We start from the raw sequence: 288,358 nt of genomic DNA, 5'->3' as shown, positions 1-288,358 counted from the left end.
TGTAAGAACTTGTAGCATAAAACGAAAAATTTCTAAAAAGAGAATGTAGACACAAATTTACTACAAAGAAATCCACAGAAAGCTTAAGGAAATAAACGTAAAAATTACGTTAACCCCCCAAGCGCAGCATTTAATTAAATCCCATCCCAGCGGCCGGATGAGATTTCTCCATTTTGGCATGCTATCATTCAATAGTTTATAAATTTCATGACATATGATCAGTATCATTGAAAATTATTGCAAGCATGCGTAATATAATGCGCTACTCTATGATAATTTTTCAAGCAATTTTAATAAATATATATTGTTTCATGTATCTTATTCTCTAAACTAATGAACAAATTTTCAAAGATTTAAATTTATATTAGATTTAGCTGCGAGATCTCTAACATTTCATACATTTTTTATAATTATTTGGTGTATTACAGTGATTTGGGGTTGAAAATTCATAACCAATTGGATATTTTATTGGTAAATGCGTGGCTTCAAAGTATATTTCCATCCATTTAATTTCATATTATTTACATGAAAAATCATTATCTCGTCTCACTATTGCTTGATGCTTGGCTTGCTTTGATGAACAATATACGTATTTGTTACACATTTAAGCGAAAAACTTAACACGACAGTCTTTCACAAATTTATGCAATGAAAAGTCTCGCAATACATTTAAGGGTTCTAATAATGTTTCAATTATGATTTCATGTTTAACAATTAATTTTTAATATTACATTAACTCCCTCAATTATCTACCCGTTTTATGGCGAAACAATTGAATATGTACGATAAAAATGGTATAATATTAAGGTAGAAATAGTTTTAGCAAAAACATGATTCTTATATACTATCCAGGTTAGTTGGGAGAAAGAAGGAAGGTGGAAGGGGGTGGACATAAGGATCATATTTTTGTTTCTACTATATGTACCTGAAGAATACGCCGCTGCGTCAAAACAAGTTGTTCCTGAAAATAAATTGGTGGAACATAACACATTTTTTCTTCTCATTTCCGATAGAACGAACTTCCACAAGGTTCAGCCTGAGACGGCAGAGATAAAAGAGACCCATATTTTTCCCTATTTCTATCCGACGCGTCACCACCTTCTTATCGACCTATTCGAGAAGACAAATCGACGGCCTTAACCCTATCGCGGATACGTCGACATCACGAACTCCCTTCGAGCAGGTCACTGCTTCCCCCTTGCTCCTGGGTCCGTGCATCGGCCTCGCGTGGCTCGTAGTATTTCACAAACTTCAGAGCTTCTCCTTTCTTAAAGGAGCCGTCCTCCCACAAGCAGCCAACGAACCCGAACGCCAATGACGCCACCAACTCATGTAAAGTGGGCGCTAACTTCCACTTTTTTTTCTTTTCGTAGTAATTAGATAGTGACTGAATGAGAGGCACATTTTTTCATCGCCCCGTATCTTTTCTTCACATCTTCTGAAATTTTTAAACAAATTGCAAATTTTGGTATGAAGCTACGACCTCATTATTATATATCATCGAACTAACACTGCTTCAGAGTCTTGAAGAATATTTAGTCGCAAAATTTAATGCACTATTTACGTAACACAGGCATACATTTGTGAAAAAAAAACCTTTTGAATCGAAAACGGAATTCCAAGTTATACAATCAATTTATTTAAAATACTATTTAATTGAATTAATGGGCAATATCAGCAAAATAATTTTGTGGAGGACAGTTATAAGTATCTTCGTGGTCTAAAAGGGTCCTTAAAAGAGCTTGGTAATGATGTATTTAGCCTATTGATTGCTAGTAATCGATAAATAAGACCTGCTAAGTTAAGCAATTTCAGCCATCGATCATCAATGGGGGAAATCGCCTTTCGAACTTACGTGGAACAAGGAGTACTGGTAAATGCCGATGAGACACTATAGTGCTATAATCAGGGGCGGATAAATGTCTTTATTCGTGGGGGGGCATTAAGGATGTGGAATACAATAACTCTTATGTTAGCGAAAATGCGTCTATGGTCTGATTGGCGTAGCAATTCTCAACCCATGGCTGGCAACTCTATTTTTGCACAGATCCTGGCCTATTGTTAATTAATCAGCTGGAGACGAAAAAGCAAGCGACTTTTAGATATTTATAAATTATTATAAAACCCTGATTAAATTGGCTGGTAAAATAAAAATTTTACATTTTAGAGCTACGTTTTAGATTACAATCCTTGCAATTTTTCAAGAAATTACTGGTTGGTGGCAGCCCCCTCCGTCACCCTTCATTGCTGCCACTCTCTTGAAATACTGAATCATCTAGACCGTAAACCGATATGTGTCTCATTTCTTAAACGCCACGGTCATTGGAGTCCATCTTTTTGTCTCGCAATTGAGGTCGTAGAGCTCACGTTCAAACTATACTACTATGCAGTGCCCACTCCATACAGTCAAGTAGACGAAGAGAGTTGGAGGCGTGGGACAGGGGTAAAATATAGAGAGGAAGTGTGATAGGGGATAGGTGGTGGGGAACAGGCAGTGACTCGACGAAAGGAGAACTAGAGGTGGTGTCCAAGGGATGCGGAAGAGTGACAGTTCGTTAGGAGATTGATTGATTGCGTTCCATCTCCCCGTCACTATTTCAGCCGTTCACGAAGCATGTATCTACGTGGCATTTAATTGAACCACTTCATGGCGACTAAGGAAATGTTTTCACATAGATCCTTGCAATTATCAATATTGATACGTAACAAAAAATACAATGAACGTAATAACATACTGTAAATACCTTGAATTATAAGCATGGAAAATATGAGCAGTGAACGTATACCCTAATCACGAAGCAAATTCAATTGAATTCAAAAAGAATACATATGAATAATTTGAGATAGCCCGGCACTTATGCACGAATAGTATTAGGAATTTAGAGTGCATTAAAGATAGACAAAACCGATATTAGGGAGGATAAGATGCGATTATTATTCTTCAGCATCTAAGAGGGAAATTAGGGATAAGAAAAAGGCACTTACGTTTCAGAATATAATCGACCGCAAAGGGTTCTTTTCCTCAAGAAAACATATGGTTACCGCAGAAGGGTAAAAAACTAAAAATATCAGATGGTGAAGGTATTCCTTTTAGGAAGTAATCTTGTTCCATACAACAGTCAAGCTCTATTGCAAGCTATCGGCTGCTTATTGTGCGTCCATGACGGAGCCGATTAGGAACAGCAAAATTTTACCGATTAACAGCACCTCACAAAATGGACAAGATGAGAAAAGGAAACTTAAAGGCGAGTCGTCGAAACACAAAATTTAAAAGGAGATAAATATGTTTCCCTCGAATGTATTCGTCTATTGCTCTCTATACTTGAACTTATTTATCCAAAATACCCCTTAGCTGCAGCCAATGATAGTTTCATAGTCAGTGGCGCCGACTCCATGGGGCCTGAGGGGGCCCGAGCCCCCCCAAAAATTCGTTACAGATGTGAGGAAAAAATGTGTAAGGCTTGTCAATTTTCCCCGAAGTGTCCAGATATCGAGATTCGAGTTATCAGGGTCCTGCTGTTGATCATATGGCTCTTATAAAATGCTTAAAAACTTAAAATTCTCTACTTGTAAAATTTACCGGGGCAAGGTCCCCGGTTTGGGCCCCCCCAATATTTTTTGTAAGTCGGCACCCCTGTTGATAGTCAACGGACACTAAATACTATGCCTTAGTCGCAGCCTAAATATGAAAAAATAATTCAGATCCGGAGTCGTATTTCAGCCTATGATAGGAAAGTATGGAGGAAAGATAAGTTATGTTACGTTGGAAACTAAGAATAAATTCAATAGCAGCATAAAAAACTATTACAGCATAAAGACAATTGAACGCAGTGCCCTTGTGATACCGGTAAAAGAAACCCAAGGATCCAAATTGTTCCTTATATAGGAAGAAGTAATTTCCATTTTGCCAGCTAAAGTTTACGGATACTATCTAGCGGTGCTGGAAAACGAGCATGGGTGCTCCTCATGGAAAGCCAGTACGAAGCCTCCACGTATGTGAATTTGCAGGCGTTATTATCTAGACACTGACACCACAGATGAGGTGGGGGGAAGAGGCAATGGTGCCAACCCAGTGGCACAGATTCACCGCGATTGCTAAGCACTTTCCTCCTAACACAATGTCAAGGCCTCAAGTCTATCGAAAGCCCATTCTAAGCGAGTGAACTTCCGATATCTTTTTGTTTTGCTGACACAATAAAGCGTCGGCCCAAATTTATCGCCACAAAAAACGCGTCAACTCATCGCCCTCTCCGGCTCATTCGTTTCCGAGGACAACGCGTCGTGACTCTCAGCAACAGTCGGCGGAGAAATCTTTCGATACACCTCTTGACAGGTGCTCAGAATTTTCGCCATCATTTAAGAGGACGCTTCACCCTTTCTCCAGCGGTCTTTTTTTGCTTACGTATTCCTAATTTAAAACTTAAGCAATCGTGTTAAAATTTTTAGGACACAAAGTTAGACCCGTGCCTAAATTGTACCTCATTAACTATGTTGTATTTTACAAATAACACGACTTTAGCTTTCACTCAGTAGGTTTTTGCAGGTTTCTCACGCCCCCCTTCTTGTGTGGTCGTTTTCCTGCAGTGGGTTTTTTCGCTGAAGGAGACTACACCCTCATCCTCATGTTTTTTACCACAATCAGAAATCTTTTTTACACAAAATTTTCACGTATAGTTGTTTATATATTTGAAATTTCACAAATAGTGTATATTGCATATCCTTTGTATTGTAAACGCTTGTCTACCATTTTTTTATGTGTTTGCATTGACGCTATCTAGGGGTTAGGTGAAAGAGGGGAATTCTTAGTCTCAACCTCGCCCGAATAAAGGCATTTTATTATTATTATTATTAAATTCGGTCATATCTCAAATTTGAAAATTCTAAACAATATTTTTAAGGCCTCGCTAGGTGAAATAGATTTATCTTACTTTAAAAAATTGCAAATTTCAGATTTATGCATCTACCTACATGTCACAAAGATGAAAAATTCACCAGGTTTTTTTATTTAAAATTGAATCTTTTACTATCAATATTTTATCATATATTGTTGTTTTTATGTGAAACACAAAATGTTGGACAAGTTTTTCTGCTTATAATATAAACATTTCAAGGAAACAACATGATTTTAAAGGAGCAATACGTCACCATAAATGTAAAGTAATATCGGTGGTAAGGGAGTTATATGTCCTCTTGATTTCTATACCTTTCGTGTCATTAATTGCTAGGTATTGTCATGATTTGTTGCTTCAATAGCTAAAGGCATTTGATAAAGCTAGCTACAGCTTCACTCTGGATATGCAAATGTGTAGCAGACGAGAAAAATAGGGCCAGTGTTTAAAATAAAGCCCTGTGTTATTTTAAATCTTAGATGCGGTATGACGTCACGTAGTCAACATTATCGCGGTTGGTCTCTTCGTGTAAAACCTATTTTTGATTTAGATGCGTCTAGGCTTACAGTGGTCAACCTTTTCCGAGTATAATATAAAAATGTTAAGGAAGCAACATAATGCTTAAACCAGCAATACATCACTATAAAGGCAATTTGCGACCGATGTTAAGGTAGTGATATGTGATTAAAAATGGATTTATATTTTATTATACACTATTTTATTATTATTAGCAGACTGAGAGGAATATTTCGCTATTTCAAACCAATATGCGTGGAAATGCCATAAGAATTTTAAAATATGGTGTTGTACATCGCGCACTAAATTCATCAGAAGTACTTACAGATCTATCCTACATGCGTTACACGTCGGTGCCTGAATAACTACAGAAGTAAAGCATAAATTTGCTTTCAACTCCCTCACACGCAGTCCCATTTTCAGAACCAGTCAGCGAATATTTATATTTATCGGATAATATCATCGTCATATTCAGTGAGATATTTTCATCGGAGACGATGTTTTTTTTTTACTACCAGGCAAAATGCAAAATTTTTAATCGGAAAACCATTCCGATCAATGATCATTATTCAAAACAAGATTCCATTTATAATTAAATATAGAGATTATTTCCGATATTTCAGCCATCTGAGTAAGACATAAGAGTAGTGTGAGAAAAGAGAAACTTCCAAAAACCATAATGAGAAGTTGGAACAACTTAGCTGGTCACACGATAGGGCCTTATGAAAACAATCGTTGGACAGGTGGAAGGCAAGAAGGGAAAAGACCGACCCCGAATGAGTAATATAGGGCAGGTCATCAAGGATGGAAAAGAGAGGAAATGCGTGGCTATGAAAAGGCTAGCGGAAGGGAAAACAGCGTCAAATCAACCTTAGCATTGTTGACTTGTGATGACGATGATAAATTATTTCTTCTCGAAAAAGAATTAATAATTAGGTGTGAAGAGATTATGTGATAGGACAATTGAGTGGCCAGCTGCATCAAACGTAAGATTGCTGACCAGTGGTGATGATAATTTCGGTATTCCGCCCCAGCCAAGGTATGAATTCTGAATATCACGGTCAAGTATGGAGAATACAAACTGGTCTTCTCGAAAAATTTCCTCCGAATGTTGCACTCGGGCATGGCGCTCTCAAAACTCGGAATAACTTTCTATAGCACATCCCTTTTGGACCTCACTTCCCTCTATCATTCCGTGTACGTGACCAAAGCAGCGAAGTTCGCACTTCGTATGCTTATTCATTACCGGAAAATTCGATCCCAATTCCTCCTTGACCTACTCTAAGGAATTCTCTTATTTTTCAGATAGTTCCTCCCAGGTTTCTCGCGGCCAAAGCTAATCCAGAAACATCAAAAAATGTTCCTCATTAAATACCTCGAGGAAATCGCACCAAACCCTATAAAATTCCGTGAAGAACTCACAGGTACTGCAATTCGGGCATCTTTGAGCATAAACTCATTATTCGATATGCTCCAAATACTACCTAAGAGCTTTCACCATCGTTCGCGAGGCTACATATTTATATGTTTATCCTGTGATCTTCCTCGATGCTCACTCCAAGAAAACTAAACGTTATGAACAATAGTTTTCACTTCATGACTTTATTATGCACCTGTACCCTCAATTGAACCCAATGCTAATGCACTTACCACCACGAATAAAAACTTAACTGCCCTAAAAACCTTCAATCGTTATGCTAAAAACCACAACAGGGAATGACAAAATCTATTTCAAGCTTGACCGCTAGTTTTAACTAGACTAGCCCAGTGAAAATATTTTTCACTAATCAAGAATACACACATGCACAGTTTTCCCAGTTAATTAGTGGTAAAACTTTTATGAATTAACCAATAATTAATACCCCAAGCGGAATGAGTTTCAGACATCGGGAATAATTACGGCATGACATCCATTACGATATACAACTCTCTACCATGTTCACAAAAGCTACGTAATAGAGCAGAACAAAAAAAGATATTTTAAGATGCGTTACTAGCCTTAAATTAAACATTGACGATGATTAAAAAGTCATTTCCGTACTGCTACCACAGCGAAAAGGTGGTCGCTTTTTCTCTAACGAAATGGCATGGAACCTTTACATTAGAGGTTTACAAGAATCACAAAAAATGATTGGTAGCTTGAAAATTGCAGCTGATTGCGGGGAGACGCAATTATTTAAAACTGTCAATGACAGCTGGGAGTTCAAAATTGATTGCTTCTGTACTTCACACTTTCGCAAACAGATGGTAAATGTTATTCATTGTTGAGAAATTATGGAAAACGTGGGCACTCTAATGGGAGTCATAAAGGAAAATTAGACAAATATTGCCATGGAGCCAACCGGGTGTCCTTCCCCTTCATTGAAGTCGATAAAAAAAAGTCTGTAAGAAGCTACTGAGCGAACGACGCGTGAGAAAAACACTTTCATGACAACTCAGATTTTAAAATTCGTGAGAAAAAAATAGTATCTGCGCGCGAAAAACTTTTTTATCTTCCTCCGTATCGTCATGATTATGGTTTTAATGACTCCCTCACTTTCAGAGCGTGAAAATGCCACGACGGAACACATGAGCCTCTCGCAGTACGCTTCCGCGATTCCACCGCTCACCAATTCGAAAGACTACATGCAATGATCAAATCCATAGCAAACGAACAGGGGTTTCAAACCCCCCGGTTATTGTTACGAAGATAAGATCTTAAGCGTACCCCCTTCAATAGAATCCCCGAAATATACCCCTCTTCAAATGAACCCGAAGTATTTTTTCCCGTTAAGGTCCTGTAACTATTACCTGACCCCCCATCTACTTCAGCACGTTCTACTCTTGGACGCATAAAATATTCAAGCATAAAATAAATGAAGTTGAGATCCCGAAACGGAATAATGTCATTATTTTGAAAATTTCAAAATACGCCCCTCCAACTGCAATCGACTGCATTATATTATTACTGGAAATCGCGCTTGAAACATCAAATATTTCTGCAGGACGAGATCACGATGCTGGCATTGCGAATTAAATAGATAAATTGTAACTAAAAAAGAATGTATAATGGTATCATGAAATTATAAACCCGTTGAGGCATTGTTAAACAGCCAAAAAAGGGTCAAAAACGTAAGAAATCACGATAATATTTTCGGAGTTATTCGCATTTTAATGCTCTACTTCAGTCAAAATAACTTACTAAAAGTAAAAAACGATGCATATGACATGAACCGATATATAAAGAATTGGAAAAGGCATATGTGGATTAATAGGCATTGCAAAATTGCCTATTTTATCTTATGTCTAAGAATGAGGTGATATTACCGTTTTTAAAAGGAATCTTTAGGAAAAATAAGAACATATTTGATTGTAGTCATGCTTTCGTGCCGCATACTCCGTAATTCACAACCATTTCTCCAACTGATAAGTCATCCGTTGAGCCTAACACTAATTTTTCGACCGATGAAATCCGTACCAAGTCGATATTGGTGTGAAATTTCAACTCGGGGGTAAGTTCATGAAATAATATACATCAAATTTCCAGTATTTTAAGGCATTCCATGCATTCTACCGCACCGCGTTTAATTTATCAGTAGAAAGATTTTCACTGATTACTAGAATTTTAATTTTCCTATCATTCTTTAAATTCGAGGTTTTTTATTTCTCAAAAGTTTTTAAGCATTTATCTCCAGAAATATGTTGGAAAGAAAACTCTTTTTGTGGTCTTGAATTAATTTGTCGCGGCTAATTCCACCGCCTCAGACTCATGTCTGCTGTTTGCAACGCAAACCACAAGACAGATAATCACGATTTTCGAACTTCAGACAACATTGTGTCAATGTTCATATTGTAGCCTAGAGCAACTATGATAACTTATGGTACGTCTCAGTTTTAGATGTCTTATATACACCAAGAATGAAGTAGGTACCCCCTGAAAAAATATTTAGTTTAGCCTGGATTCGAACCCGGATATCCCTGTACTGCGACGCGATTTCCCGTTACTGCGTACAAAGTCACTTTTTTCGCTTTGATCAGACGCATTGACTGAACTACACTCATGGGTATACCTAGAACCAATTTGGCTCGTAAAACACGCTAGTTCAAGTGATATGGTGGCGGCGGGGTAAAGTCCTCGCCTGCCAAACCGAATGTCGCGGGTTCGAGTCCCGCCTGGGTAAGTTACCCTTATCCAGAGCATGGATGTTTGTGATTGTTAAATGTTATCAACCCCGATGTAAAGGCCGTACAGTGCTGTTTTCGGTGGTGTGTGAAATAAATAAATAAATAAATAAATTACTTCATTTCTAAAGCTTCATTAGTCCAACAAGAGGAGCTTTTGAAAAGAATAGGGGAAATCCTATAATATATGCTTGTCAACATCCACGTAAATTTGGAATGGCCCCGCTAGCATCCGCATGAACCAACCAAGTACATAAATATAAGAAGAGAAATTTAATTGTGAAAGTCATACAGATACTCCTTCGAGTGGGACAAATTTTTTTGCAATCATCAGTCAATGTAGGAGAAAGAAATGAGTTTATATGTATTTTTAAAGACTTTCACTCATATCTACGGGTGAAGTTCATTCATCAGGTGAAGTTTCCATTGAGTCAAGAAAAAAGGTGCGGTGAGAAAAACAGTAATGCATAGCCAGTCTTTTAAGCTTAGCAAAGCAAAACCTAACTGAGGAGTTAACGAAGCAGGTTATGAAAGCAAAACAAACTTACTGCAAGATTTAATCTAAAGAAACTTTCTGTGAATTTTATCAAGGAATCAGAACAGCTAACTTATTTGAGAAGCAGAGAGAGTGAGAAGGAAAATTAATTAAGAATTCAAAAACGGAGCCATCTCAGATCCAAATTCGTGCAGCTCTTTCATCTCAAAACCTCTTTCACTGAACCTATTACGCCAGAATTTTGCCAAAATTATGCTGGTAACTTTTAATTGTATGATTGAAACATGTCAACTGAACAACTAATCTATTAATAAATGCTCACAAAAAAGATTCCTTTAATAAACATTATGATTTAAGGAATTAAGAAGATAGCAAATGAAGGAGAGACAAAATAAAAGGAGAAACGTGATAGGAATTATTGAGACGTGGACTTGACGATGCTGAGCGGCAAAAAGAGGATAGGAACACACCCAGGAACCAACGTTTTTGTGCTTTTGAAGCACGAATTGAACTTCAAAGGTTTTCAAATTTATTTATAGCAATGAAGAGACTTTGTGACTTCCACAGTTTATTTAACACAGCTTAACCTTTTGCAGCTGTCAAGCCATCTTCAGGTACATCGGAAAAAGATTAGTCTCATCCAATTCATAAAATAATATTATGTTTATTTCTGTACTAGCGGATGGATTGACTGTCGAAAGAGGTCATTTTCTTTTAAATATACTGTGGAAGTCACAGTCTCTTAATTTCTATTACGGAGCCCTTCCACCATGTCATAGCTTCCAATTTTGATTTAATTTCTAACATACCTAGAGGAAAAAACTCTTATGTTCTGTATCTTAAGAGAGTAAACAATAATCCAATTAAGACATTTAGTTTTAAGGTATTCATCAAGGTATGCTTAACAAAAAAGAAGCGACGCTTCTATCATTAATGCCCGAGGGATTCAACCAGGGCTCATATGCATAAGAAAAACTTAGCTGTGACATAGCATGCCTACTTCACATACTATACAAAAATTTACAAGCTCGTTGACGCTATTAGTGGCATTTAATTTCTAAAATCGTAAAAGTATACATGGATCACTTGCGCTTTCCGTCCAGGTCACGGCCAATTTTTACCCTCGTTAATCCCATCCTCACTGGCTTTCTTGTGACAAGTGATCACCTTTTTTTATACCCCTGCTCTTCTTCACTGATGAGTACCCGTTCAATCTCTTTTTGGAAGATAAAGCAACCCAAAATTAGAGTATACATCTCATCCGCAAACCTTAATAGTGGAGAGTATCAGTAATTGTTCCTCCATCTTATTTTCAACCTCGTATTTCGCGATTTTATGAGCAAATTATTTCTCGTTACAATTATAACTATTGCAAAAAACGAATTGCTTCTTACTAGTACTTCTTGCATCTTCCTCAGCCTTCCTCGCATTATCAATCGATCTCCATTCTTCACCGAATCCTAGAGTCATACCGAAGCATGGTTACTGACGGTCATTCCTTTTCTCAGGACCACATCTTGCGCACTCCTATGCTTTCTTTTCCTCTAAAGTCGACGATTTTTCGTTCCCATTGAATTTTCCAGCTTATATTTCATTCGCTTCTTTAACGCCATCCTACTTTACTCTCTCACACGAGAAGATGGCAGAACTATTGTCTTTTATCGACATTGCCAAGCGATGCCTCTCTCTTGCAATTCGCCTCAATAATCAATGTATTCCGCGTCCATTTACACTAGTCTAGATTTTTTTGACTTCGGGGTGAAATATCTTACATAAATAAAAAAAACTTTTTCTCAAAATGTAACGCAACCAATTTTGGCCACTGTAGGTCATTTTTCTGAGAGTGAATACAAACATTATTTATATTTAACTTCGAGTAGGACTACATTTACTCTCTTAGATGAATTTTGCCCACAAAAAAGTTTACTCCCCAGCCTTAGAATATACGAGTCACTTCAAACCCAGTCCACTTATCATTTTCACAGTTCGGCTCAGAAATACAATTATTTTTTCTCGAACAGAAACGATAACGTCACTTACACCATATGATGCATCCTTAAGTCCCGCGAAATTTGACAACAGAAGAGCAAAACCGAAGACGCGATAAACATGTGATGACTTTTGGTGCAAATTAGTCCGATAAGAGGACAAATAAAATCCATTAGCATACATACAGTAATTATAGCTTAAAATACGGAAGTAATGTCGCTTTTCCAGTCATCGTTGAAAGTTGTATTTACTGTCTGCCTCAAAAACTAACACCAGTTAGGCAAGGGAATGACGATTTGGGTAATATTATAGTGTAACTATAGCAATGCTATTCCATTCGTTTCATGCCATTTAATGCTGATAATATAATTAGCTAGACAAAACTAGGTAGATAATTACTTAGCATTGCAAGAAAATGTCATAAAAGCCGGTTCCAAGAAACACGGACTCCATCAAAACCAATAAGAACATGAATAAAAACAACTGCCATGACAGAAACGGTAGCATTTTCGAAAAAATGCTATGTAAATGATCCAAATTAAATTAAATTTTAACCCACTTTACGGTCTCTCACACTCAAAGTAGGTATTTGGCCTAGAAAGCTGATGCGTAAAGTAAGGCAAAATGAGGAGAATCAAGAGCATCCAATTCCGTGGAGTGAAGGGTCCCTCACTTACTTGATGCCTTCAAGGTATACGAGGAACTATGCCAAGGAGGCTATGGCCAAATGCGACAATCAATTCAAAAGGGAAACTAGCTCTACGCTATGAATTGAAAACCGTGTAGCGCGAAAAAAAAAGTCAACAGAAAACAAGCAACAAAATACGTTTTTCGAGCCTGCAAAGAAAATATATTAGCAAATAATATGCCAGTGAACTGACAAAGAGTTTCAAGCATGATTTAAGAAAACAAAAAAATGATGCTAATATGCCACAGAAAAATCCAAAGACCAACCTTAAAATCGAATCGGCTCCTTGAACATAAACTTTCGGCTGATGATTAATGAGTTTACACTATTTTTGGAACGGCTTCGACAAAATAGGTACTCTAATTTCCAACACTAACATATATACCTACCGACAGAATTACAGGAATATTATTTCGGAGATATACAGTCTTTCGAGCAGTAGGTCAATCAAGCCCTACCGCTGCCGAGGAAATCCTTATGTCACACTCTGATGATAAATTATCTACTGAAATTTACCCTAAAATCGACCGGCTACTATTTCCCCCTTCAGTTTTTTCCCTATCCCAAGTTTCTTAAACGTTTTAATTGCTTATCTACATACGTCATTTAGCACATGCGGCCGTAGAGCCTATGGAAATTTTCAATGCTGAGAATGACAGGTAACCGTTCGTCGTTCCAGATGGCAGCTTGCGTTCGAGAATGAGCAAATAAGCCTAAAAATATCCATGAATCCTCTAAAGGCAAAAGTAGCGTATATAAGGACTTTCTCAAGAAGCAAGGAGACCTATTCCCTCGATAGGCCTATTAGGATAGACTTGCGGGGAAAGTAAAGATTAATATAGCTGATTTTTTAACCTGTATATCTTCCATACCGCAACTTGATTGATAATAATTTGATGTCACATGCACTTCCGCAAGAGTGAAGCCTTTGCAGTTTTCTAATTTCCGCTAATAAGCCATTGTGCTCCCCCCGAGAAAACATTTTGTACACAACGCGTCTTGCTCATGGCATCCTTCGTCCCATCATTGGTCTTCTCTTCATATCCTATCAGGATAATGTGGATTAAGATTGAATATGGAAAAGTTGGGACAAAAAATAGAAGCGTGAAACCCAAAATGATGTACAAACACAGAGCCCAAACACTCTTACGAGGGAACCCCATTGGGAATGAAAATGGTTGTAAGCATCAGCAAAGACAATCAGCTTTAGAGTCAATAGGCGAATAAAATAGCACCTTTATGCGATACATAAACATATTGGGTAAGAGAAGAAAGTTCAAAGCTTTTAAATCATCGTACGCTCACATATTGGCCGCTAAAAACGAAAACAACCCACTCCCTTGTATTTCATAACTATGATCCAACCATTATAATAAAATCAGGCAAAGAAGGCGACTCTAAATTAATACTTATGATCACTTAAATCATTAATTTTCCTTAAGTTGTCAGAGGCTATTGCGCACATAAAAATTACCACAATTACATGATCATATACTGAATTTTTTAAAGATAAAACTTCAAAATAAGATGAAAACAGCTTAGTTGTTATAGTGACCACATAAGTGTTACACCACTTTTAATCACCTAGATATGCATGTTTATTCCTGGCTTGAGCATAAAAAGGGCGACTCTCGGTGCCTGAAATGAGCTATCACATCAGAGCTTCTTAAAATAACTTACCCTTATCAAATTAGGGTTGCTCAGTTTTTGAACTGTCAATAAAAAGCAGTCACGGTTATCTTACCGTGAACGAAAAATTTCTCTCGAATGTACCAATAACCCTTCGGTAGGTAATCAATCACCTTCATATTCATTGAGCGGCGAAAAATAGTTTCCTGAAAAACTTCTGACTGCGTATCACTCGAGTTCCAAAGAATGCTCGTCGTTTTCTCCTCCCTGAGTCTTGGGCATCACTCAGAGCAAATCTTCTCCCTTAAGACCTCCTCACAGGGAAAAATACACACGCATCTCAGTTGCCACGCTTAATCACCGTGCAGAGAATGCTCTCGTGTCATTTGATGGCTGCGTTAGCCTGCGCCGCGCCGTGAAAATGGAGACGAACAAAGCGATGCCGTCCGCGAGATGAGGCATTGGAGGTTTCCATGCCATGAGGCAGCGGGGAACAAAGGCGAGGCGAGGCAAACACAGCCATAGAAACAGCCTATCCGTGGACTTCTTTCTCGGCATTTCGTGCGAAGATTTAGCCACGAGGTTAGATCCAGGCGCATACGCGTTTCTTCTGTTCGTCTCGCGCCAAAGTCAAGGGCGGAGGGTTACACGGGGAGGGGAGGATGCTTGTGCATAGGCCGCTTTCACTGCACTCATCCCCTTCTCGTGTATCCATGTGTACACTAACGGTTTTGGATCATTGAAGAGCGAAGAAAAGTGGGGTTGAAGCACTGAAGATGGAAAAATGCAAATCTCAGCATGAGACGCAAGATATCCATAAGTATCCCAAGTGAGAAATCGTTCGTTTAAATGTATTGGAATCCAGGATTAAGACTAGGCAAAAACAAATAACGCACAATAAACGATTATGGACCAACTTGTTGGGAATGTATATCTATGTACGCACTGAATACGAAGAACCTTGTAATGCTCTGCATATTTTTAATTCTACACTAAAAATTATACTTTCAGCAAGAAAGTGCACTTATCGCGAAGGAATCCTCAATTTCATCAACCATCCGGTTTTATTGCTCTTTGCTCTCATCGTCACCCGAATCGGAAAGATAAAATTCTCGTCTGAGATCGTTTTGCAAAAACGATGATACTTGAAAAATGGCATTTCCTCCGCAATTATGGAGAAGGTGACATGGACGGAGTGGAAAAGGAACGACGAAGTGCTGGATATGGTTGGCGAGGAGAGGCAGCTTTTAGATGATGTACGGAGGAGACAGAATGTATGGATGGAGCGAATACTTAGCGGGGAGGGGATGTCGAAAATGGTGTTAGAGGGGAGAATGTTAGGGAAACGAGGGAGGGGAAGGAAAAGAATAGGATTTTTAGATAGATTGAAAGGGTGTAGGCCTTACAGTGAATTGAAGAAGGTAGCGCTGGAAGGAAAGGGAGGCTCCCAGATTACTTCTTTAGTACTCCATGGAAACCTACCTTAATCGGTAGAATTCTGTAATAGTAATACCCCGTATAACTTCTTAGTTATAACAATTCCCGCCAATTTAATTTTCAGTATTTCACGGTCTCAGAAGCTTCCATTGTCGTTTGACCAGTTTTCCCTTTGGTTCACTGTTTCTATTCCGCAAAATTCCAAAATCCGCATTTTTTCATGCATCCACGCTTCCCTCATCTCCAGTCATAAGTCGAAGTAAGTATTTACAACGAATGTCTTAGCTCTGGCTATTCGACCCTATTTTACCGGGTTTCTAAAACTCACTTTCTAGTATGTTTGTTTATTTTTTGGTCCATCGGGGTCCATCTTGCAAGTCAAATATAACCCCATCCTGATTGCCAATCGACTTACATTTTTCAATCAAGAGCAGAACCAGACGGCAACGCATTCCCACGCTGTTTATAGTTCCTCAGAAGCAGTATGAGCCGCTATTTTCGACGATTAACATTTATATTAACCACTCAGCATAAATGTTAACAATTAAATTCTTCACAACTAAATTAGAAGACCCGATTTTTAAAAAATCAAAAAAACATGTTTTCATTAGAACTAAAAAGAAGAATATATTTTTAAATAAATGTAAATTCATTTTTTTAAACCCACGATTTCATTCGTATCAAATAGACCACCATAACTTATCCCAAGGTCTCACATTTAAATTTTATAGATGAAGGACTACATTTTCACAACCAAAAACGAGGTACGTGTCAAATTAAACATTTCAAATCAAGTTGTATCTCTGTTAATATTAATTACAATACTTCAACTATTGTCTGAATCATATGATGAATTTATATCACTTAATAAAGCGTTTACGAAGCACTTTCTTGTTAAAGAGCTTTTAGTCTTTAAACTGTAAAATTTAAACGTGCTACCTAGGTGCTAGGCAGCGTGGTTTATTTTATACTCTTCAGTTAAAATAAAAACGTAGATTTTCAAATTAAATTTTCAATTTCAATTTTCTGTCATTTTTTCCCAAACTATAATGATACCAGTGTAGGGGTATGATTACACTTTAACCTATATTTTTCGTCTACGTAACACTAGCAGATTATTATTTTAAATAATTAAAAAGATATGGCCCTTTTTCACACAATTTATTAAAGACGACCGGTTTCTTCGCAGAGGCGACATCATCAGGTACAGAAATCGTTAGTTTTGTTATTTTTTATTGTTTTTTTTAAATGACAACAAAAACAACGATTTCTGTTCCTGAAGATGTCGCCTCTGCGACGAAAACAGTATTCTTAAATAAATTATGGGAAAAAGTACCACACCTTGTTGTTTACAATGGATTTTCACAAAGTTAAGCCTGAAACTATCGAGATTATTATTTTGACTTCTATTACCACTTTAAAGGAAAACATCTACCGACACTGGAATGAAAATAGTAGTCCACACGCTGAATTACTGCCACGAGGTGTTACGCCTACTACTAGGTGCTTAAAAGAGTTTTGCAGTATTTTTTGATGAAAAACAATTAGCCTTCAACTACGATTAAACACTATGCAGTCGGAGGAGGTGACACACATATTATATCCTAAAAACAAAAATGGATCCTATTGACTTTCCTTACCACTTTCCATTGATTTCCCTTTCAAGGCATTTCAGAGACAAGTGAGAATTGTTTTCCATCAAAATTAATGCAAAAAATAAAGGGAAAAAGCATTACTAAACTTCGAAAGTTTGGAAAAGCATTTCATACCGCTACAGGAGAGGGGCTTATTTCTAGTTATCCTACAGGTGAGTTCAGCTGTGTATTTTCCATATAGGAAATTTAATCAAAACCATAGGTACTAAAAAAAAGTTAAGACTACAATGAATGCGTAGCCCCCTACAGCTCATATATGGATGAATGAGGTTGTCACTCTAACCAAATACAGTCGGAGCAAACTACGGATGGACAAAGACGTATCAGTCGAATTCCTTATTATACCCAATTTATTACCAATCCCCTATGCATTAATGTAGGTACTCATCACAGGCGACAACTTGAAGATTTTGGCCGCCGTATCACCTTTCATGTGTACTCGACATAAAAGTTTGGAGGAGCGAGTACAGCGTTGTCAGTGTATACCGGTTCGGGCCGGTAAAACGTTCCAAAGAGGTTGAGATTGTTATAACCGGTACGGGCACAACTTGAAACTGTACCGATTTTCTCTCGCAAAGGTGGTTCGGTTCGTGCATAACTCCTCTCCTGCCAACAAATAGGGTGCGGTTACAAGGATCCGCACCGCTTCACAGGTTTGGTCGCATTTCATATCCCGGGCGACAAGACTCCAGGCGAATGGTCTCCAGAAAGCGACTTTAACATCGAGCCGCGTTATTGGGTAAGTTTGTACGCTAAAATTATTGCATGCAAGTCTAACTTTTCGCACACCAAAATTAATTAACTGCAGGCGCCACTGTGCCGCTGGATATCATCTATGAAAGCGGTCTTTTACAAAATATATGAAAATAATTTTTTTTGAGTGGCTAATGCACGGCAGAACTTCTTTAAGGAAAGCGATCATTGGCTAAATTAGAGAAAAATTAATACTATCATTAGAGCAAAATTAATACTATGAAATGAAATGATATTCCGATGAACTAGGCCAGGGGTCTCCAATTTACTAGGCCACGAGGGCCACATTCCAAGTTCCGAATCGCCCCGCGGGCCGGATAGCAAATTTGCCGATGACTGAAGTATTCGATATCAACGTCTACTGAAGAATCCGGTGGTGCATTTCTTATATACGAAAAGTTGAAGGCGACTTTGCCGTGCAGTTCAGCGCTGCAATGCTCCTAACGGCGTCTCACAGAGTTAAACGAGCGAGAATCACGCGCTACTTGAAACGAGTGCGCGGGCCGGATGAAAGCCTTCCGCGGGCCGTATTTTGGAGACCCCTGAACTAGGCTGATCTGATGGACCTTTGGGAAGGAATGGCATAAGAATTTCGGTGTAATTGCACCGATTTTTCCGCATGAGTTTTAAAGCCTGTCGTATGAAAGCTCTCCATTGAAATGAAACTAATAAATGTGCGAAAGAAAAACACCACTGTTCACGCACCAGGACGCACCGTGGATTCGCGAGATCCGGCACAGATAGATTTATTCCGCGCACGGGGAAAAATGCAAAGGGAATGAGCCCGATTCGTCAAAAACTACGACGAGCGAACAGTGAGGGAATGAGGCTGGTGAACACGAATGAGGCCGGCAACGCTAGAGACTCGGAGGCCACGTGTCACCTTAAGATTCCTTAAGCAATTCATAATTAATATTTTTCAAAGCGACAAACAAAATGGTTTTAGTAACAACTAGGTTGAACTGTGACAAAGAGAATGAGGGTTCAAGGGGAGCCCTTCAGGGATACAAGGCATCGGGGCCGGGAACCAAGTCAGGGACTTATACGCCCGATCGCCCGAGGAGGGGCTGAAGATTAAGGGAAAAGGAAAGAGGCGCCGTCGGGATAGGAGCCCGTCGACGCCTCAGGGGTAGGGTAGGTTCGGAAGGGATGGGACGGGGAAAAACACTTTAACACTATAGAAGCGAAGAGGGCCCAACTAAATAGCGAAACCAGGCAAAGCCATTACTATTCTAGCGATTTTGGAGGATTATCCTATGAGGAAGAATAATCTAACGATTAAATCGCTAGATGTTGAACTGTGACAGTAAAACTCTCACAAAGCGCAACAATATATTTCCAGATCCGACGGAAACGGCATAATAAGAGAAGAATTTTTCCTAACGGATAGGCAAAGGAACTCTTTCCCCGAGAGAAAGCGATAATAGTAACTGCTAGGCTGAATTCTGACAATAAAACTGTCACAAAGCGCAACGACATTTTGTTGTCCCTACTCAAGTTAACGGCTGGCATCCTAAAATCTCCCGCCAGACACCTACCGAGGAATCTAGCGGGGTAGTGTGCAGATGTTTCGTAGCTTCGCCTCACTATGCAGGAACATAAGCTATACAATTAGTCTTACTATCCCCAGCGTACAATTAAGCGGTAAGTAAAAAATATTCAGATGCATCACATGCTAGATTATTTGAGATGCAACTCCATCGGTAAGTTTTCTTTATTACTTTGAATAGTAACAAATGTAAATACTTATATGTAATCTTTACTTGGAGTTTTGTACCAAACTGTTTTACTGAACTTTACTTATGAAACTATTTTACTTACCGTATTCTTAACTTTAATATTTACCTCTATAATACAAGTTCTTTACAGCTATTGCATTCTCATGCTATTTTATCGGAATTAGATATGTATGATTTCTCATTAAATAGATCGTGGGATATGCTCGTATTTCCAGAGCCGTTTAATTTTCATTCCTATGCTCGAAGCAGGGGAGCGTGGTAGCATATTGGGTTGGGCAGCTGGCTGTTGACCGAGGGGTCCCGGGTTCAAATCCCAGGTCAATTCTTCGGGCACAAACAAATTCCTTTTTGTGGGAGTTGGCTCAGGGAAATGAACTGGATCTTCTACCCTGTATGTGTGAAATTCACACGTCTATTGTATAGTTCGGGGTTAGCTCTAACCACACCTATCCAAACCAATCTTCGGGTTGAAGCACAGAGTGAGTGAGTGACGGTCTAAACAAGGACACAGAGAAGGAAAAGCGATGGTAAAATAAATATTTACTCGTATCTTTAGAGGCAATAATCCTAAGGCGTTTGAGTGGTCCGGCATGCAATTTTTCCCAACGAGTTCACCGAAAAATTAATTTAAATCAGGCTTTATGCCGATCGTAATCAAAAGACAATATCCAGGAATATAACAAAATAATACCCTCAAGTCGGCACTGCCACTCGCCGCGCATTTAAATGACTTTTACAGAAAGGAGTCACTTGCGTCGCTGATGCGCAAAACGATCCGAATTTCACGAAAAAATAACCCATAACAGGGAATTTTACCAAAATTTATATCCCTGATGATGCAATTTATCAAATTCATAACTTTCAATGATATTCCTCGTAACCGCAAATACTATACTGAGAAATGTTGGGAAAAAAGTGGGTCCCACTGTTTCGTCGCTGTTCTGCGAATATTTTTGAAAGACAGAAACCACATACAACAATTTATCCTCAAACGAGCAAAAATAAAAATACATTTGCCTCAATTCTATGTGCAACTTAAATCACTACAAAATGCACCGAAGCAAAAATTACTCCAAGAAAAATATTGAGGACATACAGAAACGAACGAGAGGAAAAGAAAAATCAGAAAAAACTTCAGGCAACTCATCATAAAAAAACATTATTTAGTGACGTCATTTCTCTTGAAGCTAATATGTAATTAAAATGCTTTTCTTTGAAAATGGAGAGAGAAGAGGAATATTTTATACGGGACGGCAGGGATTCCCATAGAACACCACTAGGTATGAGAAAAGTGTTTGTCCGAGGTATAGTACGAAGGAGGTGGGAGGGATCAGTTCATGTGGTTCTAGAATCGGAGGCTTATTTTTATTTAAGCCTTTAAAAAATATATGCTGGGTATTCAGTCTTAAAGAGAGTGCAAATAAATGATCAAGTAAATATGAATATAAATTTTAAAAATAAGTAAATTTAAAAATAAGTAAATATAAATATAATAAGAGAAGAAGTTCTAAGCCTTCTGATTGCCAATGGATGGCACTTTTGACCGCAACGATGAGGAGAGCCATAATTCTTTTGTTTGCATAAAATCTAAAAACAGTCCAGAAGACCTTTAACATTGGAATTTCATGAAAAAATTGTTAAATAATAAAGTGCGAGAGGATATAATAACAACAACAAATAACACGCATCAAATACACTCAAATATTTATATTATCGCTTCATTCCCTTTGTTTGTAATTTAGGGAGGGGGAGAAAAGGAAGAAGAAGTTTTCTGATGGCGGCCGTAAATGATGAAAATGTTGACGTTATGTCAGCAGAAGGAACCAAGGGGACCGCATGCAGGAGGCGCATTTCCATTCCATTGACGGCTGATTTCTGTTGCCACTTCGGTCGCATTTTAATCGACTTTCAAAAATGTCCGCGACCCCGCGATGAGCGCAATGCGATCCAGTTTTCCCGGTGTTTCTCCTTTTGAATGTTTATTTTCCGGTATGGTGTTCGCAAATGCTAGGAATAGCAAAGAAAAGTAATGAATTCGATAGATAACGTCAAAATGAGTATAACTTTCTGTAAATGCCACCACCAATTACACCTTATTTTCCCGTGAAACTCGGATCAATTTGTCCGTCAGTGCCGCGAGTGGCAACTTCTGTAATCACATTTAAATGCATTGTGGTTGACTCAGTTAGAGGGCGACTATAGGAAATTTGATGGAATAGGGTGGTTTCCTATTATTTTTTTATTGCCTGAATCGAAAGATTATTACTCCTGGAGTACGCATTTCACGCTTTAAGATTTTTAAATGACGAAAAATGAACATTTTCAAGCGCGCGAAAACGCGACGGCTAAGTATTAATACTGAGGAAAGCCCATGTGACATCATTCTAGGTCCCGGCTTCGCCGTATGAGGTGACCTTAGGGCGAGGATATGTGCGCCGCTGCGATGCTGGCTGCTGGGAGGTAGCAGAGTACCCTGCTAGCAGGTAGTGCTTGGCTTAAATAAGGATTATTAATACCCTATCAAACGAAGGAAACTTTCCGACCTTAGGCAGTTTTATTAGGTGATTATTAATAGATATTTCCCTGAGCTCTGTGCCTCATGCATGCATTGGTAATCTCAGACGATGTAAAACTCCTATCTACTCGTATAGAAACTAGGTCCCTATGACGTCACGTGGAGTGGCATCGCGTGGGCGCCAATCTGACCTTTTTTAAATGAGGATAAAATTTGAACATTGCCATTCGTCTAAACTGGGATTTCTAAAACCAGATAATTTGTATATTATGAATGCACTAATGGTGGTTGCGAATCGCAATCAATGCCTTTCGTTTTCTTTGATGAAGGAAACTACCCTATCATCCGCGCGAAGAGAGGTTAGTCGAGGCATTTTCATTTATTAAGGTCGGATGGGTGTAGAAGGGTGTGGACGGAAGAGGGTCAGTGTTGAGGTGCGGGGCCGTGGACAACGGCGCGTCGGGAGATGGCTGACGGATTGATTTCCGCGGCGCTGGGAATAGGATGGCATGGGCCTCGGGGCGCTTCTTTTTGTCCCATCACTTCTATTTCATTGTCTTCCCGGCGTTCCCCGCTGCGTGCCACGGTCTATATACAAGGCCGCCCTGACCTTGATGGCCATTCTCTCAGCCAACGACCCCATTTTTCCCCACCCGGGATTCCACGCCGTTTTCGCCCACAATCGAAGCATCGGAGCGTCGCGTCGCCGCAACGCACTCCCCGTGATCACCGCCACGCCGAGTCGCTCCCTCAATGGAAACTCAAGGGGTGATATTAGTGCTCGCACCACGAGGACCGCAATGTGCGAGACAATGAAGTCACGGATAGGCATTTTGTAACTTCGAAACCGTTAGCCTAGAGGTGTGGGGGGGGGGGTGGGGGTTATAAGACAACAGGGCTGCCCATAAGAGGAATGTGAGAATGTAAGGGGAAAATTGGAGGATTTAAAAGTTTTGGGGTGTCGAAAATTTGGGGAAAATACATTCAGAAATAATGATAAAAATCTAAACTATTTCAAGCGCTAACAAATTAATAAGCATCAACCGAGCAAGTAATGAGGAGGCTCTAAGAAGAGTAGAAGAGAAGAGAAGCCTCATGAAACCCTAAATAAAGAGACGGAAGATCCTTATAGGACACATCTTGCGACATGATGACTGTATATAACTGTGACTGGAACTGATGACTGGATATAACTGTGGAAGAAAAAGTAAATGGCAAGAACGGAAAAGGAAGAAAAAGAAGGATGTGAAAGAGAAGAAATATTTTGATGTGAAAAGATTAGGTGATAGGAGAATCGAGGGGAGAGCTGCGTCAAATCAATCTTAGGATTGTTGACCAGCGATGATGATGGATAAATACCTAATAATACTTATAAATTACACATCTCTAGTACTTGAACAAAAATTACTATGAAAGCATATCCAATAACGTAAACATTCTATGTAGAACTAAAAATTTCAATCACGGATATCACCGCCACTCAGATTCAAAAAAATCTCATCCGCTAAGACCTCAACAAATAAATACATCAAACAATCCAAAATAAAATTCTCTTAATGACATGTCAAATTGACAAAAATATCCTATAAAACGGAAATTGATTAAATGCGATTGTTTTCCCATCAACGCTTAGATTTACCAGAATCTTTCAATTCGGCAAGATGATAATAAATTAGCAACTGTAATAAGGATTACAGTGCGTGGTATAAGTGCCGGAAGGATCTAAGTGGTTCTAGTCATAAATTGATGCCGTGCAGTGTTGTAAAAAAAGGCCCCCGGTAGCATATGATATCAAATTATAGCCCGGAGTGATAGTGGATAGGGAAAGAAGGGTTGGTGTGAGGGTAACTTATTGTCTTTGGGAAGAATACGACGTCATTATTGGGAACAAATCCACGATACTTCTATGAGCCTGAATCATACGATATAAAATTTAATTCAAGCCCAATAATTATAGCTTGTCCATACAAAATCAGGAGGGTATGAGCGACATAAGCAGTGGTCATGATAGTAACAATCTTTGTAGCAAAAAGTAAAATATGAAGTATTTAGACTAGGATGCCATCTTATGAACCCAGACGGTAACTATCCTCTGACTTGTATTATTTCAAATATCGTAAAATACGAGGAATTCATTGAATAAGAACAATTTTTGCGTCTTTACCTATATGTAGCCTGATATATTAGCATTGGAATTAACTTTTGGAGAAGGCTTCCATGGAGGTTCAAAGTTAAGTAAGAAAACATATCCTTGAGATCTCGCAGGCGACTGCGAAGCATGAATGAAGGGGTTTATTTGAAAGGCATCGGCCATGCCCACTCGGAAAGAAAATGTCATTATTTCTATTCCCTGCCATCTCCCATTGTCCACTGTCCACTTCGTTCGACTTCTTCATGGTGAACAAGTTAGCGGAAGCTTAAAAAAGAACAAGAAATGCGGTGGCTCCAAATTAACTTTGAAACCACCACGGAGGCGAACCACGACTAAAGACATTTGCGCCATGAGGTACGGGTCGGAAAGATGGTTGAAAAATTCGATATCTCAGCAACGGTGTATCTAGGATAGGGGGAGGGGGCTACTTGGAGGTCCTGTGGGCTAACCTTCCAGCAGTGGATAGGAAATCCTAGGTCGGGCTCGCCGGTTACACTCCTGGGCCGAGGTCTGGAAGCGTTAGCTTATCACCTCTGCACCGCAGAAGGGGGAGGACTGGAAGGAAAAAGGAAGGAGGCGCCGCCGCGATGGGAGCCCGACGACGCCTCTTGGGACGGGATAGGGAAGGAAGGGATGGGACGAGGAATCCCGCACCGTCACAAAGGCGGGCGGGTCCTACCATCAGCGAAACCAGGCAATAGCCATTGCTATTCTAACGATTTTAGAGGATTATTCTATGAGGGAGAATAATCCAACGATCAAATCGCTAGATCTAAACTTCCAGCAGTAGTGTTGGTCCGAAAAAAATTACCATTTTATCTAGTGCACATTGGAAAGCCCTCTCTGGGTGCGCCACTGGGTGTCAGTGACGGCCCCCCCCAACTCTTTATGGAAAAAACGAAAAATCTTTATGTTGTCTCTCAAATAAAAGATTATATTTCAGCAGCTTAAAAAATAATGCATGGATATCTAAAATCCACTTGTCCACACATATTAGATCGTAGACGCATTATTGCTGAGCGGTATTGCGTACTACCAAGGCGCCGCGCCGCGGAAAGTGATGAACCACCCCGGAAACAATGGCCTTAATCCGCCCCGGGCCAGCATCGAAGTTAGCCCTCTCTTAAAGTTGCGTTTGCGTCGAAGCTGAGTTCTATGACTGATCTGATACTGATCAGTAACAGTAAACAACTGTAACGCTTGACTCGTAAGTGTGGAAAAAAAGAGGTATTTTTGTCGGAAAAAAGATGACGACGGATTTTTAAGAGGCGTACACACCACGAACACGTGAGGAACTGAGAGTAATAATACTGGGCTGGTAAATATCGCACTTCACTTTTAACGCCAGAGTGACTCATGTTTCGTTGATTGCACAGAATGTACTTGGTCACCAGGGATTTCGTATTTGTGAATAGAGACTTTTGAAATTGATGCAATTAAAACACTGTATTGGGTGTGATTTTCGGCACGCAAGGATCCTCAGTTTTAATCCCTATGAAGCGTCTCAACTACTCGGTTGTTTTAAGTAGGTACTCACATGTGAAATTTAGTGCATTACACAACAGTCAACAAATAATAATTCAATGTACTTTTCGTGAAAAAATAAGGAAATTCCCATCACATGAGTTGTTTCAAGAAATCGGTTTGGAGGCAATTTCAATGCGAGGTGAGAGACTTGTTAATGGATACGTGAATGTAATTATCTTTGGATGTTGATGTTACTGTAAAAACCGTTAAGGATGCGAAAAATATCTATCTATCAGGATTAAATTGGTGCATAATCTTTATGTTTATCGGTATTAACGATCGGATATTTGCTTTAAAAATGCAAAAATAGAAATAACACAATATTTATATGCATTTATAGTGACAAGGAAATAGTGCACCGAAAAAAAGGTTGCAAAGAGTTGGAAAGTTGTAAACGTTAATGAGAAATTTTAAAGTGGTGACTGAGAAAGACCATGCAATAACAACCATGCTAGATACAGGAGAAGATAAATAAAATAGCGGAACATACCATATTTTCTGATTCCATACATCAGCTCTCTGGAATGAAAAATATATTGCATTAGTTTCGCCAATTTCACTCAAGCTGCTCGCAGAAATAAAGGAAAGGAGAAATTTATTCAAGTTTGCCTTGAAAGGCCTCATTATAGTGACATCATGACAGCAAAGGAATTATAAATTGGGCACTGGGAAAAATAGCTTTTGACAACGGAGCATATGTTTTCCGCATGAACTGAAAAGGGTTCGATAGCTATAGTTAAAAAATAATGAATACAGGAAAGACAAAATACACTCTCTACGTTTAATAACCTAAATTAACTGGTATTGTGCTCAGAATAAATACAAAAAGAGTCCTCTAGATGACTGCGCTATAAACAAAATCTGGGGACAACAGGGAAACCTCCAACTTAGTATTATTCTCGGAATTGGATATAATCTTCAAATAAAATACTTACCATTATGTTCTACTTAAATAAAACTGAAGTCTTTCACAAATTATGAGCGCTTACGTTTTTCGAGAAAGTACAGGATGAAATAAAACGAAAAAACCTGTTAGTGGTGAGTATAAAATCATCAATGCTAACGCACTCATCGAAGGATGAAAAAAATGTGTAAAAAGTTCTAAATTCATGTGAACTAAATACCGAATCACAATATTCGTCAATCTTTTCCATACTGCCCGCAACATCAATTATCTAGTCCACGGCGTCTATTACCCATTTGCGAAGAAAGAAAGCCTTCAAGAGGAATATAAATGGGAGTGAGAGCCGTTGCGGGACAGAGAACCCGAGAGATAGAACTCCAATCGGTGCGAGCATGGACACGAGGTTCCTCAGCTTAACATCCTTCTGTTGCTTCACTTACATTCAAATTACGCAAGGATTCATAAGGTTTCATGGTATTAACAGTTACCAAAAACAAAATATCTCCACTGATGTAAGGCATTGGTTGGAGGAGATGAATAATCAGTCAGGTTACTTCAACCAAAGGTTCTAACCAGCCACAAGGAGGACTCGAGTCATAAAGCAGGGACTAAGTATTGAGCATTTAAAATTAACCTAATTTCAATTTCCCGCAAAAGCTCAAAAGAATAAATTTCTATTGATCAACTCCAGGTATTCTAGCGCAGCCTTCCTCATCGGCAATACACGCCTCATCCAGCATGTGGCAACCCAGTACATTTTTCGAAAACAACAAATTCGTCCGGTTCCTTTAAACCAGTGAGTGGAGCAAAGGCGTGCACGAACTTTTGGAAACGGTAGATAATTAGTTTAAAACATGAAATAATGAGTGCATTAGCCGCCCCTCCTTTTCAAAAACACTTGCCTTCTCTTATATTGAATTCAGACAACAAAACCAAAGATATATGGAAAATAATTAACGAATCAAAACGCTCCAACAATCATCAATCAGATTTCAATCTGACTGATGCAACTGGTAACAACATTACAGATGGTTTACACATGAATTCTGTTCTGAATGATTTCTATCTTTCCCAACCAGCATCTGGCAATCTTTGTACTAAAACTAATCCCCAAACTTCTCAAGTAAGGAACTCTATTTCTGTATTCATGCACTGATCGAGAATTACATCACATCATCCAAAAGCTAGGAAACAAATTCACATCAGGGCTGGATGGTATTCCATCTTTTGTAATCAAAATATCTTGCAATGCAATACAGTTTCCATTACTTCACTTGATTAACAAGTCTCTCAGGCTTGGTAAGTACCCTCTCCATTCGAAATAGCTTAAGTCTTACCTCTATATAAGGGCAAAGGCGACATTCATCAAATGAGTTCTTACCGCCCTATCTCTCTTCTAAATCAATTTAGCAAAATTTTTGAAATTGTTTTCTATAATCGCCCTGTATAATACTTGGAGCAATATAATCTGTTATCAACTTCACAGTATGACTTTAGGAAGTCCAGTTCTACCTCCACTGCCACTTACCATGAAATAAATAAAATATTGTTTGATCTAGGCAACAGATTAAAATGCCTGGCTTTATTCTTTGACTTTTCCAAAACTTTTGACTTAGTAAACCATCAAATCCTCCTGTCAAAACTCGCAAGCTTTGGTATAAAAGGTACGCCTTTTGAGTGGATTAAATCGTTCTTAAGAGGTAGGAAACAATGTGTCTCCCTTTATCATGATGGGATTAGATTTGTCTCACCCACAAAAGATGCTAAGGCTGGTGTCCCCCAGGGCTCAGTCTTGGGTCCAGTTCTCTGTATTCTTTTTGTACATTAACGATCTTTCGTATGCTTTCAACTCTGTATCTAACACTCTTCCAGTGCTATACGCTGGTGATACTAATGTTTTGGTGTCTGCCGATTCCATTGAGAACTTGATTTCTAAATCGACTAATGTTGCTACTCTTCTTCATGAATGCTGCAACGGCAATTCCCTTAGTTTAAACATGAATAAATCCAATTTAATTTATTTTACCAACAAAAATAAGCCTCAAGCAAATATCGTCATTAACATTGATGGTAAAACCATACGCAGAATACCATTTCTCGATTCCTAGGAATCGACATTGACAGTAGACTATCTTGGGAGAGTCATATTCACAATCTAGAGAATAAACTAAGTTCTTTGTGTTATCTAATCAGATCTATTCGGCACTCGGTTACTGTAGATGTGTTGTTAGCTGTCTATGTCGGGGAATTTTACTCCCATGTAATTTACAGAGCTCTTTTTTGGACTTCCTCTCCAAAGGCCAGCGTCATATTTAAGATACAGAAAGGAGTAGTTCGACTTATGTGCAAGAAACCTTTCAATGTGCCCTGTCAGCCTCTTTTCAATTATATGCTTATCCTCACAATTCCGTGTGTTTATATATTATTAACAATAATATATGTTAAAAACAACCTAAAAAATTATACTTTGAATAATAATGTACATGGTCATTATACTAAAATCTCACAGTGATATGCATCATAATTTTGTACGAACAGATGTATTTAAAAGGGGGGGCCAGAGAAATGGGCATAAAACTTTTTAATAATTTGCCTGCTGATATTAAAAATGTAAATGATACTATCTTGTTTAAAACTAGGTTGAAAAAACTTTTACTGAATAAAATGTACTATTCAGTTGATGAATATCTAGAGGATGCTATTTAACACTTAATTGTAAATATGTGTACGGGGAAATATGCCGTTTTTTATGTTTATATATATATATATGTATATATTGTATGATTTTACGTGCCTTATATCTGGGCCATTATTTAATGTACTAGATCTCTGGGCAAATAAAATAATAATAATAATGACAATACGCGTTTCTACTAAAGGTATTAAAAAACATCTCGCAGAAAAGTTCTTTTTTTTAATACTTCTGCAAAATCTCACTTTAGTCTACTAAAAAGAAGGGTAAATCGGGGAGAGACGCCGCATGCGGGATAGACTGCGCACATAGACTGATAGTTTCGGCGTTCCCAAACAGGTTGCGGGAAAATGCCCAATGCAGAGACGGAGTAGATGCCAGGGAATAAGTGAGGTGTCCCGTTTGTTTTTCATTGGTTTTACAGATTTAAAAGCGCAAATACTGAGATAGATCTGGTATTTTACATTCAAAGTTTTCCTCACCTTGCACTACATTCGTATTGGACGTTGAAATGCGGCTATATTACGACTGTGTGAGGTTAACACCAACATAAAGTTCTGCTCGTAGAGAAAGCAAGAGACGCCGCCCTGAACTTCGGTACACATGACGCATTTCTCTCGTGCGGGATACACGCTGATCCGAATAATAAATGTTTTCCAATGAATTATAAAAATTTTTAGCAGCGTTATGACTGTTTTAGAGTGTATACTAAAACTTAATTTTTTGTGTCGTGCAGTATTTAATTATCTGTACGCATGTTTTGAACATTACCATGCTAAGTTTGTAGCCAACAGCAAGTTATAACTTTAGCGAGGTATAACCTTTATTAATTGGCTTAATTTATTATTCAACTTGTAATTTGGAATAAAAAACTCTTAAATTAAGTTTCTTAGAACTGAATTTCGGTTCAACTTGTATTTTTCACAAAATATCGAATAAATATAGCCTATATTAGCTAAATTTCTTGGTTTTACATGTGCACGTTTATAAGATAATGAAAAACACATAGCTCTAGTTTTACAACCTGCATTTCAGCTGCATTAAAATCGAAGACGTACTATTAATTAGAAAAATAATAAAAAGTTATCAAAAGTATTTGAATATTTTATTTTCCTCATAACTTCAATAATGCGACATTTTTTTCTTTGCCGATGGATCTGCAGAATACAGAAATCAGTTTTGGTCGGTTTGAACAGCATGCGGCGTATCACCCTTAGAGGTGCGGCGTGTCACCCGCAGCATAAGGGAAAGACGCCGAGAGGTAATGTTTTACAAAAATAATTGTTACAACTAAGAGAAGAATCATATAATTTTACGTTTCTGTATGTACATCAGAAATAAGACTAGCCACCATATTTAATACTTAGTTTAATCGAAAAAGCAAAAGTTAAATAAAATATAGTTATGTTATAAAATGTGTGGCATCTCTCCCTAATTTACACTACAACTAATAAGCTGAGATTTTGAACTACGATTCGCAGATCACACAAAGACTATTTGGCAAACAAATTGCTCTCATTTCAACAGATTAGGGCAAAAGTCACAAGATGTATTGCCTACATAAACTATGGACAGCATATTAGCAGGTTGTCACATGATACGCAGAAGAAAGGCAACATACTACGCAAATTCTTGGAGGAAAAAGAAGAAGGCCTTGGTGATACATTCAATTCAATTCAAACCCCTCGGATACTATGTTACGGATTGCAATACGATAAATTAGTAAGCGTTGATAGTATGCGTTATTTATATGAGCCAATTACGATAAATATCTGTGCGCGAAGCAATAAGAGGAGGTATTGAGCCCAGAGGGAGAAAATCTTCCCATTAATAGTACGTAACTTATGACATTAAGGTTAACTTTACACTCTCAAAACAGCTATAAGAATATTGAGTTTTGTTTTATTCTTCCGTAAGGCTGAATGAAGGGGAGCTATAGTGAGCCCTCACAAGCCTAGTAGAAGCATTTAAAGAAATCTTAAGTCGGGTAGAGGAGAAGGAACTGTGGTCCATGCAAACTAAAACGTTTATTTAAAGATTCCGCCAGAGAATTAGAAAACAGAAAATTGTCGGATGAGGATTACGATCGAGACCTCAAGAGCCATGCAGACCAGATGAACCATGCATTCCGATGCATCATGTCTCTGTCATACACTGAGGGATATTAAGATATCACTCCACTCGATCCATCAACAGGATTTTATCTCTCTCTGCAGCTGCATGTACTGAGATATCGAATAATTTCGTTGCTTTCGTTCTAAAATGACAACGAAAGCCGAATTCATAAGTATCGCATGTATACCGTAAATTGGGGTAAAGTGGACCACTCAAACAGTTCCATCCTTATCCTCTCCGGATTAGCTAGCGGATTACTCTGGAATTATTTTAAGAAGTCTTTGAGCAGGTACTGGATTGTGATGTGTGCACCATCAAGCGTGGTATACACCATCAAGCGAGGTATCGTGACCCATGTTAATATGAAACACTGTATTTCACCTAATTGAAGAATACGTAAAAGAAACTTATGTTTTATCTCACTATCTGAGAGATTTCTTCACCTGTCAATTGCATGAATCGAATTAATTAGGGATGGTCGGATCGGATACCTCGGATCCAAATGTCCGCGAATATTGCCCTTCATCGGATACATCGGATCTGGATCCGAAATTTTAAATAATAGCTTCGGTGAATGCAACTCCCCATAAGGGTGGAAAGAGTTCCAATTTTCTCTTCCAATGCGCCGTCGCATGCGATTCTTGTCCCACTCATGAACCGTTTTTTGTAAAGCTCTCGCAGAGGTTACGTAGGAGAATTTCAGCCGTGGAAAATGTAACAGGCAAAATACGACTGGCACATAGTGTGACTCTTCCCAAGAGATTTAACAATCATTGGGGGAATCTCAGCGTCGGGAATTTGAAAATGCATTTGGATCCGAAAATATCCGATCCGAAAGATCCGGCTCCGAAAATCAAGGATCCGACCCGAATCCGGATCCGAAAAAAAATCCTGGATCCGTCCATCCCTAGAATTAATACTCTTTTAAGGCTATGTCGGCTCCTTACCCATGCTGTATGAAATTTAGTAGCTTTAAAAGTCACCTGAGAATAGAAATATTTGTTTTTTTATGGTAAATTGGACAATCATAGCACGTACCGATGTGAAGAAGACCGGACTATCGGTGCGTCACAAGTAGGCTGAGTAAGATTTGAACTGTGCATTACAACAAGTCAAAAGTGGCAGAATTTCAATAAGGAAAGCTACAGAGATGTTTGGTGTTCTTCGAACAACAATTCGTCGCAGTGTGAAAATTTTAAATCCTCCGAAATATGGCAAACAAACCGCCCGCACAGCAAGAGAAGAGAGGTGGTTGAGTGGTGATTCTCCACATAAAATCCAATCTCATGCTCTAATACAGCAAGTGATGTTGATGATTGTGTCCATACAAGCAATGGCGTAGCCAGGAATTTTGTTCTGGGGGGGTTCAAAACCAGGGGGGAAATTTTTGAAAAGTAGGGTACTAAGTTATGGGTTTTAAACTAATTTTAACACTTTTCACAATCGAAAAAACTTCATTTGTTAAAAAAATACTTTGTAAATTCATGATTTTTCATTTCAAGGAAAATAATTGTGCTTTTATATTTCGGGGGGAGTCCGAACCCCCCGGACCACCCCCCAGGCTACGCCACTGCATACAAGCATGCTTAGAAAAAGAAGTTATGAAAGAAAAACGATTTAAAAATGATTGGCCGGGTCGAGAACGGATACGAGGCTTCCTCTCTCTTCACTCAAAAATCATTGCGAGATTCCGTGAAAAAGTAAAGGGCAGAGCACCAGTTGATGATGATACCGAATACAAAAAAATCTCGAAGTATCCCTCACAGATGTTCCGCCTCGAAATTTTGTAAATTATGACTAGGAAAACCTTATTTTTTGTGTCACATGCATAAAAACTTTTAAAAAGCAAACTTTGGTGGTTCACATTACCTTATTACCATTAGAAACAGACACTACTAATAGAATAGCGGTCCACTTTACCCCAACTTGTGGGGCAAAGTGGATCACTTTTTTCAATTTAAATGAAATAATAAAAATTGTTGAATAGTGGGAACACTCTCATGCACATTGCACATCGGGAAGATCTCAAAGGTATTAAGTCTGTAATACGAAAGGGTACTTGAATATTAAGTGGTACCTTTATTTAAAAATTAATAAAACTGGTTCACTTTACCCCACTCTACGGTACGTGGTCAGAAAATGAAGGGAAATGAGTTTTTTTTATTATATTTATTCGCCTATATTAATGCTGTAGCCTTCAGAGTCGTCCCAGAAAATACGCATTAGATTATATGTTCATGATTCCATCACTTTTCATCGGTCGCAATGATTCTTTTTGCGACGAATTTCTCATTCAAAAACTTAGGTTATTAAATTCAAATTGTTATAGTACAAACAGCAGGTTTTTTATATGCTATACCTAAAATGAAAAACTTTTCATTGAATAAAATACTGTGGTGAAAAGTATTAACCTTGAAACCCATTTCCGCCCACCGAAACCAAATGGCTTCGTCCTACCATTCTGAGCAAAGCTATTGGAGATAACTCGCACTCTTTTTTGTTGCTGAATTGCCAAAAATATTTTATTGAATCTTACAATAACTTAATCCATTTATAAGTACACTTTTGAAGCCGGTCGAAATAAGCCCACGGACGGAAAGAGACGGGTGCAAAACGGTTATTCAATATGGACGACTACTGTCCGTAAATTGCATGCAACTATCATAGAATTAAACAGGAAATGGCATAGTATGTATTATTTTAACTTTCATTCGTCCAAAAATATGCTTGCTCTTACTACTCATCCTTTCTATCAAGGTCACTCTTAGATATAGAACAACATTACATTCTGACCTCGTCACCACCCTCTTTAGCTAATGGTCCTGCTGAGGAAAAAAGTTGATGTATCACTAGAATATTTCACTGGATTACTAAAGACGACCATAGGAGCATCGAACCCACCGTACCAACAATCACAAGGACAAAGTTTACTGGGTGGAAATTCATTTAGCTGGTAACTTTTAACCAAGTAATTCGTTGCAAAATAATGCCGGTGCGGCCGGAATGACACGTCGTCTTGGCAGAATGATGAGTGAATGACAAATTGAGGGCGGAAGCGATCGGGAAAATTTGAAACTTTGTAGCCTGTGCAGCATTTGCGCAGTTGTTAAAAACAACCCCACGCTGAGTGATTTAATTCAGAAAAGGAGGTAGCGTACGGTCACGCATTTTGAAAAAAGTATTTCAGAGCTGTCTACCAATTACAACAGTTCAGAAGCTGAATGTGTTTGGAAAGATGTAAATAATAAGTTCTACACTGAAAACTAATAATGCATTCATCCTCGACCAGAATAGTTGCATTTACAATATTAATCGTAACACTATGCTTAAATATTATCTTCTGTACCGTATTCCTAAAAGCACATGGTCGTTGTTATTGTTCTCATTGCAATTTTAGAAAATTCTTAATGAGAGGGTAGCATGAGCTTTTTAGCATTAAATGAGAGAATTCCCGATGGCAGTAATTAGTGAAATGAACAAAAACAAATATCTTTCTTTCAGTAAAAGGAAAAATACAAAAAAAACTGTTAAGGTTTGGGCAAAATTGGGCTACGGTGATATATGGCTAACGCCAACATCGATTAATCCATTCATGTCCATCCGGTTACTGATGTCACCATAAATCTATTCAGATAATAGAGGAGAACAATTGTTGATAACATCAACAATATTTACATGCTTGAGAAATAAAATAAAATTTTTTTCTCCTTCCCCACTTATATCATTTGCCCCACATGCTTCTGCAACAATGTTTAATAGGCAGTCGGCGTCGCTGGACCAGATCATTTCCGTGTTTCCCAAAACTCATGCTTCCAAGAACTCCCACTTTTTATGCACTTTTTCCAGTCCTTCCGTGGTCATGTGAGAGCGATAGTAAAAGTTGTAAGTCCACTCAACCCTTCTCAACTTACACCTGTTTTCACATGAGCGGCTGGATATGCGGAGTGGCTTTAATGCTGGTGATGAATTCCGCCAATGCCTTTCTCATTCATGAACGGAGATCTAACATATCAGAAAGGTTTTCCAATCTCAAAACATGATCCCATATAGCACAGTCCCAGCAGGGGTGTGTTTAGATGAACGTAAAACGAAGCAACTTAAGAAAGCATATTAATCAATCTCAAGTTCTTTAATGGACCATGCGCGAGGGTATGACCGCTCTCTGCAGTGATAATCCGGCATATATATCATTAGTCGTAAATAATTGAGTACAAAAATATTACATTATATTCGTGCGAAGGTTTCCGCTGCGATGTTCATGGCGAGGCAGTTTTCCGGGTCCTCTAATGCCTCGTTCAGATTACGATTGTTCCAGCAATTATCGGAACAATCGTGCATTCACACGACGATGGTTAAAACCTGTGCTGCCCTCTAGTGCTGACATCTAAAGTGAACGATAAATTCACGGTTAGCAAAGCTGTTGACGTATGCCGGGTCAAAATATTACTGTGTTCAACGTGTATTTACCGAATGATTTTTCTTCCGCCCATATTCTTCCTTCCTAGGACAAATCCATGAAATAAAAATAGAGCGAAGAGAGCTACACGAACTTTTCGTCTTTCTCTTGTCGCCTCCTTTTCCGGTCTCTCAGCGCCTAACCATCGTAAAGTGGCAACGTTCGGTACCACAGTAACTATTGTCAGGACATGCATTCACACGGCTAGTTCGGCCAATTATCGTGAGGACGATCGCTCGGACAATGGTAATGTGAACGGGGCATAACCGTGTTCGTCTGTTGCGAGTGAAGAAAGTTTCGAAAGCCGTGCTATCGACTTCAGGTCGAAGTTCCACTCGGCTGGAGTAGCCGGAAAACTGCACTCATCATCACAATATATCCTTACTAAAACTTAGCTATCCTATCTTTGAATTGATATAAGCGATTATCAATACATCGCACAGAGGGCTGGAATCGAAAAAAGCTGGCCAAAAACTCAAAAACGATATTTTTGAGCTAGGAAGTTCAAACTTCGCGTACACATTCTCAAATAATTTGTGCATAACTTGTCAGATTATTTCTTTCCTATGCTTTCACGTTAACAATATATTTGAGGTCAAAGTTTTACGAAGTATTTTTCACCATCTTTTCCATTTTACTTCCTGTATATTTTTCTCTTAAATTTCATCTAGTTTTAGGCTCTGTTTTAAGTTAAGTGAAAATCTTAGGTGTGTATCTCCCTATGAAATTTCACGTTCGCAGCTGCATTATATTCCAATAAAATATAGGAAGCAAACATCTAGTGCTAATCCGAAAATGAATTTGCGTATAGAAATCATAAGACGGCAGCGTCGAATATTTAACACAATAAATTAACCAGATAACCTTAGGGACGTCGACCTGATCTTATTTCATTCGCGAAAAGATAGTCGGCGAACAGGTCTCAGCCCATTACGTCCATCCACCTCGATTGCCCCAAGGGATCAAGGCCTGATACACGAGGTCTTCTCTCCCCCTCCCCATTCAAACGCGTCACGTTACGTAATCCACCTCGCTGCATTCCCTCGCGTCCACTTTCACTTTGGGGCGACGTCACGCCGCGCGCGTCATCTGGCGGCGGAGCAGGGAGTGCCAACAAAAGAGGGGCGATTGAGCGCACGGCGGCCGCCACGCGACGTTGCGAGTGGACTCGCGTCTCCAATCAATTGATACGCAGCCCATGTCCGCTTGCTATGACACGCGTCGTCCCAAGAGCACTCTTACGAGACGCGGGTCATGCCGAATTCCATTGCGCGCTCGTAGGGAGTATTTCGTAACACCCGTCAAAGAGTACATGTAAACAAGAGCAAATTTCGGCTGATGCGAATGCGTCCAGGATTAAAATGGGAAAATCCGAGATCACGTGATAGTTCTGAAACGTTCACTACGACGATAGCGTTTGTTTACATGTTGCTTACCGCGGTTAGTGCTTACTGAGGATAATACTCACGAAGGGAAGAGGTATCCGGATTTTAGTAAAATATATTAATAAGTATTCCATTTAATAACTTTTACGCATCCAATGATTATAATGAAAGTAGGGATTCAACTTTAGCATCAGCTATTGGTTACTGCGAAGCCAACTTGAGCGCTCTTGTCCTCAACATCCTTAACCCTCTGGCCGCCTGGCGTCTACTACACGCCAAACCATTTTCTTTTCTTTGTCCACATCGTATTGTCATAGTTAGGAAACTCGTTTTCCTTGTATCTCATTATTTTATGATTATGAAATATTCATCAATATGATTATATGTTTTGTCACATTTATGGAATAAATTTTGATGTTTTGCTGTTTTTAGAGTCTGGTAGACACCACGCGACTTCAGTTACAACACGTTACATGGTAATAGCTACCTGATATTCATCGCAAAGTTTTAAACGCGTTTATAATTTAAACTAACAACTATTTAAACCATTAAATTTTGGATATGCGAATTTTTCATTGTCATTAATTTGATATAATTTCGATGAAAGAAAAACTGTAAAAAAAAGGTCCAAATAATTAGTTTTCAGTCTTTGGTTGGGGGGGGGGATGAGGAGGATATGTCCCCCCGAAATCCTCAGAGAAACGAAAAAACATTTAAAGATATTGCCAAGTTTTGACTTATAATAACTGCATAGGCTTTAAGTTAAATTTTAAGTGAAAAAAAATGATGCTAAATGTATTTCGAGGCATGTCATTTTTCAAAAATTTTCCCAGTTGCTGGGGGGGGGGCTCGCCACCTCAGGCCATCCCATCCCACCAAAGCATATTCCTAGTTATGCCACTGCTTTGATTAATACAAACATCTCCATCATTATTACGCATAAATTTGCTGTCCATTCATGAAATTGAGTATTCAATGAATGATTAATTGTAGTTAAAAGGTTATTTCTATTTTAATGCACTTATTAATGCATTTCGTTTAATAATTCCAAAATGGTGTCTGTGAGACGCCACGCGGAAAATGGCGTTCCAAAATGTGACGCGAGGGACGGAAGATTAAGATGCACACACGAGTGACGATCTATCATGAGTAACTGTATGCCATAGTGGCCCAACCAGGATAAGAGCGCTCGCAACTGGCATTATGAATGGAATTACGCGTTTAAGTTAGCCGATTTCCGAGATTTCACATCTACAGAATAGCCTGTGGGCCACTTGAAGGGCCGAGGGTGAGCTTTCACAAAAACACAGCAAGCAATACGCTACGTGTGTGCTTCATGGCTGTCAAAAAAGGTGATCATAGCCACAGTAAAAAAATCACTTTTACCGGAATAGAAACCACGGAATTCACTCACGAAATCCTTATATGCGAAGACACGAAATCCCTTCATTACTCTTGCAGCAAAAAAAAGTATGGACCATGTTTTCCTGGCAAGGCCTGATATGCTCCCAAATACTGGATGCGGAAGTCAAATCCTGCATGATAGATGTTATCTTTGAAGATTTCACAAGGTTATGGAACTTTTTGCGAAGATTCGACGTTGATATCGGTATCTTATTTATTAGTCGCCTTCGGACTAATGTTATCAGATTTCCATTGAATTTACATAAATATATCCAATGAGTAAAATAAAATGGCATCAAATGAATTTGGAAATACGTAACGTGGAATTAAATAAGTCTCGTGCATTCAACCATGACCCTCATCCTGAGGTGGTCTGGCGGAAAGTGGGCTGGTCGCCGAGGGCCCCGAGCTTAGGGGGCCCCCTCAACGCTCGCGTGTATCGTGAAGCATATATGAAAGGCGTAATAAAAAAAGACAAACATTACTTGAATCGAAGTTCTACTGCAATTATAAAATTCTGAGTTTTAATTACATCTACATCTACATAATACCCTGCGAGCCACCTCTAGGGTGTTTGGCAGGGGGTGACAAGTCACCAACATGCAGCATGCTAGTGGACCGCCACATGCACACCGCACGGCCATTGAAATATTACGCACACTATAAAAATATACATACTTATTCATAAACAAATTGCTAATGTTTATTAATTCCTAGAGCAAATACATGCAAGGTTAGAACTATGAAAAAACATGCAATGAGTGATCCTAGCGAGCGACGCCATTAATCCTATCAATTGAGACAACTTTGCTATCCTTAATAGTACGATGGAAGAATGACAATCATTTTGACTTTAGTCACATAAATGATTCAATCAATCATTATGATCGAAGAGACACAAATGAATCAAGATCGAAAAGACTCAAAGGAATCAAGATTGAAAGACTCAATCAATGGATGTAAAAGATCACTTTGAATAATCGAATAAATACTGCCGCATCTGCGAAGAGCATTGGTAACGCTGATTGCTATCCATATCATCATTTCATATACTATTTTGATTGTGATTTCCAAATAACAGATAGTCAGCATACTCTGATATATATAATTTTACACAAGGAAAATAATGCAGAGGTAAATATATAAAATATAGTCAGCGCATGTTGACGTTATTATGTCAGTCTTTAATGCTTCATTGCTTCTCCGGAGAAATTGTGGCAGAAAGTTAATGATGAATCACAGTCGATTTTTTGAGGATTTCTGACAGGCATTCATGTATAGTAATCAAAAGAACCTAGTATTCTCAATATTTTCCTTTTATGAGTAGTGGTGTTCATAATACTAAAAGCTGCTGGAAAACATATAAGCAAAAGATTACACAAGTATTCAGTTCTTTATAACATAGTATTTATTTTTATCACAACTATTTCTACCCCGACGAAAAGAGATCAAGAATCGATCGTTCCAAATTTTGAAATAAAACGGAAACCGGGATGATTGATATGAAACCGGAAGTCGGAATGATTGATGATTGACTTGTCTGCCGAAATGAATCATGAGTCATTTGATTCACCAAGTGATTCAATCTTTTTGATCGAATCGTTCATGATCGACCCATCGCTACAGGCCAGGCTTCCGCCGAAAAAATGTTGGTTAGTTTAGTTGCTTCATTTGCAACATATTCAGTGTAAAGGTATTGTATGAAAAAATGAATAAAATAAAGGTGTCAGAAGATAAAAGAGAACCTGATGTTTTTTTGAAAGTTTTATTCGAAAAGGTTATTTTGAGGTTTCAGTTGCATGGAAAAAATTCCCTAAACAGATAATAGAACCATAATTCATTATGATATTTTATGAGCAATTAAATTTTTACTTTTAACTGTATTTTTATCTTTCGAAATTGATATTTTTATTAACTTCGATGTAGTTTTTAAGAGCCAGAATATTGTCAAAATCTATTTCTGGGCATGCAATTTCCTAAAACTTTCCGAGGAGGACCCATCACCCCATACCGCCCCTCCCCTCATCCAACAAATAATCTTTCATTGGCTACTCATAAGCCGCATATTAGCGAAAGAGGCGCTCAACTAACTATGACGATTATTAATTTAAGTGGACACGCAGGTTAAACAGCACAACGGGCTTATCAACATCGCACCGAATCGGAGGATAGAAATACGCTTGGCCATGCTCGCGAGTGAGATATAGTTGATGTGGGCGAACGTTTTCGTAATTCGACAGAGGGACGTAGACGTAACCCATTACGCAAATTCATTTTTAAGGTCGATTGAGAAATAAATTCGACAGCTATCTGCAGTGGCCGTCTAGCATGAGGGATATTCATGGCTTTCAAAGATATTACTCAAACTTGTAGACCGTGATAAGCTAGAGGGTAGAGCGAATGATCAAATTTTTCATGTCCAAGGTAAGGCTGCCGTTCAAAATATACATTAATACGTAATTCTCCTAAAGATCCTAAACCTATCGTCATGCATTACCTCCTTCGTGCTCGCCTAGGTTAGATAAATTGTCTAATTCATAGGATTGAAGTCTAAAAAGTGATAATTTTTAGTGCGGCATTAGTCACTTCAACCCACCCATAAACCTTGTTCTCCCTCGTTCTTCTACTCCTAATGACCACCATTTTTGACCCACCATCTTCCCACCAGTAAGCAGTCCATCTACACTTCATGCTTAAAAATTTCTACACCCTAAATGTTTCATTTTTGTAATCATTCGACTGATTTATTGAATTGGTACTACTAAGCGTAAGTTTTTTTTTTCGAGAAATACATTTATTTAATATTGCGTCATCTGAGAACTCAGTGCGTTGGATGTAAGTATTCCTGAGGAACACATTTGCTCAGGGAAAATTAATGTCATACATATTTATTCGTATCAAATGATTCATCCGAGGTCTACCTTTTCATCTCAATTTCCATTAGGAGTTCTAGGAGTTATGCGGAAGAAGAGTTACGATATAATTTAGTCCTCCGGCTTTTTATGCCTAGCTTCATTGTAATGCTCACTATGCATATTGTCATACTTCCCATGTAGTCCCATAGCCCCCTTTTCCATGGCTCTTTCGTGCAATACGTTCCTCGCTGATATTTCCTCATGTCCCCCGGCCTTATCTTCACAACTTAATAGCTTCCCACTCCCATCTATTTTCCTAACCAGTTCGGTGATGGTTTGCGGTTCCTTTTGCGCAATTTTCGGTGATATTGTTTCATTCGGCACCTTTGCTTCTCGATATTACTCTCTGATATTCTTCACATGATTCCTAAAATCATTCCAATGTTTCCATTCAGACCTTCTAAAATATACCACAAATTTTTGGGCACTTCAAACTCGAAGATAGTCGATAACACGCTCATGCTGGTATTAAACTCATTACAATTCTTGCACAAATTTTAATAAATTTCTTAAGTGAATTTTCGCATTTTATTTCAAACGCCAGGGAGTTTTTTAATCAAAATCATAAAAAATATTTTGAAATCATTAATTTTAGTGAAAAACTAAAACTTTCTTTTTTCGCTTTTGAAACGTTCAACTGAAGAAGAGGACACCCAATTCCATTACAAAATGAGTACTTTCCACGCTACGAATCTGCCACAACTCTCCCCTGCGCATAATAACATTTCCTCGCAAAATAATGATAACAAAACACAATATCTAGAGTTTCATTTCATTAAGGACAACAATTGAAAATTTGCATGTATTAAAGATTTTCGAACAAAATAAACATAAGTAAATTAAAAATAATGAATAATCCAAACAAACTTCTGTGCTTCTTCAACATCAGCATGGGGTATTTTCTCAAAAACAAAATGAGCGGTAACCAAGAAAATCACTTGGCGAAGATACTATATCAGTGACTCAAAACTAAAATGATCCGAAGGTGGTGCTGGAGACGAGGAAGATTTCATTTCAAAATGCAATACTCTATGATTTCCATGCTTAACTCGCATTAAAAAAGCGTAACGGTTTTCCGCTTAGCTTTGTAGTTGAGCTTTAATGCTATACCTGTGACTAGACTAGAATTATAATGGTTAAGGTAAAACCATAAAAGGTAAAATAACATGAATGCCCCCAATGAAGTTCTAGAGCTAAATAACGAGTAGAAAGGAGATGAAAAACAATCATGAAGGCATGTTCTCCGGGTGTTGAAAGGGAAAACCGTCCCTAAATACTTTACCTGCCATATTTTAGCACTTTATTAGCTGGTTTTGACCAATGACCTAATTCCAAACCGCATTTCATTTTTTCCAGGTGTCCCAGGCAAGGCGGGGATAGCGACACACCCAACCCATTGGTGAATTACTGAACCTCTATTACAAATGGTAGAAAACTTAACAAGCACAAAAGACTGCTGGAATATTCAAATTCATAATCTAAATCGATAACCTGAAATTTAATAATAGAACAAAGACATTTTCGTACAAAAATCAGCTGATCATCCTTAGCGAACGAAGGAGTGAGCGTTAATTTACTTAAGACGAAGGTTAGCCAATGACGTTATGTTGTTTGCTCATCACTGTCTTACAATTTTAGCACAATACAGTTGTAGGCTATATTCCCTAAATACCTATTCCCAAACCTACAGTAGCAAATAGTACTAAATGCTCCATTAATTATGACTTTTACTGTGCTATCTGCGGGATGGCTAACGGCGGGATGCATACTTCAGGTGATGGCCGGGTTTGTGAATACTTAATGTATTATTTTATTCGAATTTTCAATAAGTTTTTTAATATCTCAACTTAAATTAATAATTCCATTTGCAATCTCTATTTCGTCATGCAGAAACGAAACGGCGCCCATTAGGGCCAAACTTTCTTACCCTCTCAGGAAGAGGCATCTCTAATTACCCATTTATCTATTAAAATTGTAAAAATCAATCTAACTAATGCCTATTTTCTCATAAAATGTATAAATCGGGCACTTATTCAGCAAAACACGATTTGACTCGGGTTTCAAAAGAGCCTAAGAGATAATGTTTTGTATCAGAGACGTTATAATTGATATCTGTTGGTTTCAGAGCTCTTGGCTGTAATTCTGCTTCATGGTAACGCTTCGCGGTAGTAAAGATGAGTTACTGTGGAGGAGTGGATATAAATTAGCGAAATTTCTCAAAAATCAATTCATACAACTGAGAGGGCAAATAGAACAATAACGGTAGACGTTTAGAGGGTAGATGTCACGTTCATATAAGCACATTCCCAGACCTATTCTTCCCAGCAAAAACTTGGTCCATTATTTATTTTTATTCAGCACGAGGTTAGACTAATCACCTACTAAAATTTCATACAATTCTGAAGACAAACACTGTGATGAACTTTTTCCAAGGTTTTCCTGTCCACACACGTATAATAAGATAAGACTCGTCTATTTAAGTTTCAAAATCAAGGACCTCCTCTTTTCACAATACGGGAGACTAAACACCGTGGAAAATGAGCGAGGAGAAATCGACCTTTTGAAAGAGGGTTCAATTTAGACCCCCCATCACTGCGAAGAACGTCTGTCATTTCCTACATTACACTACCCGTGGAGTATACAATTAAAATCTGCACCTATATTTTTTATTCCCACTAATAGATGCACGAAATGAATTTAAGCGATTCCACCCGGAAATAGCGCAGATTTATACGACGACGATTATCAGTAGGTCAGACGATAACCTGATTCTTTTAACCTGGCATGAGGCGTAAACAGCGATATTTTTTTTCAGTTTCGACGCGAGACGTACTTTCTCAATGTGACGTCGGAGGTTAAGCGCGCCAGATTTGCCCGAGTGATGTCTCGGTGACGTCACACCAAGGTTGCATACACACTCGGGCGTCCAATGACCGAGCTGGCTGGCGGGAGGTATATTAGCGGAGGGGAACGTCCGCGAGGCGCAGCGCTACGCCATGACCTTCCGTGTCCACGCATAGACTTCGGCGAGCGTGTTTGGCCCTCAAGAATAAAAAAGAAGCATGTTCCCTACGAATAAAAAGAGAAGGTTCAACGTAGCTCAGCAATAACCAAAAGTTGAGGACAGCATCAACACATCCAAACCTGGTGTCTTGAATTCATGGCAACATCTGCAAATATTTCTTGGCCTACAAACTCCCTCGGTATTCGCTGCAAGATCTAGTGATTTATTACATGGAGTTCGACAAAATAATTATAGACGCAGGCCATGATTTCCTTTATATTTTGAGCCCTTCTTAGCCATATGTTGCTCAATAGAAGGTTCTTTGCTATCTACATATGTCTTTACTGTCTACATGTCTTCAGCCGGAGGAGTGAAAAGTTGTAATTTCCATGTGGAGATTTTTTACTGAACTCACCAATTTCCTTTTTTACGAGTTTCTACTGATCTCATTTATTTTACCCTCCTATCATCACAAAAATGTTGCCTTGTCTGGCAGATTGGTTCCATACACATTTTCAGCATTGAGTATGTTAAAACCGCCAACTCCAATATCATTAAGGGAAATGGACCTAGTCAGAAAATCAAATACTGAAAAATATTGAGTCGAATTCCGATTCAATTTGGGATATAATAGGCGTACTAAATTTCCCCGCAGCGAGCGAGGGGCGATCTGTAGCAATCGGTCAAATAAATTACATGTCGGCCGACATGCTGTATTTATTTATTAATATGGAACGATTTTCTCGATAGTTGAAGCCTTTCTGCTTGCAAAATATGTTGATATTGGACAAAGGCCTCAGACTGAAGGCATTAAATCGTTAAATTCCCATAGTTTAGTTAATGTAAAGTTAATAATTCTGGATACTTGTCTGAGGCAACGCGAAAAATCGTAATATCTGGGAACGAGCCTAAAAAATAAACTCATTATAATTCACCAAATCAAAACAATCATTGAAATCTTTATACAAGGATACAATGACACGGTGACTTTCAATGTGATAGTTGCTTTCTGATGATAAGTACCGGCATTAACCTTTTCTTTCAGTTGGCATCAATGGTTCATATTCTTTGATGATGGGACGGAATTCACGGTCGGGATCCAAAACGTTCGTCCGTCAATGTCAGCAACCTATCAGGTTATCTCTCAGGCTTTTGTTGACGTAAATGTTGATTAAAAATTATTTAATTCAGCAAGATCAACGATCTCCGACAGATGTTGAAGAAAATCAATAATAGAAGGTCATTGATAATCGAAGGCAATCAATTATGAGCGAAAAAATTCCAAAATCATTGAAAACTATAGATTCAGAGTTTCACATTACCATAGAAGAAGCTAAAGTCAATTGTTATCATTTAGAAATTGAGAAAGGAAAATGACATTAACCATACAAATTTTCTAACAAAAATCGAAAATCTATTCGTTGGGTAACTATGCCGAAGATTTTCCCTTCTTTTCATGCATCGAGAATTCCATCCGATCCAGTATGCGCTGTTCAACTGGAAATGCCTGCCAGAAATTTTTTTCTAGACAAAAAGAAAACTTAGGTATTTATTTCATTGCCAACTTGATTTGGTGGAAGTACAAATAAATTCAGTGATCTTCAGCCATAAAGAAACGAGAAATACAATTCATGGATGCGAAGTATATTTGCGAGTAAAATACACGGCCGATGAAACCACAAAATAATGGAAACAATAAAAAAGTCAACTTACAAAAAATACACTCAAAATTAAAAACAGAGATACAAATATATTGAATCACTAATTTTTTAAATAGAAAATACCTGTCTCTGTGAAAATTTCTTTAAAAATAGGCTAATATCTTAAACTTATGATTCCCGATACATTTGGTCGAAAACATGTTTTCAAAAATGACATTCAAAATTAATCATTAGATTTGAGCTTCCAATCATTCTAATAAATAGCGATGACATATTATGGACATGAATAATGATTCGCGATGAAAATTTCTTTATGTGACACCAAAATACTCCAACGTTTCTTGAGCGATGCATTTTCACATGGGAGAAATCTTATCCCTTGAAAAGCCGCCACCTTCAGCTGCAAAACGTTGAAGCGTTATTCATCACTGATAGCGAAAAATAATTTCTTCCGATTCACACGGAATCTTTAACAAATGAATGCAATTAAATTTTCTAAATACTAAAAGCTAAGAGCTGTTAAAATATTAAAAGTCATCCGAAGGGGGCATGCCATTAAATGGGACATGAAGACTGAAATCTTCCAATTTAGGTCATTGCTAAGTAACAATAATTCACCAAGCTTTTACCTCACGTGCATCAAAATTAACATAGCTTAACCAAGAACTAATAACATCAGAAATCCATATTTGGCGATTAATGATGAGGTGAGGAAATCGGTTTCACAAGAGCAATATTTTAACGAAATAGTGAGATTACATGCAAGCATACATCTGCATGTTAGTTTGGATGGAAAGGGGTAAACCTCACTCGGGAGAACTGAGTCTTGGCGTATGTAATGGGTCCACACACCTTAGCAATCTTCGATCTACCACAGAGTTCTCGCAAGCGGATTAGCATCTCTAGGTCTAAAAGGTGGTGTCAAAAGCCTTCACCTAGCTTCATTAGTAATTTTCATATCTATTTCCCAAATATTGACTTACTTAGTCATCATACACCCAACTCTTTTACCAAGGCGACTAAATTTTCCATTGATATTTCAATTGATTAAACTCGAGTAGCAGTTCTTCCAGAATTATTTTGTGATGTAATTTGCGAATCGAACAGGGGCTTCATCAAAGCTCACCATCAAGCTGGCTATCAATGGCGTTACATAAGTCGAATTTCTATATGAATCAGATAACTGACCATTTGATATTCTGCCGAGGGATAAATAAATTTTAACAATCGGGAAATATTTCATGAAAAGAAACTTCTCGCATCAAACCCGTTATTCAACCTGTTGCCTCTACGACCACACACCCGTCTTTCGTGCGAGCCGTCAAGCAAGATTTGGAGAGACTATTGAGTAACTAACACGAGAGCAAATGAAAGGACCGTGCATTCTGATTTCTAAGGGTGGGGAAGTCAATTCTCAAAAGCTGAATGCCAAGATCTACCTGTCTGGGACGCGGGAATTTAGGGCCATCAACCTTATCGATCACGAATGAACAATGTGACGTTACTGACAACACACATTATGTATCTGATATGGATATGAATGACATAGCAGATAATTTCTAATTAAAATTTTAGATTTTACACGGATTAGGCTGGGATCCACAAGAGTCTCGGAAGCTGGGCTGAGATTGCAAGAGCAATTATGAACATATGCATTTCAGAGTGACATGGAGAACGTCACCTCGAAAACCGCAATATAATTTCAGGCCTGACAGAAACGAGGATAAAAAGAAGCTGTGGGGCACAGTGACGTACCTCGATGCACTTTCTCTGAAAATGGCTCAACATTTACCCAAGGACAAATTCCGCATGGCTTTTAAACATTATACCACTCTAAGGAGACTGATCATTAAACGTAAGGATCAGATAGACCAATTGGATAGATGTGGAGTATATTCATTGAAATGCAACGATTGCAATGGTGTATACGTGGGACAGACAGAAAGAAGTTTTGAAATCAGGAAGAAAGAACATTTAAGTGCTTACAAGCAAAACAAAAAAGAAAAAAGTAATTTTGCTTAACACTCAATATGCAACTGCCATAGGAGCGATTTTTAAATTTTGCAATCACCGCCGTGAACTGAACTCTAGGGAGCAGTTAGAATTTTTTAAATTATTGAAAGTCAGGATAGTACTCTTATAAATGAATATCTCTACCCACCTTTTTCTCTTGTTCTGGCGTCCGTTTTAAAATTCATCAAGTAACTAGGTAACAATAATGAGGTAAACAAATCATAATTTGCGCCTGAAGATGATGATAATTCATTGAAACTCGGGTCGCGCTCTGATAAAAAATAAGTGGTATAAGTAATTGCCTGATATCCAGGAAACTTATTATGGAATACCACAAAGTAAAACAAGAGTTAGTGAATTCTGACAGAAACGACCAAATAAGAGGGATATTTTACCGAAAGAATAGGTTAAAACATTACATTTCTACTGAACAATAAGGGACTTAATTGATGCATCATAACGTTTGATTGGGTAAAGTTATATTCAAAACATTAGCTTTTTAGCCATGTTTAAACCATAGGCAATACGCCCTAATAGGCACATATTTCCAATCTCAACACCTCCACCCAGAATCGGCGTTCCTAGGAATTTAAATACCCCGGTACGCAACGTGTTAAGAAATGGTAGGACTAACTCAGGCATTGAAATCTCCCGCAGAGAGCGTGAGAGATTTCAATGCCTGAGTTATTGTATTTTGTATGAATGAATATAGAATGTATTTTATTTCGGCAATTTCGCACAAGCTAACGGCTGGTATCAAAAGACCTCCCGGTACACGCGTATACACCCCATCCATTTTACCCTGTGTTCTCTTAGAGGAATGGTGATTAACACAGAACGTTGGAAGGGATAGGTGAGGCTGGAGGTCACGCCGAACTACACCCAGATATACTCATTCTAGTTCCTAGCCCGTCCACTTCACTTCGAGGTCAGTGCTTTCGTCGCGCTCCGACTTTTTTTAGGTTTCCGATGTCTTTACCCGGGGTTCGAACCTGAAACCTTTAGATGAGCAGTCAATCACACCACCCACAAGATAACCACGCTCCCTTCATCTTATTTGGCAACGTTTTTGGTAAATTTCAATGTGGGATCCCCGAGGTTTCCTCAGACTCCAAACAGCTATTCCGAAGGCGACTCTAAAGGCCGTTTTACACGGGGCACGGAATTTTGCAGGTTAGAGCTGCGTTAATTTCTAAAATGGCGTGGAATTGCGCGAATGCATGAACGAAATTAGAACAGGGGCTATTTTGCCCTCTCACCGTCCACGCATTCTCGCATATGTTCTAGAAATTCACCGCTTTACACGACGCAATTTTGACTGCGTCTTCGTACACACGTCAGATTGTGGAAGTACAATGTAAAACGGCCTTAAAAGCAAGAGCTGTGCACAGTGCAAGGAAAGGAGGACAGAAGAGCGGTTTTTATTCCTCTTTTTTTTAATATACCGTCAAGTGATTTGATGCATTTAATTTTAGCGCGACTGCATCTCCATACAACATTGTCAATAATTATAATCACACCCTTGAGGTTGGGAAGAAAATGAATGGCTCCACCTCAGCTTCACTTTAAGAGAAGGTTGCCTAAATCGCACCAGCTATGGAAAGAAACGACTTCACTGATGAATAAGTGACGCAATATAAGTTTTTAATTCTGTTTTATACAGAGAGGAATATTTAGTTCTCACACAATTTTTGGGGACAATAAATTCCAATTTGAACACATGTATAATAACATAATAACACATGTATAAATTAAATTTTTAACCTTTGCAAACGGTGAGATTTAGGCAACAGGGTTCCCAAATCGTGCTACTGGATCATAAGAGGCAGAAATTCAAGTTTATAACATAATTTTTAGATCCTTAAACGGAGAAAACATTTTAATTAAACACTTGGAAAATGAGGAATGAAAAAAGTAAAAAGAAGGCATTTTTTGGACATTATTAATAGGTGTAGTTTTTACTAGATAAAAAACTGTAATAATTTTTAAAAAATTACAATTTTCGAAGGTGTGTTTATGCTTTGGAATAGTCTTTTCACCGTAGCTTTTTTAAGAGTTCTTACATAAAATTGGCGTTCGTGCGGCGTACAACACTGGTGTTGACATCTCTGTCTACGCTGGTAATCGCCCCAACCTGTCGTTTTCCCTTTTCTGCTAAAACTTTTGGTGTATCTTTAGGCTAATTTGAAAGCTTGTTTCATTCATATTAAATGCGAAAACCCATTAGCTTATTTTCATTAACAATCGTTTCGAGGGCGTCAAAAAGATGGTAGACACTCTCTTTGCTAAGTCCTTCGACTCTATTATATTCTCGGGCTGCCCAAGACGCAGTTTTGGGTTGCGTGTAAGAAATCCATTATACCACTTTTTAAAGGCCTTTTTCTATTCTCTTTGTTGAAAGAGTTGGTTAAATGAGTGCTGGCTTCAAGAATTTAAAAGGCTCGGTTCCCAACATATATTGGCGTTTGCCCAAACAATGAAGCTTCACGGGTTGCTAGAGTGTTGGCTTCCCACTCGGTGGGCTCGGGTTCAAATCCCGGCAGTGGCAGAGAATTTTTCAGATACTGCCCGATCCCTGCTTGAATGTTGTGTGGAGGACATTTCAAGCGCAACACTCCGTCCATCGGATGGGACGTTGAGCCGTGGTCCCCTTGGCGCCTTTCGTTAAGAGCAGGCTAATACCGACGCCAGGTTTCTCTACACCCTTCCTTACCTACCCCTTCCCTCATGGCGCAAATGACCTCAGATGTCGGTCGCCTCCTCCAAATACCATACCATACCATAAAGCTTCACATTGCAAAATAACGGGAACAAATTCGTGCTCTACTTGTAAAATTTAAATGTCTCTCTTCCGTTAGCTGCAATATTAACTCCACGAACGAAACTGCCACTAACTTCTCCTTGGCACTGCCGTAGAAATATCTTTTTTTGAAATTTTGATTTTCCTACAACATTCATTTAATATAATTTTTCCTTCCCTGTATTTATTCAAGGCAGATTTCAGATGTCCTCAAGGGGTCTATATGCCATGCATCCTTTTCACCTATTCTCCTAACTTCCCTTTCTCCATTTCTCTTGACTCTTGATAAAAGAATGAAAAGACAAAGCACACAGAGAGATGTGGTGCGATTTGGGAGCGACCGCCATTTAATATGAAATCATTTCCACAGCCTTAACACGTGATTATACCACGCTATTAGTGGCGCTAAATAAAATACAGTAGACTTCAGAAATATGATGTCCAGCTAAATTTATGAAAATACAACGTATCAGTCTTCAATATTCTAGTGAAAAGACGAAAAAAATAGCAGAAGATGCACATCTTTCCTTAATATCCTCACCCCAGATTTTTCACTGCACCGGTGGCATTGAATTGTTGTGCGCTTAGGGATGAAGGCAGTTCCAAATCCAGGCATTAGATTGCAAATATACTTAATACATTAGTTTCTAGGATGGTTGTGCGATTTAGGCAACTCTTCCCTATATTAAATACTTTTACGCTATACTTTTATCTAACAAATAAAATCGTATACTCCCTCTTCCTCAAAGACTTATGACATTAAAAACCCAAAGACCATTTGTCAACATGGAATTTTCGTTGAGTTCATTTCAATGACTATTTAAATCTACTTACATATTGACCTTTCTTTCAAATAAACGCCACCCTAAAGGGTACTTAACGAGTGAGTATTTTCCTCCAACAGACGAAAAATAGCGCAGAAAATTTGGAGTAAAATAAGCTGGAGAGATAAATATTTGTATTGCAATACAGTGAAATTTAATCATTTTATTCTTAAGTACCTCATCCAGTCCGTCATTTCATGATTTAACCTTATTTTTAAGTATGGTGCATAATACATGTAGACTATCATATGGTAGCGAGCAGCAGAGTCCTAAAACCTGGATATTGTGAGCGTGATGATCTACATCATCAATTACATCATCAAATTTGAGTTTTGTAACGCCACAATACCGGATTCCAACTAACACTCAGTTAAGTGCAGGGCGAATAATCTATTATCAGCTTTTGACTTTTGCAAGGTCTATAAAATATCAAACAGGTTTTTCGAGAAAAAAAAGAGATGCTTTTCCAAAAAGATCCAATGAAGTTGAACCGACGAGCATGCAAAGCGATTGCTCAAGTTTGCTCTTTTGGGAAAAGCCGAGAACCGGCGGTTGCTTCCGTATGGAATGATGAAAAACTATACACGAACAAAAAAGAAAATCGGCCATTTTTCGAGCGACCAACAAATGGCATCGGGCTGCAGGATGAGGCGCTCCCCTCACACCTAACCAGAACCTCAACCTTAGCCACTCCTGAAAACAGATGAGACACGAACGAGGCGCGACGCGTCAGCGAACAGCCGGCGGTCGCGGCAGTTGCGTCACCGATTCCATCCACCGAGGATTCATTTCATTGCCTCGGGCGGATACGCAACCATTTGACGCCGCTGCCCGCCAGACGACGGGCGCTTTCAAGGGTGATATAAAGAGGCCCCAGTCCGCACCGAAGAAGCTGCTGCTCCTTCACTACTTTCAATATTTACTTTGCTGACCTTAGTAGATAAGATCTGTGCCTCAGAGCTGGCCATTTTCGATACTTTTGTGTGATTTCTTATCAACCAGCCTTCGATGCGAGGAAAAGGCGTTTGGGATCATTTCAAAGGATGAATTTTGCCATTGTTTTTTTTTTTATTTGTTAATTTGTAGGTAAGATTTAGAGGTTTACCATTTCGTTAAAAAAATGTCAAATTACAATTTTTTTCAAAAGCCCGTATCAAAGATCGAATATAAATTATAGATGATATAGTAAATAATAGATTAATATAAATTTTGGTAAATAGCTCTAACTATTGGTTATTTCGCCTTGAAATTCGGATCTCTCTGACATCAGCGTCACGACCGCCTGTTGTAAACCCATTCAAATGTGCGGTGAGAGACTGTACTTTGTGGCCGACTAGAACATCCCCTAGTGTTCGTGAGTAGTACCTATTGCTGATATAGGTCGGCGTCATTGAAATGGGAATCACTGCCTGAGTGGAAAGTATGAAGCTTCATAAGTAAAATTTTGATTGAGAGGACGCTCGTTCACTTACGAGAAAGTTACGCCAGCTTGAACACGCATATTTTGTATTTTTCTTGACGAATCCTATGCTTGAACCAGAAGCTGTCGCCTTGAAATTTTCAGTATGCACAGAATAGATGATACACAGCATTATCCTGTATCTATCAGATAGAAACTTCACATCTGAGAAAATAACATGGTAAAATTTTAAAACTTGAGATACAGGGTAATGCTGACAAAAGCTAACTGCTAACTTAACATGCCCTGAAAATTTCTGGGAGAAATAGTTTTGAGCAAATTTTAAGACACGGAAAAAGACCAGTCGAGAGGTAGTAATGATAAATTTCAAGCAAGTCGAAATTTTTAAGTCATGCTCTGATAAACGAATGAAATTATGGTGAAATGTTCATACCAATCCACGAATCAAAACGAAACTAATGCCAAAACCGGTACCGCGGAGAATCCATAAATCCATTAAGGATATCTCCCAGCCAGACATCAACTCTGCCAACCACAATCATCACATTGACGTAAACTGTTTAAAGGCTGATTCGACACTTAGGGAAGATGTTTACATCAGGTCAACAAAATCAGAGCCAGCTTCCAAGTAACTCAGCAGAATGACCGCAAAATACATCCATACCCAACGCAAGTGTTACGGAAAATTTCAAGAAATATTCAAAATGAAAATTTAATGAACTGACTGTGGAATAAGTTTGCGTTAAGTCACGGATTGAAGATTTTTCTGTAAAATTTGATCTTACTGCCTACAGCCTATACCACTCGGGACAAGGAAATAAGATTAGGATAGATGAGATCTGGCGGAGGGAAAAAGTACACCACATAATATGATAGGGTCAATAAATAGAACCTCACCTCCTCAGTAGAGCCCCCAAGAAATATTTATTTCATTTACCCGCGAGGATGGATCCATCACGCAAAAGGCTATACATGAAAAGTGCTCAACATGTTTGTACATAATCTTAGGCTAAATAGATAAAACATTCAAAGTTTTATTCGAGCGATGCGTATATCATGGATGAATCAGGAGATACAGGATGGATGAATCAGGATTTTCTTAATATATTTTTGAACCGCGGGGGACATTGTCAAAATCTATACAACTCTAAATAACATTCAAATAAATCCATAGGAAAAATACCAGGCATATTTGATTCTCGTATTAGGAAATAATAATGCGGCAACAGACTTATTTCTGATCTCGAATCTCGAAACCAAACCCTCGTCACTATAGTCATGAGAAATCACCAATTCTAGCTCTCGACGTCAAATTGCCGATTTCTTTCTTATTTTCGAACTCAGGGCAAAAGGTCCGCAGACTAACCTTTCGCACTCATGCAGCAAAATATGAAGAGGCGTCCATTAAAATACAGGTTACGATGTAAGGATAGTGTTGTTTTTAAGCAATATTCGTCAGCAGAAAAAAATCAAAGTGGATCAAAAATCAAGTTTTTCCTTCAGCAAAAAATTCTAAGGTGAAGTCCAAATTCACCCTAAAAATTTCCTTTTCCATCTTTGACATAAAAGGAGTGCAATAGAACTGGTTTCTAGACTCCCGCTCTCGTCATTCAGAACAGATGCTGATCGAAGCGGTTCATCCTGGTTCGAGATACACTCGTGACAAGAAGGCCAAGTCAACTAATAATCATATAAACGTACTAATAATTTTGTATCGCATGGAATTTGTCTCGCATATTAGTACATGCCTTTGCAAACTCTGATCCGTCAGTGAAGAGTTTCAATCATTTTTATAAAATATTTGGCACCTTTCAAGACTATGAGTAAGGCCTTCAATCTTACGGAATATAAAAAACTAATCTGAAAAATAGACACCGTGATAAACAAGTTTGCTGTAATTTAAAAATGCTCCATATTAAATTTTATTATTTAAGAGATCAAATTCTGTATTGCAATCACTGTTCCGATAAGATTCTTGATGTTTCAGCACTCGTAACCCGTTCTAATTATTTTTTAATGCAAAAATAATTGAAATCCAAACCAACCTACGTGTTGAATCAATACGTGAGAGATAGACAGATGTATTCCATGCATTAGAAATATGGTAGCATTTACTTAACTATTTACTTCGCCAACTTAGTGATTTTAACATTAGAAATCATAATCCTTTGGCCGATCATTGATTAATGCTTTGAGATTTTCTGGGGATATCTAAATTGTAAACAATGATATGGAGGGGCAAATTTCACCAACACCTCAAGCCTATGCCGTAATAACTAATTTCCAAGATGTCTCAACGCGTGTTCAGTTTCATAATTCAGTTTCTTCCAATGGATTCGAAGAAGAAAAATTCTTATCTTCGGCTTAAGAAACACTTCTTTCCGGTTTTAGATAAAGGAGATTTGGAGTCTCAAGTGCTTTTAAACCACTCGATTCACATGTAGCTACCGCTTAGCACGGGGAACATTTTCTTCTGCCTTCTGGACCGCCACAACCAAGGGGATGCCTTTACGCGGAATAAATTAAATAATGGCAACATGATGTACCGTACCTAAAACAACTGATACGTACCAAATGAGCTGGTACTGAATCTATCCAGAAGTATTTCTTTACTCCCTTTATCTTTGAGAGGAAAAACTTAAAAGATGACATCGCTTCCAAAAGGCACCTTATTTTGCAATGTAAAAAAAGATGTGAATGAGATTGCTGGGACACGGGATTGTATGTTAAAAGATAATAACTCAAGCCCGATGTAAGAATATATATCGGGTAATCATGGATGCAGATTGACACTTCAACTGCGGGGTATGCTGGCCACCGGATGAGTGAATGGCACGTATCCCAGGAAAAATACAGCTGTGCACTCCAACGCCACCAAGTGACGGACCGATCAACTAGCGGCCCGCCAAGGCGCCCATTATGAACCTAACAAAGATAAAAAATAAATGCATTTTCCTAAATGAAATTTCGTTCAACAGTTTCTAATGGACAGAATTTGAACTAAAAAATTGGAAAACCACTCGACTAGTAAATTATAATGTAGAGCATGACACTTTCTCATTAAAGGTTTCGTTAACGATCAAACTGTTTTCAGTAAGAATTCTTACTCTCGCGTGATTCGCTTCGCAATTTCTAGTAGGTAGTTTCCAGGTAAGTAACACGGACACCCCTCCGATCCTTAGAATATCACGCTCTATAAATACAGCAAGATATAACGGCTCCACCACAATCAGATCTAATATCCTTGAGTGAGATATATCGTTAAAAATGTCGACACATTTGGTGACGTAAGACTGATCACTACAAAAGACAGTTCTCTCGCAATCGTTAATGCACGAACAATGTGAATATACTTTTTAGTAAATTAAATAATTGCTAACATATTAATTGTCTCTCCGTCAACCAATATATTTCCAACAAAAGGTTACTGTCGTGAGCACTGGTTTCCACGATACCTAAGTATCAGAACTTTCTACTTTAATTAATCGAGAGAATTATAATATTTTCAATATAACATCATTAAAATAAAAGCAACGGCCTACTCAGTCCATTAAGATAATCCAATCCATTCACTAACTGTAAGACAATTCCGTAGATGAATGGGAAAGATAAGTTATAACGAAAAAATTCTTTCGCATTATGCCCTCATTTTCAGTCCACTTTTCATAAGTCAGTGACGTAATTAAAGTTCTGGTTCATTACGTCGTTCAGAGAGACCAAATCTTTGACGACAAGAATCGCTCATTAGAGTGTTTATGACCACGAACCTCGGGAGGCGGACGCCGAGAAGTAGCGGAGAAGCGGTTATCCGCTCGGCAAGGGTGAGTGACATCATGAACTTTACAGCGAAAGGGGTAAGCCCGTCGATATTTCGCTGCTAATAGCTCGAGAGGTAGGCGTCGGATCGAAAAACCGAAAAATAACGGTCCATTTATTTTTCACCAATAAAAAGATGGCGCACGAGCCCATTGCCTCTGACCGCCTTTGCATACTTATCTTTTCGCAGAAAAAACGTAAACATATTAACAAAGGAAATATCCGTTAAGACGGATAAACTGGGTTACTATATGATCTTTGTAACGAAGAAAAAAATTATACGGTAGTATAGGGAATATAGGAGCAAAAAATCGGAGTAGCAAAATGGACAATATCAAAGTCACGGAAGTGAAATAATTCTGTGCGATGTTATTAAGAATTGATTTTTATTCCCCCATTACTTTGTACAATATAATAAGTAAGACAATTCATGAATCGCTAATGCGCCAGGAATCATTCAAGAAAAAATCGAACTCATTATCAGTAACTATCTCAGCACCCCATGTTTTCTCAGCATTTCTTTTGACGTTCATCCTGTCGTTTAAATAGGGAAAACCATTTCAAGATTAAATATTGCGAGCGGTAGAGAGTGCCTACTAAATACTTTGCCGATAAAATTGATTCCCGCTAAAATATTTACCCGAAAAATGTAGAAGGGTTTGCATACTTACATATTTTGTGAATTATTTCCACTGATTCTATTCTCCTTGCTGATCCAAGTAATTGAAGAATCCCGGACACAATGGAAATTTAGTCCACCTTCCGAAAGGGTTCTCAAGGCACATAAAGGTCAAGCACCTTGAAATCCCTTTTTTGTCTACATTGCCATAACAAAAATGTCTTAACACATTCATCCATAATAATACTATGCAGAAACACTATTATAATTCATTTTCGGGTGTACGTCTGCGTGCTTAATATTTAACTCAACGTTTCGTTCCACTTACTGGTTCCACTTACTGGTTCCCAGTAAGTGGAACGAAACGTTGAGTTAAATATTAAGCACGCAGACGTACACCCGAAAATGAATTATAATAGTGCATCTAATCGCTGCGAAAACCTTAAAACTAAAACTATGCAGAAACGTTGAAATTATTCACGTTTGTTTCAAAATCTGCTTTAATGCAAACCTGTCACAACAGGCTTCATTCATTCTGGCAGTTTCCCTGGTGTAGTCTTACATCGCCATCGTAGCAATCAATAACCTGTTTATGACCCTGTATTCAATTAAAACCTTTCAAAGCTATTCAACCTGTCATGTGACAGCCATAAATCCAAAATTCATGATAAACTTCATTTCGTACTACTAATCACGTATTCAGAACATGAGCTGGAGGAGTTTCTGTCCTCTGGTATTTTGTCAGGTATCGAAAAATGGCGGGCACAATTAAACTTTTCTCTGCGTAGAAATAACGTTAATTATTACAAAATCAATTGAAACATTACTCGTTTTATTTACATGACACAATTTTTCGATTATTTCCCATTTTAACGTGATGCACACTATTACTTGCAACGAACGCAGCGGCCGCGAATGAGGTTCATGAATACCTCCCAGCTTACAGCCACGCATTTTTTAAGAACTAGCTTCAGTGGAAATTCTAATTCAGACTTCCTACCTCCTCTATGCATGGACAAAGGAACTAGATCCTATTTATTGCTATTACCGCCCTCAACTTTTCAGTTGACGATGTACCAAATATTTCTTTCCAGACAACCCACAAACTCAAACCGTAATGAGATAAATAATCGTACTCGCTACAATTACTTATCTTCCTTCAAAGATACAATATGGAAAGTTATACAGACACTCATGACGCGCCATTAGAATAAAAAAATAAAATATACGATGAAGAAGTTAGATTGAAATTCACATTTTCACCCTAAATCCCATTTTGCCAGCAGGTTCATTACATTTCAATTATCTCACAGACACAAACAATTGGTATTTCAAGAACTTAGCAGGTAAGATTTAACGGCCATTAGGGGATTTTTTTCTATAAAATCTTAAAGAATTACTCCCTTTAGTAAACCGTGGGTATTATAACTATGTAGGCTCAGTCACCACGGGCCCCTATTATCTCGCTCATGTCCTCTTATAAGCCTCCATCTTTGGCTACATCGTAGAATTCTAAATACAGATTATCACGTATATTCCTGTATTACCACCGTGGAGGACAGATACTTACTACTGAAATCTAACTATAGCCAGAGGAGTTATAGTTAGATGCTCAATGGATGCAGCAATAAAATCAACAAGGATTTTTAAAAAGGAAAATGTAACAGAGGAATGCAATACAAGCTAGAGAGAGACAACCTAATATAAGGATCGTGATAGCAAAGCTAATCAGTCAGCGATGCTATGGATATAGTAATTTGGAAGAAGTTCACCGTCGCAGCTGTATAACAGCACATGCACCGCTGTGACGTAATAATCGCCTATCTTGGGAATCAGACAATAGATATGCGGGTCTAGGGTAAAATTTGTCACCGCTAACGAACTCATGATTTTAATTCCTTGAAGTTTTTTAACGGTGGAAAATTTTGCTGGATGCTGAGGCCCTTTGGACCCATCCAGAATGGCGCCTCATGAGAATTATCATCTAGTCAAGAAAGTCACAACCAGCCACAAATCCCAGAGAAGTGGCAACGCCGCGATTGTCTGGACATGCTATAATTTCAATAGAATCGCTTAAGACACACCTCCCCGGGTCGTATCTTCTATCGTTTCGAGACATTTAGTAGTTAAAAAAATAGTACGCTGGCATCTAGAAATTTCAAGGGTATGTCGAACCTGAAACTTTCATCTCAAAGAAATACTGGGATAAAATTTACATTGATAAACAGTTAAATTTTGACGAGGGTCCACCCAATCTAACCTGGAAATTTCAATTCGAAAGCGTACATTCAAAACAAGAAGTACGTTGGGAAACCAGGCTGGTCGAGCCCAAGGCTGCATCATTAATCCTCATTAACCAGAAGGCATCATTATTAACGCCGAATGATGCATTTCCTTGATAAAAAGAGCACCTGTAACGGTAAAGAATCCACAAGACCAATGTGCACACTGCCAAGTTTGCCACCACGATGACAGAAGGTTATGGCTCTGGATGCCATACATAATTCTCGGTTAATGGCAAGAACGAGTTTCTTGATGTCTCAGATTTAAATGCCCACCACATACTACGAAGATGAATTCTTGAAAGAAGTCAACAACGTTATCACGGAAATACTCATAAAGATAATAGATGAAGAAACCTTAATTAATTGAGATGGCTGGAGCACTGTTGTCGGCGAAGGTCAAGATGGAAGGATAAGCGGTAAATATGAATAGGTAACCAAAATGATATAGGAGAAAGGCTACTGAAATCCTGCATACTGCGCGATATATAGATTGATACCCAATAGTTTAAACATCAATAACAGAGATGATAAATATGTTAAACATCGTAAGCATGAAAATATTTCAAACTGATAACATTTTAGCGAAGCAGAGATTGAGGCACCAGGTGAAGATAGAGAAAAATTACCTGGGCCAGACATCGGCAGTGACCGTATTTAGAGTTCATGGAATGAAATTTAAAATACATAACTTGAGAAATCAATGAAAAAAGCATCGCAAGTAGTGAAATTGAATTGAAAAATAGCTGTAAAAGAATTGGCATCGGACTACTGAAAGGCTGGAAGGAGAAAAGTTGCCAAAAAAAGCTGTACATAAAGGAAGAAGTTAATCAATTTACCTATACATCGTCCATGAGAAAGAAAATAGGAGATTTTGAATCAATGAAGCTGATTCAAAGCACGTAAGCACACTGATCACATTTATTCACTTGAGATAGCATTGTTTCTTATAATTCACTACATGCCGCAGTTCATTCTCTGGTATCTATTGCGGAGGATCTAATGAATGACAATTACGTTAAACGTAATTTTCAAAGACAACTACAAGGGTAATTTCGATCAATTAATCTGAAACTATCCATTAAAGGAAGCTTACTTGACGGTATCGGACTAAACTACAAGGAAATTATACAGAATGAAAATATAATGTAACAGAAGAATGGAACACAATTATCAGTTATAGTTTTCGAGACTTCGCATCCGTGTTTCTAATTGGTGATATCAATAGCATGTAGTGTATCAACTGTAATACAACATATTTTCCCAATTATATCCTTAATATCTTTTCATAATTTTTCCAAGATATCCAGCATCTCAAAATTTGAGCCTATTTCTCTTAAGATCATCAAAATGTTGATAGCTCCATCCTAAGTCTCCTGCGGATTAAATGTTATATACTTGAAATATAATGATTTTGGTAATTTAGTATTTAAAGGAACAATAAATAACGTTGCGTAAGTTATTAAGGGTAACAAATACCATAATAAGGTGGTTTCACACCAAAAACCCGAGAGGGAACAATTTTCGTGGTGTTCTGCAATGATTCCAAATATAAACCCTACCTTAACCTTGATTAGATCAAATTGGTATTAGTCTTTTTTACTCAGACCCCACCAATTGACGGAGTAATTGAATTTCTGAGAAAAAATTTCCTTCATTGCCCAATAACCCGCTGAGAGATATCATCTCCAAGGGTAATTAAATCAGGCGAGGTAAATACCAACTCCCCTCCCCCAAGTTATATCACACTTTCGCCGGTAGTTTTTGCCGCTCGATTGAGTAAAGTTTACTTTCGCTCATGATAGGTCACAGGGAATAGGTTTCAGGGCACTGTGACGCGTTTCGACCGCCGCCGGCCAATCACACGCCACTGCCTTCGGGTTCGCTTCCACAGCGGCTGAGATTTGGGTCGCCGCGTCGGACTGAACGCGTCATAAACCCACATTAGTGCGTACGAGACCCAAGAAAATGGTGACCTGAATCAAGAAATGACGTTGGTACGAGAGTTGCTGGCTGGGACTCGTTTGGTCGAACAGCTCGTAGAAGACAGGCGTACCAATCCACCGAAATCAAATGGATGCAAATCAATTCACACAGCTCGAGGGAGAGGCAAGAGTTTCCTTGAGAAGCAATTGAGATTGAGGTTTCACGCACTGGGAGATGCAACAGCCTATATTTTTTTGGTAGCAAGAATGTGAGAAGAGGGAATACAGTATACAGGTTTGTTTGGAGGAAAAGATATTTACATATATGTATATATATGAAATGCTACCTGACTGGGACTCGAACCCCGATCCTCCCGGTTGCCGGCCGGGTGCTCTAACCAGTAGCGCTACCAGGGAGCTTAGATTAACCCATGGTACTACTAAAATTTTTAGTAGTACCATGGATTAACCATGATTTCGGCGGGAGTTTATGCAAAGAAAACTCCCTTTGCTTTGGCCCACAAGAGTAACCAATAGATGGCACTGGGGCAGCTCACCACTCACCAGCAGAAGAAATGGACGAGGACACAAGGATGAAATGAAAGATGCACTCTCACACGATAGCAGGAAAGAGACAGGAACATGCGTTTCAGGGCACGCAGAGCCCAAGTGAAATAAGCTAATATGGCTGATACACTACTTCATTCATTCACACGACGCCTTAAGCGTAAACATTCAAATAAATTCAGAGGTTAGGAAAGAAAGGGATTGGAACATATAATAGAAAAAGGACCAGGACAACGGTGCTGTGGCAGATGGAAAAAGCCAGAAATCAGAGGGATGCTACCTGACTGGGACTCGAACCCAGAACCTCCCGGTTGCCGGCCGGGTGCTCTAACCAGTTGCGCTACCAGGGAGCTTAGATTTACCATTATTTTGTAAATAATATATAATATTATAATATATTATACTAATATATAATATTTCGTAATATATATATAGGAACAATCATAATAAAAGATAGATATTGAAATAAAGAGACCGAAACATAAATACAGGACGATGACAGCGTGACGAGGAGATGGATTGAAGGCCGAAAACACATGGAAATTTTTCACCTGAACCGGGAATCGAATCACAAGCCTTGTGCTCTCCGGGAAGATGCTCAGACCACCAAGCTATCCAGGCTAATCTTGTCATCAGAGTTTTCGGCGGGGGTTTATGCAACCAATTCCCCCAAGATGTAGCCCAAAGATTCGGCCAAGAGATGGCTCTGGGCGTAGGTCCCGCCACGAAGGAAGAATTCAACGCGTACAGAAGAAGAAATGGAATTAAAGATGGTCACAACCACACAAACAGTACGATAAAGATAGCACATGCGTTTCGGGGAACGCTGATTCCATCAAGAAGAAACTAACCATAGAGGTTACAAACTTTTCAAATTCACATTCACACGAGTCGCCACAGGCGAATATACAATCATAGTAACAGGTAGAAATTGAAACAAAGATACAGAAATATTAATACAGGACGATTACAGTGTGGCGTGGAGATGGAATGAAAGCCGAAAAGGTACAATAAAAGGTAAAATAATACTAAAATTACTTTCAGTATTTCGTTCCGGCATCAAGCTTATTTTTTTCAAACTTGGGATTCCCTCAAGACAACTCACTCCTAGTACCTTTGTACCAGGGGCTCTGGGTGTAAACATTAAACGTTAAACCTGAGAATCAGCAAGTAGACAGTTTACATTTTCTATCCATAGCTTCCACCCTTCATAGATGTATTAGCCTAAGGTTGTCACTTCTAAGATATATTAGTCGGTTTTTCTTACAATTAGAGCTAATAATTTCAAGTGACGGAAAAATTTCGAAAACCTCTTGCAGAGCGAAATGATGTCAGACACGCAGAAGCAAATAATTTTCTATTCCTAATATCTCTTCATCTGTTGGAGTGTATTAGTTAACACTTTCAATGCTGACCATGTAAAACTCAAAATCGACCCCCGGTGCGGCTGTCGTTTTTTAACGCAAAACGCATGCATTGGTGCCAAAAGAGCTGGGAAAAATAATTAAAAAATTTTCTTGGCCCTAATTTGTTAGCTATGAATTTTTTTATTTATGACGTGATATCACGTCACCCGCACAGCGGGATATTAACGTAATGCGGGTTGCATACTGTCAGCTTTTTCCCCGCGCCACCGTTTTCTTCTAAATTTTTTTCTGCGCTATGTATCCAAAAAAATACGAGGAAAATGAATTTGTAATGTTCTACTGGTATCGCCATTGGTATTTTGCCACTGTCATAGGGAAATTTTTGGCTTAGATGGATGTAATGCAAGTTATAAGTACAAGGAGTCGCCGTGAACAGCTGTTTGATTGTGATGGTAATTCTGCGCAAGATATTTCGGCGTATTCCTTGTACTAGTAATCGTAAGTATCGGGGTAGGGTTCTATAATATTGAATAATTTCTACATATTCTTCTGAAGTCACTATTCTCGTCACAAATACCTTTACTCGTATCATGTTTTCAGCTCCAATTCATTTGTTCCCATACTACCAACATCAGCTCAGCAAGCAAGTAAGCATCAGATATTTAACAAAAATGGTTTTCACATACCATTATGTATTCCCTTCACTGCATGTGCTTGAGATGGGTGGCACTCAGCTTACGAGATTATTTTCCGACGGTGTATTAGGGTGTCTCTTGTCGTGCACCACTCCTGCCAGCTGTTCTAATGTTGGAGGGGGTACGGAGATGAAGCGAGGGGTGATAGTAAGATTTATTTGGTCCACTTGTAAGAACTAGGAATAACTTTTTTGGAAGTGCCATCGGCACATCAAAAAGATGGGGAAGGTATGGGGAAAGATTTTGCTGGTACGTGTCCTTTTTGGGTCATTGGGTTATAGACTCCGTTGCCGAAATAAAAATGGATGTGGAAACAGACATAATCAACCCATAACTTCCTCATTACTCTCTTATGAACTCAAGTCAATAACATATTTTTGCAATATGATGTTACCGAGTTAGAAATTAATCCATAAAAACTGGAACTATTGGCATTTGCTAGCAAACATCTTACAAGTAATCTTCATTTAGGCCACGTATCGCGGTTCTTACTACGAATACTCTGCGAAAATCTGAAAATGATGTAAATTTTTACCGCAATAATATTTTTTCATTTGGTGCATAATAATATCCAATCGAGTAAACCATTCAATAATACGTATTCCTAGGAATAGATTTGCAGCATCTATGCCCATTATTACTTACCCGATTACCGAAAGCAACGATGGCGTTTTCTTTCTAATTACACGAGGGAAAGACTAATTCCATCGTGCTTGGAAATCTCTAGTTACTTCTTATTTATGTAAGAGCCCTAGTCTATTGAAAAAAGGAATCACATGATATGAACAAAATATTGTATTTACCCAAAACAAATTCAATACAATCGAAAAGATGAGCATTTTCAAATTATATATATCATACACAACTACGTACAGTCAAGTATGTTTTACCAATGTAGGATATACCTCTCTCACAAATTTTATAACAATGTATTTAACCTATAATACTATTGCAATATATGATACAAAAATATATAATACTATTTATGCCTTCTTATGAAAGAAAGAAAAAAGCTCGGGACAGAGTAGAGGAGACCTAGCAGCCAATGTAGATATCTGCGGTCTCTTTCCTACGCCCAAGAGTGCTTGCACCGCAATAGTGCAATACTTGCACCATCGATTCTTCTTTTTGCCACCTTCCTCTTGGATGGGTTCAGGGAAGTGAGATTGAGATATTGATGGTAAAATTGGCTTGGGATAAGGAATGTAGGATGGCAGAATAAAGGATCTAATGACAGAAAGACGGAATTTATAAAGGGAAATCTTTCCAGCGGGTTCACGATAAATGAAAAAGCGTGCATAGCTTTCGGTAAGGAATTATTAGGGAATCAATGGAGGAGTGAAATTAATCTAAAAGGGACGGATTTTTTTAGAGGAAATACTCAGGCTCTGAATCGTTTGGGCCGGTGTTCGGTGAAAAATGAAGGGCTTGAAGAATGCTAAAGAATCAATCAAGACTCATGTATTTCCGAAAGCAAAGCAGGTCAAACAAGATAGCAATGATCCATTAGTCGGATATATTGGTTATAGGAATACCTACCTTGTGAAATATTAGGCCTATGAAGGTAAAACTCTTCATAGGTCAATTGTTTCCAATTCCTAACCTATTCTTTCGGAGATTATAAGAAAGTATGTCTGAATACGAAAGAGGGTGTCTGGGAAAAGGAGACGCAAAAAACACTTGGATCGTTGGAAGGGTGTGAAGTGGTGAGAGCTGGGTTTTCTATGAAAGTGATATTTTGAGGGGTCACTGAACTACGGGTCCACCGCAAAGGACGTTCGGATGGAGAAGGACTGACGGTATTGTTAGAGGGTTCAGGGAAAGAATAGGACAAAGGGGATGGGCCAGTGATTGACATAAAGTGATCTGGCGTAGAAGGAGGCAACGGAGTACCTGACTGTGAGGGTTCAACCTCCTCCCCACCCTCCTCCTCCCTAATTTCTAGCTCGGAGTCTTCAGAGAATGCCTGATCCCGCTCTCTTCCAGGAGCTCCCGCTATTCCTTCTTCTTGTACATTCGTCTAGAGAAGGCAGAGAGCTAAGAAGGAAATGTTTGTGTCCTTGCGGAGGTTTCCTCCCTCGACGTCGATGGCTGCAAGTCCTGAAGGAAGGTCGAAGACTGCTGATCATCGGCAAAAGCTGATAAATAGAGAATTTCACCTCTTTCAAGCAGCATCGACTACCGGCCAGCATGAAAAATTTTCCGTTTTACTCCTCGCTTCCGTACCATCTGCAATAAATACATTGCATTTTTTTTTTGTAAAAATTCCGATAAATAACAAGATCAAAATAAACACACTCGGTGTAATAGGCCAAAGCTGAAATGCTACAAACAGCTTTACTAATGTAAAACTATGTTTAGGAACTAAATATTCACAATGGCGAGACAAAGAATTGAGAGCACCCATAAGCCATTGATTTCACAGTTATCGAGAAAATAAAAGCATTTTTACAAAGCAACTCCTTAGCACTTCTTCGCCAATCCATGTGATAATGTGAAAACAGTTATTTGCAATTATAATAAGAATGTTTATAGGTGCATAATATGCATATATCAACAATAAATATTTAAAATAGCTTAAACCTTTTCCGTAAATAACTTCCTTCACTCTCGTAAGATTGCCGCTTGTCGATCCCTTCCCTGCTTAGGAGTTCCACTGACAAACAAAGGAAGGGTGCAAAAGTTAGAGATATGTTACGTTGCATAAATAAAATGTAATGGCATTTTTAAATTTACATTAAAGTTTAACTAATCACAGTACTTCATGTATTAATTGAATAAAACTTATTAACATCGGACAATAAAGGTTCGAAAAATACTAGGCTCGCAAGAAGAAAAAAAGGAAGGATGGAAAAAATATCTATATTCTCGCTAAACATTATTAAAACAGAATAAAAATTATTAAACACACATAATTAAGTTCCAGATAGTAAATACTTATGATTTTAAAAATAAAACTCAAATAAAATTTGTCATTCTCACGCATTAATAGAAAGAAATAAAAATAATAGCATAAAATACAGGGGGGAAAATGAATGGAAATTGGCTTACCTTAAGATAAAAGAAAAAATTTCTCCCGATCCTCCCAGGAAAGGTTGCTTGAAACGGCGTTCACAAATGCGCTGCTAGATCCCTGCTGAGCAACTTAGGGGGGCAAAATGTCATAATAGCACTGAACCGAGCTCTTACGGAGGGCCGGAACCCTCGGGGTACGCATGACGTGATATCACGTCATCAGCACCAGGGGATAGCGCACCATGACGTGATATCACGTCATGCCGCACTCAAGGTGTTAATAGGAACAAAGTTTATTTTATTAATTACCGTTTACAAGTACGGAGGAGAAGATTAAATGCAGTTGTGAAAACATATGGCCTGGATTAGAATAGCATCATGACATACATCATGACTTTTATTCATGATTTTACATAGTTTAAGTGTAAAATAATTTATTGTATTTCATTTTGAATAATAAAAGTGGCAAATGCTTTTATATTTCCTGTATGAACCAATTTCGGTTGGAATATTCTTTTCATCACAATATTTTTCGGAAGTAAAAATGCTCATCACATTTTGATTGATATGAACTCACACACTTATTCGAGGGTTTTGCATACACCATTCATAATTTCTACACTACTTCTAAGAACAAAAGCTACCTTATGCTCCATCGGGTACATGAGACATTTTACCATATTTCCCTAAAAAAAATCATCCGTGTCATCGAGATTCCAGATTAAATGCAAGTATTCTTTTTTGGAACAAAAAACTTCAGTCACACCGACAAAATATGCCTCCTTTCGAATTATGAAGACCGACATGTATTGAAAATGTTCTTGTGCAGCAAGATCGGTGACTATACACCACTTCTACTCCTTAGAATTCAAATATTTACAGCAAAAATACATTACACATACATTCTCACATTAACAATTGCGCATGCAATACTATAGGTACGCAGCACTCATAATAAATTTGAGCACAAAGCTTCAACAGCTCCTGGCTAACTTCAGCAAAATAGGGAGCCTCGTACACATTTAATTCCTATTCTAACAATTTTATACAGTGAATGATGGTCATTCTAATGTATTAATCAATAAAAATTTCAATTTTACATTAAATTGTCCATTTATTCTCACATCTCTGAACACTGCGAACTGAGTGGCATCCATGATCCTCAACGGAGTCCAACTACTACGGCAGAGAACGCTTAAACCATCAGGCGCTCACAACTGAAATTAAAACATCTTCATCCGAATGCGGCCCGTAGCACGTGCTATCGTTTTCAATAACATACAGACACCCACGTGTCCCGTTAAACCGATGGGGCCGGGTCGATGTTGCCACCGAAGGCACAGTTCAATACGTCCTCATCACGGCGATGAACGCACAGACATCTACTCATTCCCAATATAGTCTTTGGACTCGCAAGAAATAACTTTGAAAAGTCATGAATTTGGTCCTGGACATCATCACGAGTACAAATGTCGGTCTATAGCCCTATTAAATTATGCCTATATTTCTTCAAGAAATTCGGAGCGCTCTGCCACCAAGCGACATGGGTGGCAAATTCTGTAAACCCATTATAAAGCGCGTTGGGTGGAAACATATTTGATAGCTAACTGAAGAATCCCTTATTGTCGCATTCGTAGCTTCACGTCCAAATATAAACATTTGAAGCCATATATTCCGGAATTTGTATTTGAAGATGCGCCTTTTTATGCTGATTTTCATGGCGATACCTGTCAAAGCATGCGAAAAGTGTTGATTACTATAAAGATATGAGCATTGCTCGAACGAATAACTGATATGAAGGGCGCTTTAGACTCGTCAGCCAACTACAATTCAAACCATTATAAAATTAACTATGTATTTTGCGTCAAATCACGTAAGTTACATTGAAACGCCACCGCGGTCGTCTCAAAGAGCTGTATTAATCTGAATGTGATGGTATAGTATTGACGATTGACAGCTGAAGCCATTTGCGATATGAGGGAAGGATAAGGAAGGAAAGCTAAAGTAAATCCAGGGCACCACCTTAAGCCTACGAAAGGCGGCAAGGGGAACACGGCAACTTAGGAACAGGATAATGCTGCCCGCAGTGGCCTAACTAGGAATGTGCTTTGGGGGGATGGAGGGGTCTGGCAACGGGGGTTTCGGGAAATTGTTTGAAAAATGGCATGCCTGGAAATACATTTTACATCATTTTGGAACTTAGTGTTTCACTTTAAGCAGATGCAGTTATAATATGTCAAAACTAGACAAGAGTTTTTAATATATATTTTATTTCTCTGAGGTTCTGGGGAATGAATAAAAGTTAGAATAGCTTCAATATTTTTATGTACAGCCCAATGGTACAAGTATCATAAACCATAGAAGAACACTCGGGCATCTAATAATCTGTTCAGTTTTATAATCAGGAACAAGCGAGAATTACTGAAATAGATGAAGCCATACTAAATTAAAATAGCAGTGTAGAAAATATTAAGGGTTGACCGTAGATCACTAAAAATATGAGTTATTATAACAGAAAATTTAGGCAAGAAATAAATTTAAATTACCTTTCTTTGACACACATGGTAGGTCAAAAAGAATCCCCCTGCAGGTAATTTAAGATAACTAAACATACAGATATTGCTATCTCTATGGTGAAAGGTTAATAAAACTTTATGTACCACGAATGCTAAACTGTATGCCTAAAAACCTTGTTGATGTTACAGGGATGTCAGAAATAAGGAGAGGCATATGGATCGTTACTATAGAGTACAAAAAATTATCTTACTTCGTAATGTCCAATGAATTTTATTATGGTTATGACATATTATTGATGTTCAGTGCGGACTATAAATTCTCGTAAATTCTTTTTTTGCTTGCTGTATTCCGCCATGGATTTAATTAATGTGAAACCTTTTCCTGAGACCCTCAACGACTCCTGCTTGCCAAATGACAACCGATAGTGATCTATTGACGATCTTCTGTGAATTTTTCATTCTTCCAAAACTGGGATGTGACACCCCGGCTGTTGGGACACACCACTTGAGGAACCTAGCTGTTGCAGGTAGCTGGGTGACAAGAGGGGGGCCTAGACCATGATAATTTTAGCGACCTAAAACCCTATAGTTAGCCATGTTGGCTTAATTTCGTTAATTTGTGTCTGAGAGAAAATTTAAGTAAATAGAAATATCTCATCGAACGGCCAGGTATGGGAATTCGTTTTTCGCCCAGAAATAAAGGACTTTACATGTAATAACTATGGTGTTCTAACCCACCACCCCCGCCACACGCCAATAAAGACGGCTGGCGGGGTAGTATGTAGATTTTGGTTGTCCAGATAGTGTGGAAAAAACCAAGAAAACTTCGCTCGACACCTTGGTAGCAAAGCTTCTTTTCTCACAACCCTTTAACGTCAGTTGTGACATCCTCTGTGACCTCATTATGGTAAAAATTGGTTTATTGCGAATACAGCTATATCTTTTATTTTCCAAAGACTATGAACATAGAATTCACCGAAATATTCGGATAATTTTTTACACGGAAACCACATAAGGCTTAATAAAATTCTACGCTGGGAGTAAAGCTATTATTAGCATTATGAGCATCATGAGGTCAAAATTATTCTCCCTTCTACTGTGTATTTGTGTGACTTCAATGAAAATAGCAGTAAAATGTAATTATGTATATCTCACCAGTAAAAACGAGTCAAATAACCATACATTGTTGATATTTGCCGCCGATGCCATCAACATAAATGCATAAAAAATAGATACAGCCATTACATTCATCGAAAACCAATTGCTCTACCATCCAAGTAACCATTCCCTAGTTTTTCGAGAGACGCTCAGACTTTTTAAACAACAAAAAAATACAATAAATATAAATATAAAACAAATAACAATAGATGTTTCAGAAAAGGCATAAAGAAAAATGAAATTGAAAAATCGCAGTACTTCACACCGTTAATGATAAAAGACAATTCTGCATGTGTTAACCAAAAATAGGATATAAATAGGTATTCAAATCATTTTTACAATAATATAGCAAACAACGACAAGAAAAGTAATTAAAATAATTCACAATCAAAAAAAACAAGAAGTATAAGACCGTATGTAAAAATAAAATAAATATAGGCATAACTGGAAATATCACTTTATTTTAAGATTAATATCACCTATCATTATCAATGCACATCTTGGAAAAACGTTTTTTGGAGCAACGAAAATAATTATATCACTGAAACCTCCATTGCAATAAGATTCCATTAATAGGGAAACATAATTATAAAGGATACATTTCAAATTAGCATAATTCTTCAAAAAAGGTAGTAACACACATTAACCTGATGACAGTATAATGAGAAAATATTCGAAAAAAAAATTAATGCTAAAAATTGGTAAATAATTAGAAACTGCAAAAGCTAATTAAAGAAAGTAATTTATGATTAAATCAGCAATATTATCAAAGAACAAAAATAATACAAAAGTACAAAATACCACATATTACTTTTGTCGTAAAACATATTTCAAGCAAATAACTACTATGGTAAATGAAGAGCAAACTTAGTGCATGTCCACAGTAATTTTATTTGGTACGACGCGTTTCAGCGACCTTACTTCGCTATCATCAGGTACAAAATGCCATATTTTCGTCAAGAAGTCATATATATATACAATCATGCAAATGGGAGGGGTATATTTATGAGTCGGCGGAAGTGGGAGAGGGTTTGGGGGGGGGTAAAGGATGGGGGAAGGGGGTGGGGAGGTGGTTGGGATACGTAAGGATTTGGGGTTCGGTTGAAGGTTTTGAGAGGGGGGAGGGCTAACAACGGGGAATGACTCAGGAACTCAATGTCATTCAAAAGATTTTCCTTGCGTTTTCTCCTCCTGGTAATTTCCCATTGCTCGAGTGCGTCGAGCCGACGTCCTTTTCCTTCGAAGGCCAGTATTTTAGGTTGGAAACTGCATGAATGGTCCTCGTTGATAAGGTGAGTGGCTAGCTGGGATTTGGTGTCTTTCTTATCAAAACATCTTTTGTGCTCTGCTGTCCTTACTTTGAAATTCCGACCAGTTTGTCCTACATATGTTGAATCACATGAGTCGCAGCTGATTGCATAAATCCCGGATCTTAAAAGAGGGTCCAATTTATCTAATGATTTGTCAAATAATTTTTTAAGCGTCACTAGGGAATAAAAACAGAATTTAAAACGGTCTCTCGGACTCGTCTCTTCTTCGCAGTGACCCCACCAAAGTGCTACAAAAGGAAGTGAAAGAAGCAATCAACGCGTGCCCTGGTGTACTCACACAGTGTTACAAACATCACTTATTACAAATGAATGCCCTTCCTCCTAGGTTATATGGACTCCCAAAAATCCATAAATCAAATATTCCCATACGACCAGTGGTTTCCGGTGTTGGATCTCCAACACATAAACTTTCGCATAGAATTAATCACCTATTCCGTCAGCTCACTAAGTTTACCCCTAAATTCAGTATAAAAACTCTACAGTACTTGCCGAAAAACTTAAACCCATCAAGTTATCCCGGAACGCCAAACTAATTTCCTTTGACGTTAAGAACCTTTTCACTTCCATACCCGTGAAAGAAGCCTTAGAAATGGCCAAAAATATCCTCAACAATTCACAAGCAAACCCAGTTGCCATACAAGAATTGACCATTCTTTTGGAGGTATGTGTTAAACAAAATTACTTTCTTTTTAATAGTATATTTTATCAACAAGACGAAGGCTTATCAATGGGGTCCCCCCTTTCCCCATTGCTAGCCGAAATTTTTATGGACAATTTTGAAAGAAAGATTTTTAACTCTAATGACTCACTTGTAAAGAACGTATTTTATTGGTTTCGATATGTCGACGATATTTTATGTTGTTGGACCGGAAGCTTACGGCAAGCCAATAATTTTTTAAACCTTTTAAACTCATGCCATAAAAACATTAATTTCACGATGGAGAAAGATACAGATGGAAGTTTAAGTTTTTTAGATTTGCATTTGCAGACTATATTCGGGGATAAACATATATTTGACATCTTTAGAAAGCCGACATCTACAGATATGGTCATTCCATCTGATTCGTGCCATGCCCTCAGTCACAAAATGGCAGCATTCCACTCTATGATTAACAGACTCATGAATATTCCACTTTCACGGGAGTCCTTTGCCAAAGAACTAAACCACATTCATCACATTGCTTCTGTTAACGGCTACGATGGGTATCTAATTGAAAGGATATTGCAGAATTCACGAAGGAAAAAAGCCATTAAAGAAATCACAGACCTTAAGCAGACCTCAAACACAAAGAAGTGGGTGAAGCTACCATACGTAGGTAAAGAGTTATACAAAGTCTCCAAGTGCTTCCCGAGAGACCGTTTTAAATTCTGTTTTTATTCCCTAGTGACGCTTAAAAAATTATTTGACAAATCATTAGATAAATTGGACCCTCTTTTATCCGGGATTTATGCAATCAGCTGCGACTCATGTGATTCAACATATGTAGGACAAACTGGTCGGAATTTCAAAGTAAGGACAGCAGAGCACAAAAGATGTTTTGATAAGAAAGACACCAAATCCCAGCTAGCCACTCACCTTATCAACGAGGACCATTCATGCAGTTTCCAACCTAAAATACTGGCCTTCGAAGGAAAAGGACGTCGGCTCGACGCACTCGAGCAATGGGAAATTACCAGGAGGAGAAAACGCAAGGAAAATCTTTTGAATGACATTGAGTTCATGAGTCATTCCCCGTTGTTAGCCCTCCCCCCTCTCAAAACCTTCAACCGAACCCCAAATCCTTACGTATCCCAACCACCTCCCCACCCCCTTCCCCCATCCTTTACCCCCCCCAAACCCTCTCCCACTTCCGCCGACTCATAAATATACCCCTCCCATTTGCATGATTGTATATATATATGACTTCTTGACGAAAATATGGCATTTTGTACCTGATGATAGCGAAGTAAGGTCGCTGAAACGCGTCGTACCAAATAAAATTACTGTGGACATGCACTAAGTTTGCTCTTCATTTACCATTGTATCATTATGTTCCACAACATCTCGCCGAACACCGTTGAATACAAATAACTACTAGTGACTACGAGGCAGTATCAACAAATCCTCAACTATTTAATCAAGATGAACTAAGCGACCTTGTTAGAGCATTGAACTTACCGAAGGAAGAATCTGAACTACTAGCTTAAAGGATGAATGAAAAGAATTTACTGGAACAAGGTAAAAAAATCACTTTTTATCGCATAAGGGAAAAGGATCTGCTACCCTCCTTTATTCAGGAAGACAATCTTACATTTTGCTTAGACGTTAGAGGCCTTCTGGAAGGAATAGAACTACCGCAATATGAAGCTAGTGATTGGCGTTTGTTCATTGATATGTAACATTATCGACGATCCAGAGGACTCTGGGGGCCCCCTGCGCTCGGGGCCCTCGGCGATCGCCGACCAGCCGACCTGTCCAGACCGCCCCTGGGAAATTATCGTATATCAAGCTTAAGTAGCTGACCCTTCTTGATGTCTCACAAGCAGTATTAGCTGCAGTTTTCAAGTTAGTACAGTTGAAGAAAGAAGTTGATTTTTAAGACCAAATTCGTCACCTCACTGGTTTAAAACGGAATATCATCGAAGCATTAAAAAGAACCTGAAGGCATAAAAACGCTATTATTATTTTATTGGAAAGAAAGAAAATTTCTTCAAAAAGCAGAGTAAAGATTTATTTAAAATACAATATCTGCCGGAGAAAAAATATTAGATACAGAAGTTCAGGAAGCGTACTGGGTACGCATGACGGCGTTGAGAAGTTAAAGAACTAGGCCATAAATCGAGGGATCTGGGTTCAAATCCCGGTAAGGGCGAATGATTTTTCCCCTCAGAAATTTCGCACAAATTTGAAAATGGATTTTTGAAGTGAAAACTTCTTTAGCGGCGTTGGGCACTTTTGTGGGATGGGGAAAAAGCATAGAATTCGCGTGAGCGTCACCGACCCGACACCGCGATCGCCACAGCGAGATATGGATTTCCGTCTTAAAATTCATGTCTTAGTATCACATCCTCGGTAGTATAGTGGTCAGTAGTACCTGTCACGCGGGAGACCGGAGTTCGATTCCCCGCCGGGGAGGATTTTTTTCTCAATCTCATACAATTTAAAAAATTTTACAATGGATATTTCAACTACGCAGGCTGACAAGGTATGGTAAATAAACTTTGTTAATATATAGACTGTTAAAGTCTTTTTGTTTTAAAAATATTAAAATTGAAAATAAAAATCTATAGTGTATATTGTATGAGTTCATTAAATATAAAGAGCCCGTGCATGAACGTGCAGAAGAGTGTACACGCTATAAAAATACAGGTCAGCACAATTTAAGGCAGTTTCTTTTATGTGCATAGTGAACAATTATAGGTTTAAAGCATATTAAATAAAAGAAATAAAAGCATATTATATTTTAATACATAAATGATGTTAATTTCTATTCATACACATCGTATTTTAATATGTATTTAATAATAAACAGTTTGCTGAAAAAAATAATTTCAATTTTTGTTGAAAAATGAGTATTACTGGAAAAATTAGTTCTTTAATAACATTAAATCTATATTAAAATAAATAGATAATAATTATTTCAGTTTTCACTTCAGTCGGCCAGTCTCACGACTGCCCCGTTTTTATTCTATAGGATTTTGTCCCCTTTTAGAATAGACTGGATGCTGCTGAAAAAAGATTTCCCCCCCCTAACTACTGTTTATGGAGAAAATATGATGAATGGAGTTAGAAGGAGCGGTCGATGAATAAATGCCGATCAATGGATCCAGTAAGGACCTTTGATTAAATGACCCTTTGGCTAGCAAAATAAGTCAAAGGAAAGTCAATTGTAGCTATCCTATTTAATTCAACATCCTCAACACAATTTAGCCACATTATGCTACATATCCTCACTAACCTCGGATGATATATCAGGCAGGAAGAGGTACATAGTTATTTCAGCTATCATCCGTCTTTCTGCCGCGGTAATGTGCTCTGCGCAATTGAAATGGGCCATCAATTTCTCCAAGCAAGCAAACTATAAGAAGGATTGCTATTGCAGCTGAGCGATACTTTACACGTATTCAAGTATTATCCAAGATGTTTTTGTCGAAGGAGTAGGCACTGAAAATTTATACTTTGGAAATAGTTTTTCCGGATGAATTTTCCAATGTTATTATCGCAAGAAACAAGGAAATGTAGTCAGCCATTAACACTCCCTAACATGGCTCCGGAAATCATGCTTATGTATTCAGAAATTGATCCTTCGGCAAAAATTCCTTTTTATAGTTAGATAATTTATCGAAATTTTAATATTGAATTATATTTCAAATTTAATACTTAATAATAACTTGAAAGTTACTTCTCTTAACAGAGGGTCATAATTTTAGGGATAAAGCTATACCAAATACCAATTAAGGACATAAATCTGAATTTCGAGACCTTCAAGAGTCTCGTGGAAGTGGTGTCGTCTCGTCTCGTCCAAAAGTGGTCTCGTCTCAAGTCTTGTCTCGCATTCTACCCAACGGTCTCGTCTCGAAAACGAGACGAGACAAGAAAGTCTCGAGTCTCGCGGCAACACTAATCATTTGAATTAATGAGCTTATCACGATTAAAGTAAATATCGTTTATTTAGCTGACTTTATTATTCATTAATAACATGAAACCGGCCCTTAGAGTGGGGTCAAACATGTGCTAAATAATAACAAGTTTTTGTTAAATTCTCCCTGAAATATGACCATTGTCAGCTACAAATAGTTGCGTGCTTTAGGTGCCACTAAGAGGTATGCCTACGAGAGGTTCTATGATTATAGCAGTTAAGTGTAGGTAAGTCTTTCAGCGATCAACGAAGCATCATTTTCGACATTAATATGCTAGCATACCATAATAAAAAGCAGTTTGGAAATAACTCAACAAATTTCACCTTCACCAATCGCCAAGTTCATACCTTATTAACCCCAATGCAGGGATTTTCAACTGCTAACTACTAACTTCATTTGGATTTAAATCCATGCGTTTTGGCATGAAAATATTTATGAATGAATGTTATTCAGTCTGAGTCTGCGAAGTTTGCTCATAAGTATTGTATAATTCAATAATGTTGGTCGTAATCATCTGAACTTAAAGAGAGAGAGCCTTCGTCCGCCTCCAAGCCGTTGACCATAAGTGAAGCTGACAAAATATTCACCGAATACTTGAATATTCTTACGAAGATTGCGATGAGTTTTAGAAATAGGGCTGGAAAGTTTTCTCGGATTTTACTTCAGCTCTCAAATGTTTTCAGCTTCCCCGTGGATGTAACGAAGCAAAAAAAATGAGGAGGGTTTTATCTGTGATAAACACATGAAAGAGGTAAATAGGGCAAAAATCTTGAGTTAGCTTGTGTTGCGTCAGAGATTAAGACGGAATGCAAAGGATCAATTGAAGGTAAATACCATGAAAAATTCAGCATAATAGCTGTAGATTTTAGCAATTAATATTTAAAGAAAGAGGAAACCACGAATATAACCATAATTTAGAAGATGTATTCGGTAGAGCGGTAGTGGTAAGTCATGCCATTCAGGAGAGAGAAAAACAATCTAAGACTGACAAGGGGAGACCAGGTACCTTGCTCCGCCTTTTTCAATGCCGTATTTTTTATAGCCTTCGGGATGGTGAACACATCTCTGAACTTGCAGTGGGTCCGTTGAACGGGCCTTGGTTTGGCTGTAATTATTTAATTTTCATGCGGTACTTTTCACAAGCCGTTTATAGTTCCAAAATATCGCAACTCACAGCAGACGGTTCGGGTGGGTTAATGGTAGCCTATCTGACTCCCAACCAGGGAACCATGGCTCGGTTCTTCGTCTTCTCACTTCCACGCTCACGTTATGCCGTGGGAGTGTTCTCTTTCGGTCTCCATGGCGAGGTTTTTCCCATCTTTAGATATTTGGACTCACCGTTTACCTCTCACCAATACATGCTTCCGTGGCCGAGTAGGTCTATACTGTGCGCATCAGTTACGGTAAAGTTCAGGGAGGGTTCGAATCCGGATTTATTATACTTTTTCACTTTTTAAAGAGGCATCCTGAACATCAACATAATCTATGCAGATGACTCAAGAAAAAGGTAGCAATGAATGTTTTTGTAAACGACTGAATTTATGCAATTAAAAGTAGCCTCCGATGCAATGCGCTTTACGAAACTTTTAACGTCAAATTAACTACTGGCGGTTATGCCGAAAAAAAAACAAAAATTCCGAAACGCGTACTCCAGGGAATAAATAAAACCAATGCAATAAGCATTTCCAGCGTAATTCGCCTCCCTAGACTACAAGCGTGGAAACGAATGTACCGAAAATCAATCAACAAAATATGACATCAAGTTTGCCGTAGTTAATTGTCGTAGCATTAAAAACAAGAGCGCAAAAATCAAACATATAGCATATTACATATTAGCTCTTTTTATAGACCTCCAAACTCCGAAATTGATATTATTTACCAATTAGATTATCAAATATCTGCATTTATTTTGGGAGGCAGCTAAGGTGTAATATAATTATTAGGGGAAATTTTAATCTCCCATCTGTAAATTGGGATTCTTAGCATGCAAATCGAATTCAAAGAATAGGGAAATAAATTAACATGATCTTACAACGCACAAGCAATTCACTCACACTAATACTTGACAAGTCTATGAGAGGAAATAAAATATTAGTCTTTTAAGGATTTAGCCACCACAAGTTGATAAAATAAATCAATGTTATTGACGGTTTAAGTGATCACAAATTATTTTTGTAACCTTAAAAATCGGAGTAGACTAATTTTTAAAACCAAAACGGAATATTTATTTGATATATGCAACTTCATTCAATTTGGCAAGAAGTTTGATAAATCGTACACGGACTTCGTAGCTAAAGCAGATAATAAAATGCTTCTTACAAATGCTACCTCAACTAATATAATCCGTAAAAACTGAAATTGATAGCAAAATACCTCGGTGGTACAACAACGATGTTAGGAGGGTCCCTAAGAAACAGAGAAAATTGTAAAACGTACTCAAAAGGTCAGTTATATTCATTATTACCGGACTAGACATGATTCGTTCATTATATGCATAAATACCCATGGCGCTACATTTCTTGCGAAGGTCGTATAACTATCCCCATACATGTGCTTTGGATAGTTTCAACATAAAAGCGACAGATTAAGTAAAGATAAGTTTCTGAAGAAGTTAGAATTAGTCAAGCGCTATGTGAGAATACTGTCGGACGAGAAAGTAAAAGATATGTGTTATTTCGCACTCAAATACTGCTACGGGCGTATAGAAAGCGTTACACAGATGTTAAACAAATTTGGTTGGGAGCCACAAGAGACTCGGAGGCTGCGCGCAAGGCTTACTTAGTTTGCTTGAGCAATGGAGAATGGATATCTTTATGAGCGACGCGGAGAACATCATATTAGGGCCTCACTACGTTTCCAGGTGCGACACGATAAATGAGAGAGATATCTTGCCGAACCAATAGGTATGGGAATTCTTTTTCCACTCACACCGTAAAGAACCTTAATAAATGCTAGGCGTAATTTCGTAAGAGCATTTCTTTTTCTGTGTAAACGGCAGGTGTCCTAACACCCCCTCCAAACACCTATTGAGGCGGCTTGCATTGGCGTAGTATGTAGATGTTGATGTATTAAAATGATGATGAAATATTATTAATAATTTTACACTTATGAACGCAAGTGACATCACCTACATCTTCAATCTTATTAATCGCGCTCACCCCAGAGTTTGCAGTGATATATTTAGGTGGGGTGAATGAGCCGACTTTGGTGTTTTTCTCAAGTTGCCAAGGATAAAATGAAATAAACCAATTTTTTTCCACCTGGTCCTTACACTAATTGTGGTTCGCTCACCCACTGAAAGGAAAGTGTTGGCGCTTTTAAGTACGTTATTTCCCACATGTTTTGTGACCAAGAACAAGAAATTTTAAAAAATATGACTCGATCAAATTACAATTATTTTTTTAAATCTAGGGTCATCAAATTGATTTTAAATACGAGTGCATCTTATAATTTTGTGAGAATTTAAATTGCTATGGAATGAGGAATTACACTCAACGTATATTTGACAGTAATTAGCCGAAAAGACTCGAAGATACAACTATTCTCACCCCCTCCCCGATTATTTCTTCTCCGTGAATGAATTGGTCTAGATATGTGTTAAAGTAGATAAAGTCATCATTTTAATAACTTGAGCCGTTAAAAAAATTCAGTACGAAATTTTTTGAGTCATCTGCATAGCTTATGTTGATTTTCAGGATGTCTCTTTTGAAGAGTAAAAAAAAGTTTGACTGCGGATTGGAACCCTCCCAGAACTTAACCGAAATAACCGCGCATACCTACTCGGCCACGGATCGACGTATTAGAAAGAGATAAACGGTGAGTCTAAATATGAATCTAAATATAGGAAAAACCTCGCCACAGATCCCGAAAGAAAACTCTCCCACGGCATAACTTGAGCGTGGACGTGAGTAACCTCAGTTCATTCCATCCGATAATCTTATTTCCAATTGGGCTTATGCTCCTGGAGTTTGACTCCACCTTCGGTAGCTACACCACGTCCGCCTCCGTCCTCGTCGGCTCTTAGTGGCATACGAGGGATGCAAGTCGCTTTATGTGCCAACTGTCCAAGTTTTCACCGACCCGGCCCCATCAGTTAAGTAGGACTACTGGGTGTCTACATACTTTTGAAAACGATAGTACGTGGTCTCCCCTTGTGAGAGATGTATCCAGCCATCGCCATTGTGGGTGACGTCGGAGAATGACGCGGTCAAATAGGGTCCTGCCCGCCGCGATCATTGCTGCACTTGGGTTTGCACGTACACGTGTCAAAAACAGCGCGGGGGGAGGGGGAAAGAAGCTTATCTACTTCCCCCAACCAAATACGTTTCTCACTCTTAACAACTTTTTCCATGTGATGATTCAGTTCTTTTCTATCTCACCCTATTTCACTCAATACATACTTCCTTGAGAATTTGGTCAGCATGTAACTTGCAGTTTCAAACACTTTAATGAGTTTAAAATGTTAGGATTGGAGTGCTGAACCTTATATGGTGTGAAATCAAAGTATTAGACATGGCGAAGTTTCTTTTTCATCACATGGCATCGTAATTCAATTACTGCGAGCCTATGAAAATCGGTGATCGTGTCACACAATAGTAAAGTGCAATGATTGCATTTTATGCCTATTAAACTTATTTGAAAATCTTTTCTAAGCTACCCCGCTATAACATAAAAACACTAGAACCAGCAGTAAAAAAATGGAACATTTTCAAAGGAAGCCACGGATAGTGTCAAAGAATTTTACTTCCCATTAGAAAAAGTGGGTGTAAAAACTAGTTTGTTTTAAATAATTTGTCCAAAAAATGTTAAAACTTCATATAGAATTAAACTGCAAGAGGAGAAGACTCCTTACCTTTTATTTGCTGCCAGGTGCATCGGCGGCAGAGCTCAGCTTTGTTACAGCGACTATCCAAAATACTTATATTCACCAACACTTCACATTGAACACAACTGACAATAAATTTTATGACGAACCCTTGAAACTTTTACTTCACTCTACTTATGGATGAACTCTCGCTCCTGCCGCTGAGTAACAAAGCACGTAAATTCACATTATTTTCATGAGACATGCATACTGCTAACAGTAAACCGATGATACGATACTCGTAATACTCCAAGGAACACCCTCAATAATTCATTGCACCTATACTCCAAGGTTTGAGCCAAAGGCTTGAAAGGGATCGCTGAGAGCTTGATTTTAGACTTTCATTTGATGGTTTAATTTCATTATTCACTCCACCTTTCGTAAACTGTAAAAAAAAACAGAAATAGCTATTAAGCCATAGTAAAAAATTGCATTGATGACCCTATACGTCTATTCATATGGCAAGAAGGAATTGTGAGAGCGGAAATGCATGTAATGCATACCAATTGAAGACAATCTTAAAGGCCTGGTTTCATGATACCGTAAATAGTACAAGTTTACGTGAATTTCTGGAAATTTTGTAATCGAACGAAACACACGTGACTAAGTGAACCAAATTCATGCATTCATATAATAAATTTTACGTGGTAATAAATCGCGTGACTTGTCCTAACAACTGGAGCCAGTTTTTTCTAAAAGTTACAAAACAAGAACAGTCTAGACCAATAATGTGAGCATAAAACTCCATTAATTTTGACCGAATACTACTGCCACATATCGTTGCCTTCTTGCACAAAAATTACGATTTAACATGTAGAAATAGAATGGAATAATAGTTTACTTACGAGCTTGGACTTAACAGTTATCTTCAGTGACAGATCATCCACGTATCAATACTAACCGAAATACTGTGAGACTCAAACTTCACTGGGACGAAATGAGGACTGCGGATAAAAACCTAAAGTGACGAACTGCTTCTTACTTAAGGCCTTGAGAGGTGATGGAGGGAGGGGAGTTACTAAGGATACCAGGGGAGGTTGCCTAGCACAAATAGCCGAAAGCAGAGTCAAAATTGTTGGCCTGATTTTGCGTCCGAGTGCATGATGAAGGCGGTCGTGGTTAGGGGGAGGTATTGAAGGAGCACCTCCGAAGGTCAAGGGAGGGGGAAGGGACGCAGGGCGCCACCCTCAATACAAAAAGGCCCCGCATTCCTCTCGTGACGTCGCATGCCTACGTATTTTACGAATAAATTTGCATTACGGCAAACAGTTGCAGAGCGAGCTGCTATGTTGAATTTACTACATTAAGGCACTGCATTTATTGTACGAGTTAATAATTGAACTAAGGACCCAAATTAGAACATGTCCTATTTTCTGTTCATTCACCGGCACAACACATTCTTAAGTTCATGCATTCATTACACATTTTTTCACGTGTTTATTGGGGATGTGCGAGTAGCACTTTTTGATCTCGAGTCGAGTTGAAAATTACTCGCGAGTCGAGTATGATAATTTCTGTACCAGGCAATACAGCAATGCACACTACAATATATTCTACTCGTAATTTCTATGATGAATGTCTAGCCTAATGTAAGAGGTAAAATATAATGAGGATCGTTGATGGTTAATGTCAGATGAAGGAGATGAATGAAAATTAATGTCTCCAATAGTTCCATAGGCACACTTGAAATTAATTAACCCCAAGTAATGTGTCGACCATTTACGTCTCAAGTGTATCCAAACTACAAGGGAGAGCCCTGAGTATAGTCATTTTCACAGCTATAATAAAGATGAAATACTACGCATATGAATCAGGTAATATTTGGCCATTTCAAATTCTCAAGCAGAAAAACCAATTATTCTACATGCTCAGCCAGCAGGTTTTAACAGTTTTGACAGACAGTTCCCATGTTACAGTATTACTGCCTGCAGAAAATTGCCTTTTGCTATACACTTGTGTGACTCGGCAAGTACTTTCCCACCAAAATTGCAAGATTTCGGAAACTTTGGAATTTTTATTTAAAATTATATCAACGATTTTATGTATCTTGAATCTTCATGGCATTCAAGTGAACGAAGCGAACGAACTATAGAACTTAGCTTTAGTTTTGAAGAGCCAAAAAAAATCTATGCTTCTCACGTCGTTTAATCAACCTTAAAAACTCTTGTTTTTTTAAGTTCAAGAAAGAAACTAAACGCAACAAATGAATGTCACATCGGACGGACGCAGTAATAACAAAGGGCTAAAAGATGCCTTGTGATGTGTAAACTCCCCTTTCCGTGCGATTCACCTCGGTAAAGGTGGAAAGGGAAAAAGGGTATCGGTTGTTGCCTTTCACGGAAACAGTTCATTTTTCTCTCTCTTAAGCATGCCGACTTAATCTCTTCACTCTACTTCAATAACCGAGCCATATTTCTTATGCGTGGAATGGTTCCGAAAAATATCCAATCCTCAGTATTTTCACTTGAATAATGCGTTAAATGGTCAATTCGATCTATACATTATCCTTTTTACCATCCTCAGTTTAGTGTTTTAGGTCAATGAAGACGATATTTCGTGCTTTAAATGACGATTTTCAAGAATAAAGTTTTTAAAAACTTGAAAAATCGGCCTCAGTTACCGAGCCTCCCGCGGCGTGTAGCTCAGCCTTGACGCGCGATTGAAAAATCGCTCTCATTTCCATCGTCGCGAACGTTTTTTTTTCCAAACTTTCTACTTAGTACTCCTTAGAAATCTCTATTTTATATTGTGGTTCAAATTTTCCGAGTTATAGTTTTCGTAAACGAAAGATAATGTCTGCTTTGTGTCAAATTTCACGTGAAAAACGGGTCGGCCATTTTGCGTTGTAAAACGAGACAGATGCTAGCCAAAATCTTCAAAAGTCATTGAAAGCATACGCAAAGCACCAGGTCAAAAAGATATTGCGTGTTTTATTCCATAAAAATGATACCAACGCTCCACCGGCTGGATAAATTCAAAGATTTTCGAGGAAAAACGAGATCGCGCGTGGTTTTGAAAAGTTGAGTCTCATATTTGGGCCACTAAAGGATCATATTTATGTAAAATGGCATATAAATCTATATCTGGTAATAATTTATAAGTATTTACGCTAAGTTTCAAGTCTCTTTCCCTATTAAGGTCATTTTGGACTTTATTCCAGCTTTTTCCTATTTCAGACGATTGTGCGCCGGGTCGGAAGACGATCGGCCGCCGCGGCTGACGTAAAGGTATTCGGCGCCTACGTCGACAACTATGTATAGTGTTTACAGCAAGCTGAAACTACCAGGCCAAGGTATTAGAATGACTTATCGGCTTAAAAAAGTGTATTATTTCATGAATTTCATGATAGCGCTTTCAGTCGGCAGATTGCTGGACCTACTAGCCTCGAAAGCCCTGTAACCGTAACTACTCGACTCGACATTTGTAATGCTACTCGCAACGCTCGAGTCAGGTACCAACCACTCAACTCGACTCGAATTTTCGAGTACTCGCACATCCCTAGTGTTTATGTATCCTGTTGCCAATCATAAACACCAAGGGTTAGTTTTTAATCACCATACACGAAAGGAATGTTTTAGGTAGGTGAACGTCATGGTGATAAATGGTTTAGGTGATAAATGCTTTAGGTTGGTGAACGTTATGTAGGTAGGTGACGAGGTTTGTAGTATTCTGATCCTCCGACTGACCAGCCACCTCAGGTGTAGGTAATTCACAATAAATTAACACTGGATAATATTTTATGCCTGAAAATTTTCCATTTTTATTCAGTATTTTGTATTTTCTTTTTAATTGTATTTTCGTGCTTGGTGTAAAAATTCTGTACCTGAATAGTTTTAATATGAATAAATTTTTTGTATGCTCTTTTTCATTTACGACGGCTGGTTTTTTTTAACCTCCGATAATTCATGAATATAAGATAAAGTTATTGATTAAAAATAATTCCATTGAGTTCAACCGCTTCAGGCGTGACATAGTGGCAGTTCGACGTAATTCAATGTAAGGTAGTTGCACTTTTCAACAACAATATTGCTATATTACTACATAGTAATATAAAAAAATTATTGTGGAAGTACTACATGGTAATATACAACAATATTATTTCAGAACAGCGCAACTTCCTTAAATTTCGATATAATTTCAATGCTAAATATTAAGTACACTTACGGTTACTTTTCGGCATGATTGCCCGGGCCATTATGGCATAGTTCGTGTATCTGGACATGCTTTGCAATTCCTTCTCCATGCAACGTAACTGAAAATGCCTTTCAATGAATTTGATCGCTCTCCTGTATCTCATCGTCCCTACACTTCCCTACTAGCCATATTCCCACTCCAGCGAAAAGAGCCAGTTCACGGTTGCTCGGAGGGTGATTGAAAGTGTCCCATTGAAATTGTTCCAGGAGCAGTTGGGCGTTGTCATAGATCAGAACGCTTCCAGAAGTCAGCATGTCTCCTGTTTTATTTTCAAAAGTAAATGTAAATTCATGAATATATGAAGTGTGTTAGCAAAAAATCCGAGTTACAGTCCCTACATCTGATATGTAATTACAACTAGCATCGTCAATAATGAATACGTGAAGGCTTGGTTGATACATGTTGTGAGTAAACTTTTAAAAATCATGAAATAAAAAAACCAAATTTCTCACTCTGTTTACATGCCATAAATATTGTTTGTTGCTTGTATATTTGAGCCGCTTTTGGCAAAATTTTCATTTTTCTTTTTCCAACTTTTCAATTTGAAGTATTAAAATTTTCCTTTTTCATGCTCTAAAATCATTTTTAATGAAAAATAGCTTCCAAATTGAAGGTTAAAAATACATTGCCATAAAAATGCGACGTCATCAACAGTTATCAATCCTAAGATTGGCTGGACGCACCTCTCAAATCTCCCACCGGTTAATCTTCTAGCACTTACATAATAGGGTAGTTTCCTTTATCAAAGAAAACAAAAGGCATTGATTGCGATTCGCTACCCACCATTAGTGTATTCATAATATACCAATTATTTGGTTTTACAAATCCCAGTTTTGACGAATGGCAATGGCCAATTTTAACCGCATTTGAAAAAGGCCAGATTTGCACCCATGCGATGGCACTCCACGTGACGTCACAGGGACGTAGTTTCTATGCGAGATTTCAGACGATTATCAATGCATGCTTGAGAAACAGAGCTGAGGGAAATATCTCTTAATGATCACCTATTAAAATTACATAAGTTCGGAAAGTTTCCTTCGTTTGATAGGGTAATAATAATCCTTATTTTAGCCAAGCGCTACCTGCTAGCAGGGTACTCTGCTACCTGCTAGCAGCCGGCATCGTATCAGCGCTCTAAGCCTCGCCCCAAGGTCACCTCATACAGCGACAGCGGGAACCATAATGACGTCACACGGGGTTTACCCAGCATTCATACTTAGCCGTCGCGTTTTCGCGCGCTTGAAAATGTTCACTTTTCATTTAATCGTGAAAAAAGATATCGTCATTCAAAAATCTAAAAGCGTGAAATGCGTACTCCAGGAGTAATAATCTTTCGCTTTAGGTAATAAAAAAATAAAAGGAAGCCACCCTATTCTTAGCCGTAAAATCCTCCATCACGAGTATTTGATCCGTGGCCTACCTCTGCCGTTCTTCCTCCCCACCCGTCCTTCAACCATATGGTTCATCGCGACGCACGATGTGGCCAATTAAATAAATAGCCTTAGATCTTTTACTCACTGTTTTCAAAAGACCTCTCCCACTCCTCTTAGAACTTCTGGAGTACTCACACGATCTATGTACTAACTGCGGCGGAGGGCACCACGCCGGCGATTGGATTTGCCCTCAGCGTCCGAAAGGACCGGAAGGGCTGGTAGATGCCACTCATCGCTCGTTCTGTTCTGCCTTCCCCAGATGCTGCATCCGAGTCAGGGGACCTGCAGCGAATTCCGAGTCTTCCGATGTCCAAAGTCTTCGACAGCACGGCTCGCGACGGTCTGGGGGGACAACGTTAAGTCGGGGTCCTCCTCGAATCAGCAGGTGACAGCCATTGAGGCCTTTTCCTTTCCTCAACTTTCTATCCACTTAAACGAACTTTTACAGTGAAATCTCGCACTGCCTATCCACATGTGTGCATTAACATATTCATGGAATTTTTTCCACTCAATGGCGCTTGAGAGTAAAATCCCCCAGAGATCCATGTGCAATTGCAATTCCGGGAAATCACTATCCTAGGCAGAAACCGCCGGACCCATGAATTACTCTTGGGTTTTATGCCCCGCTAATCCTTCCTTTCTCCTCCTGCACCTACTGCACCCCTCTGCTCATCCATCAAAAGAGAGAAATCGATCCTCGCCAACACCACTCCTTCCCCCTCTATCCCTCAACTTCCAACTCACCCCGCTCTTTCCCGACAAATGTCCTTAATGTCATACCGGACTTGATATTTAAGAAGATGAATGCGTGATGGAGGCACCCACAGTGGAGGCACTGGTCGGGCGAACTATTGACAGCGTGCGACACCAGGACTTGGCGAGTGTGCACCTGAACTAACGCTATGGTTTCGTAAGATGGTTTTGATTAATAAAAGTTATTTCGTTAAAAATCATTTTAAACTTGTACAATGTCACTCAGTTGGTATCTTTAATAATAAATAGGAAATATGAAGTATGTGTGCTTCCTCTGACTCACCCATTGACCAATCATGGATTTTTGCAATCGGCCAATGAAATTTCGTCTCCTCATTTCGAAAGTTTTGATCGTTATGAAAACTTCTACTAACAGTGGACTGGTTGCATCTAGTGCTCTCGCGATGTGCGTTTTTAGGCGTTGCTTGTACATAGTTGTTTACTCTATTTTAGTTTAATAATCTCTACATCAAGTTTTTAGGCCTGCGTGTGGTGTTTTAAGTGGTTGACGACGTTATATTTTCGAAAAAGTGATCATCTAAAGTAGTCACGTATATTCAGCTCATTAATGCTTGTATGGTGATCTTGATTTTGCTTACGAATTTGTGTGTTTCAACAATCAATAATCTCATATTCAGTGCAGTGAAGTGGCCACTGGTAAAAGAATTTTCGTTGTGGTGTTCCTATCCCGTAATTTGTGATGACACTGAGGAATTTTAGTTCGCTGTGTGTGTGGGCGCGAGGACATAGCGTGCACAAGTGAGGCATGGAGAGATGCTAGCCAGGCTTTCGCCATCCTGTATTTAGTGTTTATTTATTTACTAATTATAATCATTGTACTTGGCAGCTGAGTGACTTTTTATGTCAATTTTTATAAAATAAATTGGCATTTGCTTTTCACATTTTGTGATTTTATTTCAATGATATCCCGCATAGTATCCCTACAGCATGCAACACGCAAAGCAAGAATAAATGTGGAATGGGGCTGAGGGGAGGGGAAGCGGTATGGGAGGGGAAACGGTAGGGGTGGGTGCTAGTTTACGGCAAACTTCCGCCGAATGCGCTGCAGTCGCATTAGCTGCGTCGTCAGCTACGCTATCTACACTTTTTAACATTGAATGTCATATCTATGGAGGCACCTGAAGATGTAACCATGCTCACAAAACCCGGGTCGTACTTTTTAAATATATAAATAACAAAGTTTATTCTGCCATTTTCCAAAAAAAATTTTCATTTTGTAAAAGCTGCATTCTTAACATTAACACTACCGATGCAGTAGACTCAAGGAAAAGTTAATAATGATTTTTTTGCGGCTAAATTTATAAAAATGATGAATTGATCTGCGTTAACACATTACCTCTAAGCAGTTTCTATCACTGACAATGAGAGGAAATCAGCAAGGGAAGTGGCTGTGCTTGTGTCTTTGTGCTCTTGCGGCAAATTCCTGTTATATCTCCGGGTAAAATTACCTTCCATAGTTCGACACTTCTCAGTAAGAATGACCTCATTTCTCAGAAGGTATGATTAAATTCGGTCATATGACACGCATGACCGAATGGATAAGTATCATCCAAGTCTTCAAATAGGGTGGTTTCCTATTATTTTTTTATTGGCTTTGAGCGCTGATACGATGCAGGCTGCTAGCAGGAAGCAGAGTACCCTGCTAGCAGGTAGCGCTTGGCTTAAATAAAGATTATTATTACCCTATCAAGCGAAGGAAACTTTCCGAACTTAGGTAATTTTAATAGGTGATCATTAAGAGATATTTCCCTCAGCTCTATGCCTCATGCATGCATTGATAATCTCAGAAAATGTAAAACTCCTATCTACCCGTATAGCATCTAGGTCCCTGTGACGTCACGTGGAGTGGAATCGCATGGGCGCCAATCTGGCCTTTTTCAAAAGCGGTTAAAATTGACCATTGCCATTCGTCAAAACTGGGATTTGTAAAACCAAATTATTTGTATATTATGAATACACTGATGGTGGGTAGCGAATCACAATCAATGCCTTTCGTTTTCTTTGATGAAGGAAACTACCCTATAGTTAGTATTTTTTAGTAATGATACCGAAATAATTCTTTCGGAAGTATTGTTGCCTCGCCTGATTTCACCGCTAAAACGTAAGAAGAACACCATGGCCGACTCACTGACCCGACCTATACCCTATAGAGAACTTTTGGGGAATAATAACAAAGGAACGTCAACCGAGGGGCGCTGCAAACTGTGGAGGCGCTATAGACGCATGTCCGCGATTGAGGAATTCATTTCGATGATTGCCTCATAGATGTAGAAATTAATTGCACCAATGCCTTAACGTCTGCAGAAAGTTATAAGGACAGTGAGTGACACTAATGGATATTAAATAACTGGAAAATTGTGCAGTTTTATTTATTAAGCCCCAATCCTAACGCGGAAAAATACATAACAGCAAAATCACGCGTGAACCTGATTTAGAGGTTTAAAATCATGGGTGACACACATTCCAGTCACTAGTTTAAAATTATATATTGGTGTCGGATTATTTAGGTTTTCATAAACCCATTTATTTCCACCTTGTTCTTAAGGACGTTTTACACGGGGCACGGGTTTGCGCAGGCTGCATTAATTTCTTAAATGGCGTGGAATTTCGCGAATGCATGAACGAAATTAGAACAGGGGCTACTTTGACATCTGACGTCCACCCATTCTCGCATGTGTTCTAGCAATTCACCGCTTTACACGACGCAATTTTGACTGCGCCTTCGTACACAGGTCAGATTGTGCAAGTACGTGCCCCGTGTAAAGCGGCCTTTAGAGCTAACTGTGGTTCGCACCCCGACAGGAGGGAAGGCTCTGCAGCTTATTATCATTTAATTTCAAACATTTTTTGTGACCAAGTGCTAGAAGTTTGAGTAACATGATTATCGCTAGAATTACATCATTTCCCATGCTCAAGGGTAATCAAAATGATTCCAACTACGAGCGTATCCGGTTATTTATTGAAAGTATTATATAACATGGGTTGCAATTTTACTCACCGGAAATTTGACAGTAATTATCCGCAACGACACAAAGATACAACTACTGCTACTTCCCTAGTTTATTTCCCAATGATTGCTTTCGTGAACGTGAGTTTCCTCGACGTATTCTTTTTTTTGCTACGTCTTTTGCCCCTGGATTTTGCCTCCAATTTCGCTATCCCGGTTGAATCCCCTCGTACCCTTTTCCACTCTCGGGGGCGTAAAATCAAATAATGCAGCTTGCCTCATGTGCAAACGCTCCTAGTTTTTACCATCCAGCCAAATCAGTAAAATGAGACTCGTGGGAGTCTATTATATGTAATAACTGTGTGTTATTCCGTTTATCATTAATGTCAACGGGTAATGACGGAAGACCAACTCTATGCAATTGTAAAAAAACTTGCTGTATTTTGTGTATTATTTTTGTAGTGTGCATGACGATATTTTCAATGTGCATGGTATATTTGTGTGCCAAGGTGCGAGACGATCTTTCGAGCGCTTTTCTGTCGTCTCGTCACCATATTCGTAGAAGCCAAGGGTTCCCGCCCATAAGCTCGGGTCACTTATGGTCAGCGTCTCCCCGACCAATCGGAAACGTCTACATTTTCTGGATAGATGGTCATTGTCTCGCTGACGGAGATAAGTTTCTCACCTCCTAAGATTGAGTCGAGTCAAGCCACCCCTCCCTTGGTCTTGGAGGTGTTGATATGTGCCCTGACGACACGAGCGCGGGAATTTGGGACAGCCTGTGGGTAGACACGAGAGCGACGGGGTGTGCCTGCCCGTCACAGTTACATTTGTAAAATCATCACCAACCTCAGTCAATTAAACTTCTCTGAGATCTGATTCGCGTGGATTTCAATTCCCTAAACCCGATTCCGGGAGACGCAGCCACTCGAGTCTCCCTCCTTGATCGTGTCGATCACGACATATATATACTATTGATTACGGGCGCAGCTAGGAATTAAGGCTTGGGGGGTTTTAGGCGCAATACACTGGATATCTGAGGGTGTGGAATACCCGCTAGGGTAAGCGGGAGGTGCGGGCCCCCCCCTAGAAAATTTTCATATAAATAATTCAAAATGGTGAGTTTTGCGGCCTTCAGAGGGGTATTTTATTAATATTTACACTATTTTATTAGTAATATTAATCCAATTAAGTGAAATAGATTTCACTTAAAAATTTATCTGAGCTCTGGGGGGGGGGTTTCATCCCCCAAAATCCCCCCTTCGCTGAGCCACTGCTATTAATAATAATATATAAATAAATTCAGAGGTAAGGAAAGAAAGGGATATGAAGATATAATGGAAAAAGGACGAGGACAACGGTGCTGTGAATAGCATGTTTTATAAGTAGAACATCAAAAGAGTGATTTCAATTATCTGTTATACGCAGAAAAATCTATGTTAGGTGCGCTTTCACGAAACAGCCATCACCGGCAATAGAAGAGGGCAAAATGCCATTGTAAAATATTGGCTTATTCGCTAACAATAAACGCAAGAAGGTTGAAGAAATCAAATCCTGGATATGTACTATGTAGTGCATCAAGAAAAAATACAGCATTATGGAAATAATTTTTTACCTAAATAATTTCTACTTGTGAGAAGGCACGACAAACCGGGAAGCTGAGATAGAAATTTTTCCTATCATTAGTGTAAGTGAAGAAATTTCTAAACTTAAGCATCTTTTTTATTTACTCCTTCCTCATATATAAATTCATTTCCCAATCATTGTGTGGCTTACTGCGTGAAATTCTAAAATGCCATTGACCTAATCGAAATATTAATGTTAAGTAACCTAGTCCTTTGGCCTCCTTACCGAGAGATTCGGGGGTCCTACGCCGAAAATTTTTAGGAAATTGCTTGCCCATAAATGGACGTTTACGCCATGTGGCTCCTTAAAACAAGATAAAATTTAATGCAAAAATAGCAATTCCATTAGAATAATGCTATGAAAAGTGAAATTTCACAGCTTATAAGGTATAATGTAGGTATTATCGTTCTATTATTTATTCAGTGAGTTTGTTCCCAGACGCTGCACTGAAAATTTAAAAAACTCTATAATTACCTTTTCAAATAACCCTTTCAAAAAACATCAGGTTCTCTTATCTTTATTTAATTATTTACATATTATCTTTTTATACTTACAATTAGTACGTTGTAAACAAAGCAACCAATGAAAACGTGTTATTTTCTAATTCCAAAAAAGACATTGGTTCAGTAACACGAGTCTTTCTTTATTAGACCTTTCATGTAAGCTTTACGACAGACGCGAGCGTTGTAGGGGGTCTCCTAAGCTCAGGTCACTCGGCTATCGCCAACCTGCCGCCATACTGTCCCTGCTGTTAAAGTACTTAGTTAGGCAAGGGGAAACTCGGAGGAGGGGACCGACAGCGATCCATTTGCTCTATGGGGAAGGGTCGGGAAACGAGGGTGGAGAGATACTTGGCGAGCCGTCAGCAATAGCCTGCTATTAAAAAAGAGCGTAAAGGGAACCACACCTTAATGTCCCATCCGGCAGACGATGTGCCCATCAAGTGCCCTTCAAGTGCCCATCCATTCCACGACACAGAAAACCAGCACACGAGCCACCACAACAATCCTATCTCAAAATACTTCACGAGTTATTAGAAAATAAATATGGCAAATGCGTTTTCTGAACAAAAATGACACAAAAGAAAACTAAAACCCAGATGTGAAAGCATTATTTCTCAAAGCAATGTTTATGACATTTTGGCAATGAGTACAGTTTTAAATCGCACATTCAGAACGGAGCCTCATTATACCAACATTTGGGACGTAACATTGACAAGATCGTAGAGGCCTGGCTACACGATACGTTAACACATCCGAGTCAACTTTTAAATGCATGAACGCCAAAATGGACCGCGTAACCTACCATCCAACTTGTACGAATTTATGAAAAGAAAATAAAACCTCTTCAAATTTGGTCCATATTCGTGCATATTCCGTTCTGATCCATCAAAATTGACCATCTATTTAGGCATTAACTCGTACGGGCTAATTTAGCTCGTAAACATGCTTTACAAGCAGGTAAGATGAAACAAACTCCCTTACTCAGATAAGGGAGGAGAAAAGTCGGACCGTCGAGGTAAACGATGATGGTGAAAAGTCGAAGAGAACGCAATGATCTAAGAAACCCTAGACATTTTTCTGAGCGAATAGCCAGTGCAATTACATATGCTCAACTAATTTTTGTATGTACCAATTCTTTTTTAAATGCCGTAAATGCCCGCTTTGGTTATCCAAATCATTTTAGGCGAACAAAATATTTTTGGCAAACTATTTTGTCCATTCTGGTAAAATTAATTAAAATTCAATAAAAGTCATGGGAAGCAGAACGAACCAACCACACTTTTCGTGTTAATCGTTATATCGACTGTTATTAAGTTTTAAGTGCCCATTTTTGAATCGAATTTATCACTGTGCTTGAAAAAAATATCACTTGCATAGAAATAGACGAGAGAGAAGTTTCAACCAAGTAGTCTCGTACTCAATCATGTATAAACTCTATGCTTGATAACTTGATCGTGAAGTGCCATATTTACGGTGAATCACGGAGGTGAACACGCCACGGACAATTTTTACATTGCTGTCAGACAGTTATCGATAGCGTAATAGCACTATACAATTCAATCACGATGGAACACTGATAATTGCAACTCTTGGCCATATTTTTCAACCCTGTCATTGTGCATTACAACCACTGGCACTGAGATTATCAGCAGTAGATTAACGGGATTAATCATGTTGAAAATAACAATATTTTTGCACATAAGACGTGAGTAGAAATCACCAAGCAGCAAGTAAATTTTTTTTTCACCGGCATTCACCATATAATACAAACACAGGCAGTCCTGAACGACGAATTTTCCAGTACCTACGAATAAATGGATGCATTTATTGTATATAAAAGCATAGTGGACATTAAAAAACATCAAAATTGTTCTAATTACATAAATGAATGAGGTGCCGTCGAAAAAATCAACTTACAATTAACGTATCCACCTCCAACGGTCGTGCCTTCAGACTGCTGTAACGATATTACTAAGGTATTATTAAATTTTTGATGATGATAGTGAAAATTTATGGTAATAATAATGAATGCTCTTAAATTGGCAATTAAATGATGAGTATGAACGGTATTAACCACCAGAAATTTGGCAACAGGCGAAACAAACAGAAGCATAGGCGGTATGGACAACCACGAAGGAGTGAGACTAGTGATGGGTTGTTCGTGATTGATTCGTTCAAAATGATTGAATCACCCAGTGATTCCAATGACTCATGATTCATTGCGCAAAATAAAGTCGATCATCAATAATCAATCAGCCCGACTACCGGTTCCATGGTCGATCATCAATCAGCCCGACTTCCGGTTTGTTCAATGATTGATTCCAAGTTCTTACTTTTGGTGCAAAAATGTCTGGCGTTGTGCTTTCGTGAATCCAATTGATGTTTTCATCCATATACTTCCAGATAATCGCTTTTTTCACCCACTTTGCAATGTATTTTTAATCTCTGTGCTGTATTAGCAGCGAATTTCATGGATATCAATTGACATACGATAGATATTTTATACACGATATTAACCCGTAATTCCCCTCACTATACGTCGGGCTTTTAACTTCGTTTTTTCGTAGTTTCCGGATTATTTTTATCTACTTATGATGAATTTTCGAAATAAATTGTTATATTCATCGCTTAATATGATTTACATAATGTTAACATACTGCGTTTCCGAAACACTGAGAAAAACCTGGTAACTAAAAGAACAACTTTTCAAAACTTTGGTTGCATCTTTTATTTTTCATCGTCACTTCTGATGAAATATGTGAAAAACATTCTGCTTGACATTAGACATTGCTTTTGGCACATCTATGATTTGCACACACGACATTTTTAGTACAGCAATGAGTATTGGTTTGTGGTGATTCAAGAGCAAAATTAGAAATTGATGAGAAAAGATCAATTGGATTTAGCATGCTTAATCCAAAATCGGATTTCTTTTTATTCAGACATGCTTTTACAAATGCGTGCATGAATGTTTTCATGAAACATCTTTCCCTCAAAATTCGTAAATCTCTCCAAAAATTTATCAAAGCAAAAATATTTCTCCGTATCTTCAACATACCAAATCGGTATTAGCACTTTAATACAGGAGATGATTTATTTAAAATCAGCAGTTGACTATAGTTTCCATTAGAGGTGGGTTAAAATGTTCATTTTGACGAACCGTTCACTTTGAACCTGTGCAGTAAAAAGAACATTTCAAAATATATGTTCGTGGCGAACAGTCTGGGTCATTCAGGTAGAAAATTCTTACAATCTTACAATTCTTACTATCATTGACCTTCTCATTCAATTTTTAGAAAATTTAAAAAATTTGGGACATGTAGCCCTTGGACATAAAAGGGTTAAAGTAACGCATGGTAAAATATAGATTAACCCAGTTAAAAGTTAATTCCATTATAAATAATTCAATAGCAAAATATGTAGTGGGTATAACATAGTTAAACAATTTAAGCGTTCTTTCCCATATTATTTTTCCTCGGGATTTTCCCTGCTGACACAAAATTATGGACGTGGATGCCATTCCTATAATGTACAAAGAGCCCGGTAAATTAAGCAGCCACTTCGGCCACTTCATTTCTCTGCTTTCCGTGCAGGCAGTTCGCAAGTCCGGTTCCTATCGTCCTTGCGCAATTCATTTCTATTGCTGTGACATATTTCGTTTTTTTTACTCTCTACCAAAAGTACTGATTTGACAATGAAAATGATTATTTTTCAACTTCTTACACGTGCTGTTGTCGCCTGTTAATCGCATCGTTAGAGTGGATAGATATCATTAGCATTACTATAGATCTCTTTTAAGGTCTGCTTTAAATACTTCCATAAAATAGAATCGCCTCTATTAACGCCAAATTCGATCATTATCTAATTGCAACATTTACTTTCATCTTCATTTTAAACTACAAGTAAAAAGTAAAATTCCTCTCAAATTTACGTTAGTTATGTAAACGTCCTGCTATGAATTAAATATTATTTTTTCCTGTTCCGCTTGCTATTTAATTTTATACAAACACATTAAAGATATTTCCTCGATCAAAATGTGAATCCGCATAAGCTGTAACATACGTAAGAATTAAACATGGAAAGCAAAGGAAGACTTAACGATTAGAGGTGTATTGATGTGCAGTTAAGCTAAGAGGTACCAACATAACACATAAAATGTCGCAACGTGAAAAATCTAGAGTCATCGAATAAAATCGCTATAGATAACATATTTTTTTCCTTCCTTCGAAAATGATGGATATATGCCTCCGTGGACTTTCTCCGGAAAAGTTCGAGGTCCTTCCCATTCGATGTCTAATTACACTGCAAACAAATAATTTGAGGAAAGTTGGAGCTAAATTCGTTTCACCCAATATCATCAGTTCACATCTCTTAAAGCAACAGAGTAAAATATAGATTAACCTGGGTTAAAAGTTAATGTCATCACGAATAACTAATAACAAAATAAATAGTGGATATAGCATAATTTAACCATTTCTGTTTAAGTTTTCCGTTTGCTGAAACAGTTTTTTTTTTGCTCTATTATAATTTGTTTTGTTTACAAAGTTTACATTAACTTTGAACCAGTAGCTTCTCAGAAGTATCTCAGTATCCAAATTAAAGTCGGACGCCGGCCTGGGTTAAGGTTTTTCATCTGGGCTAGCGAGCGTTTCCACAATCCTCCAACGCCAAACACCAATTAAATACGCTGTGTCTCAACATTTGATCACAACCGTTTAGGGCTTGTTCACATTTGAACAAAGCTATCAAGTTCTCTTTAATAGATTTTAAAGCACGATCTATTATCAAGGTTGCCGTTGAGCTTCGAGTCTTTAGGTCATGTAAAAAAAATAACTTTCAAATTGAACTTTGAATTTTTCTCCACGTCCACTGTTAACATATAATAATAAATAACATATAATGATTAGATGATGATGATTTGCGAGGCGTTATTACACACTTTTGTATCAAATTCACTGTTTCAAATAGCATCCGCACCTAACATGCGAGAAAGTATTCTTGATTTATCAGCGACAAATATACCTCATCAGGTAATAAACGTGAGCACCGTCGAAGGAATAAGTGAGCATAGGGTAGTAACTGCAAAGTTTTCTCTAAATACCGCTGAAAGTTTAAAAATAATAACGTAAAGTTTTTATTTTTAAAAGGGCTGATTTTGATGGGTTTAAGAGTCATCTGAAAAATGCTTTCCCCGCGTTTTAAGAATCAATAATACAGTTAAATATAGAGGGTAGTTGGAAAACTTTTCTTTCGCTCGTAACTTCTAAAATATTTAGTTACCTTATTCCATGTCCATTTTTATTCATAAATACTTCCTGAAATAAGTGGGGAGTATTTCACATGAAAATTATGCGTCAAATTCGTTGAAATTTTGAACCAACCTTTTTTTCGATTTTTTATCATTTGGTTCATTTTATGCAATCGAAAACATTCCAGTCAATATTTTGCGGAGATAAGACCTAAAACGATATCACGAATCATTTGTTATTTACTACGATTTGCCATAATGTAAATACCGGCGCGAGCATAGTTTCATTCTTTATATGTTATAATTACAAACCCAAGATTAAAGCGCAATAAGGCTCGTCCCCAGCGGGAAGATTCGGGAGGATTGTAAAAACAGCGACTCAATCTTGTAAGGGCACACTGAACACGTTCACGAGATTTTGGTAGGCTATACTAATGTAAAATGCAAATGGGACATGCAAATTATATTGATAGTTCTTAGAAGTAAGTTACAAAGACGTTGGATCTTTCAGGAAGAATGGAGGAACTTTATTCATCTGCAAAACAACAGTTTATATTTCAGCTATTTACCTTTATAGGTAAACTACTGGAAGAGCTAAGTCATATGAAACAGTTGATGCAGTATGATAATATTAAGTTATGCAGAGTCAATGCCATGTTTTGTTATTTCTCTGATGCACATGTGACAGCTTTATCTACATAGCCGTACATATAATATTTAAGCCATAAATAATATACGAACCGTATCTCAATCCATAAACAGTACCAAATCTGAGATTTCTCCAATAGGGAAATTGCATACTTTTTATATACAGTATGCTGATGTACTACAGTGAATACTTATTACCCTAATATACTTTTTCCGCTTAAAATTCAGTTTATACACTATAAAATGACTCCCAAAAGTCTCCCGAGATTCCTGGGCTAAAAAATACCGCCCCCTCCCCAACCCTTATGCCGTGACGTCAAAATTCAGTAGGAGTCGTAGATCCAAGCCCAGTAACGTCGTAGCTGCAGGTTTGGAGGAGCCGCGTTGCTTTCAAAGGGGAACATGGCTGAAAAAGGAAAAACTACAAGTGGTGCATTGTTCCTCTGTGCAATAACACCCCAGAAAATATTTTCTTCCGCGCTCCACAGGAGGAAATTAGAAGAAAAGCCTCGATGCATGCCGTCCGTCGGGATGAGCGTTACAGAAAAATAAGAGTATAGAAATAGAATGATAAATCCATGTGCTATGTGTGCAAAGATAACTTTTGTATAAATAATATTTCATCGACTGAATAACTTGAACCTGAGATTTTTCGATAATTCGGCCGCCGTATGGAATAAAAACTTCGAGGCATTTGTTTCTCGATGGTTACGATGGACTCGAATTATTTATGCTACTTGTTCACTTTCAGTTGCGGAAGGACATGGAAAAGTCCATGATGTTTAAAATCAAGGAAGAAATATGAAAATAAAGAGCAACGTTGTTCCCCATACATTCGACTGCCAGCCAAGAAGACCAGCGCTTTCTCCTACTGTAGGCGTCAAAATGATGTGCCGCTGTAATTCGCAAATTTACATCTGAGCCTCAGGGCATGCTATAATAATGAATTATTAGTAATTTTAAATACAATTTTATTGTAAATTCTTATTTATTTTTTGCTCTACGAAAAATTGAAAAATGTAGACACGCCAGGGCAATAAATGACTTCGCGCATTGTAAAATTAGCCATTTTGTCAACTTCATGAAATTTGTAACTCAACCTAGGAAAAACTACAAGGTCTACAGCATTTATCTTCCACAATAAGTTGCAAACATCAATGTAGATTAATAAACGGCTTTTGCGTATTTTTAGAGCGCATATTTTGTTGTTTATTAACGAATATGTTTAAACATTATCTTGTCCTACATTTTACCCCGGAAGAAAAAATAAAACTGATAGAAACACTTTTTAATTTCTTTGTCATTTTTCTATGATCCATAATATATGTAAAGATATTGATATTTGTGAATGTTAATCAATTCTATTAATGCCATGTTGCCAAACGGGGACGCGGCGGGTGAACCTAGGGAAGCTGCAGTGAGAATGGATCGTAGACGCATTATGAAGGCAGTTGTAGATGAAAAAAGAATGGAATCCAGAGGTGGTAACAAAAATGAATCATATAGCATTCTTTGATTTTATTCTACGTAGTTGCTTGCTTTTCAGAAAAAGTTGAATCACAAGAAGAATGTTCCCTTGATTTAGAAACTTTGGAGGAAGAAGCAAAAGACATGCGTGGATCAGCAAGTTCCATTTAGTTGGCTGTCAGGATAAAACAAGGATCCATTTAAAGGTTGTCAGGCCATCGTATAGAGTAGGACTGAAGTGAAGACTTGATGGAAAGTCATACCCAAAGTTGCCCAATGAATGTGCAGTTCTCTCATATTTCCCCATTTAGACTACAGAGAAATTGGTTTTGGATGGCATTTTCACCCCGGAATCCAGTGAGGGGTGTTGGTTATCACTCTAGGATTTCCGATACGGAATTTTTAAGTGACAACGATCGCAATGACGATAAGCTCGTCTTGAGAGTAGGTACCAGATATATCATGAGAAAAGCTTCCAAAATGTATTAAGGACACTGTCCGGAGAATATTCATATTTTAATGTTACTTTAGGAAGGCCTTAATTAAAAAGGTAACTTATTGACACCTGAAAGCGTTGTGTCTATTATATTCATCGAAGTGCGATTGACGGATTCTTTCTGCAGAATAGGAAGTGACTTCGGGGTTTTTGAGTCACAAGCTGGCAGATTGTTTTGGAAATTCGTGCATACTATCGCTACTAAAGTGTAAAAATTAATAGTCTGGCTTCCTCAGATTCCAGGCTTACTGATTCCATCATGATACCAAGGTATTTTAGTGAAACTGAAGATTTAGTCGGCGCCGAAAGTCGATGCCGAAAAATGAAAGGTAGCTGATGTGCATCTGAAATGTTTTATAGTTCATAACAAAGTGAGATTATCTAATATGTTTATCTAATGGATTTGTGGATTGATTTTCACCTGCAGACTTATAAGAAAATATGTGCTCCCTGAATCTCACATCCCTACTTATGATTATCTTTCGTTTTTCCATCTTCAGTTGTTTCAGTGGTCTGTCTGCGATTGCTCTTCCTTCAGGCGTTTATTCAAAACAGCCACCTATTCCATTAATTTGAGCTTTTTAGCCTCAGCAGCCTGCATCATGGCTCTTAAAGCATACTCCGAGGACTTGAAATTTCCGGATCTCATTGCAGCAATTACCAGTGAGTTATAATTTGAGCCTGGAGAAACATTCATGTAGGGCTTCTAGCAACTTTTCCACCATCATATTTTTCTTCTCCAGCGTATCTTCCAAATTATTGACTTTTGCCTGCTCTTTCATCAGCTGCATCGTTAAATTTTCCTTTTCTTTCCTTTGTTCTTCTGCCAATGCCTTCATTTCTATTTCTTTCTCCTTAATAGTACTATCTTTGTTCTTCCAAAACTCATTGAGGGATAGTATTAGCTGGTCATCATGCTCCCCCTTGGCCATTACTGTGGACAAACGACTTTCGAAGGCATCCATTTCAGAGCCGCTTATCTTGCCCTAACAACTACTGCTTTATTTTTCCACTCGCTGGCCTGTTTCTCTGCATCCTGAAGCGATGACTCCAGCTTTTCTACTTCAGCCAACCTCTTCTCCCGGTCCATTTGTTCAAGGTGGTGAAATAGTTCTCTTCGCGGGCATATGTGACCTGACGCACAACAGTCCAATAACCACACTCCCTGGCCGTCAGGTACTTTCCTCTTCGCGCAGAGCGACACAAATTCCCTGGCTGTTGACGCCTTCTTCTGCTCTACTACGATTCTTTCCCCTTCATGCTCCTTCTTCCTAGGGCAATTCTTTAAAATATTTCCCTCCTTCCCACCGGCATAGCACCAAAACCTTTTATCGTTAGAGTAATTTCTAAATCTGTTTGTTTCATCTCCCTTTCCATTCTTCACCTTACTTCCCTCGCCTATTGATTGTATTCTCGGTTTAACTTTCATTGCAGGCTTCTGAGCAGTTCGAAATGCGTGATGTTTATCTTCCCCGATTTCTCCCATCAACTACAATTTCTTCTCCGCCGTAATAAGCTTTGATTTCAGTAAAGTTGTGGACAACTTACTTGAATCTATCCCCCAGGACTGAATAAAGCCTTGGTATTCTTCCGGTAAATTTCCGAGAATAATTCCCGCGACTTGTTTATCGGACAACTCAAATCCACCTTTTGCTGCTCTCTTCTGTAAATTGTGCATTTTTGCAAAGTATTCCAGAATGGGCGTCTCCGGAATTTTGGTGCAGTGTGTAAGCTCCTTCAGTACCATTGCGCCATTACCCAGCCCTTCACTATTGCACAAATCGTCTTAAATCTTCCATGCTTCTCTTGCGGTCGTACAGTCAGCAATATCTCCTAAAAATTCATCACCTACCGTTTTACAAAGAATGGATGGTATTGCTTTTGGCTCGCCTGTGAACTTCGCCTTGAGTGAGTAATGCGTCTTCGTAACCGACGATCTCTTCCCATGCATCACGCAAAAGTAACTCCATCTTTACTCGTAATGACCACGCGAAATATTTGTTTGAGTTCAGAACTGGAACTTTAGTAGTCGTTTCGTCTTGATTATATAACGATGCCTTTTCGCCCGACAGCACCTACGCACGTTTTATGAACTCCGTAACCTCCTTTTCAGGCTCCTAATACGCCCTGGACCCATAACCTGTTAGCACACGCAGCAAAAAAAACTTTTATTCACAAGAGGTTATAACGTACAGTTACACCAAGAACAAAAAAACACAGTTACATCAAACATAAACCCAACCTTGGCAACGCCTTTCCGAACTCCACCCATGCGCTGCAACCACATTATACATATACAAAAAAGAACTTATTTTGTTAATAACGTATACTCCAACAATAATAGCCCTATAGTCACAATAAATAACTCCGATACGTCTGCACTTCAAGAAATGAATCATAACCACGCCGTCGCTTGCATTCGAGTATGCAGCCTCTACCATGGCCGTGCCGCCGTGCCTCCGCGTACTGAATAATGACGTCACTATTCCACCAGCCAATCATCGGGCGTTTTCGATTCTCACGTGTATTTGAAAATTCTCATAAACTTTGATGAATTAAATATCGCAAACCACGTCATAAAATAATAATAAAAAACTTTCTCCGTGATACGCAAAAAATATTTTACATAATTTTAGGGCTCCTGATTATATCTGAATTATATGCAAGTTCCCTATTAATAATTGAAGTTAATCCGTGATTTAAACGTCAATTACTTTATATCGAAGTTTAATTATCAACATTTGCCAAGAACGTTCTCCAATTTATCAACATCTTTAAACTCCTTTTCGATTTTTTAATCAACGACTTTTCGACCATTCTCTACGATATAGCAAATATAATAACTGCAGCATCTCCCGGCGAGCATTAACATGATACATTACGTGATCACACATCAAAAAGTAATGCTACACATTCTCCATAACTTTACCATAATAGAGTAGACTGGGTACGGTTGAAACAAAGTAACTATTTCGCGAACCGTGCGTAATGTGGTGGGGGTACAAGGGGAGAACGAAGCGTGTGTCATGTCGAAACAAGAATTTTAGTGTACCGTTGCTCTTCGCTTGCTGTGCTTGTGTAGGAGGCCCCATTGTGTTTCTTGGCGAAAATGTAAGTATTTTTGTTCGTACACTTTTGCAATTATTATTGTTTTGATTAATTTTAGAGTATTAAGAATTTCGTGTCATTTTGATTTAAGTTTGCAGAATATAGAGGTATAATTAATTTTTATTCAAATTTATTATCATTCTTACTGTGAACAGTTTTATACCTAGAAGGGGGGTTGGGGACAGTTGAAACACTTTTTGTGGGTACGGTTGAAACAGATTTTTATTCTAATGTTCTTGTTTCTTAGATGCCAAGGGTACGCCAAAGGAAAACTATGAGAGGTCGGGCCGACTTATCAACGTACTATCGTTTTCACAAGTATGTAGACACCCTGGAGTCACATACTTAACTGATGGATCCGGGTCGGCGAAAAATTGTGAGGTTGGCACATAAAGCGACCTGCATCCCTCACTCGTATGCCACCAAGAGCCGACGCGGACGGAGGCGGACGCGGCCTGCTACCGAAGCTGGAGTCAAACTGCAGGAGCATCGCCCAATTGGAAATAAGATAAGCGGATGGAATGTACTGGGCTAACTCACGTTCACGCTCACGTTGGGCCGTCGGAGTGTTGTCTTTCGGGCTCCGTGGCAGGGTTTTCCTATCTCTAGGTTCATATTTAGACTCACCGTTTATCTCTTACCAATACATCGCGTTTCTCAGTGGCCCAGCAGGTCTATACTCTGCGCGGTAGTAGCAGTAAAGTTCTGGGGGGGGGGGCTCGAATCCAAAATTATAATACTTTTTTTACTTTTTATAGGAGATCTCATAAACATCAATATAATCTATATAGATGACCCAAAAAAAGTTTTCAATATTAGTCAAAATAGTTATCATCATGCCATCATGTCTCAAAATGTGGCCTTCTAAGATGTCTCCCCTTCTCCTTAAGGTTATTGCAATCTTAAGGTTTTCTTCCACTCATCTGAGCACTCCCTCATCACATTTTATCTTCATCATTCTTCGGTAGCACCACATTTCGAATGCTTCCACTCTCGACTTCTCTGCTGCTGCCAACTTCCAAGCCTCGCTCCCATACAGAAATATACTCTATACGTAGCATCTGATGAATAATTTCCTTTCTTCTATGTCTGTATTCTCAGCTATAAGAAGATCCTTTTTGTGGAAAGCGCTCTTTGCCAATTAAAGTATCCGATTAAACAATATAAAAACAAACGATATCGTCGCAGTTAGCCAATCAGGCCCATCTCGTGATCTCGGACTTGGCCATTTCAAACTTGGTCCAATGCGCAGAAGCCGAAAATCGTCGTTGTATATGTACACTCCGAGGGCACAACAGTCCCAAATGATGTTACTTTGAGCCATTAGTTTATAGGCTCGCAGAGTTGTTTAAAAGAGCTTGATCATTTAAGTCACTCGAAAAAAAGTTACCGGTATGCCATAAACAAGCTTCAAAAAGTGAAGCATTGTCATACCTACTCATAAAACAATTTCATGTAGAAATTTTGACCGCAAGTCATAACGCGAAAATTACGAGAGTATGAAAAGTTAAAAAAATTAGCAACTGCCTTCATTATACTGCAATGGAAAATCCGCATCTTTACCACTGTGCCAACTCCCTCACTGATATCGAAGGCGTCACGTTACCTGTTTTCCTAAGTCGTGCACGAGAACGAAACAGTCTTCTACTGTCACCCAATCAAACTGAATTTCATTTAGTGACACTCGAATTGTGTGGTATTATTTGTAGTGGAACTGCGGCTGGTATTTTTTTGTAGTTTACGTTCTTTAACTCTCATCATAAGGCTACTGCGTTAATTGCATGAAAATATACGTCGATGAATCGGTCAATTCACGAGAGAAAATAAATAGAATTTCTGGAGGGGTATTTATTTACTATAATCAGCTGCACTATTCATGTGGCATTAAACGTTGCAAATATACCGCATACATTGCCCTTAAATAGCTTAGTAATAGCAATATTGCGGTAGATGGGAATTTTGTTCAAATTTCCCTCCTGCTGGTACCATAGAAAATGCCGAAACTCAATTTCCAAACTGCGGCGAATGTGGCGCCGCCCAATTCGTGAAAAATCATTTGGAAAATACAGTACAGCACTATGACCTACGTAACTATGTGCAGATGGCCATAGTCCGTCTCGTAGAACTATGCTATATCTTGGCAGTGTGGGTGCTTTTTCATCGGTTTTCAAAAATATCCGTTGCACGACATGAGGTGAAAGCGAACTATGAATTCTCACTGTTAACAAATAATATCTTTAACTTACGTGGCAACGTTAATATTTAGGTGAATGATATGATGACGCGTATAATTTCCGGTTTTAATTTACTCGTCATTGCGCAATCTGACGTATTTACGAAGGCGCAATCAAAAATCAAAGGCGCAAATGTAAATTAACAATTGTTTATTTCTCCGAGAAGTTCGGATCGCTCTGCCGTCAGCGACTCAAGCGGGGATTTTTGAAAACATTTACATAAGGGGTTGTTCGCAGCACACTTAGCAACCGGCAGGAGAATCTTCAACGGCAGCGATGGTACGGTCCGCGTGTAAGTTGTGGCCCACTCAAATGCTTTATCCGGCCAGGCTGGCAATATTTCTAACCTGACGAATAATAAAGAATACTGACTTTAAGGAAAATACTTTTTCTCTTTTTTTGTATCAGTATCGGCATTCATACGTATTGACTTAATCTAGATGAGGGAATATCATAGTTAGAATAAGAGGCACTGACTGATGGGAAATTTGAAATTGGCATAATAAAGAGTACCTATAACAGGCCACGGAGCCTTTTTCATTCATTACATTTGGTGCATGGCAGGGGTGTGAACCAGTGACGTAGCCACGAGGAGTTTTCCGGGTTGCAAACCCTCTTCGTCCTTAGGTATTTTCCATACACCTAAGAAGAGCCCCGTAACCTCCGATAAACCCCCCATTTCAAAAACTGGCCACGCAACAGCTGTGAAATCTCCCACTGAATGCGACCGCATCTTAAGGCCACTTTACACGAGGCACGTCATTGCGCAGGTCATCAATGAAAAAACGCTTAAATTGCGAGAATGACAGCTTGGAATTAGAGCGGGGGCTGTTTTACCTTCTTGCAATCACGCATTCTTGCATGTGTTCAAGCAAATACCGCTTTACACGACGCAATTTTGATTGCGCCTTCGTAAATACGTCAGATTGCGCAATGACGTGTAAAACGGCCTGTATTGCAGCTCAATCACTTCAGGGAGAGGATTTTTCGGCCGCTTCTCGGCTGAGCACTCTTCGCTGATTGGTGGAAGCTCAAATATAAGCTCTATGTGGCCAATGGTGTGTTTCTAGATGACTTAAAAGCAATGAGGTTGTAAATATACTGGATGGGGCATGACTGGTTCCGAGTGTTGAGCGCAGCGTGGCAGGAATGGGGGTGCTTGGGTAGGATAGATAGATACTTTGACCAAAGCATTGATTGATTGAGCAAAGCAGTAAAAAAATTCAAGGTTGTTTGCGCCATTACATTTAAACATTTTGCTTATGCCTCAGTGTCACTGATTGGATGGCTCCAACGTTTCCCGACAGATACTGGTCGCTTTTATTTCAAGACAATCTAGAAAGGCAGGACTTTTTCATTCATGCTCATATTTTGTGTTCGTCGGGTGGTTAAGGGAAGCTTTTTGGTGAGTTAGAAGTTGTTTCCAGGATTTTTGATTGCCCGTGTGACCTACGTTGAGGCCGGTATCGCTGTTAATATTATTACTGTCTTCCTTTTGTATATATATTCCTATTATGATAAGTTTATGTATAAAAACTTTTACTTTCGCGACGGTTGCCATTTCGTTAACATGATATGGGGATTAATACCGTTCAAATAACTGTAAGATTTGTCTAGTTTCTCCTTTCCATGAGTCCAATGGCGATCGGGATAAAGGAATGGAGACGGTCTTGTCCCCCGTAATACGTGCATAAAACGGAAAACATCGTAATATCTCAAGTTGAAGTATTTTTATTTCATCCCCTAAACGAGGAATCATCGGAATAGTTCTAGTGAAGAGAACATTCGTCAAAAAGAAGAGTCGCGTTACAACTGAAAATATAAGGGTTGAATTTAGGAGAAAATTTATTATGACGTACCTTTGGAGCATGGATTTAATGGCAGTGCGGCATTGGCTATGATGGAATAGATGAAATCAAGGTTAGAAGCTATCGAAATGTGGTATTATAGAATAATAATAGAGATAGAATTGGTAAATCGTGTGAGTATTGCGGAATTCATAGGAAGAGAGGGAGAGAAGAGACTTTGAAGACCTTCGGTAGGATACAAGACCATTCAATCTGCAACATCATGAGACAATATGGAGTTATGGAAATTATCATCGAAGGGCAGGTAGAAGGGAAGGACTAGTAGAGACGGTAGACGTAGGGTGAGATTCGTAGATCAGGTGATGAAATATGTGCAGCTGAAGAATTATGAAGGTTTTGAAAGATTAGCCGATAAGGGGACTCTGCTTCGAATCAATCTTAGAATTGACGACTGTTGGTGATTATGAAACAAAAAATGCTTTAAAAGTATTCACTGATATCTAAAAGCCCCTTCTCTACGCATATCAGGCCCCTGACGAAATGTCGATGAGCGGTATTGCATTCCACTGAGGTGCAGCAGAAATATTTTAAATTCAACCTAAATAACGACCTCAATCCGCCCCTGATGTATCTCATCCACATTTTCCTTTCATATGAGGCATTCTGCATTCTGTATTATCGAGGCTTTTCATTAATATGCTGGCTTTTGCTGGGTGCGGTGGAGTTTCCATTGGTGTTCCTGATGTTAAAAATGTTTTTTCGCCGGAAGGAGAAACTCGCAAGGCAAATGCTCAGCGATATTCTCTCCAAACCTATCTTTAACGATCTTTACTACTTTGACGAAAGGAATATTGGTTAACAGATAGTGATTGAGTGGTAGACTACTACAATTAATATTTAGGAAAACAAAACAGTTCACACTTGCGAGTTTAACTAACCAAAAAAGTCATCCATTCGGGTAATAGGGTGGTTTCATATTATTTTTTATTGCTTTAATCGAAAGATTATTACTCCTGGAGTACGCATTTAAGGCTTTTAGGTTGATAAAGGACGATATCTATTTTTCGCGATTAAATGAAAAGTGAAAATTTTCAAGCGCGCAAAAACGCGACGGCTAAGTATGAATCCAGGGAAAAGCCCGTGTGACGTCATTCTGGTCCCGACTCTAGGCCGTAAGATTTCAGTTTTATTATTAACTTTACGTGGGGTACTTTATCAAATACTTTTTTGAAATCAAGAAAAATCATGTCTACTGGAATGTTATCCTCTCCGGAGACTAAAATATCGTGGGCGAAAAGAGCTAACTGGGTTTCGCATGATGTACTTTTCCTAAATCCATGCTGAGTTCTCATAAACAAGTTTTGCGCGTATAGGTATTTCATTACTGAGCTGCCTACGATGTGTTCAAGGACTTTGCATGAGATGGACGTTAAAGATATCGGTCTGTAATTAGATGGCTGTTCCTTGTCTCCACTTTTGAATATTTACCTTAAGTTAGCAATTTTCCAGTCATTAGGTACTTCGTGTTGCTTGATGGATTTACTGAATATTAACTGCAAGAAGGGGCAATTTTGTGAGGCTAGTTCTCTATATACGAGAGACGTGATTTCGTTTGGACCAGGTGATTTATTTGGACTGAGCGATTTCAATATATTTTCTATTCCGTGCGCACTAATGCCAATAGGCGGCATCTTTCGTATGCAGAGATTGCCAACCATTGTCAACTGTCTCGGATGAGTTCTCAGAAGGCTCGGTGAACACGCTCTTGAAGTAGGAATTTAATAAATTGGCTTTATCGGAACTGTTTGTCAACACATCTCCATTATCGATTCTCAGCGAACATACGGTAGATTTTACCTACCTTGAACTTCCCGAACATAAGACTATAATGCCTTTGGGTTATCCCGTAACTGCTCTACTAGTGTTTTTCTTTTAAAATTCGTGAATGCATTCCTGAACGCTTCCTTCGTGGCTGCTTTAGACAACTTATATTTTTTAATTATTAACTCGCGTTCACTAGCGGATAAATCCGTGCTGACTTTTTTTCATTTTAGCATGGCAAGCTCTGTCGCCTCAATGATTTTCTCACTTCCGCGTCATGCCATCTCGATTCGCTACCTTCTTTTTTTGTTATACTAGGGATGTAGCAATTTATTCCCGAAGTTACGAACGAAAGGAAAGCTTTCCAACTACCCTCTACATTTAACTTCACTATTGATTCTTGAAACGCGGGAAAAGTATTTTTCAGATTACTCTTAAACCCATAAAATTCAGCCCTTTTAAATATGAAAACATTGCGCTCTTTTTTAAATTTTCAGCGGGATTTTTAAAAAAAACTTTGCAGTTACTTACCTATGGTCACTTATTCCTTCGACGGTGTTCATATTTATTAACTGAATAGGTATATTTGTCGCTAATAAATCAAGAATACTACTTTCTCCTCTGTTAGGTACGGATGCTATTTGAAACCATGATTTTGATACAAAAGTGTTTAATAAGGTCTCGCAAATCACTTTAACTCTCCCACCAGGAATGAAGCTATACGTCTGCCAATCTATAGAAAGTACGTTGAAATCTCCACCTACAATCAAGTTTCTTTCATGATACTTGGATGCTATGCTGTTTATATGGGTTTCAAAGTCCAACATTAATGTTATGTCTGAGTTGGGAGGTCTTTAATACGAGCATATTAATATTGTTTTGGATTTTGGGCATTTAATTGACCACCACACAACTTCAACGCTGGTCTAAGTTACGGTTATCGCTTGGCTGACGATTGAATTCTTTACAGCTATAAAAACTCCGCCCCCCACTCGATTAATCCTATCTTTCCGATAAACGGTGAACGATTTTGGGAAGATCTCATTGACTGAATCATCATCTGTTAGCCACCTTTCAGTTCCAATTATTACGTTACACTTCGTACAATGAATTAAATGATGAAAATCGGTAATGTTATTTCTTAAACTACGGAAATTAACCACAGCCACGATTATTACTTCGGAACTAGTATTTTTGCGATGAGGGATTATTTCTGATTCTCTCTTGTCGATTAAGCTATTTTTAGGCTCTATACCCCTGATAATGGAACTGCAGATTTAAATGTCTCACCATTAAAATGACTTGCGTGTTTTTCCTACATTTTCGATGTATTCGATTGAAAAAAATGCTTTGGTTGATTCCACGTAAGTGTTCAGTGATGGCAAACTCAATGGAAAAAAACATGGAAATAGGGACTGTGATCATCCCTGCCATCTCTGAAAATGATTACCTGGGAGAGTAATAATTTGAGCCGTCGTTTTCGCCATCCCCGAACTAGTACGTGGATATTGGTCGCGTCATTCTAGCTTAATGTGGCATAAATAGAGATTTATAGCGGCAATAATTAAAAACAAAAAAACTGGACAGATAACTAGCAAACAGGTCGTTGATAAAAAATTAACGCGTACAGGATGTTATTCAAATAATGAAATTCAGTTGAATACATAATCTATGGATATCATTGGGAGAATAAGGGTAAAAACTTATAATGCCATGCAATTAGGATATCCAACCACGTCATCAAATTTTAATGCATCCCTAGGTACATTCAATGAAATATAATTTCGTTTTGGCATGCCATAGTGATTTTGTGACGATGCCTTTGGTGACATGCATCATGATATGTAGGACAATTTGGCAATGCAGGGAAAAATCACATTAACACACCGAATTGAAAAATCACCATAATGAAAGCGTTCGATTAATATTATTTAAGCTAGTATATTTCATCGTGAATGATCCACTGCTCTCACACAATTTTTCATGCCATTTTATGAACCGGATGCGTGACAATTAACAATTTCGATTTTACAAAGAGCAAAGGAATATAATTTGGAACTTGATCACCTATTGTGACATAAGAAAGGTGAATCAGCCCTTCGTTGTATGCCCTTATCAAGGAGTTCCTCTTCTTCTCGAGCATTTTCAATTCGTGTACTATTTCTTCGTACTCTTGGGGATCGGAAGCCATTTCTGATGTACCTCTCCGCTGTCTTCCTCGCAGCTGAGTTTCACCAGCTACCATTCCTCCCAGATATCCAGTTCTGCGTTGGTACTGGTTTCATTCCTCCATGGATGAACGACAATAGTGTGGGAATGATATCTTCTTTCTCCACCTTCCCATGGATTGCCGTAATCCATGCGATTAGTCTGTGAAAAAAGATAACATACTGTTATGGACAATGTTTAGCTGATCCCTAATGTACTAAGAGAATTAAATTTTGAGTGGTGTCGTTCACACAGAAAGTCGCAACTCATTGAAAGAATTTTTTTGTAGAAAATTAAGATAAGCTTCGACCAAAACATCCTTCCCATGTATTTTTTCTCTTTTAAGTTCAATGTAAGAAAACACGAAATTTGTCACCCAGTTTCCACGAGTTGGTGACTTCATTGTATTTTCTTGTTCATTTATTCGTTTTTAGAAGAATCATACATTAAGGGGAGTTATCGCTAGTAGTGGCGGATCCAGGATAGGGACAAGGGGGCTAGGTGCGGTCCTGGGGGTCACTTTCCAGCACTAGGGGGGGTCGGAGAGGTAACGTAAATTTTGAGGATTTCGAAGCTTGTAATAACACATTAAGGTTGTCCAATTACTAATTTTTCAAATAATTAATTTTTTAACAAACATTTACGTGCTGTTTTAGTAATTTGCGCTTTATTGGCTATTCTCTCCTGTATATATTTGAAAAATGAACAAAATTACAGTTAATTAAGTGCTATTGTATACCTATCTGCATCTACCACTGATTGCTAGCGAGAAAGCAAACTACCCGAGACAAATACCCAAGATCAAGGAGACGCTGAGAAGCGGCGACGAGCTTGGGTTGTGCTGTTAACCTCATCAACTTTTGTGCGAGAGGGTGATGACCATCAATTTTTCGTTGCGAAGAACTCGAGAAGTTCGTGATGCAATTAAAACAGGAAAAATTTAAATTCCTGCATATTTAAAAAGTTATCACAATAAATGTAAAAATAATGGTAAACGAGCTTTGTGAAAATTTCAAATTTTCGTTACATTAGTAACTTTTATCGTCTTGAAAAATTATACCGTAAGAATCAGTAACGATAAAGCATATTACCATTTATTAGGATTCAAATATGATTTGCAATGGCCTTTGACTCACCGGAAGTAGAGAGAATGTTAAGACTAATAATTTGTTATGCGATTAAGTCGTTTAAGTGAGCATGTGAACTTGTTTGAATTATTTCACCATCAAGGATATAACAGTTCATCTCTTTTTGCAATTTTTGTTCACTTGGCTATGAATTATTCTCATACATTCCCACCAGTATCTTACTTCATCTACGGTATTGATTGAAATATTTACATTACTCCTCCTTTCTGATCACTCACTTAAATCCTAATTCCAATATAAAGAAACAACATGAAAAAACGCTATCGTACTAAACACCCCATCAGATCTACCGTGGAATCTAGGTTTCCGCTTTTCAAAGCTGGTCTCACGCACAGAAATCGATGCCCGCTCTTGTGTATATTTCGTATGTTCCTCAGAGAAAGGAAACCGTCTACCCTCGGCAAAAGTATTCTAATTGAATTTGAATTATGTACTTACATTTTCGGATGAATGTCTTTGGTAGATAGCGTGGTAGGAGCACTTGCACCCAGATGACGTCTGATCGGAGTATTGGTGGGCAAGGGTCGTCCGGTCCACTAGACCAATGGAATAATCCATCGGCAATACTGAGATTCTCAGATTTTCTGCGGGCCGGCTCGGTGCTGGTGGATCAGCTGCAAACCTGTCACCAGGCATCGCACCTTCCCGCTGTTCCCATTCTTCTGTGGGCTCATGTATGCATGGATCCCTATTGTCATATTGAGCTTGGAAGCGAGTATTCATCGCGTCCATTCCATGGATACAGAATTTCATCTGGTCAGCTGGCTCATAAGGATTCTAATTGAATTTGAATTATGTACTTACATTTTCGGATGAATGTCTTTGGTAGATAGCGTGGTAGGAGCACTTGCACCCAGATGACGTCTGATCGGAGTATTGGTGGGCAAGGGTCGTCCGGTCCACTAGACCAATGGAATAATCCATCGGCAATACTGAGATTCTCAGATTTTCTGCGGGCCGGCTCGGTGCTGGTGGATCAGCTGCAAACCTGTCACCAGGCATCGCACCTTCCCGCTGTTCCCATTCTTCTGTGGGCTCATGTATGCATGGATCCCTATTGTCATATTGAGCTTGGAAGCGAGTATTCATCGCGTCCATTCCATGGATACAGAATTTCATCTGGTCAGCTGGCTCATAAGGATGGGTTTTCTCCTCTTGCGAATGCTGAGATGGTATGTTGCTTGGGTTCATAGCGTCGCCTTCGGTATCAAGATGAGGGCTATCGCAGTCCATTGTACTATCCAATTCCTGTGTCTCATCTTCAGCCAACGTAAAAGGGTTATTGTAGGCATCGGCACGTTCTATTGGGATATGCATGGGCTTTGATAAATCACCTTCACCACGGCCGAAAGTGTCATTGCATCCCATTTGTGTGTCATGGCACAATTTTTTCTTCTTAGGCGGCATACCAGAATTCTCCAAATCATAAACTTGCTCTGGTGAGAAGTGGCGTGCATTAATAACATTACCGTTCCCATGAAAGAGAGGACTCTCGCCACCAATTGCATTTTTCCTTTTCATTCCTTTACTCTCGGATGGAAGAACACGATCTTTGCCGGAATAAATGCGTTCATTTGCGACGTCAACGTAGATAGGATATACGACATTTCCTTCGCCATGGAAGTGTGTGTACCTGCATCCCATTCGGACATTCTCCCCAGCTGTCCTCTTCCTAACTGACCTTTTAAAGCCATCAGCTTGTTTTGATTCAATATGGCGTGCATTTATTGCGAAACGCTTGGCGTTGAGGTTCCCATTTTTGTAACCCTTTTCCTCATCCCAGCTTTCTGCCTTCCGTTTAGCTGGCACGCAAGAACGATATGAAGCTCCACGATTTTTTGGTGGGGAAAGCTGAGAATTTACCACCACAAATTCAACACCGACACGAGTATTAGTGTCTTCTGTTTCCTAGCGTCTGCCTATTGCCTTTATCAAATTACCTTTTGCTTTGAGGTTCGCACTTTTGCGACCAATTCCCTCGTTTCTGCCTCTGTATTCAGTTCAGTTGGCACGACAGAATGGTTTAAATGTGCCACGGTTCACAGGTTTGGAATTGAATTTATTACCTCACCTTCGGCATCTGGACGAACTTCGGTGTTAACCCTTCTATGGTCGTGTCCTTCTCTTTTCTTTTAAGCTGGCATGGAAGGACGGTTTGTGTCACCAGGCGAGATGTCACTAGCGATGACAGGAGTTTGTGTCACTGGATGCTCTTGAACACGACCTCTTTTGCCCGAATTTGCACCATCACCTTCTTCTCCGTTGAGTTCTAAGCACAAAGCGTCGCTCAGGTCTTCTCCAATGACCTCCGCGACCAGCGATTCCTCCTCGGTGTCGTCGAAGTGCATTCTCGGACGCGGAGGCATTGGTTCCCCTAGTTTTGGGGGATTCGTGTTCTTGTGTATACCCGTGAGAGTTCCGGATGCCATGTTATTGAGGAGAACAAACAGGTTGATGTTTCGCCTCTCCTTTTCTTCCAGGCTTTTGGTACTCACTCCGATCAGGTTAATCAACCATTTTTCTGCCTGATTAACCCTTTCTAACCCAGAGCTGTATCTGGAAGAAATCAAATTTCAACATTTTTCATTTTGAAAACTTGAAAATTTTACACTCAATGATAATTACCCTATCAGCTAAATATTTCGTCATTAAAGTTTACACTACAAAATAATTATGACATAGTTTAGATATCTCTTAAATAGAGCTGAAAGTTAAAACATTTTTGATGTTGCTTAGAAGCAAAATTGGGTTATAAAGGGTTAAGATGCTCGTTGGGCATTCCATTCAAGTTCGGTTGAATGTGCTCCAGGTGGACAATATACTCATAATCCAGCCTCAACTCCAGGCTGTTGCCCAGCACACTTTCAGAGATGCTCGATGCAACTCTCTTTAAAATCCGTTCCATGATGTACGTGGCGGAAAATATAGATGGCGAAATCTGCTCTTTGGTATCAACTAAAAATCCACTGAATGGAATCGATTATGACATTCAATAGCAGGAAATAAATGCAATATCTTATTTCGAACTCTGCTGGTAAAGGTTGGAACTCCGCCGGCTGTAGCTCACTGCAAATCCCTGCGAGATGACTATTTTCTTCCTCTGCTACTCAATTGATTGATGTATTATTCACTGTAGCTGTTTTTTACTGGAACCAGTGCGTTTAAAATTCGTTAATAACACCACAATATGCTATCGCATCCGCTCTCTATCACTTGGAAAATCCAATTGATAAAATGTCACCGTACGGTTACGTTTCACCGGTTTCCAAGGTGAAGGAAAGTATTGTTGCGGCGCCAGATATGCCTTCCGCCGGCCCGCGGTAGTATCGGTAGTATGGCCTTTCGCCCTATGCTAAATTCAATTGTTTTGAGTTGAAATCAGTTCAATGTAGGATAGAATGGATGGAAAAAATATGCGTTTTAAAGATTATCATGTTCTCTGAGTGGTAAAAACCACTCGCATCCTCCATCCTTTACGCCGGATACTGATTTTGAAGCATGTTGCGTAATGTTCAATGATGTTTTTATTTTGATGATGGGGGAATGAATGAACTAAAATGATTTTCTATCACTACGAGTCGGCGAAAAATCGCTCTTGATAACAATACTAATAATAAATACAATATTTTCACTCACCGTGTATTAATGTTAAGTCTAAAGTTTTTAGCTGATTCGCCAAAAGCCACATGTATTTTTTTTAATAATATACCGGTTTTCTTGAGAAGGCTTCTTCCGCGATGATTCCAGGATTAATAGTTGATACTATCATTTTTTCTGGGATACCACCGCGTTTTTATGTCTGATGACGACGGTGTCGTCGAAAACCCGCAAAAATATTCAGATCAGTCGTTTAGTTCATCGCGGAAATAGATGCATGAACGGACTTTCAGAGTTTTTTTTATTAAACTCCCCTTCTTCCCGGCTGATGGGTTAGTAACTATTAAATTCAGAGGCGTAGAGAGGTGGATTCAGGTGGGCCGGACGCCCCCCCCCCTTCTCCCAAAATATTGAGACATAAAAAAATAAATTAACCATGGAGCAGGGGAAAGTCGCAAGTGATAAATTATTATACCATTATAAAAAAGGATTGCCCTTTTGTTTAATCATTAAAACTAGACAAATTAAATAATAAAGGATATAATATTTAAAAATCATGAATTTAGAAAATAATTCTTTGATAAATTAATTTTTTCGATTATGAAAAGTGTTAAAATGAGTTAAAACCCTTCAATCGATACCCTGTTCTTGAAAAATTATCCTCCGGACCTCCCTGGTTTTGAATTCCCAACCCCCCCCGCCAAACCAAATTCCTGACTACGGCACTGAATAAATGTATTCAAATACATTCATGTCAGAGTTTATGGGAAATGCTTCACTGAAATGATGTTGTTTTCTTCTTCGGTATCTCTCAACTGTCAATTTATGAAATATTCTTTTCTCGAACTGTGTCACACAGTGCTTCAGAAACCATTACCATTTTGGTTCAAAAGCCTCGTGATTCTTTTAAAAGGGTCTTGATGAATGAGAGCGAAAATACTTTCATATGGTGGGAGATGTTAGCGGTTATGAAACGATGGAAATAATGCAAGGGCGAACTTATTTCTCTCCGTACCAAAAGTATAGAGACTCAAGTTTGAACGCTTATAAAAACCGTACCCTTTAATATTTTTATATGATTTTGGTAGCATTATATTTCTTGTTTTTTCTCGCGTTCATTTTTAATTTTGGTTCGAATAGTAGGGGTATGTGCGCAAATAATTTCATGGCTAGCCCTAGAATGAAGGAGCCACAATCATTTGGAACGAAGTGGGTTTCTATTTCAAAAGGTCACCATAAAGGCAGTTGTCTAAAAGATAGAAGTCTTAAGGAATGCAGAACGAAAAAAAAACATGAGAGAAAAGCGCGAATGTGTGAATGATGAAGAGTTGAAAGTAAGTTCGATTGTATGCTACATAATAGATCGAGTTTAATACCCGAGTTTTCATGAAGCAAAAGAGTAGGAGTAGCTACATCACAGCTGCGATAATACTTACAACTCTTCATCATTCACGCATTCGTGCGTTTGTACCAAGTGGATTAATAGTTAAGTGTATTAAGTGTATAAGTGTGTTAAGCTTGCGTGAACTTGATGTCATGCTTTGCGGACTGACTTTCGGTTGATTCTTTTCCATGCTTATGCCCTAGCTGGGCGAATTACACTGATAGTGTCTATTACATTGATTTAATGCTTTCGCTGGAGTACGCGTTTTGGAATTTTCGTTTTTTTTCCTGAACTACCGCCCCTTAGTTAATTTGTTGTTGAAAGTTTTGTAATGCGGATTATCTCGGAGAGTAGTTTTAGTTAAATAACTTCAGTCGTTTACATATGCAGCACTAACCTTTTCTTGAGTCGTCTGCATATATTGTGTCGATGCTCAGGAGATCTTCTTTAAAAAGTGAAAAAAGTATTATAATTTCGGATTCGAACCCCCCCCCACAAATTTCCTGATACTACCGCGCACAGTATAGATCTACTCGGCCACGGAGCGACGTATTAGTAAGAGATAAACGGTGAGTCCAAATATGAATCTTAAGATCGGAAAAACCTCGCCACGGAGCCCGAAAGAAAACACTCCGACGGTCAGCGTGGACGTGAGTTACCTCAGTACATTCCATCCGCTAATCTGAAATCCGATTGGGCTCATGCTCCTGGAGTTTGACTCCAGCTTCGGTAGCTAGGTCGCGTCCACCTTCGTCCTCGTCGGCTCTTGGTGGCATACGAGTGAGGGATGCCAACCTCGCAAGTTTTCACCGACTTGGACCCATCTGTTAAGTGAGACTCTGGGGTGTCTACATACTTTTGAAAACGATAGTACAAACAAGCCTATGAAGATGTAAAAGCAGGATCTTCGTTAAGAACAGCAGGAGAAAGTAATGGACAGAACCACTGTTCCCTGTTGAGGTATGTGCGTAAACGAGATGCGGCTGGTGGCGATGAAAATCAAGAAATGGGATATAAGGCTCACAATCGAGTGTTTACCAAGGAACAAGAGCATGAGCTATCTAAATATTTAATCAGATGTGCAGATATATAGTTTGGTTTAACTAAAAAGGATGTTATGAAATTGGCATACGAACTAACCATTAAGTACGGTTTATCACGACCTCGGACTTGGGATGACAAAGAAATGGCTGGCGAAGAATGGTTTCGCATGTTTATGATGTTTATGAGAAGAAATCCTGAACGTGCAGCACAGGCAACAAGTCCTTCTAGGGCGACCAGCTTTAATAGAAATAACGTTGATGCTTTCTACGACAATTTGGCAACTGTCATGGCCCGTTATCAATTTGAACCACAAAATATATATATATAATGTTAATGAGACCGGCGTAACTACTGTGCAAAAACCCGACAGAATAATAGCTAGACGTGGTGCCCATCAAGTAGGTTCAAGGACATCAGCGGAGAGGGGTACTTTAGTCACCGTAGCCATTGCGGTTAATGCCATCGGTAATGCTATTCCGCCATTGTGCGTCTTTCCGCGAGTGCGATACCAAGATCATTTTATCAGGGATGGACCAATAGGATCTGCTGGAAGTGCAAATCCTTCTGGCTGGATGCAGGATGAAATATTTATTCATTTTCTGGAACACTTCAAAAAACACGCAAATTCTTCTTCTTCAAATAAAGTCTTACTTGTGCTTGATAATCACTCTTCACATGTTCACATTAACGCACTAGACTTTTGCAAGACGAATGTGATTGTGATTCTATCTTTCCCTCCCCACTGCTCACATAAACTCCAACCGCTTGATCGATCTGTATTCGGTCCGCTGAAGAAAGCTGTAAATTCGACCTGTGATGGATGGATGAGAAGCCACCCCGGCAAGACAATGTCGATATACGACATCCCAGGGATTTTAGCTACTGCTATGCCGCTAGCTCTTACACAATCCAACACTCAAGCTGGCTTTCGCACTGCTGGGATTGTTCCATTTAATCGGCATTTGTTTACTGAACTCGATTTTGCACCTGCATTTGTGACAGATAGGCCAAACCCTTTGAATACACTCGAGGCAGCTGATAGCCCTAATCAGAATACCAGGGCACCTGAGGATAAAACGCCACGACCATCGCCTTCTATTTAAACTCTCGAACCACCAAAAGAGTCGGAGGGACTTTCCAATGCAGCTCCTTTTGCACAACAACCGGCGGTAAATATGCCACAGTGCAAACAAGTCCCAGACGAAGAACAGGAAAACATTATTGCATATCCTGAACCTTTGATCACAATATCAGGACATCAAAGTAGTGGTAGTGTTCAGCAAATTTCACCCAAACCCTCTACAAGTTTTCAATCCAATCCCATGTTGAAATATCAAACGGAAAATATTGCGACTTCGCGCACGCCACTTTTGATTTCGCCGGAAGCAGTACGACCACTACCAAAAGCCCCTCCAAAGAAATTAAAAACCAGGGGGCGAAAAACTAGGAAATCTCCAATCTACACAGATAAACCAGAAAAAGAAGAGATCATGAAAACAGATTGAAAGGAACCTAATCTAAGCAAGTAAAGAAAAGATTATATGGAGGAAAGACTAAAATAAATGCTAAAAACAGGAAAAAAAACTAATACGCAACATGATTCATCAGCATCAGAAGAAGAGTGCTACTGCCTTGTGTGTATGTCAGCATATTCAGAAAGCAGACCGAGGGAAAAATGGATACAATGCACAGAGTGTAAAATGTGGGCGCATGAAGAGTGCACACAAGGTTGTCTTAGTCACAATTGTGATTCCGAATAATCTCGTAACCACTTACATATTTTTGTTTAAAATATTGATGTTTTAGAAATAATAATCTTAGGTTTTTTTCTTAACCTATTTTATAGCTGAAGGGCTAATTTTTTTAAGCTGTTGTATTTAATTCTCTTGAATAAATGTATTGTTGGCTCCTTTTATTGTTTTTTTGAAGTGAAAACTTCTTTAGCGGCGTTAAGCACTTCTGTGGGATGGGGAAAAAGCATAGAATTCGCGTGAGCGTCACCGACCCGACACCGCGATCGCTACAGCGAGATATACGTATGTATAGTGTATACAATGGTATAGGTTGCGTCACCGCTATACTTTTACATACTGAATACTGGCATCTGTCTGCTTCTAGTTCTATACTGTACTTATGTACTTTTTCTATTCAGTGCGTATTATTTTGTAGACTGTTAATTCCCAAAATCTATTGGTCAAAAACATGCAACAAAGTATAGAGGTGACATTGCACGTTTGAAAATCGACAAAGATGCTGTTCCAATTTCTACACAAACATCGTCAATGCCACTGAACAACAATAAAACTATATTGGCGAAAAGAAAACATTTTCCGTTAATTTCTGCTTTGGCAATGACTATTCACAAATCACAAGGAGGTACTTTTGATGCTATTGTTTATGAATACAATCGTTGTCACTCCAGAGAATTGGTATATGCTGCGCTATCAAGAGTAACTTATATAGAAGGTTTATTCTTAGTTACTAAAGAAAACACAAAGGAGAGCTGGAAATTTCATCATGGCAGAGTAGGAAACGCACAGGCGGAAGATTCAAACGCAACAAAACATCAAAAGAGATCATCAACTCATCGAGAAGATTTATCTATTGAATTGAAAAGATTACGTGACAATCCTTTGCAAACCATCACCAAAACTCTCCTTGATTTAATTTCTAAGAATAATACACTGTCTATTTTTACATTCAATTCTCAAAGTTTACATATGCATGTTCAGGATCTAGCAATTGACGCTTTTGTTAAGAAGATGAATGTGTTAATTTTATCAGAAACTCATATGGGTAGCGATGAAATAATTGATATCCCAAATTTTAACTTTGTTGCAAGTTTCAAAAGAAATAATCGACCAGCAGGAGGAGTAGCTATTTATCAAAATGTGGACAAACTTTATTATTTCACAAATTACACGGATATGCATGCGAAATACGCCAGCATGTTCAACACTACTACTTCTGATATCGGCGATATGTGTATATGTCGTTGCCACTCTGGTGATAGCCAGTTCATCATTATGGTTGCCTTTTACATTTCTCCGGATAATTCATTACGTGCTATAGGAGACTTTGTGTATGAAATTTTATTTATATATTCTCATGACGCATCTGCATTGCTTAAAAAAAATGGAAAAAGATTTTATGATTTGCCAATGATTTTGAGTGGAGATTTCAACATAAACTTTGCAGACGATAAAAATATATACTCAAATTGAATTTTTAAATAATGAATTTGGTTTAAAAATGTCAAATGATCGCAATCTCAGCACTACGAAATATAAAACTACAATAGATGCGGTCTTTACAAGACATTTAAATAGATTTGAATCAAAATTGTTCATTTCTTATTTTAGCTACCATAAACCTATTGTATCAGTTTTACAAATTGATGATGATGGTGCTCGTCGTCAAGATCGTGGTGCGATTCATGGCAGTTAGAATTAAATTTGAAAAAAATGCGTAGCAATGAATTTCTGGAAAAAGAATAGCTCCCCACAACATAGCTATATCATTCGGGGTACCCAATCAAATACTGTTGAATCCGTGAAATAACTAGGAGTCAGACTCAATAATGATCTATCGTGGAATAAACATATTCGGGAAATAACCGGTCAAGCCAATCGTAAATTGGGTTTTATTAAAAGAATATTAGGAAAGTGCGACGACAAAGTGAGAGAAATTAGCTACTTCTCCCTCGTTAGACCCCATTTAGAATACGCTGCCAGTGTTTGGGACCCTCATGAAATAGGCTTCAAAAACCGAGTTAGAACGCGTGCAAAGAAGAATCTCTGTCGGACCGTAGATTGAAAAATAGACTAAACCTTTTAGATAAATTCAAGAGCAGTGTCTTCTCTGACGAAGTTAACAATATCTTACGAACGCCAACATACTACGGTAGAACAGATCATGTAAATAAAATAAGAGAGATAGACTGCAGAACAGACAGATTCAGAATGTTTTCCCCACGATCGATAACAGATTATAACGGCAGCGTTAGAAATCTGAAATAGATTAGATGACTTTGTAGTGTAGCCTACTCACTTCTGTATACTTTAATGCATTTTTCCGAATTTTATTATTATTTCTAACAGCATGTGGTAGTATAATTTTTAAGTATGCGTAACGTTTTTTGGACGGTGTGGTGTGCATGTGGGAATGCAATTGCATGCTGCAATTACTGCATGCTGGTGATTGATCACCCCCTGCCAAGCACCCTAGAGATGGCTCGCAGGGTATCATGTAGATGCAATGAAAATAATGAAATACGTAATGAATAAACATGAAAGCACACAATTTTAAATGCTAAGTCAAATTAACCAAACATTACAGCACACATATAAATTACACATCACGAGCTGTTCTGTAAGATTCCGCAAGAAATATTGTCGGTGGAGCCGTTCTTAGAAATACCATAGCAAAATCACCTGTTAAGTACAAAATGTTTTCACTTCCTGTTATCTTTGGAATCAGAAAAAATGGTGCAATAAAAATCTCGCCGCAGTTACTAAAAGTATAAAATGAGAATACCACTAGAATTGGGAGTGATGAGCTGAATGCCCAAGATTTCGGCCGATATTAACTACGCTTTGGAGGAAGAGTACCCACTTAAAGTAATGCATAATGATGGTGAGAGTCCTGGGTCGCATCAACGGTAAAGGTACCACGGTTTGGCGTCTAATCTGCTGAACCTGAGGAGCCCTCCGTAAAGACCTGAGGCAAGATAAGACTCTCGATGACATTAAAAATCAAAGTCGGAATTTCATCTCAAGACTTCGGTGAATCCTTTTCGGGTTTCCAACTGGGTTAGGATCTGCATGTTGTAGGCCGACGTTTCGTAGGGAGACTTTCCCAACATCATCAGCCATAAAGATGCTGGTAGAGTATCCCAACAAAACAAAACCCAAAAACATGCAGACCGTGACCCATTTGGAAGCCCGAAAAGAATTCACTGAAGTCATTTACCGGGAAAAACTCGACTTTGGTATTTGGTACGGGAAGCTATCTCTAAAGCAGAGTCAAAAACCTCGCTATCGAAGCATATATATACATCTTATTCATACTTCATGGTATGGTACGCTATTTGGAATAGGCGGCCGACACTTAGGTCATTTTCGCCATGAGGAAAGAGTAGGCAAGGTATGGTGAAGAGAAACCCGACGTCGGCATAGCCTGCTAACGAGAGGCACCGAGGAGACCACGGCTTAACATCCCATCCGACGGGCGGAGTGCAGTACTGAAGTGCCCTCCACAAAGCTTTTCGGCAGAGATCAGGCAGTCTCTAGATAATATTCACCACTGCGAGGATTTCATCCTCGAGATGGGAATGTCGGATGGGATGTTAAGCCGTGGTCTCCTCGGTGCCTCTCGTTAGCAGGCTATGCCGACGTCGGGTTTCTCTTCGCCATACCTTGCCTACTCGTTCCTAATGGCGAAAATGACCTAAGTGTCGGCCGCCTATTCCAAATAGCGTACCAGCAATTCTAATATTAACCACTGCCTGAAAAACTTCTACCTCTGCTGACATTATTCTTGTCCATCCCATACTTACATTGAAACACCCTGAATTTAAAAACTTAAAACATGCTTGACTGATACCGCGTCAGGCCAGGAATTCTTTCCATGAACGTTTACCGTGGGCGTCTTCTATACTTGCACCAAAAGTAAACCTAGTGCTACTAAAGTTACTATGTATAAATACGTTACTTTACGATCAACTTGCCACACCTAACCCGCTGTTTTTTTTCATTTCGATCCTCGTAAATTTTAAGTAGTGACCCTAAATATGGTCAAAGGCAATTCCCTCACTTACAGTATCGCTTGAAAACTACAGACATTCTTATTCGGCGGCGAATAGGGTACAAATGGTACCTCTGCCGACCACAGCCACGAACTCTCTTCGTGAAAGCCGTTTTTTGCCAATCGCATCATCTGAAAAACTCTATGCACCAATTTTTATTTATAGTACTATACTATGGTAAATCAAATCATCCAGACGGAATACTAACGCAGGTATACGTATCGTATCGAATCCGCTCCCTGCTGCGTCCCACAACAAAGAAAAATTCACTGCTTGGCCAAGGGCGTACCCAGGATCAAAACTAGAGGGGGGGCAAGCCGTAGTCGTTGAGATGTAACACAGAAATTGTTAATTAAACCGAAATTTCAAGGAAATTTAAACAGAGCTGTATACATTTTTAAAATTATTTGCTCGAAAAAAATATATTTTCATTTTAATTACGTGTTTTATAATAACATCACTATTCATGAATTTAACGAAAATTTGTTCAAAACTTCCGTATTGTAGTAGTGTGCGCTACTATTAGTTTCCACAAAGGATCCGCCCCTGAGGACCCTCTCCCCCCAAAAATAATGGCGGAAAACCACCCCTGAATATACATCAACGGACTACCATGACCATGGTAAGGGCCATGACCATGACATTCATGAACCCATGCATTTCCCATCCCATGTGTAACCCTAGAATATGCATGCTTCCCACCGCTGGAGTAGGTGCTTGGCAATGGATTTGAACGACGTATTTACCATGCACCCAGAAATGATCGCATGAGTTTGCACTCATTCGTCCATACAAGTAAAACAATACTTATTTCACTGAATGAACATCGTATAAAGAGAAGTTCCTAAAATTTCACTCTTGTATAAAAAATGCCATACTACAGTAGTTTTACATAAAAAATAGTACTTCCTACTACTTATGAGCAGCTACGGACTAAAGGAATCCTTGGCAGGTCAAATAGTAGGACCTTCCATGGTAGGACTGGCAACTAGGCCGCCGGCATACATAAAAAAGGAATACCATCAGTCGAAAACAACAAAATCATCTATAAGCGTTGTTCTCGAAGAGTGACCACATATTACAACTGAAAGTAAACATCTAGGATTACCAGTTTCAAAACCGAATAGCAATTCACTTACCTAAGACTTAGGGGCAGTTGTATTCGATGCTCCCCGAACTTCACGATGGGTCGCTACCAAAGGGATGTTCATTAATAACTGTTTAAATGGTACATTAGCTAGTACAGCATAATGTCATGCATATACGCAAAAATCCACTGTGTAACCACACAACTTGAGCGAATGATTAAACTGAAAATAGATCCTGTTCTGTAAATACGTGTTCATGTATCATGTAAAAGGGCCTTAAGAAGAAAAATGTTCACTGATATTGCACAAACGATTTGAACCACAGAAGATGGCACATTGGTGTATATTCTTCTCGATAATTTACGATTTTTTCAAACTGCACTGACTCCTTGACAAAAAGTAACACTCTCTGGTTTTTAGTTGATCACTCACCCTAAGTTTCACAGAATGAAGTTGGTTGACACTATTCCACATTCTTTCAACGTAAAACACCTTCCGTTCCTTATACATCCATGGTTACCGCGGAACTGTATGGGAAAACAATTGAGTATCGGAAAACAAAACTCTGCCCGCCAAATTAAAATGATTCAAATGGTTAGTGTTGCCTATCCCTCTTCTGACAGTTTTTATTTTCAAATATCTGAAAGTTAGGTGACTCAATAGGGGTTTAAATCTATGTAAGTACCTTCGCATCGGGGAATATTTATCCAATAGTGACATCTTAATCGAGAGGCTTCATTTTAAATTGGGAACAAGGTACAGTATAGCAGGTATTTAGGAGGGCAAGGGGTTAGCTTCGGATCCTTAGAGAGGATCACAAATATTTTCTTATGTTTTCGAAAGTATGGAAGGGGTGAGGAAAAGGTTCTTAATTAGGGTATTCCCTTTGAACCCCTAATATATCTGAGCAACCCTTATCATTTTATGGATTAATTTGAAGGGAGGGGATGAAATTATACCAAAAGTATATCCTGTGAATATGGTGGCACATTTTGTATTATCACCTCTGTACATTTAAGAAAAATTTTTACTTGTGCATCGTTAAAGGTATCTTCAGACAGGCCCAGAACTATGGTGGAGCAGAAGGGGTACAAGTACATGACGCGGGCTGCAGATTTCAGGAGGTGGCAAAATTTGTAAAGTTCAGTGAAAATTTTAGCTCACTTTTCTAATGAAATTATTTTACAATAATTATCAAGGTATAAATTGTTTAAAAAAATATTAATAAAATATCTTAACCCTTTTACTGCCAGCTCATTTCGGGTGGGATGTGTGAAGACTGCCAAGGCTATTTTCCGGAATGTGCAACATTTCAGATTATCAAATTTTTCAGCTACTTAATTTTATTCAATGCATCTAGATTTTTTCCCAATATTTAAGATATATTTATATCTTATAACCATAGATAGATTATGGGGGTTTACTTAAATTTCAGGCATTGAAAAGGCCACAATCACGAAAAAAAAAAAGTCAAATAAGTCGGGCCGATAAATCGGCCCCTGGCAGTTTTTGCTCAACCAGGGAGGGCTGATATATCGGCCCGGTGGCAGCAAAAGGGATAATAGCAAACATAAGGTGTGTAATTTCAACTACCGCATCTCAAAAAACCAGCTCACGGATGTAATACATTTAAGTGGTGTGGAGGGTGGGAGTGAGGGGGATCAGGGGAGGGGTGCAGAAAATTGATCTAAACCATCCCTGAATAACTCTTAGTTCTGGCCCTGTCTACCGATACACTATAGGAGTTACTACATAAAAAGATGAGCCTGGACATGAGTCAAAATGTGTAGGTACTTACCTTAACAATCATGACCTCCATGATTTACCAAAATAAGGAATTCAGTGGAGATCTGCCGTAACAGATTTGAAATGAGCTATGCAGGTATTAACATGAAGAAACATGCATTTGTAGGCATTCCATTTCAAATTTTCATAAGGTAATGAGTAATTGGAAGGCATCTACAGTCATATTATTTTAAGTCTTTAATTTTTTTAAGAAAATTGTTCAGTTATAGTAAATAAATATAAATACTTTTTAAAAATAGAAATATAGAACATTGAGATGAATGCTTATGAGGTAAATAAAAATAAACACTTTTGGAACATTTACTCCTCGAATCACATGAAATAATTATAACTTTGATTTTAAAGAGAAATATTAGAAATTAATATTGAAACGTCCACAAACTATATAAATACCTCCAAATTTTATCAGAAATTGGTCCTCCATGGATTAATAACTTAGAGCTCCTTAATGGTAGAATTGTACATGGAAGAGCATTAACTTCTGAATTTTACTTAGCATACCTCCACAAATGCTTCCACATCATTTTACAGTATGTTAATTGCCTCATTGTTCCCAAAAGCATAATTAACTGCAATTCCATAGTAGAATGTCTCATAGTCTTGCACTGAAGTCCTTATGCTTGCTCTAGCCTGGGAGGCACGGGTGGGGGCACAGAGGAAGAAGGGAAGAGGACATCACCTTGAAGCAAGGGGATACTTGCAGAAGTGATGTTGGCATAGTTTGGGAATTCATTTTCACTTGTTGTTGAGAACGCAGGCGAACTTGGCACTTTAGGAGAATGTTGATCACTGTCACATGGAGGTTTATTGGACTTTTGGTCAAATGCATCTTCTGCCTCGTCCTTTATTCCAAGGGTACCAGGGAAAATTTGCTGAGCTGTGGGACTTTTTTTTCTGCTAAGATCAATATTGAAACATCTTGCCACATCCATTGGGTTTTCCCCTATAAAGATTTTGACACACAAACACATAAATGCATAGCAACACTTAAATCAAAACAGATAATTCACCAATTTCAGAGTTTTCAACATACCAAAATGGTGTGATTCTTGGTCAGGAGTTATATAATAGGAGTCTTCGTCAACACTGTTTGGTGTTGTGCATTCAGGTGGGAAAGGACGGGGTGCTGGACATGGTGGTCGATTCTAGGAATTAGAAATAGAGTTTTTATAGCAAATAACATTTGAAACAGAAATACAAAATATAACCTCAAGTTTGTCCCGTAAACAGAACTTGGTGGGTTAAGCATGCATATAATTCCTCCAACTGTTTTATTCTAAAAGTTTACTTGAGGATATGAATACCCCAATTATCCTCTGCCGGTTTTTGTCCATTTCATATGCTTCTTCATATGCCTTTGGGGAAGAGTAAGGCAAGAATACTTCCTCTACAGAACAGGAATAAGAGGCATAAAGCAATGAACCAGCAAAACTTTTTCAAGCCTAATGGACGTTCTCACATTGGAACTCTCCTGATCCTTTAATTTTGATGGAGTACATCTCATTTAGTCAGGGTACTTCCCCCTCAACCTGCAACTCTGGTAACCAACTTATCAAACTTTTTAAAAACCAGAATATATGCAGTCACTACCTCTTTCCTCCCAAGCAAAACTACTTTTCACACTAAATTTCATAATCCATATGCAGATTAATTTTAATGTATTAAATATTATAATTACTATGGACTATCAATAGTAAGTAAAAAATAGGTTGGATATTTCCAGTAGACTCAACTAACTTGGTTTTATTAAGTTGAAAGTCTCCATCCTTAGAACCTTATTCTTAACATGACCATAGCATAGTTATATAAGTAATCGGCAAAAATACTGAGTTGATTCAAACTTCAGCATGATAGACTAAAGCAATGCATGGATACTGAGGGAGATGATTGAAAGATTGACTTGTACTACTTCAGTCTATCTTGCTGTCATTATTAACCCTCTTAGTGACACCGAAATGTTTTGGTACTAGTGAAAAGTGCCAACCTAAATTTGAGAGTTTTGTAGCACTTTATGAAAAAATCACAATATGAAGTTACTATTTTATATATCAATGTAATGTTTTTTATTTAATAATAAGGAATTCTTTGTTGATTATAATATTCTAATACATTGGATAAAAGATAAATTTAATTAACACAAGAATGTTAGTTTGAAAATGCGGTCTACGCTCGAGGGTTAAGCTAAGAGGGTTAAAAACGTAGAGCATGTAAGTTATTTCCTGCACTTTATGAATGAATAGTATGACTGAAGTAATTCAGATCATATACATGTATGAAGTAACTTATACTCTACCTCTCGGGATTCGGATGATAGTGAACCATTTTTTGGTGACTGAGGAAAGAGATTGAGATGGATCGGTCTTGGAGCCGGTGGCGTTTCATATGAACGTATTGTTTTTGCTTTCATGGGTTTCAAAACTTGAGAGATGGCTGGGAAGTCATTTCCTGAGGTCAAGTTGCCATTTTGGGAAGGCCCATTTTGTGATGCCTGAAGTAAAGAATAAAACACAAAGATCAATAACAAATTATTCCAAAAAAAAAATGAGCCTATTCAGTTAGGATCTGCAAATTTCATAAAAATAACCCCTACAACTGGATTTCCAATTTCTAGATCGATAAGGTTGCTGACTCACTACCCACCAAGAGCCCTAACCCAGCCAGCACATTACAAGTCATTGAGATAAGGTGAAAGGAAGAAATAAGGAAGGCACTTATCGAGTAAGCTTGTTTCTTACAGTCAGGCCAACAAACATCCAGAGTAATGACAAAATGGATGCCAAACTTTCGGCACTTCCGTAGATGTTGTATTTATTCCATCATTTTAGAGTACATATTCATTAAGGGATTTATGTGTAAGAATAATTTTTCCATTCTTGGAACTTCTATAATATGAGTAGAAATAACATCATACGGCCAAATTTGAAAATCATTCACATTTATGAATTGATGGCAAAACGACGGTTGTTGGAAAAACACATAATTTCACAAGTATGGCGACGTAGAATAATATAAAAATGCCAGAAGGAATCTCTAATCTATTTATATTGTATTCATCGGGTTATCAGACCATAAATTAAAATTCATAAATGTTATATTGTGTGGACCTTGAATAATTTCAGTTTTTCGTGCACCTGCAAACCAAGTTTTTCTACATAACTGGATTTTAAACCAGTAACTACATCTCTCTTGGTCAGTTGCCATAGTGTGCACCTGCTAGCCAAGTTTTTCTACATAACTGGATTTTAAACTGGTAACTACGCCTCTCTTGGTCTTCAGTTGCCATAGTGTAGTAGTTAGCGTATAGAGGTGGGGATGCGTAGGTCATACCATCGGTTCTCCCCATTGTTAATTTTTTTCTTTCTGCCGCAAGGATAAAGTACTTGTATTATGCTTTGTATCTTCACCAGCCGGTTGCTTGCAGTTGTTAATTTTTTCTATTTACGGGAAAATATGTTATCAGTTGCTAAGCTCTTATAAAGACTCGCTGAATTTTACCAGTAGGCTTTAAATTCATGTCGGGATGAGCCGCGCAGCATGTGTAGTATGCTGTTTAGCCGCCTTTGGTGTTCCAACAGAAGTGACTTAAGTTGTCTGAGGATATTTGATGGCATTCCTTACCTATTCTTCCCGAAATCTTACCCTTGCCTTATATAAGACCCTTAGCTTACGATAAGCTGCTTATGAATTTTTTCCGTAAGAAAACCATAAGAAACGGATAATTCTCTTACTTTGTGCTATCTGGGAAGACTCTCAATAATCATAAATCAATGAATTTTGATATTCTTACCTTTTTGTCCTCAGGATCAGAATGAGTGCCACTGTCTCCAAGGCTTGCTCCACTGCACACACTTGCTACGCTCATCTGTTCGGAAGAAGAAGAACCTGAAAAAAATTTGGAGAATATCACCATAAATACATCACTTATGCCAATGCCTACAAGCATCCATTGAATATAAATATGTATATACATATATGTATGTTGTTTTCCATCATTAATTACTTAATGTATCTTCTTTTTTTCTACTTTAGACAATTGCTCGGGCCCTTTTAGATGATAAAGGTATAGTACTTACTTGTAGCGCTTTGGAGACTTAAACTGCTTGATGGCCTTTGGTGCACTGCATCAGAATGTTGTCCTTTTGAAGAATTTTGAATTGATTTTGATGATACAGTCTCCTTACCATCTGTAAAAAATAAATACACATGTGCATTAATGTGATTGTCAGGAGCTGGAGTCCACATAAGTCATGACGTATTGACAGAGGGCAGAAGGGACACTCCACCACAAGCTAAGCTTGTATTCCTGCTATAGCCTTAGAGACTAAACAGCCTTAGATGCAATATAGTACGCTAGTCAAATAAAACAACTTTTAGAGTACTATGAGGTGCATTGCCATCAACTCATAAAATATTATTACAGTTACGTCGTTATTTTGTGACCTTAAGATACAAACATCTCTATCATTTCCTCATGAAAACCTTCTAATCTACATCATATCAAACAATGGCTGTAGACTATGGACTCAAAAGCATTTCTAGAAAATAAATATCTATAGGAAGAATGTATCTACCAGCAAGAATGGAACATCCTCCATGAGAAATTGGGGTAAGGACACTGGCATCCAATCATTTCATCTAGAGCACAGACAATCAGCGGTCTCAATTGAGACCGCTGAAACTGTCACTTTTGGGTTAGGGTTGGGTAAAGCATGAGGGACAACCCCCAAAAACTCATACTAACCTTTTCCTTTTCCCTTGAAGAAATGGATTATTCTGTCAAAAGGAGTTGGTCTCTTCATATCCTCCTTAATTTTCTTTTGAAGCATTTCATAATCAGACCGCATTTTATCTAGTTGTTCCTAAAATGATTCAGAAAAATTAGATTTTCAAAAATAGTTTCTAGGGATATTTACTTTAATGCCTCATAGAAAATATGACTGCAATTTCAGCATCTATTGGCAGTAAATCGTACATTGATTAATTAAGACTCAGAATAACATTTTAATATGAAATAACTGACCTGTTTCTCTTTGAATGATTGCTGTACATCATTCCGATTCCTCCAGTTCTCCACCAGTTTCTCTGCTTCAGCAATAGTAAAAACATTATTTTTAAAATCATTTATAATTTCCGCCAACTGGTCTTGAACATTGTCAAGCTGATCCTGTGATTTTTTTGTTGCTGAAAGAGAGTTTTTCAATTCTGGGTTTCATAATTGAAAGAATAATACCAAATAATTAATGTTTCTTCTATATTTTTGTAATAAAGCTATATGGGATTGGAGTATAAATATGTGCAGAATTTTAGGGCAGCTATTCAATGACTATAAATCACTCAGTAAATTGGGGGACATAAGAAAATCAAACCATACCATTTGCATAGTTAAATTACTCTGCACACATTCAATTATTGCCGCAAATGCACCTGGCGAATAAACAAAGTACAGAGGAGAAATGTCCAGCAAGTGTAACAACCGTCTTTGAAGCCCATGCCTCTATAATGTTTTCATAAGATCGCTATTTATTGCACAAAAAAATTTAAATCCATTAAATGTTTGTACTAAATATTACTTTCTAAGCAATGAATGAAAAATTATTAATAATATTTGTGGTGGACCTCCACAACTCATAATTATGTGTTCAGAAAAAAGGGAATCGCCACCTCAGTCAGCACCAAGCATATCTGTCCCTGAGGTTCACATTTTTCTTACAGAGAACATCTCAGCCAATGGGCATGACAGCGGTGCAGTGAGGGGGAGTTTGGAGGATAAAACCCCCCCCAGAGCTCAGAGAAATTTTTAAGTTTCATCCATTTTACTTATTTGGATCAGTATTACTTATAGAATAGTGTTAGGATTAATCAAATATCCCTCAGAGACCCGTAAAACTTGCCATTCTGAACCATTTTTCTTAAAATTTCTCTGAAGGAGGGCCTCCGCAACTCCTGCTTACCCTGGTGGGTATGCAATACCCCCCAGACCCGTAAGTAATAATTGTGCATAAACCCCCCCTAGCCTTAATTCTTAGCTGCACCCCTGGGATATGATACATACAATGTAATTTAACACACACTAATGAAAATTGAAAGAATAGATAAGACACTTTTTATCATAAGACCATCAAAGATAATTTGGCTTCTGAGGGAGAGGAAAATGATAACTAAGGGATTCTCTTGAAATATGGACTAGGGTGAGGGAATAACTTGGAAAGAATACATGGGGAGTGTCTGAAGAGCTGAGTAAACTAAAACATCAGCATGCAAGCATAATTAACTTGCTGGACTTCGAAGAGAAATTTTTGAACATGTTAATTTCAAACAAGAAACAACTTGCAAGATAAGTAGCAATTGGGAAAGAAATCTTTTCTTGGGAAGCACAGATAGACACTGTTCAAACCTGGAGTGGGGTAGAAAAGTAGGGGAAACAGTCTGATTGTCGATAAGTTGACTTTGTGGAAGTCCATGGATAGTAATAATTGAAACAGCTGTAGTCATTTTCTACAGTTTACTAATCTCTCTCGACCAGTTTCAATGCTCACACATATCATTTTCAAGACAGCTCTTGAAAATGATGCGCATGCATTGAAACCGGTCGAGAAAGATTAATAAAGTGAGGAAAATTACTGCAGCTGTTTCAATTATTACTAAGGAGGGGAAATCTCTGGCAGTCGAAGCGAATGCAATAGGCTTAATGCCAAGTGGTGAGATGGTGCAGGTAACCTGGCAAGTGATTCAAAGTTTCAGAGATTTTAAACCATAAATGAATGGATAAGTGCATCTCTAAATTGAAAAATAAATCTGCACCGTTTCTTATGCCCAAATATGCACACAAATCAAAGTAGGTTCGAAGATTTTTGTGGTGTTGATTAGATGATCTCTGCATTCTCTTCGGGTTTTCACCGCGTCCGTTGTGTTTTGGCGACAACAGTTTCGCTGGCATTGCATTCAACGTCTTCAGGTCAAAGGTGAGGTAACTCGGAAAATTTTTGAAAACTCGAAAAACCCAAAGAGAATGTAGAGATCACAAATCAAAGTACTTTGGGCCATGTACTTAGGGCACACAGGCTTCCCTTTAAAATGAGTAACCACATTTTAGCACGGGAATTCACTCTCTATTTAAATCATTTTTAGGATAATAAAACATGAATTTTTCTCAATTTGAAAAATAATGTTACCCTCACTGGTTCTTAATGCCATAAAAATGAAGCTCTATCACATTTTAAAGTAGCAATTACAATTTTTATCAGTTTGAACTTTCATGCATGGATCCCCCCCCAGAGCTCAGAGAAATTTTACTTAATCGCATTAATATTACTAGAATTGTGTAAGGATTTATAAAATATCCCTCAGAAAGCTGTAAAACTCACTATTTATCCTAAAATTTTTCTGGGGACGGCCTCTGTACCTCCCGCTTATCCAGGAGGGTATTCCATACCCCCAGACAACCCAGTATTAGTTGCACCTAAAACCCTCCTAGCCTTAATTCCTGGCTACATCCCTGCTCCAACCCTTTCCCCTCCTGACAAACATTTGTTTTCACACTGTTGATAGAACATTTCAGCACAATGGCATAACTACACTTGGTTCAAAGGTACAACATAATCAAATGATTCATATTTAAATTATAGAAAAAATATAACCAAATGTTTCTTTATAAATAATAATCAAATGTTTCTTTCTCTATTATACTGCTTTTAAAATTTAAGGCTACTGAAATCTTTAAGATTTATGCAAACATACTCCTCATAAGGTAAGTTATCTTCCCTGGAGACATTGTGAAATAAAAAAACACCCAGGAAAATTTTATTGAATTCTTTTTCAGTGAATATTCCCCAGCAAAAATTTTAATCACATCTTTCTGAGATCATATAAACTGTCTCATAAATAAGAAAAACATTATTTGGGAACATTTAGTTATCTTTCGCATTATTTATCTATCCAAGAAACTCGCTTGCTTACCACTCTTTTTTAATCTCTGCAGCAATTCCTCCTCATGTGATGCTTCTTCAACAAAAGATAAGTACTGATGCTCACTATCTTGAGTTTCCACGGTTTGTGTATGACCATTTCCTGGAACCAGATAAGGGTGCATCTTACAGGTATGATATGATTTCACTGAATGCATCCATTGAGGGTGCTAAACATACTACTGGACAATCCTACTGCAGACAAGGCTATTAATCATGGTGAGGCAATACTTGAGTACAGGAGTATTCGATTACCTATTTGAATGAGCCATCTGCAACACAAGTTACTCATGAAAAGGATCACATTTAGTGGAAATAATGCATATTGGTTGAAGATAACAAGATGGCACTTTTTTCACAAGTTTTACATTGGTACTACATGTTTCAACAGCTATGTTAACCAGTGGCGCAGCGAGGGGGGATTTTGGGGGATGATAAACCCCCTCCCCCAGGGCTCAGAGAGATATTTAAGTTTAATCCATTTTACTTAATTGGATTATTGTTACCTATAGAATAGTGTTAGGATGAATCAAATATCCCTCAGAAAGCCATAAAAACTCGCTATTTTGAACCATTAATCATAAATTTTTTCTGGAGGAGGGCCCCCGCAACTCTCGCTTACCCCGGCAGGTATGCAATAACCACACCCCTAAGAATTAGTAGCGCCTAAACCCCCCCCCCCAGCCGCAATTCTTAGTTGCGCCCCTAATATCAACAGCTACATCATCAGGCACATACCTCTATTGAGTGAGTCATATGTATACCACTCAGAGAAGGAAGTGGGGGGAAGGAATAATTAACCCTTTCGCGCCGGACCTTCGTTGAGGGAAATTCTTCCTCAATACGAGTCTCTTGAAAGTTTTCTTTACTCCACTGTACAAAGCTTTTTCGCATCGACTGAAGGTAGTGGTTCCCTCACTGACCATTTTTAGACCCAACTCAGTGGGGCGCCGATCCCTTTCCTCAGCCTCTGTCCCAGGCCCTTGAGGGATTAAAAGCCCCTTCCTAGGACGAGTCCGCGGTCAACTGGCTAAAATATTAATGCAAAATATATGCAAATATTTGTTGTTCGCATCGATTTTTTACATTCAAAATTAATTTTGTGTTTTTTTACTGAGCGTGCAGAAATTTTAAACAAAGTTCTAACGTTGATATAGACGGATTTAGTATAATTACTAGTTGGTCTATAACTCCGTTGATATTAACGTTAGAATTTTGCTTGAAATTTCCATGTGGTCAGCAAAAAAAGATTAATTCATTTATAGCAATAGATATCAAAAGTAAGCAAAAAATATAGTTTTGGAAAACACACTGCAAATAACAGTAGTTGACCGCATCGAGAGGATAAGAAAGGGTCTACCTGAGCGGCCAAAGATGGGACTGGGCTCGCGCTAAGGCGGATCACGAGGAGCGACCGCGTCCGTGGGTCTATTGTGTCCGCCATGGTCACTTTTTTCGACCTGTGCCGCACAGGCGTGGCATTCATTGCTTAGGTTTGGAAAATTAATGCCGCACAGGTGTGGCATTCTTTGTTTATGGAAGAAAATCCTCGCCGCACAGGTGTGGCATTCGGCGCGAAAGGGTTAAGATGGGAAGGGGTGAAGCAGTTATTGAAAGGATGGACGCTTGGTGGACAGACATCCTTCTTCCATTAACTACTGTTCAAAATGTGTTCCAAATTTTGATCCTTGTCTTCATCACTCATCTATCTTGCACTATCTCCATCGTAATTTTCCCCCTATTCCTTGCACCACCTTATGAAGTCTACCATTCTTTGTTATTTATTTGATAATACTGTTGAATATTATTTTGTTCATCGTTGTTTACATTTTGCTTACTATGTATCAGTTAATCGTTTTCTTAGCTGTTTTTTGGACTGCAATAAATAAATAAATAAATGGGATGGCGAGTATTGGGGAGAGACACGGAAACGTTTGTTCATTCCTCTCCAAACAATTTCCATTCTTTCCAACACATCCAGTCTTCTACCTTTCCTCTCCATGTGGAATGGCTATCTTTGGATCAAATGCATGAGTGTGGCATTCTTTGAGGAGGTGTTTTGCCACAAGAGAGGGGGGGGTCTCAACTCTTCCGACACTTCTTGTGCTCTCACATGTGGTTAATGAAGCTTCAGCCCATCTGGACAATATATATTTTATCGCAATCACAGCACTTGATTTGGTACACTCCTGATTGGAGAGAGGGAAGCAGTTTGTGTTAGTAATTCAAATATTCATTCAGTTCACATGGCATTCAGTGAGTATTTTGTTTTCATGTAATTTGTGCTACCACCTATGAATAAAGTGAAGAAGTTCTTTTTGTGGCCTCGCAAAGTCATGGCGTATTCATTTTATCCTGAGTAGTTTTAACGGAGAAGGCTACCGAAGTTTGACAGTATGTCCTCGGTTTTGCACCTTCGTATAAAATTGCTAAATTGATCCCAAAAGACAAGCTATAAGAACTTCCTTTTACAACCAAATCACTTTAGAAAGGTGATTTTGCTGAACTCTGGTGTTCCCCTGGCATGACAGAATAGGTGAATGAGGAAGACTTTTCTTTTGCTGTAACTCATCTTTCTGTGTATTTATACCCTTTCTATCGGTTGAATTTTATTAATGAACCACAGCAACAATAAACTAAGAAATACATATATTTTGTGGAACTTATAGTAAATTTTAGGAATTTTTGCCTTTTAATTGATTCTGGGTGAGACTCAGTATGTTCATCTCCTTTTCTTTTTTGTTCTTTATTCTCTTTTTTTTTGTTGATGGCTGGTGCCCTAACACCCCCACCACAGGTTACCCTATTAAAATTTAGATGTGGACCTCCAATTAAATCCTTGTAATAAAATTTCAAATCAACTGATAACAGGAAATTGCTGACAGCTTCAGGGAAGAGATCTGGACCTATACCCAGATTATGCTGGTTTCTCTCACTAATAACTTAGTACAGGGCAAGCTCTAACTTGACCAAACAAATAAACCTGTACTAACACATTAAGAGTGTAATCCACTAGCATGGGCACATGAAGAACCCTATCCAGCTGTAAGCAACCTTTGTAATGTACTTTTTTATTCATTCTTTCATATCTTAATCAAAGCTATTTCTATATGTATGTTTACATTGTTTTTATATGAAAATGTTAACTGCCTGTACTCTTTGCATGATTTACACCCCATGAAATAAATTAACTATGTATGTACTATTATTTTCGATAATTGTAATCAATTTTCAACAGCAGTCAGTGGTGTAGTCAGTGGGGGGAGGAGGTTCCAGGGGGTCAGGCAACCCCCGGGAATATAAAAAATAAGTACCTAATTTGCTTTGTCATGAATGAAAACAAAATATTGCAAAATCATGAACTGACAAAAGGTTACTTTTGTAAAATGATTTTTTTATTATGAAAAGTGTTAAAATTAGTTTAAAACCCTCTATGTACTTATGTACATTGTTTTTCAAAAATTTTCCCAAGATCCCTCTGGCTTTGGACCCCCCTAAATGAAATTCCTAGCTATGCCGATGACAGCAGTACTTGACATCATTCTTAAATATGTAATATTCATATTTCTCAGGTTTAATTATTTCTGTATTTCTAATAAAACTTTGTTCTTAAACTTAGAATGTAAAATTTTTGTATTTTTTTTAACTTCACAGGATATTCATCCTATTAAATAAATACATTATCATTAATTATTTTTAAAAAGGTACTTACCGGCAGGATGCATTTCCAAATATCCATTGTAAACTGTGTTGAGGTTCAATGGCAAGACAGGTGACTGAGCTCCTAGTATTGTGAGAGGCCTTGCTGATGGTGGCACTTGGTAGGTCTCACTTAATGGTCTTGGTTTGTGGTAGTCGGCTTCGCACAGGTTCTCTAAAAATTATTGAAACTCTTAACAAATTTGCAATGACCCATCACATAAAACTTTTTAGTGAAATTTGGTTAAGCATTCATACAAGAATACATGCATGGAAACTAATGTCAAACAATAGTAATAAATACTTAAAACAATAAAATATGGTGATTGTTAAATACCAGCAACCTATCTCCTATCAGCAACCTATATATTCAAACTTTTCTATGTACATACTATAGCAAAGTGAAATTATGTTAGTGCTAAAATCCATTAAAATATTTGCAGGATTGTTGCATTTTAATTTGAGGAGATCATTCCACATGCCACTGTTAACAAAGGAAAGGAGTGCTTCAATCTTTCAGCAAATGATTGATGCTTGTGATAGCTAATAAGAAATAGTAATATGTACATTAAGACTTTATATGATGTATTCAAAGTATTTCTTAAATTTTGTAATGATAGTGCTGTATTTTACGGTTATAAATGTAATTTAAAATCTGCCTCTCACCTGGAGTGCTATTTTGGTTTTGGCAAACCATCTTGAGGTAGCTATACATACTGCTGAATTCACTCATTTGCTGCAAAATTAAGATGTAGGTTAAGTGCTATCTTTCATCATTAATTCAAACACTTCAAAGCTTACAATGCATAGTTGAAATCTAAATCTGTCCAGTTAATACAAAATCAATCTAATTAATGTTAGAAGAATTATATTTTGCTATACAGGATGCCTTTACTATGGTTTATTTCTAATCATGGGAAAAACGTCTTGTTAGAGGATGGAGATAATGGTTCAAGGATGGGTCAGAAAATTAGAACCTGACAAATGGCTGGTCAACCATTGAGGAGCTAGGACAGTCTATGAGAAATAAGATCAAATCAATTCATATTAAAGTGAAAACATTTTCATATTCAACCAGACGTAGAAACAATTGTGGGTTATCTCCAAATTATCACTGATAGTCAAAGATAAAGACAACATTGGCAATCATAAATGGGAAATACGTTAGTTAATTGGTCAGGAAACTCGAGTAAGAAAATTATGGATACAACTACCACTCAACAGCAAACAGCAAATATGTAATTTATGCAATAACCAATCATTTAAAAGAGAGAAAAATTTTCCTCATGGTGAAACTGGACTTACAGCAAAAAAAGGATGTCCCTACTAAAAGAAATATGTATTGAATTAATGTAAGAATTTCTTTTTCCGAATGACAATTTTATAAGTTTTGGAATGCATAATTAATTAATTATCCCTTCATAAAAACATTCAAGGTGATAAATCAACATTTTATTCAGATAATAATTATGTTTAACCCCTCAATGCCGTCATGCGTACCCAGTACGTGCCCTTTAAATTTCATATGCAGCCGTCATGCGTACCCAGTACGCTTCCTGAACTTCTGTATGTAATATTTTTTCTCGGTCAGATAATGTATTTTAAATTAAATCTAATTACTCTACCTGTTGAAGAAATGCTTTCCTTTCCAGTAAAATATTCGTAGTAACTTTATGCCTTCGGGATTTTTTTAAATGTTTCGATGAAATTCCATTTTAAACCAGCAAGTTGATGAATTCGGTCTAAAAACTCAACGCCTTCTTTCAACTGTGCTATCTTGAAAACTGCCACCTATTCTGCTAGTGAGACGTCAAGACGGGTCAGCTACTTTAGCTTGAGATACGATATCTTCCTTATAAGCTCACTGCCTTCTCTCTGTCTTCTTCTTGTGTGTCATCACCTCGAGCCCCAAGTGTGTTTGGTCCGCCTCATTAGTCCTAAGCATCCTAAGCAAAGGCACCATGTGCTTCGCTCTGCATTTATTTTTTTTATTTTTTTTTCTGGACGGTAATCAACAAAGATAAGATTCCTTCTAAACAGTCAGCGTATACCAGGACCCCTTCGAGATATTTTCTTGTCTCTTGATGGAGCTTCGAAACCACGCACTTCAGTCCACTAGAGCAGTGGCGCAGCGAGGGGGGGTTTTGGGGGTTAAAACCCCCCCCAGAGCTCAGAGAAATATTTAAGTTTAATCCATTTTACTTAATTGGATTGATATTACAAATAGAATAATGTAAGAATTAATAAAATATCCCTCAGAAAGCCGTTAAACTCACTATTTTGAACAATTTATCTTAAAATTCTGCAATTTTTTTACAAAAAGCAGAATTACTAAGGTAAAATCATTTGAATATTCACATATTGGCATTTGAAACATTAGCACGTGATTACCTATACGAAAATGATACAGTAATAATAGAACAAAGTCAGAGAAGTTGGCAAAGTGATGAATTTTCAAGTAGGTGAAACGGGTAATCCTATCGAAAGTATCCAAGCTGTTATGAAATTTTCAACCCCTAATAACTAAAATACATCATGTTATTGTATTTTTAAAAATGCATGGAATGTTTGACAGGGGTGCAGCTAGGAATTAAGGCTAGGGGGGGTTTTAGGCGCAACTAATACTTAGGGGTGTGGGGGTATTGCATACCCACTAGGGTAAGCAGGATTTGTGGGGGCCCTCCTCCAGAAAAATTTTAAGATTAATGGTTCAAAATGGCGAGTTTTACGGCTTTCTGAGGGATATTTGATAAATCCTAACAATATTCTACAAGTAATACTGATCAAAATAAGTAAAATGGATTAAACTTAAAAATTTCTCTGATCTCTGGGGGGGGGGGGGGGGGTTTTTATCCCCCAAACCCCCCCCCCTCACTGCACCACTGATATTAGATATCTCATAGCTAATTCGAAACCAAGTTAAAATCTTTGAAAACTGAGAATTTATTCATTTGTCCATAGAATGAGATGCATAAAACAATAAATATTTATTTAAACCGCTTGAAAAATTATTATATAGTAGAGCATTATATTACGCAAGTTTACAAAAATTTTCAACGATACTGATCATTTATTATGAAAGTTTTAAACTTTTGAATGATAGTATGCCAAAAAGGTGAAGTCATTTAAATTTCATCAAGCCGCTAGGATGGGATTTAATTAAATGCAGCTTGGGGGGTTAATTAACTGACTAAAAAAACTCTTTTCCAGATGCAATACTTAGATATCTACACTGGAGGCATTGTTGCCTAATGAGTGGAAAGCTGTGCTGTGACCCAATGAGTCAAAGCTGCAGCAAGCAGGGGGTTTAAGAGGTTCACACCCACCCTGAAATACATCGTATATGCAGTGTAAGGTGCAATACCTCCATATGAACCCCTTCAACTTGCATTCCCCTGCCCATAAACCCCTCCTAAACATATTCCAAATCCACTCAAGTCCCTGAAAAATTTTCAAGCTGCAGCCTTTGAGTGAGCGCAGCCTGGGTAACACATTGACTGGAGTAGGTGAGCCACAGCCACAAGAACTAGCACCATTATGGAACTACCATTGAACCAAATACATATAACATTTCTCATCCAGTTACTAAGAGAAACTGAATGTTAATCTGAACTAGATTAATGACAAGAAAACAAAGCAGTAGTTAGAGACCCAATGTGATATTAAGCACAAAGAACAAGGGAATGAGGAAAAGATTAAATAATTAACATCAACGGTGGGCTTCTGGATATATTACAAGATTAACTTCATTTGCCATCTAATTGAAAGCTCACACATGGTAATTTCTCATTGCTACAAACTCACATGAGCTTCAACCACAACCCACTCAACAGAGAATTCAATCTTCCATTAATTATTCAATATTGATTTACTTTTATAAATTTACCAAGTATCCTTTTAGGGAATTGGCCAACTTGGTGTGCCCTGCTTTCTCTGCCATTTCTGCTGGAGTTAACTCACACACATTTCTTAAATCACAAGCGTGCTCCCCTCCAGGACACTCTAGCAGTTGCCAGGATAGTTTCTCAAGCCCAAATCTGGCTGCAAAATGGAGAAGAGTTGGATACTCTTCTGATCCTAAAAAAAGAGATGTAATGTCAATAATATATGTAATATGCTTGTCTTTGCTCAAGTATCTATACCTACCAAAGGAGAATGACTTTCAACTAATAATGGGAGGAAGAATAAGAGAGGGAGTTCTTAGGTACAAATCTTCTATTTAATTCTACTAATATCTTGTTTATTGAATTCCAATATTCATAAGCTATTGGATGAAGCTCTTTTCTAAATTTCCAGATGGATGGTTGGTGTCAATAAATTTTGTCCGTCAAGACATATTATATGACAGAAAATGAAGTATCATCAAAGCTATTAGTGGCTGGCTATTATTATGTAAGATTACTATTGGCATATTTATTTTTATTGATTGACAATTAGTTTGCTATTATATGTATCATATTGTAATGAAACTTCAGCCAATCTACTGCAAAAAACATATTTTTTTAAGTGCCTCAAGCCACAGAAATAGAAAGGTAAATGTATTAAGTACAATATTCATGAATCACAACATATACTATTACTAGAAAATTATGGCTATTTTATGTAAATATTAAATATCTTATGGAATGGAAGAAGACCAATGGCTGACTGGAGATCCACTTATTTTCTGGCAGGCCAACGCCATGCATGGACAGTGGCTACTTTGTGAGTGGCCGGCGATTATCTCTTCAAGGGACTCTGAGGCGGCATTCCAAATCAAAACTACGCTTACAATGTTAGGGTGCTTATGAAGTTGAGCATTTAGCTCATACGGTTTGTACATAAGAGACACACTCATATGGTGACACAATTGCATGACTCCTGTTCAACCGGCTTTTTTCCTGATGTATTACGTGTTTAAAAAGTATGCCATCACTTGAAATTTTCAGGGTACTTATCTTATCATAGTACATATATTTTTAGGGTACATTAAATATTGATATTATATCATTCTGAAAGTGGATAGATACTACATAGAAGTAAAATTACTTTACAAAGTTTGTCAGTAATTTATTTTACCAACCTAGTTTTCAACTTAAACAGTAATTATGAAGGTTGAGTGCTCTACACTGATAATAGAATTGTGCAGAGTTTGTATAACAACCAAATAACCGTGATAAAATGTGGAACCAACTGCGTAGAAGCAAGAATAGGAAAAAGAGTGAGACAAGGGTGTACACTGTCCCCCATAATTTTTGATGATTACATTAAGAAAACCACCAATGAAATCAAGGAGAAGGCTTTGGGCATCAATATCTATGGAGAAAGGATTAATACATATGTTGTGATTTGCTGATGACATAGCAGTCATAGCCGAGACAGAGTATGATTCGAAGAAGACTTTGACAAACATGGAAAAGACAATGGCCACATATCAGATTAAAATCAACAAATAGAGGACTATGGTAATAGTATTCAGCAAAACAGAGGAGGCTAGGACAAAGATTGATAGGAAAGCAAAATTTTGAAGAGGTGAAAGATTCCTATCACTTAGGAAGTCGAATAACCAATGATGGAAGAAGCAAGGAAGAAATAGTCAGTGGAATAGCACAGGCAAAGAGGGCTTTCTGCAAAAGGAAAAGAATCTTCTTACAGCTGAGAATACAAGCATAGAAGTAAGGAAAGAATTCACCAGATGCTATATGAGGAGCATGTTTCTCCATGGGCGTACCCAGCGGGGAGCAGGAGGGGGCAGCTGCCCCTCCCTAGAAGCTAATATAAATTTAGTTCAAAACAACAGTTTTGAACATATTTTCTTTTGAAGAAAAATGATATTAGTATTAGGCATGGAACTAATTTAAAAATCACTAGTTTTTTTCAAGCAGATATTTTTTCATCTAATAAAGTGTTGTCATAATTTTCTTAAAATTTTGGTTTCATTAGTCTTTTCTGTGCTAAAATGCTACAAATTGTACCACCATGGCTTGCCCCCCCCCTAGTTTTGTTCCTGGGTACACCCATGTGTTTCTCTATGGCAGTGAGGCTCGGAAGTTGACAGCAGCAAAGAATAGTCACGAGTGGAAGCATTCAAAATGTGGTGCTACCAAGGAATGATGAAGATAAATGAATCGACTGTGGAAATAATGAGGAAATAAAAAGAAGAGCGCGGGAGAAAAGAGAAGTCTTCTAAAATCCTTAACCCATTTATGCCGAAGGTTTGAAAAATGCGAATTTTACCCTGATTTTTACATATTGTCGATAAAAATACGTATGAAAACAATATCCGAAAGAAAAAAACAATGTATCTCTTGCCAGTTATTAATAACGAGGTGTTCCAAAAATGGAACACTAGGCAAATCCACTACTATGACGTACTCATTGATAGCATGCAAACAATTTGATTCAGACTTTTATTAACTCACTATTAAGAATGATATCCAGGTTAAAACTTAACATGGAAGGATACATTGCAGTTTTTACATTGAAAAGTGGTTTTTTTGTGGCTTTGGACACAGCGAGTTTGCTTTCCATGCGTTACATTCTGATGATTCAGAGATTTCATGATTTCACGGTCTCCCTTTCCCACCAGGCTCAATAGAATTACCGTATGTCTCTATATATTGACAGGTCAAACGGCGACAAAATTCAAGAAGACCCATTGGTTCACATCGTCTTTATGCAATTACCAAGCATTTTGTAAAGCCAGCTCAAAGCAGAATAACCGGAGGGCTCGAGTACCATTTCTTTCCACGGTTTGATGCTTGAAACTTGTCAATATTTTCATCAGCTCGGCCCACTCCTCCCATATACTGATTATAGATTGATTGAATTTGGCTGAGTAACTTGTATCTTTCTTCTTATTTCTGCTTTTGAGAATAACGACTGACTGTTACAAAGGATTGACACCGGCACCAGAAGATGCAACAGTTACAACACTTTTATCATTTCATCTACAAACAATATTGTCTTTCCCATCAATTCGGTAATCGAATGTGCCCCAATATTTTTTATTTAGGGTAGTATCAGATAGTAAAGGTGGTTTGGCTACGCGATCTTTTCTCGCTATGCCAGTTGCTTGGTGGACCACTGAATGAGGTTTATCAAGGAGTGCAATGTTTGTAAACAAGTTGTCGAACACAAAATGGTATTTACCGGGATGCTGCGTTGTGAGTACCTCAGTGAATTGCAAAAAAATTGAAGCACTTACCCCATATTATTGGTATTGAGTGTTCGGTTTTTTCCTTGATAAGGCTGAAACCAGCAAATGTAGCCTAGATGCACCAGAAATTATACCCAAACCGAATAGGCTTACCCCGAATGAACTGTTTGCACCCATCGCGACCGAAATAGGGAATCATGGCCTCATCAAAGCTGATGAAGTATATTTCATTTGGCACAAATTTCATACATCTGTATTTCAGACGCTCAGTTAGAGGCCGCAACTTGGAAAACTTGTCCGTGTGGTTCAAGTTAGAGTTGTTAGCAAAATGCAAATTTGAAAATAATGTTTCAAATCGGTCACGTCTCATTGCACCACTAACTAGAGAATTACGCGAATCTGGTCTTTGCTCCCAAAGCATAATTTGTCTCAGAACAGAGACATAAACACTCAGGAAAATTATTCCCAAAAAACACCAACAGCCAGTTCAAGGTTCACTTCAATGTCCAGAAGGAGTTATAAATATTCTGTAGGGGTTTTCATTTTCGTGATTTGTTCTTCTGAAACTCTACCTTCTACTGGCTGGGCAGTCAGATAGGCTTTCTTTCATTTTCGCACAACTTTGGTTACCTTTTTTCTTTGAGAAAGAAGAGGCTGCGACAAAGCAGCAGCTGATGCACCGCAATTTTCAGTTGTATCACCATCCGGTATCAGAAAAAGGTAAAAGTTCTCGTCAGATGAACCATGAATGAGATGAGCAGAAGCGCGCAGCAATGAACCGGGAAGGTTATTAATTGTTCCACATCTAATTACTAACTTGATTTAAAATTAAAGTGAATATTTCAGTGCGCCTGAATTCACGCATAATAGTAGTGGATTTGCCTAGTGTTCCAAAAATGGAACACTGTTAAATAAAAGCTAATAACTAAAACAAAATACGATGTTTCAAAAATTTCTTCATTGAGCACTGTAGGTTGACTATTACTGAACATGCAGGGGAAAATTTACAACATTTGGGCGCAATGGCAAATTGTTATTAATATAACAATTAGAGATGTGCGAATAGTATCCGCGAATACTCGAATACCTCGAATACTAGAAAGTATTCGATATTCGAGATTTCGAATAGTTATGCGAAAAGTACCGCCTCGAATACCTCGAATACTTTGAATTTCGCGTCATACACTGTCGCACGCACGTCGTTGGTAGTGACTCGGAAAAATGTAGAGAACTGTAGTCATTTAGTGCTCGCAGCGCCGTTTTACGCAAGTTGACGAATTGGATCTAATTCGTGGATTTTAGCGGTGAAAAGTGTTCGACGAGGGGAACCGAAAATAGTCGGGTGAAAAAATCCGAAAATCCCCGATTCCCCCCACCAGGAGAAACTCAGTGCCGTGGGATAGCAACCTTAGGGCATTTCCCACGATCCTCTATCCCCCTCCATTCAGCACTCGCCTCAACCACTGACGCTTTCCTCTTCTCCGAAATCAAGCAAAAGGTCCCAGCTCGCGCAGGGAACGCATTAAGAAGACCCCTGCTTCGAAAAAAATATCGAGTTACGAGAACAATAAAAACGTGTTTCACGCCCTCCCCCCTTTTCTCACCCACTGACCTTTTTCTGGCTACCTGCTTCTAAGTTCCCCATTTCTGGAAGTCAACTGCTGTGTGAGTACCGTGGGATACTTACATTAGCGCATTTCCCAAGGTCCGGTATCCCTCTCCATTCAGCACTAGCCCCCCTCTGAGGCTTTCCTTTTCTTCAAAATAAAAAAAAGGTCACAGCTCGCGCAGGGATCATATTACGAAGACCTTAGCTTCGAAAAAATACGCGAGAACAATAGAAACGTGTTTCGGGCCCTCCCTTTCCTCCCCCACTGACCTTTTTTTTCCTACCAGCTTCGAAGTTCCCCATTTCTGTGGAGGTCAACCGCTGCATGAGTCATCTATTAGCACAAAGGGTGTCTAAGAATGACTTTCGTCAATTGATGTTACACCTTTATTGAATTGAAATATTAGTAATGTGCGCGTAATTTCAAAAAGAATAAGACCAAACACGACGTATTTCTGAGTTTATTTAAGCATTTTACGCAAAGAAATAAATGTCAAAACACGACGGAGACTTAGCATTCTGGCGAAACTCGATATGAGCAGCAGAGCTTCTCGGAAGTTGATGCGGTATTTTTTTCCGAAAACATAGATCAAGTTACAATTTATGAGTGGTGCAATAAATCTTTATTGTTACAGTCCCAGACCAAGGGATATTTTCTCAGGATATTTGGTTTCTCCCTGATAGCAATTCCAATTCATCTTCTTATCTCATGAGAACTCCCAAAGATGGACGGAAAATAGTTGAAGAAAATCCGGTGGAAAAGAGCTTGTATTTTACAAAATGCCTCAGATTGTCAGCTAGCACTTGGCAGCAGTAGTGGGGGTAAAGCGATGTTAGTTGAATTAATTATATGCCCAATTGTTTCCATAAAATTAAATTATTCATTAATCTGCTAAATTCCTGTTCGAATCATTTTAAGGAAATCAAAATTACTCCCCAAAATCTTGTGTTGCCTGCTGCATAGGCAACCGAGTCAAACATTCCAGCATTCATCATTTAGTATTCGAGGTATTCGAATATTCGAGCTATGATTTAATATTCGAATTCGATATTCGAATTCGAGAAATCTGCTATTCGACCCATCTCTAATAACAATAGAGATGGTCACAGAAAAACTGCCTTGAAAAAAAAGACCGATATTTCTCAACACACTGGCTGCGATGGGTTGGCAAAACTGACTAAATCTTTACGCCCCATAATGCAATATATCTTTATAAAGAGGTACAGAAAGAAAAACCGTGGCATATTTGTATATAATGAGTCGTAGTCATTAAATTAGAAAGTCACATCAGGTGTTCCAAAAATGGAACACTAGGCATAAATGGGTTAAGGACAAGGTGGGACAATTTAGTTGGTCACATTCTGAGACATGATGAAAATATATGTAGGACAAGTGGGGGGATCAGGTTGGTGTAGAGCCTAGAGTGTTGGCTACCCACCCGGTGGGCTCAGGTTCAAATCCCAGCAGAGGCAGAGAATTTTCAAAGATTGCCTGATCCCAGCTTGAGTGCTATGTGGAGCGCAATGCAAGTACAGCACTCCGTCCGTCGGATGGGATGTTAGGCCGTGGTCCCCTTGGCACCTTTCGTTAAGAGCAGGCAGACTAATGCCAACGCCGGGTTTCTCTCCACCCTTCCCACCGTACCAGTGGCATAACTATGGGGGGGATGAGGGGGATAGATCCCCGCCCAAAGCCTCAGAGAAATCAAAAAAATATTTGAAACTATTACCTAGTTTAGACATATAATAACTCCATCGGCTTTAAGTTAAAGATTTATTAGTAGTTTAAAATGTTTTTCCAGGCATGCAATTTTTCAAAAATATGCCCCAGATCCCCTATTACCCAAGGGGGGGGTCGCTACCCCAGTCCCCCTCACCCCCCCAAAGAATATCCCTAGTTATGCCACTGCTCTATACCCCTCTCTAATGGCGTAAATGACCTCAGCTGTTGGTCGCCTCCTCCAAATACCATACCATGCCAAGGACACGTGGAAGGGAAGCAGGGCAAGGGACGGCCCCGAATGAGTTATATAAGACAGGTTATAAAGGATATAGAAGAGAAGACTTTTGCCGATGTGAAAGGACTAGCAGAGGGGAGACACGGATGGAGAGCAGCGTTAAACTAATCTTAGGATTGTTGACTTATGATGATGGTGAAATAAATCTCTGTGAAACTATAAAGTGATTTTATTTCTATATATCATCAAGTGGTGCCATAAAGAGAAGCCTTAAAATTTACTTTTCATTGATGAATAGATATTTAGCTCACCTGCATATAAGGGCCTGTTAATAATACTCTCTGTCACCAACTTGCAAAAAGGAGTACATATAAAGACCCACTCAAGAACAGTATTGCAATACATGCATCAACACTGGGAATAAAGTCAGGTGAAATGCATGCATGAATTATTGGATAAAAAAATACACACTAAATGAAAATTGAACAATAGCAATCATACTTGAGTATGGCCTTTGGTGAAGAGCAGCCGGAGCTGGATTTAGGAGGTTAAAATGAGGTGGTATATTTCGCTGGAATGCTGACAGAAGGAAGCTATCTAGTTGATCTCTATCACCTGGGCTGAATCCTAGAGTCTGAAAAAGATTTTTGCGCATTAGTAACAAAACTTTAAATTCATACACGACATTGAAAATGTCTGCTTTAAAAATGGAATTTTCTCAAAAATTTATGCTGACCAAGGTATCCTTAATCTAATTCTAGTAAGATAATGAATAATGAAGCATCATTATTCTTTAGCTTCAAGTAATAAATTTTTTCTAGCTCTTAACTCCCATGGATGTACCATATAAAATGAATGCATTTTTTCACCATAAACAAGCATTGTGACCATGGGTGCCGACAGAAAAATTGTGTGCCGACAGAAAAATTCAGTGCCATCCCTGGTGTGTTATGCTACCAGGTATGGCTATAAGCTTCCATTTAAACAGTAAAAAAATGGTAGCTTTGTTTTAATTGATGTTTTTAGCTGTTCATATTTGTGATTCTTTGCTTTTCTAATTACATACTCTGTTCCTATTCAACAAACAAAAGGAGCTGTTACCAAATTTTGCCAAAATGTTTCATGAGCCACGATTGTGCAATTGTCTCTCCCCTACCTTGCGCTCCACTCCCAGTGCCCATGATCGTGATGAAATTTTAATTGATAAATTTCGAACAACTCATGAAAATTTTCAATTTAAGGCACCAATCTATAAATCAATCAAAATTTAGTGTACTAGTGAAAAGTATGCAAATTTTATCTTTCATTTGATTCTGTGTAAGCGCAGGTTGTGGAAGGCTGAGGCGCAGATAGGAATTAAGGCTAAGGGGGATTTTAGGCACAACTAATACTGGGAGGTGTGGAGGGTATGGATTACAAACTAGAGTAAGCGGGAGTAGCAGGGGCCCTCCCCCAGAAATACCTAATTTAAGATAAATGGTTCAAATTGATGAGTTTCACGGCTTTTGGAGAGGTATCTTATTAATCCTTACACAGTTACATAAGTAACATTAATCCAATTTAGTAATATGGATTGAACTTAAAAATTTCTCTGAGCTCAGGGGGGAGGGGTTTATCCTCCAAAATCCACCCCAGTTGCTCCACTGGTGAGAGGATAATCATTGGCAGATGTGATAATGAAGTCATTGACATCAATCCCGTGGGGAATGTCCCCCCCACAATATTTGATGCATAGAACTTAATTTCCAGAGAACTCATTGAGGTATTAATGAATTAGCATTATTAGAATTTTTTCTCCTGATGGGGTATAAAAAAGGGAAAAAATGATTTAAAATCAGAATTTCCATGATTTATGTAATTTCCGAGGGAGGGCCCCTAGGCCTCCCTTCCACTGGCATTCCATGCCCCCTAATCCCCCGGAAGCCTGTCTTCCACAAAGTTTTACTGCAATTGATGCCTATGAATCAAGAAGCTGATATCATTGACAATCATACAACATACTGACTGGCAGTGGTCAACTTTGAGAATTGTGCAGAGTACCAGAGTAATTAATTCATGTAAGGTAGTGGTGGATCTACAGGGGTTGATGGGGAAATTTCATCCTAAACCAAGCATCATTCGTAGATGGTTTATCAGATTTTCCACCCAGTAGAGGACCTCCAATGGAAAAATATTCAAAGATAGTGATGAATCAGTTTGGTTCTTCAGTTTCAGCAGTACAAAGCCCAAATTTTGCATTAAACCCAATTTTTGCTAATTATTTTGATAAAGAACTGGAACCAACAACAAATGTCAGAAACCACATCAAAATAAGAAATGATAAAAAGGGGAACCTTCCACTCCTGCAAAAGAATGCAAAATATTTTACTCTAAGGAACCAAAACTATGAAGAGCTATGAAAAGCAATTCACTAAGAAGCAATTTTTTAGTATTACTTATCAATTAGGTACTCTGGAAGTTTCCCCTCCTCAAAATCTAACTCATAATCTGCCTCTGATGAAAGGCAACACCCTTAAACATTCTCTGAACATACCTGGCACATGAACTCAAGAGGATTATCCAATGATCTAAGAATCTGGTCCAATTCCCTCATCCTACTTTCACATTTGACTTGCCTGCAGCCTAAAGCTTTGCCATTTTTGATCACATGGACTCCAACGAGCATTGATATTTCAAGGCATGAAGCTACCAAAAAGAAAAAGATTAATATTAATATTCTTATGGAAATTATCATTAAATGGAATATAATTATGAGATAAAAATTGATGAGTACATATTCAAAAAGCCCAAAAATCACTCAAAAACTAAAATTTTTTCCATAATTACTTTTTATTCAGTTTTACAGTTGGATAACAATAACTTTTTTGAGAATCTTTCTTCAGAAAACCCCTTCACAGGAAATAAAAGTCATCACCCGAAGTATGAATATGGTTTCTCGTGAACAGTAACTTAATTAATTGCATTACTTGAGTTAAAGTGAGGACACCAAAAAAATTGGCTATTCCTTGATGGAAAGTTCATTAGGTACTACAATGTGTACCTATGCCATACACATGCAATCTGCATCAGGTATGGATTGAATATTCCAGCCCCAGAAAAATAATTAATATACTAATATGCACACTCACCAGGCATTGCAAATGTGACGGTATACAGGTTTCTCCTCTTCAGAGCAGGTACTTCTATAATTTCTCCCGCTTTATCAATATTGATGCTTAATTCATCCTCTTTCTCAAGTGGTTCCGTCAGAAGGACAATCACCTTATTATGACCCTAAAAAAGTTACACTGTTACAGTACTCGTTTGTCAGGTTTTATTTTAGCAACATATGTACATGACATTAGTCCTAAACACAATCATAAAACATTGCAGTAGGTACTCAATTACATAATTTTGTGTGTGGATGGTAGAAGAATTATCACAGCAATTTCACACATTAACACATTTATTATAATAGCCGATTTTTTACCCGAGGTATATCTTTATGGTGGAGCTCCTACTTTGAAGTTCCACCATTAGGATGGCCATCCAGCTGTAGTCACTGCCCTATGTTCCCTAGGTCCCTGACAAGGCCATGAGAGGACAGGAAGTATAGAGTCAGGAAGGCATCACACACTCATAAACAGCAACCGTGGGAGAAAGGACTTCCTTACATGTGACCAATACGCATTGAGATTCTCATTAGACAGTGTCACTGCATTGCTCAACATCTAATTAACGTAGTCCGACTTAACTTGAATGTATTTCATGGAAGCGAGGATAATTACTGTTCTCATTGAACCGCTTCATCTTCACAAACCCCAAACTATTAGGAATCCCATGTTTACCTCTTCTACTATCCCTATCAACATGGAATTGCAACGAACAATGCCCAAAGCTACTTCATATACTAGCCCTAAGTATCAATCACATAAATACCTAAATTTGCTTCATACTTAAGAGGCTACAATCATCCAAGTAAGCCACTTAAAAAATACTTGTATCTCTCAAACAAGCATTCAAGGAATTCTTATCATAGTAAAATAATGAATTCGTTGAATGAAAATAAAGATTCTTTCCTTAATTCCAGCCAGCAGATGCCCACAAAAGATGAGAAAAATGAAAATAATGAAATACTTTCTCATTTTAATGCTTGCAACTCTCTTAGCTAATGTCAATGCAGAGGGCTGAAGTTTTAAAATACGCATAATTTGGCTCAATTGTTAACAATCAGCATGCATCGTTAAAGAGCCCATCAGTTTGAGATTTAATGCAATGAAGACCAAGAAAAGCTCACATTCTTGCATTAAAACTCAAGAGGTTAGCTCCACAAGTTATAATTTTATCCAAGAAATAAATTTAATCAGGCTTTAAAAAGTTCCTTCTCAAAGCATTGCATAGTCAGCATTCTGTGTTGCTTGAACAAACTGTGCGTTTTCAAAACAACACAAATATTCTGCATTTATTAATAATAGAAGGTGCAGGGCTACCGTGCAGGACTTGGTTCTGGAGAGGAACGTACCATCATCATCATCTTTTGGAGGACAGGCACTGTCATGCCACCACAGCAGTTATTTCTTTTACAAATACTCTAATGACCACTGAGGTCAGGCTTAGGTATGACCATTCGGTAGATGGTAATATCATCTTAAATTAGAATAAAATTTTAGAATTTTGTGAAATAAAATGTTCCTACCTCCTTCACTTTTTTTGGCATCACAGAGAATGAGGCCTTTTCCATACGATTGGTTGGTAAGGTGACCATACGGGACAATATACCCATAGCAAGGTTCAAAAAATCTGTCACAAATTTTGTATCCTTGTTTTTAACTTGAAGATGCTTCCACTGGTTGTAAGATATAAGTGCTGAAAAGGAATTAAAGAAATGAATGAAGTTATTCACGTCAACTCACAAAAATTGGATAAAGTAGAGATGGACAAATATTTAATGATCATATCCTAGGTAAATAAATTGGCAATTGTCCCATTTTGTGGTAGTTTCTTATTTATGCATACAAGTAGCTCTCTCTGAAGCATTTAATGAATAGATAAGTATGGAATATTATGGAAGTGCCGAAACCAAATTTTTTCCCCACCTTATCAATACATATTTTGATTGAGGCGTGCAGGTTATCCTAAAACCATAGAATGGCATTGAATTAAATATCAAAGGACACTAAAATCATTCAAGAAATGTACCCTAAATTATACTTGACAAATCATTTGCTATAGGTAACCCTTCACTCAGGCATGTTTAGCTTCTGGTCATACAGTTTCAATGGACTCATAAGAAAAGAAACAAGCTGTAAAAATACTTCTGGGAATAGAAATAAAGCATTATTTGGACCTGAATAATTTAATAAAGTGACAAATCATAAACATTGCAAACAGCATCAAACATGCAAGAAAAACATTGGAAATGGAGAATAATTTTTAATCACCTGCTCTGTGTTCTTCTGTGATGCTGCTCTCTTCGACTCCCAAGAGCATAGCAATGACTCTCTCAGGGCACAAGAGTCGGCCTATTGCTGATACAGGTTCAGGATGTTGAAACAAATAATCCAAGAATAATGGGCATATGATCACTATTTGAAGCCTTACTCCAGCCATTTTCTCCTCCATCGCTATTGGAATGCTTGTTCTGAAATCCTCCAAACACACAGTAAGCATTCTGCAAAAAAAATTATGAACGTTAGACAGTCGTGGATTGCTGAAATTCCATTACAAATAAATATTAGGGCCTTGGAAAGATCCCAACTAAGTCTTCCGCTAAAACAAAACAAGTGCGGCAAGCGACCAGAGGCGTGTTTAGACTATTTCTGCATGTGCCCCAAGAGTACTCGTGAGCTCAGTGGCGGATTAAGGGAGGGCGGCAGCTGCCCCCAGGTAATTTCTTGAAAATGTGAAAAGATGGTTATCTTTAAGAAATTAAAAAAAAAGCGGCGCCTCAAAATGTACTTTTAAAACACAATCAGAGACAAGTACAAATATTCGCGTCACGGGAGAGGGTTGGAGTATTGAAAAAGTTGGAGTCATGGCAGATTAAGAGGGTAAAGGGGGTGACGTCCCTCCCCCATTATTTCTGGAAAATTATAAAAGATGGAAATCTTTAAAATGGCTCCCCAATCGGTTTTTATTTTACCGTCTTAACAAACACTTAAAAATAGTTTAAGTTTATCAAAAGCCTGTACCATATACTACCATACTACCAAAGCGCCGCATAGATTAATCAACCGCCCGCCTCAAAATAACGACCTTAATCCGCCCCAGGGTTAGCCCTCCCCTCTGAAAATTTAATCTCATATTCGAATGACGCAAGCGTCAGCATGAATATAAAATAATTTTTTTCTATAAAATGGGTTTTATCTACATTTCATCTAGGGATTTTATGAATATAGTTTGCATTTTACTCTATATTTTTAGGGTTTACAGGCCTTCAGATATCACGCGAGATGGCCTCAGCAGCCATGGAACCCACCGCTCTTCACTTCCATCTCTATCTACATACTTTCTTGCCAGTCTTAAGAAATCTAAGACCCTGCATAGAGATCGGCCATTTCCGAAAATTCCACTTTGATTTTATAAAATACACCAAGAAGAAAATGTTATTGAAAACATAGGATCTGGAAAATGAATTAAGTCGGCAGATGAACAGTTAAAAAACAATTCAGAGTGGGCGGTAGTTGTCTTTTTTAAAGCGTTTGCCATTACATTTCCGCGCCACCTCAAAAAAACCGCCTCGACAGACAAGAGGAGGGAAAACAGGGAGAGGAGAGTGTAGGGAAGAGTTGGAACACGAGCCGCTAACCTGCGCGAAAATGCTAAAAAATTAAGGTGTACGTTGTGGCTCATTTGATTGCCTCAATAGGGTGGTTTCCTATTATTTTTTCGTTGTCTAAATCGAAAGATTATTACTCCTAGAGTACGCATTTCAGGCTTTCATTCTATTTCACGTTATAAATGCTCGGTTGAATACGGTAGTTTCCTTCATCAAAGAAAATTAATAGGTAATTCATTGATTGCGATTCCTTACCCACCTCTAGTGTATTCATAATACACAAATTATTTGGTTTTAGAAATCCCAGTTTAGACGAATGGCTATGGTCAATTTTAACCGTACCTATTTGAAAAAGGCCAAATTGGCGCCCATGCGATTCCACTCCACGTGACTTCACAGGGACCTAGTTTCTGTAAGAGTAGACAGGAGTTTACATTGTCTGAGATTACCAATGCATGCATGAGGCACAGAGCTCAGGGAAACTACTCTTAATATTAAAACAGCCTAAGGTCGGAAAGTTTTCCTCGTTTGATAGGGTTATTAATAATCCTTATTTAAGCCAAGCGCTACCTGCTAGCAGGGTACTCTGCTACCTGCTAGCATCCTGCGTCATATCAGCGCTCAAAGCCTCGCCCCAAGGTCACCTCACACGTCGACAGCTGGAACCAGAAATACGTCACACGGACTTTTCCCAGCATTCCTACTTAGCCGTCGCGTTTTAGCGCGCTTGAAATTTTTCATTTTTCGTTTAATCGCGAAAAATAGATATCGTCATTCTAAAATCTAAGAGCGTGAAATGCGTACTCCAGGAGTAATAATCTTTCGATTTAGGCAATAAAATAATAATAGGAAACCACCCTATTGAAATTTATTTTCGGATTTTTTTCTATTGACCAGGCTTTCATATCTCCTGTGGTTATTCGCCAACCGCTCTGTTTGTGATTGGCGATGCAGCATGAATATATTATCATACAATATTATCGATGCATTCTCGTCAATAGTTCTCACCTCACCCTCTCTTCCCCTCCCTCCATCCCCTCTCCTTCCGACTCGCACCATGCGATAACATTGCGATTAATCTTTCTTTCTTCGATCCAATACCACTGCGACAATACCAAAAAACAAATCATTTATTACAACACTTCGTAAATAATAATGGCTTCGAATAACGATGGCTTGGCTGCACAGCTTGTAGCATACCTGACCTGAAATGGAATTATACGGGGTCGAAGCGCGGTTAATTCAAATGATATTTTCGCGCCAAAATTCTTACATTGATGTATTTTTTTCTTTCGATCAAAAATGTAGATGGAACAGACGTGTACTTGAAATTAAAAAAAAAATCAACATTTTACCTGGAAACTGCATTCATTTTTTCATAGATAAATAATATTATCAACTTACTGCGAGAGTGTGAAATGAAGGGAATGATTAAAAGAAAGTAAAATTGCCGTATTTTGCCTTCAATGCTGGCAAACCATCATCATTCCAGCAATGTCTCTGTAAACGCCTAATTTTCGTTTTTCTGAAAATAATATGCAAGGAAGTCCAAATCAGCAATTTTACTGACCACCATCCGCCGCAAACTTTTCGTTTTGGGATTGTGCTATGTGGTGTGATTAAATCAGCACTAAAAGATGCTCCTTCCACTTGATTTATCTCATCTATACTCTTCCTAATTACTTTTCGTGTACTGATATTTTTTATCCTGATTTTTTTCCTTTTTCTTGACACTTAAATTTAATGGAAATAAAATTTCCACGTTTAATTACCCTTAAGCCCTAAAAGATAAAAAATTGAAAAAAATGAAATCTGTATTTATACCAATTAAGGCTTTACCTACTTGAAAAAAGTCCTCGCCTGCCAAACCGAAGGTCGCGGCTTCGAGTTCCGCCTGGATAGGTTGCCCCTATCCAGGGAACGGGTATCCGTGTACATATAATTGTTGAATATTACGAAAACCCTGAGTTAAAAGACAAGTATCGCTGTTTTCGGTGGTGTAGCAATAAATAAATATTCGTTTCTTACGTATTAAATCAACAATTTCCGCTTGAGATTTATCCATAGCCATCGACTCCTACTGCGTTCGAAGTTGGACTGCTTCAACTTCGCTATTGGCAAATCGAATCTCAATCGATTGGTAGCCCCTCCTAGCAGTCACTGTCCACACGTGCGAGTCGGGCCTCAGTCGACCGCTAGAGCAGTCGACGTCGACGGGTGAGCTTAGTTTTATCCTCGTGGCAGGCAACACTCAATGCGCCGGATGGGAATGGGGTGGGGGAGAGGCAGGCCAACGCCACGGATGGACAGTGGATGCTTTGTGAGTGAGCGGCGATTATCTCTTCAAGGGACTCCGAGGCGGCATTCCGAATCAAAAGTGCTCACGATGTTGAGAGTTACGGTTTGGACAAAAGAGACGCGCTCTCACATGGAGACAAAGTTGCATGACTCCCCTTCAACCGGATTTTCCCCCGACGTATTACTTGTTAAAAAGTACGCCATCATTTTGAAATTTTCAGGGTGCATACATTAATCCCTTGTCAACATTTATCTATGCCTTAAATATGAAATTTCAACGTCAGTGTCTTCTCCGAAGCAATATTTTTACGTTATGGATTCAGTTAATTGTTGACAAGGGTGTATTCTACATGCATTCTTAAAATTTCAAGGTGATAGCATAGGTTTTTAACAAAAATTATGAAAGGTTACATGACAAATTGTAGCCGGTCGAGCGGAGTGATGCGGCATCTTAAGCCATCTTAACAAGTAACCTGCGTTTCGAAGAACTGCACTTATTCAAGAGGTGGAAATAACTTTCGAATCCGAGTTAATTTAGGCTTACCTTTCATGCATCAACTGAAGTAACAAATGGAAACAAGGAATTTTATTGACTGAAACCTCCGCTACTGCTTCAGGAGAAAAATATTGCTAACTATCATTGAAAAGAATAGAGAGATAAAAGCAATTTTTGCAGGGCAAAAACGTTGAAATTTTCCGTAATGTTCTGTATTTGTAACCTTTACTTATTAAAATTCCCAAAAAAAGCAGACAAAAACGCCAGAATCATACGAAAAATGTACAATATGCCGACACTCCACTCATAAGATTAGTGAAATATGTTATAATATACTTAGAATAAACAGTGACCAAAGCCTTTCAGACGACAATATTTCCTCCAGCTCCACATACTTGCATCCTCAACGTAAACCTCAGTTGACACCTATAAAATAGACTACAATAAAATACACTACACTTACAAAATGCACAAGACTGATGAGGTTACTCTTTTGCAGTCAGAAAGAGATGTAAGCGTTAAAGTTTAGAACCGGCGTACAAGAAATGTCTAAACGTGAATGCTCCAGATAAAACGGCAACGTTTAATAATCCAAAAATAATTGTTTCTTTGCGCATAGAAATTTTGCTGACTTTCTTTTCTGATTATAATAGCTCTATTTGGTCGAAGTAAAATATGTAAATTGCTTCAAAGTTAAAAAAAAACCTTATCGGAGAAGACCCAATGCAGTGTTCCATGCATACACTTGAGTAAATTGTACCAGAGGTAGTTTTATTGCGAGGAGATATTCTAAGCCTAGTTGACCAAAGGCTGATACATAAACGGTCTTTGGGGTTTGAAAATAGGAATAAAGTTAAAAATGAAGATATCTCCCATATTCCACGTAAGTGGCTAAATATATGTAAAATACCAAAATGTCCAATGGAAAAAGGCCATACGGTAATATTAGAAAAAAATATCTATAGAGGAGTGAAAATGCACGCAATCGAAAGATATCCGAAGGGCAGACTGTACTAATGGCGAGAGTCGCAAAAACTGAGAAGGAAGAGCTGACCTTTTCTACGACATGCACACAACAGAATAGTTGCATGGATTTCTAATAAGAGTGGCAAAAATATTTCTAAAAATAGAGATAACAGGCGACACAGAGCGACTTGTAGTCTATTCCGCGGTGACGGAAAACGACTTTTTTATTTGAGCCCCGAAATTCGATCATTTTTTCCCCAAGGACTTCCCCAATTCTAGTTTCTCCTTCAAAATGGAAAAAATATAAAAGTTTCCCTAGAACCTTCATTATTTCCCGTGAATAACGAATTGGTGGTCGTAATTATTCCCACATAGTAACTTTAACAAACTCATACGAAATAAATGAGAAAAAGTCGAAAACTCTATTTCTTCTTCCGTAGCCAATATAATCAGACCCCTATTGAAAGGATCGTTCAGAAAATGAGTGGCAAATATATTATGGAAGAATGTTAGGAGTTATAACGGCATTATGTAAATATTAAGTTTAGACATTAATAAAAACAGCAACAGATAATTCAACTGTGTTTAGCGTGTGTAGGTATAGTGACCGTAATTTGAAATACGAAAATATTTTTCGTCAATGAGATGAAAGGAAATATTGTTTGAAAATTTTTAATATGACTAAAACGAAAATAATAACCTTCAAATGTGGCAACACTTAGTACAAATATTCAGAAAAGTAAAGAAAATATCACATTTAAATTTTTTTGTAATGGCGAAAAATCTTACAAATAAAAAAGTACTCCATAAATGTAAAAAAAATTTACTCAAAAAATATAAACTATTTTTAAAAAACGGAAGGAAAATGCAGGTAGCCTAATCCATTTTGTGTGCGGGAAACCATCATGAGAGTAGATAGAACAGAGCGGAGGAGCGTAGGGAGCGATTGAAGGACATAGGCCGGCGTGGCATCAATATGATGCCACCCGCCCGTTGGCAGGACCGACGCTGGGCATCAATGCTATGCCATCCGCACTCAAAGGGATATCGGAGATGGAAAATGTTACGGTGATGACGGTCATCTTATTCCTATTCAGAATTAGTATTTTAAGTTGAAAATCCACTAATGCAACCGACCTATCCTCATTTTCCCGCTAATGAAACAGAAAAATATTCAAACAATTTGATGGAGAAGAATTAGCTCCCACGAATGTAAAAATGAGGGTAGAGTGTATGGGATATGAGTAACACCATGAACATGACAAATAACCAAGGATGTTGCTGAACATGCAGATTTTGAAGCAATACCCGATGATACATTTTCAATGAAATTTCCATTCCAAAAAAATAACCGAAAACAGTAAAATTTATAGGCTGCTATTTACTTTTATTAAATTTCTGGAATGGCAAAGTTAAACCTCACCAAATAGGGTCATAGCACATGACAAAAACGATCAGAGTTCCTGGGAGGAGTAACTTCTTCCACGTCATATGGAGAGAATAAGATTTATGTAGAAAATAATGTATGTACCTTGCATGACTTGTGCATGATTTGCGAGGGATTTAAAAGAAAGGACACGTACAAATATGAATAGTTCATGGCAATAATAACAACTTAGTAATTTTACATACTACGTCGATTTGAGCAACAAACCGGTGTCGACGCTCACTGTGACATTCGATTTCGAGCAAATAACCATCAGAATGAAAGTAACGATTACTGTTTCACCGTAAGGAGTGAATTACAAAAAATAACATTTCGTAAAAAGTAGTCGATGCAAGTAGTACAAATTTTTGCTAAGCTAATCGTAACAAGTAATCCGATCAATACAATCGTTACAAGTAATCCGATCCTACAGATACTTTTACTCGGTTACGTCCCATCACTGAATATGAATAGTTATGCGGTCATTAGAATTGATTGAAGGGGTGCGTCAAACCAATTCTTAGATGGCTGTCCAATGATGATGATTTGTAACTAATAAAGCGTTTGATAGACTCCGATTGAATCCCTTTATTTGTGCACGTTGGCTTGACAGTGATAGGGCCAGAGAGAGAGGAGTGTTCTGTGAAACCCAACGCCAAACAAGTCCACTCTCCCCGTAAGGATGCGATAAACACTCCCTATCCTAATTTTTAATTTCAAAAACTTTGTGCACTTTCATAATATTTTATTTAATTACGCGACTATTTTCTCCCCAATACGGTATTTTGAGCTAGAAAATTAACGGTGGAGAAGCAAATGGTTTTCACAATGACCATAAAATCTTCCACTTAGTGAAGTTAAATTTGGGTGAGTACAAAAACTCGCTACTCTGCGCATTCCGATCGAGAAGGAATCTACGTCTACATACTACTCAGAAAGCCACCCCAATAGGTGTGTGACGGGGAGTGTCAGGACACCAGCCGTTCACCCATGAAAAGGATATGCTCCAACGAAATTACGGCTAGCACAGTGGCGGCTCGTCAGTCAAATGCTCGAGGGGGCCACACTTCACCGGGGGGTCAACATTTTTTAATATTTTGTGTATTTTAGTGAGTTTTAAAGGCTATCTAGCTATTTGTTTAATTTAAAATTTTATAATAATTTCAATATTTATAATGACAAAATTTAAACCGAAACAAGGTATTCTGCAACATTGCAGCAGCACCAAGTGGACGCCAGATTATATGCAAGCCGGCCGGCGCGGCGATGTCAACTCACTAGATACGTCGCTCTGCGCATGCTCGGGCGGCGTCCCAAGACTTCCATAAGGCATAAGATTAGGCGCGTCATAGCACCAGCAGCCCCCACCACTACCACGCTTCATATAACAGCATGGCGATGGATTGGGACGTTCTGACCAGCGCCCTACGGCTACAAATCTCGCGCTATTTTTGCGTGTTTCTCCTACATTTCCGATGTATGCGATCGAAAAAAACACTTTGGTTAAATAGATGAATAATTATAATTGAATGAGTATTTATTTTATTTTTTCTTTTTCAAATCTTTGGGAGGGGCGGCGTCCGAGAGTCCTTATGGGCAAGCCGCCACTGGCCTAGCATTAATTGAAGTCCTTTATCGTGCGGGGGGAAAACGAATTCCCATACCTATCCGTTCGGCAAAATATCTTTCTTAATTTATCGCTTCTGCAGGACAATATGATTTACAATCGTGGTAATTCTGCTCCTTAAGGGAACTCGAAACCTTAGGAGTGGAAGCCGTTAAACTAGCGCATACTTAATGCGGAGTTTCATTTTGCAGTGGGGATGATGATGGCCTTGAATACCTAGTGGAAGATTTTCGTGACAAGATGATATATTCATGGCGAAACACGTGGTGAAAATGAAAATGAAGACGAGACGACAGAATAGGAGCTAGTAATTCGTATTACTAGGCGTGATGGCTTCATCTGCGACAATCGTGGCACTGACGCCGGAGGTTCAGCATTAGCATCCAAACGTATTGAACGCATTGCCATAAGTACGGGTCATTGCAATTGAGGCTGAGTAGTCCCAAGGCCACCTTATACAACAGATTAAGCAACATCGGTATTATGAGGTCTCATTCACACAGCGAATACGTAGGGTATACGGCTTACTGATGTGATTTCCGCCAGTAGGGCATGCTCATAATAAATACGATAGCCGGCGTCAATCGGCTTCACTTGGCGCGTGATGTGTTTCACCGCGGTCGCACGGCTTCGACCGCAAGTCGTGATCCCGCGCGTCAATTCGCTCGCCGCTCTGAAACTGAATCATCACTTGGTTTGTGAAATAATTTTCTTTCGTAATTCAACGAGAGTGAATACATTGGCTTTTAACACTAGACAAAATGTGTAACTCCGAAAAAAGTATACAGGAAACTCTAATTTTCGATGACTAAGAGTGTTAAACAGTGGCGGCGCGTACATATACGCATGTTAGCAACTGCACACTAGCGCGGATCGGAAAAATCGATTTTTTTCAAATCCATGTGGCCCAATGAAAAAAGTTGTGGGACCGATCAAAACTAAGGCCTGAAAAAATTGAGACCTCTAGGTGAACCCCTGACCCTCGCTCAAATGCAATTTAAGGGGGAGAGTCAAAATTCGGAAAATTTAATATTTTATGGTCATTCCCATTAGATTTTGGCGAGTTACTGACCCTTTGGGACAAATTTTTCGTGCCACCGTATAGCCACAAAATGCCTAATTTGAGTCCGCGTCCGCGAAGAAAATATTCCAACGCCCACGCAGCGTCGCGGATACAAGAGCAGCAGGCCGATCCCGTCCCCTCCCCGCTCGCTTCTCCCCCTCCCACGCCTCGAATACAGCAAAATTCATCCCGTGTGTGCTGCTAGGAGGCCGTTCATCTTTGATAATATAAATCGGAAGATGGTAGAAGGTAACAAAGGATGCATAGTGAGACGACTTGTCCCTTATTTGGCGCCTCGTCGGCGTTAAACAAACCGATGTTACTAACTTTTAGGGAAGTGATGAAATATTTTTATATCCGAAAACGCAGGAAAGGAGCCTACCGTCTATGAAGAGGCCTCTCGAGTGGCCATAAAGGTGTGCGAACTTTGGATATTCGCTTCTATTCCGGTATTGTCCGACATCAGTGACTAAATTGATTTTGGGCGAAGGCCGCTCGTGTCCCCAAATGCACCAAAATTCACACCTAGTGAGTCTTTCTTAGTTAGTCTAATTAATATTTTATGATTCAGCATCGTATGTCGAAGAACAATCACGAAAGAATCACTCAATTATCTTCTTTCCAGTCTGTATTTCTTATGCTATTGTCATTCCTCGTCTTTCGCTGCTGTCAACAAAGTTTTGGTGAATTCTTTCACGAATCTCTCGTCCGCATGTATAACAAATGGAATATTTAACTTCAAATTTGAACGTTCATCAATAGGTTTTTGAATTTCCACAGCACCAATTCCAACCACTCAGATATAAAAGGAAGTACCGTGGTCTCTCTTCAATGTAATGCCAGCGGGTAGTCCTTAACGTCGATGTTAAAATCCAGCAATTAAAAAAATCTCGAATTGGTCGCTAAACGCATCCTTGCAACAACGCAAATTGGGTCCCTAAATTGCCCTCCTGTCATACTCGGTATTTACTTCAAGGAAAACTTGGGTAGATGAAATCGTGTATTCATTGAAGTATCGTTCAATGCAAGATTGGTACAAAAAATGGAGGCTTTTAATTTAATTATCATTTTTAATATTCTGGCAAATTTTTTCATGGGGATGGGGGCTTTTGATGGGGAGCCGAATGAATTGCAAGCCGCGAAGAACTTCCCAAGACAATGGTACTATTGGGAGGTTGAAGTATACTTTGAGGTTTCTCTCACTGAAGCTGATTCACCATAAGGGACCAGAATGTCCATTTAATGGTAAAAATATTGAAAAACTACGTGCACAGATTGAGAGAACAGCTATTCAATAACTCACACCCTCAATCACAGATGTATTCGAAAAGTTTTGCATTCAAACCCGGATAAACTACTGCATTGATAGGCTAAATCTTTTCCTTCCCACAAATGCCATGCGATAACGATATAATCAGTGCGCGCATGAGGAAATCCGTTGAAAGAAGTGGTTACTCATATAACATTCGGCAATATTGTTCGGTTTCATATATAACATCCAACATAACATTTCACATAAATGCATGCGGAATTGGCGCATGAACTGTGAATTCTGGAAACAATGCGCCATCATGGCAGATTCTGAGAATCTGGAGGAAAAATAAAATAAGCGATGGCTAGTGACGGATGCGCGAACGCAATCACAGAAATTCGACAACACTTTAATCCTCGACAATTATCCCCATTCGAAGTAGGGCGAAAATCAATGGCTTATATTTCATTTTTATCCTCAAGTAATGAATAATAACTTTAAAATACCATAGATCATTCACAAATGTCTGAGGCTAGCGATCGAAATGGGACACTGAATTAAGTGGTACAGACTCACATTCCAAAACAGGAGAAAAACATGCTCTTCCGACAAAATCTTACGGATCGAAGTTCCTCAGCTGTATCGCGTTTAAAGCCACAGCAATATAGAATGGATAACCGTGCATTTTAAATCTACAAGAGATTGAATGTGATTTTAGCTGATGACAAAAGGAGTCAGGCTCTACGGAAAATTGGTTATTTTCATAAAAAGCTCTCACTTACCTAATATTTAAATCTGTCAAGAGCTTAACCTGTTTTTTATTTTACCATTAACTGAGGTTTTTAATCTTTCATAGGTTAAAATGTCTGTTTTCTTAATATCGGAACTTGGACCTTAGGTCACGGTATAGGTATGTTGTGGTTTTCTGTCGGAAGAAGTAAGTTTCACGATGACGAATCGATTTCAATGAATCGCACAGGAACCTTGCATTATTTTAGTTTCGCATCTTACACCAATGATATTCCCTGTTAAATACTCACGATACAGTTCTAAATATATCATTTATTGATGGAATAAAGAAAAGCCTATTCTAAAAGGAGTCTCGAGATGTTCACAGGGGGAGAATTCCCAATGCTGATCACAAAAAAAGCGAGCAAATTTTTCAGTAGCAGACAAATTAAGTGAGAATACGTAGAGCATTACCTGAAAGGCGGACAGCTCCTCTGCTTGCTGATTTGATCGAAGCAGGATCGGAGGTAATTGACCCAAAGCTCGGCCACCTTGCTCTGCCCACTGGATATGATGAGGATGTCGTCCATTTCGGCCGCCCCTCTCCCGCTGGCTGTAATGATAAAGAAAACAGGCATCGGTCAAACATATTAATGGCATTAGCATTTAATTATGTAAAAAAATTTAGCTAAAATATTTTCGATAGATAAAAGATTTAGCGGAACTACACATTTTACCGAGGAAAAAAATTCACTGAGTCTTGTTTTACTTTGTGGTATTCCATTATAAGTTTTCCTGGATATCAGACAATTACTTATACCACTTATTTTTATCAGAGCGCGACCCGGGTTTCAGTGAATAATCATCATCTTCAGGCGCAAAATCATAATTTAATAATCATAATTATTTACTATAATCATAATCATAATTTGCGCCTGAAGATGATGATAATTCATTGAAACCCGGGTCGCGCTCTGATAAAAATAAGTGGTATAAGTAATTGTCTGATATCCAGGAAAACTTATTTTACCGAGACATTAAAAATAAATTTATAATCAGACCTTGTACCAGAAGCTGGCTCTGTGAGCCGAAACGCATTCTACGCATTAAATTATTGTGGGAAAATTTGGCCTTTCATTTCAAATTTACAATTGGTGAAAAATATACAAAGTATGACAGTTAACCGAAGGTTCTCTATGTATATTACACGATCTCGTATTTCATCTCTCAAAAAGGTGCATGAAGACCATACAGTTAAGGCATTCTAGTACAAAAGAAGGTAGCTCATGTTACTCTGGACGATTCAGTCATTATATCAAAGATCGACCACAAAATGCATAGATTTACTGATACTGACTTTCTACTTCTTCCGTTAAACCTCTCAAGAAGGATTCTGCTACTTATATTTAGCAATACGCCTGTAATACCTCACAAGTCTACAAAAGGTGAGAAAAGGGAAATGCTGAAGTATAAAGGAAAAGATTCCTTGAAACAATATTGCTTTGGTCTTGTTTATGCCATGGTCGTAAGAAGGGACAAATGTGACTTAACTGTACACCAACTCAGCGGCTACAAGCTCTCCTCATTTTATTTAACTTAAATCATGTTTCTCACCGAATATGACTCCAAAGAAAATAATCCCGCTTACAACGTAAGTTTTTGGCAAAGCTTTAGGGCTGCTTATCACGCATGCCGCAAGCATTAAAAAACGGCTTCAAACGATCCAAAGAGGAGAACTGTTATCATTTTAACCTTTTATGACGTAAATAATTATGTTAATAATTATTCGACTCACAAATGTTGGGGCTTAATTTAAATATCACTTATTCGCCTATCCATCTACCTAAAAATACTGCAAAAATAAAAAAACACCACCAGCAATCCAAATAAGATGACTCTTATTATTTTAATCTCTGAATGCAAAAAAATGAAGAAAAAAATAAATAAGTGTTCCTATGACGATAAAAATATTTTTGCTTCTTCTCAGATCTCTACAAGTTGAAGTAATTTTGACGCAGTCACTGAGAATATAGGAACACTTCTCACAGCGATCGAGAGTTTTTGAAAGTCCTCTTTACAAATGATTACAGCAGGTGCGTTGAAATGGGTTGAAAAATGTGGAAAAGACCCGACCTAAGCCCTGGTTATACATTTCACAAAAGAATATCAGTCGAATGCAGGAAAATGCTCTTCTATTATCCCGTAAAACATTCAGTCCATTCGTTTTTCGAGGTTCTCTTTTCCCTTTCTTGGGAGGAATATGAAGTCCAGAAGGTGTCCGGTTACGACCCACAGCTGCCCAAATGCATCACCATGGTTACGGCCTCTGCTGCGGATCCAACACTGGCAGCCAGAGAAAATGCTACCAATGAATACCTTGAAAATCCCATCGAAACCGAGAGAAAATGGAAGCCATGAATAAAAAGACAACCCAAGGAAATGATTACCTCGAATCAGATGTATAGAGGAAGTAATTAAGGATGCTCAGAAAATAAATACGCAAAGACGAAAACATTATCTGATTATTATCAATAACAGACATTTTGTTACTTCCACGATATATTTTAAAAATTTCCATTTTTGACCGGTTCCGGCTGTTACACCATCATCAGTACAGGAGGTATAAAAAAATATGGTTTAACAGCCGAAAACGGTCAAAAAATAGAAGTGTTTTAAATAAATTGCCGAAGTAACAAAGTGTCTGTTATTGATAATATGGAGCCCTTCCACCACGCACAAGCTTCAAGTTTCGATTTAATTATCTGATCAGGTGAGTATTCGGAGGAGATGACAAAGCTCAAGTCATTTGCACCTCAGAGAAGAGTAGAGTCGGAAGGGTGGAGAGAAACCCGGCGTAGGAATTAGCCTGTTCTTAACGAAAGGCGTTGACGTCCCATCCGAAGGACGGAGTGTTGAACTGGAAGTTGCGTCTAGCGCTCTAGAAAGCGCTCCAGAAGTGTCTCCGTCACTGCTAGGATTTGAACTTGGACGGGAAGCCAAATCTAGTCACCACATCTACCCATCCCAAATATATATTTTTTGGTAAGAGAACTGAGTGGAAGCTAGGATTAACTTTTGGCTATTGTAAATTACAATCATAATCGAAGGAAAACGTGAGATCTCTGCCATTCTCCTTCTGCAGTCAGCTATGCTACTGTTTTACCGTCGGTAGTGCGCGCTGTGCACACTGATCACCTGGGCGGAAGTAATTCATTTCAACGAAGGATGATAGCGTCATAAGATGAGCAGTAGACATGATAGAAACGTATCCATATTTTGTGATTTCGACATGACTAAATGATTCCATTAGAGACTTTTAAATGTCCGGTTTTAATGTCAGCAATACATTCTTTCCGGAGATGATAAAGCTGCTGTTCAATTCAAAATTTCCAAAAAAATGCAAACGTGGAAAAATCACTGCATAAAAAAGCTACTCTGTATGCAGTCACGAACACGGATGCAAAGGTAGAGGCTCCAAAGGACGAAAAAAAGTATCTGAATAGGTACGTATTCGGAGGACACGACTGTGCATAGGTCATTTGCGCTTTAGAGAAGACTATGGAAGAAAGGTGGATGGAAACCCGAAGGGCGCCCACAGAACTACGGATTTTGTGAATGTGTGTGGAAATAAAGTTAGTATCCCGCTCAAGTCAAATGATTTCCTGGCAGTGAAATTCTACCTTCGGTGTCGTGTGGGACATCAAAGGAGGAAAAATTCAAAGAGATAACGTAGCAATTAGTCATAGATTAAAAGGAAAAATGGAAAAAGAACTCCGGATAAGATTGAAGAATTTCAATTTCATAATACCCGCCACTATAGCTAATTCGTCAAACTAATTTATTCAGTAAGAATGGAACTAAGTATATGCGGCTGGTTTTATTCCATGGCATGCCAATTATGAATGCAGATTTGAGGGCTCAGGGCTAGCCTTATGACGACATCGAAGACTGAAACCCTTCGTTTGGCCACCAGGAATTTTTTAGGGTGAAAAGGATAGTTATAAGGATTGATAAGATGTTGGATGTATTTTAAAACTGGGTACTACATTACAAAAACTTTAAGCATTATTAGGCAATGAGAGAAATATCTATTACTGACATAAAATAAATTGGAGAATATTTCATATCGAAACGTATTATGCCTTAAAGTATAAAATATAAAACGAACCCAGTAAACACGCAAGAGCTGCCGCAGCGCTTCACAAGAATGTCAGCGCTGCTAATACAGCACATGTCAACTACAGCGTCTCAGCACCACTCAGACCAAGTGAATCAATAAAAACAGTTATTTTAGCACCAGTTCAAAGCAATTGGTGTCCAGATAAATATTTAAGTATTCACAATAGGGTGGTTTCCTATAATTTTTTTATCGCCTAAATTGAAAGATTATTTATCCTGGATAGCGCATTTCACGCTTTTAGATTTTTAAACGACGATATCTATTTTTCGCGATCAAATGAAAAGTGAAAATTTTCAAGCGCGCGAAAACGCGACGACTAAGTACGAATGCTGGGAAAACCTCGCGTGACGTCATTCTGGTTCCCGCTGCCGCAAGTGACGTGACCTTGGGGCGAGGCTTTGAACGCTGATACGACGCAGGATGCAAGCACGTAGCAGAGTACCCTGCTAGCAGGTAGCGCTTGGCTTAAATAAGTATTATTAATACCTTATCAAACGAAGGAAACTTTCCGACCTTAGGCAGTTTTAATAGGTGATTATTAAGAGATGTTTCCCTGAGCTCTGTTCCTCATGCATGCATTGGTAATCTCTGACGATGTAAAACTCCTACCTACTAGTATCGAAACTCCCTGTGATGTTACGTGGAGTGGCATCGCATGGGCGCCAATCTGGCCTTTCTGGTTAAAATTGACCATTGCCATTCGTCTAAACTGGGATTTCTGAAACCAAATAATTTGTAAATTACGAATACACTAATGGTGGGTAACGAATCGCAATCAATGCCTTTCGTTTTCTTTGATGAAGGAAACTGCCCTATTGTGGGGAAACGAATCAAATGTGTCTTCACAGCACGTGTATCATGCGCTGTAGCCGCAAGTTGCGGATGCGCTCCCTCAGCACTGCAGTCTTTTTAATAAGACATATCATGCTATAGCGGCGCTACGTGGTGAAAAAAATCTTTAGCTGCGAGTGCTTGCGAGGAAGGAAAGAGAACTAAAAGGTAGGTGATTAATTTAATAATGCAATTTCATTATAGCGATGACTTAAAATTTAGTTTATTAGGACTATTAACTACTTTTCCCCTCCGTGAGTTTCTAATAAATTTTAGCAGGTAATTATGATTTTTCCAGTTCGTCAAGTTGTAATGTCATAGTGGGTGTGCGTCTTCTTGCATTTTTGAAGAATGTTTCCATTTATAAATTAGTATTTGATTGTTGAAATTGGTATTCTAGGAGCTTTGATCTGTTCAGATGTATTCTTTAGAAAGATCTGTTTCAGATGTGTTCTCTTTCCTCATGAGCACTTTGATAATTGAAAAGACAATGGGGAAGTGGTTTAGGCTGACTGGAACAAAGATGAAGAGTTAAAGGCTGCCACGGAACTCATACTTTAAAGACCAAAATGATGAATATCATCATTTATTGCAACCCTGTGTTTTCAATTTATTGTTATTGGCCCTGACATACTTTTTAGTGCTTTTGACTATTACTAGTGGCACATCAGGAATTCATTTTCAGCGATTCAGACACACGTTTGAAGCGATCGTGGCACACTTGTGCAGCGCTCCTGACACCCGTTGGCAGCGCATCTGATCAACGTGCAAAAAAGGGAAGTTTAGGAGTGCTAGACGCGCTTCAGCGGTGCCTTCGATGTCGTGTGGGGCATCTGATGCGCATCTGCACCATTTTGTGTTTACTGGGAATAGAATCAGAGACTGAATGAGACGAGGGAGCGAAAAAAGTGGACATAAAATGAAAACATTGCACAGTACCAGTCACAATTTCGATACCGTATCATTAGAGATACGTGAAAATTACAAATGCGATATGGATGCGATGTGCGCAAATAAATGCGACATAGATGCAATGACTGGACTTTAATGATATTTTTACGAAAATTTGCCTTTTCGACGGAAAAATTCGTACATTTTGTGCCGAGCGCAGTTTAAATGATCCGCCGACACTCACCGGTTAAAGCATGTGAGCAACTGGCCAGTAGCTAGTTGGCTGGGACTCTACGTGGCCGCGAACTACAAGTGGGCGCGGGCAAGCTACACCTCCGCCACTATAAGTATGTCTTATTCCTTAATTTATTATTGCTCAACAACAAAATTATTTAAAATATTCTGTATTTTGTCTTATAACTGTGTTTCACTACACTTTATTGTTATCTACCTCATTGTGAAAATAAAAAAATAGACGCTACAAAATGCGATAAACTGTTATTGAAAGTGCGATGAAATAAAAATGAAAGTGCGATTTTCATGTATCTCCACGTATCATACTAACATTTTCCCGTACATAGTGAGTATCGAAGAGAAATTAATAACTCTTGGTGAATTATTTTTCCAGATACCTAAGTAACTGATGTATAAAACAAATTGAAAACGAGTGAGCATAGGGAAACAACATTTTTCCGTTTCAAAAGTTCTAGCTGCTCATGGATTATATTAGAAAAATAAAACTAACCCCCAAAAGATGAAATTATTGGCGAGTGTTAATGACGGAATTTTAAATAAGAGGCAATCAAAAGTAATGGGTTTGGTCTCAACCTCAATTGAAAAATGGATGTATGTTCTTCGTTATAGCGCTATCGCTCACTATCGTTGTATAAACCGGGCACATTGAGTTTGGGCCTAACGTCAGTTGAGTTCTTCTAGCAACCATCGGATTCAACAACTAAGGGAAAAAATTCGAGCGATGCTTCTTCAACAGGACATATCTCATTCACTAATATCATAAATAAGTCTCATTGAATGAACCAAGCCTTCAGCAGACCCTGAAACCTTCTACGAGACCGTGCACATTAAGCTCCTAATCCATCCTGACTTAATGTGAGCATAAGTTTTAATTAATTAATAGCCTTGAAAGAATGTCCATAAATATTCATCTTAGCTGCAATACGCTCCAATAAACATTTTGCCTATTTAACGAGCTTGAATACGATATTATCGAAAATATTAGAGGTGAAGATTTGGGGAAGAAAAAACTCTTTACTAAAAAATCATGCTTTTCCAAGGTCTCAATACTCGTAGCGATGCATCTGTTTGCACGAAGAACAAATTTAGCTCTCATCTTAAATAAATCTATCATCGACTTCGTTATCCCACAAGAATCGCATGTTTGCCGCTTGAGTTGACATGAGTGCCTCTCGAGAAGGACGCCCCCTCCTGGAGCCTCGTTAACAAGGTGCCGGAGAAGAAGGGCGTGGAGGTGGAAGAGAATCCCTGGAGAAAACAAGCAGACGCATACACGTGCCGCAGTTGACATTGCGGCGAAAACGTGTTTCTTTGGAATGAATTTTTAAGCTTGAAACACAGCTATTCCAAAGGTGATATGCATCGGGTCCACTCAATCATTTAGGCTACAACTAAAAGTATTGCACAATTTGTACATTCAAATGTCGTTTCCCTAACCTTATTCTTTTGAAACAAATTTAAAAGAAAGGAATTCCATTTTTCAAAGCTAAAATTAATCAGTCCCTTTCATTGACTAAGGGTATCAATAAACGCAATACATTTTCATTTAAAGGTTCACATTACAGCCAATAAAAATATCACCGAGCCTAAAATTTTCAAACAAGCGTGTTCAGGTGCTCTCTTCAAATCTTGTTAGAGCATTAAAAAATATTTGCTTCCAATGATTCTCAAAACGTGAAAAATCATTAAAGAACTGATAAAAAATAAGCTACAAAATTTATCGGATTCCCATTTTTCCATGCCGTAAAATGAGCTTTCTTGCTGATATATACGAGAGAAAATAAACCATGCAGATGAAACTCCCGATTACGATCAGAATAAGGCCGTTGAAAATTTATCAACGTAAGTCCAGGTATCTCTATCCTCTCACAGAATAATGAGCGTATCAAGTGAGCGTATGAAGCATATCAAGTTTTTGCGCGATTAATAAATATATTGAAAAATACGAGAGGAGATAAATACTTAGGAGAAATTACGAATAAGAATCGTTTCCTCTGCGGATCATAAGCATTCTCTGAGAAAAGTGCAAAATTTACTAGGCACATGGACGTTGAGGCTAGGGTTTTAGCTTCTAATGCGGAAAGTCAGCGCTCAAAGCGCAAAGGCACCGGACATGTCAATTTCTACTTGACTGAACATTTTCGAGGGAGGTCTTTCACTAGATTACATTTTCACTTTGGATGGAGCTCACTTTCACTAACCTTTGGAATGGAGCTGTTGCATACGATTATTTTTTAATGGGAATTATATCACAGTCGCCTTCCAGTGAAGCCAGAGAGAGGATTTCAGCAATAAAATAAGATATTTAGCACATTTCACCACGAATGTAACAGATAAATACTATTCTTAAATAATTTATTTTGCAAAGGTAATTTAATGCCAACTTTAAAGTTTTTATTATAATTACCATTTTCCTTTAAATTTTCTTCAGTTTTCATTGAGTTGTTGTAAAGAGCACGGGATCTCACCAAGGTAACTATTTACTGTTGAATTACACTGAGAAATTTTCTCGTGATATGACTGGTTGAAATTATTACAGCCTTTTGCAATTTGATGTGTGTATTTGGATGAAGGTTGAGTATTTTGAAACTGTCTTGTACATGTTTTGGGATGATACCGGTAGCTGAGATGACAATTGGAGCTATATAAACCTGTTCCATATTCCATATTCTTTTTATTTCTATTGCCAATTCTTGGTACTTATTTATTTTTCGGCTATTATCTTTTCGATATTATGCGACAGTGGCGCAGCAATATCAGCTATGTAACAAGTTCTATATTTCTTGTCAAGCAACATTGTATCTGGTTTATTATTAACTATAGTTTTATCTGTTTGGATAGGCAAATCGTAGTAAATTTTAAATGCGCTGTTTTCTAGCAGTTTCGGGGTGGTATTCGTTGCATAGGGTCTTGGTATCTATTAACTTGTGTCGGTAGGCCATTTTATGGGGGATGATTTTTGCAACTTGATTATGTCTACTTTTAAATAATAATAATATTTTTTTTAATATTATTTTTTTAAAATATAAGTGAAACACCATTCCTAGTTGAATTTTTCTTGAGAATGTTTTGAGCGTAAAATCCTGGCGATATAAGTATGCGATGAAAAAACAATTTAACCAAGCCACATTGTCGAAAAACCAAGCATTGGAATGTACATTGTGACGTGTCCTTTCCCTTGCGCCTATTCCACGGAGTAAAACCTAATGCCTCTAACTCAATTCTCGGGCTCTGATTCTAGCTCTTAAAAAGTCACGTATACACTACGCATGCTAATACGTTTTATTATTATTATTATTATTTTAAGTTGGTATGAAGGATTAAATGATGCTGGCACCAGAGGATTTCTGAAACTATTTAAGGTAAAAAAGAAAATTTTCCAATTTTTGATCAAATGGGTACCCGGGTAATCGTCGATTGACCTAAGGGTCAATATAATTATATAGGCAATATAAAAGCATTGAAGCAGCAACACAAAATATTCCTCGTATAACTAATGAGTTGTACTGTGAAAACAGCCAATCATATAAAAATGAAAAACTCGAATCAGAAAAACAGTGAATATTTGAAGAAAAAAAAAGTTCAAAATAGCTACACAGTCAGAAAGCACACGTAATAGCATGAATTCCACCTTTTTAATGGGCGCTCGGCTCGATGTATTTTTAAGACCTTAAGTTTGATGGAGAAATTTTATGGTGTGCGACATCATTATTGCCTCTACTAACAATGAGAGAGCAGAAATCCTACACGATTGAACGAAGGCAAATTCTTGCCAAATATAACACTATACTCTTTAATCAGGACGGGTTTCCTTGCTTGCCTCTAAGATACGTCAACGTGGATAATCAACGGATCATGATAAAAATTTATGCTAGTGAAATTCTCAAATCGTCAACTTATTTATTTATTTCAACTACCCCTGAAAACAGCACAATGAGGCCTTTACATCGGGAGTTAAAACAATGAACAACAGACGATCGCACACACCCATGACCTGAAAGGGGCAACCTATCCAGGCAGGAATCAAACCCGCGACCTTTGGTGTGATAGGCGAGGACTTATCCCCGCTGCCACCGATTCCGACTTCGTTTATAAATTCACACACGAATAAGGAATATTTGGCCTTGCATAAGTGAAACACCATTCTCAGTTGAATTTTTCTTGAGAATTTTTGAGCGTAAAATCTTGGCGATATAAGTATGTGATGAAAAAACAATTTCACCAAGCCACATTGTCGAAAAACCAAGCATTGGAATGTACAAAGTGACGTGTCTTTTCCCTTTCCACGAAGTAAAACCCGATGCCTCTAGCTCAATTCTCGGGCCCTCATTCTAGCACTTAAAAAGTCACGTATATACTACGTACGCTAACAGCCTAAACAGAAACGTCTTCACGCCCTGTTCGCGAGTATTCCGTCGGGAAGTTACCTTCGCTCTCTGCGACGTCCATCACCGATTCCTGTCCCGGTGATGGCAACACCAGTCGTGGCACTTGGACACGCATCGGAGGGGACGAAAGACTGCCGAGGAACCAGCAGGACTATCGCTGACGACGACGAAATGCACAAGAGTCAATCAGTCCGCTTAGCGCCACTCACTTCCTTGCACGACCGCGCCCCGGAGAACTCATCGGCGACTTCCAAGTTCGACTGCCCGAAGACCTCTGGCGCTCTCCTCGACTGACCGTCCGCGAGGCACAGGAAGTCGCTGTCGGGTGCTCTTCTGATAGCGGACCCGCAAGGAGGTGACGCAATGAGGGGGTCGGGGGTAACCCCTTCCTGCTCCCCACCCCGCCGCCCCCGCGGACCGCAATCTTTGCCCCCGCCGCCCCCGGGGCGAGGTGGTGCCCGGAAGTCCTCGACGGTCCCCCCTTCGACTCCCATTCCGAATTCGCCATGGCGACTCCTTCCCAATGAAAACAAACACCGCGCTAACGATGAAAGCGGCCCGTTACGGAGACACCAAAAGAGCCGAAACTCATGGCTCTGTGCACAGAAAGCTATGAGCTGGCAGCTTGGAGTTGAGGAAGCGATTATATTTGGAACCTCTTAGGTTGAGCCCTAAGTAATTACTTGGTGCTCCACAATTTCATTTTTTATACTTCCTCTCTTACTCCTCTCCCTTCATCCTAGACTGTTTTAAGGGCATTTATTTTATTTTTTATAGATCTTCGCCTCCGTGAGAAGAGCGCTTTGAAGGCCTTTACATCGGAGGATTCCAACAAATAATAAAAATGAACGTACTTAAACAGCCTTGCTCTGACTAGGGGAAACCTACCCAGGAGGGACTCGAACCCGCGACCTTCCGTTTGGCAGGGGAGGTACACCCCAGCATCACCGTGTTTTCAATCTTTTTCCTCTGAGAGGTCTCAGCATTGAATTCAGTGGTAGTGACGCTTTTATTTGATTGAATATCTTTAACATTTAAAGGACACATCATTCCCGATTGATCGATATTGTTATTTGCGCGTTAATCATTTAAAACTTGAAGGCCACTTTAAGGGAAATTTCAGAATAATAATATTAACCCTTGTCCATATTTGCAAATATCTCCAATACGAAAACTTCAAATAAATGCAAGCGATTCAGGCGTGTTATAGTGGCTCAGCGCTTTTTTTGACGCATTATTTTCATATTTAAGATACGGGTTAATGCTAACAATGGTCTTCTTTTTGCACTATGATAATACCAAAATATCAGTGCACGTTTTAAACGTGAAACACGTCAAGAAAATTAAAAAAGATATGAACAAAGTACGCCCTTTTAAAGAAGGCACGTCAATTCCACTCGGCAGTTGTTGTTTCTCACGCATTACTTGCTGAAAACTTTCGCTACCGTCTTGAGTTTATCAGAGTACACACTAGTGACCATTTACCACAAATAACTTTTACACTAATATTAAAAGTTTTTGCTTAGTATTTCCATGGAGGTGGACTTTTCGTAAATAAGATACACTCACTTTTTGAAAATTTCTACGATAAAAATTCCAAACATTACAAGATGAATTTTAAATAATGATAGCAGCAGGAAGAAAGACGAAATCCGACCAGACATGACGGAGTGATGCCTACTCTTCGAAGCACACTACCTACTTATGAATAAAAGATACAGCGTCCGGCGTGATACGGTGGAAATCTTTGATATTCGGCGTAGTAAAACCACTTTTCTGTTTCCACCCACATTTATTTAAACCGACCATGGTTTAAATAAAAGTGTGTGGAAACAGACAAGTAGTTTTACTAAGCTGAATACCAACTTATGGGCTCTTTCTTATATCTTGTACAAATACCCTCTGAGGAAACACCCCAGAAAATTGAACAAATATAGATAGAGAACTTTAGATATTGCTCTGGAATGGAACTCCTAGATAATACAATTTTCCCTTTCACTACCTTTCCACGAATCAATATTATGAGCCAACAATCCTGGGAAAGGCTCGAAACAAATCAAATCCCCTATCAGCTCGTTATTTTTATATTTACGCAACTTTCACTATTTTTTCTTATTCATTCTATCTTTTTCATTCGAGGTGTTCTTTTGTCTTTCTTTTCTTCATCATTCCCATCGATGGTATTCTTTATCAGGCCATAATGTCTGAAAATATGGTATGTTAAGTTGTTTAGACTTCTTCTCACGGTGTCTACACAGATCACTCAAAGAGCAGCTGAAATTGGGGATCGGGTTGGTGTGGTAGCCAGGGTGTTGGCTTCCTACCCTTGAAATCCAGATTCAAATATCGGCGGTGACAAAGGATTTTCAGAGTGCCAAATCCCTGCTGGAGAGCTTTGCGAAGGGAACTTTAAGTGCAGCACTAAGGTAGGAAGCAGCATAAAATGATTTGCTAGACTTGAAAAATACTGGTCTTGAAAATTTTCAATCTTTACCGCTATTTCCCAAAGGTCAAGCATATTCTTCACAGTTATTTTTATTAGTTGCACAAAATGTAAGACAAAAATTCAATCACTTGCTACGGCATTATTAAGTTCATGCCAAACAAATATGTCACATGATATAGGAGTGGTCATTATGCCAAAAAATACGGTCTTTAGTGATTGCTGCAACGCAGAAAGAACACTAATATCAAACGACCATTTCTTGAGTCTCAATTTAGTCATTGTTGTGAGTTGGTATGATATGCTAAGAAAGGAATAACCGAATACAAAATTTCTAGGTGAACAAAAACAAATGGGTGTGACAAAGTGAGGAATAAGAATGATGATCAGATGTGAAGAACTTAAGGAAAGAGCAAGAAGGCAAAAGATGGCCACGCGGAACCGATAAAAATAAATAAAAATAGTGGCATAGTGAAAGAGATTCCCACTGGTTACATTTACAAATAGCATAATGGCGTCACAAGAGCTAGCTTGTTGATAAGACTGATTTACGCTCAGAAAAATGGCATGTCTCCCGTGGGCTTATGATGTGAACGATTTTAATGATAAGCAGTACCATAAATGCTGGTAAAATCGCCAAACCTATCGCTACGGCTAAGAAATAAGCATAAAATTAGCGTGACTAGCGTAGAATTATTCTCTTATGGAAAAATTGAAAAGTACATGAAAAAGACCTGTGTGACCTGATTTCCCAGCATACTTCATACTGACTAAAACATTTACAATAAAATAGAATTTTTTTAAACGGCTTCAGTACATGTGAAAAAATCAATCAAATTTTGAGAGCAATTATCGTAAGACGACGAGAAATATGCGAAATGATAAATTAAATAGTCAACTCAAACAATATTAAAAAATGTTCTTACTTTTTCACTTAAAAATAACGAATTCAGGTGTCCCCAATTATTTTCAACTCGTAAATAATTTATACGGTTATCAAAATGATTGTATGATTAACCTATAAACGACACAATGTTCAAGTCATCATAAAATAGGCTGAAAAAATTTATGAAAGGGTACTCACAAATGCATTGTCAGCAACAATATCTTAGGTTGCATTTGTTCATCTAAATTCCAAGTCACGTCCATGGGGAGGCTCCTCTATTATCGGCTCCAATTATAATCCAAATATTGACCGATTACTTCCGTTCGTGATAAGCATGCGAGTCGGTCGCGGGACATCACAAGCTAGCATAATGGAAACGGATCCCAATCCCACAAAGTGCAAGCCATATTTGAAAGGCATTCATACCGCACTGTATGTATTCATGACATAGCGTTCTTGGGTGGATGGGAGTCATTAATATTACTCGCAGAGGTCATGCTTGGGAAAAATTTCCTTAAGTTATGAAACCACCATGAATGAACGCCCATTTGAGAAATAGGATGAAACATCATGGAAAGAATATATCTAGACCTGAATTTTCCTATGCTAATTAACAGTGACACCATAAAAATAAAATGCCATTCTTCATGGAATTAATATTCTCTTTGAGCGAAGGTGATGAAGAGAAAGCAATTCTATCAAGTAAGAGAATTACTGGATCACATCCAACATTAAGTTTTGTTATTTATTCTCAAATTCAGCTTGATTTTAATCTTCGAATTAAACATAGAGTTTAGCTTGCCTGAGTTTTCCGCCAACCTATTTTATTTGTGCACAATTCATTACAGTGACTGGGCACTGATTCCCTTTTCGAAATAATTTCATGTTGAGCGTACACCACTCAAACTAAAGTTCAAAAATATACAACACTGAAGCATAAAAGTTTGCAATAAAGGTAAAATAGCATAATCCAGAAAAACATCTGCGTGCATTCTGCCTTCTTGATATTACAAGGAAACAATCTTGTTATTCCTTGATCAATGATTAGATGATGTAGGAAAATGCTTCCAAGAAGGTACAAATAGCGAAGAGCGTTGGAAATCTAAACATTTCCGAAAAAATCATAAAAGATATGAAGTGGAAATTGGACATTTTCTCGGCTTCATGCAAGCATAAGCACTAAATTTAAACCAATTAGAATACTCAACTCATGAGGATCGAATATGTGCTTTATAAAATTTTCTGAGTCTGAAATTGTGTGCAAAATTTCGCTGCACAACCCCACTTGAAATATTTTTACAAAAACATTGAAATTGATAATTTCAACAACACCACGAGAACAACTGAATGTCTATGACGAGGCACTCTATGCTAATTGCATTCGCCATTGCTGTACCGAAATTTGGGCACCAGCACTAAATGAAAATCAATTTCGAGCACACTCTTGCAACGAATGGAAAATTACATCAAGCAAATTGGTTTGATTGGCAGGTTAAGCCAATGAAAGCCAAAGCCAACATGAAAGACATGATAAAAGAAACTGACACAATGTATTGAAAATATGGTCGGTTTTTGAGTTTTGAATTAAAAGTGTGGAAATTTTGTGTTCTTTTATCATGGATGTATCGAACTTCCACAAAATGAAGCCTGAAACGATTTTTTATGAAAAGTATTTTTACTTCCCGAATACCTCAGCGATCGCCATCGAAAATCCTCCAATGCGTTGATTTTATGCGAGCTAACTTTGTGAAACCTCAATTTCATGCTTAAATAAAAAGTTTGAAACTTTGAAAATCCACACAACTTACAGAAAACCCCCACAGGTTTCAACACTCATATGTCATTCTAAATCAGGGGTTCCCAAACTGGGGGGCGTGGAGAAAGTCCAGGGGGGGGTGACACCCTAATGAAATAAAAAAAATACAAAAATAATTTCCCCAGATCTTTGAAATAAAGTCTTTCTAAGTTTTCATAGATGTTTTTGTAAAGTTTCAATAAAGTTGTAAACTTTATCTAAGAAGGTTACAGTTTTTAAAACTACAAAACGCACAAGAGTTCAAGGTTCTCAAAACCGTCCCCATCCATAGCAGTGGAAATAGGGTATTGCAAAATGGAAAGCTGATATGTGTAGCGGGGGGGGGGCGAGGTACAAAAAAGTTTGGGAACCCCTGTTCTAAATGGAAGGGATTTCTCTAATATGAATATTTAATACTCTCCAGTGCATATCGTCTCTTTCCGTCACAAATATATCCACCGTCTGCGCAAACAGCTATTTCTCAATCGACATACCCGCAAAGGCAGCAATGGCTGCATTTTGTCAACGGAGAGCACTATTTCTGGTGGAAAAAACGGCAAGTGTGTGGAGCACAGGGGATCCCTTTGTTCCGCCGCGAATCGTGTACAAGATAACAACTCCTACGGATTGGAACTAGAATCTTGTAGAGCTCCAAGCGTCCCACTTCCGGCAAGAGCAAAATATTAAAATATGATCGTCGCCGGACGTGGAAGAGCTAACTCTTTACCCCAGGAAACATCGCTGTGAGACTAGGGTCCGAACAATGACCGCCCTCATTCATTCAGAAGCCATTCAGTGACGGATGTAACACTGTCCTCTTAAGAGTAAAGAAGTCTAACTCTTTCCTAGGAGCATCAGGCAAGAAGAATATATGAATGGTGGGCTAAAAACAATTTATTATCATAAAAATACGTAATAAAATTAGAATCTCATTCATGAATAGTCGATTGTGCGAAACCAACATTTGTAGTGAAATCAATCCAAATAAAACTATAAAGGGACTGGGAATCCGCGTTTAAAAATTTGGAGATAGTTTTTTCCCCTCAAGCAATACGCATCAAATAATGCTCGAGAAGGTTCTCAGCCTTTGCCATATATCGGCTCTGTCGTCACCGATCACGTAAATCAATTAATACATTCTGATTGCCTAGGGGGTGTAATGGTATTTCAGTAGATTTCGCAAAGCATTAATCGGATGTATTCCTAATAATTTCTCATAATATTGGGTGCGCAGTTTCAGATTATAAATTTGCATCATCGTGGACTATGAAGTCTTAAGATATCCCTTAAGATAAGAAGTTCCCATAATCTTATTTAACGGCTCTTTTTTACTGTAATTTAAAGGTAACGATCCAGGTTTATATTAATAATATCATTCGATAGTAAAAGGTGTAACCACTGGTTATTTCTCTCACATGGCCATCAATGGATCATCAGAACTTCCTCTTTGCTCATTTTAGAAAAGCGACAATACAAAACTAATATAGATTAAGGCATTGCAACGGTTAGGGTAAGTTTCGTTAGCGACTTTTACAAATCACCCAATTCCCTTCCGTTTTGAACTTCCCTTTAAAATTCAGAGTAAGGTCTGTTTTCTTTCAATATATCCATGAAGCGCATTCTTCTCTCCTCACCAACAGAGCTTGCCTAACATTCTTCGCTCTAACACCGTTTGCAACATCCGTTCCCCGCTTTGTACTCGCTCCATACAAAAATGTGTCTCCTCTCTGAAATAGCGTAATTTGATTCTATCCACCAGCAAATCCGAACTTTTGTTACCAAAATTTCATTTCCGAATTACAGCATCACAAATTAACTCCTTCATGCGAGAAGTATTTGATAGCAATGACATTACCAAGAAAAGTTTCCTTCTCTTATATGTAATTCTTTTAACTGAAAAATTTTACTGTACCAATTTAAAACAAATCTTTTCATTCTTTTAAATTTAAATTTTCTTCTAAAACCAATATTATTTTTCAATGAAATTTTCATCTTCACTAGCTCTTTTTTTATATTTTACGATACATATTCCTTTTCGGTAAAAATGTGCTTATGTAGCTTTGCCTTTAATAAAACATATTTATTCGCACCCCGAGTGTTCATAGCTGTACCTTACTGTTGCTAACTTTTTCAAAGAATCAGAGGTATTCAAAACAAACACGATATAAAGGTGAGGTAGCGGCTGCAGCCAAGTCATAGTAATAAGCAGGTTACCACTAAGGTTCTTTTGCAGAGGATGGGGCACAGCTTGCCTCAAAAGTCAACATCGAAATTGTAACTGCCATTTGTCCCTCAGTACGTATCAATGCTGAAAATCCATGTATTATTGTCATAGAAGTTCTTCAAATTATGATAATAGTAGACACCTTTTCACAAGCAGCTTGGAGTGTTATTTAACGAGTCAATGATACATCATGACTGAGCAAAAAAACTTATTTATTATATACAATCAGTCAAATCAAAAAAAATTATTCGAAAGTCGAAAAAGACATCTAGTAGAGTCAAAAACATTGGATGCAAAAATGACGAGAATTACAGACTTAGTGATAGAGATAAGGAGTGTCCCATTGAAAGAGGCTTAGCGTAAGGAAAGGAGTTCCAATCAAAAATAAGTATACCTTATGCAAAAATACTGGGAAATGTCAAAATAATAAGAAGTCTTAAGAATCGAAGAGAAAGAAGTTACATTACTGAATGTGTAATTTAGAGTTTCTTATCTTCAAAAAAATCATGAAAATTCAACCAATTCTCAAAGAGAAAGGTTAAATAATAAATTATACTACACTCGAAACAGAGACAAAAAATAGCATATCTGCACTTATGAAAGAGAAGTCTAAAGTGATCAAGGATTATCACAATTCATGAACATCACTTCCATATTCTAAGAGCAAACATACTTTGAAGATAAAGCGACTGGTATTTCTTTACAACTTCATTTTAACACGCAATTTGTCGGAGAAAAATCTACTTCATTCAAAACCGAGCCACATCAAAGTGCCCCGGGTCAGAGTTTCCTATCAGAAGGCCATAACTCAAACCGGGATCCGTTAAGAAGTGCCTAGCGTAAAATGAAACAATCGATCGCGAAGATATCGCTCTGATTACCACCATACAGGAAAAGCGACCAAATAATTCATGATTTTATGTTCATAAAAGAAGCTAAAATTATGCACGGCCCAACCATATATTTCGTTTTCCTTTAGGTCTGCTCACTGGGCGAGAAATAATATTTCTCATATCCGAAAACAAAGGACGCAAATTCAATCACGATGCGATGAAACTCATATCAGGGAAGTCAGCGAAACATCTGTACTTGATATTAGGACGATGTAATGAACCACTACATAAAGATATAGTCATATCAAAGAGTACTAAACTCAGGGTGATATGAAAAGAGAAAAAGTAACTGATATTTTTCTCGAACGATCGCAGAGCTTTCGTTCTTCTAATGATAACGACTATTACGAGCGAAAGCGTGATATTTTTTGGTACTAAATGTTTTACTACCATGATTAACAAGCTCCATTCAAAAGTATCGTAAATTCGAAGATTACTGACCTGCCATGACTTCAAAAGGAATATTTCAATGTTCAAAAAAGCCATAAAAATTTCATTTACGAATGAATATTGCGACATAAATGTGTCGTACATATGGGGTCAATCTTAAAGTTGAACGGCAATGCGTTCGTGTGATGGAAGCTTCACTGCAATATCATTACATTGTTTCCATCCACAAGGAGATCTTTCTCCATGCTTCTGCAAGCATTTAGGAATATTCACTCAGCATTATTACAGAGAATCGGAATAAGCATGCATTACGCTTCTGATATTTAAAAAAATATGGATTCACTATCCGTTGGGATGAAACTCATCAATATCGGCGTTGCTCATGCATGTTGCAAGCCAATGGTCTTCAACCCGCGGCCCCCGGGCCGCATGCGCCCCACCGGCTAATTTCTCGCGGTCCCTAGAGGCTAAAGAAAATATTGTATCGCGAGCCAAATATCGACACACTATTCAAAAATAAGCAATGTCAAAAACCGCATTGATTGATTGAACTTTTCAACCAATAAAGTATTTTGCAATAATGTTTTTTTAAATTTATTGATGTGGTGATAAAGTGACGTGGAGCATTGCAAACCTCCGGACGATGTGAATTCCATTTTTGGCCCTCGCATTAAATAACGTTGAAGACCCCTATTGTAAGCGATGAGTGACATCTTATAGCCCTTCCGCGCTAACGGTATTTCTTAATGCGTATTGCTCGTTTCAAACTTACGCTAACAACTCGAAATTTTCAGGTTGTATGGATTAATCATTCAGTAAGACACAGCCAATATTTGACTGGGCAAATCACAAATTTTTAAATATTAAATCGGCATTTTCTCCAAATTTAAATGTATTCCGCAAGACTAGCACAGGAGCATGGGTTGACGAATAAGGCGTTCAGGGATTCGGGCAAATTAATTTTGAAACGCCAGTAATAGTAATAGCATGATCTCTTTCTTCTAGAATACCATAGAATAGTCGGAAAGGTTATACTTTAAAACACTTCAACCAATACCGGAAAATGTCTTCCACACTACTATGGTGTGAATGGCGTCACTGAATCAAGTATCTGATATAGACGAGAAATAATATAAATAGTATGATTTGAGAAAGTAAAGCTACAAGCATGTTAAAAATAGGCTACATGCAATATTCAGAGCATAAATCCTATACGGTGAAAAATTATATGGATGGTGTAATCTGCTCCTCGAAGAATAAAATGAAATATGAATTTAAAAAATTAAAAGCTCGTACAGTATGTGTTCACCGTGATTTCTTTGACAGATTGAAAACCCAACCACTAAAGAGAACAAGCTTGAGAGTTTTAGTTTTCGTGGGAGGCGAGACAAAAGGTATTATTGGATTTTCGCCGCCCGACCGATATTGAAATGCAAGGAAATTAAATTGCAACCCATCGAATCAAAGTAAACTCTCACTTTCAGAAAAATCCGTTAAAATGACACTGATCTCATACCTAGATTGTTGTTTTCCCCGATAACGACTAATGGGTTGGTTATCGGCATATCAGGAGATATACTGAATGTGTGAAATGACCTCAGTGGATGTGCCTTCATGTATCCAAACCAACTTCAGGATTGCAGCAAAGAAAAAGTGAGTCATTAATTTGTATCTTTAAGTAGTGATAGGAGAATAAGTAATCACTATAATAATGACTTTTTTATTTTACTTCCAGCATTATGATTATGTAGTCCTTCCTTGCATTTTACTAATTGTGCAATCACTCACGGCCATGCCCTACACAGTGAGAATCCGCAGGGGTAGGGCTGGAACTTACGTTTTTTTAAGTTGGCAGGCGAGGACGTTACCACCGAGGCCGGATAATTCAACTCCATTCAACAACAATCTTATCAGGCTACAATCCTTTCCGCGTGTAAAAACCGAGAGAATGTCGCATTTGGATACCGGTTCCCAAAAAATGGCCGCATTGGGTGAGATACCATCCTTCCCCCCCCCCCCCCCCCCCCATCCCACGTCGTCCCAGCAGCATCTCGAACTTTGACATCGAGCCCTCGATCGCCCGGAAGCTGTTTTTTTTCCTCGAGGGGGCTGAGCATTCATGCGGCAAACAGGGAGATAAAAAAGACTCATTGAGTGAGCGGCTTCTATTTCAGTCTCGTGCTGGAACCTTGACACTCGACTGCCATGAGGGTCCCTCCCCGCTCCGTCTTGTGATAAGGGTGGTCTCCGGTGCGCGCGCGCGCCATGTCGGCAGCGTGCACGAGCCCACTTGGGCGCGAAAACAAAGCATGCCACGGTGATACGAGAAGCATCAGCTGCGCCCCGATCCGCCGCCACTGTGATTTGTTTCTCGGGCGGGCTCGACTACCATTTATTTAATTTTCAATTATGATATAGATCGAAGAATAAAGAGAATCGTGGTTTATCGTCCACTCCGCGAGCTGTTGGCGGCAACCAATCGGCGGTCTTAACCATTCCGTTGATGAGTCGATGACGTCCACGACTCTTTCCGAGTCTGAACGTCACCAGATCACCCGGTGATCGGTCCGATCCCGGTCTTCTTTGCCAATGAGTTAATGAGCTTAAGTTCTAAGGACGTCAGCAACTCGTGAGCACTGAGCGGTAATTTCTGCGTTTTTGACGCTTTAAGATAATTAGGAGGCTGAATCAGGAAGAGTTTTTAAACGTAACTTATCTTTCCATTCCATCAAACAAATTCTTTAACTCAATAGCGATTTTGAGATAGCGAGAGCACTGAAAGCATACTACGTTCGCGCTACATGCAAAGACAGATAAATAGACAATGCTACTCAATAATAGCGCTGAAAAAGAAGGCGCAGAGTACTTAAATTTCACTTTAGTCTTTTCTTCGAAACGCGATTATATTCGCTATTGATCGTATGGTAGCGTAAATGATATTTAACCCTTTCGCTGAGGCCCATCCTTCGGAAAGGTAACCGTCACATGCGGCGTAAGGACTGAGCGTATGGCAGCGAGTACGTAAAACTACGTTCACAACAGTGAAAGGGTTAAATAAAAAATTTATCCCGCCATTTTAACTGAGAATTTTCTTCGACACTTTCATTATCATATGTTACGTATTACATCTTACTTTGAAGAAAATTTATACACACATTAACTTAAACAATAATTATTCTAATACTCCCGTAAATTATGCGATGTAGCAATTTAGACTTAAATTATGTTTAGTATCTAAAAAAAGCAAGTGTAACATTTAATTTTTCACTTTCATCCTGAGCCATCATCTGATATTAAAACATCTAGCCACAAATACTTTAATTGGGAGTATTCAAAGGCTACAAAAGAAAAAAAATCCATACCACTCTACCCATCCAACGTCGGATGTAATTCCTATCGAGAGGTCTAAAAATAAAATAAATACACCCCAAAAATATAGCCAACCTCTTATTTTCATGAAGGGCGCAACAAGGAATCCACAGTGGGGTAGCTAGGAATTTCGTTCGGGGGAGTCCAAAACCAGGGGGGTGGAATTTGTGAAAAACAGAGTGCTAAAAGGAGGGTTTTAAACTACTTTTAACACTTTTCATAATCGAAAAAACTTCAATTGTGAGAGAAATATTTTGCCAGTTCAAGATTTTTCAATATTTTGTTTTCCTTTACGACGGAAAGTAATAGGGTAGTTTCCCTCATCAAAGAAAACGATAGGCATTCATTGCGATTCGTTACCTACCATTAGGGTATTCATAATATACAAATTATTTAGTTTTAGAAATCCTAGTTTAAACGAATGGCAATGGTCAATTTTAACCTCATTTGAAAAAGCCCATATTGGCGCCCATGCGATGCCACTCCACGTGACGTCACAGGGACCTAGATGCTATACGATTAGATAGGAGTTTTACATCGTCTGAGATTACCAATGCATGCATGAGGCTCAGAGCTCAGGGAAACATCTCTTAATAATCACCATAAAATTGGCTAAGGTCGGAAGGTTACCTTCGTTCGATAGGGTATTAATAATCCTTATTTAAGCCAAGCGCTACCTGCTAGCAGGTTACTCTACGCTACCGCCATGCTCGGCAGCAAGCAGCATGCATCGTAGCGGCGTTCATAGCCTCGCACCCAGGTAGCCTCAAACAGCAGAAACCAGACGTCACACGGGCTTTTCCCAGCATTCATACTAAGCCGTCGCGTTTTCGCGCGCTTGAAAATTTTCAATTTTCATTTAATAGCGAAAAATAGATATACTCATTTAAAAATCTAAAAGCGTGAAAAGTGTACTCCAGGAGTAACAATCTTTCGATTTAGGCAATAAAAAGATGATAGGAAATCACCCTATTGTGTTTTTATATTTTGGGGGGGTCCGGATCCCCCGGACCTTCCCCCTCGCTACGCCACTGAATCAACACATATATTGGTATTGTCATATTGAGGAAGAAAGTGACACATGAGGTATAGAGGTGGGGAGGTGTTGGCGGCATTAGGGAAAGGCGTCAAGGGAAGCCGGTTTCAAAGTCCCATCCAACGGACTGAGCCCACCGAGTAGCACCCAAGCACATTATATTAATGACTTCGTGTCATAAAGACTAGTCGCGGATATTTTAATCTCAAAATTTTAAAGTATAAATTATTTCAGGAAACGAAAGCATTATACTCAGCATGTCAACATGGAATAGACTAATATGAAGTTAAATATAGTACATGTATGGTTCTTCCATTTTTTAGGCTTTATAGGTTGGTTCGTTCCTCTATGCTCAATTCACTCCCAATAAAGCTTTATTGAAGGAAGTATTAATGCTGGAGGAAGCATTTGTATGGCGCCTACTGAGATTGGGCGGAAGTATCAAGGGGCGTCAATAATCCTCAAAGACCCTTTGAAAGGATTAACCACCGAAAGAAGAATGAAAGAAGGGAATGTTTTTACGCTAGATCGAAAATTAGACACAGCAAAATATGGAAAAACAACTGTTCATTTGTTAAATTTAAAATATAATGAAAATGGGCAATGATTATAGTTTGGCGAACGAGCCAATAAAATCACGACTGCTTGTTTTTCAATCATTTGATATTTTAACTCGTAGGCGCTGTTGTGAGGGCAAAGCCCCATAGTAAGCTTTGGTATGCATTAATAGAAAAACATTCAGGACGAGGCTTAAGTCATTTCCATAGGCAACCTCTCAGGGCTAGGATTTCTATTGGGGGCGCCCGAATGCTTCGCCTTGATTTGAACCCGAGGCCCTTTGAGCCAGAAGCTCTTTATTCTTTGTACTAAATTAGCTTCCCTCAGAGTGCGGCGGGCGTAGCAATAGTCAATGAGTGAAACGGGGAGAAGAGGGCGTGGCGAGGGAGGCGGAAGCATTTGTGCATCGGCAAGTTTCAATTTATAAATAGTCAGCCATAAACTCGCAACCGACTTCCTCTCAAGGGGAACCAAAGTGAGCGGAGGTCTGCTGAGCAGCACGACTCTCGTCACCCTAAAAAGGTTCGGTGTGATATTCGGAGGAGGCGACCGACAGCTGAGGTCATTTGCGCCATGAGGGAGGGGTGGGTGAGGAAGGGTGGAGAGAAACCCGGCGTCGGCATTAGCCCGCTCTTAACGAAAGGCGCCATGGGGACCATCCCTCCCGACGGAAGGAGCGTTGCGCTTGAAATGTCCTCCACACATTATTCAAGCAGAAATGGAAAGAGAAACGAAATGAAAGTGTTTCGTTTCGACCCGGAGCGAAACGAAAACACGAGGCATGTTTTTAGTTTCTTTCCCGCACGATATTAAAATCACCAAGGAGTTTAGTTTCGACTTGGGACGAAAATTTACTCCCGGGAACGAAACTAAATTAATGGAGGCTCCGCTGCACACAGTTAAGTTTCGATCCCAGAAGTTGAGTGGAGGGGGAGAGGAGTGAATAGTTTCATTAATTACGTTTGACATACGTGTAGTGAGGTCATTTAACCATACTTCGTACTCGGTGTGTTGGTCGAAATGTAACCGTTCGCAGGTGCAACACGTGGTCCCTCCGGTACGAAACATTATCTTTGTTTCGTTTCGTCCCAGAGGTTTAGTTTACTTTCGATCCCAAGTAGTTTTGACTCCGATTTCGTTTCGACCCTGGGGCCGTATTCTGTAACTCCAAACCGATCGGTGCGGCACCGATTCGTCGGGTGCGACGTCACACCGACTCCCGGTAAGAAGTCGTGCGATTCTGTACGAACCCGGTCGGTGCGGCACCGACGAGAGGACGGGAGATCGTCGGTAGCCGTACCGACAGCAAAAAGGTGTCGGTACGGCCACCGACTAGTGGGTTTCATGAATCGTGGGTGCGCATTGTACGTTTTATTTTGTTTTTATCTCACCACGAGTAAATAATGAGGTTTTCTGCTATGTTATCTTTTTCTGCCCCTTCGAATACGCCTCTATAATTCACTGTGTCATCGTCTATATTAATTATCTTGACAGAAATATAAGATAATGGTTAATAAAAATGAGGTTTGCTAACATATAATGACTTTCTCTCATTTATGTTACCACTTTCACTAGCTTGTAATAGGCTTTATTTCTCTCTATCATCATTTATTTGCTCCTTTGACATAAAAAAGATATTTTTGATTAAATATGAGTTTTGCCGCAATGTTATCACTGTATATCACTCTGAATAGGCGACTGTTATTTCACTCAATCATCAATTTGGCGAATCTCTCGGCATAGAAATAAGATCTTTTTATTTAAGTATGAAGTTTGCCACCACGGTATCAGTTTCTTTCATTTGTAACGGGCAACTATATTTCATTTCATCGTCAACCATTGATTCCCTTGACGATAAAAGAAGATATTTGTTAATAAGTATGAGGTTTACCGCAATATTATCATTTTCTCTCACTTGGAATGCGCAACTTATACATATGTATTTCACCCAATCACAATTTATTTACTTCCTCGTCATTACACTTCTTTTAATTACACCCAGCTCCATATTTTTATAACAATTTCCTAACTTGTTCCTCTAATATGACATTTACATTTGCATTTGAATCCTACGTTCACGTTCCATGGTATGCTATTTTCGTCTGCTACGGGTAATCTTCCGTTGATAACATTTATACGGAACTTACTTAATGACAACTATATTACCAAATCATGAATAAATAGCATTATACGGATCCAATATTTAAAAAAAGAAACTACGATCTCAAGGATAGTTTCAATAATTCATTCCAGCAACAACAATCTCCATCACATACAAACTTTATTGTGATGTTGTAATATTGTTTCCTTCGATTCTATAGGTACAGCATTACTACCACACATTATATAAGCATTGTTAACAACTTATCCAATATCGTTTATCTTAATCTAGCAATAAGTCGTAATTTCCGCAAATAAAAAGATTGAGAATGACGACAACAAACTGTGCCAATGAGTCTTCTCTTGTTTTTACCCTTCTTTCATTGGTGCAGACACGTGAAACTTCGGATATATTCGGATTTTCCCTGTTTGGGAAGGAGAGGGAACCGTACCGACTGGTTTGAAACCGACGACCTTACAGAATCGCTGAAAGTGTCGTCGTCGGTGCGGAATCCGTTGTCGGTACGGTTTGATGTCCAGTCGGTGGGCTTGGAAGGGAAACCGACCGGTGCGGCACCGACGAAATACAGAATACGGCCCCTGAGTTGAGCTCCGAGAGTTTAAATCTATTTCTTTTCATTTCTACATTACGCTCCCGAGAACGAACCTATTGGAATTACACTGGTTTTGACTTTCGTTTCGTTTTGATTGCCATTCGTGCATTCAAGCAGGGATCGGGCAGTCTCTGAAAAGTCTCTGCCACCGCCGCGCCGGTATTTGAACTCGAGCCCACGGCCCAAAAAAGGAATGGCCGATACTTCACATTGAATATTGCGATTTTGTATTATAATAATAATATATACAGAAATACTGACGATATGTCGTGGGAGCGCTAAGATAACGATATTCCGATGATATGGTAGAAACAATGAATGGCCGGTATGCATAGAAAATTAAGATTTGATAATTATTACATATGGAAATGTTCGCGATATATTGTGATCGCAATAAAATAACGACATTCCAAAAAAGCAAGAAGGAATGGACAGGCAATAGGATACAGTGATTTCATGTTTATATCCTATCGAAATAGAGGCAATATATTTCGGGAACGACAAAATAACGACATGCGAACAAATGAACAAATCCATGAAAAAATAGAGCTTCACGAGCTTTTCGTCTTTCTCTTGTCGCTTCCGTTTCCGGTCTCCCAGCGCTTAATCATCCTCACCTCACCGCGATATTTGACGACGCATCGATGTATCACGCAGGCTGGTCCGAGAGCCACGCCTCCCTCAAGTGCACGCAAATTCGCGACCCTTCTCAGGGCGGAGGCACCTCGTGGAGGGGTGAGGGTGGAGTGAGGAGTTGGAAGGGAGAGGGGGGCAGAGGCCGGGAATGTTCGTCTAAAATTGAAAGCGCGATGGGGAGTGGGGATGGGGGAGCGAGGGAAGGAGTGACTTTCAGACGCGCAGAGGCTTGAGGTGCGCCAACTCCTTCATTGTCGAATCTTTTGTCGCAGTAGATCCTCAATAGGGTGGTTTCCTATTATTTTTTATTGTCTAAATCGAAATATTATTACTCCTGGAGATCGCATTTTACGCTTTTAGATTTTTAAATGACCATATCAATTTTTCGCCATTAAATAAAAAGTAAAAATTTTCAAGCGTGCGGAAACGCGACGGCTAAGTATGAATGCTGGGAAAAGCCCGTGTGACGTCAGTCTGGTTCCCGCTGCTGCCGTGTGAGGTGAGGATATGTGCGATGCAGGGTGCGAGCAGGTTCCGAACAAAACCGACTTGCGTCATATACTTTGGAACTTTGAGTGACCGGAAACTTTGTATTCAAGCAGGGATCAAGAAGACCATTAAAAAGATGCTGTGACTTGAATGAAAATAATATTGCTGGGGATTTCCCGCTCGATTGAAAAAAATCTTTCTCTTCCTAAAAAAACAAGTAGAAAATAATACGAATTTGTGAAGTCAAATTTAAAGCAATGCCGATTTACTACATCACCAAGAGGCTATCACGACAATTACTGGTTATAAATAGGCGCTTTCGCGCCGTCGAACCCAAAATCGAGATGAGAGACGAAGAGAACGCGACAAAAAACGGATTCAATGATTAGCTAGAAATAATGGAAGTGCAGCCACAAGAAGAGACTAAAATAATAACGCAGCCATGTAAGGAATATCTGTGGCATGGCCCTGAAGAAACTAGGATTCGTCAAGCGTATTGTGGGAAGATTTTCGGATGAGAAAGAGAAAGAAAGGTACTATTTCGCACTCGTCCGTCCGCACCTTGAATATGTAGCGAGCGTATGGGATCCCGTACGGGAAGACTGAATTCGCGAACTGAATAAAATACAAAGGAAGACTTCGCGTTTCGTCAAAAACTGCTACGGGCGTACAGACAGCGTTACCCAGATGTCAAGCGAATTAGGCTGGGAGCCGCTGGAGACTCGGAGGCTGTGCGCTAGGCTTAGATTGCTTGAACAATTGAGAATGGATATCTTTATGAGCGACACGGAGAACATAATATTAGAGCCACACTATATTTCCAGGTCCGATGGAAGCGATAAATTAAGAGAGATGTTTTGCCGAACGGATAGATATGGGAATTCGTTTTTCCCCCAAACCCTAAAGGACTTTAATAAATGCTAGTCCCAACTTCGTAGAGCACTTCATTTTTTATGCGCAGACGGCTGGTGTCCTAACACCCCCTGCCACACGCCTTTTAGGTGGCTTGCGGCGTATTATATAGATGTAGATGTATATTCTCAGAATAACAGCACTCCCACGATAACACAATACGGTTGCCAGACAAAAGCTTCGCGGTTCATTCAAATGCAAACCCACTGATTTTAATCCCATCTATTGAATTACGTAGAACGACAAGACGAGTAAAACAACACACAGGTTTTATGCCAAACATCTTAATTACTATGAAACTCATCGGGATGAAAATTAGAAAATAATAATGATATAAAGCGGTAGCAAAATCGCGAGTCTGTCTCTCGTCAATTCTTTCGCCAAGTCGCTAGAGCGACTTCACTGTCGTCGCTGGCGAAATTCGCTCTTGGCGAATGTTTACATTCGCTATATGCTCTCCAGACAGAACGAGAATAACTTTTTGTCGCCAGAGGGACGAAGCGACACTTTTCTGGCGAAATAGCTAGCGAATGAAAACGAGAATACGAATTCAATCACCGTTCGCCAATCTTATGGACAAATCGCGTTGGCTATAGCCAGAAAGAACCAGAATAAGGCCCCTGGTGCCTTTCGCTAAGAGGAGGCTATAATGCCGGCACGTCGGCATTAGCCTACTATTAGTGGCTGTCGTGGCGCCGGGTTTCTCTCCATCCTTTCTCTCCCTACCAATTCGTCACAGCTCAATAACCTTAGCTGCCGGTCGCCTCTACCAAATAACATTCCTAAAGATTGAACTGTAGTGTATTACTTCGGCTGTAGTGGCATACGTGAAAAGCGAAACAGAGGAATATCATGAAAGAAGAAGGTGAAAAAATCAAGTGATAAGGGAAACACGGGATGGCAAGAGCGGAAAACTAAGCGCAAGGATGGACGGAAATAAACGAGGTTATGCCAAAGGATCCGTTAAAGAGGAAACGCCAGGAGCTTTGGATGATGATGCATTTCGGATTTTATTCGTTGCTTCTCACGTGTCACGGCCGAGCGCAAATGGAGGCCATTTGCGTATCGAGGCGCCCTTAAAAAACACTGCTGATGCCTTCCGCTACTGTGTGGGATACGTCAAAGGGACCAACTACTCCAAAATTACTACGGCCGAACCATTCCCTGCTCTCCTTCCCCATTCATTAGGGCTACTTGTACGAGCGCCGAGGCATCCGGAGCGCCGTTCGACTAGCGTAGTAGAATTGGGTTTACGAGTGCAATAACATGTGGCACAACGATCAATAAATCTCCATCACTCCTCTCTAGTTTCCAGCTCCAGAGTCACGCTCAAACATTCATACTGTTAATGTGTTACCGCTCACAGTGCTTCTAGGGACAAAAACTAATCTAGCCTCGTAAAAATCTGTCGTGAGCGTAAACTCGTCAAATAGAAATATGGCCGTCTAGTTGAAACTTTGAAATGAATCCTGTTTCAGCTAGAATTTGACGATGGGAGCTTATACCTTTAATACAACGTTGGCTCGCCATGGTTAAAAGAGGTAAAAATCATCAACTACAAAAATGAAATACAAAGCCTATTACTAACACATCTCAGGCAATTTCTTCCACAAAACATGGAGTTCATTCAATCACACGCTTTCATGGCTCTACGTCACATATAATATTTTACATGGGATATCTTTCCAATAAACTGAGATTGTCGCCAGCTACACGATTCAACTTGAATGGACACCCCTATACAATCGAAAAGGTCGTCAGCTCTGACGTCACGCGTCGAAAAGTTGCTCTGGCGGCAATTTTCTGCTCCAATAGCGTCTCTTCAGCATACATACCCATTTATAATTATAGCAAATAATTATATGCTCATATTAAAAAGTATTATAAAAATTAATTGCTGCCAATTGCAAAGGAAAATTGTTGGAGTATTTAGAAGGTGAAAATTAGCTATGCACGTTGCAATGTCTTCGTTCTCGCGTTCATCGGTTGCTGTCGGTGATGCTTTTTTCGGTTATGTCCCGCTTACGTATTGCGTTTGTTGCAGACCGACGTTTCGTGGTCGTTGCTGGACACTTTTTCTTTGGGAAGAAGGATAGTTTTTCCGTGGATGGTATTTAAGAGGGCTCATGGAGGAAAGCAGGTTGAAAGGGATGGGAGTGAAGGAGTGGTCATTTTATTTTTTATATAATATCAGGGCATGATTCCATGTGTGGCTGATTTTAAAGAGACAGTCCCAGGTGAAATTCTGCTCACATTTCCTAATTTTCAACGCCTCGCGGATTATTCGGGGTTTGAAGTTTTTCACCCAGGCAACCTAACCCAGTTCCCAACCCTATTTGGCATTTTGGAAGTTTATCGCGTGTTAAACTATCCGTATTCCTTGAGAAAAATAGACCAGCAACGGCCACGTAACGTCGGGCTGCAAACCGAATAAGTGCGCCCGGCAAAACGGAAAAAAACATCACCAACATGTTGCAATGTTATGAATCGACGGATGAATCGGTTAGGGAAGCTGTTACAGGGATCTGGGATGCGGAGAACATCCGGTAGACAAGATGGAAGGTGTACAGGAATGGCAAATATACGTGTGAGATGGAAAAGAATAAGACAAAGCAGCAGTAATACATTTCCTGAGGCAAACGAAGACGAAATTACTATTAATATCACTAATATCATATTATTATCACTAAAAAGTATTAATAATGTGATTTATTATTCTTGGACATTGTCCATTGAGATTATATTGTGGTTACGTCATACAAAAGAGCTGATAACACACTAATGCAAAAATTTAATTGGAAAATATAGCAATAGGTGGATTCATTACGGTGAAATATGGCATAAGAATTTAAAAAAAAGAGAATAAGTATCAAAAGAAGTTGTACGCTTTCAAGGGTGTGTATTTATCGAAAAAAATCTTTACTTGAAAACCGACAAAGCGGCAGAATCTTTTAAATCCTTTGGAATACTGTTCCACAAACGTGCTGCGACAACAGAGAAAGATTTTTCATAAGTGGTAGTTCTGTGTTGGGGGGTGATGAGGCAATCGCTCCACTTTCATTAAACTCGTACTTTTCACCAAAGACACGAAATGTTATGCATCGATTTCTTTCTTCAGTACGAAGGAATTATCTGCAGAAAAATTTACATATTGTGGATTATGCCAACCTAAGCCTTGCCATTACCCTCCCTCACCCCCTTCCTATATTTCCCGCGGTCGAACACCTGTCTCTCTCTTAACCGGTCCTATTTTGTGTTTTTGAGACATATTACTCGTTAGATACGAAGATTTGCGTACAACTCACGCTTGAAACAATTTTGAAATTCTCAGTGTTTATTTAGAGTAAATATTTTTCGGCACTTGCAACCACATTAAATTATACTGAGGTAAAATTTTCAAATATTTTACATAGGCAAGTGTCAAATAGTCTTTTATACATTCATACAAAATTTCAAGCTGATAGAGTAAGTGTTGATAGACTAAGTCGTCACGAAAATATATTAGTGAGCAGGAGTGATACCTGATACGTCCCCTTAATCCTTCGGTTGTGGGATCAGTACTCTTAAAATCTTTCTTAAGGAAGAAATGCGAAAGAGGAATACATAGCTGCAATAAAAAATGTGAGGTATTTTAAAAATAATTTCATATGCTCGTGTCCGAATTATCCCTATTTGATTGATTGCTGACTATAAGTGAATTACCAGCGTTTGAGATTTGAGGATGATGTCAGAAATAAATAACAAGAATGTGTCTCATCTACACGTTTAGAATAATTCTCACCAATACGATATTAGGACCATTAACAGAGTGATTTATTTATTTTAATAATAGGAAAACGGCTCACAATAAAGCCAGTAAGAAACAAAAATGAAAAACACTATTTTCAGAAGATGGTATTCCCGAGGAGGGAGGATGTAGAACTAAAAAAAAACAATACACAGCTTCCCGTTGGACGCACGCTACCATCGGGGAATGACGTCAATGGATTCCCATTCAGAGAAGGAAGGGAAGAAGAGGTATTGAAGGCCAAGGAAGCTTCAATAGAGTGCGCACTGCATTCGTGCACTCACAATAAGAAGGGGTCAAGGGCAAACTGCTTTAAGTTCCGTATTCACATTAACATCAAAATCCATATCCCATACCTTTCGCCGTTGAAGAGATAGCTTTAAGTATACATATCTTTCGAATGATCGACCGCGCAATCTTGATACGCAACATTTAATTTCATATCGCATTTTGAGAATGAATCTTTAAAAACTATGGATTATCTCGACACGGGATTCATCTGGTACGATATATCCTACTATTATACGTCTTCCAAACATGTTTCATATTTTTAATACCAACCAGTAATAACATAAATATGCCAATCGAGGATGACAAACACGGATGACATAAGCTTGTTTCAGGATAATCTGAGGAAAACAAGGGTATCGTAACTATTCGAAGTGAACATTTAAAGTTTCTCCTTCCAATGCAAATAAATGTTCTGCCTCAGCCACTGGAAGAGCGGACGGAATGGATGAGCCTCCACCCGAGTGTTTCAATGGTTTGGAAGGAATAGGGTGGTTTCCTATTATTTTTTACTGCCTAAATCGAAAGATTATTAATCCTGGAGTACGCATTTCACGAATTTTAGATTTTTAGACGACGATATCTATTTTTTCGCGATTAAATGAAAAGTGAAAATTTTCAAGCGCGCGAAAACGCGACAGCTAAGTATGAAAGTTGGGAAAACTCCGTGTGACGTCATTGTGGTTCCGGCTGCTGCAAAAGGAGGTGACCTTCGGGCGAGGCTTTGAGCGCTGATACGACGCAGGCTGCTAGCAGGTAGCGCTTGGCTTAAATAAGGATTATTATTACCCTATCAAACGAAGGAAACTTTCCGACCTTAGGCAATTTTAATGGGTGATTCTTAATAGATGTTTCCCTGAGGCCTGTACCTAGTGCGTGCATTGGTAATCTCAGACGACGTAAAACTCCTATCCACTCGTATAGAATCTAGGTCCCTGTGACGTCACGTGGAGTGGCATCGCATGGCCGCCAATCTGGCCTTTTTCAAATGCGGTTAAAATTGACCATTGCCATTCGTCTAAACTGGGATTTCTAAAACCAAATAATTTGTATATAACGAATACACTAATGGTGGGTAACGAATCGCAATCAATGCCTTTCGTTTTCTCTGATGAAGGAAACTACCCTATTACACCTGTCACCTCGCCCTTCCCCGCACACGACAGGAGTGGCGTGGATTCCGTCCAATGCTTCTTCATCCTTTACGCTCGCACATGGGCCACTCTCGGGGAAGGTGCGCTGCAATAAAATACTCTGGAGAGATTCAACTCAACGTGAAGTAACCTGCCCCATTTAAAAATTGTAAGGGTCTTTTTCATTTTGTTTGTTGACCATGCTTAGGGTAAGATTTACTGATACTACTTGTTTAAGTGCTTCTCCATGTATGCTTGTTTTTCTTTGCAACCAGGGGCGCCGACTTATAAAAAATATTGGGGGGGGCCATATCGGAGGTCTTGCCCCGGGAAGAGGTTAATTTCAAAGTGTGTCGCAGCACCGAAACACTATCATGATTCACACCACTTGATTCAGTTAACCTGCTTAACCTTATAATTATTTGTTTTAATACATTGTTGAATTTATTTTAAAAGGTATCTAACGTCAAACATGGGAAATAAAAATTACCAATATATTTTAGCGATTTCACAAAGCATAATATAACTTAATTATTTTCTTGAATTATTGAGGGGGCTCCGCCCCCCCAAACGAATCTTTGAGGGGGCTCGAGCCCCCTCAGGCCCCATGGAGTCGGCGCCACTGTTTGCAACGTCATGTATTAACTTGGGCAAAACCAATCTATGTTAAGACCCGAACGAATGGTCGACTTGTAACTTTATTTTTAAATATATTAACGATAATAATAATTACAACGACAAGTGCTAATTCTAGATACATAATTTTACATTACCCAAGCGCCGACTTTAATTGAAATACGCATTTTAAACTACTAATCTATATCACGGTCAATATTGTTAAAAATGGATTATAGGAAATATATATAACTGAAAAATTACCTGCAATCTCCATTATATTTGTAGCTTTAACCAGTAACTTCAACTTGCGTAAAATTTCTCTTCTGCCAAACGCTAAAAAAACTTATTAAGCAATTGAAGGAAAATAGATTAAATGTGCAATTCACAAATTAAAGACCGACCAAAATAATTTTGTAATTTTTGAAGGCAACTGTAGTTTTTCTGAATTTCACGCCTTTTCAAATTTAGAGAGGGTGCTTCATCTTTTTAAGATGCAGAATGACAAGTTATAACAAATTCCCAACCCTTTTCAAGGAAAAAAATGAATTAAAAGTCTTACTATCGAGTAACATACAATCTCGGACTAAGCAACAGGCGTGTGGATATCATGAATTTAGGAGAGGGTACCAGTTCCGTTCCCTGAGCCATCTCACTCTTACAGGATTTTTAATTGGGATTCCGAAGGCTTCACCCGAGGTTTGAACTTGACACCCTTCGATTAGGGGTCCAACACTCTACCCGCTGTACCAACATGCTTCTCTATCTAAAGTTGTTAAATGAAAAAAATATTAATAAAAAAATCCAAATTGATAGAATGTAATTTTCATCGCTTTTAATAAAACGTTTTAAAATATATGCCGTCAATAGGCAACATTTGAGCGTAATGTAGCCACTTAATTAGGATTTATTCTAGATTAGTGGAAACTGCACGTGCTCACTGGCAGTCAGCTTTAACTTTCAGCTTTCAACCACTGTCGCTGAAAAGGCAACAATGGTCCCCTACACCTGTTTCACCAATTGCCTATTCACCCTGAATAGCACTCTCCATCAAGCTGCAGGGCTGGATGAAGTCATAATTCGTCAGCAACCTTCACTTCGGGCCGTAAGGCCCTGTCATCATGCTGCAGATGGATAGACTGAATGCTACTTCAATGTATATTAACCTAAGGATTATTTCCGCGTCCTCTTTCACGCAATATTTACTAACGTTTCTTCTCCCGAGCTAAAGGCATCCTCAGAGACAAATGTAGTTCACGGTTACCATGAAAAAAAACTATGATGGTTAAGGCAAAAAAATAACAATTGTCATTCACATATTAGTCTGAGGAAGACACCGAATAATAGAGACTACCGATTGAGAGAGAATCCCTGATGGACATCTGCGAGATTGATCGCTGAAAGAAGAAGCCTCAAATTTGGAGCTCTATTTTAGGGGTACTTCTATATGATAGCACAAGCTTTAGTGTTTCCAGACCGATATTCTTGCCACCCCATCCATCGTCTAAAACCTATTTTTCTATCGTAGATGACCGTTCAACAATATTATGTTTGGTGAACAACAAATATCTGTGGTGGAGTAATGGACCTTTCAAATGGAGGATAATCATGAATAATAAAACCAATTCATATCGCTGCGAAAGATCTGATAGGAACATCATTCATAAACGAGCATTGGCCTATCATTTGGTCTATCATTGAGAACCTTAACCAGAACCTTTGAAATATAGTAATTTATATAGTTTTTAGTTTGAAAATGAGGATACAAATCTTGTATTCTTCAGTGCTCAAATCTAGGACGCTTCAACAAAGCCTACCTCTTCCACTTTCATTCTTTCTCACTTGCAAAAAATCTACAAATAAACATTTATAAATGCATTCTTGATACCATGACCCCTTCAATGAGATCAATTTTTAAATAAAAATATACAATAGAATATTTAAAAAATTATGCTTCATAGTAGTTGATAAATTCCAGTATAATAAATAGAAGAAATATAAGTTTCAACCAATATAAAAGCTTCTTACCCTAATTTTAAGTTCCCACAATCCTACCCCACCAAGTTTCCTTGCTTTTCAAAATTTATAATTCATCAACTTTCTCACCTATTTGAACAAACAGCAAACGTCACCTATTCACTGAAATCAGCCCAGCCGTGATCCCAAAGAAATTGAATTTTATTCTCTTTCTCGCCACTAAATGTTCGATGCTTCACAGCCCCTCGAATGGCATTTCATTGACGTCATTTCCTGAATGTGACGCAAATCCGGGTATGAAGAAAAGGGAGAAATAGGTTCGAGAATAAACTCACATCCTGCATTAACCTCTTCGATTAATTAAGTACTGATTTTTTATTAAAATATAATATTACATGCCACTGATCCGGCTTTTGTTTTGCTTATTTGTTATTTTCAGTTCCTCAAAAATGTCATCCAATAAATAAGTATTGAATCCCAATCTATTAAAATCGACTAATAATCATAACAATATATCGTAATCCGATTGCAAGTAACTAATCACTCGGGCTTAAAAGGACAGGTAACTCGGCTAATGGGACAAAGTTAAAAGAGAGTTTCTACTCCATAGATCAAGTGAAATAAATAAAATACATTTTATGATTCAGAGGCAGAATGATGCATTTCTTTCCCATGGAGAGCTTTCGCGCAAAAAAATGTATCGCTCTTTCCCATGCCCTCGACTTCCACGCAGTATAATTTAGTCACTATGCAGTATCGATAGTCTCGGAATTAACTTGGTAGAGTCGAGAACTACCCGATATAGCACTTAAATTGAAATATTAATTTGAAAATTCGACTGAAGAGAAAGCATAAACTTTGTTAGTGAGTCAATATCATACCCTCCACTACTTTACATTCCTTACCGCTAAGTTACCACGAATTTATAGAAATGTACCGCCAATTGTATACCGCGTTCAATTTTGCATTGTTTATTGTATGCGTTAAATTTTTCAGCTTAAGTAGCTGCGCTTTTTAAGATTGTATTGGCAACATTTCTTCGCTTTGCATATTGCATTCCGTTTATCATGGTTGCGTCTGTGACCTCTAAACGGGATTTTCTTCGCCATTGGTCCCAGATCCCATTACATTCTTAAATGCTAAGAGTTTCTCATTGAATGAATCTGGAGTTAATTTCATTACATTATATTTCAAAACAATAAATTCAGTTTTATTCTCACAACATATATACAAGCGTTAGCCGTGGCTTAATTTTCAATAATAGTAATAGTAATCAGCGTGGTAGAAACCCGGCTTACCAATCCAATTCGATTCCTTACCGGTGCTGAGAGAATGGGCATTCGTATCTATATCCATTGAGCACAACGCAAATTAATGATAACGGAAATATGTCTACTAAATAAAAAATACATATAACCTTCCCAAAATGAATAATCTTTATTCCTTTTGAAATAATTCCACAAGTCAGGGTTCGATAGGTTGTTATTGTTACATTGCTTTCTCCTATCCCTTCACTTCTAAAGTAGCGTGCCATGGTTAGAGGAAGGCGGATATTAGGATGGGATAGCAAATGGGAAAGTAAAATTTGGCGTACAGGGAGACAAAAACATTGAGACGCATAATTTCTTACCTCCACACTCTTTTTTTGCCCCTCTGAATCATAAAACACTGCCACATAAATGAATAAGAAGAAGGAATTGTCACCCACGGATGAATTTGAATACTCGAGTAATTATTTTAGAAGAATTCACGAAATATCATCTCAATGTTACGCATATGACGATTAGTAATTTTACTTACAGGTGGATGAACTATTTTGCAAAAGCAAAGCTTACATGCAATAAATGAGCATTAACCCTTTCTAACCCAGAACTGGTTCTCGAAGAAATCAAATTTCAATATTTCTCATGGGTATTAAAAATGCGAAAATTTTCTTCTCTATCATAATAATCGTGACTGCTACATATTTCACCATTACACTTTAAATCACAAAACAACACGTAGTTTAGATCTTTCCAGAATAGATCTGAAAAATTATGCATTTCTGATGCCACTTTTCTTGATGAAACTACTGAAGCCTGAGGCAGGGCTACATTCCACCGGAAAAGTATGTGTGCTGATGCGAGGGGAAACTCTTTGATACTCGTCAAGCTAAACTTAGGCCGAGTCATTCTCGGAGTTTGGGGTCATTCTTGGAAAGCTGAGTCGGCAATTGGGAAAGAATCTGAATCCCCTTTCCTCAGCATTGGATTTCTTTCGCCTCGGAGCTCACAGCCACTGGGCGACTCCTTCCGCCCCTCCAATAGGTTAGTTTCCTTCATCAAAGAAAACAAAAGGCATTGATTGCGATTCGTTACCCACCATTAGCGTATTCATAATATACAAATTATTTGGTTTTAGAAATACCGGTTTAGACGAATGGCAATGGTCAATTTTAACTGCATTTGAAAAAGGCCGGATTGGCACCCATGCGATGCCACTCCACGTGACGTCACAGGGACCTAATTTCTATACGAGTAGATAGGAGTTCTACATTGTCTGAGATTACCAATGCATGCATGAGGCACAGATCTCAGGGAAACATATCTTAATAATCACCTATTAAAACTGCCTATGGTCGGAAAGTCTCCTTCGTTTGATAAGGTATTACTAATCCTTATTCAATCCAAGCGCTACCTGCTAGCAGCCAGCGTCACGGCAGCGCACAATATCCTCGCCCCAAGGTCACCTCACACGGCGACAGCGGGAACCAGAATGACGTCACACTGGCTTTTCCCAGCTTCCATACTTAACCGTCGCCTTTTCCTGCGGTTGAAAATTTTCACTTTTCATTTAATCGCGAAAAATAGATATCGTCATTTAAAAATCTAAAAGCGTGAAATACGTACTCCAGGAGTAATAATCTTTCGATTTAGGCAATAAAAATAATAGGAAACCACCCTATCGTCCACTGTTTTTCATCCCGCAATGCATTTCATACACCTTCATCAGGGCTTGGCTCCTTTCCATTGATCCGATAACTACCACCTCCAGGAGTAAAATGGCGAAAAATGAAAAATCTTACTCGAATATATGGTTTTATACTTTGCTGGTAGATCGTATTCTTGGGCCATTAACCTGGTGTGATGCCTGATAAAACCTCATTAATCCAACACGAATATGTTCATTCATCGCTAGGGTCCGCGGCGCTTCAGCCCTGAGGGCGACGCCCACGGCAAAGATATCTGACACGACCAATTCCATTGGGGAAACTACGCTACCGAATTACGCTACGCTACGCTAATAGGTGAACAAATGGGGAATACTAATGCATATTAAGTTTTTTCGCTCATAGTAAAATAAAAATGGGAAATTCATCGTTGCTGCTCGACTATTCCTGGCACGTTCCAGACAAAGGATGTGTGAGAGAAGAAATGCGTGGGTGAGAAAAGATTAGCCGATAAGAGAATTGAGTGGTGAGCTGCGTCGAACCAATATCAGGGCTGTTGACCAATGATTATGACGATAGACTTAAAATAAAATGGACCAGCCTTTTTAGGCTTTTGACAAGGAGAAATACTTGTTACAAGCAGTTGTTAAAGCATTTTCATGTGACGGACACTTCTGGGGAGCATTACAATTGGAATGTGAGCGCAAAGGATCGTGGACGCCTTCGGACTTACCCTAGCGACGCATAATTGCCTGATATTGACTGAATCTTATTCCAATATGAGATTCATTTTGATTCAGCAAAGTGGCGGAACTTATCGACCTCTCTTCAGTAAACAGAGAAACTACTATAGTGCACCCTCTTCAAATAAAAGTAAAAAAGGGATAAAAATGTTGGTATTACGAAAAAGAATGTGTTTTTTAAATGTATAGTTTTTAAGAGTAATTAAAACGCGATACAACAATGACATGGTAGGATTGAAATTCAAGTCTGTATTTGAAAATAGCAATGGAGCAAAATATATTAGGTTAGAATTTGATCTCTATAAAACATTTTAAATTATATTTATGGTATTTACAATTAGTTTCCTCATGATGTGCATAACTTTATTCTTGAGGATCCACATGTCACAAATGTTGTTTTGGCTAGATGATTGAAGCGGTCTTGACGATTTAAAATAAAATTAACAAGGGTCATTTCCGAATAAAAACACCCTTAAATTCTACACAATGACACCTGCTGGCGATTGGGTATGGTGTTCAATGGCTGGTAAATGCCACAGCCACTGACAATAACCTAATTTCTCTGATGTCATATTTTTGGAAATGTATACCAGCGAGGGAATGGTAATCATTCTTCGACCAGTTTATCGATAATGAAGTCGGCCGCTATATAGAAATGTGGATTTAAAATGAAAATAAGATGGAATACGAGTCACGTTACAAACCCTAACTTTTTAAGCCTGTATAGTAATATGAGGGTAGCTAGAGGAGATTCCGAAGGGAGTCAGCAGCGGAGGGAAATTTGTTAGGCCACAGAGGGGGAAGGGAGGGGGAGATGAGGGGAAAGAGGATTTTAGAGTAAGACTTAAAAGGACGCATTTTCCTAGGTCTCATTTAGTCTTTTTCACGACGAAATACTCGCTTCAAATTACGCCATTACCTTGAAATTTTCAGGGCATACAGCTCAGACCACCATCAATACTTGCCTGCATTTAAATTCAAAATTTTATCATATGAGAAGATACTAGCAAAAAATTGTTGGATAGAATTTTCTCATATGAGGTGAATAATTTTCTCAAATGAGAGAAATAAAATTTTACCCATTATATGAGAAGAAAATAAGATAAAATTGTTATATTCGAGAGATAGTCAAACGTTGACAAGGATTTACTAATTACATAAAACGTTGACTCACCACCGAATTTTTCAAATGGAGGTATTCCATATCGATATTTAATTGGGTGACTACAGGATACTGACTGTATAACGTGATTCAGGCTCACTTCCTCGGTCGCTACACCATACTCTCTCATCAACTCGCTGATCAATCCTTTCTCCAATTAGATTAGAGAGGTGAAGTAGATTTTCCAAGCATTTTGTCACGTATATCGTCTTTCAAAAACCAGAAGATCCTGCAAAAATTTACATGAAATGATCTTTCCGCGCCGATGTTATGTTTAGCACAGAGTATTTCAACGTTTGTATGAACTTATTATGGAATGGACGGTTGAGTGATCTATCTATGAGTTCATCTATTGTTTCATTTGGAAGTACTCCTTTAAATGCGTCCAGTATTTCAATTACATTGACTTTGACTGTGATGTTCACATTTAAGTGGGACAGCGAGGATGGCAGTTTATGAAAACTCCGTTTTATATTCGAATGTTCTGTTATTCGCTGTACGACTATTCTTAGGAATAAATTGAATAGCGAGTTCCAATTCATTTTTAGAACGATATTGTAAGCACTAATACACTTCTAGAGCATATATTTTTTCATGATTCACACATCTTTTGTGAGCATGTTCCCGCGTTTGGAAAAGAGGTTTTACAGTCGAAATACAGGAAAATGTTGAAAAGGGTTAAATTATTACAATATACGAGGCGAGTGCAGCCCAATTTCATTCTTTTCCGAGCTCCCGTACTCATAAAGCTATTTGTATAAAATGTACTAAATTTCCAAAAATGGATACACTTCTTGTCTTGTGAAAACATCAGTAAAAAGAGAAATCTCGATAGCTTTGTGGTCTGGGCATCTGCCCGGAAAACAGAAGGTTCATCATTCGTTTCCCGGTGGTGGTGAAATTTTTTCATGTGCTTTCGGCCATCATTCAATCTCCACTGCCGAGCCAACGTTTGTGATTTTGTGTTTGTGTTCCTATGTCTTTGTTTCATTGTTATATTATTTATTGATATGAAAGAAAGTTGCACCAGATGATGGCTCTGTGAGCCGAAACGCATCGTGTGCATTAACTCATTGTGGAAAATTCCAAATGAACTTTCATTTCAGTAGGCCTAACTTCCACAATATCACGTCTGAACCGGTTGAACTTATCGCATTATCGTTTCAACATGAAAAATTACGGATAACACTGAACTTGTATTTTTCAAGTTTGCTCCCAGTCACCTGTAATGCCTATTCATTCGGCCAATGAGGGATTTCGTATTCTGACTATACCGCCGTGGGTCTTCCTTGCATCGGGTGCAGGAGCTGTTCGCACACCCCTAGTGCCTTGGGGCGTGGACAGCAAGCGGTCGCCCGCGCTCCTTGTAAGGGAAAACGAAAAACACAATCTCGGCAGTCACACATGTGTCCTCATCCGGTGGCGGCACCATCCCCCCTTCCTCTCTCCACCCTCCCCCTTCCACCCTTCCCTTTCCCCCGTCCCTCGGAGATTCGCAGCGCACATGTTGCACCCCGCCCACGCCACATGTCCACCCCTCAACAACAACCCCACCCTCCCGGGGCAGCCGGCGACGACTCGCCCCACACCAGGTGGAGGGCCTTTTGCTGCAGCGCTCGTCGAGGACCACAGACGAAGCATCGCTCCCGCTCCAAGGGTCTCCGTGGCACATTGCTTGTTTCACACATACGCAATCATTAGTTCAATGAGATACTGCAATATTTCCACAGGATTTATTTGAATACGACGCGTTTCGTAGCTAAAACGACATTATCAAGTGCCCGTATTTCTCTTCGCCACTAGATAATGCTGTTTGTAACTACGAAACGCGTAGTGTTCAAATAAATCCAGCGGAAATATTGTAATGTCTCATTTAACTCATATTACTCACTCTTCCACCACATCGTGCCGCATACTATACAAGACTTACGCTGTTATTTAGGAATTTTTCAAGCCTTTTCTGAATTACAAAGCTATCGAAAGTATTCTTATCACTGATGCTTTCGGCAAGGGTTTATTCATCCAATTTCCCTGTATATACACAGTATTTGAAAAGTAATAAGTAGCTTCCAACGAACAAACCTTTTTGCCTGAGGTATAATTATTGTATGTACTATTAAGAAACGAGGGAAGTTCGAAGAAGAACTGAAAATGAAAATTTCCTTCTCTTGTGTTCACCATGATGTATCCTTATTTTCCAGCTGCCAAGACAAAAACCGCAATTTTACTCCTTTTTTCCCACGCTTAGAATATTTTCGCGTCAAATAGTAATACTTTACTCCAATCGATAAAAATTTCTTCTTAAAAATACGTACAGAAGCAAACATTAAACTTTTTACACGTAACGGACGTCCACATGGCTATATTAATTCAAAGAAGACAAAGTGGAAATTTTATCTGAAAATCTCAAACCACCCTGAAAACACAAATACTAGGCCTTAAATTAAATAAGGCTCAGGCGGGGAGAGAACACACGACCCCTGGGTAGCTGGAGCCACCTCTAGACGCGGCGCGCCGGATCTACTGAGGGCGGCATGATTGACCTCACGACGTAAATAGGCAAGGTATCGAAGGCAAAAAAATTAAATCTAGTCAACAATTTCTTCTTATGTCGGCACAAAATACAGCCATTCACATGTGCCAGGCCATCTAACGTGAAATGCGAGCGTTAATCATCTTGCATCGTAAATGACGATAGGGTAGTTTCCTTCATCAAAGAAAACGAAAGGCATTGATTGCGATTCCTTACCTACCATTAATGTATTCATAATATACAGATTACTTGGTTTTACAAATCCCAGTTTAGACGAATGGCAATGGTCAATTTTAAGCGCATTTGAAAAAGTCCAGATGGGCGCCCATGCGATTCCACTCCGCGTGACGTCACCGGGACCTAGTTCTATACGAGTAGATACGAGTTTTACATTGTTTGAGATTACCAATGCATGTATGAGGCACAGAGCTCAGGGGAACATCTCTTAATAATCACCTATTATAATTGCCTAAATTCGGAAAGTTTCCTTCGTTTGATAGGGTAATAATAATCCTTATTTAAGCGAAGCGCTACCTGCTAGCAGAGTACTGTGCTACCTGATAGCAGCCTGCGTCGTATCAGCGCTCAAAGCCTCGCCCCAAGGTCACCTCACATGGCGACAGCTGGAATCAGAATGACGTCCTATTGGGCTGAGTAGAAATCATTAGTCCCATATGTTAATCACGTGGAAAAATTTCACATTTTTCCCGTGTGGTTAACTCAAGATAGACCGAAAAACAAGGCTAGAAGTTCCCCGCTTATAGCTATTGCGAATCTTTTCAACAGAAAGAAACACTTGTTAATTTCTTGACGGCCTCCGCCATAATGGTGAATTATTTGAGTTTTACTTTGCCAGGAAGAAAGTTGGAAGGTAGTGAAGATTTCTTGAGCGAGGGCAATCCTAGCCATAAATGAATTTTGAGGACCTAATCCCGACCAAAATCCTCGCCCACTATTCCTAAGTAAGCGTTGAGTAGGAGGGAAACGCCTTTGGCGACCGCTCAAAAAAACATGGCCCGAGCCTCGGGTGACGATTCTTGGCCACGGTCTACTGAGACGGCCATGACTTTGACAATACATCGTGAATCGTTAGAATAACAACGCAAAGAGGATTATGTGTTTTTTGAATTTTTTTTTAAGATGAATGACACCATGTAAGAAATATACGGTAGGTTTACGAAAAACATAAACAAATAAACGAGAAAATTGGAGCATTATTAATCCTATAAAAATTTTAAAATACCTCATATTTATCTCATTTAGTTTTCTCATAATATGCATCCATAAAAGAAGGTCGTGGTATTGTATTCTTGCTAATGAAATATCTTAGAATCTATCTACAAGAGACCAATTTCCTAGATCATTTAAAAATATGCAAGAACGGAGACCATATTTGTTTTTGATCACAATCCTAATCACTAAATAATCGCCAGAATGATCTATACATTTTAAAAAGACCCAAAGATGGCTTTTTATGAAAAATGGGAACTAAAAGACTATTCTAGAAATATAAATAGAAATATAAATAGAAATTATTCAGGCAAGTAATTTACTACATTTAACTTGAACATAATTTTATTTAACTACATTTGTTGTTTTCATCCCGACCAATAATAATGCCATCAGATGAATTTTCCATAGGTTTCAAAGAGACGATACAAAGAGAGCCCACGAGAATATCTTTATTTTTAGAATAGTCTTAGCCAAAAAATATTGTTTTTCCTATATTAAGTAGTTTGTGCAATATAGCTTGGCGCAGGCGCATTGAAAATATCTGGTGCTTGAGTAAATAATTAGTCTACGGAAACAATTTTTCAATTAACTGGTTTCGAAGCATAGCATAAAGAAAGATTAAAGTCGTAACTAAATACATTAATATCAATATTTTGTTAGTCATTTTCTTCTTAGAAACCAGCGTTGCGCAGTAAGACCCCTAGCTATTTGCTGCATGCTGTAGAAAACAATGTCAGATAACCTCACATAGTTTAAATATTTATCCTAAACCAAGACCACCAATGTAATGCAATAATTGCATGTTTAGAGAGCCAAAGTCCATTCTCGACTCGATATTAGAAAAATTAGCAAAATTATGACAATGACTGAGATCTAGAGGCTATGGATAAGACGGCGGCCTGGAATAGGACACGGACAAAAATTTTTAAGAAGAAGAAGATTCCAAATAAGCATTCTCTACTTCATCGGAATCCTAAAATTTTGGTACCTTGAATTTCTTATGAGAACAGTCACATTTAGAAAAGGCTTGAGGTGGATGAAACATTAGAGAAGATCCCAAAATCCATAGTATTATCACCAATGGATTGTAAAAACTTTACTAAAATGGTCCATTTTCAATCACGCAGAAGGCATCGTGTATTGATGTTATGCCAGAACCGGATAGTTCAGTTTATTCATTGATGATGTAAAATTAAACGAGAAAAATCAACCTGTATGGCGGTACCAACGCAAAATGAAACAAATATTAAATTTTCCTCTCTTTCCTCCGGGAATTTATATGTTAAAATAATTATAATGCAGGTGGAAGGAGACACTAAACCAAGCCCTCTTCAGAGCACATGCTGCCTCCATGAGAGATAACTGCCAACTATATGCCAACTATGTATGTGAGAAAGGAACGCCAGAGTCGGAAACGATGGAATTGATTCTTCATATCTTAATTCGAGCGGTGCAAACTATGCGGGAGTGAGCAGGCGGTATTTTGCAGGACCTTCGTGAAAGAACCACACAAGAAACTACTCCCCGGGATATATGTGAGAGAAGATTAGAGACATGGAGGATAGAAGGGTGGAGGATACTTGAATTAGTCTGTTCTGGAGTCTAACATAAAATTCACGTTCTTAAGAAGACTAATGAGGCACCAAAACCATTCTTAATGAATAAGAAAGATTATGTGGTGAGATGAGACAATCAATCCTCAAACTATAATAAATATCTCCAGCCACCAATAAACACCCTCTGCCCTCTCTGTGCCCTCCACTTCCCTCTCCCATCGCCCACAATGTTTAAATTGGACAAAAACTCTGTATTTTCACCTGAAGACGACATCACGAGTTGAAACCCGGGTGGAGAGCAAAATCATGATAATATGATTTAAAATATGACTCGACCATTTGCTAATTAAAATTATTACCAAAAAGAAACTATAGGGATTACATAGAGTGAAACGTGTATTAAGTGGCCATTGGACGAGTAAAGTAAAAGAGTCCGCCGAAGGAGATGACCACTGAATGGAGGCTACAAGTGTCAAGTTTGTATGAATGAGTAAACATTTCTAACTAAAGCATGCATGGTTATCAGCCAACAGCTTGAAAGAGTAATGTCATGCATAAATTCTGTAAAATTATTGACAGCAGTATGAATGGAGCTATACTGTTTGTAGCCAATGGGAGGGCGGCTATGTGTTTTTAAATTAAAGAAGAGGGATTTTCACGAGGAGAGAAATTCCCATACGAAAAGCATAGTAATTTTTTGATAAAAAGGCCGGGAGTGATCGCTTACGGATTCATCGATGGTCGAAAAAATTGTGGCCGCTGAACAGACCTGTTTTTATATGTATATGTATACGAAATTGAGTTTAATATTGGGCTCTAGACTCGGGACATCTCGTGGCCAAAATCTCATACCGAAAACATTTCCTTTACTTTTGTTTGTTTTACGGCTGCTATTCTAACATCCTCGCCACACGCACATTGAGGCGGCTTGTGGGATATATAGATGTGCAGTTGAAAAGAGCTTAATTATCATAGCCAGTGCGTGGATAAGTGTCAAGTACACAAATACAATGAAACACATAATAATTCACTGCATGACATTACAATAAACTACCCACCCATAAGGGAAGAGAGAGAAGTACACTTGGGCCCTTCTTGATCGACTCCTTATATTGGTATACATAGACGAAAATAGATATTGCCCCAATATAGGACTTCCCCGACGTCAGAAGCTCCGCCTCGCCACAGCACGTAACAAGGCGATGCCGGCAGATATTCGCTCCGCCCGTGAAGAGCTTAAACAAGGCGTGACCCACGTTCACTAATCCCATAAGCGTCACCGAAGCGTGCACGATGAGAAAGCATTAATAAAGTGTCGGAAAATAGAAGGGCCCATATACCACGGGCATGAAGTGAATGTTTTACAAGTTAATACAATTTTTCGACTAGTTCAACTTCAAAGCCACTAGTGCACGTCAGTAACTGCCGAGCTTAATATGCTTAATATAGCCCAAATTTTTCCTCAAATTGATTTGATTATCTCGTGACTTTAAAACAGATCTTAATTGTTCACTGCTATCACAGTATTGCCAATTTCTTATTGCCTCTCACGTTTTAGTAGGATTACTGTAGTAGTAATTGAAGGTGTGTGTCACTTTTAATTAGATGGTTGGTGGCAATTATCTAGGGCATACAAGTTGAAGTTATTTTTCCGTATAGGGCGCTAGTGATTTCATATCGCCCCAAATGCTAAGCATATGAGAGTAAACCCTACAAACTTATGTGTGGCATGATTATTTTACATTGACAATTTTCATTACCTTGGCAAATTAACGTTCCGAATGGCATCCGTATAGAAATAAGAAGCAAGTCAAATTTACCGAATTTCATTCAAGTATAGGATTCTACATTTAATTTTGGAGCATCACTATAATTTAAATTAATAATCAAAGTGCGTTCATAATATTAAAGGGAAAATGCCAAAATCATACAAGTTATGCCGTTAATCACCTATTTCGCATTTCGCGGTATTTCTAGCCTATAACCAAGCTGCATTTGGGAAAGGTGACTTCAGTTAATACCAGAAGGCTTAAATTATACTGAAATTCTCTCTTGAGTGATAATTCGTTTTCAATCAGCATTACACGATACCATTCTAACTCATCGACTTGAAAAATGACTCGTCCATCCACGTACGCAGCCTCAAAAACCTAATCCTCAAAAACGAATGTTCAATTCAGCGATCAGTAAGTCACGGGTTCTAATTGGGCAGGCACGAAGGATTCACCGGTGCTTTGCCGACGATATAGCAATTTGGTAAATAACAGCCACCACAGCGCAAAGTACCCTCAAGTGGCTCAATGTGCCACAGTAAAATACTGTAGATTACGATTATATAAGCCACCAGAGTTGAAGGGCATCCGCTCCCTTAGGGAAAATCAACACGAGAGAGTTACCACAAGTTATCATCGGTCAATGGAAACAAAAAAGGCCTTAGCTTTATTTTTTCTCAGTATATTAAGAGAAAAGTTAGATCATAATAAAATAGATAAAAAGATAGTTGCCACCTATCTGTTAGATCGTCTTTTTCAACTCTGCTTAGATTATTAACACAAGCTCACAGGCGAAAAGATTGAGAGAAATATGAAAAGATTTTATTTACCCTCATGAATTCAGATAAAATTTTATAATTTTAAATTAATTTTTATTATTAGTCATGATCAGTTTCTTTGTTTCTCATTATTATAGTAACCAATGATAAAAAACCAGTCGAATAATAACCGGTAATAACCAATAGTTAATAGAAAAAAATGCATTTGAACCCTCAAATAGCCTTGTTTATTGAATTTCAGCGTCTTAATATGTACATGTAAGGAAAGCTTGGGATACATGGGACAGCCACTTAATTCGTCTAGGTGTACCTGTTCCCATGTGTACCAAATTATGTATGTAGCACAGCCAGCCTATTGCGCGATTTATTTTATTAGCGCCCCAGAGACAATGCACAGTCTTGCAGAGCGGAATTTCTTTTTGTACCAGCGCACGCCCTTGGAATTATGGGTGAGAGTAAACGTGCACTTCCGTCCGCGTGGAAGGGGAGCGTGAAATAGAAGACAAGGCGTCACTGCTATAAGCGGTCGAATGGGCCACGCGCTCGAGTCCGCACGCCGCGCGCGCACCCGAAATAAACGGCGTCGGCACCCAAAGCAGGGCGCGGCAAAGACGCGGTGCGTTGGGACCGCTCCCTCGCGACCCACGGCGGAAGCGGCGTCGTTCCCCCCCAACTTCAGGGGAGGGGGAGGGCGGCGAGGGGGTGGGGGCCGAAGTATGGGCTCTCGCAACCCCCAATGCTGCTCCCGCCCCACCCAAGGCCAGAGGCAGGCATTTAAAAGGCGTTCGATGCCGCGATTAGTCGTCCATTGTCTAGCGTTATTTCTTCTAGTAAACCCTAGGGTAAATATATCCTTGCATGAAGAGGCTTATTTCAATTTTTAATAGTTCACAAATTTTAATTAACTATGTAATTGTGCCGGATGGTGAGGAGAGGCAATTTCTAGACGATACACGTGGGAGATAGAAGGTATGGATGGAGCGAGTTCTGAGTAGGGAGAGAATATTGAAAACAGTGTAAGAGGGTAGGATGTAAGTAAAGGAGGGAGAAGAAGGAAGAGAATAGGATTTTTAGATAAAATGAAAGGGATGAGGCCTTATTGTGGATTGAAGAAGGAAGCTCATGAAGAAATGGGAAGCTGCCACTGTGCTTCTTGAACTTACCCCATGAAAACCTACCTTAATCGGTAGATTACTTTGATAATAATGTAATTGTGTTCGTGTTGTAGTATGGTGTTCAATGGAGCGATCCATGCTTGATGGGAGCTCAAAACATCTGGGCGAATTTGTGCAAGTTGTTTTTATTATTATACTTTTTTTAAGCATGCGGTCCGACTGTAACCGATACTAATGCATACTAATTGCATACTGCACGCTATTGATCCCCAAACCACCCCTACCAAACACCTTAGAGGTCGCTAAGTGGATGGAGATCTCATCAACGCATTTCCGCCCTCGGGGATAATATAACGGCGAGAGCGGTTAGACGCATAGTACGATCAGGACTGAAATGGCAAGATCCGACATCACTTAATGTGTCTGATTGGCAGACTACGGCGAGAGCGTTTGTTTTCATATTGTTTGTTTCGATTGGAAATTTTAGATCCATCAATCTAAACTCACAAAGTTGGAGAAGTATCTGGATTCTCATAAATTCTTTTTTTAAGAATATAATTGGCTAACTTTTTTCGTTTCCATTAATAATATCAAAATTGAGGGTTACAATGCTGGCCTCAGGTCAGCCACCTTGAGCGCTCTACTTAATATTTGTTCCGAGACTGGACCTAGCGATTTAGGGAGTAAATACGCGCAAGAGAGAAATTCGCATTACGCATATGCGGCCACTATGGAAAATGTCATATCGAGTGATCGCTCGCCGCTCCGTAGAGACATGCCGTTCAAGGAAGGTCAGAAAAATAAAATGTTCCTACTTTAGACGAAGCCAACATTGTGAACAATATCTATGGGCAATCCAGCATGAGAGAGGGGATACGAATTAAAACACGTCATCCCGGCCCGTTCCTTCAACATCCACGTGTCCACGGAGCCGCGTGAGTGTTTGGTGAAAGAGGCGGTTCAGTCGTCTGGTCACCTGGGGAGCCAAAGGATTGGGAGTATCTATCAACAAGCAGCGGAAGGATTAACCATCGTGTTCGAGCCATTCTCTTTCCCCGAGTCAAGCAGAGACGCAGGCAATTTTTTTCCCCCTAGCATGAAAGACTATTTCCTGCTAACCGATGACGTGATGCGTATTTTTATCGGAGCCCCTAAGAATGATACGTCCGGTACATTCACCTGGAGTTTGTATAGGGCAGCCCGTCCAGCGCCCCCATGCCTCGCCTCCTCACAACTTCCTCTACCTTTTTACGCGCTTTCAGAGACCTCTTCCGGCGGCAACCCCCAACCACCCACCCGCGCGCGCCCTTAAGTGATTCCCGGCTGGCCTCTTCATCGTGGGCGGCTATCTCCATCGAGCAGGCGCTCCAAAATTAATTGCCCTCGAAAAATCGAGCGAGCAGGCTCGTGCTAGCTCCAATCGATAACATCAAGGGTTTCAACGGCAGTCGGGGTCGGAATAGTCCGCCAGCTAGGACACTTGACTTCTGAGCGGGTTCCAGGGCTCATCTCAGCATGCATTTGAGGTCTTACATATGGACATGAGTGATTAAATATAAGGGATCCAATGTTTTTAACGGTTTTCGTCATTTATTGTTACATTGATTATATAAAAAGGACATTTATATTGATCAACAAAAAAGTAAAAGCACATTTGCGAGGCATACACTTAAGCCTTAGGTTAGTGGAAAATTTTCAGGTTATCAAAATTAATTCACACACACTAAAAGGATTGATCTGTCATTTGGCATAAATTAGCGGCTTCCAGAAATTATACAAGGTAGTGGTGGATTCCTTCTATATTCAAGTTATCAGGCCAATACATGAGTCGAAAAAGGTTGGAAAGACACTTGGAATTAGAAATAGTATTTTTCGAGACTAATGTCCAAAAGGTTATAGTTTTTGGTCCATCCGGTAGAAGGAGCACACACTTCACTTGAGGGGTAAAGTTTTGGAAGGTGTAATCACAGGCGAACACCTTGAAAATGAAACCCCTGAAATTCCCGATGGAGTCCCCTGAAAATCATCCCTCTCAACCTCCAATCTATTTAATCTTGAACAAGATTTTTGACGCAATCCTGGCGCAGGGAATGATGAAAATATTGTGCAATAAAAACGCAGGATACACATGAGAAAATGGTCATAAGATTCAAGATTAAATATTTAGAACATGAAAGATTGTCCAATCAATCAACTTAAAATGTAAACTATCAGGGGTGAAAATACAAAAAATAATGGCTCTATAATCATTCAGCTAATAAATATATCCGTCCCGCCTATATATCCGGCCGTTTTACACGGGGCACGTACTTGCACAATCTGACGTTTGTCCGAAGGCGCAGTCAAAATTGCGTCGCATAAAGCGGTGAATTGCTAGAACACATGCGAGAATGCGTGGACGTGAGATGGAAAAAGAGCCCCTGTTTTAATTTCATTCATGCGTTCGCGCAATTCCACGCCATTTTAGAAATTAATGCAGTTCTAACCTGCGCAATTCCGTGCCCCGTGTAAAACGGCCTTAAGATTCTCCCCGCTCCTATACGCGGGAGCCAGTCGCTGTTACGTTTACTAACGGTGCTAATATTCCGCGAACAATATATTTAGTAAATATATACAATTGAAACACTTACTATACACGTAACGCTACCCTAGAGGGCCATAGAACTTAAAGAAGATGCAGAATATCAAAATTAATGAAGTACTAATATACCTGGGTGACTTTTCAGCCGGAATGGCAACTTATCGTATATTCTAATTTACCCCAACGATACCCTTGGGATTCATGGAATAGTCCACCATATTCCATAGAGAGACGTATGAGAAACAGAGGGATGCAAGAAAGTCACGTCACAGGAAGTGGTAAAGAGCTATTGCTCATCTCTTCACGTGCCTATTTGAAGCTTAGAGATGAGGTGTAAGCCATTTCGCTTGATGGGGCAAATTTCATTACCATAATTGAGCTTGTCAGGAGGGCACATAGAGAGGAAGCGGACAATTGAATGTAAAACCTATCACTCCATGATGTTGATGATGATAAATATTCCTACGCATGGTAGCTATTATGTGCTTATTAGAGCTATTAAGTCCTGGGAACTACTCGTCAATTGAAAAGGTTTTTAATGACTCCCGATATCGACTATACGTCGTCACTAAGGCAAATTTAAATGGTGGCAGGAGCGTCTTGGCCATAAGTATTGTATACTAAACTCTATTGTCTTGACTACGCTTGTATGCACGACACGATGCAGGACCTCAGGTTTTAGACGTCGATAGATTACAGTAGCGGTAGGGGAACAACTCGGGTTGATTACTACAAGTATATTTTAAAACTTGCAACCATAGTCGCCGCCCAATTCCAAAACCATCGGAATATATATCCAAACATCTAAATAGAATTATTAAATGAAATGAAACAGCGTAAAACCTTGATAAATACAACCATTACATCAAAAAACTTCACCCTCCCAACTCTCACCTAAGGAACAAAAAAGGTCTTCGCTTTCTGATGGTGGTGCCTGAATTATTTTTCAATTGCACACGTTTTCATTTTCTTGATTTAGACATAGTTTCAAGACACAAGTATTTCTTTATTTGAACGATTGATATATTTTTATCAATACGATGTCACACTTCCATTTCCATTGACATAGATCCAGTACTAGAAAACGCCATTTAATATTCCATTCCATATAAACCTATCGAAACCGGTATAGTCATAATTTGGCGAGCTAAATATTACCATAACATATCAAACAGTACCATGGACACCACCGGAAGATGATGGAATATTTGCTTAGAGCAATGGCAAATAAAAACTATGGAGGAAACTTAGTGACATCGAAGAAAAGTCTGTGATATCACTAATTATAAATAACAAGTTTGTAAATTTCCACGGTGATTATATAATGATATCAATTAATTTCCATTGGTAAAGTATCGACTTCATAAAGTCCGGCGAGGCATTTTTGTATGAGTACTGTGGAAATCAAAACCAGTCATTTTCAAGGTCACAATGTCACAATGTTTCGAAATATAGGTCGATAAATAAAAATCTATGGACCATACAAAAAACCGTGTGTCGGTGATTATGTTACTACCTTGATAATGGCAACAAATATCCACACTCTGCCAGTTAATTTGAAATACAAAATAAGTTGCGGGTAGATCCACTTGATGCATTCACATTAACAAGAGGACCAGGCACGCGGCCAAAATTTGCTTCGGGGAGGGTTTTGAAAGCATGCGGCTTTCCTGAGGTGGTGATTTCCTGATAATTCGCTGGCAAAGTAATTCCGTACACTTCATTAAATAAGCTATAAATTTTGTTCATATGCTGCTGAATGTTAAACCCATCGATTGTTACCACAGATATGGCTGTATTCATATGGTTGGTCTTGATAGGCATTTGATCCCGAAATCCGCCTGAATATTTCAAAAAAATTTTAACCAAAGGGTTTTGACGAAATAGCGTCCGATTTTGTAATTATTAAAAAATAGAAATTTTGAGAGATTCTTTCACATTATTTGTCTCTTCAAATTCAAATCACGTTTCCACAACGAGCCCCAGCGATTTTAGTCTCCTGAGCGAATGTATCGTGGTTGGTCGTCATGAGGGAAAAATATCTCGGGGGGGATAAGCCCCCTAAATCCCACCCCCGGCTAACCTCCTCAAGTGGACCACAAACACAAGAAATCTATTTATTTTTATGTAGGTACTTGTTTCCGCTATTTTAAAGGATTGATTATCGCGATATTTTATGTATTTGATTTACGTTATATTTCATGTATATTTTATCGTTAAATATAATATATTTGCTAGATATTGGGCCCCTGTAAATTGGCAATATTGCTGCCTGCGGACATTAAAAAAAAGAATATGTCGCCTGAAAACGTGAAAACCCAGAGGACAAGCAGATAGCGTTGGCGACAACCGCTTCTCCGAGATCCCAGCCGCCCTCACTGATGCCTCGACCTATTAAGGACTTCAGTGGATCCCTTCCTTTCGGAGCGGTCGCATCCGAAGGCGGGGGGGGGGGGGGGCAAATGAGCGGAAGTGGCCAGGGGAAGGTTTTCGAGACCCCTGTGAGGACGTGAGGGTCCCCGGGCGCGGCGGAAGGGCCTTTTGCGAACCATCACACAAGGCTCCTTCCCGCTCGTCCAAAAATAAGATCGGCTGCCGAGGACTGAGTATGGTAGCGTGGGAGATGGGCGAGGGGGGATGCCAGCCATGGGGTTTAACTCAGGCCTTGTTTCCACAAAAAGCATCCGACCATTGAAGGACTTGAGGAGGGCTTCAAGGGCAGGAGTACTCCGCCACTCCACGACTATGATATTTACTCTTACCTACCAGGCGCGTTTTTCGAGTAAGAACCGTATTGAAATATTTAAAAAAATAGTGAATATCACAGGCGGATTTAGTGGGGAGCTCGTGCCCCCCCCCCCCCTTGAGATTTAAACAATACAAAAGATTTTTAATACGGTTATCATTACGTTCGTTTTTTGTATATTACGGAGCATCAATCATTTAATATCACATTAATAAATTTCATATTAAAATAAACAGAATATTTTGCACAGTATTTGCTGTGCGTTGTTTTTAATCTCAAATGTGAGAAGACCGTTTGCCTGTCAGGCATTAGTGCACCCCCCAATGTATCATGTGTCTGCCCTTGGTAAATATTATGCAACAATTTTATTTGTACATAAATCCCACACTTTGAACTACCTTTTCACATAATATTAATATCAGGGCACTGAACCAGCCTTTGCGGAACAGTTCAGAACTTTGTATGTGTCAGTGGCGGCGGGGCAAAATCCTCGCCTGCCAAACAGGAGGTCGCGGGTTCGAGTTCGGTAAATTACCCCTTGTAAGATCATGGTTATTTATGTATATTCTCTTTCAAAAGTAGGGCAGAGTTTTTGGCGCCACTTCTGCTTCTCGAGAAGTCTTAGTTTCCCTTACTCTTTTTGTTTTCCTTGGTCACTCACCGAAAATATTTGGTTTGCGCGTAAAGATATATGCTCTCAAAGGGAGATTTTACTTGCAAATTGATCATTTTGTTTCAATTTATGTCGGATTTAATGATTTTTTTTCGTGTGCATTTACTACGTACACTCCCCGGTTTTCACTGTGGGTTTATATTGTCCGTATTATAGAGCCCACATTGCAAATGGTGGCCTGGTGTAGCAAACTTACGACAGTAACTATGATGGTTGTTGGATCGAGTACCCGACGTGGAAGGCATTATTTACATTTTTTCAGGTCCTTCACTCATTATGTGTTTCTTCCCTGCGCTCCCGTGCCCTCCCCGCTCGCTTCTCCCCCTCCCACGCCTCGAATACAGCAAAATTCATCCCGCGTGTGCTGCTAGGAGGGCGTTCATCTTTGATTACATAATTCGAAAGATGGTGGAAGGTAAAAAAGGATGCGTAGTGAGACGACTGGTCATTTATTTGGCGCCTCGTCGGCGTTAAACAAATCGATGTTACCAACTTTTAGAGAAGGGATTAAATATTTTTAGATCCGAGAATGCTGGAAAAGAGCCTACGGTCTATGAAGAGGCCTCTTGAGTGGCTATAAAGGTGAACAATTTTTTTCATAATTTTCGCAGTGAATTCCTATGAACAACGCATAGAAAATTTCCAAAAGATATTGCTGATCAGTGCTCAGAGTATTTGAGTCCACTACGGGAGACAATTTTGATGGTATAGGTTCAAGCCCTACAACATCATGGTTGTGTCGTTCTTGAAGTTATGATCATATAGGTCCTCAAGTTTGGGTCCTTCCTAATTTTTATGTCGCCATGCAATGTCAACTTAGTGCAATTAGCGAATAGACTACGGCAAGAGATGAAATATGATTTGATGCTTTCGCGGCGAATGATGTGGGTAAACTCTTCTCGGGACTCAATAGCATTTAACCCTGAGGATGAGCCCCGAGTCGGAGCTTGAAACGTTGGCCCATATGGAAAAATAAACCCGGTGGGAATCCCGAGAAGACATTACCCAAACTGCAAGCGATTTTGGAATTATGCTTGTTGAAGAGGGATGGTGCCTCCTTTCTGGGTGGTATTCAGTTGGTGCCATCATATTCAAATTCTTTTTTAATTTTGTGTATCTTATTTTCACTCGGAAAGGAATCGAGAATCACAGATTTTATGTTTTTTGCTAATCCTCCGACGGGGGAGGCAAACCCCAAAAAGTGGGAGCCTGTTTCTTCAACTAACACCGCATATTCATCTCTTAACTTGGATTGATAAGCCCTCTTGCCTTTTTTCATCAGACAAGAGTATAGTCTTTCATTCCATGAAAATGTAGCCCTTTGATAACACCCTTCTATTCCTCTCTTTTCGTTTTCACAGTAATTAGCATCTTTTTCTGTCTACGTAATTAATGCCGGTACACTGCCTTGGATGTATCTTACGAATTTATGATTTTTGTGTCGGCTAAAGTTGCGGGAACGATCATTACCGTTGCTTGGTTCTTGCATATACCTCTATCACAGTTGGCAACGCATTTTCCCCGCGGAAGTTCCAGTTTGAGTTTAGTCCTCAATGTTTATTTCATGAGGAACGTAGAGATACAAATCGGCTGATTTCTCGTCAGTTTAATTTTAATAAGGTTTCCGAATCCGTTGCCTTTTAAAGCAGTTAGCCGTTCTTAAAAAGGGTAAGACCAATATTTCCCTATTCTTAACTTTTATGTGACTCATTACTGTTAAAAAAATTATATGATGCTCCCGCTGCGAATTTAAAATTATATGAAATCTATAAAGAAATACAAAACGATTGAACGGCTTGAAAAAAGATTCGGCTCATTATTTCTACCTTGGGGACTCAATTTTACAAATACCACCATCTCAGCCGCGCGATTACTCCACTACTCCACCGATCTGCTTACAGCGGTTGTATTATGATACGGTCAATATAAACTAATAGTGCAAACCGGGGAAAGTACCTAGTAAAAGCACACGAAATTATCATTAAATCCGACATGAATTGAAACAGAATGATCAATTTGCAAATAAAATCTCCCTTTTAGAGCCTTCATCCGCAAACGTAATATTTTCGGTGAGTAACTGAGGTAAACAAAACGAATTGGGGAAACTAAAATTTCCGAGAAGCAGAAGCGGCGCCACAAACTTAGTCCCAAAACTTTTGAAAGTGACTGTACGTTAAACCGTTAACATATTTATATCCCCGATGTAAAAGGCCGTATAGAGCTGTTTTCGGTTGTATGTAAGTAAATAAATAAATAACAAATCAAATAACAATCTTTTGAACATCGTTGTCATAGAAAATTGCAACATGAGTTGATCGCCACCGCAAAACTGTTGTTTTTACGCTTTCATCGTCATCATGGCGCTGGCATCCTTGGCATTTATCCAGATGAAAAAAAACATGGTAGACCCTTGGAACTAGGCAGGGATTGTATGGAGGATGATCAAATTGTTCCCAACAAAGACGGGATGAGATCTTGAGTTCGATCAGCTGCATGTGGACGGGAATTGCCATTCAGCAAGACGATCCCTTTACTCAGCATTCCTCATGTTTTATTTTCAATGCCACGGCGCAATTTTTTTAAGCTCTAACAATATCTCACAGCATTAATTGAGTCACCACGAGGCAAAAGAACGATCCCCTTCCTGTCCCAAAACACGGGTCCCCATGCACCCAATCGAGTGGCTGTTAACTTTCGTGGAAATTAAGGCGGCGGCAGTACACAAAAGCTTGTTGTCAAATACGATAAGTACCTCAATATTAACGGATATTATGTGGAAAGGTAGTTTAAGATGGGCGCTCTTATGCAAAAATGAAATTGTAACAAAAAGTTTGGTGTTTTTTGTATTGCAAAACGGTATTTACTAAAAAAAACGCACCAAGTACAATTCCTTCAGAGCTTCTGTTGATATTTCATCATTTACAACCGCCATCAGAAAACGTCCTCTCTAAATCCCTCCTCCTCCCCCCCCCCCTTCTTAAATTACGAAAAGAGCAGACTAGGCGGTCATATCTGAGTGTATTTAATGTGTATTTTTTTGTTATTCCGTGTTGTGCTTCATTATTTAACCCTGTATTTACAAATCCAATGTAAAAGGTCTTCTGGGCTGTTTTTGGATTTAATGCAAATAAATAAATAACAAAATACGCGTCTAGATCCACAACAGATTTCTTCAAGGATTCCACCGATAAAGGAGGGTTTCCATGGAGTATTTAATTAGTATTCTGGCCGCCTCCCCCTCCTTCATGGACTAGGACCTATTCAATTCATGAGAAGGCCCACTCCCTTTCACTCCATTCCTTCTCTTCCTTCCTCGTTTACCCAACATCCCACCCTCTGAAACCCACAACACATTAATATCAAATTGACGCTCTCGTGTTTTCCGGGTCTCCATCGTGTGGTTTTGTGTCCAATGCAGACAGTTTCGCTGGCAATCCCGCCACCATCTTCTGGTAAGAAATAAAATTTGGCACATAATGGGTCTATTATCGTATGCAGTCAGGTTTGTTATGACTGTCTGTAGTCGTATCTAATCATTATTATTCCAGATGATTGCAGTTCATTAGGCATTTCACATTCGGGGCATCCGCATACTTGGGTTTATGCTGTAGATGGTATAAAACAAAGGCAACACACGAAGTGAAGTATCTGGGAGTAACTATAACCTCGAACCTCTCGTGGGGAACAGATATAAGGAATAGTTGCGGCATAGCCCTGAAGAAATTAGGATTCGCCGAGCGTATTGTGGGAAGATTTTCGGGTGAGAAAGTAAAAGAAAGGTGATATTCCGCACTCGTCCGGCCACTCCTTGAATATGCTGCGAGAATATGGGATCCAGTGCAGAAATTCCTTACCCGTGAACTTGATTGAATACCAAGGAAATCTGTGCGATTCGTCGACACTGCTTCGGGAGTACAAAAAGCGTTACACAGACGTCAAATAAATAAGGCTAGGAGCCGAGCGAGGTCCATCTATAGTGAGGATAGTAAGAAGCGGCCGCTTGGTAGGGCTAGGATTTTTAAAATAATGATTCCTTAACTGTGAGAATCAAGATCTTAGGTTTTGTGAAGTTTACATAATTGATATTTGTCAACACGAAAGACTAAAAAACACTATTCTCAATGACTAATCTCAAAGAAATATACACATTAAATCTCAAAGAGCTTTAAATACCTTTAGGAATTGAGATATACAACCTAAATAAATACAAAATTAGGAGAAATTTTCAAAGGATTTCATTAAATCTTCCTCTTTTGAGAAATAAAAAAATCTATGAAAACTGGGAGCCTGCAAATATTTATTAACATTAAAACAATTTAACCACATCTCAAAGCATAATTGCATTAATTCTATGGTAAAAAAATTAATAAAACAAACTTGAAAACCTGTTCCAAAAGATATCATAACCGAGAAAATCGGGAAAGTTTATCGTACCCGTCAACGGATACCGAGAAAATCGGGAAAGTTTATCGTATCCGTTATGGGCATGAGTATCTAAGAAAACAAATATCCGATTTACCGACGTTTTCTCGAAACGGAACAAGTAAAGAGAGATGTGAAAGAGAAGAAGTACGTAGTTGTGAAAAGATTAGCTGATAGGAGAATAGAGTGGAGAGCTGCGTCGAGCTAATCCTAGGATTGTTGACCAGTGATGATAATGATTCTCGAAATATCGTAAATAAACATTCCTCAGGAATTTTCGTTCCTTACGATCCGTTCTCGATGCAAATACCTCGAGTGAGGAACATTTTCCTGCGAGTTAAGATATCCAATTGGATACGGTTTCTGTAGTTATTCAATAGCAGGTCAAATGATAGTGGGTCAGCCATGACTCTGCAACTCCTTTGCCGAGTGTCACATCAAATGGTGCAAGTGAACTTCAGATAAGATGTTAGCCGCCTCAAGGATGCATGTACACCATCGTTCCCGAGGAGGAATGGAGTTTTGTTCGAGCCGAATCTCCAGTGAACTCATTTTTTTACCCGAGATTTTCCTGGTGGTACGGTGGGCAATCTAGGTCAAGGACATAATTTACCCTCCTTCAACCCAAGATCTCAAAACCCTCTCGGCTACAATGGCCTTTGTCGCACGGAACGCTTCGTGACATGACGTGAGGGCCAACTGTGAGTTTCTCGTCATTGTTGAATCCAGCCTCCAAGCAATGCGGGCGCACGAGGTGTGCGACGAAGCGTGCAATTTTTTCCTTGGTCAATGGTGAATGGCCACTCGCTAAACATCCATAAATTACACGTTATACCATGAGATTTTCAATAGGATAGTCAGAAAAGAGCAGGGTAGCCAAGCTTATCTGTACATCTAACAGAGCTACCTAGGGGGTGATAATTTATATCCATCGCAAAAATTATAAAGGACCTCTACGGAGAAACACAAAAGCTTTAAGTCGAACTGGGAACAAGATAACGATTTATCGGCTTCAAGATCATTCACTAAGTTTTGCAGTGAGTATGGTGTGCCTAAAAACAGTGATAAAACATTATTTTGATTATTAAAATTTTCTGTGATGAACCATTTTTTTGGAGATACCATTGGATTTTATCTGGTTCCTGTTAGTACATGATTCATGCTTCTAAGAAGTGAAACAAAATTTTGCCAAATTTTCCATAAATTAATTTTAATTCAGCATGACTTATGAGAACCTATGAGTAGGGCAATTGATTACAACATATAATCTAGCACACAAAAATTCTCAGAATACTCTTTCATCATGGTGGTCATTCACTTCACTTTATCTCCTCTGCTTATTTAATCTCCTCACAAGATTTCCCGAAAGTAACTCTATTAAGCTATTCTACTACTACGTTTTTATTTATTCTTAAAAGTGGTAACACTCGGGCAATTCTTAACACTGTCACAACTTACAAAAGTTAGAAAACGGGTTTAGTCATTCGTATATAAGTGTTATTTTTTTCAATTTGGAGAATAGCTAGCTACACTTACCGAATCATAAACCAAAATTCATTAAGGTCTAGGGTTGATTGAGCTATAACGGGCTTTATGAGATGAAATATTTTTTTTGTCACCGAGTAATCCAGGCCTGCTCATGATCAATTTTCCTTTTCATCACAGAAAGTATTATTTAAAGAAAGTAACTTCATTTGGTACCATGAACTCCATTCTCAAATGAGAGCGTTTAAACGAGTGTCTTTCCACATGCCGATATAAGTTCCCTGCGCTCTCTTAACTATTCAATTGATCGTGAAATCAATTTTTAACCTGATGAGCCTAAGTGAATAAGCGTGAAAAATAACTTTTATTAGATATTTAATATTTTTAATACCTTCTATAGGGCATCAGCTATTGTCAATTTCAAAGGACCTTGCAGCTGAGAATCCGGTCTTTCTCATTAGTCCTCGCGCATGAGGTTTCCCCAGAGCGAGAGCCAAGCAAAACTAACTATAAAGATCAAATTTTCAGCTGCCATCTTATAAGATAAGATTTGGATTCCGATGGGTTAATATTATTAAAATACAGTAGGATACTCTCTGAATTTTTAATACAACATAAAAATCCTCATGCAGAGGAGTTAATGTGATCTCAAGGATACTTATAAATAGGTACTGAATTTTTTCTTGATAGTCACATGACATTATGTAACAATACAAAAGAGCCACATAACAGAAAGGAAACTCATAACTTCATGATTGACTCAAAAGTAATGAAAATCTCATCAGCACACATTCTTTCGCCACAAACAACACTTTCTGGCGGTGGAAGAAACAAATATGCTCTCATCAACGCTAATCACCGTGTCATACAGCGGCGACCCTTCGATAAATGGTGCTTGGGAATGAGCATCTGGAGTATTTCACGTATGTAGCCACACTGAATGCGGCGCGTTATCAGGCTCATTGCCAGGGAACGCGAGACGAGGTAGAGCGTGACCGAGTGCCGAAAGTGAGACTTGGGAGCGAGAAGTTGGCAATGGCGGACGGAAGGCGGGAAGCGGTGGATTGTGGGAAGGGCGAACGGCGGGAAGGGCGACACTCGGCCGTGTCAAGAGCAGGACATCAAAGGGCGCCATTGTCTTCGCCCCTGATCACTGGATTTGATCAAAGCATTTTGGCAGCGACGGCCACGAGGAGAAGTTTGGGACAGCGTGGCTCTCCCGGCAGACCCGACTCAAAAAGCTATTCCTCTGAGCAAAAGATTAAGATGATCTCCTCAGCAGATTACTTAAGGGCAGAGGAGTGGACCGGCGATATTGCTCCGGCCGGGACTTGACTCTCCCTTGAGCACTCTTTATCAAGTCCGAACCGGAAACTATAAAACTCGTGAGGCTGGCCAGTGACAGAGTGTGTCGAGTGGAGGAAAAACATGCGTAAAGGGTGCGTGACGTGACGCAGAACACTTGCACATGCCCCCGCCTCGCAATCATCCGTGGTGTACGAGAAAATACCCCCATCGCATAGCTGGAGAGCGATGAATCCTTTTCGGAGGAGACCAATTATTTTCATCATCTATTACGGAAATAAGAGGTGAACTGTTGCCTGATAATTTCCCACAAGAGAGAAGCCTTGAGTGCTGAGCAGAAGGGCCATTGGAATACCATAATGAAGAAATCGAACGATAGAGTCATGTGTATGATATTCCATCAAAAGTGTGGGCACCCTACTTGCTAAAATATTATCCGCTAATGTTCGGATCCTCAAAATTTAAAGAAATATTGTGGTCTCCTAAGGTGATGGCTTAAACGCAGCCTACTTTCCGGGCACTACGAAAACTTTTTTCGAAGGCTCACGATATCGTGACATTTTTCTCAACTCCAAGTACCTTGCACCTTTTCTTATTCCTCCAACTTCCAATTCCAAGAAAGGAACCAAATTTCACACCATGGAGGAAGCTAGATAAACGTTCTTGAAATACGCGAAAATAAGACAAAGAGAAAGATATGGCCCATGCGGCCTATGTACTGTTTCAATACATTACACAAGAACTTCATTTAAAAGGAATTAAGAAAAGAAATTTGAAAATAAAAACAAGCTGAAAATTGACATTAAGACTAGATTTGTTACACAACCACGGGAAAGACATTATGTGCCTCTTGGAAATATTTATCTCCTGCAGCTGAATGCGCATTTGAGGCCTTCCACAAAGTAAGTAAAAAATTTGGCGGATTCAATGACAAAAAAATATCTTAATAAACCATCCGATGGCATAAATTAAATGCGAAATAAAAACTTTCATTTAAATAAAAATCCATACGATTCCTACAAGCGCTTTCTCAAATGAAAGCGCTTGTCGGAATTGGATGAAATGATTGTGTCTGGCTTAGCCAAGAACCATATTTGGGCTCACACAACCAAAAAATTTATTTCATAGCTCATAGCAGTGGAATTTTTTTTATCCCAGTTGATCCAGTTCATCTCCTCCTTCCGGGGAAGATAACACATCTGAAGCCCATTACTGAAAAAGCTCTACGTTACTTCATCTCATAAACTTCGCTAAAATAATTAACTGCCAAACTGAAAAAATATTTTATTATGTTGGCTTCCATCATTTACCTCGGGCAAGAAGTGCACAAAAAAAAACGTGCGCTGCGCGATGGCATGTGGCAGGGTAGGGCCTCTGACAAGGTCTTTAAGGAGAAGGGCCGCCACTTCCCAGGCGTCAAGGGGACATGTTTTTTGCGGAACCAGTCAAGATGAAAGGGATAATCCTCAAATTCTTAGAAGCCATTTACGCAGAGATTTCCGCTTTGAGAGCTTCAGAAACTGTTTTTGTCCGTTCCTCCTTTAGCCCCGGATATTGTCCCCCATAGGCAGTCCTAGCCACTGTCATTCTACGTAACACACTGCGGAGGTGCTCCACAAGATATTCCGAAGAATTTCTATTCCATTTTTTTTATTTGAAAGAATACTTTGAAATCGCATGTTGTAATGAAGTTATCGTTGCTATCTGAGCTTACGAAAATCAAGTCTTTGACAGTTAATAATGATAAATACGGTGAGAAATTGGAAAACGCTTCATGGCTACAATTCGACTTGTGAACAAATACATCCCGAATCGCTATAAAACGCCGTAAAAAAAGCCTTTTAGACTGAAAAGAAGGCGATCAGAGGAAGAAGATAGTCGATGTTTCTTAAGCCGTGGATCCAGGGAGAAATGAATAATAATTTTATTAGTAAAAAAATACAACTACACCGAAAATATTTATGCTTAGTGATTTTTAGTACGGCAAATAATTCTGTGCACTTGTTATATGCTCGCACACCGTAATTAAAACTTTCTTCTCCATCGGATACTTTCAAGATATTGGGATTAATCCATGGTTCGTCTCAGCCATGAAAATAAGATTCGAATTCCCATACGAAAAAAATGATTGGTTTCTGGCTCGAATATCACGAAAAGTCGATTGGCTATACCACTGCATCATCAATGTAGATATTGGAAAGTTCCCAGCTTAGGAACAAAACGGAAAACATTACTGACATGAGTGAATACTATCAGCTAGATACACTCACCCGCTTAATGTCCTTAAAAGTTCATATATTTCAATTCAAAATTGGAACTCATTCACCGCTCATTCCTTAAGTTATCGCCGTATATTCGTCAAGATGTCATAGATAAATGCTAACACAAGCAAAAAATACTCCACGGATGCCTTGAAAAAGTTTGGTTTTCTGACCTCTTGTTCCTATAAGAATCATGAGTCTTCCGTGGACTAATGCCAACGCACGTATAAAAACCCACGCAAATATGGCGATGCTTCTCCGGACGAGGCTACTAGCGACACGAATTCCAGTTTAGGCCATTTTTAAGCCGTTTCCAAATCGATACCTTGCTTCGCCAAGAGTGGGAAGATGTTCCGATTTTAAAGGACGAAAAGTTGCCGCTCGACTGATCGAATTCTCTCTCTATTTGGACGAATGTCTCGTTTCAAATTTACCCTTTCATCTCGAATTTTCATGAATCCTATTATTTTTTCCTCGGTAGTTGTAGGCTATGATGAAAAAATTACGAACGAATGATTTTGTATTGAATTCCCATTTGAAAAATGTAGTCGTCAGTCGTGATCGTACCTCCCAAAGAAGTGAGCGCGCGGCTGTAATCCAAGCTAAAACAATTTATTCCTGAAATAGATTCCTGGTAGTAACAACGCTGCGAATTTCGTTTCTACCTGAAATGGCCTGAATTAACATTTTTACCATTATAAATGATTTTTTTCCATTTCTGAGAAAATTTTTATTGAATTTAGTCCTTTTGGGAGACTTCTAAATAAAGAATGGACCTGACTTTTTATGCACCTATTCTTATTCCCATACCATAATTATGAGATTTAAATCTGAAAAAAACATCATCGAAATACGAGGAAGCAAAGGGCCGAACCGCCTTACCTACCCTGTGTCAAATTCACACGTCTGTATGCTAGACTGAGGCGACTTCTACCCTCACATAAGCATACCAACCTTTGAGTTGAATCACTGACAGAGAAAGTGAAATCGAACATTCGAATTAAAATAAATAATAAGTCACACCACAGCGTAAATCCTGCGTTAAGGGAATTACCGGTAATGGTAATACCAGAATTGAATAGTCGGCATTTCCTCCCTTCATCTTCGACCCATGAAGAATCAATACCTTCATAATTTCCATTAAGCTAATGCCCCCTAGAGCGTAAACTCATGACACGCCATATGATCGCGGACCGTAACCAAATGTATACGAATGTATTGTGCACGTTATGGAACTTGTCGCCATTTCATTTCATCCACACACAAGTAACGTGCCGAATACACGATTGAATGCTTTATTGGTGAGTCCAAAACTTACGCCAACCAGTCAATTTCCAATGATTTTAATATTTTGCGCATATATTTGCGATTAATGGGTTACAGAAATTTTGCGTGAAATAAGGAAGCATAACAAAATATTTTTATAATTGATATTCCTTGCGTTGTATGTAAATGATTGTACGGATTCAGTAGTTCAGACAAGCGTGAATAAATTGAACGAAAATTCTTTTTTTACGGAATATGACCCCGTGTTCTGTGTAAATCCTAGGAAAAATAACCAGAATACCATGTTCTACGGAATAAATTGTACTGAATAGTCAGGAAGGGCGTCCATTTATTCTACCAACGTTATCTATAAAGATCTATGGAGCATGCACTAATATTCTCAAGAAAAGGAACGCGCTCCCCAGAATTCCTTACGTCCCACATGAAAATTCGAGACTTATCTAGACCCCTGTGTTCGAGGAAGATTCACACTCACCTGAACTGAACTTCTGCACTTTCCTCGAATGATTTTACTCACTACAAGAATCCTAGCCCCATCATTTTTCTATTCATCTACATTAAAATTCTACCCCCCAAGCCGCCTCAATGGGCACGTGGTGGGGGGTGCTAGGACACCAGCCGTTTACAAATAATAAGGACATGCTCCAACGAAATTATGCCTATAGGATTTATGAAAGTCCATTATCGTGCGGGGGAAAAACGAGTTCCCATACCTATCCGTTTGGCAAAATCTCTCTCGTTTCATTTATCGTTTCAGTCGGATGTGGAAATATAGTACGGTTCTAATATGATGTTATCCGTGTCGCTCTTAAAGATATCCATTCTCAATTTCCCAAGCAATCTAAGCCTTGCGCGCAGCCTCCGAGTCTCCAGCGGCATATTCAAGGTGGGGCCAGACGAGTGCGAAATAGCACATCTCTTTTACTTTCTCTAGTCCGAAAATCTTCTCACAATACGCTTGACGAATCCTAGTTTCATATGGGCTCGGCCACTAATATTTCTTAAGTGTGTTTCGCACGATTGATTCGAATTTACTTATCGCTTTGAAGAGCCGGGAGTGTAGTGGGAAGGAAAAAGGAAGGAGGTGCCGCCGCGATCTAGGCAACATACTTTCGTACAAATATTCTCCTTTCTCCGCACTGCTGATCATTCAAAGAAAAGATAAAGAAAAAGTTGACTCTATTGTCAAGTTATACAAACATCTGTACGTTCATTCCAGTCAACTTCGTTGAATGACAGCACGCATTAAGAAACTAAGAACTTATGATTTAAAGTCACCCAGGAACGGCATTTTGTTCGACAGAACGCGTTTAAAAATATATATGTACTTAGCTGAGGAGAAAAAAATGTATTTTACGTTTAATTCTTTTTCCCGGGAACATATAATTGATCTATCCATATTGACTCCCGAATTCGTCGAGTGACACGTCCAATTACCATTTTTCTTAGAATCATACTGCTGTAGTAAACATCAAAACGTGTTTTAAAATGATAATACGCAACTCCTAGATACGTTACTTCACAAACTTGGAACTAATGAGAAAATATCTTGAACTAATGAGAAAATGGCTGAGTGAGGAAGAACTTTTAATCGAATCTTATATCTCCCAACACCATACCGAATAATTTCAATGAATAGCGATGCCGGATCAGAGCGAGCAACATCATTTTCGGCATTTCTCTCCGTGATCTTCGACCGCTGGAGCAACCCCTGGCTCCCATGGGATGTCTTGCAGCCCTCATCGGTGCCATCGGCTTTTCTCCTCGGCGGAAGGAAACGGCCACGCGTGAACCTCCGCCCCACCCTTCGCCCCCCTACCCTGGCGCCCCCCTCCATCCCCCGAGGCACGCACTCCACCGGAAGTCGCCCCCCTTTAACATCCTCCCTTCGCCACATCTCAGCCTCCCCTCGTGAGAATGCATAAGGGCGCCCAACACTACAGGAATCAGAATGCAGCGACGGGGAGACGACCGATGTCTCCGCTGTGACCCAAGTGCGTAGCGACGCGGCTGTGCGTGTCCACGCTCCCGAAAGACGAGCCATTGATGACCCAACAAACCGCCACGATGGTGTCCCGATGTCACGGGGAATGTTCGGGGAAATTACACGCCGTCTTCTTATTCCTCAAGGAGATGCGCACCGTGGCAGTTTGAGGTTTTCTCGCTAAAATGATCGCAGAAAATGTCTGACGTGAATTCCCTCTCCGAACGTTACAAAATGATAAATCCGGGAGAAAGACATTATTTACCAAAATGACGATACTTGAAAACTTAAAACGATTTTTTACGTGCGGCCCGGGTATTGGCGCAGCATGGCATTATCAGGTAATTTACAAATTTAGGTGACTTTTAATATCCTTAGTTGGTGGGGCGGGCTAAGGGCAACTGGAGGAGGAAGGCACCTAATTTATGTACCTGATGATGATGCTACCATGTGGATAAATCATCGTCCTGGATTAAAATGTATACGTGCGGAATTGCAGTGTATTTATTTTTATCTCGATGATACATAAAAGTTCTCTGAGGGATACCGCAAACTGTTATATACTTCACAAATCATTGCAGAGCTGTATCACTATGGATTTATTGTTACCTACGAGAAAATGTATGAGTCAGAAGGCATACGAATAGGAACGAGTAATTTTTATTAAAAAACAATCTAGGAGCATGCCTTCAATGAACTAATTTAATTTGGAGCTACGATCACCTACCTTCTATACATTAAATTTTATTCAATCCACCGAGAAAATTTAATGGATTGGTACACATAATCATATAAGTACACATAAAAGAGAGAAAATAGTATTCATTTCTACGAATATGCAATGTAAACCAATTTTTCCTAGTCCTTGATATGTTGAGCATGAACAGATACAAAATAGGTACTCGAGATTTTTAATATTTATCCGTTTTATTTCCTGATGCAAGAAGAAACGAAAGGAAATTTTATTACATACGTAATTACGTCGGAGAACTTTCCAGAGAATTTAGTCTTCAAAGCAATCCATTATCATGAATGAGTGTCAATAAAGCACTTTTGTTAACTAAAGACACAATAAAAAAATCCTAGAAACATTTGCTAAATATTACTCGAATTTTCTGAGAGCTTGATAAATTGAAGAATATACGAATTGGAAAAAGCATTGAAAGGGTATTTCTATCTGTGTCTCTCAATTCTCGAGCAAAATCAAGAACCGGATATCCGTGTTCAGGAGCCAAAGAGGTTTGTCAAGGTGCCAATTTTTTTCTCCGAAAACCCCAAAAGCGAGAGATTCCATACGTTATCTATACATATGGGAGTCGTTAGCGTGATTTTAAGCAGGTTAATGAATCACGAATTCCCTCCTCCCCTGTCTTCCACCAAATTCATTGACAAGCACGGGCGATGAAATTACTTTTTTGGAGGAGCGAATCGGTAATACATAAAGAAACTTCCTAAAGCATTTCCTTAGATCTCTTTCTCTTACCTGCGGACATTGCTCATGAACCAATTTTGCTAATTCCATGCACCAAATGCGATTTTTTCGTCGAAGTCACAAAATATGCATTTATAATTGGCCTCAGTGGCGGCGGGGTCCTTGCTAGCTAAACAAGAGGTCACGGGTTTGAGTCCCGACTGGGTAGATTTCCTCTATCTAGGGCATGGCTGTTCGTGCACATGTATTTCTTGAAGTGTTTCATTAATTAAGATAAAATTAATAAAATACAATACTGAATTACTGTTCACTCTCGACGAAAATACAAAACTTATCTGGTATTTAGCTATAACTATTTACTGATTGACTGCGGTTAAGATTGGACCCTATTCCAAACTTACGAAGTGGAGTAATGAGCATGGAAGACAAAGAAGTTTCTACTTCAACAGGTTCTTATCTATTGGCATCTCTAATCTCTCGTTAATTGGCGAATGTATCAAATTCAAAAACATAACGTACACAGAATTAAACGCCGGAGGCTAAAGAAATGAGTACACAAATTTGCGAGATATTTCATAAACATGACCATTTTTCAGTTTGCCTTTAGAGTTATTGTTTAGCGTTTACACCCATCCAGACAAGAATAAGAACCCAGGGGGATTCTTTGAAGGATACAACACACCGAAGCCGGGACCCATTAATACAACGCCCACGCTTCCGGGGAGGGGAGTGGGAAGGAAAAAGGACGGAGGCGCCGCCGCGATCTAGACAGTATACTTTCGTACAAATATTCTCCTTTCTCCGCACTGCTGATAATTCACAGAAAAGATAAAGAAAAAGTTGACTCTATTGTCAAGTTATACAAACATCTGTACGTTCATTCCAGTCAACTTCGTTGAATGACAGCACGCATTAAGAAACTAAGAACTTATGATTTAAAGTCACCCAGGAACGGCATTTTGTTCGACAGAACGCGTTTAAAAATATACATGTACTTAGCTGAGGAGAAAGAAATATATTTTACGCATAATTCTTTTTCCCGGGAACATATAATTGATCTATCCAATTTGGCTCCTAAATTTGTGGAGTGACACGTCCAATTACCATTTTTCTCAGAACCATACTGATATAGTAAACATTAAAACGTGTTTTAAAATGATAATACGCAAGTCTGAAGAAGCTTGCATCGTCCGTTATTTCTCTTTAAAAATGGAAGTAAACGATCGGATATAGCTTCCAAGTTGAGTCCATTCATCCTCTCTCGGGTTCAATTACCATCCTCCCTTCGAGCAATGCTTTCTCAAGACCCCCGCGATGGCCCTTCAAGTAAACACGAAAGCCACGAGCGAAAAGGACGCTCCCTCCAACGCTGCAAGCGTTTAAGATTCCGTCGGCCGGCGAGTCGGGCCCAATGCCCGGCAGACCTCTCGGGAGCGAAGGGGGGAGGACCATCCCTCTTTGTCCCCCTCCCCTCTACAGCCTCCCAAATAAGCGACCCATTGATAGAATCAATGAATTCACGTGAGCATGTTGAGGGGAGACATCTGGACGATTGCCAAGATGAAAAGGCTCCTACTACTTGTGCACCTCACGGAGAGTGGCTTCCATGGACAGCGGTCCCAAATCGAAAGAAACTGGCCAAAAGTCGTGTTTTCGAAAAATTTCAAGAAATATTTTAACCTTATATTCGGATTCTACAGGATATGGTCTACAAAACACACAAATAAGCTGGTATTTTTGTTCATTAGAGCGGCTGCAGGGATCCGTCAAACATGGAGCATTCACCGTAAAAAAAGACAGTTGCGTGAAATCTGTCGATTTTGAAGAAGTTCAGCGTCATGGAAGACAATTTTTACGCGATATATTGGGCCAAAAAAATGTTTACCTGAAAATATAAACACATAGTGGAACATTGATTCTATTCGGATTTTACGATGTTTACTATTTTATATTTTTTTTAACTTTTAACATTTTTTACCCGAACTTTCAAATAAAATGTACAATATCGTTTAGAGCTCTACGTTCCGCCGCGGTGTCTTTAGCACCAATACAAAGGGAATAGTATATTCAACGTAGTAGTAAAGAAAATTTTTGCTTCTATTTGCTACTCCGACCTCAGAATTGATATAACTACAATTATGCAATGCGCTGACGCGGGCGGCGGCCGGGCTGGCGCGTGGTAGGGCTCGAGGAAATCCAGTATTTATGGATATTATTAAATATTGTTGGATATATTATTTCTACAACAAATATTTACCCCATGAATAAACATCTCTTGTCATATGTAGTACATTTTATCAGTGATGGTTTCCAGTTGACCTTACCTTTTATTCACGCGTGCCCATGCTCTCCTAAAAATTGCTTAAGGACTCGAGCTGAAGGATATAATTATGGAACGAAAGTTCAGTTCGACTTAAGTTATGTTGACAGATGAAGATCTAGGAGAGCAATTAGTGATTCTGTGATGCAAAGCCACGAATATTTGAAATAAACTTCCAAACCCCGTGAATTAACCGTTTTGTATTAAGAAGGTTAAAAGGAAAGACCGATTTCAGTCCATGAGCAAACGCTATTTGGCGAGAGGTGATGGAGCCAGAGGAATTTAGAATTGCTAAGCTTGACTTCGTGGAATCAGTGGAATGACATATTAATAACGCAAACGAAAACACTTACATTCAGTCAAATTCTACTCCTTTATTAAAACCATTGATGTTAAATTTTAACCTTTAATTCCTCCCACGTCCATTTAAATCGCCATATCTTATCCTCCTCGGCATCCCCAAAAATTGAAGCCCTATGCAATGGTTTCAATAGCAGTGTATGGGTTTACTAAGTGCACTCGTTTACGTTATTTTCGATTATGACACCTAGGAAGCTTAAATGTTTCACCGGATCCTCTGCCGTCGTCTCAGTCTTAAAAATCCTTAAAACGTTTCTAATTTTTATAAAACGGTTGTCACCGTAAGCACAGCCATAGCAATTACTTTTCATGGAAATAAAATAAACAATACGATGAGAAGCTCCACAAAATAAATTCGTCGTTTTAATAACCCCAACACTAGAAAATTAACTAACGAAATAGAACGCTAAATAACCACATCATGGAATACAGCAGAACTTGGAACATAATCAACGGGATGATTCAGGGGTGGGATGGGTATTATTAAGTGCCATTTACAATACTTGAAATGCGTCAACCGCGCGGAAACAGTTGCCTACGCAATTTAAGTATGGGTTATAAGTGAGTTAAGATGAGGTGTACTTAAAGGAAGCTGGTGACACCTACACTACCACCTTAAGTAGAGAACCAACTTAAGTGGTCACTTAAGGTACTAATGTAGACCCGGCATTACAATATGGAAAACCCAAATTACTTCTAGACATCGCTTGCCCGAAATTTTCTCGCCAAAACTCAGCTCTACTCAGATTTTGCCAAAGAAAAGACGTGAAAGTGCGTTAGTTTCCTCAAGCGTAGAAGATGCCGAGTATCCTCGAAGTTTTGTAAAGAAGACTTGCAGGATTGAAGAAGAGTGCCCAGAGTGTTTTAGTGTAGTGTTGTTCGATAACCCCTGCCAAACAATTATGCTATTATTTTTGGTGCAATAGGGGTATTTGATTTATTTCACGCGTCTTGAGATGCATGAAAATTTTCTTGAAAGTGGAAATGGGTCTGTTTCGTTTAAAAAACAACACGCATTGGACTGCTTGAGCAACAAGTTAGACTTAGATGAGGACGTTAATTCAAAAGTTATCCTGAAAAAATTTGCAGAGAAGTGTTTTTTTCTTACATTATCTTAGCCGGTGGAAGGAAAGTCAAAGAAGTGACCGGTTTTTTAGAAGACAGTTCGCTCATTGGCTAAACGAGAAGTTGAAATTTCCTCCCCCTTATTTAAAAGTCTACACAGTACATCCGGTAAGTATATAAAGCGGAATTTGTACTGAGTTTAGAGTGATATACATAGAAGAAGCTACCCTCCCTATCGGCCGCTTGTCCGAGGAGGCAATGGAGGCGAGGAACAAGGGCTTAAGAAGATTCAGGGAGCACCATACAAGGAAATTTTCCAGGGTTGCAACGAATGAAGACCTGTTTAAAAGATTACTCCTAACTTTAGACCGAATGATATCAAGTATTTCTAAGGTTCAAAGAAGGAAATTACTTCAATTACCAGCCGAGGTAAAGAGTTTACTAATCCTGGAAGAATTGAGTGAGCAGAGTGAGGAAGACAGTGGTGAGGGTTTGTCGGATAGTGGTTATGAATGTATTTGAATTTTTTTCGTAAATGACTGAGAAAGAAAGGAACATTTTTGAATCATTTCTTTGACCATTAAAAAACCCAAATGAATGGAAAATCTCATTTAAGTTTTCGTATCAAATCATGTGCCCGTTAAATTGATGCCCAACCGCGTAAAGAGCTTATTGCAAGCGTGACAATAAATTTGCCGTTTAACTTGAGTTATAGAAGTTATGAGATATTTTTTATGACATTTCAATGCTTGTAATAATGTCTCCATTGAAAATTATGAAATAAGGAACCCCCTTTACAATTGCTTCCAAATCCAATGGTACGTTTCAAAGAACTATAAAATTTTCTACTTAAGTAGAATTATATGTAATAATTCTTTAAACAATTAATGCTGTACAGTAATATTAATAATAGACTTACAATATAAATTTTCAAATAATATTAGCTAATTATTTGCATCAAATACGATCAAACATATGAGAAAGTAGAAAATGTTCTCTTAGTTCATTCAAAATCAGTTGTTCAAAGATTGTCCAAAAATAAACAATGTAGTTCATTTTATATGCATATGTGTTTCAAATAACTCATTCAGTTGTACAAGATCTATAATTTTTATTTACTATCGCATGGATAATCTCAAATTCCATTGTTAAAAAATTAATTGTTTAAACAAAATGTGAAATAACAAAAAAAGTAATGCAAATACATAAAATAGTTATAAATCCAGAATTATCGGATAAAAAACAATGCAAATAGACCTTTAGGTGAAATATATGCATGATAATAACGGCGTAATTAATTTTGTCCAGCTTTTTTCTAATTGGGACCACTATGCGGCGTCGGATTCAGGCAGTGTTCACTAGGGTGCCTCGTTTTACCACTTTTTTTAGGAGCGAATCGTAATACCCGGCAAAAGTTGCGTACCCGGGGGGGCATTACAGATATGATTTTATTTCAAAATCGGTTAATATCTTATGTTCGCCATTTTGTCTTGAAATTTCGAAATTTTCAACGAAAAACGTTAAAAATGTAAATAATTTAAATTTGGTTTCAGCAAGCACTCATTTTTTCCAATGGTGTATAACATTGGTCTTTCCTTGATATTTAAGACCAACTACGTCAGCTCTATTCCTTTTAATAATCGAGAAAATGACCTTTTATCGTGTCCCCGAAAGCAGTTTTTGTAGGTAGGCAACCCGCAACACGCATTGTCATTCTACTCTATGTATGCGATAAATGACGCGAAATAGAGATGTTTTTCAGTCAAAAACGTGTAAATGATGTCTGAAGTAGTCAAGAGTAGTCACTAGGGTGAGTGTATGCTCTTTTATGCCATCGCCGACTATATTGACCATATTTTCGTGTAAGAAGATATCACTGAAGTTTCTGTCAAGGTATGTGCCGTTTAGAAAAAAGCGTCTATTTTAGTAGTTACGTAAACCAGAGTACTTCAACTTATCTCACGCTACATGATGAAAACAATATGGCAAATTAAATCCTATAGAGTAAAACGGTATTTCAGAAAACATAGGAAGACTTATAAGTCTTTTACTAAGGAGTACTTTTACTTACGTTTGGCAAGTCACAACTTATGAGATGAAATGACACCACTAGGAGCTTTTCACATTCAGGCAGTTTTGAAACTAGTTATGTTAGCTGTGTATTAATACGGGGTGGAAAAAGCGCGGTCAATGTGGGCGGAGAGAGTTTGAAACGGCAACTCAATGAAAAGCAGATGGGAAATAGCCCAGTGCATAGGTTTTCCCGACATTTCTTCCAATTTTCGCAGGAAACCACCCTTCCAGCCCGCATTGGTGTTCGTCCCGTCATACCCAAGAACTATATTGCTTAACGTTATGTCGCTATATTGGTCTTGAACTATAATTCCAGCTTTTAAAGCTGCGTTAAGTACAGTGGATGTAATGTGTGCTGCAGCCCTCCCCCCCCCCCCACTTACGCTATATCTCTGGTGAATTATGGCAGTCTTATTGTTAGTCAAGTCTAATTCGACTATGGACTTTCTTTCTCTTGGTTTGGTAAATGACACATCCTTAGCGCACCACTCGTCATGGTTTTCCTCATCAACTTGAGTATCCTCAAATTATTCACAATCATTCAAATACGACAACCGTTGATTCAGATGATTTGAGTTTAAGCCTCTCATTTATATGGTTACGTTCAGCCCTTTCTCGCGTTTTTTGACGTAGGGATGTCAACAGTTCCAATTCGGATTATTCTTGGACCTCGCTGTTCCATTAGGAACTGGTACTCTAGGATAGAAACATTTTTTTCTTGTGTCAGACACAATTGGGAAAGTTGGCACATTTGCAGAAGGCTATATCAAATAGTTTCGTCGCCTCCTTAGTAAAAGACTTTTATAAGTCTTCCTATGTTTTCTGAAATACCGTTTTACTCTATAGGAGTTTATTTGCCATATTGTTTTCATCATGTAGCGTGAGATAAGTTGAAGTACTCTGGTTTACGTAACTACTAAAATAGACGCTTTTTTCTAAACGGCACATACCTTGACAGAAACTTCAGTGATATCTTCTTACACGAAAATATGGTCAATATAGTCGGCGATGGCATAAAAGAGCATACACTCACCCTAGTGACTACTCTTGACTACTTCAGACATCATTTACACGTTTTTGACTGAAAAACATCTCTATTTCGCGTCATTTATCGCATACATAGAGTAGAATGACAATGCGTGTTGCGGGTTGCCTACCTACAAAAACTGCTTTCGGGGACACGATAAAAGGTCATTTTCTCGACTATTAAAAGGAATAGAGCTGACGTAGTTGGTCTTAAATATCAAGGAAAGACCAATGTTATACACCATTGGAAAAAAGAGTGCTTGCTGAAACCAAATTTAAATTATTTACATTTTTAACGTTTTTCGTTGAAAATTTCGAAATTTCAAGACAAAATGGCGAACAGAGATATTAACCGATTTTGAAAAAAAAATCATATCTGTAATACCCCTCCGGGTACGCAACTTTTGCCGGGTATTACGATTCGCTCCTTAAAAAAAGTGGCAGAACGAGGCATCCTTGTGTTCACCTCCCTCAAGGAAAACGTGTCGAAGCGTCGGAATCCACGCTTTACCAGAGAAGTCCAGGTTAAGCAGGTTTTGTGCAGAACAACCACCGAGGCATAATGAATGATACGTTCAACCGATTCAGGCGTGATATAGTAGAGTTCGACATATTGAAATAAAAGGCAGTTGCATTTTTCCAAAAGCATTTAACGCGTCTTAGGAAAATTTCAATAAAGAATGATCCCCAACAGTTAAAATAAAGAGTGTTTGCTTCGAAATAAACTATGATTTCATAAGTACTTCCTAGAGGGAGATCGACAAAGTAAGAGAGTTTCTATAGATTAACAAGTCGATTCAACAGACATGTGGTGAGGGGGGCTAGAGAACAACCCACTCCCAAAATGATTCGCGTGGGAGTGATATGACTACTCTCTTGGCATCTATTATAAATTCTACATGGAATTCCATTATATAAGTCCTTATTGTTCTTCGGAAAAAAAATCTTATACCTATCCGATCGGCAAAACACCTCTCTTATTTAATCGTTTCTATTTGAACCATTAATATACTGAGGCTCTAAGCTGGAACTCCCCGTCTCACTCTGAATGATTCCTGTTCTTAATTGCCCAAGTTGCCTAAGCCTAGAAGGTAGCCTCCTAATCTATAGTGGCTGCCATTATAATTCACGAAAAATCGGGTAACGCTCTTTGTTCGCTCGTAGTGGTTTTGGACGATTAGTGAAGCTATACTTTGTTTACTATTACGCTCAACATTAAATAAATTTTCCCCGAGCGTTCCATGCACTCGAATTACGGCCTGACGAGGCACCACCTCCCTGTCACTTTTTCGTTCGAAAATCTTCCCACGACACACTTGACGAACCGATGTATCTTTAGGGCCAGGCCACTTATATTTCTTGAACGTATTGTCCACGAAAGGTTGAAAGTTATCGTAACTGCCACCTAATTGAATTCGAAGATTTAGAAGCCATGTTTTCCAGAGGAGTCCAAATTTAAAGAAAAAACACGAAAATATGACAATTGAGAATCGACACCAGTTACTCTAAAATGATCATTATCTAATATTTTATTCTTTTTCCGCTTTAATCTCGGATAGTAATTGGGACCCTTAATAGGAAATGTCTAGATCCACGGTAGTCAACTGGCAAGGTGGCTTACCAAGGCACGATGAATGATTATCAAAAATCTTAAATAAAAACCACAGCATTTTTAATGAAATAAACCATGATATAGATGAGTATTTCCTGTCATAAGGCTTGAAAAAAGAGAAATTTTACACACATGAAATCATAAAAAGAAAAAGTTCATGACGGTTTACAAATCATCTTGAATAACTTGGGAATGTGATGGTACCATGAATGATTCGGTGAAACCGATAGCAGATCGAAATAAAAGTAAACAGTGTGCAATTGACCACAGTTTAAAAAGCAGCCTTATTTCCGACACAATTTTCACTGCACAATCCTCATGAGACATGGCATATAAAAACTGCGCTATGACTTCAAAAAGCTCATTGTTACTTTTCATTTCGATGTGTTGGACTATTATGCAATACCGCTGGGCAATACCAGGTAAAGGACATAACCGTACCCTATGTCCAGTTTCCACAAATTAAGTAAAGTAGACCGACGCGTTCCGCCATATTTCGGCATAATAATGAGTACTTGGGGAACATCAAACTTTAACTATTACGAAAAACAGCTTAACCTTCCATTACATGACATTAACTACAACTTAGGAAAAAAGAAAGAAAATATTTACATCTTGCAAATGAATTTTCACAAAAAAGCCTGAAATTCATAACTGGCAAATAACAGAAATTATTTAATGCGCGTAATTCCCTTTAAAAATAAAATAACCAATGGATGCCTGAATGAGATCTCATGACATCCCTTCCCGGAGGAATGTATTCCTTAAATATGAACACTCGAATTCCATGTACTCTGAAGAAATGTGTAATAAATATGGAACTTTCGAATTCATGTACGAAACGACTCGGTTGACAAATGCTTCCGGCCTCCCCCTATTCGAGGAAACACTGGTGAAAATACAGAAATATCCGGTAGCGGAAATACGTCATCTAAGTATTTGAAATGTGTGACATCGATAGCAAAAAATCAGCACGCATTTACGCAGCAACACAAGATTCAACAACATTAATTTTAATACTGATAATAGGGAAAGGTACGTTAAAACCTGAGCAGTATTGTCATTGTACATATACCGTTGTAACAAGTAATATGACAAGTATTTATCCATAAAAAAAGGCTCGTGGGGTATTTTAAGATCCCCAGTGTTTTTCAAATGCAATGTTTTATGTAATAAATAATGTTACGAACTGAAATATTTGGTAATTTCCCATAGTAGTTTTACACAGCTAGTAAGTACACAGCCGCTTTTTTAAAATTAGTTAATTTCAGGTAAGAAGATATATTTCCCGCCCGTGGCGTCTAAAAATGCCCCACGCTCTCACTTATATCATCAAGTGAAGCGCGCCTAAATAAGGATTAAAATGCCCATCTGCATTTTATTACCTTTCGACATTATCTCGTTCACGAGAAAGAAGCCATTAGTATCTAATCACATTTTAAGGAATATGAAATATAATCAACATTTTACATAAATAATTCAAATATTTTTAGTTTTCCACCACATTCAATCATAATTTAATAACCTTTCCCTTATAAAAGAAGATATATTAGCAAATAGTTTCGTGGATTATCTTTGAAGAGATATAATCACTGCGCGCCCTTCAGAGAGCTTGGAGTAAATGTGAATATAAATATTGAGCTATTAAGAACCATCACCTTGGATAAGTATTATCATAGAGTAAGTATATATACTTACTCTATGGTATTATCTAGTTTCAGCAAATACGTATATTCTTTTTCAATTATCTTCAACTTCGACGTCCATAAATGAATAATAATGATTATTAAATCGATGAGATTAAATATCGTTAGGGAATACGACAAGCATGAAATGGGTACGAAGATAAATGATCGGGTCCACCGAAAGCTTGGTCAGCAGCTGGTCCAATTAATCAATCCAACTCCAACGCAAATAAAGCAGCGGTGGATCCAAAAACAATGATTTTAAAGGGCGAGCCACGAAAAGTTGAAGCATGCAGCCGGAGAGACTTCGGTGAAATGCACCAAGTAAAGCCTGAATCGCGCCATCATTTTTTCCATCTATCTGTGTAATAGCTCCGTCAATAGTTCATCAGGGACCAAAAAACTAAACGCTCAACCCATACTTCTGTGAAACTCACGTCCGTCCCTTTATTCATCGCTTCTTCCGTCGCACTCACAATTGTCATTCCATTAACCCTCTCTAACGGCCTGTTTACACGGTACAGTAACACGTACGCGTTAATGCCTAAATGTATGAACGCGAGAATGAACGCCATAATGCACCGTGTAACCACCCAACTTGTGCGATTGCATGCGCAGAAAATTGAACCTGTTCTAATTTGGTTCATGCATTCGCACATGTTCCGTTACGGTCCACAAAAATCATTCATGCAAACAGACATTAACTCGTATGAGTTGATGTATCATGTAAACAGGCCTTAAGCCAGACTTTCTTCTGGGAGAAATCAAATTTCAAGATTTCATTTTGAAAACTTGAAAACTTGAAAATTTTGAAATTTTGAAAACTTGAAAATTTTGCACTCAATCATAATCATCGTGGCAGATAAATGTTTCGTCATTAAAATGTTCACCACAAAATGATACGTAGTTTAAGTATTTCCTAAATACGGCTAAAAATGTTTACATTTTTGGTGTTGCTCAGAAGTAAAATTGGGTTATAATTGGTTAAAAGTCTACGTAGCGTTACAAAATATGAATTCAAATCTCTGGAGCCATCGCGGGAAATGATCGAAGGGAGACGATCATTTTTCCGTCATCATTGGAGCGATCACTGGAGCTGTCCCTCGAAAGGGGCGGAAAAAATGATGGTGCGATACAGGCTTAAATAAGGAAGAAGAACGATCACACATGATGACGTAAACTAAATATTTTTCAAGAGCAAAAAAATACCAAGGATAATATTTATATACATTTGATCGAGGAAAATTTGTATTATAAAATTAGCATTCTCAAATAGAAAATGATGTAAATCAGATTCATAGAGTGTGAACCCTCTGAGTAAACAAACAGAGCACTAAAGGTGGCTACATAGTAACTAAATACTTTGTACAACATTGAAACTCACGACTAAAATATTTCTGTCAAAATTGAAGAAATTGTATATTGAGTAAATTTAAATGGATTGCATGAAATCTATGAGCTTTCGTCCTAAGTATTAAATTCAATGGAAACACCATTTTCTCTCAGTATACTATACAAGTAAACAAAAGCCGTCGTCAGAATGGGCTCATTGCGATCCCCCGAGCAAAAAAAGGCCAGAGAGGAAGGGTGGGGGATCGCGTAAACTGGGATTTTTCCATTTCATTGTTGGCCATATGCTTAGGAGAAGGCGCGGAACTAGGACGGGGAAAAGGGGGCAGGTGCCCCGGGCGGCGGATTTCAGGGCGGCAAAATTTGAAAAGGTTATTAAATAAAAGTTTCTTAATTTTTCTAATTAATTTATTCAACAATAACTATGAATTAATGAATTATTAAACAATAAATATAATAAAACTTCTTAATAGCAAACACACAGTGTGCAATTTCAACAACCGCATCTCAAAAAAATAGCTTACGGACGTATGATATTTTAGTGGTGGGATAGAGGGAGGGATCAGGGGATTCCTCGGGTGGGGCAAAGATCAGGGAAACTGTTCTTTGCCCCCCTAACAGAACTAACTCCTATTTCCGGCCCAGTTCAGGAGTTGAAAATCGTCCTAGTTTGGATTTCCTCCGCACCCTGGTCTGCGGCGAAGAGAGGGAAGGAGCTTGCTTACCTTTGCTGCTGCACCGATGGCATCTCTTGCGCGCGTGGTGCCTCCACTCGTGCGAGCCATCCCGCACCTCCCGCGAGCCCCAAGCGCGGCTACTTGCACCCACCGCACCCTCGCCCTTCCGCCGGGCGCCCCACGTGCCGCTCCCCCGCGGCTCCTCGCGTCCCGCTCCCCCACGCGCCGCACGACCCTCCCGCACCACGAACGTGCCGATGGAGTGACGGCGCCGGCCCGCGCACAAATTGTAGTACTGCGCCCCCGCACCGTCCGTTTCGTCGGCGCCGCAGGGGATGGCCGCCTCGGCACCCGGACCTGCCGCTCCCCGTGCACCCTCGGGCCGCGGCGGCGCAGGAAGGTTGTAGTACACCATGTCGTCGGCGAAGTCCGAGTCTCGGGAGGAGCGGCGGGCGCGGGGCGGCTCGTCGGCGGCCACCGGCTCCGCGTCCACCGGCAGCCGCGGATGGCCCATCACCAGTTGCCGGATGTCGGCGCGAGTGCCGCGCGCCGCGCCGCCCAGCGAAGACGGCACCAGAAAGCGGAAGGAGCGGCGGGATGTGGGACCGGCGGAAGGGGAGCGGAGCGGCGCGGCAGCCTCGGCCGTGGGCGTGGCTGGCGCCGAGTGCACGCGGGTGCCGCTCGCCGCGCCGCCGGAGGACGTGGTGGAGGAGGCGGAGGAGTGGGTGGCGCCCATGATGCGCAGGAAGCGACCGCCGGCGGCGCGGAGGGATGCCGCTCCCGACGCCGGGAGGGTGAAGTAGGACGGGTTGTCTGAAAAGATAGACAGGGATGAGCAAATCACGATTACCAATATTCTTGCGATACAAGGCAAAGTTTTGCAAATGAAACAAAATTTATAATTATTTTTGAAACATTAGCATAGAAATAGTTTATTCTTAGTAGATGAATAAATAATTGTACAGTGCGATCTGGGTAATCCAACACATTTGCAGCCGTGGCATGGCCGGATTATTGGAAACGTACAGGAAACAAACACGGTGCACAAAAAACGTTTTAAGGCGTAATTTTGCAATTAAATACAAATTGTGACTCCAACTGTCCCAACTACTTAGGGTGTGAGTCAAGGTAGATAGCCAAATATATAATAAAGATTATGGTCGATAATGGGAGAATTAACCCTGGACATCACTGTGACTCCGCAAAGAACAGTTTAACCTCATTCGAATATGCAGCGTGGAAGTCATAAGGGAATTAGTTACATACAGAGTTATAAAACAAATACTTACTATGGATTGAAAATCATTTATTTAAAACTGACGAAATTATGCTAGCGGAAGGGAGGTCGCCAGCCCTACACGCCGAATTACTGGACGTGTCAGGGCCGGGTTACTGATTGCACTGCACTTAATAACTCGAATTTGAATGGAAATCAAACGATTTTCAAGATTTTTGGTGACGAAAAATCATAGCTTCTATTGGAATCTGGAGCCATCGCTAGCATCGAGTCGAGATATACAAATATCGAAGTAAATCTCATAGCACATTTACTTGCAAAGAACGGCAGAGGGAATTTTTCTATATTTTTTTTGATAGTATGGTATTTATTAGGAAACGAGGTGCAATTATCAGCATATGGCCACAATTGGAGTCGCGGAGGGTGGTTGACGATAAGGGTACCCCAGTTCACCTCTTTTTCCTCCAAGTGAATATATTATCATGGTAATACCCAGCAGTATTAGTCTAATCGATTAAATATTAGTTGTGTTTTTTCACGTTGTTTCATTTTATGTTTCAGTTTCATTAAATTTTCAAAATATTGTATGCAAAACTTTTAAATTGAAATTCATATTTTCCTCTAAGATCGACCATGATTTTTGGTACAAATACATCGATAATAATGGCTGTTGACATTCAATCCACAATATGCCACCGCAATACTAATATTCGCTTTTTCAATCACTAAAATGAATTATTAACGAACCACCTGAAATTTAGTGTATACCCAAAAATAGTATTTACAGCCTTAAACCCGGAAGCAATTGATAATTACGGGCTCAAGGGTACTTGAACGATACAAAGCCTCTTCGTCAAAACTTTCGTGGGTGCTCGTCATGTCGAATAAAAACTTTTGGGCTATGTCGCCGCATCAATTCTTGGGTGGCCCCAACGTCTCCCGACCGATGCTGGTCGCTTTCTCAAGTTGTTCTAATTCAAAATTAGAATCCCTTGTGAAAGCGACCAGAATCGGTCGGGAAACGTAGGGGTCACACAAGAATTGACGCGGCGACACAGCCTAAAAGTTTTTATTCAACATGATACACACCTTGAAAAAAATTCACGGTGCAAACATCCATTCTTTCCAGGTTTAAGGGTGCAAATTAAATTTTTGGGTGACCCTCTCAAGGTTAAGTTTCAGGTGGTTCCTTAATAATTCATCTTATGGTTAGTGATGAAAAATGAGAATATAAGAATTGACGCTCACATTGCGGTTTGAATGCCATTATTTGTCATTATTGATGTATATTAACTCAAATATGCTCGATCTGTCCATAAAATATGGATTTCACCTATAGGTTCATGTAAAAATTATTTTATATAAGAAAATTTGAGATGCACACAAGTTTTCGCCGAAATAGAAGCAACCAACGGAGATGGGCGGAAGCTTCAGTGAAGGAGGACCTTCCCCCGGATCAACTGTCATCGGCTATTAGCAGCCCTACTCAGTGAGAAGCGACCCAAAATCGTCCGCCTAATGAGCACGATCGCCCAGCAGGGACTTCCTAATCAGCCGGCAGCTCACAATGACATAAAGGAAGCGATCGGGACACGATGCAGTACAACGCTCTTCCGCACTTCCCTTGCCGGACAACAACGCCGCTGGCGAAAATGCAGCCTTAAGAAGGGTATGGAGTCTGTTAGGCGAGCTCTGGTCTGCAGAAATGTTGAATGAATTTCAAATGAAATTTCCTTATCCAAATTATGAATGAAATTAGAACGATATTTAACCAACCCTAAACGCGTATTGTGAAGACGTCACCCATCAATTCGGCAATGAACGGCGTTTTGCCGAATCTAATAACTCTAGATCTTAATGCCAAATTCGGTAGTAGTAGTTTTAGAAAACTTTTTACTTCAATTCTTCAGAACAATTCAAAGGCCACAATGAAACCTAGTGTTATAAGGCGTTCATAAGCTTTGTTTTCAAAATGCTTCAAAATCTAATTGCGAGATGATTTCACTTATATTTTGAAATTTTGATCCTTCGACATCGTGAAGATATCGAGAGTGCAAAGGGATGAAACGATGAACAGCGTGATATGGAGTCTATCATTGTACAAAGGGTGCGGCATCGTGGAGCCAATGAAAGGAGCATGAGAATAGATTGTTTGAGGCAATGAGACAAATGAATAGCGCGAGAATGGCGGACAAATGGAAGTTGGATGCAGGGCGGGCGAAGAGGGAACTGCCGGATGTGATAACAAACAGATAGCGATCGGAGGTGAAGCAGCGCGAGGGGCCGGGTTTCTTTGCGCTTCTACTGCATGCTACTGTCACCGAGTACAGCTATGCTACACAAGTATTGGTACCCTAGTTTGACACACCCACTAATTGCATTTCAAGGAATTTTCTATACAATGCAGAATAGATATGCATGCGTTTCAAAAGATTAGATAATATTTTTTAAATATTTCCCAGTGGTGCAATAGAGTATGTGCACATTTTTGGGAAGTGATCTTAAAAAAGAATTTACACCTCAATTAGGCTAAATTCCGAGTCTGAGAATAGAGAGGTACTTTTTAAGCGAGATATTAATTATTAAAATTTGCAAAATTAATGATGCGCTGAAACACCAGTCGGCCATATTCTCAAGGCTGTGACGTCATTTTGTTCGACGTGTTCTCAGGCATTCCTAGTTCTTTAGGGTGAGCCCCTCTACAGCGTATACTGAGTTTGGAAAGAAGCCATGGAATGCCTTATGAACTAGATTTAAAGTGTGTACATGCCATCATCTACATCTTTTAATTCATTTGTTTCTCGGTTACGCTGACGACAAGACTCAATCAAGTTTTCTACCTCGAACTACCTAATCGTATTTCTTACTCCTCGGTTCTCGCATTTGCGTTCGTTTGCAGATTTATAGTGACATTAAAATTAAGAGACACTTAAACAGTGATGATCCTTGAAAATAGTACGACTTAATTCGTGAAAACTAAGTCACTAATTAGTAACTAACTTAGTAACTGTACCCGTACTACTAACTAAAAAACGGAAAATTAATTTTCGATAAAAAGTGATAGTTTGGGTATTCAAAATGTTTGTAATTTAATTCCAAACACAGTGATGCTAATATTTTCCAAATCGGATGTGAAATAAGCTCATTATTACGTATCACAAGTCGGGACTACTTTTTGGAAATGCACCGCGCGCAGGGATTCCTCGCTTAATGGATAGTCATAACCGGTCATAACAAGACACTTGTATCTTGAAAACCAATAAACTTATGCTGTGAAGAAATATAAAATGAACCAATTATTAAATTGTGCTAACAAATGCTTCGAGAAGCATATTGAAACCGAATGAATGAAAAGTAATCGTCTGATCTAACTATCAAACATTTGATTTCCAGCCCGAGAGATTTCCGTCATTCATCCGGACCAAGTTTTCAATAACCAATTTTTAGATATACCTCACAAATGCTATTCATAAACCTCAACCAAGCAAATGTACATCTGACTGACATATCTATGTTAGCGAATTGAAAATAACTTGTAGAAACATTGAGATAATCAGAACTCTGCTTTTGAATACATTAATTCTACGAAAGAACAAATACGTCGACTAAAAGTGCGTTTTTTTTTAAAGAAATTAAGATCAGATTACTGCTTAAACTGGACCAAAATGTAACTTCAGTTATTTGTGCTTACGTTTAAAACCTTAAATAGCCCAGAAGAAGAAGAACCCAGCTCAGTAACGGCAATTTAATAATTAACTATGGATATTCATCCAGTCACCACGGGCCATAACTGAATATGAAAAATTATTTTTCGCGAGTCAGTAGGTTAAATAATAATAGAATAGAAAATATTTAAATAGATAAATTAAATTATGATCGGTATTTGAAATGACAATAATACAAATATCGATAGTTATCTACCTACCGGCACTTTTACTACCGTAAACCTTCGAATCGTGCTAACAAACTTTTGGCCAATTACCTACTGTAAACATTCTTACTTAATTCACTTATGTTAGACCTAATTTCCGATGAGTTTTCCCGTCCATTTCTCTTTATTATGAATGAGATAAGACCACAAAAAAGCTCCAGTTCAACATTAAAACTTCGTGCCGAGGCATGTAGGTATAGTCCAACATAATCAGCACGGTCAATCATTGAAGCATCCACCTTCGGGATATTATTTGAAGAAACCCTCACGAAACCTGATTCCATGATAAGCACTTAAACGTATTTCCCTTTAGACAGATCAGATCCACCAACTTTTTCCAATGCACACGTAGTTTATTGAATCATAAACACGATCATAACACGATAAACACCTTGCACTCTGATGAGATAGACCAGAATGACGTCACATACCGAGGAGCCAATAGATGAGCGTTTTCGTCTGCCTAATATCGTTGCGAAAACAATGCATATTAAATAGTAATTATTAAACAAACTAAGCAACAATTAATGCTGTTAATCGAAAGTAATGATATTTACGATACACTTTATCGAATAAACTGCATTTCAATCGTATTCCTCCCGAGTGCACATACTCTATTTTCAGCAGGAAGGCGAAAAGAAATGTTTATGACTATTTCAAGGAACTTTCCCATAAAATGCCAACACCGACGACCCTGAAAAACTAACACCATTTACTTAATCAACGCAGTATTTAAAAAAAAGACTGTTTGTACTTTCTTGAATAGGATTTTCCTTCATTATTTTCGAACAGGGCCCATGAATTGTGGGACTTCGTATTCCGAGATGAAGAAGGAAACAGAATCGTATGTGAGGAGCGAGCGGCAATAATTATTACAACCCATGAGTCCGTTATCTTAAACAGTTAAAAAAGCATATTATGATTTACCTTAGTATCTATATAAAATTATGCTTGTTAAAAAGTTTGTCTTGAACATGATTGACGGATTTAATTTTTAGAAAGCATAAACAATGCAAACACCTAGCATAAACCAACAAATAGGAACAAAAATATGAGAAAAATACCTTGAAATAAAATTTTCAAATCCTGACTTTTCTCACATATTTTAACTGTTGAATATTGCTTATGGCAACCTAAAGAATAGAACACATATTTTTTTTAATATCGCAGCTTTTAGGGGAATAGTCGGGAGATCGCAAACGCAGAGCAATTACTAAAACCGATAAATTACTAAATTCATGAATTCTGGGGGATAGAGATCGATTTTGAGGTAATTTTGAAGCATTTATCCATTGGTGCAGTTACCTCACGCTTTTGGAAGTATGAAAGCTCGAGGGATGACTGAGCATCTGTGCGCATTGTGCTCTGCTCTGTTGCCGTCGTTCCCTCTAGTCTCGCACCCCTTGCGATAAATGGACCAGCAGTCACCTTGGAGGTGGCCGTAGCCCAACAAACCACTTCGCATTATCATTCAATGTAGCCTTATTTCAATGACAAAGCAATAATATCCATGCACAAACGTGGCTAGATTAGGTCTCTATCATTTAAACGTCAAAAAAAAGAACTGCAGATGATCAAAAACAAGTAGAGGCCTGGTTACACGTTACATTAACACGTACAAGTTAATGTACGTTTGCGTGAATGATTTTGGTGGACCGGAACGGAACATGTGCGAATGCATGAACCAAATTAGAACAGGTTCTATTTTCTGTGCATGCATTCGCACAAGTTGGGTGGTTACACATTTTGGCGTTCATTCTCGCGTTCATACATTTAGATATTAACCCGTACGTGTTAATCTTTCGTGTAACCAGGCCTTAAGAAGGCTTTCTGGCCAGCTTAGACAAACTCCATTCCGGATAAATTGCGGATTCTAATTGCAATTTCAGTTAGCATATTAGGTGATAAGGGGCATAAGGACTAAAAAAATTCGATTGGATGTTGGATAAGAAGATATCACAACAACTAATGGATGCTCACTTGAGTGCCATAAATCATCAAAAACATTGAACGTCTACGAATTTCATTATTTCCACAATTTTTAATTGCAAATCTGCAAAAATTTGAGACGATTGAATGTGTAAAAAATAAAGTTTAAAAGTTTGCCCGATAAAATTTTGTCGTTTAAAAAATATTTTACTGGCAAAGCTGTTTTCAAATCATTGATAAAAATGCGAGAGAGTGCAGTGCGACTAGGTAGTCGGTAGAGCTTATACAAGATGAACTTACCTAATTATTACGAAGGTTCAAGGGAATACAGCGAATTTGGATCGATATCATTGAGAAAAGAAATTAGCAAAACTTTCAAGAAATGCATAATTAACTAATCATGGAAAAATTTCACGAATTTAAGTGCTATATTTTAAATGTTAGTGACTTGTCATTTTAAGGGGATATATACTTCACAGATTCGGAAAATATTCTCATCAAATAGGTACCAAAAGAGAAATTATTAATCCTATAATTAAAATCGACGAAGATGATGAATGAGGATATTTCCACCAACAATATTGGTCACAGGGATAGGGAAAGACAAAAAGTATATATTTTCTCATGGAATGTCTAACAAGCGAATAATAGAAAAAATTTAGACTAGCAAAATATAACTTAAGTCTACGTATTCAAAAATCCGTGGCATTAGCCGAATTTACGACCAAGATGAGATACACGAAAAATGGAGGTATATACCTTCGGTTTAATTGCTAGTAATACCTTCAGACGGGGTAGTTTCCCTGACGCTATCCCAGAACATCATACGCATGAACACGAAATTCACGGATAAACTAAAGCACAAAAACTTTCTGCCTCGCTCCCATTATCTCCACCGGGGACACCTCCACTGCCTCATGGGTCGCCGGCGAAGCGAAATTTCAAACAACCAACGCATTGGTTACGGACCCACGGAGATAAGGGCCACTCACTCAAACCGCAAACACGGCGAGGGATCACATGAAAAAGATAAGCCGCATGGACACGATCAACACTGCATAGCGTAGCACTCCGGAAGATGCGCGTTCCGAGACCGCGTCCACGAGGACCCTGTGGCCGGGTGCGGCTCCCGAAGACCGCGTCGAACTCACCGGCCACACCTGGAGAGCGGGGAGGACGAAGGGGTGCGGGCCTTCTCTGCACGAAGCGCGGAATCCTGGCGTCGGCCTCACGGGGTCCTCAGGCCTGAGCTACCTGGCGCGGAATGGACCTCGGAGGGAGTCACGAGGAGACGCTAACCGCCTTTATGGATTCCGGAGAGCGAGTGGCGAAGGGTCGGGCTGGGAATACATAAAGAGCCCCCTTACCCATGGCTTCCATTGTGTCCGCCTCGGCTCCTCGGTGGCACGTAGAGCGGCCGGACGTGCGGTGGCTGTCTATTCCCCGCGCGGCATGGACACTCGGCTGCCTCGTGGAACACGCTGCGACGGGGCTTATGCTCGCAGCAGCCGCCCCCGGCTCACTGAGGAGGCGACGGGGGAGCTGGCTCCGCGTCCCGCCCCCCACCCCACCCCCGCCGCGGCCCACTTCGCTCCTCCCCACGCGTCGTGATCCCAAATACACCGTGCGTGGAGGGCGACCCTTGGGGAACGCCAGGGAACAGCCTCTGGGAAGGAGACATGGGCCCACGGGCCATGTTTACAGCCTCGACTGGGTGGAAGTGCGCTAAATATACTCGGGCACGGACCAAGGAGTACTTGTTCATGATCAAATACACAGTTATTGGAAAGTAGGTAGGTAGATGAATCTATAATAATAATAATGTCGTCTTTATTACAAGCGGATTTTAGAATTAGGTAGTCCCTACTTTCAAATAACTTGTTTGACAATCACCTATATCCATGGCTGGGAAAACGTTCAAAAATTCATCCCTCCCGTGAACGAATGAAGACCACAACAGAATTTATCGCGATCTAAAGATTGGTCTCTCGTAAGTCAATTTATTTACTTCGATTCTGCCACATAATTACCTCGTATCATTGTCGTAGTATCTGCATGTAGCTAAGTGCATGTAGGAGAGCAATAAATACTCACCTCTGTCACATACCCCAGCCTCGCAGGGTATCATGAAGACGAAATCTACCTATCTAGTTACTTATATTGTTATGTAATTGATGAATAAATTATTCCGGACGTGACCGTATAGTAGTTACTTTGCACTAGTACAGAGCAGATTCATCTTCACCGGGTGACACTATCACGACGGAAAATACAATCTGGTAATCGCCAACGCCTGTCTCCATTCCCTCACAGTACTTCTAAGATTTATCATTAGGCTTATTACTCTGCACTCTCCTCGTTAACCTTTCTCCCTGCCTCTGCCTTCAACTGTTTCCCTCTCTCAATGACGGTCACAGCATCTTCACGCCACTTAAAAGTCACGGCGTCCACACCCCCTGTCATCACTATATCTTCTCTAGCAGTTTCATATCTTCCCCCACCATGTCATAGCATTTCCTCGCACCTTTTCCTCTTGGGCCACCTCACCTTTGCTTCCGTCCACATCTCAAACACATTCAGCCTATTCTCATCCTCCTTAGGCGTTCGCCTCTCCACCCCGTACAAGGCTACGCTCCAGAATGTTGTAAATAATAATAACATAGTAATCATTCTTCCATACATATGTACAGTCACTTTCAAAATTTTTAGGACAAAGTTTGTGGCAAAACTTCTGCTGATCCAGGAAATTTAGTATCCCTTACTCAAAATAAAAACATTGAAACGAGGTAAAAAATATTTAGATCACATTTTTACAATACGTAAAATACAGACCAACATTGAAAAACTGGAGCAAGTACGCAGTAAATCCACACATAATAATCATTTAATCCAATAGGAACCAAAAAAATGATAAATTTGAAATATAAAGTAACTTTTCCCCATGATCTCATGTATATTCACGCACAATTGAAATATTTGCGGTGAGTAACCAAGGACAGCAAATGGAGTGAGGGAAACTAAATTATCGTGAGCAGCAGTATAGGCGTCATAAACGTTGTCTTTACTCTTTGAAAATCTTCTGAAAGTGATTGTAAATATAGGTAATAATTTCCACTCAAGGAAGTTGGGTAGCCAGCAAGCCTGTAATTAGGCTAACTCCAAAATTCTCAAATGCCGAAATGAAAAAAGAACCATACTCATTGCCTAAAGAAAAAAACGAGGCGCGTGGCGTGTAATAAACGTCAATGGGAAATTCAAAGTAATTGCTCAATTTTAAGAGTGATTGGCGTATTTCAGCGACATTATTGACCCCAACGCCTTGTTGGCTTCAACTTTCATCTATTTCTTATTTTAGTATGGTATTTGGAGACTTTGATGTTAGTCGAGCTTTAGAATTCGGTTATGGACCCAGGAGCTACGATGCTAGATAACAATCTCTTCGAAAAATCGTGCGTTACTTTTGATACTCAAGATTTTGATGCATCCAGCATGACGGCACTCATGCCACCAATTTTGATTATGGCTCGGTTTTTACTGTTTCTCTCCCGAAATTGTCTTTATTTCATTGAAAATAGCTAAAAACCAACGAGTAGAGTTTGTCGTATCTGAAAATAAATCACAAAAATATGGTATGATCCATGCCGAAAAAATACACTCGTTAGTATTCGTTCGAATTGAATTTTCTGCCTCCACTATCAAGGGTAGATCCAGGCTTGTTTCTGGGGGGCAAATGGATCTGAAAGGCAAACAGTCTTCTCATATTAAAAAACAGTAATAATAACGGGACCAAATTAAAAATATTTTCAATTTTTATGCGCCTACGGGGGCACGTGCTCCCCCCCCCCCCCCCCCAAGTCCGCCTATGTTCGCTATGATCCGTTCTTACGCCCTTTTTCTTAACCACCTGATATCTGTTGCCACAGGGCTAATCTGTTCTCCTCAGCGCACCTCAAATGTAGTGTAATGACGCTTAGGAGAGCTCGAACGTCCACAGACTGATTGGAAACAAACAGGCACAACTGATTAATCATTTTATATTATCTTCCTTGTCTCAATCTTGCTTCGTAATTGCCTTATTATGCCTCACTTGTGATCGACGCTGGGATTGTGACAATACACGTTACCCGCAACGACGGATTACTGACTAGACACTAAAATTTTTAAAATGTCTTTAATTAGTGCAAAGCTCTCCTTGATTTACGTTGACGACCACAAAGTACTTTCATCCAGCTGAGAGTATTCAAGTATGAGAGGCAAATACGACACTGAAGAAGCATCATTAGAAAATTAAGAAATAGAACTTCGTAAGGTTCACTATCATTTTAATATGGACACAACCTGGGTTTCGTAACGTGGTTACATTTTCAGGTGACTTTTAAATTTACAAAATGAGGAAAAATTTACAGGAAAAACATTAACATAGGGAAAAAAGCTTGAAGAGGTGAATGATATTTGCTACCTAGTAAGCCGATGAACTAGTGAAGTCACCTGAAGATGTAACCACGTTACGAAACCCGGGTCGTGTCCATATTAAAATAATAGTGAACCTTACAAAGTTCTATTTATTTATTTCCAATATGAAGATGTTTCACAAAGTCAAGCCTGAAGTTATCAGTTATATCATTAGAAAAGTCAATGGCAACCATAAGATTATTGCCACGACGCAGAGTGCATAAATAATACAAGTGTTTATCTAAACGGCTGAATCTGAAGAAAAGCGTATTCTTAACCTTTGTTACACTGCAATTCAACGGTTTGCATAGATATAAGACCTCGGGCCTGTTATTACTCCCAGAATTTTCAAGGAATAAACAAGGCCTTATTCAATGCAGTGGTCCCTAAAGTCTTTCCTATCGGTTACATTGGGTACTTCGCCATTGGCATTACGGCGATATTTATGATATGATGCTAAAAATCGCAAATTTGTCGCCCATGGGAATTAATTCCGTCAACTTATTGGTAACAGAGCAGTCGCTCGTGATTAACAAAGGTCAAGTGGTCAAAATGTGATCATGGAGTATAAACATACGCAACTGTATTCGTATATAATTTACTCTGGGTCGTATCAGGTGGAAATCGTTTATTTCGCTTATTATTGTGGACACAACTATACAACCGCTTCCATTAATCCATCAGACCCTAGTCTTCGCCGCACCAATACTCTCTGAATATAAAAGTAAGTAAAAAGTACAAAGTGGCAGGATTGAAGATCATAGCTTGGAAACCATCATTTGCGACGAAATAAATTCTAATCTTCATGTAAAATTAATGTAGCATTAAATAGGGTGGTTTCCTATTATTTTTTATTGCCTAAATCGAAAGATTATTACTCCTGGAGTACGTATTTCACGCTCTTAGATTTTTAAATGACGATATCTATTTTTCGCGATTAAATGAAAAGTGAAAATTTTCAAGCGCGCGAAAACGCGACGGCTAAGCATGAATGCCGGAAAATCTCCGCGTGACGTCGTTCTGCTTCCCGCTGCCGCAAGTGAGGTGACCTTGGGGCGAGACTTTGAGCGCTGATACGACGCAGGATGCTAGCAGGTAGCTGAGTACCATGCTAGCTGGTAGCGCTTGGCTTAAATAAGGATTATTAATACCTTATCAAACGAAGGAAACTTTCCGACCATAGGCAGTTTTAATAGGTGATTATTAAGACATGTTTCCCTGAGCTCTGTGCCTCATGCATGCAATGGTAATCTCAGACGATGTAAAACTCCTATCTACTCGTAGAGAATCTAGGTCCCTGTGACGTCACGTGGAGTGGCATCACATGGGCGCCAATCTGATCTTTTTCAAATGAGGTTAAAATTGACCCTTGCCATTCGTCTAAACCGGTATTTCTAAAACCAAATAATTTTTATATTATGAATACACTAGTGGTGGGTAACGAATCGCAATCAATGACTTTCGTTTTCTTTGATGAAGGAAACTACCCTATTATGATTCTACTATTTGAGGGCTCAAGCAATAGGAAAAACTACACTTCTATTTTCGTTTTTTTATCAATCTGAGAAGAGCTATTGATTCATTCTGCGCAGACGTCAAAGCTACGTCGCTTAAACGGAAATTGCCTTTCGAAATACTACGCCGACGAAGTCATTTCTTAAAAAAAGATGACGGTTTCCCCAAGTCCTCAACACCACTCGATACTTAGGGCGAGGAACGTTCTTCCTTTGCCTATCGGCAACTTCAGGTCACTTAAACTTTTTGGATTGGTATGGCTATGCTAGCGGATGGAGTCCAATTAAAAAAACATGCCGGTAGATAGCACCGGAGACTCAAAGAGGGGCATATTGCCGCACCCTGCTCCCTCTTCCGCCAGATGCCGCGCTCTCCCTCACACTCCCAACTCACCTTCCCCAAAAATAACCAACACGAGCACCGCACCCACGCATGGGCCTTCCCGCTTATCCGATTAACGGGATCTACGCCACCGATATTCGACAACTTCAAATCCTGAAAGGTCCTAAGAAATTATCAACGGGGCTGAAGTTAAGGCTGGCTGGTTAATTATCAGGCCTCAGGAAATCTCGGTGAAGCCCTAAAATCGGGGAAGATCTCAGATGAAACAAAAAATATCGATTTTCGGCTCCAAAAACATTGAGTTCTCTGATGGGTCTGAATGACTAATTCCTACGATAGCAATTGTTTACGTGATTTTTATTTCGACAAATGGGCTGAAAACAGGCCCCGTCATTTTGTTATACATCTATGTTTATTGATGAAACAAAATCTTTGAAAACCCTTCAATTGGAAGAAAAAGTGTTAAATAATATGGTATAACAGTTTTGTCGATAAAACTATTCATGCAACCACCGCACGAGTATAAATTTGGCAATTTTCAGAAAAAATCCTGGGTGGTCGTTTTCCACTAAATTTGCTCAACTTTGACCTCACATGTATTGTTAACGTCAATTCACAGAAAAGAAATAATCTGGCAAGTAGTGCACAATTATTTGAGAATATTTATACGAAGTTTCACCTTCCTAGCTCAAAAAAATCGTTTTTGAGGTTTTTGCCAGCTTTTTTCGATTTTAGCCCACTGTGCGACGTTATGAAGAAACAGAATCGCGCCCTCGATCTCTGTGTTTATCAAGCGTAATACACGACTATCAAATGATCAATACATCAATATTTTCGACACTAGCGAATAATAACGAAGATAAAATGAATCCAACGAGTTTAAGGGCGTAATTATGCAGTAGGGGCGACGTTATGAAGAAACAGAATCGCTCCCCCGATCTCAGAGTTTATCACGCGTAATACACGACCATCAAATGATCCATGCATCAATATTTTCGGCACTACCAAAGAGTGACGAAGATAAAATGAATACACCGAGTTTCGGTAAGAGATAGTTAATGAGGACGTGCATAGAAGAGTGGGAGAAAAGAAAACTCTTCTAAAAACTTAAGTAACAACTTAGTCGGCCTCATCAAGAGGTATAATGACTTTATAAAAGCAATCATAGAAGGGCAGGTGGAAGGGAAGAAGGGTAAGGGACGGCCCCGAATGGTTTACATAGGACAAATAATTAAGGATGCATAAGAGAAGAAAAACATCACTATGAAAAGTCTAGCGGACAGCAAGGGGAAATGGAGAGCTACTCAAACCAATGTTAGGGTTATTGACTAATGATGATGATGATTTATTCAGCCATGGTTTCGAATCTCTTTAAAATAAATTTGTTCACTGATTAAGGATCAGGATTTTAATTAAAATTCATTTATAAGTTTTTCACTTATTGATGTTTTTACGTCGCCGTCAGCCTGGGGATAATGCGCAGCCCCCTTAAGCGCTTTTGAATATAGATATTTAACTGAATGAGGATATGCTTATTCTTAGTGCCATTGAGTTGCAGCAAAGCGGCCAAGCGGAGCGGCGTTTCAAGCAGAAGGAGCCGAGGGGGTGCCGGGCGAGTGATTGGCTAACCTCCGCCGCTCTTCCATCAAATAAGGATACAGAGCATCCCACACGTGCGATTCCCGTTGCATCGATGGGAGATTGACGCCACCAAATTTTGACGTCTTCAATTCATGGAAGGTTGAAAGAACGCACTGACCCTCGGACTGAGGGTAGGGATACCATTTCCAAGCGTCAGGAAAATCCAGAAGAAGCCCAAAAATCGGGCGAAGTGAGTTTTGTAAATCAGAGGGTTTTCCACGACCCACATCCAAAATTATGCTCAGAAGAATTATTTTGCCATTTCAAGAAACTGCAAGTTACAACACTTCTGAATTAGCACTACCCAACAGAAACCATGATCATATCGTTTCATAGGACACATTTTCCAGCTATGGTAAGTAGGTTCAAACAATATTTTATTCAAACAAAAGGTTGAGGTATTTCAACCATCGAGAAATAGACTCAACGTATGAGTGAATTACAACGACAGAAACTATGAAAGAAAAATTTTATTTCAATCAATATTGGGCGGAATACATTTCGACTCTTACTTTGCCTTGGTACAATCTTCCATCAAAATAAATACTTTGTCACTCACATGGGAGGCCATAATCGGTAATGCTTCCCCTGACAAAATCAATAGCCCCCTCGTTTCGGTAGATGCATTTCAAGTACCCTCCCCGTTTTTATTTTTTCTATGGCGCACCATGCATGAATCCTAAGGGCGGAAATTGTCACCAACACCTTTTCACACAGGGTCTACGGGAAAAAGTTCATTAACACGACGTATGGAGTCCAAATGACAATGATTTATCCCGGGGAAGTTAGGTAAATGTTACGATGAAGTTGAAAGAAGAGCAGTCCCACTTCAATGTCGGTTAGCAGTAAATATTCATGGGTGGGATTTATGGTCCCAATGAAGAATGACTGTGAATTCAAATTATTGAGTCAGAAGGCAGAGGTTAGTCAAAGTTCTAGAGGTGTGGTGAAAAACTAGGCCGTTTGTTGAGGTAGTAGGAGATGGGAATCAGTGAAGACGTAAGTTAAAGAGTGAATATTATCTCTGATTTGAATTGATGACGAATTTATTTTCTAAATGATTTGTAGGCTACACTTTACATGTAGCCATACGTTCAAACATGGCGCGAAATACCGCTAAGACATATTTTGAAAATCATTGTTCCAGGGTGAAGAGTCCTCGGGATCGCCACCGGGTCAGGAACTCCATATCTGCTGACGTTTCGAAGTCCGACTCGGTCATCGTCCTCAGGGCTGTGAAATCCTTCTTCATCATTGTTTCATTTGAGGATAATAGCGCTGTAATTTAGACCACCCGCTGAAGGAGCTGAAGGAGATGTTGCATCATTTTTTTTATCAAATCTAATGAAATGAAATTCACGGAAAGATAATGTTCTTACAAAAATATAGACCAAAACACGCATTCCACAATTTTCAACGCCATAATGGTGTCTTCTTTTAGGTCATTGATATTTTCCAAATTTTCTCCACATCCATGGCCTTTTCTTAGTCTTTTCCTTGGTATCTTCGGTCTTTTCAAAATTCTGTAAGCCAGATCAATAAAAGCGGCGAGATAGGATTTATAGATTCATGAGTAAAGCTATCATGAATTAGAGAATATTATTAATAGTCCACTCAACGAAAGTTTTTCGGGGAAAAATCCTGTAGTCGCATATTTTTGCACTGCTTCAAATCTGAGCATCATGAACTAAAACCTTCGGGGCATGAACAGGCACCTTAAATGTAATTTTTATACGTGTTTCGCGAATTGTTGAAATTGCGGCCTCCAGCAAAGCGATACAAGAATACGACAGAAAATCACATAAAATTCTCTAGAAAAACGGTCATTAGGTTTTCCGTAGGAATTGTAGCTTTAAATTTGCAGAGAATGTTTGGCAATCAAAAAATATTATTTCACAGGGGTAAAATCTACATTTACCTAAGTTGAATCAATTTAAACTAGCAAAAAATACATTTTTATTGAAAGAAAACATTTCCGGCGAAAGGTTAGAGTAGTCGGCACGAATTTGTGGGATCTCACTTCGACTCCAGGAGAAGGCAAATAATTTTGCCTTTGATGTATTTCCCAGGATTAAATTGGTAAATAAGAACATTATTTCAATTAAACCCGAGGGAAATAAGCATAATATCAGCTTTTACAACTATGGCTTCGAAGGATAATAAAGTTAATAAAAATATGGTACCTACTTTTAGCTTAGGAATTCAATGAATTTTTTACGACCACGAGTAAAAAAATCTTTTGATAACGAATGAGTGGGCATCGCCAAGGCTTGCTGCTCATTACTGCTTATTTTATTATTTTCAACAAAGATAAAAATCGTCGCAAATGCTCGAGATAAAATATTTTGCCATTTTCATTGCCTTGATACACAATGTCTATTTACGTCTCGAAAAATATAAGGTGAATTTCAGTACTCACTCACAATTGCCCTCCTCATTCACCATGGTGAAAGGCCCTTCGTATGAATCAGCACACACAGTTAGTTCTCTACATCGTCGTCCTTTGCAAAGGAATTTCTGTCTGGAATGGTAGTTATCCTTACACAAGGTGGCGCAGCACCAACTGGCCTTTACTTAACATATGAATTGCTATATTAGCTCCTTTTGGCAACCTACTAGCCATGGAGTTCTTCTTCAACACCAAACCAAATATTAATAATAACACCACTAATTTTAGAACTAATACGCGCGATAATTCTTCACAAAATCCAAAATTCGTAAACTCCTCCTGGGACACAAAAGCACTCGATTTGCACCTCAATACTTCCAGAAGGGAACAGAGGCCGGTTTGCTTGCAGAGGAATCCTAAGGCTTCACATGACCGAGTACTATGAGGTTACACGAATAAAGCTTGCTTGCTGGCTTTATTAGAGGAGGTGTTGGTTGGGTTAGATAGGCTGCCGACACGGGACCACGATTCAAATAGGGCTGAGGGTCTTAGACGATCCACCGTAAAAAAATTGACGCTGCACGATTTCTGCTGTTGAGATTATTTTATCACATTACGGCGGTGACCCAGGGGAAAGAACAAGCCCCATATCCAAGTTTTATGCATGTATCATTTCATTGTCTACGTACAAGCGGGCTAAACTAGCCATAGCCAAAATACGTTGAAAGTTCTAAGTGAATTGGAAAATTGCATCCTTTCGGTGTATCGTGGATGGAAACTAATTAAATTACAGGAAAATGTTGCGCACACCGCTAATTTTTTTTGTGTAATTCTTCAGCTGATCGGTGTATTAAAGCCTTGCTATCCATGTACCTCACTGATTTTATAAGTTATAACTTTTATGCCAACTATCTTTTTTCTCTTACGAAGCTTCTCCAATCTGGGACAATATTCACTACATTTACGTAAGTGAGATTGAACTTTTGACTTTATCATTTGTTTAAAAAGCAGGGAGAGGTAAGGGAGCTACACAAATGCGTACTACACAGTGATCCATAGCAGGGGTCTCCAAAATACGGCCCGCGTAGGGCTTTCATCCGGCCCGCGCACTCGTGTCAAGTAGCACGCGATTCTCGCTCGTTTAACTCTGTGAGACGCTGCTAAGAGCATTGCAGCGCTGTACTTCACGTCAAAGTCGCCTTTAACTGTTCGTAAATAAGAAATACGCCACCGGATTCTTCAGTAGACGTTGGTATCGAATACTTCAGTCATCGGCAAATTTGCTATCCGGCCCGCGGGGCGATTCGGAACTTGGAATGTGACCTAGTAAATTGGAGACCCCTGATCTAGAGGGCTCAGCGCCACTGTAGACGAGTACATTGGTATTGAGACAACAAACATTTTCGACAGACAACCAACCGTCTGTCGCAAAGTGTTTCTTGGTATGGTATTTGGAGGAGGTGACCGACAGCTGAGGTCATTTGCGCAATGAGGGATGGGCAGTAGGGCGTATCGGAAATATCGATTTTTTTCAAATCCATCTGGCCCAATGAAAAAAAGTTGTGGGACCGAAAAAATCTGTGGTAAATTCATGATTTTTCAGCATTTTGTTTCCTTTTATGAAGGAAAGTAATTGTGTTTTTATATATTTCGGGTGGTCCGGACCCCTTGGACTTCCCCCTCGCTCTACGCCTCTGGTCAGAAGTCTATTCGAAGATTTTTCCTATTTTCATTTCCAAACCCTAGGGTTTCCTCCCACTCATTTAAAATTCTCCGTTTTATCTACTATTTATTTATACCCGAAGTAACGTTTACGACAATGCACTCCTTATGCAAGCAATGAAGATACCATGAGGTTCACACGTCATCAACTTGGCATCGCCCGAAAAATGTGTTTTTTGCGCGGAATTCAAGTTGAAACTTCAAACTGTCCTAGGGGCGAAATTATTCATCGCTCAATGGTAAAATTTGGTGAGAGCCTTTCTTACACCCATTGCTTTATAAATTAAACATAATATTTGGTAGTGTAATCCCTTCTATTGGGATAAAGTCGTTTAATATGATGATGCATACAATTTGGAGTGTTAATTAATTTCTAATTTTTTACCTGGAAAAATATAATTATGCTTAATAAAGCCGGGTTTGAGGGCAAAGACATTTATAGAAGGGTGAAATTTGTACGAAATCTATAGAGGTATACATTTGACGTAATCCAAGTGATACGGAGATCAGGTTGATGTTGTGGCCAAAGTGTTGCATTTCTACCCAGTGGACTGGGGTTCAAATCCCGGTGATGGCTGAGATTTTTCACACTTCTCGATCCCTGCTTTACCCTGATCCCTGATTTACCACAGATTTTTTCGATTATGAAGGATGTTAAAATTAGTTCGAAACCCTCAACTTTGTACCCTGTTGCTTAAACCCCCCCCCTGCTTTTGAACACCCCAACGAAATTCCTGGCTACCCCACTGCCATCGACTGAATTCAAATTTTCCTCACGGACGTTTCCCCCGAATTTTGTCACTTTCTCATCGCATACCGACATGAGTTTCACCCGAAAATGCTACAGTATCGTGATGTGGATTTAGGACTTCCTCGCGATAATTTCACGCCACAGTGCACGCACATGGCATTCATTGGTTCTCCTTATCTCAATAGAAATATTTCTACACAATGAAAGACATTTTTATCAGTATATCATTAAATTAAATTGCAACTGCGCAATCAGCAACACATAAACAGTATTTAAAACAGCAATAACGTAACGTGCGACATGGTGTTCAACTACTCTGCATGAGGAAGGGGTGGGCAGCGGAAGCGCGTATAGGAGAGGTGGAGGGGAAGGAGCTTGGTTCTTTGAAAATTGTGCTATTTGAACAATGTTGCATATTAGTATAGTCTAATTGTATATAGAAAACTTAGGGGCAATCAATAAGAGCTGAAAAATAAACAGAAATATCGCCAGGAATGCGTCGCGTTTGGTCTAATTATTTTTTAAATCTCGTGCATGTCATCTAATTGTCGGACCTATCGAGACATCTTCGGATCCAGAAAGCCACTCACCTAGCATTTGTCGTCTAGAAACGGAGAATTGAAGCAGGTAGGCCAAAAAAGGTCAGTTGGTGAGACGGGGTAGGGATGAATTACGCTTCAATTCTTCTCGAGTAATTTGATATTTTCCTTAGAAGACAATGATTTATGGTCCGTGTGATTTCGGAAACAAAAAAAACATCAGAGGCACGGGCTGATGGATAGGTCGAGGGTGGTTGCTGAAATCTGAGACGTAGTTACTCTTGACGTGGTTATTATCCTACGACGCTGAGATTCCCCCGATGATGTTCAATCTCTTGGGAAGAGTCACACTACTTATGTGCCAGTCGTATTTTGCCTTTTTTTATTTTCCACGGCTGAAATTCTGCTACGTAACCTCTGCGAGAGCTTTCAAACAAAACGGTTCATGTGTAGGATAAGAATCGCATGCGACGGCGCATTCGAAGAGAGAATCGGAACTCTTTCCACCCTTATGGGGCATTCACTGGAGTTATTACTTAAAATTTCGGATCCAGAGCCGATGTCTTCCGCGACTTTGGATCCGATGTATCCGATGAAGGGCAGTATCCGCGAATATTTGGATCCGAGGTATCCGATCCGACCATCCCTAGTTGATGTCATTGACCTCCCTCCGTGAAGTTCTAGTTCGTTGTCGATTCCGAAACTCTAATGCAAGCTTTCATGGTGAAGCAAAAACACAGTACTATTCCACAAAATTTATTTAAGCTGTCAACTAGTTTCAACGTTTACACCGTCATTATCAAGACAAGACGGTGTAAACGTTGAAACTAGTAGACAGCTTAAATAAATTTTGTGGAATAGTACTGTGTTTTTGCTTCAACATGAATATTTCATCGTTCCACCAAGTAACGCCCAAATCAGTTGATTTTATTCTAATGCAAGCTTTAGTCAATGAAGGTACTTCATTATTAATTATGAGTTTATAAAGGCTTGCCTTATCTTAAAATTATTGATAATTAAATGTAGGGCATTAGAATGCCTGCCTCCGCATGTGGTCTATATAGTCCATGTTTTGCAAATACATCACTTGAATCTAACATGGTGGAAAATAATTTTAGAGCTCAATAAATGTGTACTATGAGTGAACTGCAAGATAATCAGTTTTACGACTTGTAAGCCCACCTTCTAATATCGGTTCATTATCATAAGCTATTTTAGCCGGGGTTTAATACGGTCAAATCCGAAATCGTATAGCTGAATTTGGCGAACTTTCATACAGTACAGTATAGTACAGGACAGGTGCGTTCGCTTCTCGTCACCAAGTTCAGAGCTCTGCATTGGGGCCGAAACAATGTTTAAAGCGGCTGATGTAAGTTCCCCCACCGGAATTGGGGTATGTACACGCCGCTGACCTCCGTATCTCACGTTAATATAGGAACTACTGTGGCACCTTTGCAGTCCACACGGTGGGCGTGGCGTCAAGAACTGCCGAGGGCTCACAGGTCGTCAATATCAGGTGCATCCCAGCGTGCAAGCGGATGCGAGTTCTTGCACTTGCGCAAGACTCTCCTTACACGGTTCCTCCGACTCCACTGCAGGGTAACCACCTTCTCGGCGTCCGCGGACGTGCTTAAGCCTGAGTCATTCGATCATTTTTTTCCATCCCTTTAGAATAGAATAAAATAGAATAGAATATATATTTATTCATGCTCTGGGTATACCCTTGGAGCAAAACACAATTAACAATAATTGGCTCATCAAAAGCACAAAGTTCATGAAAATATCAACTAATAACAATAAAGTTGTTTGATACACAAATAATAAAGAAATGACACGTAAACAAGGATTGAAATTTGACAACACACGGATTATATTGGCTGTATTTAATGTAGGAGTTTATTTTCGCTCTCCATTTAGTAAAGCCGTGTATAATTAATATTATTTGAGATGCATCATTATATCATGTATAATTTATATTATTTATATTTAGAGGGACATCTCCAATCATTGCTCCAATGATGACGGAAAAAGTGACTGTCTCACGCGATCATTTTCCGCGATGGTTCGGGGTATAGGAACCCCATCCCTATTGCCATCACTCCACACATCCCATTTTCTATCGCTGAAACATTCGCTGGCACAGTCCTTCGTCCTATCAGAACGCACTGCCACTAATAGCGTTTGTTACGCAGCGCTTGACTCTTCATTGAATGGCATTTGTAAATACGGAAAGTGACGGAATAAGCGATGGAATAAGGGACGGTGGGAATGACCGAGTGAATCATAAAATGATGGGTCGAGCGATTACTTTTTGGTCCCTGAAAACCTATCGCTGGAGCTATCACTCTGAGGGAAGGAAAAAAATGATCGTGTGTTTCACGCTTTAGCCAAATGCAAAACCTCTCCGTCCATTGCGACAACCGCGAAAACGAATCGTTCACTGGGAATAAGAGAGGTGCCCACACTAAACGCATGTTTCCACATACGACGAGATCGTTGTTTACAGAGCGCGTGGTAATAATTCGAACATATTTCATTGCAACGCCTCCTAAGAGTTCCAAATCATCCAAGTTTTCACTAAATTTTTTCAGTAGAAAACAGACGCACCTAAAATAAAACCAAGCACTTCTGGCCCCATGAGCTAAAAATTTTGAACCGATTTTAACCGTAGAAGCGATGGGTTTTAAATAGGGATTGTCGGATCGGATACCTCGGATCCAAATATCCACGGATATTGACCTTCATCGGATACATCGGATCCAAAGTCGCGGAAGACATCGGATCTGGATCCGAAATTTGAAATAATAGCTTCAGTGAATGCAACGCCCCATAAGGGTAGAAAGAGTTCCGATTCTATCTTCGAATGCGCCGTCGCATGCGATTCATGAACCGTTTTATTTGAAAGCTCTCGCAGAGGTAGAGGTTACGTAGAAGAATTTCAGCCGTGGAAAATAAAAAAGGCAAAATACGACTGGCACATATTGTGACTCTTCCCAAGAGATTGAACAATCATCGGGGGAATCTCAGCGTCAGGAATTTGAAAATGAATTTGGATCCGAAAATATCCGATCCGAAAGATCCGGCTCCGCAAATCAAGGATCCGGTCCGAATTCGGATCCGAAAAACATCCTGGATCCGTCCATCCCTAGTTTTAAATCATTAAGCAAATAATAAAGTATTTAAAATTAAATTGAATACGAAATTAAATACAGAAGCTCATAAACTTTATACAGTCTATATTAAATTTCTTGCGTCAATCATGTAAGTTCAATTTTTAAACGTAAGTTAATTTTCTAAGGAGTATGACCCTCGCTTTGGAGTGACAGAGTTGAATTCGAAACTCGAAACCGAAACGCGGAGGAAGGGATCCCAGTACAAAAAGAAAATATGTGACTCTCGCTGTTTTCCTTCATTTTTAATTCCCTCATTTCCCTGAAGGAGGCAGAGTGAAGTATGGGAGAAGTGGAGGAGTGGTGAGGGGCTTTTTTCAAGTTTCAGTTTCATTTTTCAGGCATGAAAAGAAACTTCGAAAAGTCCCACCCCTACCCTCAACCCCATCCCCATTCCCATCCCTTTGACGATGGAAAAAACTGACAAAAAACAAACAATGCCATTGCCAAAGAGGAAGTCTCCAAAAGTGGAGACAAAACTGTTGGTGTGTATAACTCTAAACCCAAAAGAGCATCGTTGGACATCATGGAACACGAAAGTTTTAACCATTTCACACACTAACTGTTTCATACAGATTTTCTATGGTCCAATATTTTAAATTCTTAAAAAAAGCCCTTATTATTCAGAAAACGCTGAGATTGTATCATAAAGTAACGAGACATTTACCTCGGACCTCTTGGAGAACAAACGGGAAAATATCGTAAAAGAGGGGATCGCAACAGTAATGTTTTGCTAAAGCGTTGTCATTTCAATGTGCTATGTTAATAATCTCTAGCGACGTTTTTGGAAGGGTTTTGAATGAAATGAATGAAAACCTTTTTGAATGTCCACTTCAGAAATGGTAATGGATGAATGCAACCAATTTGATGCCTTAGAATTTTAAGCATTGAATAAGCTCTCATAGCAGGAGTGTGAGCTAGAATAACTTCATTATTCTGTGTGTTCTACTTCTTAGAATTTTTCAAATGTACATGTAGAAAGACGAACTAAGCCGTGGTACACGAACCACCAGGGTATGTGCATAGCTGTATTGGCAATAGGGGAGAGTGGCCATTGGCATTCAGAGTGGGACTTCTCGCCTGTCGACCCATCTCGACTAAGAGAAAGGAATCGGATGCAAGGATGGCTAATGTTCATTGATGAGGCAATGCTTTCTCTGCAGCCGAAGGACACAATGGCAGGACCTCACCCGAGACGGCCGTGTTAAGCGCACGACTTGATGATCTATAAATAGTTCACGACAATACTCTGTATCTACTAATCTCGACACCAACCGTAAGGAATATTTAGGGAACAACACGATCAAATCTAAAAGCGCGCTTTAATCCATTCAATAACAAACTTCAAGTGACTATGAACTCGACAACACGCTTCAATTTTGACCTAAAAAATGGGAATGGATAAGTAACTCAAATTCACGCTTAGACTGGCTGAAATGTAAATAACGTCGCCTGCATCACCTCACCCGCCTCAATTTCAAAATACTTTCTTCTGGTAACCCAACACATCTGTTCGAAAGGTTTATCTGGGAAATAAATATTCATTTAATACCCACTAGGAATCACAATGTTGACATTCATATCCCCCAACGTAGAAATTCTCACCTCAATAATTCTTTTATAAAATCTCATGGATAATTCCTTTATGAAACAGCCGCCAGAATTGGGATTCACTTCCAACAGAAATAAGAAAATTGCGGTCAAAACGAATTTACCAAAGTGTACAAATTAATCCTTAATAATTCACGGTGATTCCCGGTATAACTAACCATGCTGGTATGATAACTTCCTAATGTGACCAGGAAAAGAAAACATTTCTATATTTTTGATATACTTTCTACGAATATTAAGTTCTACTGCTAACCTTAAAAAATTGTTTAAATAAATATTAAGAATTTGTCCAATTTATGGAAATTTTGGACAGTTAATGCCCAAGTATCCACATTCAGGATACAAATGTGCATATGTTTTCATAATTTATTCTGTAAGTACTCTATTAATTAATCTTCCTGTACTTTGGTATTATTGTAAAATGGGCCGGAGAGGCCCACGATAATAAAATAGTTTAGTGGAATTAAATACTTTAAGCCAAATATAAAAGGCACTTGAGCCACCTGTTCCGCATGACTAGCTTTGGAAGCTTTGTGACTGATTAAGCACCATAAATAATAGTAGGCCATCGCATAGGAGAGAATAGAATAGAGTAAAACAATCTTTCATGATCGACGTGATGGACCTGTTCCAGTATATTTTGGGCGAATGGGTAATTTTCCACATGGATAGCAGCATTGTTCACCATCACGTTAGACAGTGATATGTCCTTTTCATACCGATAAGGACACTTGCAAATGACAAAACTGTCGAAACGAGTCGTCAATAATTCTATGAACTGGAACATTTTCAACTCATTAATAAATCAAATAATACTTGACATTATAAAATAGACGGGAAATTGAGGAGAATAAATGTCAAGGGAGATCGGACACGGAATTTATTAAGAAAATAAGGCATCGGAAAGAGAAATTTATGATTTGGTAAGACGGTTAACCGAATGAAGAGCTGTATTTAACCAAGTCCGAGGTAACTAATTCCGAGAAAATTCGCATTAGCAATCGATCTTCGCACGAAATGAAGTAGAATCGCGATTTCCGCAGGAAATATGTAAAAAAATTGAGATTTAAAGTTCATTCGTGCAGCTCAGCTTTCGGCTAAATTCTTCTTCATCGTTACTTTACAATAGTTGATCACCTACTGATTGTCACCATTTCCAAGGTCCCCATAATGCACTGATTTCAAACCATCAAGTTACCAACGACGTCTTTCAGACACATCACTTACCTTCTACATTGATTTAAGAAGGACATTTCGTTTAAGCATCACATCGGAAATCCGATTGGGGGCGTCCATGAATTACGTGATTAGGTGATTTTGGCGATTTTTGAACTCCTCCTCCCGCCTTAGTGAGATGTCATGAGATTTGGATCGACGGGGGCTCAAGTACGGTCTAAAGAGTGACTCCGGGCACCAACATGTCCATGTGATTTTCAATAAACATTTCTTGCGAAAACTGTTTACTACTAATACTTACACGGAATGTAGGACTCTGTAGTTCTTAACCAAGCCACATAAACACTGCTGCCTGTGTAAAAACTTGGCGATCACAACTGAGCGTCTGTCGTCAAACTTTTAAGGTCACGGACACGTCTAGTGGCAGCATCCGCGGTGATCAAGGTACGCTCAAAGCAGGCGAAGCACGCTTCCCAGCCGTAGTTTGCTCAGCAGTCATCGTCTACGCTTTGTAAAGCTTGCGAGTTACGTATTCCACTCGTTCAGCTGTGTCTGTAAAGGGTAGGACTTTATAGCTGTTACACCAATGAATTCTTCTGAAAAGGAAATAGAAATGAACAAAAACGGTTAGGTCTATACAATGTGTCTAAGTCAAGTACAATGCAAAATAAGAAAAATACGATAAAAATATTAATGGAAATTATGATTATTTGCTTAATTATAGTTGGCTGAATTAAGAGTGACATGAAATCAATTTTCACAAAAGACAGCAAATGGTTATAAAATATACTGAGCCGTCATTTTTGCGATAACTTGCAAATCAGGTTCTCAGTTTGAAATCAAGTATACCAATAGGTTCCTCTATATCAAACATAGATATAAATCAATAGATATCTGTAATTTGGTTAGTACGGCATTTAAAGCTGATGATGATTTCTAAGGCTCATAACCTCTGAATGGATGCAAGCTAGGTGCATTTATAGGATGCTAAATCAATTGTTATCGAACCAAAGTTATTCCCAGTCCATCTCCAACCCTCATATTAATAAATAGCAGGCAATTATTGCTATGCCGCATATTGGATAGCATTATCCTCTCTTGAACGTTAATGTGTATGCCAAAGTTAGTAACCAAGTATATAAAAACTGTAGTTTCATTATTTACATTGCGCGTGATAATATTTCACGAGATCCGTTTTCTTTGATTAGCTATAGCATAAAATTTGAAATAAGAAAATAATTATCAATAAGGGAATTTGCTGGGTTTCATTTGTTATTTATTGGACTTGCCTAGAGACATATTCCGCTCGTCAAGCTGCGTCTGGAATGGGTAGGGCTGATAAACCTTTCGAAAAAATACTTCAATAATAAATCAATAAATGGCGATTCTAGCAATGGTCAGCGACTTAACTGAACTTTTAAATTGAGTTCGCATAAAAAAAATTACCTGTTGTGCATGAGACCTCGGGTACTTCAAATATATTGGTGCATCATTGAATTCAGACGTAATAAAACTTTTTTCAAAAAAAGTTTTGACAATTAATGAGAAAAAATGAAAAAAAATCAACAGGTAAAAATAATCTTACGGAATTAATCAGTGATAGACATAGTCATAATTTCGAATTACATGCAATTCATTGGTGATGTCTTTTTGAGTGCGATAGGCAAAAATATTGAACCCCAAAAGCAAGAAAATTTAACATAAATCCTAAAGAACTTGAAATAATTTGCACATCCTCAAACATTTACTCCGTGCAGACCAATGTATCACTCACTTAAGGCGCTGCATATCAAAATCTAACATACGGGCTGGCTTTTCGGGCAGAAAAAATGAACAGTATTCTCTGTGTGTCGTGAGCTTGCATTCCCATGAATTTTTGAACAAAAGGAACGCTGTAGCATGAGCAACATGAACGGCATCTAAAAAAGTTACCGAAGTGTTGAGACTACAACAAAGGGCCATGATCACAGACAGAAGATAAATTGGCACAGATAGAAGTAGGTGCAACGCAGCAGGGGCTTAGCATAGGGGCTGAGTCACACAATGGAATACGCAGAAGTTGGCCTCCGAAGCCATACAAAGAGCGTTCGGGGGATGGAGAATAATGATGAATATAATCTTGATTGACACAAATGTGGCGAGAATAGATTGGCCGTTTCATATTTGGGATGAAAAGAATGTCTTTTCGCGTCACTCATCAGATGCATTGAAAATGGATACGGGATGCACCAGACGGATGCTACTATCCCCGTCAAAATGGCATGGACCTATAAATTAGCGGATCGATCGTGCACCATACATCGTGAATTGATCGTGCATCAGAGGAGAGCTGTATTAAATCAAGACTAAAATACACGATGCCATCCCATCGGTTTCCTACCTCTTTTCATTATTTTCTCTTCCAGATTTGAATTGAGAATTCAGTAAAATCTATTCATTGCGATAGTTAGTTTAAACTATACCCATTCTCTTTCGAATAACGAGAGAATGTTGACGGACGCAAGCCAAGATTCCGTGTTGCTTGCGAGGAGGTATGAAACAAACTTATTTCATAAACTAAGTAAGATGTATTTCCTTAATCGGAGATTACTTATTGCATGAAACGGTAAGAGAAAATTATTCCTAGTACAGGAAATGCGTTCATTTTCACCGAAATATCGGCGATAAAAATTATAGGGATTACTTTCGCAAAGTAAAAAACCTCAGAAAAAATCTTCTCTTTGCATGGTGGATAACTCCCTTGACTTTCCTGGATGCGAGTACGAAGAAATAAAAGCAAAGACGGCTACCGTGGAATATGTAACCGAATTAAACCAAAATTTAACGAATCTTCATCATCTTAAGATGAATGGAGGTCTCACAGCCGTTTTGCAATACATATCCGTTTAAAAGACATTGTCCCAACGTTGTGAAAGGTAGAATTTAGCTTATGTTTCCCCGCATATGATAACATATCACGAGGAATAGTGAATCTATAAATACAAGAAGTGACTTCATCATCATCGTTGGTCAACAATCCTAAGATTGGTTTGACGCAGGTCTCCGCTTAATTCTTCTGTCGGCTAATCTTTTCACACCGCTTTCCATCCTCCATCAGCCGCTCTATCATGGGCGAAGTTTCACGTTGGAGGAGGCAGCAATCCTGCCGGGGTTCAGGGGCTATTGTACTAGCCCCAGTGAAACGGAGGGTATTCCGTAGCCACTAAGAATTTCTGGTAGATTTATTTAAAATTCACCCCTGAAAGCGGCATTTTAAGTACTGTCTAAGACTAATATTTATTTAAAATTTTGACTTTTTTTCATTGAAATTGAATGCAAAGGTTTCGTACTTTTTTGGAACAAATTACCATTGTTTGAAATTTAAGTTGGGAGACAGGCTCCTCCAGCTCCCCCCCCCCCCCCCCCCAAACTCCGACTATGCATTTCATCCGTGGGCTACCAGTGCCGCTCTTCCTTCTCCCACCCGTCCTTATGTTTTCATTAGATCCTCAGGTCTCACGATGTAGCCAATAAAATTGTCCCGTCATTTACCGATTTTTTTCCAAAGACTTTTATCTTACCCTTCATGGAACTTCCACACTACTCACACGATCAATCCATCTGATTTTCATAATTCATCTGCAACAGTTCATTTAGAAAACTTAATGCTTTGATTTCTCAGCCACTGGCATCGTCTATGCCTCACTGCCAAGAAGCACTCTCCCTCCGTATGTGAGTCTTAAGGAATGTTTTTCATTTATCGTGTTATCTTTAAGCTGTTATTTACTTATGGAAAACAGCCAATTTAAAAGCCTTTATGCCATTTTTGGTGGTGAAATAAATAAATAAATTTCTTTCTTACTTCAAAGCTTGTATACTCAGCTGTTAAGAGACTCCTCTTTATTAAGAGTACCCTTGTCGCTTGGGCTATTCTACACATAATTTCCTTCATGCTTTGTCCATCGAAGTTCTCTAGGTAACCCAAGTAATAGAACTCTTTCACCTCTTAAAGTTCATGATTTCAGGTTGGTCTTAGCCTCTTCTTATTGGCTGCACACCAATGCTTTTCTTTTCATTGATTTTCAGCATATACCGAGCCACTGCCTTTTCCATATTTATTATTATTTTTTCAGGTCTCCCTCTGTCTCTGCTATGACTGTAATGTCATCGGCAAATCGCAGTACGCTAGTTTTTTTCACAATGGATTTTCACTCCTGGCGATTTAACTTTTATTTCGTTGATAACTTTCTCAACGAGAACGTTGAAAATAACTGGGTCAATGTACACCCTTGTCACGCTACAGATCCTGATTTGAATACAACTACTTGGCTTTTATATAAATTGAATAATATTATCCATTATTTATAAAGCACTCTAATTTATTTCAGGATCGCGTGCATTGTATTCCAGTCCACATTTTCAAAATCTTTTCTAAATCCAAGACCGCAATGAACAGTTATACTATTCTCCATTTTCTTCTCTACGAGCAGCCTAAGAGCTAACATGGCTTCCTTTGTGCCGTTGTTTTCCCTAAATCTGAATCGTTCTTCATCCAGGAACTCCTGTTTTTTCCGTTCTATTCTTCTGCTTATGATTCTTGTAAAAATATTCGAGGCATGAGTCATTAGGTTTAATGGTCCTAAAATCTTCACATTTCTCTGCTCCTTTATTTTTGGGTTATAGGAATGATGATGATCTTCACGAAATCTCTCGGTATATTTCCTATTTTGTGCATGGTGCAGATGTCTTTGTAGAGCTAATACCTTTCTTTTCCCCTGCATTTTTAATGAAATCTGCAGGGTTAACGTCAATTCTAGATGTTTTATTCATCCGCAGGTCCTTAATTGAAATGCCAAATTCGGAAATTAAAATTGCAGCTCCCGTATCATCATTTCGATCTCATTTTCATCAACGCTAACATGATAATGTCGACCTCACTATCTCACCGTTCCTCGAGCCTGGGCACTTCAAACCTCAGATACTATTTTCCACTAGTTACTGATATTCTCTCGCGATAGTCCCCTTCAGAGTTTCTTCTTCGTTCAATTTCCTTTCCTTTCTAATTTTCATAAGTCTTTCGAATCATACGATGCATTTCATAAGCATTACTTTGTGATCTGAATCCGCATCCGCTGCAGGGAAGTGGCGTGAGTTTTTCACACTATTCCTAAACCTCTGTCTTACCATGATGTAGTCTATTTTATATTTCCCCATACCTCTTAAACTTTTCCATATGTCTCTTAGCCTTTTATGATGATTGAGCCATGATTTTGTAATGAATAAATGTTTCCGGCAAAATTCTGCTACTTTCTCTCCCCTGTCGTTCCGCATTCTAAATCCAAAATCTCCTATCTCGTGTCCAATGGACACTGTCCATCCCTCCCTTCCCCGACTGAAGCGTTCCAGTCCCCCATCACTATCAGGTTTTTCTTAAACCGGGTTTCTATAATTATTTTCTTGAGCTGTTCATGCACCTCATCTACTTCTTTCTCTCTATGATTGCTAGTGGGAATGCAAACTTGAACCACCACAAGGTTGGTGGGTCATGCTTCAATTTCTACCACAAAAATTCTGTCGCTTACCTGATCTATACCTACTACCCGCTTACCCATCCTCCCTTTTTATACTAAAGCTACTCCTCATTGACTTTCCTCCCCACCATTACATATAACCCTGAACCTATCACTCCAGTAGTTCCCACCATCCTTCCACCTCACTTCGCATAGTCCTAAGATATCTGTCCTTCCTTTCTCCATTTCCCTTATGATATCTTCTAGCTTCTCCACCCTCATCATTGTCCTCATACTCCACGTCCCAAATCCTCTAGGGTAAACCCAATCTATGCTACCACCCGGCCGAATGGTCAACTTGTAACTTTACTTTTAATAATAATAAAATACAACTTGACAACTTTCAAACTTAAAATCACTTTCTATAGATCGTTTTCTCATGCAATGTCAGTCGATTTTCTAGAAAAACTAAGGAGGATTGACCCAGTTGTTAAAAAATATATTTTTATAGGACATAAAAATCGATGTGACGAGGTGGGTTCCAGGCTGGCGAGCAAGGCAGACGCGCGTGCTGATTAAAGGAACAGAAGGCAAACTTGTCAAGCACCCACTCCACGTCCACCTCTTCACAAGAGTCCACAATTTTACCCGCTCTTTCATTTTTTCCATTTTCTTCACAGCTTCGTTCAGGGAGAGTCCGCTCTCTTCCTTCAAGAACACACAGAACGTATTTTCAAGTGAAGAAGAAAATACTGTATGTCTTCGGGCACCGCCCTCACTCCATTCAAAACTGCGCTTACGACTTAATATGGTAGTTTCCTTCATCAAAGAAAACGAAAGGCATTGATTGCGATTCGTTACCCACCATTAGTGTATTCATAATATACAAATTATTTGGTTTTATAAACTCCAGTTTAGACGAATGGCAATGGTCAATTTTAACCGCATTTGATAAAGACCAGATTGGCGCCCATGCGATGCCACTCCACGTCAAGTCACAGGGACCTAGTTTCTATACGAGTAGATAGGAGTTTTACATCGTCTGAGATTACCAATGCATGCATGAGGCACAGACTTCAGGGAAACATCTCTTAATAATAATTAAAACTGTCTATGGTCGGAAAGCTTCCTTCGTTTGGTAAGGTATTAATAATCCGTATTTTAGCCAAGCGCTACCCGCTAGCAGGGTACTCTGCTACCTGCTAGCAGCCTGCATCGCAGCGAAGCACATACCCTCGCCCCAAGGTCACCTCACACGACGATAGCGGGATCCAGAATGACGTCACGCGAGGTTTTCCCAGCATTGATACTTAGCCGCCGCGTTTTCGCGCCCTTGAAATTTTTCACTTTTCATTTTATCGCGAAAAATAGATATCGTCATTTAAAAATTTAAAAGCGTGAAATGCGTACTCCAGGAGTAATAGTCTTTCAATTTAGGCAATAAAAATAATAGGAAACCACACTATTGCAATGATCAAGTCCTCGCCTTCTTTCATTAGCGAGTTTCTAAATTTGGCTCACCGATTACGGGACACAGCAGCGTCCCTTAACCGTTTCTAATGCGGCCACTTAAAGAACAATTCCCTTTCTTTTTAAATCCAGTTGGGATGTGTTCGCTAGGTCATGGGCAAAAAAAATGTATGCCCGAATGTTCCGAAAATATTGGGGAATCTCAAATCCTACACCCTCCACTCGCCACGGCCTAGTGTGTTTGCAAACTAAAAATGGACGAAAAATACAATGTTTTTTTTTCCTTTCTTCAAAGAGTGTCGTATCGCTCCAAGAAACTCCCTCCTTTGTCACGTGCAATACGTATGGATAAAGTACGCATATTCATATTTATTCGTGTGTCGCGATGGAGGGAATAATTGCCGCGACGCATACCCAATGGATGGGCGATTAGACTAGCTCACTGTTGTGTTACCAACATGATAGGTATAGAATCAGAGCCAGTGGAGTAGTAAAAGAAAGGGTGAAAGTTACCTCAGCTTGGTCTCTATCATGACTGAGGGAGTGAGAGCGGAGATATTCCAATTGTCTGCGATCGAAGGCACGGAAAAAAACGCTTGTCACAGAGCGGGAGTTGGCTACCATGCTATGAAAGGATGTGATGACGGCAAAATATCCATTCGTACAGCCGCGTACGTAGGTCCAGTGGGACGACATGTCGCGACAGTTCGGAAGCCATCCTGCTTTCGCCTTGAGGTCGCAACCGTGAACTAAACATCGACTAAGTTCCCACTAAATTAGCATACGCGGTTGGAGAACCCAAAATCTGGTATTCATCGCGATTAACGACGCGGAAATGCACACAAAAAGCTGCAAAAGGATGTGTAGGAATTCCCTCTCGGAAATGGGTTTAACCGATTGTCCCTGAGTTATCACTGAACATGGCCGAGAATTAAATCGACCGCGATGTGGAAAACATTTGGTTGAGGCATCTGGGACCCCCCTTTATACCTAATTTTCCACATCTTTCCATGAAAGAATGATTTCAGTACTAATTGCTCTTACTCTACTTGGAAAACGAAACGCCAGTTTTTCGAACAACTCACGAATTTCCACATTTTCCCATTACAGAACTATTTTTGGTTTGGCGTAAGGTCATTAAATCTTCATTATATCCGTCAACATAATCGCCTTGCTTTTATAAAAAGCTGCTTAGAATAGGAAAGAAAAAACGTTAAAAGAGAAAATTTTCCACCACTCCGCCTCACTTTTATAGAAACTGTTTAGGATAAGAAAGAAAAAATGTTAGAAGAAATTAATGTCCACCAATCCGCTCCGGTCTCTCTGACAAATTTACCATGAATTGGAAAACATTCGCAACGCCTTTAACAAGGAGGAAATTTTTTTTTCAAGATTCAAAGACACCTGAGCCTTCAATATACAACTCACAAAAAAGAACAGGTATTTTCCAGACCAGCACACTAAAATCAATGCTGTTCGGGGATGAACAATAGAACTTGGAATTGAATGGTGAGCAATTTGCAAGCTCTTCAAATGAAACCAACAATTCATAACCAGAAAAAAAATCATATGGGAGGAATAACGCGGGACGGGTGTTCTATTAGAAGGGTTCAGATCAACTTTTGGGGGGGTTTGAATCGTTTGAATCCCTTAGCTCGCTGCGGCTTTGATAAGTTGCACAAATCATAAAAAAAATTTATGACAATGAAACCATATGAAGGTTATTTTTATTGCTTTCTGGGTAAACCGGGCCTCTTCATAACTAGCTACAATGGCATTGATGAAAACCTAAGCTTCCCCTTATTTTAAGAGGGAAGAGATTTATTCAATGCTTTGGGTACATTCCTTCAGTGGCGGATCTATTGGGGGGGGGGGGGGAAGGGGCTGTTCCCCCCCCCATTGGGTTGAAACACACTAGATAAAATGGAAGTGTTTGGGGGTTACCACTTTGTAAAAAAGTATTTAGTTACCTTTTCCCACACATTTACCTACATTTTCGAATTGAAATACAAATTAGACTAAAAAATTTGGTAAAATTTTACACGTTTTTCGTATGTTAAAATCCAATGGCAGATCCAGAGAGAAACTAGGGGGGAGGCAATTGCCCCCCTTGGGTATTCAATTCACACTAGAAAGAATCGTACCTTTAGGCCCCCCTTGTCCCTGGTTCTGCCACTGCATTCCCTTTATATAACGTTCATGGCATTTTGAGTAATTATTTAATAAAAACAAAATGAAAACGTAATACAAAATTTAAATACAAACAGATATTAAATACATTCTCAAAAATAGCTGAAACATAAAACTACAAAAAATGGATGGTTGGAAAACTACTGCTGTAACGGCCATAATATTTCTACTTTAAGGTTCCACAAAAAATTAAATTAAATCTAACAAAGAAATATTTAAAAATAGTTCTCTATTAAGTTGAAATTTCACAGCATTTAAGCTGAAAATGATCTATTTTAATACACGGATGATAGATTATTATTAATACATTGTCATTTCTCATCAACTGACCTCATTCCAAATATTTTCCTTTCCTGTGGACTCCACAGCGCAGTCTTGTGCCTTTTATTTCGGATTCTGTGAGCAAACATTATTTCTTGTGATTAAAAAACCTAATCGTTACTTTTAGGGAACGCACCTGAATTAACCTGAGGTCAACCTTTGCAGTGTCATAAGAAAGTATGCTACGAGCAAAATAATTTTATTTCGTTCCATTTAGCTGTTTCATTGCAATAATTTTCACTCGTAGTCCGCATTCATTATTATGACTAGCGAAGAACTGTCTTTGTTTGGAGGATACATAGGTACGTAATTTTTTTCACAATTGCTGGTCACTAGCCAAATGTTCGACCCCCTTACAAACAGACACAAGTATTTCTAGTAGCATTGTCTCCATAGACCGATGTGCTGGATTCAACGTCATTTTCCTTCTCAGATACACGATGAGCAAATGCTGAATGTGGGTCGTGTATTGTTCCCACATCATGGTGAGAACGTGAGGGACAGTTATCGATAAATCCCACAGAAAGATGACCATTTCCACTCTTATTTCTGCAATTTCATATTTCCGTCAACTAAAACCGACCAAAATCTCCGCTATATATCATCTCATCGATGACTTCAGTCGTAACTCCGCCAAGCATGTACCTCTCACTTCATCACTCAAATAGTTGGTACTCGATATATTAATAGGCAGTTCTCGCTCTCCCCCTTCAAATTATGGGGAAAATATAGAAAAACATTAAGTATCGGTAGTCAAAATTAGAAAAATTTTAACTTAAAAAAAATGGGGTACCCTTGTTTAAAATGAGTTACATTAATCCTACAATGATCATATCCCCCACCATTATCGAGTCATCATCCTAAATTATTGTAAAATGAAGAAATATTATTTATCTGAGAATAATACCAAATCCATTTTCCTTGAATTCCATTATTGGCTTACATATTTTCTTTAAATAAAGTATGCTACTGAAACTTACATCGAAAGTTAACATTTAGTTACAGAATCAGATAAAAAGTTGTAGCAAACGAATCCAATCATTGCTGTTGAAGTTATGATCTATACAAGTGCGTATTAGATACATGCATGTTGCTGCGTAAGTATTATAGCTGCTATAAAAGAAAGTTATATAAAATGTTAGGACAGCAACGTACCATATCTATTAATATATTATGTTCACCAGTTTTGCGTCCTTTAAAATGAAAGTTATTGATTTATCTTCACATCGATAAAGAAACTTCATAAAGAAACATTACGGATCAAAATAACTCATATTTAGATATAGTACGTTGCTGTCTTACCAAATCTAATATATTTTATTCCCACGGCCATAATAATAACTCTGCAAAATGCATCTATCTAATGCACGCTGTTATCGCAATCATTGCATTCGTATGCTTTCAATTTTTCAGATTTTACATCTTAATTGTAATGTTCCCAGTCTGATACCTTATTCAATAAAAAAGTAATTAGCGATTAAAGCGTATCGAAGGGGATTGGTATCGATATTACTCGCACCTGAATCGATCAACAAGACTCCGAGTACGCGCGAAAGATAAAGAGAGGAAAATCATAAGGTCCCAAATGGCGTAACCTAGGTGGTGGTAAGGAGGCGACCGATAGCTTATGTCATGTACGACATGATGAAAGGGCAGGGAAAGAAACAGGAGAGAAACCCAGCGTCGGCGTTAACCTGCTCTTACTGATAGGCGCCGAGGGGACCACGACTTAATGTCCCATCC

General features: G+C 38.8%; 1 protein-coding gene across 3 annotated transcripts; it reads right to left on the bottom strand.

The window, feature by feature from the left end:
• Positions 1-129,062: 129,062 nt before the first annotated feature.
• On the bottom strand, positions 129,063-259,344 carry LOC124171042. Of its 3 annotated transcripts, none has more exons than XM_046550188.1 (19): positions 259,205-259,344; positions 250,789-251,553; positions 168,359-168,497; positions 156,691-156,920; positions 155,946-156,115; positions 154,399-154,543; positions 153,804-153,955; positions 151,772-151,904; positions 144,452-144,642; positions 141,232-141,301; positions 140,579-140,740; positions 136,859-136,969; positions 133,923-134,104; positions 133,644-133,761; positions 132,976-133,086; positions 132,690-132,784; positions 131,196-131,390; positions 129,936-130,047; positions 129,063-129,845 (listed from the first exon to the last, which is right to left on the bottom strand). In XM_046550188.1, exons 1-19 carry the CDS (start codon positions 259,215-259,217, stop codon positions 129,517-129,519), a joined length of 3,423 nt encoding a protein of 1,140 aa, XP_046406144.1. In that variant the 5' UTR covers positions 259,218-259,344; the 3' UTR covers positions 129,063-129,516. The 3 variants fall into 3 exon arrangements, with proteins under 3 accessions (XP_046406144.1, XP_046406146.1, XP_046406145.1); XM_046550190.1 differs by lacking the exon at positions 259,205-259,344 and adding an exon at positions 258,989-259,075; XM_046550189.1 differs by having other exon boundaries at positions 129,064-129,845; positions 133,923-134,083.
• Between the last annotated feature and the right edge of the window lie 29,014 nt (positions 259,345-288,358).

Source organism: Ischnura elegans, chromosome X (genome assembly GCF_921293095.1).
Source record: "Ischnura elegans chromosome X, ioIscEleg1.1, whole genome shotgun sequence".
In the NCBI taxonomy this organism is placed as follows: Eukaryota; Metazoa; Arthropoda; class Insecta; order Odonata; family Coenagrionidae; genus Ischnura; species Ischnura elegans.
The sequence above is the reverse complement of the archived record's forward strand: the minus strand, read 5'-3'. Positions and strand labels throughout refer to the sequence as shown.

What these genes read in the sequence shown, in the direction of transcription:
- LOC124171042 (XM_046550188.1), bottom strand. An exon ending in TCACCAAAGGCCATACTCAA is followed by an intron (nt 144,643 to 151,771) that starts GTATGATTGCTA and finishes CTCTTTTTTTAG; the next exon opens with GATCAGAAGAGTATCCAACT. An exon ending in CTTCAAGGGAAAAGGAAAAG is followed by an intron (nt 133,087 to 133,643) that starts GTTAGTATGAGT and finishes TATTTTTTACAG; the next exon opens with ATGGTAAGGAGACTGTATCA.